This window comes from Dasypus novemcinctus, chromosome 5 (genome assembly GCF_030445035.2).
Source record: "Dasypus novemcinctus isolate mDasNov1 chromosome 5, mDasNov1.1.hap2, whole genome shotgun sequence".
NCBI classification, from domain to species: domain Eukaryota; kingdom Metazoa; phylum Chordata; class Mammalia; order Cingulata; family Dasypodidae; genus Dasypus; species Dasypus novemcinctus.
In genome coordinates, this window is record NC_080677.1 from 115,139,467 (window position 1) to 115,427,824 (window position 288,358).

The 288,358-nt window shown below is 38.3% G+C and overlaps 1 protein-coding gene, 1 long non-coding RNA gene and 1 pseudogene across 3 annotated transcripts; 1 reads left to right on the plus strand and 2 right to left on the minus strand.

The window, feature by feature from the left end:
* Positions 1–13,210: 13,210 nt before the first annotated feature.
* Positions 13,211–136,975, plus strand: LOC139439040 (uncharacterized). Of its 2 annotated transcripts, XR_011648874.1 has the most exons (3): positions 13,211–13,358; positions 84,663–84,741; positions 135,805–136,975. It is a non-coding gene; the product is annotated as an uncharacterized lncRNA (long non-coding RNA). The 2 variants fall into 2 exon arrangements; XR_011648875.1 differs by lacking the exons at positions 13,211–13,358; positions 84,663–84,741 and adding an exon at positions 133,376–133,435.
* MTPN (myotrophin) lies at positions 79,493–133,534 on the minus strand. Its single transcript, XM_004470460.5, has 4 exons — positions 132,996–133,534; positions 96,896–97,009; positions 95,818–95,901; positions 79,493–82,679 (listed from the first exon to the last, which is right to left on the minus strand). The coding sequence occupies exons 1-4, from the start codon at positions 133,065–133,067 to the stop codon at positions 82,593–82,595; spliced, it is 357 nt and encodes a 118-aa protein (XP_004470517.1). The 5' UTR covers positions 133,068–133,534; the 3' UTR covers positions 79,493–82,592.
* A 63,557-nt stretch (positions 136,976–200,532) lies between the features above and the next one.
* LOC101439722 (chromatin target of PRMT1 protein-like) lies at positions 200,533–212,545 on the minus strand (annotated as a pseudogene).
* Between the last annotated feature and the right edge of the window lie 75,813 nt (positions 212,546–288,358).

A 288,358-nucleotide genomic window follows, 5' to 3' on the forward strand; every position in this document is an offset into this window, starting at 1 on the left:
GATTGGATAGAACATCACTCATTGCTGACCGCAATCTTCCTGGTTGATTGTAGATGTAATTAGCCATCTATGCAATAAACTCACTGATGACTAAAGTCCATAAATGTCCTTTATTACAATTATCCCAGTGATTGCTTGACCAAACAAATGGGCACATTTACCTGGCCAAGCTGACAAATTAGCCTAACCATCACAGCCCTAAATTAGTGTTTCTCAACTAGAGATGATTTTGCCCTTCAGGGAACATTTGGCAATGACTGGAGACAGTTCATTTGTCATAACTGGAGGGGTGCTATTTAGTCGGTAAACAGCACACAATGTACAAGACAGCCCTCACAATAAAGAATTACCCAGCCCAAAATGTCAAGAGTGCCCTGTCTGAGAAACCCTGCCCTAAACTAGGAACAAGTCTGGCCCATTTAAGGAATAGAAAATCAGTGTCTGGGAAACAATGGGCAAAGGATGAGTGGTGGGACATGAGATCAAAGAGGTAGACATGGGCCAGATGACAGACTTAGATTTGATAACGACTCTTTATATTTAGTTTTTGAAGTGCAAAAGCAGGGGAGTGCCTCCATCCAGTTTGCATTCTACAATGATACCCTAGCTGCTCCATAGAGACTATTGTCATGGGGCATGAGTGGGAACAGGGAGGCTGTGACAGTCATTCAGGGAAGAATGACAGTGACTTGGAGTGGAATAGGAGAAGAGGAATTGAACATAAGCAGGCAGCTGGGTAGAACTGATGGGATTTTTCTGATGGGCTGGGATTGTAGGTAGAGGGAAAATGAAAATCAAAGCTCACTTCTAAGATTTTGATTTGAGCAAAAGGATGAGTGGAGGTACAATTTACTGTGATGAGAAGACTGGGGAAGACTGGTTTTTACAGAAGAAATAATAGAATTGCATACTAAGGAAATAGGTAAGGTAGTGGATGAGGATTTAGCTGCCATCTTGTTTATCACATGACTGTTTGAAATAGTTGCAAACAACCTAATAATTCATTAACGGGATTAGTTAATTATGAAATTAGTATAAAATATTACAGAAACTAGGAAATGGACTTGACCCAGTGGATAGGGTGTCCGTCTACCGCATGGGAGGCTCGAGGTTCAAACCCCGGGCCTCCTTGACCCGTGTGGAGCTGGCCCATGAGCAGTGCTGATATGTGCAAGGAGTGCCATGCCATGCAGTGCTGTCCCCGTGTAGAGGAGCCCCATGCGCAAGGAGTGTGCTCCGTAAGGAGAGCCGCCCAGCGCGAAAGAAAGTCCAGCCTGCTCAGGAGTGGCGCCACACACACAATTGACACACAAGATGGCGCAACAAAAAGAAACACAGATTCCCGTGCTGCTGACAATAACAGAAGTGGACAAAGAAGAACACACAGCAAATGGACACAGACAGCAGACAATACAATGGGGGGGGGTTTCGAGGGGAAGAGGAGAGAAATAAATAAAAAATAAACCTTTAAAAAAATATTACAGAAACTAATCTATTAACATGGAAATATGGTCACAATGCATTAAGTGAAAAGTGATTATAAAATAGTATGTTCAGCATGATCCTATTGGGTTCTTATTTCTTTTTTTTTCACTTATGTAACCACTTCATTTTTTAAATTAACTATTTTTAATATTACATTAAAAATTATGAGGTCCCCATATACCCCCCACCCCCCTCATCCCACTCCTCCCATAACCACAACCTCCTCCATCATCATGAGACAGTCATTGCACTTGGTGAATACATCTCTCAGGGGGTTCTTATTTCTTATATCAAAATATATACTCCATTAGGTAGCAATTTAAGTATAGAAGTGAAGCTATAAAAATTCTAGAAGAAAATACGAGTGAATATTTTTATAATCTGGTGTGGTGGAAACCTTGCATAGCATGGTATTAAAAGCAGAAACCATCAGGGAAAATGGATATTCTTGACAACATAAAAAGTTACACCCCTGGTATGGGGGAAAACCGTAGACTAAGTGGGAAAAAAAGACAAGAAAAATGGGCAAAATTATTTATGACCAGTATGACAAAGTTCATATCTCTAGTATCTAAATAAATTTTATAAATCAATAAAAGACAAATAGACCAGCAGAAAAATGGACAAAAATAGGAATAGGGAATTTCTAAAAGAAGAAATTGAAATGACCAATCACCATATGAGAAGTTCCCTCTCTCTGACTATGAAGCAAATGCTTGTTGAAACAAGTTCACTTTTTACCTATCAGACTGGCAAAGGTTAAAAAAGAAAGAAAATAAAAAGACTAATATTATTCAGTGTAGGAAAAGATAAGGGAGAGTAAATTGACACTATTTTTTTTTCAGAATGTAATTTGGTAACATCAAAATTAAAATGTGCTTATTCTTTGGCTAAGCAAGTCTCCTTTTGACAATTTAGCCCACATGAATAATTAGACAAGTTCAAATATGTGATATAAGACAGGTAGAACCACATTGTTTGTAATAGTAAAATGTTTGAAATAATTCAAATGTTTATCAAAAAGGAAATGCTGAAATTGTGGGGCATAATATGTGATAATTATGCAACTGTTAAAAGGAATGTTGTTGACCTATATGCCCTAATTTAGAAAAGCATTCATGACATTAAGTAGAAAAAGCAAGTTGCAGAGCAGTATGCATAGTATAATCTCATTTTTTAAAAAATTAAAATCATATATTGGTAGGTATTGTTTTATGTGTTTAGAAAAAAGATCTGAAAGTCTTAAGCAAAGCTACTCAGTGTTGTCTTCTGTAGTGCGTGGGATTGTGAGGAATTCTTAGTTCCTATTTTTCACCTTTCTATATTTAATTTTTTAAAACACAGTGACATGTTTCTAAATATGCTTGGTAATATAAATTATACGTCGTATTAGTAAAAGTAGACAACATAATGATGAATGTAATATTTCCTCTGTCAAAGTGACATGTGCCTAGAATTTCCACCATTCTCTTCATATCTTAACGAAACTATATATATATATATATATATATAAAATAGGAAAGTTAATAAAAGAATGCTTTATTATTTGATAAAGTGTTAAGTAAACACCACATACTTTAGCTCCCACAGGTTCCTGAGATGTAAATGGATATGCCAAGTTGTTACTTTAATAATATAAACTGACACTTTTATAAATCTTTGGATAACACAGAAGCAGCAGAAAACAAAAAGCTGTTTGATTTATGTAAGTTAGGCAAAGATAAAACAAAACAGCAAAAGACTGAGTAAAGAAAAGAGCAGCTGTGGACTGTAATATTTTACACATTCACTATGCAAAAACAGGCAGTTTTGGGTAATAAATGGTATTATAAGCCATTTATAATCCTACTAATTTTTCTTTAGTAAGATAGCTATTTAAATCTACTAAGTACTTTTGGAAATAGATATGTAAATTTTGTATATAAATATGTATACATGTATTTTAAGTAATATATGTTTATATTTGAATTCAAATTCATTCAAATTAGTATTGTTTCAATAAGGAAAAATTTGAAATAACCTAATGCTTATGTATTTGTGTGTGTGTGTATTCTCTGAGCATATATCTATATCTATGATTAACATCTATATCCATCTCTCTATTTAAACATGCATATATATGATAGAAAATAATCAAGGATATGTGTAATGCTAACAGTAGCTGTCTCAAGGTGAGCGTGTTCGTGGCTTTTATTTGTTAATAATGTTCATTTTAGTTAGCTGAACTTTATGATTTTTCTGTATTGAGCATATTTGCTTTTATAGTAAGAAAACAAACCCAATTTTATTTTGAAAAAAGGAAGATAAAGCTAATAAAGACATCTGTGGTGACCTTGTCCAGAGATGTCTCCAAGTAGCAGTAATATTAGGGGAAAACTAGATGACAGTGAAGGAACCATAGATGGCAGATGATGAAGAGACAGGTGGTGTAGAAAATTCCTTTACTCTCCAGGGAGGGTGAGGAAAAACATCAGATAAAACTAAAAGCTGGTGTGGAGTCGAGGGGAGGTTTTCCTCCCTCCCTCTGAGCATGTCCATATATTTCTATGTGGAACATTAGCACTCATGGTGTGTTTTCCTAGAACAATCTTACTTTTGTCTTCCATTATCCTTTAAATCTGCTCAAGAGTATATTGTCCTTTCTCTGATTCCTCTTAGGGAAAAGAAAGTTCTGAATCACTTTAGGTCACCATGGCAGTCTCAATGAATGTCTATTTCAAGAAAATAAACAACACTCTGAACTTTACTTAATGTTAAATCTTCTTCCTCTTCCCGGGCTGGTCCCTTGCCATGATGATTGGAGCTGGCATGGTCCTTGTCTTTCTCCCAACCAGATCTTTCTCCTCATTCCCTGCTCGCTAACTGTGGTCAAAGCCAGGGAGGGAGCTGGTAGAGGGCGAGGGGTGGAGGAATGTTACTTCTTGGCTGGGTCTGTGGTAAGATGGCTTTGCCTCTCTGGGCAGACTCTTTCTGGGCATTTCCATGGGTGCTCTGAAAGTTCATCTGAGGCCCCCTCCAACTGTAACTCCTTAGTGGGTCTTGCCACCACTGTTGCCCCGATCCATCTGCAGTTCTGCCCTCTAGCCCCAACCCTCCACCTAGTACAACCCAGAGTGCTCCCTCAACCCTGGCTAACCTCTTCCTGAGCAGGATTCTTACATTTGGTCTCCAAGAGGGGAAGTTACTTTCCAGACCAGGCTTCCACCCTATGTCCCAGGCTGATCTGGCTTTCTCAGGCATGAGCTAGGTAGGCCTCAGTCACTCTAACCTCCAGCTGCAGGGGGCAAATATTAATCTCTCTAAGTGGTTCCATTAAATCTCTCTCACGAGGTTTGAGGTGAGGGCCAACATCCCCTTCACCCCTCCATTCTCAGGGGAAAAAAACATTCTAATGGCTCTCCTCAAATGTCTTCCTCAGAAATCCTCTCTCAATCCCCATTCTTTTGAGCCTTTTTATCCTTCCTTGAGTGAAAGAATTTAAAAATTATAATATTGGTTCTTGGTTATCCTACTTTGAAATTCCACCTGGGGACTGGCATATCCTTTAGAATGCAGGTTTGGTCCCACCTCCCAGTTTGACATAAATAGTGATGGGTCAGAACAAATAAAGAGGAAGAAATTGAAGGAACAATACAGAGAGGCAGAAGGAGATGGGGTCCAACACCTTCATGGAAGAGTTGGTCTTAGAGGGAAGTAAAGGCTGCTTTTCCACTGTGACAGGAGGAGGCAATTTTCAGAATAGAGGAAGCAGGCAAGGAGTTGATAGAGCTTCTCTGGCATGGTTTCTATTTTCTTCATGAAATAGACGGCCAGAAATTTATTGAAGCACAGGAAAAAAGGGAAAAAATCTTGAATGACTTCTTCTGAATCCTTTGTATGATGGAATTTTGAGGAAAATTCCAGTCTAGTTTCAAGTTATGAAACTCACTACAATGGCATAAGCTGCTGAATTCTTCCTGCTTAGGGAGAAGTCTGGTTTACATTTCTTGGGCTATCAGGAGAGATGATATGAAGAATGACTACACCAAAAAAAGGAGTGTTACTTGACAAAGGAAGATGAGAACAGTTCCCAAATGCCAGATTCCTCAGTTGAGAGAGGATACTTTTTGTCTTTGCAAGTCAGGTTTGCATGTCCCCAGACACAAAGCCCCAATTAGCACACGAATCATCCAATTCCACAGCTCACAAAGAGGAAAATGCTGTGAAAGAGAAGTCCTCTTGTGGTTCTGCAATTACTGACAGGTTTCAGGAACTGGTGGGAGGGAAGGATAAAGTCCTTTGGGCTTGATCAGCTTCAGGACCCCCAAACTCCTGATTTGTTCAGACTGGGTTAAACTCTCTTGATCTTGTTTCAGAGGAATGCATTTATACCTAGGAACCAGAACTTTTTGATGTCTCCAATACCTCTATATCTAGTAAATGGCAAGGGTGATTGGGACTTTATTAAATTGGTATCATGTATCACCAAATGTTACAACAGCTCCTTTAACTGTGAGGAATAAAATGATAAGAACTGAAACTAATCTTTTGATGGCAATCCAACATGAGAGTAAGAGGGAAGAGAAATAGCAAATGAAGCATAAGAAACCCCCACATTCTTGCTCAGACTCAAGGGAAATTTATAGCAATTAAAGAGTGGTAGCTTAAGCAGGTTCCCCATCGCAGCAATCCCTAAAATAAATCTCATGGTGACAGACCAGTCTTATTTAAAAAATGAGTCCTAAAAAAGAACACTTCTACTGAGGATGGTCATTTTTAATTGTCCCCAAATCTTTCAGTGATTTTCATGGGTGAGTAGATAGGACTAGTTATTGGGCCACTAAGAAACCATTTTGTATGCATGAGAAAATAAAAATGAATTTCTAAAGTGTAACTTTGCTTTTTTGCCCTCAGATTTCCCAGCCTAAGACTTATCACATTGGAGGGACGGGTGGGGTGGGACCCTGGCCTTGTGCCACAAACTGGGTAGTGGAAAACAACAGAAATTTACTGGTTCACAGTTTCGGAGGCTAGAGCTCCCAAATCGAATTGTTGGCAGAGCTGTGCTTCCTCTGAAAGCTGTAGGGGAGAGTCCTTCCTTGCCTCTTCACTGCTTTTAGTGGCTTGCCAGCAACACTGGGTGTTCCTTGGCTTGTGGCAGCAAAACTCTGATTTCTGTCTCACTTGTCACGTGACATTCTCCCTGTGACTGTCCAATTTCCCCCTTCTAATGACAGCAGCTGTATTGATTAGAGCCCAACCTAATCCAGTTTGACCTCAACTTTACTACTTACCTCTTTTAAGATCCTGTATTAGTATGCTAGGGCTGCTGGAATAAAGTGCCACAAACTGTGTGGCTTCAAGCAAAGAACTTTATTGTCTTGCAGTTCTGGAGGTCAGAAGCCTGAAATCCAGGTGTTGGAAGGGCTATGCCCCCTCTAAAAGCTGTAGGGAGAACTCTGTCCCATGGCTCTCCTGGCTTCGGTTGGTGACTGGCAGTTCTTGGCATGGTTGGCCTGTAGCACTCCATTCTCTGCCTTACACGTCACATGGCATTCTCCCCAGCATCCCTGTCTGTGTCTCCTCTTCCCTTTTTATCAGGACACCTGTCATATTGGATTAGTGTCTACCTACCCTAATTCAGTTGGGCCTGATCTTAACTAATTATACCTGCAAAGACCCTATTTTCAGATAAAAAAAAGTCACATTCACTAATTACATCTTCAAAGACCTTATTTCCAAATAAAGGTTACATTCTAAGAACCTGGGCTTGGGACTTGAAAGTGTCTTTTTGGGAGACACGAGTCAAACCATAACAGGTGCTGAATATCTATGTATGTGTTCTGGATGTGATTTTCTCTGATGGGATGCTGCTGGACTGCAGATTAAAATCTGCAGCCTGAACAAGTAAATGTGTTCTAGTGAATTCTTTTAAAGAGTCTCCACCTGTAAGGGCAACACCTTAAAGGTAGCGGAAATAAGCTAAAAGAAACAGATTTCCTCAGTAAGGCCCAAGGCTTTTTAATGGCAATTCAGTTGAAATCTTCAGTGCTAATTATGATCAGAATTTATTTGGCAGAAAACTTCTGAAGTCTGCTTGCTTGAGTGTCAGGTACTCCATTTTAATGTTGTAAAATCTTCTAAATAACCACAAAGGCAACTGTTTATCTCAATTGTCACTTAAAATACCTGCTTATGGATACTTGATTATGTGTTTTGAGGTTTGTGATTGAGAATCTAACACCTGGCTGATTAAGCTGATGTTTGATCATGTTTTGAAATGCAATTTCACTACTTAGTGAGTAGTTCCATGCTGCAGAGCCTTAAGTGGATTGAATATCTCAAAACTCTTATTGGTGTTTTAAAAAATAACTATTACAGACTAATAGCTTGTTTTCATTAAAGAGGAAATGAACTTTAAAGTTCTCACATCACGACACAATATTGTTCTCTGAGACAGTGGATTTCAAATTGTGGTACAAGGATAACCTGCCTTAGGGTCCTGTCCCCACCCTAGACCTCTTGACTAGGAATCTCTGGGGATGGGGCCAACAGATTGACACTTTGAACTAATACCCTAAGTCAAGAAACATTATTTTAAGAGAATGCAGCTGGATCCTAATGTGGAACAAGTAGCTTTCTGGGTAGAAACTTTTGGTTCTTTTATTTCTTAGGCAAGCACCATGCTGTCTTGGGACCGAGAACTCACATCACTACTGGCTGATTAGTGAGCTCCTGTGCACAGGAGTTTAAGAGGCAAGTGGGATGTGCCCTTAGAGCCATAGTGTGGATCTGGGAGGAGCAATAATAGGTACTTACTTTCTCCCCCTTCATTTTACAAATGAAAAAATTGAGGCCCAGAAAAGTGAAGGGATGGCTTGAAGATCACACAATGTAGAGTTGAGACTAGACCCCAGGTCTCTTAGTCCCTGCTTATTGCTCTTGTTCCCAAATCACTGAAGTGAGAAACTAAAAGGCCAGACCTCTGGACACCTTGTGTTGGCCTCTGGGCCCTTTCCTCCTGCTGTGTGCCCAGAGGCTGCCCTGCATCAAAGAGCTCCCTGATCTGTGGCTTCCAGGTGGGTTTGCCAATGGGAAGCACCAGCAGGAGACAAGGAGAAGAGCCCGTCAGGGTGGAGATGGTGGTGAGCTTACCCAAGTGTCCCATTGCGTTTGGTGAGGGGAGTACAGTGACCAACATCACAGTTTGCCTGGACTGAGGGTTTTCCAAGGATTTGGGATTTTCAGTATTAAAACCAGGATCATCCAGGCAAACTGGAATACACACGGAGAAGCTCATTAAAAATTGCCAAGAGGAAAACTAGAGGGAGCTCAGGATCTTGGTTAATAACCAGGGAAGTATAATTGCTGTTGCTCTTTAAAAAAAATCCATTTACTTGTCTATTTCATTTTTAAAAAGGAGGTAACTTAATACATGATGCAAAATTCAAAAGTTTTAAAGGCTTATGTCGATAACTGGGTTTTTCTCCACCCTTGGCCTCCATCTGTTCTCTCTTCATTTCTCTTGTGTATTCTTCCAAAGATATTTCATACATATTTAAGTATACAAACATTACTTAAGATGTCCAAATGGTTGCATGCTGTACAGTGTTCTTCACCTTGATTTTTTCACTTAGTCTATCTTTGAGATTGCTCAACAGCAGTGCATAGTGAACTGCTGAGTTCTTTTAAGTGGTTGCATAAAATTCCTTTGTCTGGATTTACTGTCATTTATTTAGCAAGTCATCTATTATTGGACTTTGAGTTTGCTTCTAATTCAGTGCCATTATTAACACAAAGCTGCAATGAATATCCTTAGGTGTCTGTCATTTCACACGTGTGAGAATAAATTACAAGAAGTGGAATTTCTAGGTCAAAGGGAACAGGTATTTACAATTGTGAGAGTCAATGTCAAATTTTCCTCCATAGAGGTTTACACTTCTATCAATAGTAGCGAAAGGCGCCTGATTCCTCATGGCTTCACCAGACACACGCACACTCTTAATCAGCTAAGGTCAAGTCCTGATCAGGCAAACCCTATTTTTTTGCTCGTCAATCAGCTCCTCTCCCATTTTACTTCCTAACTGATCTCTATCCAGCTACCAAGGCAAAACTGTCCTCTAGTCAGAGCCATTTCCTGCCTCTTTTGCTGCTTTTGCTGAGTCAGCTCATTAGCCTTAATTGTCTTCAAAAGGATCCCCAGCTGTGTCATTCTTTCTGGACCTGTGGAATTATGGGAAATGCTGTCAAAACCAGGGGTATGTCTGTCGGGACAGAGTGAGGTCTGTGCAACCAGTAGCCAAAGCTGCAAACTAGAGAACAGATCAGCAGTTTTGGTCTGAAAGTAGGTCAAATGCAGAAAGGTGGTGAGCATCACACCAGAGCAGCCATGTCAGAGTTCAGTTATCCTTCTAATATCCACAATCACTTGGGAGCACACAGGACATCTTCGTGGACACTTGGATTTCCTGATTCAACTATCCACCATCCATAGCTCCCATCTCCAAACATTTTATATTTGTCGCGCGCTGGAGGTAACCAGGGGTGTGCTGGAGTCAACTGGAGCTTGCGTGTGTGAGCTGATTGCTAATTGTCTAAGAATCTTCTGAGCCAGTTGTTAAACCTGCTGATGTGTCGTAAACTTACAATTAAATATGTTTATTAGAACCAAAAGTAGTAAGTACTCAAAATGCATCAATTCTTAATTATTTTACTACATTTTACCTATGCTCTTCAGCTTATTTACCTGTATTGTACCTGTATGGTAGAAATACTATCTAACGGTGGGCTACTGTGTGTCTCTTCCAACATCGTGGTCATGTTGGGAGTTTAACATCGGTCATGGTGAGAGTATTTGCACCACAGAAATTGAAAACTTTTACAAATGAATGCTTGAGTTATTGTTTTGTTGATTGTCTAGACTTAAGTGAAGAAAATGTTAAAGCACATTAAACTTCAAAGTCTATCATGACTAGTGCTAAAGCTGAAAGAAAATTCAGTATAATGAATATAATTTGTACAATTATACAATTTGTGAGAAATTGTCAGTAGATTTCATTGGATTTCATGACAAATTTATTGGGAAAAACAGATAACACATTGAAATGTGACTCCATTTATCAAATCTTGGTTGAACTTGGTTGACTATAGATACAAGACTGGCAAAAATCAACAAAAGCCTTTTGAGAGAATCAACAGATTATATGGAGCTTACAATAAAGACTACCATGAATTTTGTGTAAGCTGTTTGATACACATCCTTTATAGCAATAAAATTTACAATATCCCTGTGTGTGTGTGTATATGTAGTAGTTTTTTGTTTTTTTTTTTTTTTTATGAGTTGGTTAAGTTTTTACCACCGTATCACTATCTCCAGCCTCAGAATTCTTTGGCTTATCCCAATACATTGATTTATACTATTATATCAGAAGTAATGATGCCATCTTCATGTGTGCCATGGGGTTGAAAGGTGGTGAAGTCACCATCTGCCTTCATTCACAAGATGTAAAGCTGAGGGCTGGGGAGTGTGTGTCACAGTGGGTCACTGATGACAAAGGCAGGGAATAGCCCAGCACTGAGGACCTGTGGCTGGTGTGGACCCCGGCCCTTTCTGCTACACCTTCCTTATGTTTAGGCATTTCTGTTGGGCATTTTCTTAACTCAGGGATTGGCAACTCTTCTAGATTAGCAAGCCAAGTCTAAAACGGTGTGTTCCAGAATACATTTTAACTTTTAAAAGTTCTCTGTTTATTCAGGTTATGGCCAAAATCACTATAGAAAGGAATTCTTTTACTAAGACAAGGCCATTGAAACATAAAACCAAAAATATGCAATTTTTTAAAACTTCTGACATGAACTGAATGTTTATTTTTGTTCCTCACCTGCAGGGAGGTTTTCATTCTGCCCTATATGACTTGAGCAGCAGGGCATATTCCTTGCCTTGACGCTCCATGTCAGTGTTATCAGGCCCCTGAAGGTCCGTGTTGGCAACCCAAGAGCCACGGTAAATGGGTAGATGCCAGCAGGTATCAGAGGTAAGGGAATGTGAGTCTGTGATATCTCTTTCACATAGTGTATAATCCAGCATCCTTCTCCTTCAAGACAAACAACAGATCCTACCTCTGGTGGTTCAAATAAAAAAAGAAATTTATTGAAAGGAGATTTGGTAGCTAAGGAAATCCCAAGGAGGATTACAGAACCAGGCTTGAAAATCAGGCATGAACAAAAAGAAAATAAGCATTAGCTTGGACCACAACCAAATCATGCTCTAAAAAATCATCTTGGTGAAGACCCTGCTACTGTTTTTGCCTTCACTGATACATTGAGTACCTGAATTTGTACCACCTCTGCTGTAGGCCCAGGCTATTGGACATCCCAGCCCCTAGAACTCAAAGCTGCTGGTGTGGCCATTGCGCCATGACCAGAAGTGTTCTCTGCCTCTTTTCTTGTGTATGTGTGAGGTAAGGCCTGATTCTAAAGTCCAGGACGCATGAGTGCAAGTCTCTTGCCGTGCCCAGCAGCAAGGGAGCCTGGGAAAAGACAATTTAGCATTTTTTCAATATCTCTAGTAGAAAGAAGGCTCTGCTTTCTACTGAGAAGCATGAGGGGAATATGCTGCCAACAAAGCTGTAGTAGCTAAAAAAAACAACAATCAAATATCCATGACACTTGGCCACATTCTCTGAAGATTTATATGCTCTCACACATCCCTGCCCAGATACATGAGAACCTGATGGTCGTATTTGGCTCCATGGAGCTCCTATTTTGTGTGCAGGATAATCTTGGACCCCCTTCTCCTCTTCTTCAGGCCCATGGATAAGCGTGGAAAAGAGGCCAGTCCAATCTTGCACCTTTTGCATGCTCTCTCGTCTGTTCTCCATGGTGTTCTGGATCATGATGCTTTTCCTGCCCCATTTCTCCTATCATCCTCTCAGCCTGGAGTCAGCAGGTAGATCCACCAAGCAAAAGAAGCCTGGGAAACAAGTGGCTGGGCCTAATAGCCTTTGCTTTCCTTGGAGTTTCTACTGTCACAACATAAATCCTCTCAAAATCATGGCCCAGATTGCCTTGTGTATCATAAGGGGCAAGCCCTTGTCTTGGTGTTCCATTTTGAGAAATGCTTAGTAATTATTTTTGTTAGATAACTATAAAAGAATGTTATATCTGGTGCTATAGAGTTTTCAAACATTTCCATCATGATTAACTCATTTCATTGTCTTGGTCACCCTCTGAGATAGACAAACCGCTGAGGTCCAGGGGCTCAAGGTCACACTGCTGCTAAGAGACAAGGTTGGACTTGGCCTAGTTTTCCTTATACCTCATTCAGTGCTCCATGGACTGTGCCACAGTGCTGTGTGGTTTCTGATGACAATACCATGTGCTACTACAATTAGATCAGGCATGCTGTTTCCTTGCTGGACCTCCTGTGGCATTTTCAGGGTTTTGAAGATGCCTTGGTGTGTGTCAGCTCCTGCCCTGCACTCTGTCCTGACTCTGGGGCCAGAAGACACATGCCAGGCTCTTTCTGGAGGTAGAGAGGGACTCTCCACAAAAACAGTTGTGGATAGATTTCCCAGCCCCTTGCCCTGTAGTCCTCACTTGCTCTCTGCTCAGGATTTTTCTCCTTCCATCCAAGTAATGGAATCTCTCAAAGGCAAGACAAAAGCATCCGATGAAGTGGTCAGAATCTTCTAAGAGCAGGCCAATGGGTGGAATTCTCAACAACCCCAGCCTTGAGGTTTGGAAGACAAATGACTAGTGTTTCAGACAAATGGGAGTGTCAAATGATTCCAGCCTGACGAGAATTACAGATCAGAGGATCACGAGGAATCAATTCCTTCAGGAGAGGAAAAAAACAGCTGGCACAGGAGGCTCCACAGAACTTTCTGCTAAAGGTAATATGAGGTCTCATGCTAAAAGTTTCCAGTAAATGATGGGATTAGAGCAAGAGGGAAGTGGCGTATAAAACAATGCCCAAACTTAAGTGAGGAATCTAGCGAACGTCAGGAAGTTTTGCAAACTGAAGACTAACTTTGAAAATCCAGAGACATCAATTTCTGGGTTCCTTCCTTCTGTACAGATACAACTAAGGAGAGATGATAATTCAAAAGGAACTGTAAATGAGTTACGGCTGTTAAAGGAAAGGCAATAGAAAGAGAGGAACACAGAGGGGGCTAAAGCTGAGGCCAGTGAGGTTAACGGCATTTGTCTCAGGCACAAAATCAAAGAGGGCACCGAATCTCAGAAATCAAAATCAATAATATGTTTTTAGAGCCTTGTTTTGCAGTTCACATGTACTTAATTTAGTGACACCTGTGCAAATACAAGCTAATAGCTGCAATAAATATCAGATAACACGAGTAGTTGCATATTTTTTTTGTAAGGTGAGCAACAGAGGCTGGCTGGCACAGATAAAAGATCTGAAGGTAGTTCATTTGATTTAAAGAGAAAGCAAATACGGTTTTCAAATTTGAAATAATATGCAGTCATTGTAGTGAGGCATGTTTTGATTAACTCTTATCAGTAGGGTTAGAAAAACAACTCAGTCAGTCATACAGGATAAAATTTTGGAAAAGTTTTTTAACGAAACAGGAATAAACAAAATTTTTATATTCTTACATAGTAGGATAGAAAGTGAAATGGAAAACTTTCAAAGTATTTGTAAACTTAATCATTATTTTTATTGATTAGTTTTTAGTATTTATATAAGTTCTTCAAAGTAATAAATTTAATTTCACTTTTCATGGTGACTCAATCAAATGATGAATGAATATGGGCTGATTGTTAATATCTAAGAACTGTCCATTATATATATATTTATAGAATTGAAGGTATTTAATTATCAGTATAATTATGTTTAGATAAAAATTGACATTTAATGCTTGTAAAGGGAAATCTGGCGTTTTTTCATCATTGTACTTAAAAAAAATCTATATTCCCAAATGTTGGAGGTTGTATTGAGGCATATGGATTTTTAAAATCTTATAATTTATGTGCTATATGAAAATCAATAATATTTTAATGCAATATTTACAAAAATAATCTGATAAAATATCTGCATTTTAAAGCAAGGCAGGATCAGTAACAATGCTGTATTGACCCATACTAGAGCCTGAAGAACAAGGAAAAATCAGTTCTATTGATCTAGTCTTTATTTAAAATTTTGGCATTGTGTTCATTGTGGGTTTTTTGTGTTAATTTTGATTTTTAAAAAATATTAGAACATTTATCTTTAATACTGATTTTCTTTTTCTTTTTTGGTACACCTTTACATTTTGTGCCTGAGACAAGTGCCTCACTTACCTCACCCTCGACCCCAGTCTATACCACAATCTCTGATTCCCTGTGGTTGATCCTGGAGCAGAGTACAGAAAGAATCCACGGCACTCTTTTCCAGAACCACCTAAGGGCCCCTTGGCTGTTTTGCCTGTTTGGGAAGATGATGCCGTGGATTGTTATTCCAGTTGTGAGACTGGGTGACACTGACCCACCCAGAGAACTTGTGACACTGGCACAGATTTGTGAAGAAGCTGCCAGGCTGAGGGTGTAGTCTGTGACAAAAGGGTACAGTTCTGATCTGTGAGATGCTAATTGGTTCAAGCAGGAATCGCACCTGCTGATAGTCTTGGCCCTAAATTTCATTAGCTGAGAGCTTAATTCTACACAGTCCTCTTTGTATTCTTATCAATTGAGTTTCTAATCCATAAAACAAATGAACAAGATTTTGAACACCTTCTCCAATTATTATTATTTTTATCATCAGTAAAAAGGACAGTGACTCCAGCCCTGACATAGAACATGACCTGTGTTCTGATTCTGGCATAATATACTTGTATAGCCTGAACACATTCTGGAATTACAGAAACAGGCTCATCTGAGAAGCAAAGCAGTTCTTTTCTATTTGTTGTTCCCGAGAGGAAAGTGAAGGCATGTATTGACGCCCATGGCAGTCAGCCAGCATTCTCTACAAGTGGAAGACTGCCCCTGAAGGGTGACACATTTGGTGCCCACCTTTAATTTTTTAAATTTCTCCCATAACAGGGCAATTCACTCATGACTTTTTAGGTTAAATAGGGGATTTCCAGATTGAAATTTCCCATCCCTGTTTTGGAAGGTTGCTTATTCTTGTGGTGAAGTTCTGTGCTCCATGCATGGGGAATGATCCCCTTTGCTCTCCTGCTTGTCCTAAGGCATGGGAGGTTTCTGTTTACCACACCTCTCATACTAAGGGACTTTCTCTTCCTTTCTCACTTAGTTGGCAGTTGGGTAAGGATGGGTAGGGATGAGCACAGGATGCCATTTGACGGTTGACTTGAGTTACCGCTTGGGTGAGCCACTTACTAGCTTTGTATTTCAGTTTCCTCAATGGCTTACCATTGACACTTGGACTTCTCATTGCCTTTTGTCTTTATTGGCAAGAGTGCTTTTGGTATGAGAAGAGGATGTGTTGATTAAGTGTAAGGGCATGTGGTTAGATGGCTTCATTAATTCTACAAATAATTATTGAAGTCCCACAATATACCTGACACCTTTCTAGTCCCAAATGGTTTAAGGATTGCTAAAACATGGTTAGGGTACATTTGGAGACATGGATAAATAAAAAGATTTTATGAGCGTATGTTTAGTATAGTATCTGGTACACTCAAAAAATGCTAGTCATTATTTCTATTATCATTGTTATCATTACCATTATCATCAGTACTACTACCACCACCACCACTCACTGTACTAGGCCTTGGGCATACAAAGAGGAATTAATTTTCTAATCTAGAAGGAGAGCGAGACACATTAACTAAAATTTATGTGAGTATGAGATAAAAACTCTTACTATCTGCTTCAGTTAATCCTCACAACCACCCTATTCACATTTTATGGATTAGGAGATTCTCAAACAGTCATGTAACTTCTTGCAGATGTGATCATAGTAAAAGCAGACTCAAGATTCAAACCCATGTTATTGTGATGCCACAGTGGTGGGCGGGCTGCCAGGGACATGGGCTGTAGAAGGCAAGCACACTTTCCTGGCTCTATTTTCCAGGCTCCTCTAAAGCACTGTAAGTGTTCATTTCCTGGCATACGGGCAGGCATTTGGAGCCCTGGTGTCCAATTAGTTCTCTGAAAGGGTCAATGGGAACTGCTGTTACAAAAAGCCATGCCTGACCCAGCTCCCATACCATCTCTTCACCTTTCAATCAAAAGGTCGGTTAACTTTTGCTAGATGAATATTCATTCATGTAATGCACGTGAAAATGTCCAGAACAGGTAAAGTGGAGGACATAGTAGGTACTTAAAAGACTTAAAAAGAATATCTGCAATTTTCCTTTGCAATCAACACATATAAAGGAAAAGAGAAGAAAGAACAACTAAAAGCCATCTTCTATGAGTCAGTTTATGCAGAGAAAGACATGGACTCATTTGAGGACTGCAAATTTTGCAAAACATTAAATTACCAGTTTCTGAAAAGACAACAGAAAACTGTTTCTTTCTACTGGGAGGACTTAGGTCTATTGTCCTTACTTTTACCCTATACGCTATACCGTATGAAGTAATCACCTCTTCTTTGTTTTTGTATCAGGGAACAAATTTGGGTGAGTGACAGTGACAAGTAAAATGTCCACCTGCATTGGCATTGCCAAGTGGGACCCCTTTCAGAAAGATATTTTCAAGAAGACAAAATAGTTGACCTGCAGGAAAATGAACAATGGAATATAGAACTGCAGATAAGCAACACCTGGTAATAAACCAGTTTGGGTCCATTAGTCAGCTTATCAGAATGGACAAGCATATCATGCTATCAATGTATATCTGGTTCCCATTTTCTAAGACAACCTCATGCAAAATGGAAACTTAACTGTCAGCCAATCAGAACATTTCCTCATTTGTTTCTGCAATTGCCCTGTATCAACTGCCCCCTTTCCATTCTCCCCCTGATAGAGCTCCTTTCTACAGGTGGCTTGGCGCTGCCCTATACATGAATCATAAACTGTTCAAATAAGCTTACATAAATACCTTGTCTAATATTTTATTTTAACACAAGGAAGTTGAAGTCAGCAGACAGCTCAGAGGAGATGGTGGCCACTTTCTTAAGAGTATTTGATGAAATCTTTGCATCCTGTGGCTATCAGACTTATCCAATCCAGGGCCTCATAAAATATATCAGCATATTCTGAAGTGGCAGTTTTTTTCCCAAAAGGAAAAGTGCTTTTTTTTTAGGAGGCACTGGAAATTGAACCCGGGACCTCAACCACAGCGATACACTCACTCTCTGAAAAGTGATTTTTATTTTTTTAAATTATAAAAGTAATACATCTTCATTGAAAAAAACCAAAAAAGTAAAAAACAAAATGAACATTCATTAGTTCACTAAGAAGTGCACACATTACAAAAAATGGGATCATACTGGTAATACATATTTCTTGGGTATACACAGTAACTTTTCTTACTATGGGAACAACTCATTAATTAAAGTTGCATAGGCCTCCAGTATCATGTTTATGTGATTTGAGGAATCAAAACTGATAGGTTTTGGGTAGACATCTGATCCAATCTAGACCAATCTGGACAAATTCCAAAAATAGATTTGGAATTTTATTTTTTTCTGCTGAGGTCCCTGGAGCTATGCTGGCTTCTGCCCTTTCCTAGTTAGTAGTTTTTTCATTCTTTCTTCAATTCCATGAAATAGCCCAGTGTCTTCCCAGTAAATACACCCCTCTTTTTCTTTCTTCTTTCCTTTATTTTAGTCAGAATTCATTCCTCTTGCTTAGGACTAAGGAAACTCAATGAATACAATATTGTTTCCTACTTCATGACCTTTTCCTGCTTAATGGTGTGGACATTTTCCCATGTCAATATATAGAGAACCCAAGGTCATGTTTAACAACTGCATGTTTAATTCCTGTGTTTCTTTGTACCATACTTCATATATAACTGGGTCATTTACTGTTGGATATTTATATTATTTCCATTTTTGGGGGATTTTTTAGCAGACCTGCATAAAACATTATTATATATACATCTGTATGTACTTGTTTTATTATTTCCTCATGACAAATTCCTAGAAGTAATATTAATGGGTCAAAGCATTTTTATGTTTAAAAATTTTTACATATTACCAGATTGCTCTCCAGAAAATTGTACCAATTTACACTATCACTAATAGGGCACAAACTTGTTCAATTTTCCACATTGGCATATAAAATAGGTACTATAGATCTTGCAAATTTTTGTGAATCTGATAAAAAAATTACTTAAAAAGAGAGATATATGTACATATTTTTATTTTCAGTATACTATATGAAGTTTCATGGAGTTATAAAAAAGCAAAAATCACTTCAAATCATCTTCTTTGCAGATGTCTATTTAAACATATCTAAAGAGAACATTGTTTTACTTTCTTAGCGGCGTCAACAAGGTGATGCTTTCTTTCAGAAGACGTTGGCATTCTCAGGCTGGCTGCCAGAGATCCTTGGTCCTTGGCTTTTCTGTCACACAGCAACACACATCTTCTCTTTTAGGTTCCATTGACTTCCAGCTTCTAGCTGCTTCCTATGGTTTCTCTCTCTGTCCGACTTTCACTCTGCCTATAAAAGATCCTAGTAATCCACATCAAAACCCACCCTGATTCATTTGGGTCACACCTTAACTAAGTAACACCTTGAAGATATCTTATTTACAACAGATCCATACCCACCCAAATGTGGACCAAAATAAAGAACATACCTTGGAGTTGTGTGCCCCAGAAAAACATGTCTGCAGTACCTGTGGTTGTGAACCCATAGGGCATTTTGATGAAGTTACCTCAGGTAAGGAGTGGCCCAACTGAATCAGAATGGGTCTTAATAAAGTTAGTCTTATAGAGAAGTCTAGAGAGAGGACACCAAGGGGAAAAAAGTCAACAGAACCCAGAGGAGAAAGGAGAAAATGTCGCTTTATGCAATGCCATGTGACAGAAAAGTCAAGGACCAGGGATCACCAGCAACCTGCCCCAGAATGCCACAGCCTTCTAGGAGAAAGCATCAACTTGCTGACACCTCAATTTTGGACTTTTAGTCTCAAAACCATGGATCAATAAATTCCCATTGTTTAAGCCAACCCATTGTATGGTATTTATTTTTGCAGGTAGGAAACTAAAGCAATGTCCAAGTTAGGGTACACAATTCAATCTACCACAGACATATATATATATATATAGGTAAATAGGATTTTCTAAGAAATAAAAAATATATTAGACATATCAGAAACACTCATTGTAGGTAACCCTTCCAACCCATTCCCATTAGGGGTTAGTCACTATCTTCAATGTGGTCTTTATAATTCTAATACCTGCTTCTATAGCATTTTGTAGGTGTGTAGCCATAAACAATATATATTATTTTACTAGTTTGTAACACTATGTAATTTATATGCTGTGTTTATCATATGAAAACTTGTTTTTTTTACCCGTCATGTTTTTGAGATTTATCTATGTTGAAAGATGGAGCTTTAGTTGATTCCTTTTAACTGCTCTAGAATATTCCACAGCTTTAAATTACTCTAAATTTAAATATCTATGTTTTCTAGTACTTATTGATATTGAGGTTTTCTTTCTGTATTCTGTATTCTGAGTCCTTGTTGGATATTTGTTTTGCAAATATCTTCTTCCAGTGTACAGGTATGTTTTGTCTTTAGCTGAACAAACTTTTTTCACTTTAATGTCAAATTTATTAATATTTTTCTTTATGGTTTGTATATTTTGCATTTCTTATTTACCTCTAAGCTCAAAAGATATGCTTATATTTTTCTCTGAAAATGTTGATGTTTTGTTTTCACATTTAGGTCTTAAATCCACCTGAAATTAATTTTCATGAATGGTATAAGGTACTATTTGGAAACTTAACTGTCCCAATTCTTATTGATTAGTCCATATTCTTCCTGCTTATTGCTAAAGCCATGCCTATCGTATATCAGGGCCTGTTTCCATGCTCACATGCTCAATTTATTCTATTCCCTCAGTACAGTTTTCTTTTCTGTTTTTTTTTTTTTTGGTGCTAGTGTCTCACAGTCCTAATTCCTATGATATTATAAATCCTGATACCTGTGAGGTAAATCTTCCTAATATTTTCTTCAATCATAACAATCCTGACCATTTGCGTTTTCTTATATAATTTAGAATCAACTTGTCAAATTCCATGAAAAAACCTTTTATGATTTTGATTGGAATTGTGTTGGGTAGAATTGACAACTTTTAGATATTGAGTCTTTCCATCTATATGCATGGAATGTCTCTATTTAACTAGGTATTTTATGTTTGTCAACAATGAATTGTAATTTTTTTCCCTGTAGGTTTTACATATCTTTTGTTCAGTGTTTTCCCCCTAGGAAATTTACCATGTTTAAGGCTTTGTATGTCATCTTTTATTTTAGGGATGTGAGGATATTTTTGTTTAGTTTGTTATTGCTGTATCTTTGAGAAGGCTGTTAATTTTCTATGTTGATCTTGCATCCAACATCCTATTGAATCCTTTTATTAGATGTACTAAGGTATATGTAGATTCTATTTTATTTTCTATGCAAACAAACTTATCTTCTACAAAGTTTTATCTTCCTTTCCAGTTCTTAAGCATTTTGTATCTGAAAGGATGCCTTATTGCATTGGTTAGAACCTTCAGTCATAACAAAAGTTAGAATGAGATCATTGTCCTTTTCCCAAATTAAACAAAAAGTGTTTTATATATTTTAAACAGAAATATGTTTTCTGTAGGTTTTTTTCTAGGTCCTCAATATTAGATTGAGGATATTTTCCTTTATTTGTAATTTGTAAAGCTGTTTTTTCATGAATGGGTATTAAGGTATAAGCTTCTTTGTTCTCATTGTTAGATTGTTCCATTGATCTGTTAATTATGCATATTATATTAATTTGTTTTCTGACATTGGACTGTACAGGTGTTACTAGGGTAAGTTGCTGAGTTAAATTTGGTAATTTTTTGTTCAATATTTAAATTTATTCATTTTATTGTAGGAGTTTTACCTCCCTATTCAAAGATGAGAATGGTCTTTAATTCTAATTTCTTCTAATATTTTGGACCAAAATGATATGGGTGACACTCTGTCCTTTTCTATTCTTTGATTTGGTTTGTGTAAAATAGGGATCATCTGTTTTCTTAAAGGTGGGCAACCTTACCTACAAAACCATTTGGGTTGGTTTTTTCTTTCTGGAATTGAGGGAGATGGGGAGACTTATGATTAACAATTCAGTTTAAATAACTGGTTGTGTCAGGCTTTCAGTGTATTCTTAAGTCAATTCTGTCATTTTTTAAAGAAAATTAGCCATTTAATCCTAGCCTACAAATATATTGATATCAAATTTTGCATAGTTTTCTCAAGATAATTTGAAATTTCTACTGTAGTATAGTTAGGTGTACTTTTTGTTCCTAATGTTTTTCATTTATGTCATTTCTATTTTTCTTAATCATATTTTTTCTTAATTATTCTTGATAGAGATTTATCTATTTTTAAAGAACCAGTTTTTGGAGTGTTCTTCCCCACTGTCTCTTTGTTTCTGGAGTGTTCTTCCCTATTGTCTCTTTGTTTTCTATTTTATTATTTTTTCTCTTATCTTGATATTTACGAGCTTCCACTTTCTTTTTGCAGTTCCTCGAGATGGATTTTTTTTCGTTTTCGATGTTTGCCTTTTTACATTTTTTGTTGGACTTATTTAAAGCTCTAAATTGCCTTCTAATGACAGCGTAAACTGCCCTCAGAAATTAACATGCATAATTTTCTCTGTAGTTCATTTTCAAATGTTTTGTAATTTCATTGATGATTATCTCTAATCTATCATGGGTTAAGAGTACATTTTGGATGTGTGCGAGTACTGTATATTGTATATATGAATTACTGTGATCTAGGGCTCTTGTGAAGAGAAGCTCAATAATTAGGAAAAAAGAAAAGAAAAAGATAGGATGTAGAATTTTTCCAAATCAATGTGTATTCTATATCTAACATTTAAACTCATCGCTATATTCCATTTTACTAGTAAGGGAACCTGACATTATATTGGGCTTCACTTTTCAGGAAGTTTTGGATCACAGAGTGGTTCAACAATGGCAGTGGAGGAATACTGGTATGGGATGTTATTGACAGGTGATATATGGTTGACAGGGAGTTGTACAGGGCATGTGTCCAGGGTGCATGGAAATGTTTGGATATACTCATAGTGGAAACAATTAAAAACAACAGCTGGGGGGGTACTGGGTTCCTGGCTGGGGGTGGGGGTGGGGGGGCTCTGTTGTGGTCCCTAGGGGAGCAGCGGCAGTCCCACAGGTACAACGGTAAGGACCAGGAAGGAATGAGGGTCTAACAGTGAGTCCCTGATACTAATGACTATGCTTGTGAGCCTATACACCTGAAATAAGAACAAGGCCTAGAGCAGCACTGTGCCTAAAAGTTCCCTCCTGATGGCCTCTGTGTTACTCAAATGTGGCCAGTCTCGAAGCCAAACTCAGCATGTAAATGCAATGCCTTCCCCCCCCCCCCCGCATGGGACATGACACCCAGGGATGAGCCTCCCTGGCACCGAGGGATCACTACCAAGTACCAGCTGATGACGTAACTAGAAAATGACCTTAAATTAAAGTTTCAACGCAGACCAGCAGAATATCCCTATCTACATATAATAACAGGAGTTAAAAATGCTGTTTGACCTAAAGTAAGGGGGAAATAAAAAAAACAAATGAGTTCATATGGCTATGAGTTTCTAAAAAAGAGTTTGGAGGTTGTCAGAAGGATTGCCCTTATGCACACCTGAGCAGAGTCTCAGAGACAGATAAAGTAGATACAGCCCCAGATATTGGTCCTTTTGAGGGCTAAAGAGACCCACAGGTTCTATGGTCATGGCAGATGGGGTTCACTGCCATGCCAGTTGACCCTTCTTTGGAGCTGGTGTTTCTGCGTGATGGAGCTGGACACAGATGGGATCTATTTTCACAAGCCTTTCATGCTACTTTACTGGAATTGTATTTGGTGCTGGGGCTTAAGATATATCTAGGGGATTTGAATCTCTGGACTGACAATATGATAGCCAGGCCCTGAGCCTCAACAGACTTCAGCTCCTACACTCTGATTTATTGGACTTACCCCACTCAGCTAACATGGAGTTGAAGAATGTCAACCACCACACCATGGAGCCTAGAATGCCTGCAACTGAAAGTAGGAGGATTGCATCCAATATCCATGTGGAATCTAAACCCCCTCTTGACATAGATGTGGAATGGACACAACCAAGCCAAGGTCCACAGGAAGGAGGAATACAGTAAGGATCAGAGTGGACTTAATGATATCCTATTCATGAACTATTGTGGTTAATAATTGAGAAAATGTGGCATTGGTGTGGAAAAAGTGGCCATGGTGGCTGCTGGGTGCAGGGAATGGGAGGAAGAGAAGAGATGTGGAGGAATTCTCGGGACTTGGAGTTGTCCTGGGTGGTGCCCCAGGGACAATTGCCAAATGTTATATGTCCTCCCATGGCCCACTGGATGAAACGTGGGAAAGTGTGGGCTATTGTGTGGAACACGGGACATGGGGTATAGCGATCCCCAGAGATGTACTCACCAGACGCAATGGATGTGACATGAGGATGGGGGAGAGTGTTACTATGGGGGGAATGGTGGGGTGGAGATGGTGGGGGCGAATGGGGACCTCATTTTTTTTAATGTAATATCTTTTAAAAAAATGAATAACTTGAGTAGAATTTTTAAAAAAAAGTATATTATAAGTTTTCTAACATTTGAACTACTGTTTGTTAAAACAGTTTCTTGGGCCATAAAAGAAGTCTTAACACATTTAGGGGTTTGAGATTAGAGAGTGCTTTTCACTCCATTGTAATTAAGCTAAAAATCAACAACAACAACTAGAAGGACTGAAAATCCCTTGAATTTGGATATCAAGAATACTCTCATAAATAAGTCATATCAAAGAAAAGAATTGCAATAAAATTTTAAAATATTTTGAATTGGGACATAATGAAAGTATGTGGGTTGCAGTGTAAGTCTCACCTAAAGGGAAATTTCTAGCACTAAGCTGCAGGTAATAAAAAAAAAAAGAAGTCTCAAAATTAGGTACCTACACATATACCTCAAGAAGTTAGAAGCAGCAATAGAGGCAACAAATAAAGATATTCATTCAAGATACCTGGAGAATCACCTTCAGTGACAATTTGTGATTATTTTTTCTCTCTTTGTCTTCATATCTATCTAGAGTTTTGTGATTTTGTTGCTGCCTCCATCTGGCCTCACAAACCTCCCATCCAGGATCAAGTCTTAGGATGGCATTTTGGAGTTTCTGCTCCAAGGGCATACTAGGGATGACACAGAACTGTGGCTTAGTTCCTGATCACGTGAATCTAGTTTTGTCTCAGGCAGCAGGTCCATAACCTTGTGTTTTAGCCTCTTCACAAGTCTGGGAATCTCTCGTTTTCCACACTACCCCAAACTCCTCCATACACCAGATTCCAAAGGTGAACTTGAGGCCAATTTCTTCCTTTATGAAGAATGGAGCCATTTGCTGCTACTGCCTGCTCTTTTTTTTTTTTTAATCTTTTTTAAAAAAGATACATAGATCAAAATGTTACATTAAAAACTATAAGAGGTTCCCATGTACCCCACTCCCCACAGCCCCCACTCCTCCCACATTGACAACTTCTTTCATTAGTGTGGTACATTCATTGCATTTGATGTGTACATTTTAGTGCACTGCTACACAACAGGGATTATGGTTTATGTTGTAGTTTACATTCTTCTCCAGTCTATTCAATGGGTTATGGCAGGTATATAATGTCCCTGCAATATCATTGAGGACAATATTCCTGCAATATCATTGAGGACAGCTCCAAGTCCTGAAAATGCCCCAATATCACACCTCTTTTTCCCTCTCCCTGCCTTCAGCAGCTCTCATGGCCTCTGTCTCCACATCAATGATATAATTTCTTCCATTGCTAGAGTCACAATAGTTCTATAGTAGAACACCAGTAAGTCCACTCTAGCCCATATTTTATTCCTCCATCCTGAGGACCCAGGCAAGGCGATGTCCACTCCACCTCTAAATCGAGAGGGGGCTTTGATCCCACATGGCTGATGGATGGAATTCTCCTGCTTGCAGCTGTAGATGTTGCTGAGAACATTCTGGTTCTCTGTATGGTGGTTGACCATCCTCACCTCCCTGTTAGCTGACCTGGGTGAGTCCAACAAACCATAGAGTAGGATTTGCAACTCTGCTGAGGCTCAGGGCCTAGCTGGCCCATACAGTCCAGAGATTCAAGTCTCCCAAGCATACAGCAACCCCAGCACCAACCATAGGTTCAGTAAAAGTGACAGAAGAGGCATATAGAGAGGTCATGTTTGAGTCCAACTCCATCATACTTAGGAGCACAAATTCCATAGTAGGGCCCACTGGCAAGGCACTGAACTCCAGAACCATCTATCATGACTGTAGGACCTGGGTGTCTCTGTAGCCCTCAGGAATACCACTACCTTGGGTTGTATCTACTTTGACTGTTTCTGAGATCCTGCTGAGATGTGCATAAGCTTGGCCCCCCTGAGGACCTCCTGACTCATTTTGACGTCTCTTAGCCATAGAAATTCATTTGTCTTTACCATTTCCCCTTTTTCTTCAAGGTCTTTTTCTAGTTGCATCACTAGCTGGTGCTTGGTAGTAATCCCTCAGCACCAGGGAGGCTCATCCTTGGGAGTCATGTCCCATGCTGGGGGTAAGGTAATGCATTTACATGCTTGGTTTGGCTTAGAGAGTGGCTACATTTGAGCAACATGGAGGCTCTCAGGAGGTAAGTCTTAGACACCTGCAACTCTAAGACTAGTTGAAATTTCAAAGGAGTTTATCAAGAAAGTGAAAAGACAGCCTACCCAATGGAAGAAAATTTTTGGTAACCATATATCTGATAGGAGCCTAATATCCAGCATATATAAAGAAATCCTCTATCTCAAAAATAAAAAGACAAACAACACGTTTTAAAAATGGGCAAGAGATTTGAACAGATGCTTCTCCACAGAAGAAATACAAATGGCTAAAAAGCACATGAAAAGACGCTCAACATCATTAACTATGAAGAAAATGCAAATTAAAAATATAATGAGATACACTTTACACCCACTAGACTGGTGGCTATTAAAAAAAACAAAGGACTACAAGTGTTGGAGAGGATGTGAAGGAATGGGAACCCTCATCACTGCTGGTGAGAATGTAGAAGGATCCAGCCATTCTGGAGGACAGTTTGGTGGTTCCTCAAAAAGCTAGCTATACATTTGCCATATGACCCAGCAATTCTACTGGTGGGTATATACCCAGAAGAACTGAAAACAAGGACAAAAACTGATAGATGCACACCAATGTTCATAGCAACATTGTTTGCAATTGCCAAAAGTTGGAATCAACCCAAATGCCCATCAACGGATGAATGGATAAACAAAATGTGGTATATACATACAATGGAATACTATTCAGCTGTAGGAAGTAATACAGTACAAACTCATTAGATAACTTGGATGGATTTTAAAAAAATTTCTCTTCCCCCTCTCCCCATATTGTCTGCTCTCTGTGTCCATTCACTGTGTGTTCTTCTGTGACCACTTCTATCCTTATCAGCGGCACCGGGAATCTGTATTTCTTTTTGTTGCGTCATCTTGTTGTGTCAGCTTTCCATGTGTGTAGCACCATTCTTGAGCAGGCTGCACTTTCTTTCATGGTGGGCGGCTCTCCTTATGGGGTGCACTCCTTGAACGTGGGGCTCCCCTATGTGGGGGACACCCCTGTGTGGCACGGCCCTCCTTGCGCGCATCAGCTCCATATGGGTCAAGGAAGTCTGGGGTTTGAACCACAGACTTCCCATGTGGTAGGCAGACGCCCTATCCATTGGGCTAAGTCTGCTTCTTGAGAACCTTATGTTGAGTGAAGCCAGCCAGGCACTGAAGGACAAATGCTACATGATCTCTCTGATATGAATTAAGCAAATCAAGCTGTCCCGGAGAAGTAAAGACTGGAAGATAGGCTTACTGGAAATGGCAGGGGAAGGGGCAGGGGGGTGGGGAAGGAAGGTTGTGAGCTCACACCCACATGGGCAAAATCTATGAAAAAGTGGAGGTAAATAGTTGTGTACTGCTTACTTTTGGACTAGTAAACTTTTTGCCCTGTCCTCAGCCCTGACCAGCGCTTTGTTTTTCAACTGCTCCACAGAGATGTTCATCTTATTTTTGAGTCCAACTATGATTTTCAGTTTTTCTCTTTTTATGTGTCATCTCCTATAAGTTGAACTAATCAGTAAATCAAAGTGTGGATATGCTGTTTCATATCCTCAGTATTTCCCACAAGAAATAATTATAAGCAGACAGATGTGCCATTTAATTTTACCCTAGAAAGAAGAGTCAAAGGTGTTACTAAATTGCTTTTTTATTTCTTGAAGGTACAAGTGTTTAGAGTCAACTGGTTACTTCTTCATGGTTACTAATTAGTCCTAGAGTTTACTATGACTGATCTATTTCAAGTCATACAAGTAGGGGCGGGACTGTCAGCTAGTCTTTCCCGTTCTTTTTTCATCCCTTAGCCTACTGATGCAGGCATCTCTCCAACTTTAGCACTTCTTAGCTCTTTCTCTTTCTCTACCTACATTACCAACATTTGCAGACTTCACTCTTTCAAACAAAATGTAGCAAATTGCATCTTCTCTTAGTACCTAAATGAGAAGTATGCTGGGAAACTAAACTATAGTGATGTGTTTCATTGTGAATGTGTATGACTATGTGTGTGTATCTACTTTGCTGTTTTTGAAGTCTTAGAAGATGATTTGCTCCTGTCATATAAACGAGGTGTGCCTGGACTTAATATGTAATGAAACTATTGGTCCCCTCTCTCTTCTCACCCAAGGATGGCTTTTTAGCCTGCAGATATGAACACTTATTTGGCAGCTTTGTAGCCATTTGTGACTCTGCCTCACAGACTTACAGAAGAACTGGAGCTTTTTAAAATTAACTTTAGTCTCCTTATTTCTCATTGCTATGGGAATACATAGTTTTCTCTGTGGTTTTCAGCATGTGGCATTAAAATGTGACAAGCCAAGAAGCAAATTTAACAAATGGCTTCAAATATAATTCTCTTGAGTCCTAGGGACTGTGTAGAATTGTGGAAATATCATGAGCTTTGGGAATGCTCAACTCTTATTCTTCTACCAGTAGCTGTGTGATGTTGGGTCAAGTCTGTGAGCTTAACTTTTGTGAGCTCACTTGTAAAATAAGCATTATAATTTTACTCGACAAGGTTAGTGAATATTAAATATTAGTAAAGCATTCAGCCTTGGGCCTGGTAAGTTCTCAAAATATATTAGTTTTCTTCCCTCCCTCCCCTCATCCTTCAATAGTTAGCTTAGTTATTAGTGAAGAGACCTTAGCAAATTCATCCTACCTCATCTTACCTCATCTTCCTGGATATCAGTTTGAAACGTATGAAACCAGGGATTTGACTATGCTGATGTCCTTCTAGCTCCATAGTGCTGTGCCTATGATGCAACAGCTGTAACTTAGTCTTCTTAGGTGGTTTTCCTGCCTTCCTGTGCTCTGATTAATTCATTGGTACAGGAATCATGTCATTTGTTTATGATGACGACAATTAAGGGAAAAGTAAAGACCATTTTGAGAAAAGCATAAGAGGAAAATGGGGTGTATTAGAATCTGCCAGAAAAGGGCATAAAACTTAAAATTGCTAAGCACAGCAATGGAAACAATCCTTTCTACATCAGAGACGATGAAGTGACTGAACATTAGAGGATTTGCTGAGAGGAAAGGGAAGAAAATCAGACATGATATTTGGGCAATTCTAAACTCTGGAAAAATTGCAGAAAAGTTGAACTCTGTCATTGACACTATTCTAACACTCTTTTTTGTGTCTTTCTTACCCTCCCCTCATTTGGTACATTTTGGGAGCCAAACAGGCCTAACTTCCCAAGTTCTCACAAAATCTACCTCTTCTTTTGTCAAATTAAGTATCCTCTTGCTGCCCAATTATCAGATGAACCAAAGAGAAATCAATTCACAAAATGGTTTCTCCCTATAATGTTATATATAATTCTTGCATGGGACATTTGGATTTTAAAAAAATTGCTCCCTAATCTGCAGTAGTGCTATATTTAATTAGGCTGTTCTATACTAATTGTAAAAATTATTAATGGTATGATGTAACTGCATTAAGAAGCTCCAGCAGTTTGGTATTGTTTGTTAATTTCAAAAATAGATATTGGGTTATGTTTGTAAAATGATCTGTTCCTCTGGACATATTAGATTGTATTGGTTTCAGAGGTCTTACTCTTACCTGATTAAATAATGATTAAGGCTTTGAATGGCCCCCTCTTTCTGGGCGGGGACTCACAGAGAAAATGACGTGGCAAAGGAGACAGTTGTAGTTCTTTGAGCTGGAGCCCCAGGAGGTACACAGGACAAGAACACAGAGGGATAGAGACATCTCCATAAACACAGCAGAGGCCCGGAAGAGAGAGAGGCTGATAGTCCACAGTTGCCCTTGTGGAGAGAAGAGGGCAACTAAGCCTGGAGAGAAATGAACCCCTGGAGAAAGACGAGCCTTATCCCAGCCTGCAGCTGATAGTGGAAGAAGCTGCAAGAAGAGGAAAGCTGGACCCTTGTAGATGTTGGCAGCCATCTTGCTCCAACATGTGGCAACAGACTTTGGTGAAAGAAGTAACTTATACATTATGACCTGGTAACTGTAAGCTTCCACCCCAAATAAATACCCTTTATAAAAGCCAACAGATTTCTGGTATTTTGCATCAGCACCCCTTTGACTGACTAATACAGAAGCTAATATGAATTCAAGCTGAATTAATATGAACATAGTATCAAAATTGAAGCAAGTCCAACTCTGACTCTTGGAGTATTTATGTGTAGTTCTGGTCTCCATGCTTTATGAGGAACCTAGACACAACCTAGACATGCATACGTTTGGATCAGTGAAGATTAAAGAGAAGCTTCAGGGAAACCTGGAGAGCAGCCTTCCACTCTGCGGAGGGATGCCTTTTAGAAGGATAGACTTGTTTGATATCATGGTGCCGAAGGTAAAGCTAAGACCAATGGATGAAAGTATAGGAGATGGGTATTTTACCCTGTATGAAGACGGCTGTTCTCAGAGTCAGAGATATCCAATGATGCAATGGATTGCTAGAAGGACAGCTCGTAAGGAATCCAGCCCAGACACATTTTTCCTTCCTAGATCCTGCAATCCAAATCATTGATGTTCTCCATGAGTAAAATCCCAGAGACCAGTCTATGGATGGGGGAGACTTTAGGGTAGGGAAAGAGTCCTTCCAGGGATTTCTATGATACTCCATGGGCCCGTGCAAGGCTGATCATATCTAGACAAGAGGAAAGAAGTGACTTCTAGGGGACAAAGCTGTATTTATCACATTAACAACCCAGTTGTGGGAAATGGACATTTCACTAATTTGCTTTAGGTATAACTCTCTTCAGTCTCATATGATAATGGCTATGAATCACTTAAAAATAATCTCTGTGAACTGAGCACCCAACAAGATAATGAGGCCTCTTGCCAAATCTAGAAATCCTGTTTAGGTGAGGGAATAAATTTAAAGTTTTTGAGGATCAAATTCTCAATTTTGACCCCAATCTCTCTCTTCCATAGAGGATAAGAAAACTGATCTGTAAGATTTAAAGTAGACAAGCTCTTTGGATTTTATGCAAATCTGACTCAATCTTACCCAGATGAGTTTTTTTTAATATAGTAGAGCTTTGAGAATTATATTTTCTATAAACTAGCAAGAAGTGAGAGAAATTGGTACTTGGATGCACTATAGACCCTCTTGCTGCCCAGAAACTTAAAGACCAGTCTTGTTTTATGGGCACCTCTCATAAGATCTGTATACCCAATTACGTTCACTTCCTACCTCTATCTTTTTGGAATTATTTTCTTTGAAGATCTAAATTGATAGAGCATTATTTACCAGAATGCTATATAAAGTTTCCTAAAGCGGTTATGATACAAATAAACAAGATAATAAGCAGTCAGTCACACAAAGTTAAATATATAGACATTAAAATTCCCACTTGATTTTTCTGTGGTCCTAAGGGCTATTTCTGAAAATTAAGTATCTCTTTTGAGTAAAAGAAATCCTTCCTAATAAAAAAAATTGCCTTCTTTGGAGCTGGTGTTTCTGTGTGATGGAATTGGACTCAGAGGGGATCTCTTTTCACAAGACTTGCATGCTACTTTATTGGAATTGTAGTTGGTGCTGGGTTTAAGATATATGTAGGGGATTTGAATCTCTGGACTGATAATATGACACCCAGGCCCAAAGCCTCAACAGACTTCAGCTCCTACACTTTGATTTATTGGACTTACTCCACTCAGCTAACATGGAGTTGAAGAAGGTCAACCACCACAACATGGAGCCTAGAGTGTCTACAACTAGAAGCGGGAGGAGTGCATCCAGTACCCATGTGGAATCTAAGCCCTCACTTGACATAGGTGTGCAATGGACACAACCAATCCAATGTCCACAGAGAAAATGTGGAATGGGTGTGGGAAAGGTAGCCATGGGGGCTGCTGGGTTTGGGGAATGGGAGGAAGAGATGAGATGTGGAGGTGTTTTCGGGACATGGAGTTGTCCTGGATAGTGCTTCACGGACAATTATGGGACACTGTAGATCCCCCCAGGGCCCACTGGATGGAACGTGAGAGAGTCTGGGCTATGATGTGGACCATTGACTATGGGGTGCAGTGATGCTCAGAGATGAACTTACCAGGTGCAATGGATGTGTCATGATGATGGGAGAGAGTGTTGCTGTGGGGGGGGTGGGGGCGGTGGGGTTGAATGGGACCTCATTTTTTTTTAATGCAATTAAAAAATAATAATAATAATTAAAAAAAAAGAAATGAAGCTAAAAAAATTAAAAGATATTGGAAATAAAGGTAATGATTGAAGATTTGGATATATTGTATTTGATGATAGTGTACCATCAAATTAAAAGGTCATGCAAACAAAAAAAAAATTGTATGGTAACTTACTGATAAGAATTGTATTATGAATATTGTCAATAGGAAAATAAATAAGAATAAAATAATAGATGTATAAAAAGCATTTGAGAAAATCCAATATTCATTATGATATAAACTATCAGCAAACTAGAAATAGAAAGTGGCTTCCTTAACCCAAAAAAGGACAATTACCAAAAATCCTATAGCTAGGATCATACTTTAATGGTGAAAGACTGAATGATTTCTCCCTCCAATCAGGAACCAGACAAGGATATCTTCTCTCACCATTCCTACTCAACAATGAGTTGGAGGTTCTAAATGGTGAAAAAGGCAAGTAAAATAAATAAAAGGCATATAGATTAGAAATGAAGAAGTAAAACTGTCTTTATTCACAGGAACATGATCTTTTATGAAGAAAACCCCAAACCTATTAAAAACTACTAGAATTAATATCTTGCATCTTGCACAATACAGAATCAATGTACAAATTAATTGAATTTCTATATATTAGCAACAAACAACTGGAATTTGAAATGTTAAAAATACCATTTACAATTGTATCAAAATTTTAAATATTTAGGGATAAATTTAACAAAATATGTACAAGACCTGCACACTGAAAATTGCAAAATATTGCTCAGAAAAATTAAAGAAAACTTAAATAAAAGGAAAGGCATATCATGTTCAAGAATTGGAAGACTCAAGATATCAAATCTCCAAACCTTGGTCTATACAGTTTCAAAGCAAGTCTAATTAAAATCCAAAACAGCTTTTTTTTGCACACACTGAAAAGCCAATTCTAAAATTTATAAGGAAATTCAGAGAATGTAGAATAGTCAAACAACTTTTAAAAGAACAAAGTTGGAGGAATTACACCACTTGATATCAAGACTTATTTTAAAGCAATAGTAATTAAGACAGTGAGGTACTAGCATAAAGATAGACATATAGATTAATGGAACAGAATTAAGAGTACAGAAATAGATCCACACCAAATGTGCCAAGATAACTCAAACTGGAAAGAATAATCCAGCAAATAGTGCTAGAAAAACTGTGTAACCATATGCAAAACAAAACAAACAAATGAAAAACATCTCAGCCCTTACCTCATTTCATATATACAGCAAATCACTTGAAATGTAAGCCAGACCTATATATAAGAGCTGAAACTATAAAATTTCCAGAAGAAAAGTGACCTCGACTTTTGCAAAGATTTCTTAAATAGGGTACACACACAAATCAATTGTATTAATTGGACCTACTAAAAAAATTTAATCTTTAAAAGACACTGTTATGAAAATGAAAAGTTCATCATAGTCAGGGAGGATATTTTCAAAACATTTACTAAGTGCTTGTATTTAGAATATATAAACCACTCTTGCAACTCAATAATAGAGAAATTACCTAATTAAAAAATGAACGAAAGATTTATACAAATGGCAAATAAGCACATTAACAGATATTCAACATCATTAGTCACTAGGGAAATGCAAACCAAAACTGGAATGAGATTCCTTTACAAACCCACTAGAATAGTTTATATTCAGAAGACTAAACACATCTAGAGTTGGTGAAAATGTGGAGTAGAGCTCTCATACACCACTGGGAGAATGGAAAATGGTACAGTCACTTTGGAAAACAGTTTGGCATTTTCTTAAAAAGTTAAAACATTTACCTACCAAAAGAATGACGATTTCACTCCTAGATAGTTATTCAAGAGAGATGAAAGCATGTATCCAACCAAAGACGTGTAAAGGAATATTCATAGTGCTTCATTTGTAAGAGCTGAAAACTGGAAACTACCCAAATGTGTATCAACAAATAAATTGATAAGCAAATCATGTTATATCCATACAATAGACTAATACTTAGCAATGAAAAGAAGGAACTACTGTAACTTGAAACACCATGGATGAATCTCAAAATATATAATTAAATAAAAATCTAGAAAATACAAATTAATCTATAGTAATAGAAAGCAGATCAGTAGTTGCCTGTGAATGAGGGGTAAGATTGGGACGAAGGGATGAATTACAAAGGAGCATGAGGGAAATTTTGATAGTGGTATTCATTATTCTATTGTTGGGGTGGTTTCACAAATGTGCACAACTGTCAAACCTCATCAAACTGTTCTCTTTGTGTAGAGTTTATTGTATACCTTTCATACTATAATAGAGCTATTAAAATCTTAAAAAGATACACAGAGAGAAAAAGTGAATAAAGATAAGCCACACACACAAGAATGAAAATACATAAGGATAACACAGTACTTTGTTTCAGTAGTGTTTTTTAACATGCAAACAGATCAAAATGGGTTAAAGATATTTTTAAAAATACCTAGGCATATGACCCTGAATTCAATATAAGGATATTGTTTTGTGTACCAATGAACTTCAGATAATTCTCTGGACCTAGGTTAAGACTACAGGAGACACTAATCTGTCTACTCCATTCCATGCAGTGACGCAGGGCCCAGTTATTGCATACCTATTTGGTATAGGCACTAAATTGTTATGCACCAGGGATACAAAGGTGAATAAAGCATTTTTGCTGCCATGAAGGAGTTCACAGTTGGATCTGTGAATCTCTGTAGGGCAGGAATTGTGTCTGGTTTATCTCTGTGCCTTAACGTAGCCCTCAGCACAGTTTCCCACATGGAGTTGATGCTTGGTAGACATTTATTGAATGAATAAATCTGAAATGCGGCAGTTCAAACTGTTTGAGCAAGACCTTTTTCCCAACCAAAGAAGGGCTTCTACCAGTCTCTTGTAACTTTCTTTTTTGTTTGAAGTTAGACTTCCTTTTTTATTTAAGTTTATGTTTTGTAAATCAATCCAGAAAGTTTGGAAATAAGGCATAAAATCCAGGTTTATCTTTAACTTCCCATCCTTCCTCTGTTCTTGTTTATGGAATTTTAATCTATTCATCTAAGGCAAGAGTCTGCAAATGATTTTGGTAAAGTGCTAGACAGTAAATATTTTAGGTTTTTGGGTCACTAGGTCTCTTTTGAAACTACTCATCCTTGCCAAAGCAAAATGGCTGCGTTCCAATAACACTTTATTTATACAAATAGGTATTGCACTGAATTTGGCCTATGGGCCATGGTTTGATGGCCTCTGCTCTAGTGCCTGAATCCATTAGCAAGCCTTCACTGAAGTTATGGAACCTGTACCTTAGCCTGTAAGTAATGGACCTGATGTAGTAAGGGCCATTGATTCTCAGAAGAAACCACATGAGACATGCTGAATCATACATGAAAGCATGTGATCTAGAGGGTTAGAAAGCCATTCTGGAACTGACCATGCTGACACTCATGACATAGCTATAGTACCCAACTCTCACAACCCATTTAATGTTGTTTGGTAGAGATGTCCATGATACATTGGAGTGGTGTGGTTGGAAGCTGATAAACATTTGGTGGCAAAGTAAATGGGAAGTGTCTCCAAAGTGGGAAGCAAGTATAGACCATGCATCAGGGGTTGCCAAGATTTTAATGTTTGGAGCTTTGCTAGAAAGACTTACAGGACTCAGAATATCATTGTACTCATAGCTAAATTTATTATGGCAATGTAATAAAGACACACATTCATATAATAAAGGAAAAAGATACAGGTATAGTCTGGAAAAATCCATGTTCACATTTCCTATGCTCTCTCTCTCCCATAAGGAATCTCACAGAGTGCACTTATCCATCAATATTAAAAATGCAGCAATGTGTGTATGATATTTCTGCCTTAAAAATTCCATTAGTGACTCATGCCTATGATTTTTATTGGGGTCTGGTCATGTAGGTACCCATTATTTAGCAAGAACTCCCAGAAGGAAAGCTTATGTTCAGCATAAATCATACTGCACAAATAATTTAGGAATGATAGACAAACTTTATCATTTAGGGAACCATTTGAGTGCCAAGTTCCCAGATGCCAGCCAAGGGTCAACCATGCAAGTGGGATTTTCTAGGGATAGCTGTCTCAGGCCTGGTACACAGACCATTTGAAACATTTAGATAAGTAAGGGAAGGCGAATGACAGGCCAGAAAACAAAGTCGAAAGTTATTTTATATTTTGTGTGTGATTTTGAGTCTTCATAATATAATGGTATACATGTCTCAGAGGCTGATGTAGTACTATGCTCTACTGTCTCCCACACAGCATTATGTCTTCTAGTTTTTATTCACCACTTTTCATGCTGGTCTGAAATAATCTCTTCCAAGTTCTCCTTACTTCCAGTTCACTTGTTATAGTACATTCTGCATAGGCTGCCCCAATATGTCTTCTCAACACCCATTTTTCTTACATTGCTCTGTATCAGTCAGCCAAAGGGGTGATGATGTAAAGTACCAGAAATCTGGTGGGTTTTATAAAGGGCATTTATTTGGGGCAAAAGCTTACAGTAACCAGGCCCTAGAGCATACATTACTTCCCTCACCAAAGTCTATTGCCATGTGTTGGAACAAGATGGCTGCCAATATCTGCAAGGGGTCAACCTTCCTCTTCCTCTTAAGTCTCTGTGGTCCAAGTTTTTTCCAATATCAGCTGTAGGCTGGGATAAGTCTCATCTCTCTCCAGGCTTGTTCCTCTCTGGGCTCAGCTGCTCTGGTCTCTCTCTAAGGGCAGCTGTAGACTATCAGGCTCTTTCTCTTCCCGGGCCCTCTGCTGTATCTATGCAGCTGTCTCTATTCCTGTGTTCTTCTCCTGTACTTTTACTTCTCAGGGCTCCAGCATCCAAAACTCTAACTTCCCTTCTTTGTGGTGCAGTTTCTCAGTGAGTCCCACTGACACCAAGGGGGTGGGGACTCAATGTCCTCCTGACATGGCCCAATCAAAGCCTTAATCATTATTTTATCAAGTGAAAGTGAAACCTCTGAATCCAGTATAATCTAATATGCCCAGAGTAACAAACCAGTTCACAAACATAATCTAATATCTATTTTTGGAATTCATAAGTAATGCCATACTACATGTTCAAAAATAGAAACTACCCATCTATCTCTTAGTTTATTGATGCAGTTGAAGCAGTTATATTTATTTAATCTCATTCACTTATCAAATCATCTCTCCCAACCTTTCCTTCTTTCCCTTGACTCAGGGAATGAAGTATCCCTCTGTGTAAAGGCTGATACCACCACCTACATCCAAGATCCCATCCTCTATTCCTCCCCTCCTATTTCCTCAAGGATATTGCCCCATCATTTATCCCTTATGTCCTACATTTAACTCTTTCCCTCTTTACTGGCTTTTTACCCTCAGGACACAAGCATATTATATTTTTCTATTCTATAATTTAAAAATCCTCTTTAGGCACTGTTTGTTCTCCTTCCATTCTTATTCAAACTTCTTGGAAGAATTTTTTTTTTAAACATCACCTCACCTTCAACTCAATCTCATTACACTGAAATTTGAGTTCCACATTCACAGTTCTACTGAATGTTAGGAGCTGATAAGCTCCTAATTGCCAAATATTATATAATAAACACTTTCTGTTCATTATCTTCCTCTCTTAATTAATTTTAACACCATTAATTACTCCTACTTCCTTGGAACTTTCATGTTCCCTTGGCTTCCGTGACACACAGAAAGTTGTCCTAATTCTCCTAATCTCTATTTGACTATTCCTTTATGCGCTACACTTTCTTCATCCACCATCTAATTATTGGTGTGCCCCATAGTTTTGTCTGTCACACAGATATATTCTCATTGTATAAATTCTCTCTAAGCAATCTAACCACTATCTCGAAAATAACTCCCCAATTTATATTTTCAACACAGACCTCTCTCCCAGCTCCAGACCCATATATTTATCTCTATCTGGATGTTCCAGATGAACCTCAAATTCATCATAACCGTAATTGAACTTATCACTTCCTCCCACTGGGATTCCCATCTCATTTAGTGATATCACCATTCACTAGACGCTGAAGATAGAAGTGCTCAAGTCACCTTTATTTCTTCCCTCACGCTCTCTTCAATCACCCAGTTCTATTGATTTTATTTCCTAAATATTTCTCAACTGATCATTTCTCCATCTCTCTTACCAATACCTTAGTTTAAACTACATATGTTCTTGCCTGTACATCTTCAGAGCTTTCTACTATATCTCCCTGGCACCAATCTTATCTTCAACAAAAACATCTATTGAAAAAATAGAGTATCTGCCATACACAGTATTCTAGAGGCTAGGGATACAGTGGTGAACAAAATAGATAAGGTTGCTGCTGTCACTGTGCTTGTATTATGGTGAGTGTGTGTGTGTGATGTAAGAGAAATAACTAAATAAAATGTTAAAATAATTCCAGATGCCAACAAATGCTCCAAAGATAAGATAATGGGATAAAAGGTGATTAAGAGGGTAGATTAAATTTGGCCATACAGAGAAGGCCTGCCTGAGCAGGTGACATCCAAGCAGAGAACAAAATGATGAAAATGAGATGGACTTTGGAAGATACAGAGGAAGAGCAGTCTGGGCAGGGAGAACAGAAGTAGAATGGCTGGGGGCAGGTCCAAGTTTGACGTGTTTGCAGAACAGATAGAAGGCCTGTTGGCTGAAGAATATTGGGTGAAGGGGAGAATAATCTGTGATGAAGTAGGTTCATTTGGGCTTCAAAGGCCTTGAAATGGCCTTGGGAATTTAAAGGATAATGGGGAAACATTGGAATCAGGAGAGGGATGTGACTTGATTTACTTTCAAAACAGATTACTCTAGTTGCTGTGTGGAGAATGGATTATTGGGGAAAGGGTGGAAATAAGGGAACCAGTTAGAGGAGATTAGAAATTATTTCCAGGTAAGAAATGATGGTAGTTGGGCCTAATGGGGCAGCAGTGAGATGGAAAGAGGTGGAATGATTTGAAATATAATTTGGATGCAGAATTAATAGGATTAGGAAAGGAAGGAATCGGGGATGCCTCCTCTGTCCTCCATCTGTGACTCCAGAATGATTTTCTAAACACAAATCAAGCCATATTGCTTCCCTACTTCAACAGTAACACATAGTGCCGATAGTGGTTTCTCATTGTGTTGTGGAATTTAAGAGAAGTTCAATTATTTGAGAATAGAGAGGCCAGGACTCAGGAATGATTTTGAGAAGGAAAAATGGTTTATTGACGGCCGGCCGGACTCGGGAGTTTTCTGTTTGAATCCCGAGCCCCGAACAAGATTTTCAAACGTCTTTTATACAGAGAGGAAAGGCCAAAGGTCCCTTTGTTTCAGTTCTCAATAGGCTTCAATTAGCATATATCTCTTCCACATCTTAGGTAAGCTTTTAGCAAGGACTCCAGACATTTTAGATAAGCCTTGGTTTTTGCATTTCCCCTAAATACTTAAAGTTTATAGCCCTTGCTTTGTTAAACATTTCCTGGGACTGGAGCCTGCTGGTCCCTAAGAGCAGGACTGCAGCCTCTTACCGTTTCACACCCACAAGTCAAACAACTTAGTTATTTCTGAAGAGACACAAGTCAAACAGCTTAGTTATTTCTGAAGAGACAAAGAGCCTTCCACCCATAGCCCACATCATTCCCCCCTTTCTGCCAAAGATTAACTTGCTAAGCTTTGGCATAATTATTGTTGGAGCTATGAGGTGGATGGCTGTTTGTTGTCTTGACTGATTATTTATCAGTCTTTAGTACAGCATCCAGGACCGTTTTTAGAAGTTTAGAACTTTTCATTCTGGACAGCAGAATCTTGGGCAGGGGCCTCCTGCAGTTATTCTGCTGCCACTGGCACTCACGTGGATTTCCAGTCAGGTTCCAGATCCATCTATTACTTTTCTTTTACTCTTAAAGAGTTTACACCTTTAATTTAAAAGGGGTGCTGAAGGGAGACGATCTCTTTTCTGTAACTGCTTCCTGCTGGCCATGGGCTGTAGTCATTGCCTAATAAGGTGTAAAACTCTTAATTTATTCTAACTGGAGGAAGATGGATCTGGCATTCTGTACGAAGTTGGATGAAGTTTTCATATGGTTAATAAGATGTTCACTCTGAAAGAAACGAACTTAATTAAAAATTTGGAATACCCGTTTTTTTAAAAGAGGACACATTGGATTACAGAGGTAGACAAGGTTAGGTGCCTATAAAGATGGCACTCCTTAAAAGCTGGTGGGAACAGCATATATTCTTTTTTAAGTTATCCATCTTTAGAGAGAAATTGCAACAGACACTTAGCTTTGTCTGAAGACACATTCCAAGCTGTTCAATGATTGACACTCATTCGCTCTGTCAGATGCTCCTGGTGAACTGGCACTCCTTGGGCAACTGGCTTCACGCAGGATTAGAACACTAATTTGGAAATACTCTTAGTTTTCACCTGTGGGAGTGATCAGAACTACAGAATAAAGATTTTTACACCTTGGTTTTCATTGTACAATTTCTAGCAATTTTGACTTGTTCAATAGGTGACTCACCATCAGCAAGCAAGCCTCACTTTTGCTAACTTGAGACTGGCTGAGACTGCCACCTTATTCTATAGACATGTTATTAACTGTTTAGAAAATGATTTTACCAGGAATTTAACATGTCTAATATACTTCTGCACTTGATCCAAAATAGAAAAGATAACATTACAATTATTAGGCATATATTTAGTACAGGATAAAAGTACAGCACTTAATATTAACTAATGTATTACTTAATGCATAAGGATTCAGAGTTGCCATTATTAGTTTTGAGTTTCAGGTTTGTAATACTTTACATGTTATCTCTCCATGAAAGCAGGCCATAATGCCAATTGTGTTTAAGTTTTACTTACAGTCTCCTGGTATCATGGCTCCACTTAGCATGTTCTTCAACGCAGTGAGCAAGTTGCAGCATCCTTCCAGTATTCCAGAGATTTTCCAGTATTCTACTAGCCTGGTGCATAGTGCTCTCTGGCACCATGGAACAGTGCCAGTCTGGAGGCGATATCCATTGTACACTTGTACCGAGTCATTATTGGCTGCAGGAGCTTGAAACTGCAATATAGTTTCCATCGACTTCAGGAGCAGAACCAGAGACTGATATAGCACATATTTTTAATTGAGGGGTCAGTGACCAGCCTAGCCAATAACTCACATGGAGAGGCCACCTGTAATGTATACAAGGCCTGGTTCGAATGCACAAGAGTTTGACAATGTTAAAGTTTATTCCTTGTTTTATATATATTTTAAACAACTTAATGCAATACATATATCAAATGACTATTTACTTACACAATTTTACTATGAAGATAACAGTAGGTGCTTTACTTTAGTAATAGAGGAAAAATATTATTTTTCATTGTTAGAATGAAAACAATTTTTCCAATAGAATCAAGACAACTTTTTATTACCATTTACTTAAATGTGTATTTTGCAGTGGCCTTCAGACAGGTTTATTATTATGAAGTTATTTCTGCTACCAATACCAATCTAAGTTTCTTTAGTTAACAATAACTTCTACAACTAGAACTATTTAAACATTTTCAGTTTGGAAGATGTTTTACAAACTCTTTATAATTGACTATAACCACATTGACTAGCCACCTCATGTTTAAATAAACTTACTAAATTACAATTACCAATGAAAGAAATTTACTCTCTATTTAAGAGAGCATATCTACAATCTTTTCCCTTTAGCCTAATTTCACCAATGTGAACTTACAATTTTCACTTACAATTTTCATTACTGTAAAGATTTTGTACATATGTTAATTTAGTTTATAAATTAACTATGGGAGATTACACTCAAGTTAAATAAAATTGAAACCATAATAGTTTATGCAAGGAATGTTCTCTTTTTCCCTTACAGGAAGCTAAAAACTTCTTTTCTTTAAGTTATGAAAATTATTAATTTAAAAGCATAACTGACTACCAGGTTTTAAAACACATGCATACTGACTTCCAGGTTTCAAAACACATTACACAATTACTTAATTTTTTAAAATCATAACCCAGGAAAGATCTCTCCATAGTTTTTATGGACTTTCCTTTACTTACTGAAATTTGTTAATAGAGCCACTAATTACCTTATTTTGTTGGAAAGAAATCTTCTGGAAGAAAATAAGGCTCACCAGATTGTGGAGAAGAAAATACTTTATTCTCAATCTTGCAAGAAGGGGCGCAGAGCCAGATATGGCTGGTGCCCCGAACAAAGAAAAATGACACAATTTATACCCCTAAGCCTAGCATGCAAGCTCTTCCTGTTTTTCCATAGATTGGATACTTCAGAAGTTACAGCTTATCTGAGATTTAACTTTCCCACGCAAAAGTTTGATTTAACTACTTCCTCTATCACATTCCAACCATTTTAGTTTTTACCTGCTCCCCCCCTTTGTCAAATAAGGAATAGAATTTAGTGCTGAAATGGCACCGACTTAGTTAGCTCCTTCTTGGGCATCCTTCCACTGCCCATAGGACTGGCCTAAACTGGTCTCCTCCACTGCTGTCCAACCCGGGAGTGGGAGACTGAGGCAGCAGGCCGCCGGGTTACATCAACATTTTTCTTCTGTGAAAATTAACCTAATCTTTGTTTTGTTTTGTTTTGTTTTGTTTTCCAATTTATGGCTGACAAAGGTTTAAACTGGGAAATTACCAGGCAAACTGATTCTTAATTCCCTAGCCTAGTAGATAGGTTTAATCTGCCACACCTAGTCTTGCCTTAAAAGCTCTTGCAAAGAGGAGGCCCTTTCCCAATTGTTTCCATAATCAGATTTCTATGACTTTCTCATCCTGCTTAGTTCAATTTGGGCTTTAAGAATATTTATAAATATAACTGCATATTTAACCTCAACAATTTGAGCAAATAGGCAGACATGAATAGTTTGGCACAACAACATGACTTTAGTTACTTTAAACTTTTCAAAGACTTTTGAAACTCTTCTTAATTTGCACTATGACCATGCAGTTTACCACAAGAATTTTCTTTCTTACTTAATGGATTGTAATAACCAAAATGTTCTCAATGCCTTAGCACCATTTTGTTTTAGAACTTTATATTTTACTTTGAAATTAGCAGAATTTTGGATAAGTAACAAGATTAATTTTATATATATTTACTGAGGCTATTTGAAGCCTCAGGGAGACAGACTGCTTTCTCTCATGAATTGCCACTCTTAGGAACACTGACCGTCAAGGCAGGAGACTTCTCCCCCTCCACCCCCCTTTTGATTTTGGAGATAATAAAACTCCAGTGGTCATTTAACCTTATTCTATCAGGCAGCCATTTATTTAGTTTACACTTGAATTCATGAGAGAAACGGTTACTAATACCAGAAGAGGAGACAGTGATGTCCCAGCTCTTCTCAATTATGAAATAACCATAGGCAAAGGCAAAGGGTGAGGTTAGGCTTGAAGTAACCATAAACAAAGGAAAGGTTAGTGTAGAATTTACACTTAAATAATAGTTTCAGGCTAAATTCACCCAGCTATAATCTCAGTTATTGTCTTTCCACTGTTTTACAATATAAATGCATTTATAAATGATTTTAACTCTTAGTTACAGTTTTTATTAATTTTTTTAAAACCTATTAATTTTATAACACCTTTAAATACCTTTCATTCAACTTATAACATATTAAATGAACTTAACCATTACTTTAATTTTTCCTTTAAAGTGAAAGAATAAATCTCTTGCAGTTAGTTTGAAATAAAAGGCTACTTTTCAGGATTTGATTTCTAGAACATAAAATGTTCTTTTAAAAGAGGTAAGACTCTTCTTCAAACATTGAGGATATGATGAGGTTAAAGCACAAGAAGCTATTGATAAAATATTTTCTTTGTATATTGATCTTACTCAATTTAATCATAAAAATTTCTCTTCCACAAACCTTCTACACTTTCAGTATTCATTCAGGTTCTGTCCCACACTCTACTCTTTCCAATAATCAATCATTTTATCTTAGGACAAAATCATCTTCTGTTTCCTTAACAATAAAAACACATTCCATATATCCCACATACTAAGTTACCAGGCAAACTTCTTACAACATATAATTGCCATTAATACTAACCAAGTTTGTTAAAATAATGAACTTTTCTTCACTTTAAATACTTAGTAGCATGTAATACCAGAAACAGTTTTTTTGGAAGCAAGTTGGCAGGGGAGATTGGCTGCCGAATAAGTTTGTTATAAAATTGCCTTTTATTATTATTATTATCAATTCAGTTTTGTTAAATAATGACTTTCTGCAATTAGCCACTTAAATACCTTAAACAATGCTTTGTAAAACTTTTATAATTATTTATACCCTTAATACAAAGTTTACCTTCACAGAACACATTCTCTTACTTAAGGTTACTATAATACCTTCTAAGAACCTGAGCAGAATGCAAACGTATTTTGGCTTTGACACCCTAAGGAGGGAACTTTACTGCATTTATTCTGATTCTGCTTTTCACCTCCTTCACTTCCCCCCCTTCCAGGCAGTCGGGTGCACAACAAACAGGAATGCGGCTTATGAATAGAAGGGTGGACTCACTGGAAAGGGGCAAGCCGCTCCCCCCTTTCCAGCTTTCAGCCAAAATGGGCAGACAGAACTTACTCAAATTTGGCAACTCTCCCAGGAACCCAGCCGCCCTGACTGGGACATTCCCAACAGACTTGGGTGCTTGGCTCGGACACAGATGGCCTCCAAGCCCCGGCAAAGGGCCAGACCAGAGACAAGACACCAGAACATGCACAAACATCTAGACTCCGCAAACATCCAGACTCCTCAGCTTTTGCCCCAGAATCATTTCACCCCCTTGCCAATGGCAAGGGAGGGCTCCAGCTCAGCTGTAATTCTACTTCATGTAAGGACACAACTCCAACACTAACATTGAGCTGACACAGACAGAAGCACAAAGGTCACTAATCTGACTCACAAGTTTATATATTTATTTTCACCACGGCTGCCCCCACAGCCATCACAAACCTCAGAACACTTAACATTTGGTATAAAGCAAATTCATTCACAAATTAGCACCATAACAAAAGATTTCAGCTAGACTTTTTCACTGTTTAAACTTTACACCCAGACCAAGCTCCACCAGAAAAGCCGATCCATTTTCCTGTAACCAAGTTTTGTTTTCCTTAATCTAGACCAATTTCCAGGATATTAGGACTCGAACCTATAAATACCCTTCCTATTAAAATCGAGACTCCACTCCTTTAGTGGATATAAGACCAGTACCAGATTCTAACATGCAGTTAGACAAACCCAAAACACCAGGGCTTTTCCCCAGTTTTCCTCCTTTTCCCAAGCCTAGAGAGAACGGCTTCCCCCCAGCCTTCTGGGGCTACTAGGGTTCTCTCGGGAGGTGATCAGCCTCCCCTTCCTAGCAATTAAAGCTAGGGCCTTCCAGACTCTGCTCACCCGGGGAGTCTTACCTTCTTCCCTGTTCGGAGCTCTTTTTCGTTCCCAGAATCTTTCTCTTCAGACCTTCCATTGCCCCTTGATTTTGTCGGGAAGATTCTGGTGGAGCCCACATCTTTTCTGGATTAAATTTAATCCAGGGGCGCCCAGATTTGGGGTTCACCCGAGTCCTCCCGGCTTCCTCGGGGATTTGGAAGGGGCAGCAAAATGCTACCGTCTCTGGCCTTCATTTTTGTCCCTTCGCGGTCGCCATTAATGTTGTGGAATTTAAGAGAAGTTCAATTATTTGAGAATAGAGAGGCCAGGACTCAGGAATGATTTTGAGAAGGAAAAATGGTTTATTGACGGCCGGCCGGACTCGGGAGTTTTCTGTTTGAATCCCGAGCCCCGAACAAGATTTTCAAACGTCTTTTATACAGAGAGGAAAGGCCAAAGGTCCCTTTGTTTCAGTTCTCAATAGGCTTCAATTAGCATATATCTCTTCCACATCTTAGGTAAGCTTTTAGCAAGGACTCCAGACATTTTAGATAAGCCTTGGTTTTTGCATTTCCCCTAAATACTTAAAGTTTATAGCCCTTGCTTTGTTAAACATTTCCTGGGACTGGAGCCTGCTGGTCCCTAAGAGCAGGACTGCAGCCTCTTACCGTTTCACACCCACAAGTCAAACAACTTAGTTATTTCTGAAGAGACACAAGTCAAACAGCTTAGTTATTTCTGAAGAGACAAAGAGCCTTCCACCCATAGCCCACATCAATTGCTGATCAAACAAATTTTAAACTCTGTAGCCAGACATACAAGACCATCCCTGACTTGTTCCTGCTTATCTCTCCAGAAGATTTTTTTGACAGTTCTCTTTCCCCAGCTATCAGGTGCCTTTGTATGCCCAGCATCTTGCATAATTTTACTAGATATAATGTATGTATCTATGAATTCTTCAGGGGGCAAGGTTTGGCCTTGTTCCTTGTTTTATTTCTATTACCTAGATCCTTGCTACCTGAAATCTGGTCCTTGGTGCATAGGCATCATTTGGGAGCTTGATTAAAATGCAGAGTTTCAGGCCCCACCCCAGACCTAGTGAACCAAAAGTTTGTATTTTAGCAGCAAGACTCCCAGGGGACTCACATACATATTATGGTTTGAGAGCCTGGCTCGTTTCCTGGCATACAGTAGGTACTCATTGAAAGTTGAACTGAATAGGACTAGCAACCAACAGACTTCTCACAATTCAGTGAGATTTCCTTTCACTGAAATAGAGTCAAGTAACAAAGTTAGCTTCATTGAGTTGGATTAAATCCCGCTAGATGGTATGAGTGCATTTTAAATGTCTGCACTACATGACTGGTTATACCTGTTTAAAAGTAACATAGGATCAGTGGTTACATTTACTAAGATGGTAACAAATAGTATCAGAGATTTTAGACTGGATGGGCTCAAAACACACCTTTCTTATAGAACACTCTGCAATTTTTAAGAAGTCTCACATATACCTAACACCTCACTTTTTCTTTTGAATAGTTAATACTCTAGTTAATTAAATGTCACCAAACTTCCAAGTGCCAAAGGCAGGTACTCTGTTCACAGATGAACTATTAGCAAACAATGCACAAGTGCTAATTAGCTCATTAACACTTCCTTGTTACTCTTTGAGATGCTTTCAGTTATTTTCAGCCTAAATAAATCTATAAGGTCAAAAGTTCCCAGTTTTGCCTTATCTTTCTTATAAACTAGGACAAGTCCCTGCACCTCTTCTGCTACAAACCATAAAATGGGACCAACAGTCCATTTGCCACCCATCTCCCCAGAGCCCTCAAGGTTGATGAAGATTTAGAGGTCTCATCTGCAAGACTACTGATGTGCTTCCCAGACCCCAGTCACTTTAGGTCACTCATTGTCCCTGGGTCATGGCTAGTATACACCAGAGTACCAGGATAGCTGTGCCATAATAGCTTGTGATGTGGGCTATGGGTGGAAGGCTCTTTGTCTCTTCAGAAATAACTAAGCTGTTTGACTTGTGTCTCTTCAGAAATAACTAAGTTGTTTGACTTGTGGGTGTGGAACGGTAAGAGGCTGCAGTCCTGCCCTTAGGGACGGTGACAGCAGGCTCCAGTCCCAGGAAATGTTTAACAAAGCAAGGGCTATAAACTTTAAGTATTTAGGGGAAATGCAAAAACCAAGGCTTATCTAAAATGTCTGGAGTCCTTGCTAAAAGCTTACCTAAGATGTGGAAGAGATATATGCTAATTGAAGCCTACTGAGAACTGAAACAAAGGGACCATTTGGCCTTTCCTCTCTGTATAAAAGACGTTTGAAAATCTTGTTCAGGGCTCGGGATTCAAACAGAAAGCTCCCGAGTCCGGCCGGCCGTCAATAAACCATTTTTCCTTCTCAAAATCATTCCTGAGTCCTGGCCTCTCTATACTCAATTAATTGAACTTCTCTTAAATTCCACAACATTAATGGCGACCGCGAAGGGACAATAAATGAAGGCCAGAGACGGTAGCATTTTGCTGCCCCTTCCAAATCCCCGAGGAAGCCGGGAGGACTCGGGTGAACCCCAAATCTGGGCACCCCTGGATTAAATTTAATCCAGAAAAGATGTGGGCTCCACCAGAATCTTCCCGACAAAATCAAGGGGCAATGGAAGGTCTGAAGAGAAAGATTCTGGGAACGAAAAAGAGCTCCGAACAGGGAAGAAGGTAAGACTCCCCGGGTGAGCAGAGTCTGGAAGGCCCTAGCTTTAATTGCTAGGAAGGGGAGGCTGATCACCTCCCGAGAGAACCCTAGTAGCCCCAGAAGGCTGGGGGGAAGCCGTTCTCTCTAGGCTTGGGAAAAGGAGGAAAACCGGGGAAAAGCCCTGGTGTTTTGGGTTTGTCTAACTGCATGTTAGAATCTGGTACTGGTCTTATATCCACTAAAGGAGTGGAGTCTCGATTTTAATAGGAAGGGTATTTATAGGTTCGAGTCCTAATATCCTGGAAATTGGTCTAGATTAAGGAAAACAAAACTTGGTTACAGGAAAATGGATCGGCTTTTCTGGTGGAGCTTGGTCTGGGTGTAAAGTTTAAACAGTGAAAAAGTCTAGCTGAAATCTTTTGTTATGGTGCTAATTTGTGAATGAATTTGCTTTATACCAAATGTTAAGTGTTCTGAGGTTTGTGATGGCTGTGGGGGCAGCCGTGGTGAAAATAAATATATAAACTTGTGAGTCAGATTAGTGACCTTTGTGCTTCTGTCTGTGTCAGCTCAATGTTAGTGTTGGAGTTGTATCCTTACATGAAGTAGAATTACAGCTGAGCTGGAGCCCTCCCTTGCCATTGGCAAGGGGGTGAAATGATTCTGGGGCAAAAGCTGAGGAGTCTAGATGTTTGTGCATGTTCTGGTGTCTTGTCTCTGGTCTGGCCCTTTGCCGGGGCTTGGAGGCCATCTGTGTCCGAGCCAAGCACCCAAGTCTGTTGGGAATGTCCCAGTCAGGGCGGCTGGGTTCCTGGGAGAGTTGCCAAATTTGAGTAAGTTCTGTCTGCCCATTTTGGCTGAAAGCTGGAAAGGGGGGAGCGGCTTGCCCCTTTCCAGTGAGTCCACCCTTCTATTCATAAGCGGCATTCCTGTTTGTTGTGCACCCGACTGCCTGGAAGGGGGGGAAGTGAAGGAGGTGAAAAGCAGAATCAGAATAAATGCAGTAAAGTTCCCTCCTTAGGGTGTCAAAGCCAAAATACTTTTGCATTCTGCTCAGGTTCTTAGAAGGTATTGTAGTAACCTTAAGTAAGAGAATGTTCTGTGAAGGTAAAATTTGTGTTAAGGGTATAAATATAAAAGTTTTACAAAGCATTGTTTAAGGTATTTAAGTGGCTAATTGCAGAAAGTCATTATTTAACAAAACTGAATTGATAATAATAATAATAAAAGGCAATTTTATAACAAACTTATTCGGCAGCCAATCTCCCCTGCCAACTTGCTTCCAAAAAAACTGTTTCTGGTATTACATGCTACTAAGTATTTAAAGTGAAGAAAAGTTCATTATTTTAACAAACTTGGTTAGTATTAATGGCAATTATATGTTGCAAGACGTTTGCCTGGTAACTTAGTATGTGGGATATATGGAGTGTGTTTTTATTGTTAAGGCAACAGAAGATGATTTTGTCCTAAGATAAAATGATTGATTATTGGAAAGAGTAGAGTGTGGGACAGAACCTGAATGAATACTGAAAGTGTAGAAGGTTTGTGGAAGGGAAATTTTTATGATTAAATTGAGTAAGATCAATATACAAAGAAAATATTTTATCAATAGCTTCTTGTGCTTTAACCTCATCATATCCTCAATGTTTGAAGAAGAGTTCTTTTAAAAGAACATTTTATGTTCTAGAAATCAAATCCTGAAAAGTAGCCTTTTATTTCAAACTAACTGCAAGAGATTTATTCTTTCACTTTAAAGGAAAAATTAAAGTAATGGTTAAGTTCATTTAATATGTTATAAGTTGAATGAAAGGTATTTAAAGGTGTTATAAAATTAATAGTTTTTTAAAAAATTAATAAAAACTGTAACTAAGAGTTAAAATCATTTATAAATGCATTTATATTGTAAAACAGTGGAAAGACAATAACTGAGATTATAGCTGGGTGAATTTAGCCTGAAACTATTATTTAAGTGTAAATTCTACACTAACCTTTCCTTTGTTTATGGTTGCTTCAGGCCTAACCTCGCCCTTTGCCTTTGCCTGTGGTTATTTCATAATTGAGAAGAGCTGGGACATCACTGTCTCCTCTTCTGGTATTAGTAACCCTTTCTCTCATGAATTCAAGTGTAAACTAAATAAATTGCTGCCTGATAGAATAAGGTTAAATGACCACTGGAGTTTTATTATCTCCAAAACCAAAATGGGGGTGGAGGGGGAGAAGTCTCCTGCCTTGACGGTCAGTGTTCCTAAGAGTGGCAATTCATGAGAGAAAGCAGTCTGTCTCCCTGAGGCTTCAAATAGCCTCAGTAAATATATATAAAACTAATCTTGTTGCTTATCCAAAATTCTGCTAATTTCAAGGTAAAATATAAAGTTCTAAAACAAAATGGTGCTAAGGCATTGAGAACATTTTGGTTATTACAATCCATTAAGTAAGAAAGAAAATTCTTGTGGTAAACTGCATGGTCATAGTGCAAATTAAGAAGAGTTTCAAAAGTCTTTGAAAAGTTTAAAGTAACTAAAGTCATGTTGTTGTGCCAAACTATTCATGTCTGCCTATTTGCTCAAATTGTTCAAAAATATGCAGTTATATTTATAAATATTCTTAAAGCCCAAATTGAACTAAGCAGGATGAAAAAGTCATAGAAATCTGATTATGGAAACAATTGGGAAAGGGCCTCCTCTTTGCAAGAGCTTTTAAGGCAAGACTAGGTGTGGCAGATTAAACCTATCTACTAGGCTAGGGAATTAAGAATCAGTTTGCCTGGTAATTTCCCAGTTTAAACCTTTGTCAGCCATAAATTGAAAAACAAAACAAAACAAAGATTAGGTTAATTTTCACAGAAGAAAAATGTTGATGTAACCCGGCGGCCTGCTGCCTCAGTCTCCCACTCCCGGGTTGGACAGCAGTGGAGGAGACCAGTTTAGGCCAGTCCTATGGGCAGTGGAAGGATGCCCAAGAAGGAGCTAACTAAGTCGGTGCCATTTCAGCACTAAATTCTATTCCTTATTTGACAAAGGGGGGGAGCAGGTAAAAACTAAAATGGTTGGAATGTGATAGAAGAAGCAGTTAAATCAAACTTTTGCGTGGGAAAGTTAAATCTCAGATAAGCTGTAACTTCTGAAGTATCCAATCTATGGAAAAACAGGAAGAGCTTGCATGCTAGGTTTAGGGGTATAAATTGTGTCATTTTTCTTTGTTCGGGGCACCAGCCATATCTGGCTCTGCGCCCCTTCTTGCAAGATTGAGAATAAAGTATTTTCTTCTCCACAATCTGGTGAGCCTTATTTTCTTCCAGAAGATTTCTTTCCAACAAAATAAGGTAATTAGTGGCTCTATTAACAAATTTCAGTAAGAAAAGGAAAGTCCATAAAAACTATGGAGAGATCTTTCCTGGGTTATGATTTTAAAAAATTAAGTAATTGTGTAATGTGTTTTGAAACCTGGAAGTCAGTATGCATGTGTTTTAAAACCTGGTAGTCAGTTATGCTTTTAAATTAATAATTTTCATAACTTAAAGAAAAGAAGTTTTTAGCTTCCTGTAAGGGAAAAAGAGAACATTCCTTGCATAAACTATTATGGTTTCAATTTTATTTAACTTGAGTGTAATCTCCCATAGTTAATTTATAAACTAAATTAACATATGTACAAATCTTTACGGTAATGAAAATTGTAAGTGAAAATTGTAAGTTCACATTGGTGAAATTAGGCTAAAGGGAAAAGATTGTAGATATGCTCTCTTAAATAAAGAGTAAATTTCTTTCATTGGTAATTGTAATTTAGTAAGTTTATTTAAACATGAGGTGTCTAGTCAATGCGGTTATAGTCAATTATAAAGAGTTTGTAAAACATCTTCCAAACTGAAAATGTTTAAATAGTTCTAGTTGTAGAAGTCATTGTTAACTAAAGAAACTTAGATTGGTATTGGTAGCAGAAATAACTTCATGATAATAAACCTGTCTGAAGGCCACTGCAAAATACACATTTAAGTAAATGATAATAAAAAGTTGTCTTGATTCTATTGGAAAAATTGTTTTCATTCTAACAATGAAAAATAATATTTTTCCTCTATTACTAAAGTAAAGCACCTACTGTTATCTTCATAGTAAAATTGTGTAAGTAAATAGTCATTTGATATATGTATTGCGTTAAGTTGTTTAAAATATATATAAAACAAGGAATAAACTTTAACATTGTCAAACTCTTGTGCATTCGAACCAGGCCTTGTATACATTACAGGTGGCCTCTCCATGTGAGTTATTGGCTAGGCTGGTCACTGACCCCTCAATTAAAAATATGTGCTATATCAGTCTCTGGTTCTGCTCCTGAAGTTGATGTAAACTATATTGCAGTTTCAAGCTCCTGCAGCCAATAATGACTCGGTACAGCCAAGTGTACAATGGATATCGCTTCCAGACTGGCACTGTTCCATGGTGCCAGAGAGCGCTATGCACCAGGCTAGTAGAATACTGGAAAATCTCTCTAAGATGAAGGATGCTGCAACTTGCTCACTGCGTTGAAGAACATGCTAAGTGGAGCCATGATACCAGGAGACTGTAAGTAAAACTTAAACACAATTGGCATTATGGCCTGCTCTCATGGAGAGATAACATGTAAAGTATTACAAACCTGAAACTCAAAACTAATAATGGCAACTCTGAATCCTTATGCATTAAGTAATACATTAGTTAATATTAAGTGCTGTACTTTTATCCTGTACTAAATATATGCCTAATAATTGAAATGTTATCTTTTCTATTTTGGATCAAGTGCAGAAGTATATTAGACATGTTAAATTCCTGGTAAAATCATTTTCTAAACAGTTAATAACATGTCTATAGAATAAGGTGGCAGTCTCAGCCAGTCTCAGTTAGCAAAAGTGAGGCTTGCTTGCTGATGGTGAGTCACCTATTGAACAAGTCAAAATTGCTAGAAATTGTACAATGAAAACCAAGGTGTAAAAATCTTTATTCTGTAGTTCTGATCACTCCCACAGGTGAAAACTAAGAGTATTTCCAAATTAGTGTTCTAATCCTGAGTGAAGCCAGTTGCCCAAGGAGTGCCAGTTCACCAGGAGCATCTGACAGAGCGAATGAGTGTCAATCATTGAACAGCTTGGAATGTGTCTTCAGACAAAGCTAAGTGTCTGTTGCAATTTCTCTCTAAAGATGGATAACTTAAAAAAGAATATATGCTGTTCCCACCAGCTTTTAAGGAGTGCCATCTTTATAGGCACCTAATCTTGTCTATCTCTGTAATCCAATGTGTCCTCTTTTAAAAACGGGTATTCCAAATTTTTAATTAAGTTTGTTTCTTTCAGAGTGAACATCTTATTAACCATATGAAAACTTCATCCAACTTCGTACAGAATGCCAGATCCATCTTCCTCCAGTTAGAATAAATTAAAGAGTTTTTACACCTTATTAGGCAATGACTACAGCCCATGGCCAGCAGGAAGCAGTTACAGAAAAGAGATCGTCTCCCTTCAGCACCCCTTTTAAATTAAAGGTGTAAACTCTTTAAGAGTAAAATAAAAGTAATAGATGGATCTGGAACCTGACTGGAAATCCACGTGAGTGCCAGTGGCAACAGAATAACTGCAGGAGGCCCCTGCCCAAGATTCTGCTGTCCAGAATGAAAAGCTCTAAACTTCTAAAAACAGTCCTGATGCTGTACTAATGACTGATAAATAATCAATCAAAACAACAAACAGCCATCCACCTCATAGCTCCAACAATAATTATGCCAAAGCTTAGCAAGTTAATCTTTGGCAGAAAGGGGGGAATGATGTGGGCTATGGGTGGAAGGCTCTTTGTCTCTTCAGAAATAACTAAGCTGTTTGACTTGTGTCTCTTCAGAAATAACTAAGTTGTTTGACTTGTGGGTGTGGAACGGTAAGAGGCTGCAGTCCTGCCCTTAGGGACGGTGACAGCAGGCTCCAGTCCCAGGAAATGTTTAACAAAGCAAGGGCTATAAACTTTAAGTATTTAGGGGAAATGCAAAAACCAAGGCTTATCTAAAATGTCTGGAGTCCTTGCTAAAAGCTTACCTAAGATGTGAAAAAGATATATGCTAATTGAAGCCTATTGAGAACTGAAACAAAGGGACCATTTGGCCTTTCCTCTCTGTATAAAAGACGTTTGAAAATCTTGTTCAGGGCTCGGGATTCAAACAGAAAGCTCCCGAGTCCGGCCGGCCGTCAATAAACCATTTTTCCTTCTCAAAATCATTCCTGAGTCCTGGCCTCTCTATACTCAATTAATTGAACTTCTCTTAAATTCCACAACACTTGCAGAAGAAGAAGGAACAGACACCTTATCTTCCCAGCACCTGCAGGTACGCAGAGAATTCTGTGCTGCTTGGTGCCGGGAGATGTGTCTTTCACGTTAACTCCTTAAGACTCCAGAAATTGTTTAACTGTCCTGTTGCCTGGAGGCAAATGCCTTGTCTTGATCAAGGGCTTCCTGCCCAGAACTGCTCTCCTTCCCTACCCAGAAATCTCAAGGGAAACAGGGATATGGCTCTTTTCCATAAAGCCTTTGGGAAATTTTTGAACCACATACTTCTCTGGTTAGGGAGAGTCATGGTGAAAAGGTTTTTTTATTTTTTAAAGCAAAACGATGCTTTGCTTTTAAGATGGGAAAAATCTTCTCCCTGGACAACAGAGTAAAGCAATCACTCTCTTTTGCCGTTACTGTTTTTTGTAGAGTCCACCGGGGACATTGTAAAGAGCATTGAACCGAAGACAAGGGATCTGGCTCGTGCCCTTTTTGTTAGTAACTGGCAGTGTGACATTCTTGTCGTGCCTCTTCATAGTATGTCACCTCACAGTATGTTCACTAGGTGACTTTCAGCATCCCTTCTAATTCAACATTTTAGGACACTGTTTCTGTCTTCCCTGCTCTTGGGGAGAATTCCAAAGCTCAAGGTTTGACCATCTCTGAGTATCTATAAAATTCCAGGATTCAGTAAACAATCATTGATACGTGCTGATAAATGTTAATAACTGCCTCTGATCTGTAGTATTTGCCAATTTCTCTGGTGTAAATAATCTCACCATGGCTAATTTCAAGCTATAAAGTAATGTCAACTGGCTCACCAAATTCCTGAAAATACAGCAATTGGCTCTTGAGAGCTGGTAGGAGCTGACTTCAGCACATTATTGTGAATAATACTTGCATGTTATTCTGAGAGGAGCAGGACTTACACGATACAGGGCAGGCATGCCCACCAACCATCTTGGCTATATGCCTGACTATTGGGAAAATTCATTATGGACATTAGAAATTATAGATTGGCATTGAGATATGCTGCCAAACATTGAGAATAGGGATAATTCCTATTTATCAGGATGTCTGACAACTCTCCCATGGCTTCCTGCCAGAAATGTCATCACTCCTTTATTGGTTTGGAGAAGGGCATACAATGACACATGGAAATTGGATTGCCAATAAGAGTTGTTAAAAAAAAAAAAAAAAAAGAATTGTTCCAAGTAAAGAGATGGAGTGTTTACCCATGTGACAAATGAAAGAATGTTTTGGAGTGGGGCAGGGCTCAATATTATGGTCAGCATAGTGTCCCTTATTTTGTTGTATGCCCATTAACTGAGATGAACTTCCTATTCTAGGCTGGCATCTCTTTCCTCTAGGTACTCATTCATCTCTTGTTGCTATTTCTGAGTGCTAGTACATTAATGTCTCTGCCGTATTTTAAAAATAAAACCCTCTGGGAACCAGGATATGCTCAGTGAGGGCCTCATATTTCACTCTTATTTAACTGCAGTGGAAAGCATAATGGAACGTCAGGGAGTTATACTGGGAGCAATCCTGTCCCCTGGTCATGAGCTAGAGAATGTCAAGGAGAAAATGTGTTCTGAACAAATTCTGACTTCTAAGGGGAACACTAGTGTCAGACAGGATCAGATCCTCAGCGAGGTGGAAATATCAGTAGATCCCGAGTTTAGCATACCTGTAATGTCAAGAGAGCCTGGTGTGCAGATGTCGGGCACTGGCGTGAATGCTGAGGTAAAGACTGGGCAGGAAATCTGCTATCATGAACAGTCCTGCAGTTCTCTGTCCCCTTCCCAAGATTCCTGTTCAGGGCAGTCTGGGAAACTAGGCAGGTGAATTATGGGTCTATACCTAGTTTGATTAGGAGGCAAGCAACATGGACTAAGACTAAGAGGTAAGAAAACCTTTACAGAGCCCCAACCATCAACTAATAAAGGAAAGTTGTTGGTTTCAAGGGAGATATGGAAAGACAAGGTGATCAGGCTCAATGAAACCCATCTTCTTACTGGACAGATGACCTCCCCCCACCCCAACAAAAGCACTCACCCTATCTTTTTTGGAGTATGGTGAGGATTCCAGGAATAATCGTCACAGGAAGGATAGCACATTTATGAGGATTTGCTTGAAAGAGGGACATGAAAATCAGCTTGTGTATGAAGAATTGTTTTAATGAGAACAGGATTCTGCAATATGATACCTTTGTTAGGATATAATTATTGTAAATTATGAATATGGATAAAATTTGGAAGGAGATGATGAAAAACCCAGGTAGACTGATATGATTTATACACACTATACACACACACACACACACACACACACACTTTCCTAATTTTGTAATGTTACTTAGATATATTTAAATATTTTGTGAATAGGGTTTTCCATCTTCACTAAGCACCAAATGAGTTGGAATTTCCCTGGAGGAATTAAAGTCAGGCGTAAAGAAGAATTTTGTTTTGGGCCCATTAGACCACAGAAAGCACTATAGGAGAGCTAAGAAATCACTTTTAGGGATGGGATGGCTCCTTCACCATGTGGAGGGCATTGGTGGCCCATGGAACAGGGGAGAAGCCAGATTGCTCAGTGAGGACTTTCCCATCTGGAGATTATTATATTATTCCTGTTTCACAGATGGCATTCCTGATACTTAGCATTAACTGAGATGCATGTGTTACTTGATATATTGATAACAGAGCTGTAAATGGGCAAATTTATGAAGTAGCAAGAAACCAACATTGGTGACTGCTTCCAATCACCTCAAGACACATTCCCCCATTGCTTTTACTGATCTGTATTCCACCAGCAACCATATCAGTTAGGCACCAGATTCAGATCAGTCTAACAGAGAAACTTACAGAGGCTCTTGCAGTTGAATAAATCTTAAATAATCTAAGGGAAACTTCTTGGATACAGGGAAAGATATTAGAATCACTTTTTTTGGAGTGGGAAAGAATTTTCTTGCAACTATAGAGAGACATTACCTCTGTATCCCTTACCCAGGCCATTTTTCTGCTCCAAGTTCAGTACTTTCCAAAAAAAGCTTCCTTTTTCTGGAAAGAGACTTTTGGAACTTGAAAAGACCTGTGCATGTATCTGGTAATAATATGTTACTTTCCTGAAATAGGAGGTTCTCCTAGAGTTAAAGATCTCTTCTATTCCTTTAAGCAAGATTTGTTTGGGGGATATTCACAGCTGGGCTTAGGAAACAGACTCGTTCTGAAGCTGGGCCTCACCATTGGCAAGCTTAAGTGAAGGAAACAAAACCTACCTCACAGGGTTATGAAGATTAAGTGCTCCCATAAAGTGTCCAGCAACTCATTGACATTAGTTCCTTTTTCAATTTTAAGAGAAAACAGGTAAGATACAAGTTGTGTTCTCCTGCATTGCTTCTTGCACCTAGTTATGACTCATTATTGCTGGAGACCAGTGTTCAGAAGGTGTCAAACAATGGACTACGCTAGCTCTGAAAAAGCCCCTTGTGTTTGGGTGACATTTACCATGTGGCATGACACCTGGGTTTAGCCAAAGATTTCACTAAAGACAGTCACAAAGGAACTGTGAGGGTCTTCTCCACACCCCCCGAGCCACTGAAATCCTGCAAATGCATTTGCTCCCAGCCCTCAGTCAGAACAGCACACGCTTGGGGCAAGATGGCGTCTCTGACTTCAGGTGGGAGTTCCCCAGACCATGACTGCTGGCAGCATCAGTGCTGCTCACCGTGCCTTGGGAGCCCACGGTGTGGAGACTGGCAAGTAGGAGAGATGGGGATGCTGCTGTTCCTGAAATTGAAGTGCAGTTGGATCTATTCTTAGTTTGGGTAGGACAAAAAAGTCTATCAGAGCAGAATACCCAAAGTCACCAAGGAGGAGTCGGTCAGTTTATTCCAGATTGAGGTAAGACCCCAAAATGACAGTTATCTTTCTGGAGTAATGGGTTTAAGAGCACAAGCTTTGGCATCAGATGACCTCCAGCTTGTTATTTTACCTGGCTGTTTCCTAGATATGTGACTGCCTTAGTTTGTTAGACTGCTTTGACAAAAACTTATGGGTTGGTTTACAATAAGAATTTCTTGGCTCATGGTTTGGGATGCTAGAAGTCCAAAATCAAGATGTTGCAAGGTCAGGCTTTCTCCTGGAGCTGGTGGCATTCTGATGATGATGGTCCTCCATCACTCACATGGTGATAAGGCTTCTCTGGCTTCTCTTACTTCTGGTTTCTCTGACTGACTGCCTCAGAATTTCCTCCTATGGATTAAGACCCAACCTGACTTTTTGGCCACCTTTAACTAAAAACATCTTCAAAAGTTCCTATTTACAAATGAGTTCACATCCACAGAATACAGGATAAGATTTGAACATGTCTTTTTGTGAGGTATATGATTCAGTCCCCAGCAGTGACCTCAGACAAGCTACTTATCCTCCTCTTTTAAGCCTGGCTCCTTCTGTGTAAAGGGGAATAATAAAAGTAGTATTTGCCTCAGGAGAAGATTGTGAGGATTCCATGAGGTAACGTCCAGTGTGCAGCACAGTGTATGGCACACTGTAGAAAGTTCTCAATAGATGGTATCTATTCCCATCAGAATCCGGAGACTGCGATGTCTATTTCTACGTCAATAACTATGTTTGATAATGCTGCCTCATTCTCCTCTCCAAACCATGGCTATCTTCTACTTTAATGTTCAATTTAAGTGCCCATCTTCTAGAAAGCAGCTTTGGGAATGGTGAGAAGCGGTCAGATTCTGGGTATGTGTGTGTGTTTGTGTATGTAAGTATATTTTATACTTTTTAATTTTTTAAAAAGAGACTTAGATTACGTAAATGTTACATAAAAAATATAGGGGATTCCCATATGCCCTGCTCTCTACCCCTTCCACATTTTCCCATATTAACAACATCCTTCATTAGTGTGGTACATTTGTTAAAGTTGATGAACACGTTTTGGAGCATTGCTGCCACTAAGTGTGATTATAGTTTACGTTGTAGTTTACACTCTTTCCTGCACAATATTGTAAGTTATGACAAGACATATAATGACTTGTATCCATCATTGCAATTTCATTTAGGAAAATTCCCAAGTCCTGAAAATGTCCCCATATTACACCTGTTTTTTCCTTTTCCCTCCCCTCAGAGCCTCCAGTGGCCACTGCCTCTGCATCAATGATAAAAGTTCTTCCATTGCTTGAATCACAGTAAGTTTATACTAGAATACCAGTAAGTCTGCTCCAGTCCATCATTCATTCCCCAATCTTAAGGATTCCGGGCTGGCGATGCCCACTCCACCTCTAATTGAGAGGGGGCTTAGATCCCATGGGGCAGATAGATGGGACTATTTTGCCTGCATTTGCAGACTCTCTTTGTCCCTTGGCATGGTCATTGTCCATCATCATCTCCTTGTTAGTTGTACTAGGTAAGTACAATTACTGGAGAATAGGATTCTGGATATATTTTGAAGGTAGAACTGACAGGATTTGCTGCTGGATCAGGTAGTGGGAGGAGGGAGATAAGGAAGAAAAGACAAGGATAACTGCAAGGTTTGGGCATAACAAATATAAGTTTTCTGAGATGGAGAAAACTGCAAATGAGGTAGGATTTTTGAGAAGACCAGAAACTCAGTTTGGGACATGTTATGTTTGAGAAGCTTATTAAAAATTCAAGTGGAGGTATTGAGTAGACAAATAGATTTTCAGGTTTGGAGTTTGGGTGAAAAGTTCTCATTTGGAGATGTTAATTTGAAAGCCACTGGCATATTTATGTCGTTTAAGTCATGAGACTGGATGAGATGACAAGGGAGAAAGAAAGGGTAGATAGAAAAGATGTGAGATTGTCTAAGGATAAGCCCCAAGGTTCTCCAAAATTTTGAGACAGTTCCTTTCTGGTCTCAGTTATAAGCTTTAACTTAGGTAGTTAGGCTCGGGTTTCTTTTTTTCTTGTTGACTTAGCATAACCAGATTTAGAACTTCTCCCTAGTCTGTTGACTACTAAATCTTGCTCCTGCTTTTCCATTGCTGGGGTGGGTTGAGAGGGCAGACAGTGTAGGCAATGTAGGGTCTTGGTGTCTGAGACCTAGTTTAGCTTCAGCATAGAGTACATTGAGCGCAGGATTAATGATTATGTAGTTGCACATTTCAGTCAGGAACCAACAAATCTTTAGTCTCTGGAGACCAGCAGTTGTGTTAACACAGAAGAAAAACACAAATGTTACAAGAGGCCTGGAGAGGGCCACGAGTGACCATTTACACATAACTGGTCCTGACTGGAGAGGGTATGAAAAGGCATGACATGGCAGATAGAGATTTAAGTAGACTTGGAGATGGAGGTAGGGAGCTGGTTGAAGTGAGCCCTTGGCTGTGGTCCAGAAGAGGAAACCTTCCCTTTTGCTTTACGGGATTTCTTCACTTTAATAACTTTGAAAAACAGAGAAAGGCAATGCTTTATAAAATCAGAATAGGATTTAACATCTTGTCTGGTCCTAGCTGGTGAACCTTTTGGGGGCTCCAGGCCACCTCATCATTCCTATGTCTAACCAGAGAGTGGGATGTGGCCCTTGTGTGTCCCTTCAGTGCGGCACTTCCAAGACGAGGTGGTGGAACAGTGGGGGTGAGGGAGTATAGGTAGTGAACTGAAGTGCCATTATATAACATTGAATCACATAGACAATTGGTCCTTTCAATTCTATTTGTCTTTTTTGTTATATCAAAAGCCATATAGGTCGTCTTTATAACACCTCCCTTACCCTTGCTAATCTTTCTTATAAAACAGAGAAAGCAGACACTGGGCTCAGAGTCTTTTTAGAAAGCCTACTGGAGCCAGCTAGAATTTGATATCGGTACTTTTATTTTATCTTCACATTTACCTTCTGTTTATCAAAAGTATAGCTGGTTTTCCATGAAGAATTTAAGTTTAAAAAGTGACATTTTAAGAAAAAAAAGGAAAAATAGTAAAGTGGTCTATAGTTTTGTCAAAAATCATGAAGGTAATATATGAATGACTAAAGTTTTGGACAAACTCTATAATGAAATGTCACACCTAGATGCATGTAGCACCATGTCTTTAATTATAGTAGAGATTGCTAGGTTGGAAACCACTGTCCCTAAGAATTTTGACAACACTGGTCCTTTATCTTCTAGCTTCCAGACTTGGTATGGGGAAATCAAAAGTGACCCTGAATCCTGACCCTTTATAAGTGATTTTGTTTTCTTTCTAGAAGCTTATAGGATCTTCTGTTAGTTCTCAGTGCTCCAAAGTTTCATGCTTATGTGCCTTGGTGTGGGCCTATTGTCATCCTTTGTGGTGGGGTGAGCCCTTTCTCATGTATATTGCTTTTCTAGGAAATTTTGAGTATTATAAAAATTTATTTTCTGTTATGATTATTTATCTTTATTTTTTATTTTATTTTCTGTTTCTTCTCTTTATGGAACTGTTCACTCAGATGTTAATGCCCCTCTTTAGGTTCTCTATTTTTCTTCCCCCTTCCCCCTGTTTTTCATCTCTTTTGCCTTCCTTTACATTTTCTGGGCAATTTCCTCAATTTTTAAACCTTCTATATATTGGACTTTTTATTTATGCTCTCATAATGTTATTTTTCAAGAGCTCCTCTTTTCCCTCTCAATGTTCTATTTCTAGTGCATCCCATTCTTATTTCATATATGCTATATCTTTTTTTAATCTTTCTTAGGATATTGATATATATTATTTTTCTTCCTTGATAATATGTTTCCTCCAAGTTGATTTTTTTTCTATTTGTGTTTTGCCTTTAATATAAATGCTTTCCTAAAGTATTTGGTGGTCTTCATTTGTTGCCTGATGATTGCAAGGAATGAAAAAGTGATTGGAAGTTCTAAACCTATGAAGGTCAATGTAAGGAGTTCTGGGGGTGTAGGAGTGCATTTGTCTATGGAATCCTTGATTTCAGAATCCTTACATTGAGATTCTCTAGTGTAGACCCTTAAGGCCTTCCTTGAGGCACACAAACCTGGCTGCCCATGTGTTTTGAGGGTGAGTTGGGGAAGATGGGTGGAAGTAGAGGGGGCCCAGTATTCAGTGTGAATTTCCACAGAAACTTTTTATTTTCAGGATGGCTAGTACCTTCAACCATGCCTGGTGGATCATAGTCTAGAGATTCTACCCCTTACCCTCTTCAAAAAATAAATACACATCCAGGTTGCCACCAGGGGCGGTGAGGACACCTGGCTGTGCAGTGGGGGAAAGTATCTGGAGATCTAAGTGCTTCCTAAGCAGATTTCCAACCAATCATTTTATTTTCAGACCTACTTCTATTCTCACTTTTAGAGGTTCCTTGTTCCTATCATATTCAGACCTTTTGGGGAGTCCTGAAGTAAAAAACAGATTGATTTTCAGCTTTACTCACTACAACTAAGGATACAAATTGTATGTGTGGATGGGTGTGTGTGTCATTTTAATGAGACTTACATTCTTTAACCCATGTCTGATTTATGAGCACATTAAGTTGAAAGCAATTTTAAACTATTTTTTAATGGTTTATTTGTGATTGAACTGCATCATGATCAAAGAGGAAATCTTCATATAGAAGCTATGAAATTTTAGAGAACTTCTTCCTTTATGATATACTTTGTGACATGATCCTTCATATACTTCACCTTTTGAAGTAGGCAAGATGTGGTTATTATCCCCATCTTATAGGCAGGTAAACAGGGGCCCAGAGATTTTAAAGACTTTTCTCAAATCCCACAGTAAAACTGGATCAAAACTGAAGAATGTGAAAGGAAGTAGAGCATAATGGTTCAGAGCCTGGCCTCCAGGCCGACTTGGCATCTAGGCTATGCTATTTTCTAGCCATCTGCCAACTGGGAGTTTATAATAGTTCCTACTCCATAGGTGCTTGGGAGGTTTACATACATGGCACATAGTAAACACTCAATAAAAGCTGACAATTATTATTATTTCTATTTTTTTACTCTTAACCCAAGGTTCATGTTCTATCTTGCATAGAGGAGTCATTTCTTTAATGACTATATCTGTAGAAACTTTTGCATATACTTCTCACCCCAGCAATTCATATGATATTGTAGTAACTGTGGGAAAGAGAGATTATGATCAAAATTGCCATAATCTAGGAATAGAAAAGCTCCTTGGATGTAACCCATAGAAATGGGATTCAATTAAATTCAGTAAGCTCTTTATTGAAAACCGACAATGTGTTAGTGCTCCATTCTCATTCAAGCATTATTTTCTGTCTTCTGGGTTCATTTAAACAAGGTAGGCATTTTTAAAAAAGTATAATTATCAATAACAACAAAAGCTTTAGGAGCCAAAAAGTTGAAAAGTTGAAAGGAAGAGAAGGGGGTTAGCTATCCGTTTTATGGTGGATCTTTCTAATTAAGAGGAATTATCCAGGGTGCCCAAACTATTGGGTGCTAGTCCCTACAATAATTAACCTCAAAACTCTCAGAGCCATAGAATCAAACACCTGGGAGAGAGAGCAGCCAGTAGTAGATGTCCACTGGGATATTGATATTAGAACAGTGCTCTTTCTTTCTCGTTCGTGAACACAAACAGCTGATAGTCATAAAGGCTCTTAGCTTGCCTCTGAGCTGGATTCTGGAAAGAGGCCAACACACCTCTCCCTGTTACAGATCCTGGGCTCCACATCTATCTCCATGAAACCAGATTTTAAAATCTGTCCTTCACTTTCAATCTTCCCAACTTCTGGCTCCCTCTTTCTTTTCACAGAAAGTGGAGAAATTGTATAGTTACTCCCTTCTGCACAATTCCTCAACCCCCTCCCCAATAGAAAGCGTTGCTCATAATTTCTCTATTCCCAACAGTATTGTAGGGAATATAAAATGAAGGGACATTTAAGAAAATCTTTATTTGGAAATAATTTTAGACATGCAGAAATATTATAAAAATACCATAGAGTATGTTTATATACCTTTCACCCAGCTTCCCCATGTTAATTCCTTAACCCTAGGACAGTGATCAAAACCAAGAAAATTAACATTGGTACCATACTATTAAGTAAACTGCATACATTATTCAGATTTCACAAGTGTTCCCGCTAATGTCCTTTTACTGTTAGAGGACCCTATCCAGGATCTCACATTGCATTTAGTTGTCATGTCTTTTTAGTTTCCTTCAATTGCTGATAGTTCCTCAGTCTTTCCTTGTCTTTTATGCCTTTAACACATTTGAAGAATATGAGCTAGTTGTTTCATAGAATGTCCCTCAATCTGGGTTTGGTTAATGCTTTTTTTTTTTTAAAGATCAGATTGTAGTTACGTATTTTTGGCAAGAGTATCACAGAAGTAATCTGACCTATCCGTGCCTTGCACCAGGGGGAACATAATGTCAATACACCTTATTTCTGGTGTTTTTTTACCTCCATCACTGGGTTAAGGTATGTCTGCAGAGATTTTCCATTATAAAGTTACTATATCTCCCTTTGTAATTAATAACTTTGGGGGGAGAGATTTTTATATTGTGCAAATATTTTGTTTCTCCACAAACTTTGCCCACTAATTTCATATTAGTGGATCTTGCTCACAATAATTATTACTGTGGCTTTCTAGTTGTGATTTTGTATTTCCTTTCTTCCTTCTAAATGTATTAATTAGAAATCTTTTGTAAGGAAGAGCTGCACCTTATTGCTAGTTTATTTATTTCTTCAATTACTCATTTATATCAGCGTTTACCTGGTTATTTTATTCTATGGATTACAGTCCTATATTCTTGTTATTTATTTTTTTGCTTAAATTGTTCTGGCTTATTGGGAGCTCTTTCAGGTTGGTTCCTGCATCCTTTCAAGATACCTTCAACATTTTTTGAGCACTACCTTACTTTCTGGTACTACAAAATGCTCCAGGATCATCTTTTATGTTTCTTGCCTTGATTGGATAAACCACTTTTTTAACGAGCCCTAGTTCCTTTTGTTTGAGAATAGTATTTAGAAACAAAAATCTGGGTGCTGTGTGTGCTCATTGCTCCTGGGGTGTCACTGATGAAGGGGCATTTTTTTCCCCTCTAAAAATACTTTTCTTTGCTCTCAACTGTCATAATGACTGGAATTCTGGGATTCCTGTGGAACCCCCAACAGCTCACACTACTGCCATGAGCCAACTACCTTAGGGATTGATGCTGGGGTCTAGAAGGTTGTTTAGTCTCTTGTTAGAATGCAGCATGTCTTGGATTATAGGATGATGTGATGATGTAACAGTAGGTGAAAGCCAGTTCCCTATGAAGGAAGTCTAGGAACAGCCCATGGCTAAAGAAAGCCGTGACACCGGGGAAAAGAGAGGGACATTGAAGAGAAAGTGGACAGTCACCAGGGGCTGTCAATAGCTTACTCACACACTCTTCTAAGGTCAGATCGACCCTTCATCTTACCTTTTCACATTCTCAAAACAGAAAGTAATCTCTCACTCCCTCTTTTGGGATTGTACAAAGTATTTTGAGTATTTGAGGTCCAAAAGTTACCTAAGAACAGACTATTGGCAAAATTATCTAACTAGGGAACTCCTAAATAACTTATATTAAGCACCAGAGACCTGGATGTCCACTTGTCCAGTGTCCCCCTGCAAAATTCTGTCCCTTACTTGCCCTATTCCTATAGGTCTGGCCCTTTAATTGATGTCGACTCTTCTCATCTCCCAGGTGCATTTGATCAACTGTAAACTCTTCCAATAATCTATATTCCCTTTTTTTCTTTCATTTCTAACCACGTTTCCAAGGTTGGACTCTCCCACACTGCACCCTTCTATCCTGCCCCCATCTTCCCAGTGGATGGTCAGAGAATTTGTATTCTGAGAGTCAAGATCAAGGCCAAGGAAGTACTTATAAGTCTGTCAGAGAAACAAATTCCCAGCTTTGGAGAATGGGGTAGGGGAGAAGGTTAGGGGAAAAAAGAGGCAATGGCTGGCAGTCAGAGTGGGAAAAACATAACCATTCCTTGAAGGATGAAAACCCCCAGAGTCACATCTCCTTCTCTCCACGTCACACTCTGGCCCCTGCAGTCTCTCTTGGTGCTGCCATCTTGGAGATCAGAAATACTCCCGCTGAGCAAAGGTCTTCCACCCTGCTCAGTCTCAGGTCATATGAAAAGCATATGCACAGCTTTCTTTCCTGGAGACTTGTGACAGCACGTTAGTGTCTGAGTCAGGAAGAGTTGACAGTTTGAATTACTGAGCATCTCTATGAATAAGAGAGGAGAGGAGGTCCCCCAACTTGTCATTTGTAGTGGCAAATCATGCCCTGGAAAAGCTGTCAGGATTTTCAGCATTGACAAAATCCGGGGGAAAGGAGACCGTCCAGCTATCATTTATTTATACTTTGAAAGGACTCTGGAACATGGGTAACAATGGGAGTGAAGAACAAGCCCTGTCATGTATTAATAAACAGGAAGCCTGATAGCTAGAAGGAAGGCTCTCCTTCTTAGTGGTTCCAGGGAACTAATAAGGCTCCCTGGGGCCTCTGGCCTGGGGCAGTTCTAATGACTGATTAGTGAAGCTACCGAAGAAAGAAAATGTTGGTTTTTTTCCTCCTTCATCACCTTTCTCTGAAGAACTTTAAGATATTTCATTAGGAAATTCTTTGAAAGAAAGGCAGCTGTTGCTTTACCTGGAATGGACTCAGAACAGATACACCTGGAGCCTGGATTTTTAAAATTAATGACTTAACTAAAATATTTATTAAATGGGTATGAAATTTCAGGCACTATGCTAGGCAACGTGGACACAAAGGTTAAAATTATATAGTACCTTGCATGTAGCTCACAGCCTACCTGGGCTATTTCAAGTAAGGGCAAAGCAGGTGAAAGGCTACTAGATCAATTAGTGCACAAGTACTTTTAGAGTATTTGTGTGCTCAGGGGCGATTCAAAAAAATATAAGTCACTGTCCATTTCTCAAGGGGCCTCTGGACTGATAGGGGAGGTGGAAATAAACACACTTATAGAGTAATGGGACATTTTAGAGGAAACAGGGGCAGCAGGATTTTTATGGAAGACATGAATGCAGGAGAAAAACGAAGAGGGTAATCAGATGAAATACAGGTTTTAAATCTATATGATTAAAACAATGACATTGTGGCACATATTTGGCTACTTAATATTTTTTTTAAGATTTGATTTATTTTTCTCCCTCCCCCTCCACCCAACCTGCTGTTTTCTGTTTTGTTTTGTTTCATTTATTTTTTGCTGTCTATGTTGTCTTCTATTTTCATTTTCTTTCCTCTAGGATTCACCGGTATTCGATCCTGGAGACCTCTGATGGGCAGAGAGGTACCCTGTCAATTGTGCCACCTCAGTTCTCAGTCCCTGGTTTCTGTTGTGCTTCACCTTGACTCTCCCCTTGTCTATCTTTTGTTGCATCATCATCTTGCTGCGTGACTTACTTGCGCGAGCACTGGCTCACCATGTGGATACTGGCTCAGGCACTGGATCCCCACATGGGCACGCTTTCTCTTCTTCTTTTTCACTAGGAGGCCCCAGAGATTGAACCCAGGTCCTCCGATATGGTAGGCAGAAGCTCTTATACTTGAGTCACATCCACTTCCCTAATGAGCATTTCATTTGGAAGGCAAGAAATGTTTCCTTCTTGTGTGTGGGTGGGTGGGCAGGCAGTAAAGATTGCAAGTTGAGGGTATAGATGGTACTTGGAGGAAAGGACACAGAGCTTGGTTGAGTTTGCAAGAAAATTGTGGATTTGGAAGTCATTAGCCCAGCGGTGACAGTTAAGCCCCATTGTGAGCTGATAACTTATTGCCTGAACCCCTGATCTGGCTCTTGGGGTGTTGTTTCTTGTATTGATATTAGGCCTCTGTTTTAGGAATTCTTCCAGCTGTACATAATTTCTCTCTCCAATAGTGTTGTTTCTTTCTTAGGAGGACACTAGTGATTCCACTTCTGTCATAACACAATGCTCATAGTGTTTATTTTTTGATGGCATCACAGGCTTTTTGTGGGATTGTCTCCAGGAGTTGGAATGTGAAAGGTCTATTTCAGGTTGGCCTAAAATTCTTGTTTCCAAGAATCCTCATTTGTTGGGGTTGGAAACAGGATGGTTTAGATTTCATAAAACTTAGAACAACATCTAACTCAAAAATTTTAAAGACATTTTCTGTCTTTAAACATCTTGAAGTAATTTTATAACCTTTCTCTGCTCCCAAACCAGTGTTATATCAGGACTCTCAGTCCATTCTTCTTGCTTGGTTATCCTTAAACATTTTTCACTCCAGAAGTAAATTTGAATTTAAACCTGGCTAACCTGTGCTGCTCACCATGACTTCCAGGTTATTCCTTGGAAGGCTGGAAGGTCTAAATTGTACCTTATTAAAACCATTAATCATTATCAGGGGAGGGAAGCAGTTTTAGGCAACGAGGAACTTTTTATTCAATCTTCATTGGATGCGTATGTTTGTGGCTATAAGGGACTTGGTAGTTGGTGTGAGAATTGTTTATTAGCCTCTGGGAAATACTTTTCAACTCAGCTGACCGTGAGCACAAGAAACCTGATTAAGTCCATCTAGAATGCTAATTCATCTGTAAACTAAGGACCAACATCTCTCAGAGTTTGCAGGGAAGAACAACATAGAACTTGAAAAAAAAAAACACAAAAAACAAACAAAAGAAAATGCTGCTCCTCAGTGGTCAAATTCAGTTAAGCCTCATGCAGTTCATCTTGCTATATTTGATCTGAAACCACTCCCTCCTTTCTGACATAATTAGCCCATAGGCTTATGAAAGCACATATTTCTTTTTTCCTTATCAAGGACCCAACAAGATTAAAGAGAAAGAGTAGGGCTAAAAGTATAGACGTGATGTTTGGCAAAAAGATTGCCAAGTGGATTCAGGAAATGGCCAAACTCTGAACATAATCCTTTTCTAAAAATATGTTAGGTAGGTCAAGGCAATTTTTAACCCAAATAAAAATTGTGGCTAGAAAAAACTAATAGTGCACAAAGATATCTTGACTTTGTTCAACACTATAATTTGGCAAGCATGCTAAGTCATGCATCTGACTATTATAAAATAGTGAGTGATCAGAACATCTCACAATACCAAATTTCATCAAATGAAAATGTTCTGGGCTGATATAGTCGATGTATGTATTTATTTTTTACTCTCTAGTATTCAACCAGTAAGACCTACTGTTAAAGTTAGACTGTTTTAACCTTCTTAAATGAAAGAATTTTAACTTTTGAAGAATAACCTGCTTTTGCTATGCAACTAAAATGTTATGCATTTGGTTTCATTATCCTCAGAAAAGAATTCCTTTCTTCCTCAACACCATCAAGCCACAGCAATACCTCCTGAATGAACCTTAGTTGCCTGTGATAACTGGGTGGCAGATGTCCAGGTTTTAATTGGGATTTTTATTGTTACGACTAGGAAAAGAATTGCTCAGAATGAGAAAACAAGATTTAAAATCATAGCTACTACAATGGGACAGAACTACAGGATATATGATATTGTTGTAGAATTTGAGAGAAGTTCAATTATTTGAGTATAGAGAGGCCAGGACTCAGGAATGATTTTGAGAAGGGAAAATGGTTTATTGACGGCCGGCCCGACTCGGGAACTTCTGTTTGAATCCCGAGCCCCGAACAAGATTTTTGAATCCCTTTTATACAGAGAGGAAAGGCCAAATGGTCCCTTTGTTTCAGTTCTCAATAGGCTTCAATTAGCATATATATCTTCCACATCTTAGGTAAGCTTTTAGCATGGACTCCAGATATTCTAGATAAGCTTTTAGCATATTTACTTTTTGCATTTCCCCTAAATACTTAAAGTTTATAGCCCTTGCATTGTTAAACTGTTTCCTGGGACTGGAGCCTGTTGTCATTGTCCCTAAGGGCAGGACTGCAGCCTCTTACCGTTCCACACCCACAGCCTTCAGCTTAGGTTATCTCTGAAGAGACAAAGAGCCTTCCACCCATAGCCCACATCAATATGGTACATTCAAAAAGCAAAGGGAGGTATAAGAAAAAAATGAAAAACAAATATCCAGTGCCTCTGTGCTTAGTGAGAAGAGCAGATATTAAAAAGCACATCCCTCTTGGTTTGATAAAGGCTGGGGACCAGGTTCCCATTTTATACAGCAAGCAAAACACTGGTGTCCTCTTCCTTGACTTGGAAGCCTGATTATCTACCCATAGAGAGAGTGGGGCTCCTGTGCCCTGAGTGGTCCCATTAGGGCAATCTAGTTAGAGTGCTCTGGAGCAGAACCCATCAGGGTAGGGGCCCACTGCTGCTCCTTGATTAGTGAGTGGGCTGCAGAGTGGAGAGATGACTTGTGAGCAAGGCTCCGCCTGCCCTGCAGGCAGGGTCATTAGTGGTGCCTCGCAATTCCCCCAGAGGGCCTGTTCAGCATCTCCTCAATGCTGCTGCCACCTGCCACCAGCCATCACCTGTCTTAGGCTGTGTCAATGTCACACAACCACATAAACTGAAATGTGGAAAAAGTCCAACTGCCGGAAGCTTAGCGTACTGAGGTGAAAACATTTCATTCAAACCCACAAACAGCATGAGAGGTGCAGACTTGAATAAAACATAGGTCCTTGCCCTCAAGAGCAAGCAGGTCCTCCTCGCCGTTTCACTACGTGTTCACAATGCTCCTTGTTTATTTCCTTCCCAGTACTCATCAGGATGTGCAATTATTTTATTTATGCCTATTCTTGTGATTTTGTCTCTCTCTCTCTCTAAGATGTAAGTCCTATTTGGGCAGAAGCTGTGCCAGTGGTGTACTCTTAGACCAACAGTGTCCACAACACTGCTTGACACATACTTTGATGTCAATAAACGTTCTTTGAATTACTGAATGAGCTCACTATTTAAAGGACTGACTATTCTCATGGACCCTCTCCACTAAATGGATGATGACTTGAAATGGCCCCAACTTATTTTGCAGTTGGATTTTCTGGCATCCAGTAGATATTTGGGCCCGCTTTATTATTTATGCCCCACCTAATCACATCTCTCCTTCCCCTGACTTTAATTTTCTTCTCCCTTCTGGTCCCTGCACTTGGAGTTTTCTGGAGTCACTGTGGGCTGGTATGGGTCTCAAGAAGGTTGCTCTGAAATGATTCCCAAGGTTATGGTTGAGTGAGGTAAGTAGGGATGGATGAAATAAAAGTATTACAAGTGAGGGACTCTGGACATAGCCCTCATGCTCACATCCTCTGACTTCTCCTCTGACAGGAAGGCCAGTAGTGCTCACCCAGCAATTAGTGTGGGAATCTTGGGTGAGAATCCTTTTTGTTCCATGCCATCCCGTCCCTCCTTATCATTCCCCATTAAGCCACGCCTTTTCTCATTGTTATGGTGTTCTGCCTTACAGCCAATTCCTTGTCAGAGACACCTGACTTATACCACACTAGCCTTTGAGCCATCCAGCAAGTGAAAGGAAAAGTCCTACAAGGATGTGAGAGACTCTTTTTTATCTGGGCAGATAGAAAGGGATTAAAAAAAAAAGATGATTCCGAAACACAAAAGTTTATTATTTATACTGCCTAACCTCTCCTAGATAGAAAAGGAAAGGTTTTTGACCTATTTTTCTTTCCTTCAAGAGCTTAGAGAAGAGGAAACCATGGGCCCTTACTGGTATTTGCTTGGTATCTTACAAGTATCACTTTTGTTGGATCGTTTTGCTTTTAATATCCAGATACATTTTCTTGTCCCTAGGTGATGCCACTGATCTATCATTAGTAGCTGCTTCAGTTATTAATTGCTGCATAAAAAATCACCCCAAAACCTTGTAGCTTAAAATAACCCGTTTATTTCCTCATGATTCTGCTGTTTGATTAGGTTCAGTTGGTGGTTCTTCTGCTGATCTTTCCTTGTGTCACTCATGCAAATGCAGTTATCTTGAATGGTCCAATATGGCCTCACTCATGAGTCTGGCAGTTAGCTGGGGCTTTCAGCTGGGATGCCTCAGTTCTTCATGTAGCCTCTCCTGAAGGAAAACCCTACACTTCTTTACATGTGAAGTTCCAAGGGGGCAAGGCCCGGTGAGGAAGAACTTACCATGTTTTTGCATTTGCTGATGTATTTTTGGCCCAAGCAAATCACATGGCCAAGCCCAAGAGTCAATGTGGGAAGAGATTATATGTGGGCATGGATACCAGTAGGCACAATTCATTGGGGACCATTATCGTAACAATCTATCACAGGTATAAAAAAAAAAAGGAGCGTTATTTATGCACTTGGATGTTCATTTGCTTCAACTAACTCATTACATTCCCTCCTGGTGTTGCTAATCACCCTATGACTAGTTGCTAGCCAGTCCTGGTGGATATTTCCCAACCTATTCCATCCAAACATCTATATCCTGGGTACTTTTATCTGTACAGGTCAGACAATAAATATGTTGGGCTCTGTGAGCCGTACAGCCTCTGATAAAACTATTCACCTCTGCTGCTGAAGTGTAGAAGCAGACATAGACAATAATAAAACGAATGGGCATGGTTATGTTCCAATAAACCTTTATTCACAAAAACAGGCAGTGGACCAGATTTGACCCACAGGCCATACTTTACCAACTCTTAAATCTGTATCATAATTTTTTAGACTGCCAAAAGCTGTGTATTACACCCACCTATTGCTACCTCTCAAACCTGAAAACGAAACGCCATCTTTATAGAATCTGATTCTTCATTAGAGGGGTTGGTGAATTCATGTCACATATGATTTTTCATTTAATAGCTTAAAATCATAAGTAAATCCTAAAATGTTGTCTTAGTCTTACAGAGCTGTTATGACAAACACTGCCTAATGGGTTATTTAAAAAATAGGTATTTCTTGTCTCATGGTCTTGAAGGCTAGAAGTCCAAAATCAAGATGTCAGCAAAGCCATGCTTTCTCCGGGGTTATTAGCATTCTGATGATGGCAGCCTTCTGTCCCATGGTAATATCCTTGGTCTCCTCCTGTGGCTTTGCATGACTTCTGGCTTCTACTTATAAGACATCCAGTATTACAGATTAAGGTCCATTCTGACTCAGTCAGCCACATCTAAATATGACCTTCATGATCCTATTCACAAGTGAGTCCTTATCCTGACTCACCTTAACATATTCAAAAATACTATTTACAAACGGGCTTATACCCACGGGAACTTGGATTAAGACTTCAACAGGTCTTTTGTGGGATATGTGATTCATTCCCCAACAAATGTTTTTTTAAGTATCTTTTTAAGAATCTTAGAAAAAGCTGTGTTCATAAAATAAAATGTCATGGGGTTGTGTCTTAGTTTTCCAGGCTGATATGACAAATACTACACAATGGTTTGGCTTAATAACAGGAATTTTTTGGCTCACCTTTCCAAAAGCCAGAAGGCTTGCTTCCTCCCAGGATTGGTAGTGTACTGGTTGCCAACAATTCTTGGTTGGCTTTCCTGTGACATGGTGATATCCTCTCCTTTTTCCCTGACTTCTGGCTCTTTCTGTGGCTTTCTTTGTAAAGACTCCAGTAACAGGATTATGACTCTTCCTGGTTCAGTTGCTCCCTCCAATCTCCCTTAACCAAACATAATATCTTAAAAAAAGGTCCTATTTACGATGTGTTTACACCCGCAGGAATGGGATTAAGATTAATGATGTTTTTTCTTTTCTGGGAAACAAAACTCAATCTGCCACAAATTATTGTAAATAACACACACTTTAAGTGTAAATAGGTATAAAGAACACACACTTTAGAGCCAGACAGCCTGAGTTCATACCTGGATCTACCACTACCTAGCTGGGTGACCACAAGCAATTTCTTTAAATTACCTGAGATTCAGTTTCCTCTTCTGAAAACAGGGATGGCAATAGACCTATCTCATAAGGTTATTCTGAAGGTTAAGAGTCAATTCATATAAAGTACTTAGAATATTGCCCATCATAGTGAATTCTACTTAAAATGGTGGAACAAACATCAAAATAACATAAAATGCTACCTCTTTTAAATAATTTTTGATAAGCATAGGTATATGATAGAACTTTTAGGTTTATGGTATTGTGATATAGTTTTAAAATCTTTCAATTGTAAAATTGACATAAATTGGCTTATATCTGAGTACATTCAAAGCTACTGAAATCTGATTAGCCAACTGTAAGTGGTGGCAACACAACTAGATTTTACTCATATTGCAGGGGATGTACATAAGCACATAGAACATTAGATATTGGGAAGTGGACATACAGAATACATAATACATTTTTAGATGTTAGTAAAATCTTGAAAAAGATCTTCCAAAGATTATTTTGGTTATGTAGTATCCTCAAAAAACAGCATCTGGTGGCTAGAAGCCATCTATGTATTATTTTCCTGTTTGACAAGATGCTGTTGCTATAACTGTTGCCAGATGTGTGACTCATCATTCTATCCAAATAGTGTAAACAAGCTTATCCTTGCTGCCACAGCTGCTGAATGCATGTAAGTAGCCAGGGTGGCCAGACAATCCTTTGTTCTACTCCATTTATAGCTGTGCTCAAAGTGATCTGCAAAGGTCAGCATTTCCTCAATGAATTATTATAACTCAGTGTCTTTACTTCATTGATTTGGGTTTGCAGTATCAGTAATGCTTATGAGGCTATTTGGCCGATATCTGGGTCCAGACTCTTAGGTTGCCTCATGGTCCTTGTAGCAGTTTGATATTATTGATGAATTCCAGAAAGAAATATTGGATTATGTTTGTAAACTGATCTTTTCCTCTGGGCATACTAGATTATATTGGATTCATAGGTTTACTTGATTAAGTAATTATGTAAACCTATTGTGCCAGTAGGGCATTGAATCCCCATCCTTTGGTGGGTGGGCACTCAAAGATAAAAGACATTGCAAAGGACAGAGTTGAGGGTTTTCGATGTTGGAGTTTTGATGTTGGAGTTTGATGCTGAAGCCTTAAGCTGGAGCCCCAGGAAGTAAGCACACAGAAGAGAGAGAAGCAAGACCCTGGAAGGGAGGAACCCAGGAAGCCTGAACCCTCGCAGACATCAGCTTCTAACCTGCTCCAACACGTGAAAATAGACTTTGGAGAGGGAAATAACTTATACTTTATGGCCTGGTATCTGTAAGCGCCTACCCCAAATAAATACCCTTTTCAAAAACCAACCAATTTCTGGTATTTTGCATCAGCACTTCTTCAGCTGATTTATACAGTCCTAGAGCTGTTCTTGAGCAGGGTTTACTGAACCAAAGCTTTTATTTATATAAGTGGGACTTTCTGATGTGTGTCTTAGTTTGCCACAGGGCTGCAGATGCAAAGTACCAGAAATATGTTAGCTTTTATCATGAAGAATTTATTAGGGTAAAAGTTTACAGTTTTAAGGCTGTGAAATGTCCAAATGAAGGCACCATCAGAAATGCTTTCTCACCAAAGTCAGTTACTAGTAATCCTGTTTGTCCTGCCACGTGGTGAATCAAGATGGTGGGCAATCTATGCCAAGGTTCCTGCCTTCCTCTCAAGGCTCACCATCTCCTGGAGTTCAGCTATGGATTATCAGGTACATGGCAGGCTTGTCTCCTCAGTCTTGAGCTATTCCAAGGGCCCAGCCCCTCGTGAGCTTCTTTCTGTGCCTCTGTGCTTGGCCGATTCCTGACTCCATGACCTTTCTCAGCCTCTTGGGGCTTCTCTGTCTTCCTGCAGTCTCTGTGTCTCTTTCTCTCAGCTCCAGTAAGGGTGGAGACCCAACCTGAGTCACACCTCACTGGTGTAGTCCAATCAAAATGGCCCAACACCTAATTGGAATGGTATAGTTAAACATAATCCTTTTTGGGGATTAATCAAATTAAAACTGTCAAAAATTGCTGCATTAATCTCACAATAGGTTGGCTTGAAGGGAAGGCAATGCAGAAATACAGGTGGAGATACAAGAGGGAAGACAAACCTGGGACCAGGGGACTCACAGCTTCTGGAACTGAGAGCCTCAACCCTAGTTTTCCCATCATTTATTGAGAAACTACCAAGCAGCTGTTTGCTATCAGAGCTGCAATACAGGGAACAACTGCAACATCTAACAACTGCTACATTTAACAGGTGTTAACATTTACTATAACAAACAGGTAAGCCAGTTTCCCACAACAAAAAATGAGGTGACTGCAGTTAAGGTGTGGCTCAGGGTGAGTCTTAATCCTGTTAATGGAGTCCTTTATAAGAAAATGAAATTTAGATGAAGTGAAAGGAAGCCACAGAAATAAGCTAAAATCACCAAAACTTGGAAAAAAGGGAGATACCAACCATGTGCCTTGCTCTGTGGCAGAAGTCCAGGATCGCTGGCAGCTTGTCTTCAAGAAAGCATCACCTTGATTATGCCTTGACTTGGACATTTTTCTCAGCCTCAAAACTGTAAACTAACAAACTCTCATTGTTAAGCCAACCCATTTCATGGTATCTACTTTCAGCAGCTTAGCAAACTAAAACCATCAGTATTTATATTTCAAAGTAAAGGCCTTGAAGAAAAATATGCTATTGCTGAGGTGTGTTGATCTGCCTAGTTATCAGGGGAAGATAGTTGACCTGAAACAGGAAATGGTTAGATGGATTGGGTGACACAATACAGAGAATGGAAGAAAAAAGGGGGTTGGGGGAAGGGCTCCTTACTATGTTGAGAAGGGGGGGGGGGTGATACTCCATCTCAGAGCATCTGCCAGAGGCTGTTGTTTTTGAGCCAGTATTGTACCCACTGCAGTGGGGAACCCAGATTCACGGCATTAGCATGCTGGAGGGCAGTGGACTAGAGAAAGCAGCCCCCAGCCTCTAAGACAGCAGCTCACACTTACTGTTACCACTAGGAGGCAGAAGCCAACAGGGGCAGGGTTAAGTGATTGGAGCAATCCCACATGACCTGAGTTAAGGAGACCTTAGGTTGAGACAGTCCCTTTGTAATTCAAGAGAAGGATTTAGGTAAGGCTTAAATTCCAGCAATCCAGCTCTAGATGTAACCCTGGGTTACTATGGATTGGAAAAATACTGTCTACAACAATTGATATGATACATTTTAGGGGAAAAAACAAAACTAAGAATAATAAAGGGTTATTCTTACCACTGTTGTCTTTGGACTGATGTTGTATCTTACCCTGACTCCTTTGCCCAGAACATAATTTTGAAGCTCATCTTCATATTTTCTTGGTCTCAAGAGCTCAGAACCTTTATTAAGAGTTTCGCTAAGTCTTGTTTGTTACTGGCTTCCATTTACTTCTTCTAGGAAGCCAAACCTGATGGCATCCTATTTGTAGGCTTTCTTTTTTTTTTTTTTTAAGATTTATTTATTTATTTATTTCCCCTGCCCCCCTCCCCCGGTTGTCTGTTCTCTGTGTCTACTTGCTGAGTCTCGTTTCTTTGTCCGCTTCTGTTGTGTCAGCGGCACGGGAAGTGTGGGTGGCGCCATTCCTGGGCAGGCTGCACTTTCACGCTGGGCGGCTCTCCTTACGGGTGCGCTCCTTGTGCGTGGGGCTCCCCTACGCGGGGGACACCCCTGCGTGGCGCGGCACTCCTTGCGCGCATCAGCACTGAGCATGGGCCAGCTCCACATGGGTCAAGGAGGCCCAGGGTTTGAACCACGGACCTCCCATGTGGTAGACAGACGCCCTGACCACTGGGCCAAGTCTCTTTCCTATTTGTAGGCTTTCTGACTCTGCTTCTTTCCTTATGGTCTTGTATAATGGTCCTCAAATTCTAGCATATGCCAGAATCACCTACAGCTTTTGTTAGAACACAGATTCCGGTGTCTATCCCCAGAGGGGTTTTTTTTTTTTTAACCTCAGTAGGTCTGGGTGGGGCCTTGAGAATGTGCACTTGACTATCAAGTTCTGAGGTTACGCTGATGATGCCGTCCAGCGACCACACTTATAAGAATCTCTGGTTTTAGAGAAAGGGGAAAAAATCTTTTTGTGGTCTGAAATACTGTGCTTCATAAAAATCTTGCAGTAATATTTTTATAGTAATTTACTCTAAACTCATTTCCCATCGATACACACTGGTCTGTTCTATTATTAGTATATAAAACAGGCTTGTTTTCTCTTAAAACATATTTAACCATACTTAAACAATTTCTTTATAGACTCCAAATCTTAAAATGAAACCTCTTGCCACCTAAAACTACACGCTACCCCACTTTTGTATTTAACATGAACGTTCTAAAAGGTAGCTTTTGCTGTATCTAACCATCTGCATACATTTTTCTATCATCAATGGACCATTTCAAAAGTAAACTATACAAGAGTATTACAGTATTGATAAGATTATAACAAAATTAAACTAATTTTACATATAATCTTGTTTGGATTTGAGGTCCATGGTGATGTAATGTTTCAGAGTTATTAAGTAGGAATACTTGTTCTGAAAAGTATATCCTAAAAAGCACTTGTCGTCAAATGAGTTTGGAAAATGTGGTTCTCCAAGGATATGCAGAAACTTAAAAGAGCATATTAACTAAAGAATCAAGGAGGCTTACTATAACCTATCAAGATCCTGATGATTTGGGATATGCTGGTTTTACTAAACCTTGCACCCACTAAGTCAGAAGGGTTATTGAACATTTACAGTGAAGCAATCAAAAGCAAAACCTTTGACCAAGTTGTAAGTACAGTTTATTTCAATTAAATTTTAGGTATAAGTTTATGTTCTTTCCATTTTTTTCCCTAGAAGTGGAATAAATGGGAATAGTTAGATTAATTGAAAGTTTGAGTCAGTCAAAGTTCTGGTATGGTTGTAGAGAAGAATGGAAAAGGAAGATGATAGTAACTGAGGGAGAAAAATGCTGCTAACACGTTAACTATAGCACAATTCAAGTTTATTCCATTTGTTCTTGCAACACAAACTTAAACACAGTATTATTTAGCATTCAGATGTACATGAATTGGGATAATATGAGAAACCCAATTGTGTCAAAAGTATTATTACATTGTGGAAAAAATGAACTCAAATATATCAAAATGCACAAAGCACTAGTCTTCTTCCATTACTGCTTAGAAAGATATGATTGTTTCTCCATTTACAAAATAGAATCAGGACAATTTAAACTTTTTAAAATTTTGCATGCAAAACACTGCAATTGCTTACGTAGGAGGGCACTCTCACCAGCTTCTTCTATACACAATTGAGTATACAATATTGCATGGAAGAAAACAGCAGCTCAGTTAAAGTTCTAATTGTAATTAAAAAAAAATTCAAATACGTATATATAGATTTAAAATCCATTATCTGGGGGAAAGAAATCAATGAACAAAGGGTCTACTTGTTTGCAGCTTCTATACACTGCCGCCTACCTACCTCTCCCTCTGAGCCCAACTGGTTTAAGAAAGGTGTGCTACGCATCAACTACTTGGGTATAGTCAGGTGCTGAATAAGTCTACAGATACCAGTTTGAAGCTGCAAGGGGTAAATTTGTTAGTATACTAATATAAACAGGTAAACCACCATGTTTTTACTTGATCTAATGCATACAAAATGACTGATTTAATACAAAACTACAGAACATGCAAGATTTTTCTGAGATGTTAAATATTACTTCAATGGAGAACAAAACTTACTTGACTTTTCACTAATGTATGTAGTACCAAAAAGTAGATACGGTTTTAGCTTCCTTTACTCAAAATATGAACATTAAGTGTTCTGACTTTCTCTGCCAAGTGGTTCAGAAATACATTATAAATAACCTAGTTTAAAAAAAAATTCAAATGTTAAACCATCTTGGTCAGTCTGTTCTATGTTCTATATGTTATTTTTCTCAAGCAATCGCTTCATAATTGTGGGGTTTACAAAATGGCTGAGAAAGACAAGGGAAGGCAAAATAGCCTCTACTGCATTATAGGGAGCATCAGATAAACTGTACAAAGAATCCCATGATTTTTATACCACAATGACTGTAGAAAGCAGACCAGAATTAGGAATGATAAGACAATGTACTCTCCGCAATAGCCAACTACAACAAAACACTTTGAAAGTAAAGGTGGAAGTCATGTTAAGGGTAAAATTCAAGCTTTTTCAATAGCATTATGCCAAGAGGTGAAAACAAAGATATCGAAACACCTTGCTGCCCTACCGTGATAAATGACCGAGTGCCCTCCATGTCCAATAAGGATGTCTCCAGAGTTTAGTTCAGTGATGTAACAGAGTACTGATTGCTGACGTTTAATCCAACTCTATTAGCAACAGAATTAGCCAAATATATGAAAGTATTTAAATCACTATTTTGTGATTTTCTTGGACTTAGGAAAATCAGAAGTTTAGGCTAGTTTTGAGTGAAAAAGCTACAGGTTAAAAAAGATTCCTGGAAAAAAACATACACACATAAACCTACATGCCAGCCAACCAATTAGTAACTGATCATTATGATTTATTAGCTAGGCTGACTGTTCTTGATAAGTTTAACCCTGCTGTAGAATGCTACATTACCTGAAAAAATGATTATTTCTTATTATCCACAAACAGAATACAAGTCCCTAACCAACCCTTCTCCCCCTTTTTAAAAATTTGAGGTACATTCAATTATTGCAGGACTTGGTTAAGGAAAAACCCTAATATTTTTAGTAAGCTTATACAGATAAGTCAAAGGAATCTTAATGTTTTAATATGTTTTAATAATTAGTTGTACTGCTCATGAAATAAATATTTGGAAATGAGTCCAAATATTTTTGGTGGGTTTTATGAACATCATTTTAGGGACACTGTATTCTAAGAACTCAGAATACAACTTGAAGACGTCAGTCTTTATGAAATGCACGATTCATACAAGAAACGAAAATATTATGTAGGTGGGTTGCCATATGTTCAGCAGAAGTCTATTGACAACTCAGGAAAACCTGGTTAACAAGCATTATTTTTGAAGGGATGGGGTTAAATTTGTCCAAATAGTAAATCTCACCCCAGTGATAGCTTTGGTGCAATAAGTAATCAACATCCAAGATGGGTCTGAGAGAGGCATTAAAAGAATGTTCCTTGATTCTCCAAACACAAATAAGCTCAAGCCATTCAAACAGCAAATGAAGAAAATTCATAGGTACTAAGACAACTGCTCTCTTTTTATAAGATACAAACAAGCTTATGGCTATGATTTTATCCTTAAATCCCCTTTTTATTACCAGCAGGAGTTTGAAAGTGTTTCAATTTATATAAATGTCTGAAACTAGAGGAGAAAAAAATATTCATGGAATGATTTCTCCTCTAGACTTTCAAAATTTAAGATTTTATAAATAAAACTAGTCAGTTTAATCTAAAGATACATGTAATCCATGTGAAAGGGGAGAGGAAACCCAAAGTTCAATCATCCAGCAATTTAGGAGTGTGCCCCTCCTCATTTTAACTGAGTTTTCACATAAAGCTTAAAGTCACTGAGGAAAGATTTGGTCACCAACCACAGGTAGTGCTCTTAACTATGCCAAGAAACCCCCAATAGAGTGCATTCTTAAGGCAGAAGGCTATAGCTAATTGCTTATCTCAGCACCCTAAAGTTTACATCACAGCAGCCACTACTGCTTGCACAGGTAGGGCTACCAAATATGTATAGTTGGCCTTTGTATAATTAGACCTTCAACACAATCTAATCACTAAATTAGCTAGGGAGCTGAAAAGGTCAAATGTTATGGTATATTTTGTCTTTGCTCTCTCTTGGGTTATAAGCTGTATATTTCATTTGAAATGGAAGAGGCAGACCTGATCAGGAATCCTAGTAAAAGCCTGATCATGTTTTTTCCCCCTTCTTCCAAAACATTTTTTCTTTTCTGGTAGCCTGATTTGTTATGAATTTCTCTCTCCCCTCACCCCTCTTAAAGTATTTAGCTGAAGAAGCTGGCAGATAGAGAGTGACAGACAGACAGGCAGCAGTGTGAGGCCACAGGAGAGTCATTCTTCAAGAGTTATCAGTTCATCCATCCATCACTGAAGAAGAGCTTTGATTGCTTGGTTGTCAGTGGCTTCAAAGGCAGTTAGTCCATCTGGACCTTTCACAGTCTTATCAGCACCCTGGAAAAGAGACGTAAGAGCTTTTATCATTAAGTGAGCCCACAACTGGAGTAGAGAATTAAGACTACATTACTTGGCATAGGCTAATGTTTAAATTGAGAATTAAAAATTCCTTTACTAATGCATTGCATACTACTAAGAAAAGGAACGGTTATAGATTAAGTTGTAAAAATGACATATTCTTCTTTGAGGCACCAGAAATGATGAGCTACAAACATAAACATTCCATTAATGTAGGCAATGGCTCTGGATTGCCTATTGTTTATCTACCCAATGAGCAAAGCTTTAAAAGAGGATTTCCCTATGTGTAAGCATGAAATGGGGGCAAAAATCACTTTTTACTGAAGAAGGAAGTATTCGCCTAAAAAAATTATTCACTTTTTTCTTCTTTCCAACACATTTTAGAAAGTGCAGGAATGTTCAGACCTTATACATTTTTAATTTTAGACTAATTTCCTAATAATGTACAATACTGGTCATTTTACTTATGAAAAATTTGCTGTAAATGGCTAGGATGTGGGCTCTGAAAGGATAATGCTCTGAATACTTAGCCTAGAGAAACTGCCCTGGAACATTTTACTTGGAATACAGCATTTGAGATTTAAGAATGTGTGTGTGTACCTTCACTGTCTTTATATTGTTTTTATTTGTCTTCGCTTTCTACAATGAAAGCTCCATGGGAGGAATCTTGCATATACTATTCACCACTGTATCTCCACCTAGAAAAGTGTGTACTGTATGGTAGGTGCTCCATGAATATATGCTGAAAGAATTAATATATATCTATGCTTTGTTCCTAAACCAGGTCTTACCTCTTAATTCCAAGGGATGACAATGTTCCACCACCTGAGGGTTCTCTTCCCCAGCCCCACACAGTATTTACATATCACACAGACTCTAGTGTTCCCTTCTTCCCTTTGCCAAATCTCATTCATTCTTTTTTTTTTTAAAGATTTATTTTATTTATTCCTCCCCCCCCCCAGCTGTCTGTTCTCTGTGTCTATTTGCTGCATGTTTTTCTTTGTCTGCTTCTGTTGTTATCAGTGGCACGGGAATCTGTGTTTCTTTTTGTTGTGTCATATTGTTGTGTTAGCTCTCCGTGTGTGTGGCGCCATTCCTAGGCATGCTGCACTTTCTTTTATGCTGGGCAGCTCTCCTTATGGGGCACACTCCTTGCGCGTAGGGCTCCCCTACGTGGGGGACACCCCTGCGTGGCCCGGCACTCCTTGCACGCATTAGCACTGCATGTGGGCCAGCTGCACACGGGTCAAGGAGGCCCGGGGTTTGAACCGCAGACCTCCCATGTGGTAGACGGACGCCCTAATCACTGGGCCAAGTCCGTTTCCCTCATTCATTCTTCTATTGGTTCTAAGGCATACAAAATTAAGTAATAAACTTGGCATATACGGTCCGTTATGACCGACTTTAATCAAACTTACCAGTCTCTTCTGTTTATCTTTCCATCCTCTAATCCTATGATGTTTCTTAACAATTCCTGAACATTCCAGGTGCTATACTTTAAACATCCTAGACCCTATAAAGAATGCCTTAGCCCTTTTCTCTGGTAAATTCATTCATTCATTCATTCATTCAACAAATATTTATTCAATGTTTAATGTGTAGATACTCTGTTAGGAACTGCAGAACCAAAGAAAAACAACACAGAGAATCTGCCAGTCTGGCTAGTGTGAAAGATAGACAAATCACACAGCATAGTTGAGTGCAAAACAGATATGCAAAGGGATAAAGGACTCATAAAGTAGAATGGGATGTGGCAGGAAGGTACCAGAGAGAATGTCTTCCTGGATGAGGCAATGTTGAGCTGCAGCTTGATGAATAAGTAAAAAAGTTGTTTAAGAATGTCTTTGAAAGACATTCCAAGAAGTGTGAAATTATCACAAAGTCCTCCTCTATATCACAACAAAAGTCTTTATTTCCTCATTTTCTAATGAAATTTAACTGTTTCACTTATTCACAAATTAGGTACTGAGGCTGCTTCATGGAAAACAAGGAGCTCACTGCCAGACAGGAGATACCTGAGTGAGAACATCAATTCATTGTGGTAAGTCCTGCAACATAGGTTAAAAGTTGAGATCACTGTATTTGAAATAAATTTTTTTATTCATTCAGATGCTGTTTTGGTATCTAGCACTATAAACTATAATTCTGCATTAAGGTAAAATTAAATATTATAGTGAATATTGGTTGGTTTTTATCTGCCAGGTTTCCTTTCTTTTGATAACATTCTAACTTCATTTTGGGTAATTATCTCTCCCCAATGTATGGAGACCTGGAACTATAATAAGCTACCAATCACTTTCCTCACCAAGCATTGAAGACTTATTTGACTTAGGCTAGACTATGTGGACAGATACTGCGAGATTTTGAATCTTGAAAGGAAAGAGAGAGAAAAAGATAGATTATTATTCCCATGACATAACCCAAATGAGATGGTTGAGAACCTCTTGCTACCTAGAGCCCTGTAGCTGCTGTAGCTCTGGTCTTTTCTCAACCTATCCTCCAGCTTTCCGATTGATTCTATGACTAATCCTCTAACTTTCCAAAGACTCACTTTCAATTTGTTAGAATCAATTTTTGTTACTTGCAACCCAAAATATCTAGATGATAAAAATTTACATGATCATGTTTTTTCTTAATTATAATACAAATTTATCACAGAAAATTCACAACACAAAACTAAATTCTATAAGCCAGAGATAACTAGTATAAACATTTTAGTATTTCCTTCTACTCTTTTGCTCTAAACATGAATACATATGTGTATTTAACCATAAAAGAGATAAATGAGTAACCATAAAAGAGTGGTTATACTTCTATGAGACAAGAGAGACTTTAAGAAAACTATTACTATAGATAAAGGGAGAGTTTCATAATGATAAAAGGGCCAATATATATCAGGAAGATATATCGAAGATAAATGCATATGCATCTAAAAACAGAGCCCTAAAATATATGAAGCAAGGGCTGACAGAATAGAAACGTTCAATGCCCACTCTTAATAAGTGATAGAAAATCAGCAAGAATTTTGAAGACTTGAACAAAACTATCACACAACTTCAACTATGTAACATTAATAGAACACTCTAAAGACTGCAGAATATACTGTATTTTTAAAGTGCACATGCAAAATTTCCTAGTATAGACCCTATGCTGGGCCACAAAACAAGTGTCAGTAAGTTATAGAATACAGCTAACAGCATTTAAAAGGGAAGTTTGTAGCTGTAAAGCTCTCTATCAGAAAAGAAAGTTGTAAGACAATTTAAGTTTTCATTTTAAGAAATCAGAAAACAAAGAGCAAACTAAGCCAAAGAAAGCAAAAGAAAGAAAATAAAGTTTAGAGCAGAAATACACTTACTGTTTTACCTATTGGTCTTCCTTTAAGTACACTAAATATGTTGATGGCAGTAACCAAGCATATTAGTTTTTGCATTCCTAAAGTCTTACACAGGGCTAATAGCAGGCAATAAATGTTTAAATTGAAATAGGACCACACAGAGAGCAGGGCTAGACAAAACAATTATAATGGTATTTATTGACAACAAACCACTGATGATAAATCACCGTGAGATCAGCAACGCATTTCTACTGTCAATAGGTTGTCAATTAGCATGTAGAAATAGCTTCACTATAAAAAATACCCCATTACTTTCAGTAATTTCAACAGGGAAGACCCTTCAGTTCTGACATCTGACTAGATCAGGACTAGGTTCATTTTATATTTAGAGAGCAAGATTCAAGTGATAAGTTTTCTAGAGGTTGCTTTGGCAAAGGAAAGTAGAACATGTGAAGTGGCCCAAGGTGTTGTCATTCTAGGGAGTAACAGCTTTAAGGCAATATAAGCAACTTATTGATCTTCAAAAGTCACAATTTTTAGATAAAGTATTATTTAATAGTATAAGCTAGATATGGAGAATGTTAAAAAAAAAAATTTAAGTTATACCATGCCTTCCTTTGATAGCTTAAAAGTAGCCAGAAGGACAACACCTACAGGCATGAAACAAGGTTATAGTCTTTAATTCTTAGTTCAGATAGCCTTATTCTGCTTTATACCACCACACGCAGAGACAGACCAAGAAAACTGAATTAGTAACATTTTAAGAGTGAAATTCTTAAACTTCTACTGAGGTTATCTGGCATATCGTGACAAAAAGGCTTTTTGATGAAGATGCTGATTATAGCTATGATAATCAATTGTCAGCATAAAAAGCAGCTTTATTCAATGCAAAATCTGGAAGTTCAATTAAAAGATTATCACAATTATACAATTTAAATTAACCCCCCCCATTCCCTAACCTCACCCCATCCATGTGTTATAACTTATATTCTAGATTCTGACTCTTATGAGTTTGCTTATTCTAATTATTTCACACTAATGAGATCATACATCTGTCCTTTGGTGTCTGGCTAATTTTACTGAACAGAATGCCTTGAAGATTCACCCAAATTGTTGGATTTATCAGAACTTCATTTAGTTTTTATGGCTGAATAATATTTCATTGTATGTATATATCACATTTTATTTATCCATTCATCAGATAATGGACACTTGGGTTGCTTCCATCTTTTAGTGATTGTAAATAATGCCAATATTAACACTGTGTTGCAAATATCTGTTTGACTCCCTGCTTTCAAATAGTTTGGATATATACCTAGAAGTAGGAATGCTGGGTCATATGGTAATTCTTAGTTTTCTGAGGAACCACCAAACTGTCATTCACAGAGGTTGCAATATTTTATATTTCCACTAACAATGAATGGATATTCCTGTTTCCCTACATCCTTTCCGACATTCACACTTTTTTTTTTTAATAGCAGCCACTCTAGTGGGTGTGAAACGGAATCTCACTGTAGTTTTGATTTGTATTTCCCTAATAGCTAATGATGTTGAGCATTTGTTGTGCTTCCTGACCATCTGCATATCTTCTTTGAGAAATGTCTATTTAAGTCTTTTTCCCATTTGTTAGAGGGGTTGCTTGTCTTTTTATTGTTGAGTTGCAAGATTTCTTTCTATATTCTGGATATTAAAACCTTTATTGAATATGTGGTGTTTTAGTTACCTAGGCTGCTGTAGCAAATACCAAGAAATAGTTCAGTTTAAACAATGAAAATGTATTTGCTCACTGTTCTGAAGTCAGGAAAATGCCAAATCAAGGAATCATCAAGATGATGCTTTCTCCCTGAAGACTGTGGCATTGTGGCTGTGGTTGGTGGCCAGAAGCCTCTGGTTAATTCATCGCATGGCATGACACATGGCAGTGTCTCCTGGTCTTTTCTCTTCTGATTCCATTTCAGCTTCTTGCTTCCTGTGGCTTTCTTTCTGTCTTAATTTCATTCTGCTTATAAATCCAGTAATAGGAATAAGATCCATTCTGATTGAGGTGGGTCATACCCTAACTGAAGCACCCTTTTACAGTGGGTTCACACACACAGGGATGGATTAAATTTAACATGTTTTCCTGGGATACAATATTGCTTCAAACTACTACATGTGATTTCCAAATATTTTCTCCTATTCTGTTGGATGTCTTTTAACTTTCACGATGAAGTCCTTTAAGTATAAAAGTTTTTTATTTTGACGAGATACCATTTATCTATTTCAAACTTTTGTTGCTTGTGCTTTAGGCATAAGGTCTAAGAAAACACTGCTAAACACAAGGTCCTAAAGATGCTTCCCCTCATTTTCTTCTTGACATGCTATAATTCTGATTCTTCTATTTAGATCTTTGATCCCTTTGAAGCTGATTTTGTATATGATGTGAGATAAGGGTCCCCTTTCAGTGGATATCCAGTTCTCTCAGTATCATTTGTTGAAGAAACTATTCTTTTCCATATTAAGTGGACTTGGCACCCTGTCAAAAATCAATTGGCTACAGATGTGCCTATGTATCTATCCCTTGTGCCAATGCCATGCTTTTTGACAACTGGAGCTTTGTAATATGTTTTAAAGTTGGGATGTGTGAGCCTTCCAACTTTGTTCTTCTTTTAAAGTTGGTTTTGGCTATTTAGGATCCCTTACCCTTCCAAATAAATTTGATGACTGGGTTTCCTATTTCTGCAAAGAAGGTTGATACAATTTTGATTAGGACTGCACTGACACTGTAAATTGTTCTGGGTAAAATTGACATCCTGACAATATTTAGTCTCCCACTCATGAGCATGGAATGTTCTTTCATTTATTTAGATCTCCTTTGATTTATCTTGGTAAAGTTTTGTAGTTTTCTGTATAAGTCCTTTACATCTTGACTAAATATATTCATAGATATTTAATTCTTTTAGTTGCTATAAACAAAAGGAATTTTTTTCTTGCCTTTCTCCTCAGATTGTTCATTACTAGGATAAATAAATTACTGATTTTTTCATATTGATCTTGTACCTTGCCACTCTGTTGAATTCATTTATTAGCTCTAGTAGTTCTGGTGCACATTTTTCAGGAATTCCTATATATAGGATCATGCTGTCTACAAATAGTGAATGTCTTGCTTTTCCCTTTCCAATATGGATAGCTTTTTCTTTCTCTTGTCTAATTGCTCTGACAAGAACTTCTGGTCAATGTTGAATAACAGTGGTGACAGTAGGCATCTTTGTCTTGTGCCAGATATTGGAGGGAAAGCTTTTAGTCTTTCACCACTGAGATATGAAGTTAGCAGTGGAGTTTTCATATATGCTCATTATCATGTTGAGGTGTTTCCTTCCGTTCCTATTTTTCTAAGAAAGGAAGCTGGATTTTGTCAAATGTTTTTTTCTGTGTCATCTGAGCTATCATGTTTTCACACCTCTGTTCTCTTAATGTGGTGTATTACATTAGCTGATTTTCTTATGTGGAAGCAAACTGCACACCTGGCATAAATCCCAGTTGATCATGATGTATAATTCTTTTAATGTGCTGTTGGATTTGTTTTGCTAGTATTTTGTTGAGGATTTTTTATATCTATATTCCTAAGTGTTGTTGCCTGTAATTTCCTTTTGTAGGATCTTTATCCAGCTTTGCTATTAGGATGATGTTGGCTTCAGAATGAGTTATGTAGTGTTCCTTTCTCTTCAACTTTTTGGAAGAGTTTAAACAGGATTGGTGTTAATTCTTCTTGGAATGTTTGTTAGAATTCATCCTTTACGCCATAAGGTCCTGGGCTTTTCTTTGTTTGGAGGTTTTTGATTACTTACTGATTCAATCTCTTTATTTGTAATTGGTCTGCAGAGATCTACTTCTTCTAGAGTCAAAGTAGGTTGCCTGCATGTGTCTAGGAATTTGTTCATTTCACCTAGGTTTCTGATCCTATTATGATTCTTTTTCATATCTGTGGGGTCAGTAGTAATGCCACCCCCATTTCTAATTTTGTGTCTTCTTTTTCTTTGTCAGTCTAGTAGCTAAAGATTTGGCAGTTTTATTGTTCTTTTCAAAGAACCAACTTTTGATTTTAATTTTTTTAATTTGCTATTTCATTTATATTTGTTCTACTATTTGTTATTTCTTTCCTTCTGCTTGCATTGGGTTTAGTTTGCTGTTCTTTTTCTAGTTCTTCCAGGTGTGCAGTTACATCTTTGAGTTGAGCTCTTTTTTTTCTTTTCTAATGTAACCATTTAGTGCTATAAATTTCTAAGTACTGTTTTCACTGTGTCCTATAAGTTTTGATATGCTGTGTTCTCGTTTTCATTCAAGATAGTTCCTCATTTCCCCTGTGATTTCTTCTTTGAACCAATGATTTTAAGAGTGTATTATTTAACTTCTATATATTAGTGAATTTTCCAGGTCTACACCTGTTATTGATATCCATCTCATGCCACTGTGGTTCAAAGATGGATAATTAGAATTGTTTTGATTCTTATAAAGTTATCTTTATATTTTTTCACAGAATTTAATACCACCTGATATTATATTTATTTGTGTACTTATTTACTGTTTTCAGCAAATGAACTCTTTTAAGTACAGAGACCTATTAATCTCTCTATCTCCAGTGTTTGATAAATACAGTGTACTCTCTTCTAGTTGATGTTAAACATCCTATAAGGACGCTCAAAAACTTACAGAATTCTTTGCTTTCTCCCATTAATCACTGAAACTCTTATTCAATTGTTACATTCTCTGCGAAACCCTTATGGAATTTCCCAGGCATTTGGCATACATCCCATTCTCCTTTATGGCCATGTCACACTGATTATACCGTGATGTAGGTACTACAGCTTGGTTTACTTAATCCCCAATTCAACTCACTTCTCTTCTTTCCTTTCCTCTATTACTGAGATTAAAAAGAAATTGAAGTCCCAAGTTACAATTATGGGTGGCCATCTGATACAATTTTGGTCTCTCCTACTGAGGGCTTTCCTTTTCCAATAAAGACGCAGGATGTGAAAGTTCTTAGCTTTTCACCCTTCTTCCAACCCAAAACACAGACACAATGCCTGGACATTCAGCAGTCACTTTGACTGTAAGGATAGAAGGTGGAAAGACAGTGTGGGATATAGATGACATAGTGCAGCTAGTCACTCAGCTGTAGACAGCATACCTTCAAACATCTTGTATGAGTTACTTTGTTTAAGCCACTATAGTAGGGGTTTTTGCTATTCACAGCTGATCTCCACCTCTCTTACAGCACTTTAATATTACATGAGGGCAGGGGACTTGCTATATTTATATACCACATGCTTAACAAATATTTATATTTAAATAAGTGAAAAATATTCACATCTGGGTTGCAGTGCAAATGCATATTTAGTAACAAATTTTACCCTTAGTGATCACATGGACCCACATTAAAAAGAAAATATACTTTTTCTACTAACTTATGTGAGAATGAACCACTGTTTATCAGTTTATTAGAAAGAATACTATGAAATACTTATTTACTTACTTTTATTAGCAAAGTTGTGGGTTTACAGAAAAGTCATGCATAAAACACAGGGCTCCCATATACCACCCTATTATTATCACCTTGCATTAGTGTGTTACATTTGTTACAATTGATATAAGCACATTTTTATAATTATACTGTTAACACTAGTCCACAGTTTATGTTAGGGTTCACTGTGCTGAGAGGTTCCATGGTTTTAAAATTTTTATTCTAGTAATGTATATCAACCTAAAATTTCCCCTTTTGTGCTTAAAGAGGGAATATATTTATTTTGACCCGATTTATATACATTTTAGGACTTTTGAAAAATTGTGCTTATAAACTCTAATAGCTCATGATTTGATTGGGATCTATTTGTAGTTCCATGGTACTATGATGAAATGTTCAGGATCTCAGAACTTAACCTGGATAAACACTTAAATAAAAATCATTACCACAGAACTTACTGATACAATTCAATTTGGGAGGCTACTAAAATAGATTTGGTATTCAGAGACATTAAAAAATTATTCAGATACCTACAATTATACACATTGTATGATTTTATTTACTGGTGCAGGATTTAATAACATTTAATTTCATGCTTAAGTCATACTTTTTTTTTTTTAAGATTTTTTATTTCTCTCCCCTCCCCCCTCCCCGTTGTCTGCTATCTGTGTCCATTTGCTGTGTGTTCTTCTGTGACCGCTTCTATCCTTATCAGCGGCACCGGGAATCTGTGTTTCTTTTTGTTGCGTCATCTTGCTGTGTCAGTTCTCCGTGTGTGTGGCGCCATTCTTGGGCAGGCTGCATTTTCTTTAGCGCTGGGTGGCTCTCCTTATGGGGTGCATTCACTCCTTGCGCTTGGGGCTCCCCTATGCGGGGGACACCCGTGTGGCATGGCACTCCTTGCGCGCATCAGCACTGCAAATGGGCCAGCTCCACAAGGGTCAAGGAGGCCCGGGGTTTGAACCGCGGACCTCCCATGTGGTAGAGACGGACACCCTAACCACTGGACCAAGTCTGCTTCCATTTTTGGACTTTTTTTTTTTTCTTTTGCATGTAGTCTGATATACTAAACATCACTAAAACTAGAATGAAAGTTAATAGTGATTTTTGTAATCTAAGACAAAACCAGTCATTATAATGTTTTTAACAGCAAGCTACACACTCCTCACCCACCGAATAATATTTTGGATCTTATCTATCAGTCTGAACTATTCTGTACCACTTAGCACCTTTTGATAAGGAAGAGAAACAGAATTAAGGCAAGAATAAGGATGGGCTGGGAAGGGAGTCCTGAACTAACCTCTGATTTCTCCTAAATATTAACCACTCTGGTTTGTTACCCCAGTGACCAGATCCACCTATATGTAAAGGACAGCTGGACAAGGGAGCAAATCATTTAAAAGTTTATAGGTTTTAAAAAGTATAGCACTTAAAAATAAACTAACTTAAATACCATGGGGTTTTGAGACTGGAAAAAGTCCTTTCTGTGATGATGTGGTAAAAGCCAAACTTGAAGTGACTGATGTTTCATCATTCTGCCATACAATTTTGTTAAAAAAAAAAAAAAGAAGCCAGAAATTTTATTTTAAGAATTATAACTTAAAACGTTAAGATTTCTAAAAGTTAATATTCAGTTATTTTTCAAGACAAAGTTTTAAAGCTTTCTCTAAGCCTACAATTTCATTGTTACTGATTTTAAGTCAACATGCTTAGCATCTTATATGTGCCAGGAAATTCAAAGACGAATTTCCATGTTGTAGGGTATGAGTACATGATGATTCCTATTCATTCAGATTCTTCTTTAGAAATTTGTCATTCTATTTTACATTAGCTATGTCTATTCTTAGATTCAACTGCAGGTTATGGCCAAATGATTCTGTTAAAAAAAATGTTTTTAAAGCTTCATTCCAATTTTACCCTAAAATATAAAAACCTATGGCTTATATGAAACTGAGGATATTCTAGTAGAATCATCACTATTTTAAATATGATCTTCAATGTAAAATAACAATAGAGAGCATTGTCAAACTAATTAGGGGAAAAATAAAGAAAATAAGCGTGGAAGAAGCTATTTTAATAAAAATTACACACTATGTTCCCTTCAGTTATCAATCCTTGGTTACAAGTTACATTAGACATCTATCTAATCAGTCAAATGATTGCCTCCGTACTTCTCCCCAACTTCATGACCTCATCTCTTCCCAATAGCACCTTAATTTCAGGTTGGAGAGTTCAGTCATTTCCCTCACGTAATTAAGGAGAATAACCTCAACCTAGATCCAGAGAAGACTCCTGGTTGGCTTATTTAATACCATAGTAACTCTGTTTAGGGATAAGTCCATAACTAAATAGAACCAATAAGATGCAAGGTGATATTTGCAAGGGACAAGGGAAAAAAGCTTCATCTGACTCCCTTAACATGAATAAGGAAGAATTCAAGGGCAGGAGTATATAGTACCTGGATTTTGTGGTGGATATATACCAAAATTTTTAAAAAGTCACATATTAAAAAAAACCTAGTAATTCTGTTCAACATAAAACTCTAGTTTTAGAGAACATTAATTCACTGCTTTTAGAACTTTATCTTTAAAAAGTAGTTAATAGGGAAGCGGACTTGGCCCAATGGATAGGGCATCCACCTATGACATGGGAGGTCCATGGTTCAAACCCTGGGCCACCTTGACCAGTGTGGAGCTGGCCCATTCGCAGTGCTGATGTGCGCAAGGAGTGCCGTGCCATGCAGGGGTGCTTCCGCGTGGGGGAGCCCCATGTATAAGGAGTGTGCCCCATAATGAGAGTCGCCAAGCACGAAAGAAAGTGCAGCCTGCCCAAGAATGGCGCTGCACACACGGACAGCTGACACAACAAGATGACTCAACAAAAAGAGACACAGATTCCTGGTACCACTGATAAGGATAGAAGCAGTCACAGAAGAACACACAACGAATGAACACAGAGAGCAGACAACTGGGGGAAAAGGGAGAGAAATAAATAAAAAAATAAATCTTAAAAAGAAAAAAAAAAGTAGTTAATAAAGTATTGGGACAAATGCTACCTTCTTTCCCAATTTTCTTCATATCTAGCTTTTTGAAGCTGACTCTATAAGACAAATAGCCTCCTCAGTCTTAGTTATGATAAAAGCTACTATTTATTGAGTACTTATTTGTCAGGTACTGGGGCAAATGCTTTATATACATTTACTCATTTAATTTCTAGTTTGTTCTTTGTTATTTTTAGTGAAGCTTATTTTAAAATCACAAATGAAATGTGCTAAACAGTAGTTTACAGAGTATGATCACAAAATGATAAACTTCAGAATAATATACATTTGCAGTTTTCATCAAATACTGCTAGAATGGCTGCAACTGATCGGTTAATTCCTGAGGCTGGATTTTGACCGCCATCTAAAAACTTATAATTGCAAAGTCAAAACACTGGGAAACTCCAAATTTACGATTATCTCAATCAAATCAAGAAACCACATGACTTCAAGAGTCCTTACTTAGTGAGCTACCTCTAATAATCTTGCTCAGTATTTGCTACAGAAGGCGGTGGACTTGGTCCAGTGGTTAGGGCATCCATCTACCACATGGGAGGTCTGCAGTTCAAACCCCGGGCCTCCTTGACCTGTGTGCAGCTGGCCCATGTGCAGTGCTGATGCATGCAAGGAGTGCCCTGCCATACAGGGGTGTCCCCTGCACAGGGGAGCCTCACGTGCAAGGAGTGCGCCCCGTAAGGAGAGCCGCCCAGCGCGAAAGAAAGTGCAGCCTGCCCAGGAATGGTGCCGCACACACGGAGAGCTGACACAACAAGATGATGCAACAAAAAGAACACAGATTCCGGTGCCGCTGACAACAACAGAAGTGGACAAAGACGATGCAGTAAAATAGACACAGAGAACAGACAACCGGGGTGGGGGGAGGAAGGGGAGAGAAATAAATAAATAAATCTTAAGAAAAAAAAAAAGTATCTGCTACAGAAAATGGTTCACAGACCTGGGACCAGTATGCAATGTCATGATGACATTTTCTACATCTCTAAATACAATGTTTAGTTCAGCTAACCTTTTTTTTTTCATAGCAAGATTTTCTCAATAAGACAGTGTGTGTTGATTTATATTCTAGTCTGAGCTCCTTAGCCATCATTAACTGTTAACTGGTAACAAATAGTTTATGTTCTGGCTATTTTGAATTACACTGTTCTACACCTCAGTTTTGGGTATTCCCATCTCCTCTAGTCACACAATAATGGAAAAAACAATAAAATACAACAATTGACCTCACCTTTGACAGAAGCAATTTCACGCAGGAAACGTGACCCTCATAGACAGCAGACAGAAGAGGGGTAATATGATGTTTATCTGGAGCCTAAGAAATGATAAATAAGTAAATAACCTCATCCACACAGCTCTTCACCTCCTCCTTCCTAGATCTAATTAGAGAATGCTTGTTAATATATTTCAATATCAATATTTACCTATTTACCTTTCTATACAAAAATTATTCCCTGGTCACAAGTTTCAAGTTTCTTAGAGGGGTACCAGATGTCCAAGCCCACAAACGATGTTTCTATTTGGATTTCAGCATAGTGATGTCTGCTCAAATCTTAAACTCTCCCACTTAATGTGTAACTAGGTATCTAGCCTCTCTGACCTTCATTTCCCCACTACTGTTAAAAAATATCAGTAAGATCCAAGAAGGGAAGAGATGGGTAAAATGTAGCCAATGAGGAGGTAAAAGAAGACTGCTACAATTGTACTTGGTGATATGGTATCCCCTAATATGTGAAAAGATCATCTCATCTGCTGCCACAGTTAAAACATTTTTCTAAAACTCTGAAATGCAGAAACTACGAAAGGCTAGAGTCAGGAGATGACTGCTCTTGTCTGATCCTTGTCTACTGACTTTGTCCAACAATCCAGCTTAGATTTATCATATGATTGCAGAGTCCTATGTTTCATTAAGTGACAGACATGTGTTACCTATAGATAGTGCTAAATCTTCAAACTTTAGAACTTGAAGAGCAACAAAGTGGAAAAACCCTAATCCTCAGTTTTATCAGCTTAACACTATGTAAATTAAATGTATTTGAATCATAAGATTTAAACGAATGAATTCCTAAAAATTAAACTGCAAGATTAATTCTTTGACCAATTTTCATCCTTAAAAAAGAGTTTATTCTACTTATTTTAAAAATCCTAATTATCCATTTCTAAGCTATAGGAAGTTCGGTATAATTTCAGACTGTATTCTTATTAAAATGAGGTTTCCACAAGTAGCTATTTTACAAACATACAGAAACAATTACTCAACTAAAACAACAGGATTTTTTTTTCCTAGAATGACAATGCTCTTTACATACATTAATATCTGCTCCTTTCAGTAGCAGAAATTCCAGGATTTCAAGCTGTCCACAATCTGCTGCATAATGAAGAGGCTTCCTTCCACCTTCTAGTGTCCGGTTGACATCTTCTCCCTTATAAAAGTAGGCAAACGAGAACAATGTTCATATTGATGGTAAACTGAAGAAAGAAAATGAGCCACCTGATATTTTTAGTTTCTAAGCTACAAGAATTTCATGAAACAATTACATTTTTTGCAAAGTGAAATAAATGACTAAAATTTCAAAGGATATTCCACACAACAGTTAATAATACCCAGTATGATAATTCAAAGCATGATTAGCATGCTTAGGCAAGCTGAGAAGAATGCATGATAATGTTAAATGTAAATGAAATACATTACTCTTCTCTATTTCTGAGGAGTTCACTCAAGCCTAATATCAAGATGTGGCCATATAAGACTGATGAGTTCAATTGCTGACATTTTATACACAGTTCATATAACACGCTATTCTTCAAAGAAACCGTTATCACTGTGATGGAGGTGGCCATCATCAGAAAGTAATCTTAATAATAGCTATTAAGAATTTATCCCACTCATTCAACAGATATTTGCTAAGGTCCTATTGTATGCTAGGCAGTAGGGATAAATTGTGAACAGAATCAGACATGACTTCTGACTGCATGGAATTTACCATCTAGTGGAGAAGGGAGATATTAATCAAATAATCACATACTTAATAATCACATATTTAAATACATAATTTCAATATACAATTAAGTGTTAGATAGGAAAAGAACCTAGTGTTATACAAATACATATTAGGAAAAGATTTAATCTTGGTGATGGACAGGGTGTAATGTCAGAAAATGAACTTAATCCATCAAAAAGTAATTTTCATTCACTGATTCATTTCATTCATTTGTTGAGATTCTAACAATAACCACAACTATCTTTTACTGACCAGCTATACTACATGTTTGACACTGTGCTACACATAGTATCTCTAATCTTTGAACAATACTAAAAGAAGAAAATCTCCATTTAATATATGAAAAGTGTGAAGGTAAAAGAGGTTAAATAACTTTAAGATGGCTTAGTTAATAACATAATAGATGTACACTCATTCACTTCACATACCACCATGCCACACCTAGTTCCATACTTGCCCCTTCCCTCGTTAAGCAAAGTTCAGATTTACACACTGGCAAAATATCTGAGAAAGCTTGTTTTCTCAACTACTGTACTATATTATTTGCTTAGCTTTGTTTGGTCAACCATCAAACAATACCTTGAACTGAGATGTTCAAAGCCCTATCATTTTATAACCATCACAAGCTCTCTGTTCAAATACATACTCAATTTTCCCTATCTTCTTTTTTTAAAATCATGTCTGTTACCTCCTTCCTTCCCATTAATTTAAATAATATAAATTTTTCAAGTTCCAACCAAAGAGAATTTTATCCTGTCTACGAAATCTTTCATGATAAGTCTAGGTAAAGTTAAGCTCGAGGTTAAGTAAAACTCACAGAAACCAGTACTTAATAATACTGCCCTTGCAACTTTTTCTGTATGTATACCTTCTTTCCAAAAAGAATACAAATGCCTTTAGAGTAGAGATTATATGTTCTCTGATTTATATATTTCCATGAATTAAGGGTTAAGAATATGAGCTTCACCATAACTAGACCTCTCTGCACATGAGTTTTCTTATGTAAAATGAAAATAACAGTAACACTATTTTATGAAATTGTGGATTAAACTAGATGATCCATGTAAAGCTCTTTAAAATATTAGCTAATATTAATAGAAATAAGATTAGCTATTATTTGTATTATCTATGTACATAATAGACATATCTAAATATTGAATTAAATCCATTACTTTTCATTTTATTATTAAAGACCCCTATACAATGCATTACTTTTTCAAACAATTTTAACAATTTGAAGTTATTAAACATTCAGAGGCATATCTTCTAAGGAAAAAGATGAACTATGGGGTTCTTGATCCTGACTAGTAGGTATCACAGTCAACTACATCATGTTTTGTCTAAAGACTTTTTTTTTATTTCGAGAGGTGATATGACTTGCCTACCACACAAATTGGGGGGGTGGGGGTGGGCGGCATTAAGTTAGAGAACAAAATTATGCAAAGTATTTCTCAGTTCTGGACCAAATATGTATTTCAAATATATTGTCTACAAAGGATCAAGGGTTTCATCAAAATCATTTTCTCCTTTTAATTACTAGATGATAAACCAACCCTTTCCCAAGCCTTCTTCAGTAATTCAAAGCAGTAACTTACAATAAGTTGTTTTTTTTTCAGGTCAAAATTACAGTAATGCCCCCTTATAAAGTATATGGATACAGAAGCAAACTATAGTACATTCAAGATCATTGGGGATTTTTTTAGAACTCCATCACTTACTTGTTTGACAGACTTAAGCACTTCCTAAATCTCAGTTTCCATACCTGTAAAATGGGAATACTTACACCTTACAGGGTTACAGGGTATCATTAGAGGTTTAGAGTATCATTAAAATGAGATAGTGCCAAACATATGTAAAATGTTTAATACAGTTTAGCTATTACTTTTGTGGAACCCTGGTGTTGGTTTATATTGGTTCTAAAAGACTATTCTAAATCAGGTTAATGCAGATTTCTGCATAACAGATGAAATTTGAATAATTAAAGATGATATAATAAAATATGTTCTTTACATTTTGAAAAAAAATTGGGTGATTTGGGGTAGTGCCTCAGCTTTATAAGCAAATGCAGAAATGTGAGACTTTGAAGTAAAGAGAAATATAGTAATGCTTTAATGATCACAGATAAAATCAGTTTTTCTTCAAGTACTTTCCATTATTAATATGAACTAGACAGGTATAGTCCATTAATTTTGGTTCATTAAAGTTCATAGAGAATAATGAACATGATAATAAAGTGAATCCATAACTAATATAAACTATCCAGAACCTAATCTATTTAATGTTCTCTGCTTCAGTAACATTAGAGATAGCAAAGAAATACTTGAAGTAATTGATAAGGAGCTTTTATAATGTCGCCAAAAAAGTAAAAGACATTTCCCTGAACCAAAATACATGAAATCTTCCCTTCCCTACTTAATACTCAGAGTGCAAAATGCATATGAAAAAGAGTTGATATGAATTTAAACTTTCTCTTTTACCTCTCAGATATCTTTACAATTCTTATTTTAGCAGACCAAAAAAAAAAAAAAGACAAAACTGGAAAGGTTTTGTCTAACTGACAAAAAGAAAGAATCCTTTTCTCTTACAGGGACTTACCAAAAACAATATTTAGGGAGAAATCTATAGCACTAAGTGCCTTTATTAGAAAAGAAGAAAGGTTCCTAACTAATGACCTTTTTATGTCTACCTTAAGAAACTAGAAAGAAAAAAAAAAGCAAATTAAATCAGAGTGGAAATCAATGAAATAGAAAACAGAAGAATAAAAAAAATTTTAATGAAATCAGAAGCTGTTTCTTTGAGAGCAATACAACTGATCAGGAAAAGAAGAGCGAAGACACAAAGAATCATTGTAAATGTTTACTCTGGGGCCTGGGAGAATTTAATTCATAGAGCAATTTGTTTATTGCATGTGAAAAGGGTAGCAAGTATAACACAGAACAGTCATCTGTGAAAAGGGGAGCAAGTATAACATAACACTCATATGAAGCAATGAGCTGATGACAGTTTGAAGTGACTATCTTTAACAGCACAGGGATAACATTTGGAACAAAACATGTAAGAATAACTGAATGTGGAAGCAGCAGTATTGGCTTTAAATGCTTTGGCATTTTTAAATATAAAAAAATTATCTATTGTATTGATCTTCTTGAACAATTTGCTTTTTACTCCACTGATTTTTTTCTCTATTTTCTGTGTTCTATTTTTTCTCTTCATCAGGAATGAGAGAGACTGTGCTACTCCAGACTCTATAAAGATTACATTCTCACAGAGAAAACTGTAGGCCCAGATTGCTTCACTAGTGAATTCTACCAAACAATTTAAGGGAGAAAAATACCTACACATGCTTCCAGGAAATGGAAGAGATAGGAAGACATCCTAACTCATTCGATGAGGTTAGCATTTCTCTGATAATAAAACCAGACAAAGACATAAGAAAATTATAGACTAGTTGCCCTCATGAACATAGATGCAAATATTCTACACAAAATTTTAGTGAGTTTAATAAGGTTGCTCTACACAAGATCAATATACAAAAATAAAAACAATATTATTTACAAGAGCATCCAAAAACATAAGATAGTGATAAACAGGCAAAAAAATAAAAGACTTATACACTGAAGACTATAAAGTATGCTGAGAGAAATTAAAGACCAAAATAAATGAAGAGATATATGATAGTCATGGGTTAGAAGACTCAGTATTAAAAACGCCACCTCTCCTCAAACAAATATATAGTCAATGCAATATGCTTCAAAACCCCAACATAATTTATAGGTAGAAATTGACCAATTGACCCTAAAGGTCAATGGAAATGCAAACAACCTAAGAACAGACAAAACAACTTAAAAAAAAAAACAAACCCAAAAAACCAGAACAAAGTTGAAGGACTAACATTACCTGATTTCAAGAATCATTAAAAGGTGCGGTAATAAAACATGTTATTGAAATCCTAAATCCTAAAAAATGGAAACTAATGTGTAGTGACAGAAAGCAAATCAGTGGAGGTCTGAAGACAGGTATGCTGGGAAGTTGGGGAGGTGGGTGGGAAGATATGGGAGGGTCAGTGGGATGGTGCAATTACAAAGGGGTACCTGGGGGTATTGGATATCTTCATTATCTTGATCGTGGTGATTGTTTCATAGGTGTGTATGTACTGAAGCTTATCAAACTGTATACTTTAAATATCTGTAGCATGTTGTATTTCATTTGTACGTCAATGAAAGTGTTAAAAATGACAGAAGAGGGAAACGGTCATTAAAACCAAAAATGGGGGAGCAGATGTAGCTAAAGTGGCTGAGTGCCTGCTTCCATGTATGAGGTCAAGGGTCTGATCCCTGGTACCTCCCAAAAACAAACAAATAAACCAACTCTTACTGGGAAGCGGATGTGCTCAGTGGTTGAGTACCTGCTTCTCATTTACGAGGTCCTGGGTTCAATGCCCAGTACCTCCTAAAAAACAAAAACACACGCACAGAAAAACAAAAACAAACAACCAAAAGTGAAAGGCATAAGACAGGACTTGGGGCATACAGTAAAGCAACTCTCAGCCCATACTCCTTTCCAGTAAGTTCTTTCTTTCTAACACTGGCTTAATATGGAGAAAGAACAATGAAGAGCTGACAAAAGTTAAAGCGGATATAATAACTGGACTAGAGCCAAATCAAGAAAACATACTGTCACCACTGCTAATCAACATTGCACTAAAAGTCCCAACCAGAGCAACTAGGCAGGGGTTTTGAAAAAAAAAAAACATCCAAATTGGAAAGGAAGTAAAACTTTTCCTATTAATAGAGGATGTGATCCTATGTAGAGAAAGAATGTAAAGCACTTATACACAATGTTATATACAAAACACTGATAAAAGAAATCAAGAAGACCTAAATAAATGCATGGATTAGAAGACTAAATATTGTAAAGGTGTCAATTATACCCAAGTGAGTTACAGATTCAACACAATCCCAATAAAAATCCCAACAGCCTTCTTTGCAGAAATCGAAAACCCAATCATCAAATTTATATGGAAGGGTAAGGAGACCCAAACTGCCAAAACCATCTTGAAAAAGAGGAACAAAGTTGGAGAATTCACACTTCTTGATTTTCAAACTTATTAAAAAGACTACAGTGGTTTAAAAAAAAAAAGAAAACATCATGGTACCAGCACAATGAGAGACATATAGACCAATGGACTCAAACTTGAGAGTTCAGAAATAAATTCCCATATATATGGCTTATTGATTTTTGACAGGAGTGCCAAGTCCACTCAATTAAGAAAGAAGAGTCTCTTCAACATATGAAAGATGGTACAGGGAAAACTGGATATCCATATGCAAAAGAATGAAGGAAGACCTCTACCTCATACTACATATAAAACTTAATTCAAAAAGGATCAAAGACCTAAATATAAAACTAGGACTATAAATCTCCTAGAAGAAAAGAGGGTAGCATTGCCCTATGTTGTGTTAGGCAATTCACTTCACACCCAGAGCACATGCAAAGGAAAAAAAGAAATATATAGGACTTCATTAAAATGAAAAACTTTTCTGGATCAAAGGATGTTGTCATTAATGTAAAAAGATGGGACTTCTGGGAAAATGGGGACAGAGTAGGAAGGTAGAAACTGACCCTCTCACAAAAAAAGCAGAGATAAGTCAGGGACTTATCTAAAGGAGGTGCTCTGGATATATATAGAACAGGAAGGTGCTCTGAGTCATCTACGAGAGTACTGGAAAGTTACAGAAGCCAAATAAAAAACCATGACTTACTCATTCCTGTGGCTGGAAATGGCACATATACCCTGCACTTAGGGCAAGTAGCCTTGGTGCCCTGGGCCAGCTGCAGCTGGAGTCCCAAGGGGAGGGGGAGGGAGGAATAGAATGTATGGAAAATGGGGCATTTGGTGGCCAATGGAATCTTGCAATGATCGATACAGGTTATGCTAAATTTCTTAAAAATTTATAAAATTGTATGGTTCAAAATGTGATCCACAATGAAAATCACTGACCATGGTTAGTAGCAATGTTTCAATATTTATGCATCTGTTGTTAACAAATGTACTATTCATAAGTAAAATGTTATTAATAGGTGTAGCAGTTTGGCATTACTGATGAATTCCAAAAAGATATATTGGATTATGTTTTAAACTGGTGTTTTCCTCTGGGCATATTAGAGTGTACTGGATTCACAGGTTTTACTTTTACTAGATTAAATAATGATTAAAGCTTTGATTGAGCCACATCAATAGGAAATTGAGTCCCTGCCCACCAAGGGCAGGGACTCTGCACTGCAGTGAAGGAAGACTGGAGTCTTGAGATGGAGCTCCAGGAAGCAAGCACATGAAGGAGCTTGGTTGTAAAGAAAGAGAGAATACCCTGGGAAAAGAAACAAGCCATTCGACTGATAGTCTACAGCTGGCCTTGTGGAGGTAACAGAGCAGTTGAGCCCAGAGAGAAATGAACCTTGGGAAGAGAGGAACCTAGGAAGCCTGAACCCTGGCAGATGTCAGCAGCCATCTTGCTCCAACACGTGGCAAAAAACTTTGGTGAGGGAAGTAACTTAAACTTTATGGTCTGGTAACTGTAAGCTTCTACCCCCAAATAAACACTCTTTATAAAAACCAACAGAATTTGGGTATTTTGCATCAGCACTCCTTTGGCTGACTTAATACAATAGGGGAAAGGGGGAAAGGGGGAGAATGTTGGCTATATGGGAATCCCCTATATTCTGTGACTATTCTGTAATCCAAAGTTTCTTTCAAGAAAAAATGAAAAAATAAGAATAAACAGAAAAAAAGTCACTATACATATGAGATAACAGACCTTACAGAGATGAAAGACATAACGTCAAAATTTTTAAAAAATTTTGTTTTTTATTATTCCATAAATTTCTAAAATTTTTTGTTATTTTATTTGTTATTTTTAAAACTATCATTGTTATTTCACTTTCTTAATAATAGTATTTGGTTATTTTCTTAGCTTCATTTTTGAAGAAGTTTTGGACCACAGAAGGGTTACAACTGTGGCAGGGAGGATCATAAGTGTGGGGTGTCAATGATAGAGGATGCATGCGAGGAGTTGCACCTGGGACATACCTAAAAGGCATATGAATGTGTTTATGGGGCACTGTCATAGTGGGTGGAGATTCACACAGTAACTGAAAGAATATCAAATTCACATCCTGGGGAGCTCTGCCACATTTTCTTTAATGGGATGGCAAGAATCCCCCAAGTACAGGGACAGTGAAGAGTGAAGGAAGATGGCCCACTGACAGATCCTTGATATTGATGACTGTACTTATGAACCATTACTTTTGAAACTGAAACAGCCTAGTATTATAGGGTGCCCAAGAGCTACCTCCTGAGAGCCTCCTTGTTGTTCAAATGTGGCCTCTCTCAAAGCTGAAATCAGCATATAAATGCATTACCTTACCCCCAGAATGGGACATGACTCCAGGGATGAGCCTCCCTGGCACTGAGGGATTACTACCAAGCACCAACTAGCAATGCAAGTGGAAAAAGATGTTGACCAAAAGGGGAAAGGGGAAAGAAAATGAGTTTCTATGACTAAGAGACTTCAAAGTGAGTCGGGAGGTCATTCCAAAGGTTATGCTTGTATAAGACTCATCACAATCTCATTGACTGTCAAAGTTAATACTTCCTCAAATAGTGGAGATGTCCAGACACTACAGGCAGGGCAGACAGCTCAGGAATTTGGGAATTTATGTTCCCCAGTGTAAGAGATGGACTCAGTTGTGGTTTCCCTACACATGGTTCTTCTGCCCCTTCTATATGAACCTATAGTTAGTGTTAGAGTTGACAGGTGTATGTTCAAGAGACTTAAATCTTTGGGCTGTGCATATGCCAGCTAGGCCCTGAATCTCAACAGAGTTGCAGCACCTACTCTCCAGTTCATTGGACTCACCCAGTACAACTAACAAGGAGATGATGAGGGACAATGACCATCGCAGGGAACAAGAGTCTGCAACTATAAGCAAGACAGTCCCATCCATCTGCCCCATGGGATCTAAGCCCTCTCTCAAATAGAGGTGGAGTGGGCATCACCATCCCAGAATCCTCAGGACTGGGGGATGAATGATGAAATAGAGCAGACTTACAGGTATTCTAGTATAGACTTACTGTGATTCAAGCAATGGAAGAACTTTTATCACTGATGTGGGGGCAGTGGCCACTGGAGGTTCTGAGGGGAGGGAGAGGGAAAAACATGTGCAATATGGGGACATTTTTGGGTCCTGGGAATTTTCCTAAATGACACTGCAATGACAAATATGAGCCATTATATATCTTGTCATAACTAAAAACATTGTGGAGAGAGTGTAAACTACAATGTAAGCTATAATCCACGCTTAGTGGCAGCAATGGTCTAAAATGTGTTCATCAATTGTAACAAATGTACCACACTAATGAAGGATGTTGTTAATGTGGGAAAATGTGGGACGGGCTGGGAGTGGGGCATATGAGAATCCTCTATATTTCTTATGTAATATTTATGTAATCTAAGTATCATTTTTTAAAAAAAGTCTATTAAAAATAAAGTAAAAAGACAACCTATAGAACAGAAGAAAATATTTTGAAACCATAAATCTGATAAAAGTTTAAAACCCTACAACTCACCAACAAAAAGACAAACAACCCAATTAGAAAATAGGCAAAAAACTTGAATAGGTATTTCTCCAAAGAAAACATACATATTATCAAAAAGCATATGAAAAGATGATCAACATCATTAGCCATTAGGGAAATGCAAATAAAAAACACAATGAGATACCATATCATACCCATTCATTGTTGATAGGATGTTAAAATGGTACAGAAGCTGTGGAATACATTTTGTTCATTCCTCAGAAAGTTAAATACAGAATTACTCTATATGACCTGGCAATCCCACATCTATACACTCCAAAGAACTTCAAGCAGAGACTCAAAGATATTTTCAGAGCATCATTATTCACAACCATCAAAAAAGAGAAGCAATCCAACTATCCATCAACAGATCAGTAGATAAACAAAACATGGTATATACATACAATGGAATATAATTCAACTATGAAAAGGAATGAAGTTCTGATATACGTGGCAACACAGATGACCCTTGAATACAGCATGCTGAAATAAGCCAGTCAAAAAAGGAAATATATTGTATGATCTCACTGATATGAAATCATTAGATTAAGGAAATTCACAGAGTCAGAAACTAGAATACAGGTTACCAGGGACCGGAGTGAGGGTAGGGAATGGGGAATTAATGCTTAATTGGTATGGAATTTTTGTTTGAGGTGATACAAAAATTTTGGTAGTGAATGGTGGTGATGGTAGCACAAATTGTGAATGTAATTAACACCAATGAATTACACATTTGAATGTGGTTAATAGGGAAATTTTAGGTTGTATTTATGTGACAGTTTAAGTTTTGTGAATCCCAGAAAAGACCATGTTTTTAAAAACTAGTCCATTCCTGTGTAGGAGACCCTTTGATTGCATTAGATTCAGTTAAGGGAACTTTTCTAGATCACTTTTGATCAGATCACTTTATGGCCTCTGATTGGATTATGTCAGTGAGGCATGATTCAGGTTGGGTCTCTGTCCTCTCACTGGAGTCTTATATAAACTGAGATCTGAAAGCAGAAACACACAGAGAAAGACAGCTGCCATTTTGACCTTGTCATGTGAGAGAACTACAGGAAGGCAGAGAAACCCTGACAGGATGAAAGAGAGGCTGAGAGAAACCCTGAAGAGAGAGGCCAGAGCCTGGAATCAATGTCACAGACCCAAAGCAAAGAGAAGCCATCCTTTTGCTTTGCCACATGGCAGGAGTTCAGGATCCGACCAGCAGCTGACCTTTGGTGAGAAAGCATCCCTGATGATGCCTTGATTTGGACATTTCTACAGCTTTGGAACTGTAAGCTTTTACTCTCATAAAATTCCTTTATAAAATCCAACCCATTTCTAGTATTTATGGGTAACCTTAGCAAACAATGTACAATACTTCAATATGTGTTCATCAATTGTACCAAATGTACCACACAATGAAAGATGTTAATATGGGAAGGAGTGGGGAGGGGTAGGAGGTGGGGTACATGGGAATCCCCTATATTTCTGATTAACGTTTATGTAATCTAAAGCTTCTTTAAAAAATTTTTAATTCTTAAAAAAAAAAAAACCTAATATGATTTAGAAGATTTGGAATTTTCTGACCTTTGTGTATCTTTCCAACTTTAATTCTTACAGCATTCCTCCCCTGCCCTTTGTCTAATTAAAATTCCTAATAGTCCTTTGGAACCCAGCTTTAATAAAACTTCCCCTGGAAAGCTATCCCCAACCACCTCAAATTTGGGTAATGTGACTTTCAGAGGTGTGCCTAAAGCATCTTCCTGTAGTATGACCCTTATCAAACTGCCTGTTTGAGTATCTGTATCCTGAATGAACATACCTTGACTCTATTATTGACCTCTGCTTCTCTAATGCCTAGCATAATGACATGTAGTAGACACTTATATAACAAATACCTTTTTAAAAAAAGATTTATTTATTTCTCCAAACCCCCCTCAGTGTCCGCTCTGTGTCCATTCACTGTGCGTTCTTCTGTGACTGCTTGTCTTCTCTTTAGGCAGCAGTGGGACCTTCTGTGGTAGGAGAGAGGTGCTCAATCTCTTGTGCCACCTCAGCTCCCTGGTCTGCTGCATCTCTTATTGTCTCTCTTCTGTGTTTCTTTTTGTTGCGTCATCTTGCTTCACAGGTCAGCATTCCACTCAGGCCTGCCTGCTGCGCGGGCCAGCACTCTACATGGGCCAGATCTCCACTCGGGCCAGTTTGCCTTCACTAGGAGGCCCTGGGAATCAAACCCTGGACCTTCCATATGGTAGATGGGAGCCCAATTGCTTGAGCCACATCCACTTCCCTATAATAAAAGCCTTTTGACTGCATAGATGATAAGGGTGCTCAAGCAAAAGAGTTGGTAGTCAGTGATCTGAGAAATATTCCATTGTAAGCAAATATCAATAATGGATTAGATACCTAGTAACAGTAAAGATAACTTGAGAGTCAATGGTATTTTTATCAACCTGGGGGATTTGAATGACACCATCACCAGGTTCTCAGCAGTCAGGATAGGTAGAAGCTTCAGTAGTAAATAAGGATGTACATGGTGGTGAAATGGGGAAGGAAGACAGTGCTCTATCTAGTTCCTTTCTCTCTACCCCCCCACCCCCATTCCCCATATTCAAGGTATTAATGACATCACTGAAGAGGAAGTTAGACTCCTACTCTGTAATCTTAATTTTAACTTTATGAAACACTACCAATTACACAAAAAATTTTAACCTAATTTCAGTTCCCAGATTCTCTAGATAGGGGGGAGAAGTGCATTATCTCAACAACCCTTTACATTACATGACAATCATACCATGTTTCCCTTTTTATCTAGCTCAGTGACTTTCCACAGGGACTATTTTAAACCTCTTCTGCTTTTTATAGACCTTAGATTTCTCTATCTCCTCCTTCCCCTTCATTCACAGCAGATGACCTCATATCCTTCTTTACATAGAACACTATATTCAGACACAAACTCCCCTCAGGAACCTCTCACCACCACACCTTTCTGCTACTAATCCATCCTCTCCTGCTACCTAAAGCCGTTCCTCACATATGTTTTGGATATCATCCTTTCTTGTTTTCTTGGAAAACCTGTCCCTTTGTTTATCCCTGATCTAGACTGAGTTTTGAACCTTTCCTGCCCTACTGGCTCCTTCTTTTCAGCAAGACATTTAAGATTCTTTCACTAAAAAAGAAAACAACAATGCAAAAACCTCTCCTTGGACCCAACATCCACCTTTTAAATGTCCTCTCTCCTCCCTTTTATGGCTAAACTTTCCAAGAATAGTCTAATATTTCCAATCTTCAATTTCCTACTTCCTGTATTAATAAGCCAAAGATGTGCTGATGTAAAATACCAGAAATTGGTTGGTTTTTATGAAGGGTATTTATTTGGGGTAGGAGCTTACAGATACCAGGCCATAAAGCATAAATTACTTCCCTCACCAAAGTCTATTTTCACGTATTGGAGCCAGATGGCTGTCGACATCTGCGAGGGTTCAGGCTTCCTGGGTTCCTCCCTTCCAGGGTCTTGCTTCTCTCTGGATTCACGGTTCCTTGCTTCCCAGGGCTCCAGCTTAAGGCTTTAGCATCAAACTCAAACATCAAAACTCCAACATCAAAAACCCTAAGCTCTGTCCTTTGTCATGCCTTTTATCTGTGAGACCCCACCCACCAGGATGTGGGGACTCAACACCCTAATGACATGGCCCAATTAAAGCCCTAATCATAACTTAATCATGCCCAGGTACAGACCAGATTACAAACATAATCCAATATCTATTTTTGGAATTCATAATTACATCAAACTGCTACACTTCCCATTCTAATCTGGCTTGTATCCTCAATACTATATCTACTCTACCATTTTTGCTGAGGCCAAAAGTCCTCCATGTTGCTAAACGCCAAGGCTATCTTTTAGTCCTCACCTTAACTAATCTCTCAATACTGACAAAGTTGATTGTGCCCTCCTTTTGAAAATACTCTTTTCTCTTGACTTCAGCAAAACTACATTATCATAGTTTTTCTCATCCTCCAGACTCATCTACTTTTACTTGACATTTAAAACATGTCTGAGCAGAGCAGGTGTAACTCCATGACTGAGCACCTGCTTCACATGTACAAGGTCCTGGGTTCAATCCCTGGTACCTCCTAAAATAAAACAAAAACACATTTCTTTGAGATACTGGTTATGATTTCAGATTGTCATCATATATAACTCAATGGTGGAAGGTTTGGTTATCTTTATATAGTTATAATATCTATATGAAAATATGATTATAAGCTTTTTTTAGAAATAACACTTCTTTATAAAGTTTATATAGTTTTAAAAACATCATCATACAGTAATATGTGTCATAGAGCTTGGTAGCAATAATATTCTTATGATGATGTAAACAACACTGCATACAGTTTCTCCTTACCATATATAATTGAGGTAAAACAGATGGGCATAAACATATATGTGAAATTAATAATGTTTATCATTACATCCCAAGCATACCTAGCCTCACCCTTTCCCTTTTGGCAGCAATAATTTAGCCAGGTGCATTCCATTCTTGTTTAGAACTTCCCTTTCACTGTAACACAAAGCCCATCAGTTGTTAAAAATACATAACACATTTTATTAAAAGTGTACCATAATTTTCATATAAGTTATTTTGAAGCTTAATTTCTCTAAATATGGTATATACCAGGTATGTAATACACATGCATATATGTAATATTCCAGATATGAAAGAAAACTATTTCATACTATCCTGAGACGAGTAGTTTAAATTAAATATACTCTATCCAGAACTACTGTAGTGATCATGAAATGTTTTAGGTGGGCCAAGTCCTATCCTAGAATAAGAGAAAGGTGTAGGTAAAGAGAGTGGCAAGTAAGAAGAAAACCTATCTGGAATTCTAAATCCAATGGAACCCAAGAAGGATTTTAAGATTATTCCATATTCTGATAACCTAAGATTTTGTCAATAACTTAATCCACTGACAATTTACATTTTATTGTGATTTAACATATCATGTGTTTATAACTTGTGTTGCTAATTAGATGTTAAAAGGGGTCAGAGACTATATCTCATACTTCCTTTATTTCTATTACAATGCCTAATTTAGTACTTTTAAACTTTAAAAACAATTTGTTGTGACTGTTGACTGATTATATTAATATATTATAAAATGCTAAGTAGTATTCTATCAGGTGTCTAATGATTTGGAGTGTATGCATTACACACACGAGTGCATGAGAGAATGTGGCTGAAGTATAGATTAATACCTTATTTTGGTATTTTAGGCAATAGGCCTCCTGGAAATCCAAGAGGCATTAATATGGTAAGCATCAACCGCATAGTGGTATTGAGAGGCGTCACTGAAATAACTATAAGATGCCTGGCACACAACATGCACTCAATAAATATCAACCATTATTAATACTGAATTCTCAACAGTTCTCATTTGAATAACTTTGTATCCGATTTCTCTACTTTCAAGCCAAGAAAAGTAAATGAAGTAAATGAATGTTCTTTAGAGTTCAATATATGTCAATTGGCTATCACCACTGAGTCAGTGTTTTGCTTATTTAACAGTATCACAAGCAAGGAAGGATTTTCTAGTTTGTCAGTATTGGTCAGGAGGAAATATCTGCTTTTATTTTATTTATTTTATTTTATCCAACCGCCATTCTGCTCTGCTGTTTTTTGCTGTGTCCATTTGCTGTGTGATCTTCTGTATCTATTTCTCTTTTTGTCTTCTATTCTTGTTTTTCTCCTTTGGGATTCACCAGGATTTGACCTTGGGGACCTCTAATGTGGTGAGAGGTTCCCTGTCACTTGCACCACCTCAGTTCCTGGTTTCTGTTACGCATTGCCTTGACTCTCCTCTTCGTCTCTCTTTTGTTGTGTCATCATCTTTCTGTGTGACTCACTTGCGTGGGCACTTTCACGGGCACTTGACTCGCTGCCTGGGCAAACCGCTCACCGTGTAGGCCCTGACTAGCCGAGTGGGCATGTTGTTGTTTTTTTTACCAGGAGGGCCCAGGGATCAAACCTGGGTCTTCCCATACGGTAGGAGGAAACCCAATCCGCTTTCCTGCTTTTCTTAAGATCAAGAAAAACTAAGTCTACTGCTTTCTTTTGGCCTTAATGTGACAACAGAAAAAAATTAAAGTAATGTGATCTAATTTCCTCTTCACAACACAAAGTTGTTGTTTTCTCTAGTATTTTTTGATATTTACGTTTTGGATGGTTTACTCTAATATTTTCCCATATATACCAATTTGATTATTCTTTACTATTTACTGGTGGCTTATGATGTTCCAGGTACTGTAGTAAGCATCTAAATAACAATGAAAAAGGAGTCACTGCCCACAAGAAACTTGTAGCCCTAAAGAGCAGAACAAATAAACCATTATAAAGTGATTAAATTATATCATTCAATAAAGGTATTAATACGATACAGGCTGTGAATCCACTTTGGGAAGAGAGGGAGTATTTAGCTCAGTTTGGGAGGGGTCTGGTAAAGCTACTAAGAACAGATGCTCTTTTTTCATCTTTGTAGAGTTCGCATTTTTAATGATGTAGTGATAATAATAAATTAAAACCAACAGGAATACATTAAACCTGAATGCTAATACTAAATGCTTTGAAGTTCCAGAACTGCAAAGAAATCTCTCCTCATTTGAATTGTCTACAACCTGAAAAGGAAACCAATTGACTCATTTTCCCTGATATGCCTGCCTCCAATTTTCGACAAAAACAAACAGAAAATGACAACTCAAAAAGATCTGAAAACCAAGCATAATAGTCCAATACTTATGCATTCATTAACCACAGTGTTACTGAAGTATGCCTGTGTGATCTATTCACACTTTGCCATACTGCACTATCACTCAGCAAAGATAATTATTTAACCATTCCATTTCTCCTCTTGGCAATGGGCATTTCCTAGCTACTGGGTACCCAAGAGGTAAGAGTGGAAGTTGAACGGTGCCTCAGGGATTGACTCGAAGGTGTCTCTCTTCCCCTAATTCCTGTTTGAATACAAGAGTAATAGCTGAAACTCCAGTAGCCATTTGGTACCATAAGGTGACTGTGAGGATGGAAGTGATTCCCAAAGGATGGAGGGGCAAAATGAGAGAAGGAGAGTTGAGAATCTTATGACCATGAAGCCACCACACCAGCCCTGGACTGCTTGCTTCTTGATTTCTTTTATAAGAGAAAAATAAACCCCTTTCTTATTAAGTCATTTAAATAATCATTAAGTCCTTAGTGTTGAACACAATTCTAAATAGTGCAACCACTCTTTGGGAAGCAGGTAGTAAGAAAGAGTTTCTTCTCCACATCCTGTCTCTTCTTAGTTGCAGAATCTGCTCTTACTGGGAGAAGAAAGTGATTCTATATTTCTCTATAACTACCTTAAATGGAGATGGAGTCACAGAATCCTGAGGCATACAGCTGCCCGAAATTGGAGTTTTTACACAGTGTATTCACACAATGAGAACTAGACTATTTCAGGTTTTTAAAACAGAAAATGTTTTAGAACTAGGCAACAGAGAACATAAAAGATCTCAAATCAGGCCAACAAAGCCACTAGAAAGTAGATTATTCTATTGTATAAGTAGGTTGTAAGTGTAGTTAAGGGTAATTCACACACCTATCTGTTAGCATGTTCTGGATCTGGATAGTTTTGCCCCCTTTAAATGATTTTAAGTAACAGAAGAAAACCAACATAGGAATATATGAAAAGTAACTGTACAGCACAAAAAAGAGAAACAGTAGAAATACTATCTTGAAAACTCTAAGGAAGAACATACCTCTAAAAATTATTTCATAGAGAAACAGGCAATTTAAAAATATATCTGCAGTGATCACAACGGAACACAAAAGATATGATCTCTATGAAAAAGAATGTCATAAGTAGAGAACAGGCAAACAAGCAATGTGAACAAATAGAGATGCAGGCTGTTGAAAAAAGAAGCTGGCTGAGAAAATGAAATATAGCTAGGAAATTAAAACTGCAACTGCGAAATTAAAATCTGTACCAAACACAATTGGTTGGGTAAGACTTCTTAAATGAGTAAAGCATTGAGAAACTAAATTAGTAAAGAACTGAGAAAAGCTTAGGAAATTCTCCTAGAATACATAGGAGATAAGTCATCATATCACAGATATAATTCAAGAGCACTCCCCTATACACACACAAACTTTAGCTTTGTAATTTCTGCAGGGATAAAGGGAAAAAAAGTAAAAAACATTAGGATCAAAGAAAATTAAATTAGACAGGCCTTATATTTTTTGATCTCTCTACAACACTGAATTCTAGAGGACAATAGAGAGAATCTCTCATAGTAGTGACATTTGGAGAGGGTTTAGGATCAGGTATAATCCCCTGAGAAGATTACTGACACCAATACTAATGGAAAACATGTGAAGTATCATTTACATAGGATGCAGACAGACAGAAGAGACTGAGAATCTCTTTATTGAGAAAGTTTGCAGAGAACAAGTTTTGACTCAAGGACTCTACACCAAGCAAATCAATACTTATGTATAAAGACAGTCTTGGGTATAGCAAATCAGAAAATATAACACCCATTTTCCCTTGAGGGGAAGGGAGTAGCTCAAGACCTCTAGTGCACCAGTTCTCAAATTTTTTGGTCTCAAGAGCCCCAAGCTTTCGTTTATGTGGGCTATATCTAACAATAATTATCAATTTAAAATCAAAAACTTTAAAAATATTTATCAAGTCATTTAGGAACAACACAAAGAAATACATTATATGCTAACATAAATGAAAATTTTAAAAACAATTCTATTTCTCAAAACAAAAAAAGTGAAAAGGGTGGCACTGTATTACATGTCTTACAAATTTTTTAAATATCCGTCTTAATAGTAGACAGCTGGATTCTCATTTCTGTTTCCATTATTTGATGTTTTGATACACTGTTTCAGGTGAAACATATAAAGAAAATTTGTCCACACAAAGATATGTAGTTGGAAAAGTAAATACTTTTATGTACTTTTCAGATAATCATGGACAGTCTTCTCTGACACTACACCAGAACTCAACAAAGGGTGGTTTGTTAACCATTATTTGCAGTATGGAATCAGAAACACTCTATCAATGAACTTCATACTTGGTTACATTAAAATTCATCAGTCAATCTTGCACTTCAAATGGCTCCTTTACCCATGCATGATTTTGTAACATTGGTCATTTGGAAAATTTTGGTTCACTGAGTTATGCAAATCTTCACAATGTTGACAAATTCATACAATATGAAAAAAAGACATTCATTAATATCACTTCAAATCTGATCAGAAAAGTCTTTAAGTACTAAGAGGCTGTCAAGCTCAAAATGGCAGAGAGAAATTTTCCAAATTCTAATTTTTTACTTAAAAGCTCAAATTTTATCATTGACTATATTTTGTTTTCATTGAACTGACAGGCTCACTTCATACATTTTCAAGAAAAAATCTGTCAAATATTCAAGTCTGAAACCAAATTTGTAATGTCATTTTTTCAAATAAAAATGTATCCAGCTCACAACTCCAACAAACACACAAGTGCTAGTCTTTGGAGAAAACCATGGTACTATGATAAGCAGCAGAACTGCTTTATGTTCCCTTTTCATTTCCTAACAGAATATTAAAAAAGTATAGTCAAGAGCCAAAATTTAATAAAAATGAATTTATACTGTTTTATCTAGGGCATTCGTAAGTGAAACTTGCATGTTTTAGCTGTACATGCATTGTGGTGAGGAGTAAAGTTTGGTGCCAATGCCTTGATTCATGGTAAGGCCAGAAGTTTTAGCTACCTCTGCTTTTGCACAATCAGTAAAAATGTCACCAAGTGAAAAGGGCAAATAATGTTCCCAAATATGATTGTTTCCCAAAAAATATCCTTACAAAAAATTTGTGTTCTAAATAGAAACAAGAAAAGAATTAACAACAAAAACCACTTTTTGGACTATTTGCAGAAAATCTCCAAGCATCTTACAGACTGTTTAAAACTCTAAGTCTTAATATTTTGGGTCGAAGTCTAGGAGCCAAAGTAGTTGCTGAACTCATTGTTCAATTTAAACATATGCCTGGCTTCAGTGTTATGTAACAATTTGATTGTTTCCTTTTGAATAGCTTAAATTATGAAAAATAAGTTGTCTGAGCAACATTCTATTTCAAACATTAAAAAAAAACTTACATATGATTTAAATTAAATTATTATGTCATTATGAGCTTAAAATATAAACCACTTCATTACATAATAAACAACATAATCTGGCATCTTTTTATTTGATCCTTTGTCCTTTGTCCTTTGCAGAGACTTACACTGGTTGACATGGGCTAAATCCTTTGGAAAAGTTATTGTTTTGTTTTTATATATTTCTGATTGAAACTCCTTTCCTTCTGTTTGTTAATGCCAGGATAGAAGGAAACTGGTTCACCTGGACTCTGTTGCTAACATCCTCTTTCCTGTTTATTCTTTGGACAATCTTCCTTTCCTGCTGTTTGGACTTCAAATTTTGCCAATGACGTTCCCCTTGACCTTAATCTGATCCTTAATCTGATCTTGATTTTACCCTCTGGATATGGAATAACTGCTAGTTCTACATGAACTATTCCTACCCTCCAACACAATTGGCTTCAGATCTTTGGACTTTAAAGATTTAAAGATTTTTAATATATTATTTATTTGGTCATTCATTTTAAAAATATTTATGAATTGGACATATCTAAGGTCAAATCCTGGCTTTGCCATTTATCAGCTTGGCTACCTTAGGCAAGTTTCTTGAATTTCTTCAAGTCTCATTTTTTCATCTGCAAAAGTAATCTTTCGTGGTGTTGTTTTTTTTTTTTAATCAAATGGTTATAACAAAGGAGAAAATGTAGATATTTTCTGTTTCATAAATGTGTTTATTTCACAACACAGAGCAAGAGCTAAGTGTTTGGCTTATTTTATCTGGATTTTAGGCATTTTACTACTTTAGCCACTTAAACAGTCCACAGAGTAAATTTTCTTCTGATGGACCACTGTTACTACTTCATTTCCAACAGAGCTTCTGGAAATTTAAGGTAAAGAGACATTGGTGAAGAAGAAAAAAATCATTTCAAATGGCTCTGAGATATGAAGTAATATCTTTCTAAAGTACACACCCCAAACAGAGCATTCCAAGAAGAGTATAAGTTTACTTAGTAGATGTCTCACTGTTCCTTTCCCTATATTTTCCCAGGTTCTTTTCAATCTTTGCCTACCCTTCTCTCTCTCCCCTAACTGGTTTTAATACAGAATAAAAACATCCACAGGTTCTATGGTCATGGCAGATGGAGTTCAGTGCCATGTCAGTTGGCCCTACTTTGGAGTTTGTGTTCCTGAGTGTGATGGAGTTGGACTCTGATGTGATCTTTGTTCACAAGCCTCTCCTGTTACTTTCACCAGACCTGTGGTTGGCACTGGGGTTTAGTGTATACTCAGGGGACCTGAACCTCTGGACTGCCCATGTGATAGCCAGGCCCTGAGCCTCAACAGACTTGTAACACCTACTCTCTGGTTTATTGGACTTACCCCAGCCAGTTAACAGGGAGGTGAAGGAGGTCAACCACCACACCAGGGAGTCAAGAGTGCCTACAACTGCAAGCAGGAGAATTGCATGCATCATCCAGGTGGAATCTAAGCACCGTCTCAATATAGAGGTGGGGTGGACATAACCATCCCAGGGCCCACAGAATGGAGGAATAGAGTATGGATTAGAGTGGACTTATTGATATTCTATTCTGGAACTATTGTGATTTAGTAATGGAAGTAAATGTAGCATTGATGTGAGAAAGTGGCCACAGTAGCTGCTGAGGATAGGGAGTGAGAAGAAGAGATGTGATGTGGGGGCATTTTCAGGACTTGGAGTTGTCCTCGGTGGTACAGAAGGGACAGGTACTGGACATTGTATGTCCTCCCATGGCCCACTGGGTGGACTGGGGGAGAGTGTAAACTATAATGTGGACCAGTGACCATACTGTTCAGCAGTGCTCAGAGATGTGTTCACCAAGTGCAAAGAGTGTCCCATGATGATGGAGGGGGTTGTTGTTTTGGGAGGAGTAGGGTGAGGGGGGTGGGGGTATATGGAGACCTCATATTTTTTTTAATGTAACATTAAAAAAAAAAGACAAAAAAAACCATATACAGAAATATGTTGTATATTTTTAGTAGTTTCAGACTTCATTTTCTTTTTCACACACCTCAAAATTGTGGTTTGGTGGGACAGTTGATAGTTTCAGTGCATCTTATAAGCCTCTACTATATAGCACTTGGTTCATTTGAATGATAAAATATATGGGATAGCATTCTTTATATATTTCTAAATGAAGGACCATCTGATTCCTACAAAGAAATTTTTTTTGGCCTTTCTTCCAGTGAAAAGAAACAAAAAATTCTCTTCCTTGATCTTCAGGTTCTGCACATCTTGTTGCTGCAACTGATTTTTAAGGAATAAGTACATATTGTACTATCTGTCACAAGAGACCAGTGTCCCCAAAATTTACCTACTAGACTAAATTAGCATAAATGTGACCATTCTGTGGCACAGCATGTAAATTAATACTGGCCACCTGATAGTACAATTCAGCAAAACTATTAAATTTACCAAACCCTGTAATGCTGAGCTAATGTTCCCAATAATTCATTTACAGCTAGGTATTACTTTTCCCCAACTAGACTCCAGAATTTCTTAAGACTGTAGTGTTTAATATTTTCAAAATAACTGATCCTTTTAAGAACCAGATGTATGCTAACGTCCTTTCTTTCCTTCCATTCTCCTGCTGTCCTCCCATCACCTCAGATTTAAGACTTTTATCTTAGGGAAATAACTTTGCAAAAAAGAATACTCCACTGGTGACATTAGCTGGGAAAACAGTATCAAAATTACAACACAGCAATTTGCTCAAATGTAAAATCTACTAGTGAGGGACAAAGCCAACAAAAAAAGGTATTAACACTGTGCCTGAAATTAACAGCACATATGAATTACAAATGTGAATGTGGCTAAAAGGGGAAATCTTAGGTTGTACGTAAGTTCCTAGAATAAAAATTAAAAAGAAAATAGGATTATATAAATACAAACAGCAAACCCTATGGTACATCATTGATTATAGTTAATAGTACAATTATAAAAATATTATTTCATGAATTGCAGCAAATATACCACAAAAATGCAAGGTGTTAATAACAGTGGTATATGGGTACTCTGTATTCTAAGCATGATTTTTCTGTAAACCTACAACTTTTCTAATAAAAATATGTAAGGTTTTTTTAGAGGTGATAAGACATTATTGCTTTTTCTGGAATTTTACAATACAGCAAAATAGACAGATGGCGTAACATAAAGGAATAAGGCATGTTATTTATACTGAGAAGGATAAACTCAATCTGTTCCTATCTTACGTATTTTCTAAAACATTAACAGTGAAGGTCAGCACACCAAATACACCATACTGTTAATATAACAAATATGAATTCATTTCAAAGTAATGATCAATAACTCCCATGTTATTAAGCATTCATTTAAGAAGCGCCTCCTTACTAATGTAATAATATAATTTTATAATAAATTTTTTTTTCTCTAAATGTGTTCTGAAGAATAGTTCACTAATAGTTAAAATCTATATATCGGGCTATAATACTGAACAAAGCAATCACTGCGCACAATCTAACAGATCAGTCACCTCAGTCACGGTCCCAATTAAGGGCTATTTCCATTGACAAAATTACTAAAAGACATGCTTTGATGGGAGTGATGGCTGAATTTTGCAAAAAACAAAACAAAAAACTGTTCACAGTGAAAAAAAAAAAGTGTGTGATTAAGGGTGAGAACTATACAATAATGCCAAGGCCTGTATTGTAGAACTATAACCATGCACTTATGTCTCTGGAATTCTTAACCCAGAACTATTCAAGGTTATGGAAGCATACGTTCAAATATAGGTTCACGTTCATTAATTTACCTATCAGTATTACAGGGAACTAATTAAAGCCATAGAAATAAAATGTGAACTAGAAAAAAACTTTTAGTGCAACCATAGTAACTCTACAAATATTTTTAATCAATAAAATATTGATAAAAAAGTGTTTAACACTGCTTGAAAAAAAAAACAGAAGACAACGAATAAATGGAAAGACACTCTCTGCTCATGGACTGGAAGACTAAATATTGTTAAGATGTCAATTCTACCCAAATTGATTTACAGAGTCAATGCAATTCCAATAAAAATCCCAACAGTCTTTTTTGCAGAAATCAAAAAGCCAATAATCAATTTTATTTGGAAGGGTAAGGGATCCCAAATTGCCAAAAAAGTCTTCAAAAAGAAAAACGAAGTTGAAGGACTCTCTCTTTCTGACTTTAAAGCACATTACTTAAGCTATAGGTAAAAGCAGCATGGTATTGGCATAAGGACAGACTATTAGATAGAACTATGAAACTGAATTGAGAATTCATAGATCAACCCTCATATCTACAGTCAAGTGATTTTTGACAAGGTGCTAAGTACACCCAGCTGGGCCAGAACATTCTATTTAACAAATGCTGCTGCAAGAACTGGATAGCCATATCCAAAAGAATATCTCACACCTTATACGAAAATTAACCCAAAATGGATCAAGGACCCAAATATAAAAACAACAACCACAGAACCCCTAGAAGAAAATATAGGAAAACATCTTTAAGATCTTGTGGTAGGTGGTTGTTTCTTAAACCTAGCACCCAAGGCACAAGCAACAAAAGAAAATACAGATAAATGGGAACTCCTTAAAATTCAACACTTTTGCACCTCAAAGAACTGTCAAAAGGGGGAAAAGGCAACTGACTCAATGGGAAAAAAATATCTGGCAATCACATAACTGATAAGGGTTTACTGTCCATGATATATAAGGAGATCATACGACTCATATTAAACATTAAAAGTACCAACATTAAAAATACCAATCCGATTAAAAAATGGGCAAAAGACTTGAAAAAACAACTGTCCAAAGAAGAATACAAATGACGAAGAAACACATGAAAAAATGTTCAACATCACTAGCAATTTTGCAAACGAAACTGTAACGAGGTATCATTTCACACCTATTAGACTAGCCACTATTGAAAAATCAGAAAACTGCAAGTGTTGGGAGAGGATGTGGAGAGATAGGAACACTTACTCACTGTTGGTGGGAATGTAGAATGACTAGCAGTTTCTAAGGAAGTTGAATATACACTTGCCATGATTCCATTTATATAAAAATGTAAATATAAATTAACTTACAAAGATGAAATTAGATTAGTGGTTGTGTAGAGCTGAAGAAGGAGTGCTAAGGGGTGTGGAGGGGGCTTTCTTTTTGGAGTAATAAAATTGTTCTAAAATTTTTTAGATGATGAATGTACAACACTGTAATTATAATAAAAGCCACTGATATATGCTTTGGATATATCAGAAGGTATGTGAATATATCTCAGTAAAATTCTTAATAAATAAATAATTGTATTAATAGAAGAATAGCCAGAAATAGCAGCTATGTACATTAGGGGAACACAGAGATTCAGAGGTGAGACATTTTCTTGTCTATTTTTATTATTATTGAAATAATGAAAATGCTAATAATTGAAGTGATGAATGCACAACTATGCGATTATACCAAATAATACTGATTGTACATTTTAGATGAACTGTATGCTTTACTAATAAGTATCAATAAAATTGGTGTTCAAAAAAAAGTGTTTAAGTGGAAGCCTGTGATAGTGAAGGCACCCCAAATCTTATATTCCCCCATTTGTATATTTACACAGAACCTTTAATTTAAGGATTTTTTTTCCAAAATGACTTCATTTAAAGTTTAAAAACCTTTTTAGTTTTATAGTTGATTTACTTACTAACTGCATACTTTTTCTTCTTTGGAAGGCTTAAAAGAACTTAAGACAATTTCTTTTGTCTTTTTGTTTATTTAAATTCTTTTATTAAAATTAATAGATCACACATTATATTAAAAAACGAGGTTCCCATATACCCCATTCCCCAACCCCCACCCCATCAATTTTTTTTTATATCTCTCCCCTTTGCAGCTTTTTGTGTGCTGTCTGCTCTCTGTGTCCATTCGCTGTGTGTTCTGTGTCTGTATTTATTTTTATTTATCCCCTCCTTGCAGCTTGCTTGCTGTTTGCTGTCCATTCACTGCGCCTCGTCTGAGTTTTTGCTTGTCTGTTGCGTCACCTTGCTGAGTCGGCACTCCGCGGCGCTTGCAGGCTGGTGGCTCTCCCCAGTGTGTGAGCCTGCCTTCACAAGGAGGACCTGGGACCCAAACCCAGGGCTTCCCATGTGGTAGATGGGAGCTCAACTGATTGAGCCACAGCTGATTCCCCATCAATTTTTTAAATTGTACTTTTTTTTGAAGATACTTAGATCACAAAAAACGTTACATTCAAAAAATTTATACCCCACACCCCCTTCTCACCCCCCTCCTCCCACTTCAACAACCTCTTTCATCATTGAGGCACATTTGGTGAATACATTTTGGAGCACTGCTGCACCACATGGGTAATAGTTTACCTTGTAGTTTACTCTCCTCCAGTACATTCAATGGGCTATGGCAGGATATATAATGTCCAGCATCTGTCCCTGCATTTAGGACAACTCCATGTCCTGAAAATGCCCCCACATCACATCTCTTCTTCCCTCTCCCTGCCCTCAGCAACTACAGTGGCCACTTTCTCCGTACCAATGCAACAATTTTTTCCATTACTAGTCACAATAGTTTCTATAGTAGAACATCAGTAAGTCCACTCTAATCCATATTTTATTCTGCCATCCTGTGGACCTTGGGATAGTGATGTCACCTCCACCTCTATATTGAGGTGGTGGGGGCTCAGATTCCACATGGATGATGGATACAATTCTCCTGCTTGCAGTTGTAGGCACTCCTGGTTCCCTGGTGTGGTGGTTGACCATCTTCACCTCCCTGGTAGCCGGCCTGGGTAAGACCAACGAACCAGAGGGTAGGAGCTGTAACTTTGCTGAGGCTCAGGGCCCAACTGGCACATGGACAGTCCAGAGATTCAAGTCTCCTGAGTATACACTAACCCTAATGGCCAACCACAGGTTCAGTAAAAGTGACAGAAGAGACATGTGTAGAAAGGTCACATCTGAGTCAATTTCTAATTGAAAACAATGAACTATTTTTTAAAGGTCTTTATTTACGGCATAAAATTAAAAGTCTAATAACAAAATACATGTGTTTATATGAAGAAACACTATCAAACTTAAGAAAAGCCACCTAAAACATTTTGGTAGTATCTTATTTTGGAAAAAAAGATTGATATGATCAAACCAGTAGCTTCATTTTCAAGATACTAATTCATGGTTCCACAGTTCAAATTTATTCCTAAAATCTTAAGTAGCATGGGAAATACATACTGTCATGATCCAATGGTTTATAGTCCTAAAGGCTATATAGTAAATAGACTATGACAGGAAGGGAAGGAGAAACGTGGGGGGCGGGGGGGGGGGGGGGGTGTGTGAGAGAAAAGAAAGAAGAAAGGGATTTCAAGGGGTGATCTTTGTAGAAAATCTGTTGGGTGGGGAGGGGGTACAAATTGTCTTAAAATTGTTTTTCTGTTGCTGTCATATATGAATGACAACTTGAATATATATGGATTTTTTATCTTTTATTTCTTAACGAACTCTTGCTTTACTGTTTTCCAGTACTGTCTATTATAGAGCACTATCTAAAGGTATAAGTTGATTTTATCCCTTTAAATTAACATTGTTGTTAGTTTGCCTAGAAGCTCACAGGTATTTTTAAAAATCTTTGCAAATTATTTTAGCTAGGATGTGTCTTGCTGTTCAGTCTGGGGATCCTCTAGTTCTCATCTTGGGTCTTTTCACTTCCGAAAACTTCTATTTTGCATTTGATTATCAGTTCAAATTTGTATGCTCTTCCCTATTTGGTGGGTTAGGCTCACTGTTTTACCTACTGGAATACTTTCATTTTCAATTTTTTCAACTGTGTATTTCATTTGTAGTTCTGAACTATTTCAATGCAAAATGGTGGGTAAAGAACAGTTTTGGGGGAATGAGTCAGATTAGAGTTCAGATCCTGCCTTCCAACCTATTAGGTGTATGATCTCAGGTAAGTCTTCATTTCCATTTTCCCAACTATAAAAAAGGGGATAAAGTCTACCAGGGAGGGCAATTTTAAGAGTTAAATATATGAATATGAGTGTATGTGTATATATTTACTATATAGGACTGTATCTACCATAGAGTAAATACTAAAGAAAAGGTATTCTGTTCCCATCATCTTCCAATTTGAATTTGATATTGCAGTGTTTATTCTTCTTTATATTGCAACCACATACGACTTTACAACGGTCTTGCAGTTTATTCTTTTTATATATTTGTATGTCTTCTTAACATATCCATATAAAAGCTTTCTAAGTTTTATCCATATTTCACGTATTAAATAAGGGAAATAATTTACTGAGAACTCATACAACTACCTTATTTACTGTTTATTCTGTACATCTTTCTAACTGAACCTGAGACAACTTGGCCTCAGAAACACTATGCATTATATTCCCATGCCCATTAAATAGAGTGCCTAGCATAAAGTAGGTAATCAAATGATATGAATGAATTACAAATGAATGAGTGAACAGTGTGCAACTAACTAGCCTCCTCTTTCACACCTGCTGTTGGAAATTAAGCCAGGTCACAGAACTGACAGTAGGGCTACCAGGAGAAGAATTCTGCAACATTTTTGGTGAAGGATGACTTTTGTCAGCCAACACAGAATCCCCTTTCAGTTTAAGGATCTAAATTATTTCCTGTTTACATATTCACAAGCAATAATTCCTAATTTTTGGAAAAATTCTAGGCCTCTTGCCTAAGGTTCAAATTTAGTGTTATAGATTCCATGTTCTTTCTTTTAGAGAATTTCATTCAACCCCTAACTTTCTTTTCTCCTATCCACACTTGGGTTTCCATGCCTTGTTTTCCCTCACAGTTTAATATCTTTCAACCATAAAAATTTCTGAATCATATACTTGGAAATACTGATCTTAAAAAGATTTTATGTTTGATCACACATTTTAATTATTCTCGGTCTCAAAAACCTTAAGAGGACATGAAATCAACACCCCTTGGCAGGCCCTATCTGGAAATATTTGAAAATCTATTTCCTCAACATAGTTATTATACTCATTTATAATTCCCCTAATCATGCTTCTTCTACTTTTATTTAAACCTACAATTTTCTATTTACCTGTTAAGTATATTTCTCAGAAACTTAAATCTCTGAATTGCTCATATGCTGGATGAACACTAAAACCCAGCAGATACACAGCCAACTCCTACTCTCCAGTTCTTTGGGCTTGCCCTGAACAACCAAGAAAACGATGATGATGGACTAGCCCCATCCCAAAAGCAAGGCGTATCTTCAGTTGCAAGCAAAACAATTCCATTTCTCTGCCCCATAGTATCTACTTCCCTTCTCAGCCTGAAGCAGTCAGAATAGACACTGTCCCAAATCTCTCAAGACTGAAGAATGAAGAAAAACAAGGCAGGGATGTAACCACTTGTGTTTACTGGATAATCTGTTAACATTGATATAAAAAATGAATTTTTAAATTAAGAACAAAAACAAAACCTTGAGGGGAAAGAAATGACACTGAGTTTATCAAACAACCTATTTTTTATAACCTAAATGTTATACAGGGATGAGCGAACTATGGCCTGAGAACTAAATCTGGCCTGCTGCTTGTTTATGTAAATAAAGTTTTATTGGAAAACAGTCACACTCATTTGTTTAGATATCATCTATGGCTGCTTCTGTATTATAACAGCAGAGATGAGTAGTTTTGACAAGAGACTACATGCTTCACAAAACCAAAAGTATTTACTAGTTGGCTGGTGGCCTTTTATAAAAAAGTTTACCAACCCCTGTTATTGAGCCTTGGCCTCTTTAAGTCTCCTCTTACGAAAGATCTATATAGACAACAATGAAAATAGTTAACATTTATCATTCAGTCACATTGTGTTCAACACTGCTTGTTTAATTTTACATTTATTATCTCTTTTAAAAATCTGATAAAACATATGAATTGGGTCCCAATATAAACCCCTACAGATGAAAAAACAGGTTTGAGGAAATTAAATAGCTTGGTCAAGGTCAGTAAGCTAGTAGGGTTGAATATCAAACACAGGTCTGCAGGACTCCAAAGTTAAAGTATAATGATTATTCTACAGGGGGCTTTAAAATAAAAAATAATAAAGAATGTTTTCTAAGGCCTTAGTGTGCAGCTAGAAATCTTCCAATTTTTTTGGTTTCATGGTCCATTTGCTTTTATATTGTTGTAAGTGACATTAAGTAAGTTTTGATAATTGTCCATTAATAGCAAATTTTTAAAAATCTGATGATTCTTATTCTTCACAAGGGAAAAACAATAATAAAAGCCATCTTTACCCTTATGGTTAAAGGCTACATGGTTTAAAAAAGTTCTTACTTGAAATTCTAAAATGAAGGCCCACCCCTACCTGGCCCCTATAGACAAAGTAATGTATGTATCTTAAATCAAGATCTGCAGAAATACTTTTGGAAGGAATTTCTGAGTTCTCAAGTTTGAGAAGCACTATTCAAACATCTAAATGATAACTGACCAGCACCTAGCAAACACATCTTTGTTGAGGTTTTTTAACCAGTCACCAAGACAAAACCCTCTTTACATCATAAAGAATTAAAAGCATTATGTTCTTCAGATTACATAATCACAGTATTTGTTGAGGGTAGGGGTAGGAGGGTTGGGAGGGACAGATGACTTTGTTTAAAGCTTAGTAAGGCATCTGGGTTAAATGTGACGGAGGTTTAAAACATTCTCATATTTTCCCTGAGATGGCAGGGAAAAAAAAAGACAATGGCCATAAGGAAACCATCCACAAAAATTCTCAAGAGCATACAAAAAGGAAGTAGCTTTACACAATACTAAACCACATTACAAAGCTACAGTCATTAAACCCATCTACAACGGACAGAAAGGATCATGCAATCCAAACACACGTAGAAATTCTGTTTATGATAAAAATGGTATTCTATGTTCATCATAGGGGACTAGTTAATACATTATGATATTGTCATAAAGTGGAATACTATAGCAGTTTAAAAAGTGAGGGGATAAGTAAATCTCAATGTGGAATATCCTCCAAGATAAATCATTAAGGGGGGAAAAAAGCAAAGTACAGAAGTTAATGTAGAATTTTTTTTTAAGTGAGGAAATGAATGAGTAGATGAATTTCCAATATTTATCTGAAATTAAGTATATGAATCTGTTAAGAACTGTTAACCTTTGTTCACAGGGACTAGGGACAGGAGGCCTTCCTTCACCTTTCACTTATATTCAAACTGTTACATTTTCTAATATGTACCCCAAATTAATTCAGTTTTACAATGGGACACTTTGTTTCACATTATATTAATGCAGCTTATTTTTTTTTCTATAGTAAGCACATATTACTTTTCTAATTGAAAAGTCAATCAAATACCAGCTTTATGCATTAATCTTTTAATTATTTGCATAATAGAAGGATAATGAGTAAAATCCCAAAGCAAGATAATATATATAGCCTATGGACATCCAATGTAAAAAAGAAAATCTTGTTTTTTTAAAATATTAAAACAAAAAAAAGACCAAAAGCCTAATAGAAAATTATCTACACTAAGTTTTCTATATCTACTGAAGACCTATATCTTAAAACTAGTTGATACTGGCTTTCTGACTGGGTTGCCTACTCTGCTGCGGAAAGAGCAATATATACTGATAAATTCTGTGATAGGAAGGAAACCAATAAATTAAAAAAGAAAAAAATAAAGGAAAAGAAATTGCCTAAATCAATAAATGCAAGATAGACCGAATCATGACCTCTTTTAAATATGTTATTTTATTAGGAAAGTGAAAAGCGATTCCAATAAGTCTTGAAATTTCCAAAGATTAGAGATGATACCTTTCTCAGGTTCAAGAGATCCTATCCTCTCTCACATGATGCACAACTGTTGTGTTTCAAACCTATTAGTGTCAAAGGTGATGTAATTAAAATGGGGGATGGAGAGGGAAAGGAAACCACAGAGAAAGGGAAGTTAGAGACCTGATGTATAGTATTTCACAGCAAATGAAATAGAAGCACATGTAAACAGGAGAGTACAAATATCAACCTGCTGTAGATTATAAGGGACTACCAATCAATACAGATCATAAGCATTCACCTGTTAGAGAGCTAGATCCTCAAAATATACCACAAAGTTTACCTGTAACAAGTCCCAATAATTATCATTCTACTGTGCTTCTTTATTTTAAATACACACACACACATATAATAAATATTATAGTATCCCCTGAGTTATGTAGCATTACTGAGAAATGAAAGTCACTGGTATGCTGAAAAGGTTAATACTTCAGAGTCGGAAGGACTGGGTTGAGATCTCAACCTCACTACTCAAGATCTTTATTACCTTGGGCAAGAGTTGGTTGTTTTGTTTTGTTTTAATCTTTTGTCTGTCTCTTCATCTCTAAAATGGGATTAATAATACTATGTTCATGGATTGATGTAATGATATTATACCTACAAACTGCATCACTTTGCTCCAACATAAAATTTTAAGACCATGTTCTTTTAAAAGGTGCTATTTGCTTAATTCAAACCATTTTGAATAGAAATACCAATACTTCAGTCACTTTTCTTTCTTCCAAAGGCAAAGAAACACAACTTAAACTTTTCCTGGACTGCTTAGGATCATAAATATGTTTATGTTGACTACAAAGTAATACAAAAAAGATTTCACAAGCTATCAGTCACTTTATAGGTACAGTTTGAGTAGAGACAGCTTCTGAATTGAGGTTAGGTTTATGGAGATGTTGTCTATGATAATTTTTAAAAAAAAATTTTTTAAAAAGTCATTTTTCTGTGTCTTTATTCAGTCAGTACTAATTTGTGCCTGCCTCTAGCAAGCCTCTTTTTCATATTCTTAATGTGCTGATTCTAAGCTTCTGTAGCTAAGAAACAAGATAACCATTTTGAGGCAGACTGGCACGGTTTAAAAAAAAAGACTAGACTCAGACAGCTCTGAGTTTAAATCCCAGTTATGCTACTTACTTTGTGACCTTGTCAAGTCACTTAATTTCTCTAAGCCCGTTTCATCACCATTAAAATGGAAATAACAGTACCTATTTTGAAACTCTGGTAAAAAGCATATGAAAACTTACATAAATATCTTACACAGGGCTTTCCTCAACTACCTAAAAATACAGGTTATCCAGTTAATTGTAATTATTATTATATAATTCATGAAGTGTGTTGAAACTATAGCTAGGTTAAGAATAAACAGAATTTATTAGGAACATATGCTTTTAATGTGTGAAATTCCTTGGCACTTGAAGGGAGATACAAAGATGAAAAAAGAATATAGTTATCTATGCCTCAGAGGCTCAGCTTAATGAAAAGACATACCTATAAATAAAATCAGTAAAATTTATAAGTGCAAAAGTAAATGAAGCGGCACTCTACTTTAAGTCAAACGTTATTCTGAAGGAGGTGACATTTAAACTAAGAAGATAAAATAAAAATTGGAGTTCATAACATTAGGGACTGAGGTGAGCAGGCTTAGTCCAGAACGATGCAATAGCACATGTAAAACTCTGCAAGTAAGAAACAGCATTGGCAGGGTATGGTGCAGAGTACTTACAGAGAGGTGAGTTTAGAAAGGCAGGCATATAAATCACTTAATATGCCAAAACCAGTAGTGAAATATTTTAAAACTTGTTTCAGATATTGTTTTAATATTACAGATGAATATTTAATATGGAGTAATTTAAATTTTATCCTTATGTGTTGCTCTTTTTCATTTAGAACATTTAATTTTCAATGGTATGGAAACTCTGAACTGATTTTTCAAAGTTCTAGAACTCACCTAGAAACAATATTGTATGCTACCCAGACTTCAGGTTTCTGTTAAGTAGTCACAAGTATATAAAAGCTGAACATTTCTCACAGGAGTCCTTGTTCCTTTTATTATAAAATGGTAAGAACACCAAGGCCTGTTCAGTGCACTATATTATTATTATTGAACAATTCATCCCAGACCTTTTGTTAGTCAGGGCTATAAAATAAATGAGATATTAGATTTCTTTTAAGGGTGTAATTTCACATTGTAATTTTCAATTCATTTTATAATTACAATGTTGCCATTTAATGAAATTTCACTAAAAAAAGAAAAGCTGTACAAATATTGATTTTATATATATATTAATTTTAAAAAGGAGAAATACTAAAATGTTTCTCTTATAGGTACATTCATTCTTATATGTTAATGTGAGAGATTTTCAGTTACTAAAATGAATGAAAAGTAGACAATTACAAATGGTTCCCTATGTATGTTTTTTTGTATGCACCTACTTAGATACATAAATATTACTTAAATTCAGAAAATAACAAATGCTTATGAATTGGCTGAAAAGGTAAGTCAAAGAGTAAACAGGGAAAACAGCTGCTAAGCAGAAAAAACTTTGTAATATGCGTTCAGGAGTATGATAGGCACAGCAAGGAAGCTCAGCCAGTAAAGTCTGGAGCACTAGTTTTTTGTTATTTTGTTTTTGTTGCTGTAACTGTTATTTTTCATTAACAAAGTAAAAGATATTTTAAGGGTCCCAAGTTACTCAATAAAAACTAAGAAAGAAAAAAAGCTCAAGGGTCTGTTCATAGAATTACATTAGAGTTGAACTTTTTTGGATAAACCACTTCTCAATACTTCCTTTTACTTTACTCTGTCTATCCACATCTTTCCCCCCCCCCCCCCCCAAGATACCTAGCGAAGGATTGAACCCAGGACCTTGTATGTGGGAAGCCAGCACTCAACCACTGAGCCACACTGGCTCCCCATCTTTCTAATGAGAGTAGGTAGTATGGTAGTAATAAGGGGAAAAAAAAAAAATCAAACAACATAATGACCTAATTTCAAAACTGCCCCAAAATAAATTAAATTAATCCATCTTTATTGGCACAAATTTACATACATGTCTCTGTGTGACTGAGAATTCTTTGTTCATAATTTGCCCAGAAGTAGACCTTGGGAATGTCCTAGTAGAAATCTCAGAATTATATTCTTTCACAATTAAGTTTTAGATTGTGAGAAACTGCATGGAGTTTTGAAGTCAGCAGCTTAGTTCTGGTTTTACTATTTATTATCTCTGAAACTCTGGACTCTTTTTAAGCACTCTGCATCTCAGTAATTTTACCTATAAAATGAGACTAATAGGCTGACTTCACAAGACTGATGTGAAGATGACATACAGCAATGTATCAGGAAGACATTGCATAAATTTTGTAATTTTTGTAGCTGCATACTCAGTACTTATCAACCTTTTGCATTTCAAGCATATCAAATAGCCTAGGTCACATTATGACAGGAAAACAAAAGCTCACTCATTTCCACAGTACTGCAGTGTGTCCCACTGGATTGAAGTATTCCAAGTAATTTCTTCCCTTTAACCTTACATTGAAACAGCCAATAAGACAGGTTTCAAACTGCCACAAGGTGAGAAGGAATTATGAATAACAACTAAGCAGATAATTTGCACAAAAATAATCTAAACTGTAGTGGTATTAAACAGAATTAAAGTATAGCGGTCTGCTTTGCACAATCCCACAAGTTTTAAGAAACTCTGCTTCTGCTTACTTGCTTCCTGACATCTCTGAAAGCAAAAATATAGCAACATACATTAAAATAGTCATATTCTTTGAAGAATTAAAATCTAAACCGGAATCTTACACTTTTAGAAGGTGAGCAAGATGCCTTCCATGGTTATGTAATAAAACTATACTTTTGCTTTGGAATACTTCTATTAGATTATCGCTATACTAAAATCATATGCAAGTTCTCTCAATTACAAATGGCACCGTGGAAGGTCCAAAGGCAGATCAACTGGAAATTTTAAGTTTACCACTCTGCCACAATGTCAATTCAGTTTTATATTTCAGGTTTACGCTTTGGATTGGCTTTCTTCATCATGATTTTACCCTCAAATATACTGTGACTAAACTGCATTACTATTTATTACACATATAAGCATTTCAGATGGAATCAAGAAGAAGGATGAAATAACTAAAGTCAATATGCGTGTTTAAAAACTGCACAGATATTTTAAAAACTTCCAGCTGCCAAATGACAACCTTAACCACTTGAAGCAAATCTGTATTTGTTGTGGTGGGGGAGAGGAAAAGACCACACCCAAAGTTATGACTCCACAGTGAAGTGATACCAAGTTTCTGAATTTTAATGATTGCTATTTTCGGTACTCTTTTTCATGGTCACTGAATACTTCATATTCATGCCAGGCCCAAAGTTAAAGAAAATGTTCCTCTGGCTACTTAATGGGCAAGTCCAAGATGGAGAATTACCTCATTCAAAAAAGATTTAAGTAACTGGCACAGAAGGTCAAACTCAAACGATCAGGGCTCAGGAGTACTTTCACAAAGCTGGTTTTCACCTCTCCCCTCCCCCAAGGGTTCAGGAAGGGAAAAAGAGCCGGGTTAAACCTTGCCTAACAGTATCAACACAACAGTTATGGGACACAGAATACTAGCATGTTATCTGGACCGCTCTTTCCCTTTAGACTCTCCCTGGACTTCCCTCTTTCCTGCTGCCACCTCCACCCAAGCTCTCTCTTATCCCCACCCCCATCAGCTTCCTCAGCCTCATCTCCATCCCACCTCCGTGCTCCCGCCTACTCCACTCATCCCTGCTCACCTTGGCCACATAGTCTTTCACTTCGTCCAAGTCTCCGTTTTTCAGGGCCCACATAAACTCCTTGTCGCACATTACTGCAGCGGAGCGGGCCAGTTGGCCGAGCAGAAGACCAGACGGCGGTGGCAGCAGCAAGCGGATACCGCCGGGCTTAGAGGGAGACAGGGCCACGCGAAGCCGTAGAGAAAAGAAGAGAAGGCGGGTTAGGCTGCCAGGCGGGCGAAGAAGTTGGCCGCGGTGACCGTTGGGGCGGGAGAAACAAAGTTCTTTCGCAGCCGCCGGGCCCAGCAGAACAGGTTCCGCCTGGCCGAGGAGAAACAGGAGGGCTTACACTTCCGGTTCACTCCCCGCTAGGCCCGCCCCCAACTTCCTCTTCCCTTTCCCCTCTGCGGAACGCCCAGCTTTGGACCCCGCCTCCACGACTCCCGGCGCGAGTGCCCCTGGTGCGCAGACGCAGAGGCTGGTGGGCTTGGGGTGTGGACTGCAGTGAGATTGGGAAACTGAGGGCAAGTGATTCGAGAGCACGAGCGTTGGGCTGTTATAGGGAATGCTAGGACTTTTCTGCCGCATTATTAATGAGGAAACCTTTTTTCCCACCTTACATGAACATGGAAGGCTTCTTGCTCACCTTCTGAAAGTGTCTAGTATCAGTGTTTGATTTTAATTCTTTCCTTCTTTCATTCCGTTATCAAGCATCGCTTGGGCTTCTATTATATGCCAGACACTGCTAGGCACTGAGGATTTAATAAAGAAGATGGAGTAAAGCAATTCCTACCCTCAAAGAACTTTTCAACACCTGTTACAACGATGTGAATTTAATGTGCTAATACTATGTATGAAGTTCTGTGAGGGTTGGGGGGAGGGGGATGGGGAGGGGAGACCTTAGTGTGTGGTGGGGGAAAGATTTTAATCATCTCCCTGACCAGCAAATGATAACCACGATTGGTAATTCGGTTTGATGGCATAGGGCAGAGCAATCCCAACCGCAGATACAATTCAATTTTTTTTTTTCCGCTTGACTTTAGCTGTTTGAAACTTACATATAAAGTCTGTTATTAGTTACCATCCACTAAACAAATGAGTCAAGCTACTTTGCTACCGTTATAATGCAGTTTGGGAGCTTAAGAAAATGGAACTCCAGAGCCAGATTGCTTACTTTTAATTACAGGCCCCACCCCTACTAATTTTGGGTCGCCTTGAGCAAGTTACTGAACCTCTTCATGTTCCAGTTTTCTACATGTGTAAAATGGGGATAGTAAGAGTATTCAATAAATGTAAATGAAATTTTACTGTACTTTAGAAATGGCAAATAGAGCAAGATTTCAAATCAAAAGTAAAATTTCCAAATATTTAACAGCTATGTAGTCTATTATTCTATTAATTCTACCTCCTGATAAATAGAAATACAGATTCACATATCCAATAGTGATATATTTCCTGAAACACTTCTTAAGGGGGAATTGGCAAACTCTGAAGTTCCCATGTCTTCTAACTCACACTCCCACCTGCATGATGGTGAATCTCTATATTACATCACTCTGATAGCTCTTGGTTTATAACTCCAGTCCAGACTTCTCCAGTGTGAGCCATGTAGTTTTTGCTGTTATTTCCTCTCTCTGGAATGTTCTTTCTCTAACTCTTGCTCACTCCTTCACACCTTTGAGAAATCAATGCAAATGCTACTTCTTCAGAGAGGCCTTCAAGATCACCCACTTTAAAAAAGCACCTGGTTACTGCTATTATATACCTTATTTTTTTCCCTTCACAGAACTTTAGGCAATTATTTTCATTATTTTTGTACTTATTGTGATATATAAAATATTCTTTTTTGTCTGCCATTCTGGGCACAAGAGAGGATTTCTCTTTCTGGCTTCCTCGTGGTTAAGTAGTGTCATCTAACTAATTTTGGCCTATTAGTTATGAGCCATAATAATATGAGTCACCTAGAGGCTTGCCAATTCAAAACCTTTAGAGTTCTTTTTTGCTCTGGTATAGCAACCAGCAACGATCAAGATAATTGCTACACAGTCAGCTTGGGTTCCTGAGTGACTACACTGAGCAAAGGTCCCCTGCCACCCCAGGATGGATATGTAGTATAAATAAGAATTAAACCTTTGCTGTTTTAAGCCACTGAGATTTGGGTATCTATTACTACAACAACATCAACCCAATCTTGAATGATTCAGAAATGATTGCCCAAAGTGGGATGTTACTACAACAAAAATCTTAAATAGATGGGTTATTAGCTTAGGGGCTGGCTTAGGGACAGCAGGGAAAGTATTAGAAGCCATAAGTTTGGTGATTTATATTCACAGTGGTGAAACATTTAGTAAAATAGTCTCCTGTGAAAGCATAGTGAAACATGAAGGGCAGATAATGTACCCAATAAACTTACTGTTCTAGTGAATGATGTTGGAACACAGAAAGTTGGTGGCATGTGTTGGTGACTATTGGCTATATAAGATACCAAGGAAAGGACAGTTTCAGAAAAGAGTTGTCCAGTTTGCATTCAGGAACGAAAAAGATAACAGGGTCCAGAAATTTGGAGACTTGAAGTGTTGGAAGATTGAGATGATTCTCAACCTCAAAAAAAAAAAAACAAAAAAAACTGAGATGAGCAGCAAAAGCTGATTAGAACTCAGCCTTCTGGCAAAGGTCAAAGGATTTAACTGGCATACCCATGCCTAAAACCTCTGAATGGAATATAGCGGTATCCAGTACATCCTTTTTTTTTTTAAGATTTATTTATTTCCTCCCCTCATTGTTTGCACTTGCTGTCTGCTTATCTTCTTTTTTTTTTTTTTTTTTTTAGCAGGCATGGAGAACCGAACCTAGGACCTCTCATATAGGAGGGAGGCACCCAATCATTTGAACCACATCCACTCCCTGCTTGTTGTGTCTCTTGTTGTGACATCTCATTGCAACATCTCATGGTGACATTTTGTTCCATCAGCTCGCCATGCCTGCCCTTCACATAAGCTCATCTTCTTAAGGAGGGACCTGGAACTGAACCCGGAACCTCCCATATGGAAGCTGAGTACCCAACTGCTTGAGCCATATCCACTCTCCCAGGACATATTTTCAGTTGGACAAACTGGTGCTGTGGTCCATCAAAGCCTGCTAGGGTCAAGGAACTCACAAGAGAGAAGTAAAAGAGAAAGTTTTGTCTCAGAAAGTACAGTGTCTGTGACTATGGCACATGGAGCTGATCTGAATCAAATGTAGATGAAGCTGGCCAAATTTTTGAGAGTTGTGCCCAAAGATCTACTAGTCAGTACTAATGAAAACAATGAATGTGACTTAAAATGACCCTTGGGCCTCAACCTTCTGTATGCAGGAAGCAGCCTGAGAAAGGGGCTCAACCCCCAAGGAGGACATATTCTCCAAAACTCACTTAGGATAAAGACAAAGAGGATAATGGAAAAGGAGAATCCCCTTCCCCTCAAGAAGCTGAAGCTAAGGACCACAGGAAACAATATTCTGAAGCTGGAGTACCCCTCCCATGGTTTAGAATTGGAGTCAAATCAAGGGACATTCTCCACCCTACACCTCTAGCGAAGAGGACCCTTAGAATGTCTTCCCAACAGAATTCCAGAATCACCAAAGTCTAATGATTGCTATCTGTATCCCACACTTCCCCTTTTTGCATAGGAGTGTTTACCGTGGTTATTCTGTTCCTACAATACCATCATATATTAGGTTTGTGAGAGGGGTGGTGGAGACACATACTTTGTCTATTTAGTTATGTCTCCAGATCAAAAGAAGACATATTTAGTCCCTATATAGAGACTACCATGCTTCATTCACTAATGTAGCGACTACTGTGTGATCCTCGACTTTGAACTTGATATTGTGATAGGCCAGAACTTTTTGGACTATTTCCCTGAAAGAGTAGGCATTTATCTTACATGTGGGAAGAATAATTGTGCCAATCCATGGTAGTCATGTAATGTCAATGAGAAATAAACCTTTCATGTTGTAAATCTCCCTGAGATTTGGGGGGTTAGATGATACTGCAGAATAACTTAACCTATTCTGAATAATACACCTATTTATTGTCTGTCTCTTGCATTGGAAAGTAGGCTTAATGAGGACCAGAATCTTGTCTATCTTATATTTTTTATGACAGATACTTATCACTACATGAATGGGTAAATTCTCTTAGCATAATTAAGGAACTTAATTAGCCAAGATTCATACCTGAATAGGTAATCATCTCAACTTTTCATGGTGCTGATCCAAGGAAACAGGCCCACTACCTCCAAGCTGGATCTAAATAGCCCCCAGAAATAAAAAAAAAAAAAAAAAAGAATTTTGATGTCTTATTAAAGCACTAATCAAAAGAATGATCTTACACATGACCATGCCAATTTTGACTAAGATTACATTATTTTATTTCTATATTACAAAAATAATATATGGATGCATGGTTGTTTTTTTTCGTTGCATATGGAGTAAAACATGAAAATACTTCTCTTATACCCATTCTACATTACCCCCACTTACCTCTCCATGGGTAACCATTGACCGTATTCACTGGAGAACTATGGAATACACTTCAAATTTGAGAAAGTAAAATCATATAAAATCCTTTTAAAAGAGTGTTATGTGTGCATTTGACATTCTCTGAGTTTTAAGGTTATGGTTCATTTCTTGCTTCCTTCACTACATTTTTCTACATTTTCTAGTTTTCTATAAGCAAATATTAATTATAAGTCAGAAAAATAATGTGGGTTTAAATGGTTAAATCATATATCTACATAGAGCAGAACTTATATCAAATTCAATTGTAGGAGTTTCAAATCATTACAATAAAAGGTTTCTAAAAGTGGGGTGAAAAGAAAGATTACTGAGGTGGGCATAGCCCTACTAGATATTTAAAAAATAATTTATGAATTTACAATATGTAATTCAATAACTATTTATTCAGAGCTTGACACTTTTAGGAGTCTGGAAGAGAAATGGATAAGATACTGATCTCATGGAGATAATATTCTAGTGGGGATGACAGATAATAAATAGTAAATTAATAAGATAATTTCAGGGGAGCATTTAGTGCTATTAAGAAAATAAAGAAGTGTGTTATAGTAATGAGTGACTGAATTGTGGGGACAGCTTTAGCTGGACAGGGTAGCCAAAGAAGGCCTCTTTGAGAGGCCAATATTTGGATGAGAAGGAGTGAGCACAAAGCCTCTGGAGGCAGGGCATAATAGGCAGAAGGAACAGTAACTGCAAAGACCAAGGCAGATCTAGACTTGGAGGGCTTGGCTAGTGGGGATGTGTAAGGCAAAAGTCAGAGCAAGTCCTGAGAACAATGTGGACTTGCTGAGTGTGCTGTCATGATCTTCTCTAGGGGAAAAAATATGACCTAAAGAATAGTACTGTAAAACTTTTCAAATGCGGTTAACAATAATGCAGTGTTAAAATGGCGTTAAAGGCGGTGGACTTGGCCCAGTGGTTAGGGTGTCCGTCTACTAGATGGGAGGTCCACGGTTCAAACCCCGGGCCTCCTTGACCCGTGTGGAGCTGGCCCATGTGCAGTGCTGAGGCATGCAAGGAGTGCCCTGCCATGCAGGGGTGTCCCCTGCGCAGGGGTGTCCCTCGCGCAGGGGAGCCCCACGCACAATGAGTGCACACCATAAGGAGAGCTGCCCAGCGTGAAAGAAAGTGCAGCCTGCCCAGGAATGGTGCTGCATACACAGAGAGCTGACACAGCAAGATGATGCAACAAAAAAAAACACAGATTCCCGTGCTGCTGACAACAGCAGAAACAGACAAAGAAAAAGACGCAGCAAATAGACACAGAGAACAGACAACTGGGGCGGGGTAGGGAGGAAGGGGAGAGAAATAAATAAATCTTTAAAAAAAAAATGGCATTAAAGCTGCCCAGAAAGTGTTACCTGAGTATCATAGGATCAAATTCAGTTTCCCATTTTTCTTGTTCCTCTCAAATTCTCATTTAGATTATGTACCTTTTGTATATTCAGTGTCAGGAACACCTAAGACCTTGTAGTTAGTTAAAGTTAAATACTTTCAAGGTGAGGTTCTAGGGAATCCTGCTCTTCGGCATGCCCTGAGTAAGCTCTGTAAAAGTCATGCAGATTATCAGCACTGAGGTCTGTGCAGCTGGTGCTTAGGGCAGTAAGCAGTAGTCCAAGACCTGAGTCAGGTCAGAATGGCAGCATACAGGCCGTGTTGTGTGTGTGTGTGTGTGTGGGGAGGGGTGTAGGAGGGAGTGGCCACGAATCCAGAGCTGAGGCCACAGACTCCCAATATGAGATACTCCGATATGGTCCAGGGTTTATGTACTAGAGTTAATTTCTAAAAGTTCAAACCAGGCAGACTCATGTGCTGAGAGTTTAGGTCTGGCTCAGGGTTCTCTCTGGCTACTGGCGGCAGGCCAGGGTAGACCATGGTATGCCTAAAATAATTTGTGGATGATGGTGGGGAAAAGAGAAGACTTGGCACTTCCAGGTATTCTGCGCCATTAATTTTTACTAAAATCTATTAATTTCTCCTTACCCTGGGACACTGATAACGCCTATCCAATCTTTCCAAGGGCTCATTGTTTTTTTTTATTTTTCATGTTTACGTTGATGAAAAGTGTATTAGTCAGACAAAGCAGTGCTGATGCAAAATACCAGAAATTGGTTGGTTTTTATAAAGGGTATTTATTTGGGGTAGGAGCTTACAGATACCAGGTCATAAAGCATAAGTTACTTCCCTCACCAAAGTCTATTTTCATGTGTTGGAGCAAGATGCCTGCCAACGTCGGCAAGGGTCCAGGCTTCCTGGGTTCCTCCCTTCCAGGGTCTTGCTTATCTCTGGGTTCAGGGTTCCTCTCTTCCTTGGGCTTGCTTCTGTTTCCTCTGTGAGCTTACTTCTCAGGGCTCCAGCTTAAGGCTTCAGCATCAAACTCCAACATCAGAACTCCAACATCAAAAACCCTCAACTCTGTCTTTGCCATGCCTTCTATCTGTGAGTCTCCACCCACCAAGGGGTGGGGACTCAACACCCTAATGATGTGGCCCAATCAAAGCCCTAATCATAACTTAATCATGCCCAGGTTCAGACCAGTTTACAAACATAATGCAATATCTATTTTTGGAATTCATAACTATGTTAAACTGCTACAAGAATCATGTAATTTTTTTCATTTATGGCATCCAAGCTGATTTCATGGACTTTGAGTACTTTTGTCATGCTTTTTTAAAAAGCAGTTATAAAATGTTTGTACTCTCTGGAAAGATGGCACCACCCTAACTGATGGCACCCACCCTTTTATGCTGGGTGGTACACTGGTTTAGAAAAGGGTGTATATGTCTGGGTCTGGATGAGACCTAGAAAGGTGTTAGAGCAAAATATCTGGTATTGGTGTACTCAAAGAGACATAAGATTATGGTTAAGGAGGCAGGACATAAAGAGTAGAAAAGCTGAACCAAGTGTTAGGCTGAAGAGGCAAGCTCAGGTCAATGTAAAGGAAAAAGGCAAGGAGTCAGGAGCTGGAGAGGGATGCAGGCTAGGTCTCATGACTTAGGATGGAGGAAATGTTCAAGATGAATTGTTGAGTCCTCTTGTCAGTGGGTGTGTGGTGCAGGGCTGAGCATCCAGCCTAAAGGCACAGAGCCAGAATAAATGAGTTCACAGTTTAATCTGTGTAGGGAGAAAAGATGAATGAAACCCAGGTCAGAAGAGTAGAAATAGTGTTTCAGGCCTGTAACAGGTATGGATGTTGTTAGGGGAGCTGAACTTGGAGCCAAGTGGGCCTTCAGTATATAATTGAATAAATAAATGAGTGGGTGATTTGATCCTATGACAAATTATTTTGACTTCTCATTTAGATTGATTTGCCCTTCCCAGCTGAAAATGAGAGTGTTAGCAGAGGATGGCTTCTTTCTAGGTGATTAAAGGGTGCTTAGTGCAGTGCACAAGCTAGATCTTTTTGGAACCACTTAGTGGTTCTAACACACTGAGTGCCCTTTACTCACCTGCTGAAGATGATCATAGGCAAACTAAAACATCATTCAAAATTGAGCCAGAGATATTTCTTTGAGAACTCGAGGTTAGTGGCTCAAAGAAAATAGGTCCAAAAGACAAACACTGGAGTGTTGTTCTGGCTGTTGCTCTGATCGTTGAGGAAAACATGACGAAGACAGGAAGGAGGAAGCAATAAGATTCTAAGCTTTCTCCAAGGAGATCACAAATAGAGGCAAGTTAGTTTTTAAATGGCAAGAGCTTTGTAGTATCACAGCTTCTAAGTGCTGAAAAGTCACAGGGCTTGATGAAAAAAAGGAAATGCAATTAATGATTTTCTAGGAAAGGGCGATATATCAACGAGAAAATAATGATGCCAAAAAGCAAACAATGAATATTTTAACCATTCTTTCCTTCCTGCTCCAAGACTACCATTTGGACTTAGAAAGAAATATAACAAGGGACACAAATCCTTGAAAGAACTTTTATATGGACACTTACTAAGTCTTTAATACATGGATTTAAAAAGCATTGTCATTGTAGAGAAATTATTAGTGACCATTCTAGTTGACATTTGCCTTTAAAAACTATTTCTGGCTGCCTGACATTGGAGTGCTTGTCTTTTTTGGAAATTTCTGTCTAATGAATCTTAGGAGTCAGGGCCTGTCTCCATCCTACAGAAGAGGAAATGCTAAATACTTGCTTTTCTAGCGTCCCTGGGAAACCTAGCCTCCATCAGTCAGATATACTTAGCTGGGAACCCAGAGCTAGTGAGGTGGATATGCAAGTCTTGCTCTCTGGTTGTAGCGGTATTTGCAGGAAGTCTGAGTTCTGTAGGGCAGTTGGCCATAAGCAGCATCTGGGACTAGGTTGTTGGGAGAGCAAACCATAGTGTTTGACATTCAGACATGGCAGAGGCAGTAGTGGGGTGAGAGTGGACAGCAGCTCTCTCCAAACAACTTCTACCTCATAAAATTATCAGCCATACAGCCTGCTGCCAGTTTTCCAGTTCTTCCAGTGATTCTGGGAGCCACCCACTATGCTTTTAAGACATTCTATTTTTTTGTGTAAGTCATCTAGAGGTGATTTTTTTTCTTTTTTTTCTTGCAAATAGAATCCTGAGTGACACTATCGTTAACTTGAAAGAATCACATTAACAGAGAAAGAAGTGGAAAATTTAATTTGTTTTCATCACAAAATTCTGTAGTGGTAGTAGTAGTAGTAACAGTTAACACTTCTTGGGTACTTATTCTCTACAAGACACTGTTCTAAGATTGTCATATTTGTTACCTTGTTAAATCCTGTCAACAATCCAATGAGCAAACTGAGGCAGAGAGAAGAGCAGAACTGGCAAAAATGCAGAGTTGGGCTTCAAATCTGAGCAATTTGACTCAAGGATTCATGCTCTTAACAGTTATTATGTAAAGATCTGCCTGCTTTTCCAAGAAGTTTCCTTTTCCACTGCACTTTAAATTTTTCAGATTTCTTTAGGAAAAGATCATTTCTAACTCAAGAGGTTTTACATTCCACAGTGAGGAAAACAGATGCTACAATGGCACAAGTATTGAGCCAGGAGAGAGTAGGAACATCGTTCATTCATTCAGCAAATATTCGATAATCACCTGTGGTAGTCAGATTCCTAAAATGGTCCCTAGTCATCTCTGCCTCCTGGTATTTATGACTGTTTAATCCCTGCTCCTGAGTGTGGGCTGGCCTAGTGACTTGTTTCTAACCAACAGAATACAGCAAAGCTGATGGGATGTCATTTCCATGATTAGTTTACATAGGGTCCTTAATTTCTGTCTTGCCAGCAAACTCTCTCTTTTACCTTTTTGGCTTGTACAGGTTGTTGAAGCAAGCTGCCATATAGGAGATGCCCACATGGCAAAGACCTGAAGGCAGCTTCCAGACAACAGCCAGCAAGGAGTAGAGATCTTCTGTCCAACAGCCCTTGAGGAACTGAACTCTCCCAATAACCACATGGGCTTGGAAGCAGATTCTTCCCCAGTCAAGCCTTTACGTGAGACCCCAGTCCTGACCAGTATCTTGATGGCAGATCTGTAAGAGATCCTGAGTCTGAGGACCCATCTAAGCCGTGCCCAGGATTCTTGACCCACAGAAACTGAGAGATAATAAATGTGTGTTGTTTTTAAGCTGCTGCCTTTGTGGTAATTTGGCTTGCAGCAATAGATAATTTATACAGTACCTTTTGTGCATTCAGCACTTCCTCTAGGCAGACCAGGTCCCACCCTCATGGAATCCATGAAATAAACAAACATGTTATTTCAGGTAGTTATTAGTGCTCTGAAGAAAATAAAATCTGGAGACAGTATAGAGCTGTCCAATAGGGTAGCCCTCACCCACATGGGGTTATTTACATTTAAATAAATTAAATAAAATTTAAAATTTATTTTCTCAGCCACAGTAGCCACATTTCAAGTACTTAATAGCCACATGTGGCACATGGTTTTAAGACATTCTATTTTTTGTGTAAGTCAGCTGGAGGTGATATGAAAAGCACAGATGGTAGAACAATCCATCACAGGACATTGGGCAATACTGTTTTTATCACAAGACATCTTGGACAAGCTTCTCTGAGGGGAAGTATTTGGGCCAAGACTTGAAGGACAAGAAAAGGCCAGACCTTCCATGATCCAGGGACTGGGCAAGCTCATGGAGGGAACAAGATGCTTGAAGAGCATAAGGTAAGAACTATCATGGTGGGTTTAGAAGACTGAAGAAGGCTAGTGTGGCTGGAGCTCAGTGGTATAGGAGAGGAGTAGGAAGTGTGGTAGGAGAGGGAAGCTAGGAGGTCTGATGGAGCTGGATCTTCTGGTCTAGAGTAAGGGTTTTGGATTGTATTCCAGGTGCAAAGGGAAAACTGTGAGTTTTTTTGTTTTGTTTTGTTTTTGTGATTTATTTGTTAATTTCTCCCCCCTCCCTCCAGTGTCTGCTCTCTGGGTCCATTAGCTGTGTGCTTTTCTCTGTTCTGCTTGTATTATCATTAGGTGGCTCTGGGAACTGATCCTGGGACCTTCCAGAATGGGAGAGAGGCAATTACTCTCTTGCACCACCTCACTCCCTGGTCTGCTGCATCTCTTATTGTCTCTCCTTTGTGTCTCTTTTTCTTGTGTCATCTTGCTTTGTCATCTCTCCACGTGGGTCAGTACTCCTGCACAGGGCAGCACTTCTTGCGTGGGGCAGCTCGCCACTTGGGCCAGCTTGCCTCCACCAGGAGTCCCTGAGTATTGAACCCTGGACCTCCTATATGGTAGACAGGAGCCCAATTGCTTGAGCCACATCCGTTTCCCCACTGTGAGTTTTAAGGAAGGGGATAACACAATACGAGTTATGTTCTCCACAGATCACTTTGGTGGCAGTGTAGAGAGTTGAATTTTGGATCACTGGGGGGAATCAATAGACCCTTTGGAGACAACTGCTATGTGGCCCAGGTGACTGTGAGTTGACCTAGGGGTGCAGCTATTGAGATAGATAAATAGACTATTTACCAAGAATCTATTTAATATATAATGTTCATAGGACTTGATGGATTGGATGTTGGCACATATGAGGAAGAGAGGAATCGAGAATTATATCTGCAATTTTGACTTAAAGAAAAGATTGAATGGTGGTAGGGAAGATTTGAAGATAGTACATCTGGGAGGAAGAACATGTTTGGAAGCTAAAAATCAGGGTTGTCTTCTGGTCATGATATATTTGAGGTAACAACTAGATGTTGAAGTAGTGAGGTAAAGGGGGCTGTTAGATATGCATCTGGAGACTATTAAAGTCAGAGCTGGAAATATAAACTGGGAGTCACTGGCCTATAAATACTATGTTACACCATTGGACTAAAGGAGATCACTAGGGAATGCCTGGAGATAGGATAGAGTACTTGGAACACACCAATGTTTGAAGAGAAGGAAGAAGACAGTAGAACATTGTGTCTATTACACAGTCCATACCTACTCTTCCCCTTTATTCCATGAAGAGCTGGATTAGTAATAACAAGATTAATTCCTCAAATGGAAATGGACTAGACTTTTTTTTTTAACTTTAATTTTTTATTTTATTTAAAAAAAATATACCCTAACCCCATGCCCAGAGATGGCTTCCTTGTCTGTCTGCTCATTGTTTACTCATCTTCTTTTTTTAGGAGGTACTCGGAACTGTACCCAGGACCTCTCATGTGGGAGGCAAGTGTCCAACCGCTTGAGCCACTTCCACTTTCTGCTGGTTACTGCATCTGCTGGTTGCTGCATCTGCTTGTTGCAGTGGTGTCTGCTTGTTGTGGTATTTGCAGCATCTTGCTGGTTGTGGCATCTTCTTTAGAAAGCACTGGGAACCTTTCATGTGTTAGGCAGGTACCTAATTGCTTGAGCCACATCCATTCCCCTAGACTAGACTTTTGAGCAATAGTAGCTATCTTAAATTTAAAAAACAAAGCCAGGGACTGGAGGTCAAAATAGGAGGTAGGAGGGACAGTAATTAGCATTATAAGAAAAACCCAAACCATTTACCATGTAGGCCTAGAAGGTTTACCCTCTAACCTCATCTTGTGCCCTGGGTCACTAGGCTCTAGCCTCAGTGGTCCTTCAGTTCTTAATCTTTCCTGCCTCTGGACCTTTCCATATGCTACTCCCCCTGGCTACCTCCTTTCTTTCCCCTTTCCTGAACACTCCAGAAGTAAGTCCCTTTGTTTTTCTATCTCAGCACATTTTTTATTCCTTCCTAGCACTATTACAATTTTTTATGATTTTATTTTTTGGTGGGTTGTCCCAATAAAATACAATCTTCAGAAATGTACAAGCAAGTTATATCTTGTCTATTCTTATATCCCCAGTGCTTGGGGATATAAATACTTGTCTGAATTACTTTATTTATTGAGTGTTAGACACTGTAAATTAAGAGGTTTTATCTTATTTAAGCCACTCTTTGTGGTAAATATTGTATTCCCATTTTATAGATTAGACAATAAAGGCTGAGAAATGCTGAGTTACTTGGTAAAACTCATAGCTAGCATTTGAAGCCAGTAAATGGATCTGGTAGAACATGGATTAATTTGGAGAAGAAGAAGCTGAAGTAATTTGCCAAGACAAGGAGACTCATTGGGGTTGAATAACTGCTGTCCAGTGACAAGGTCCAAGGGGAATGCTGACCTGGAAAAACCAGGGCAAGGGAAAACCTTCAAAAGGGCAGTGCTGCAATGGTGGAAGCATTAGATGCAGGTTAACAGAACTGTTCAGAAACACGATGGGGAAAAGTGGGAAACAGGCCTTTGCTTAGAAATAGGGCAGAAAGGATTAAGACAAGCAAGTTGATACTAGTTTACTGACTGAGCTAACAAAGGAGACTCTTTCCTGTCACCTGGAAAAATAGAGACACAGCAGGCATGAAGAAATCTGATAGGCCCAAGGTTTTCAAGGGCAACCATCTCTTATGCATTCATATCATATTTATTATTATATATTTGTGAGATTATTTGACTAATGTTTGTCTCCCCTGTAGATTCCATGAAGGCTGTTTTGTAAGTTGTTTGTCTAGCTCAGCGTTGTACTATTGTACCCAGCATAATGATGCCTGCAGAGCTCAGTTAAATAGTTAATGAAGGAATAATAACAAAAATAATAGTAAAAATAGGAAATTCATTTGGCAAATGCTGTGCCAAGCACTGTAAAACTCTACACATATTAATTCAATGACTTCTTACAACAACTCTATGAGATAGGTTCAATGATTTCCCATTTTATAGATGAGGAAACTCAGGCACAAAACTAGTAAATGACAGAGTTGGGAATGGAACCTAGCCAGTATTGCTCTAGAGACTGTGCTATGCACTTTGCCACATGTATTTTGCTACACCACCCCCAAGTGTTTGAAAGCATGAAAAAATGATTGCTCTAAAGACCTGCCTGGCATCTCTGCTTTTGGACAGGGAGCACGCTAAGGCAGATTTTTCTTTTGTGGATGAAGAATACTGATTCCCTGCCTGCCTGGCCTTTGGTAGTTTCACAAAGGGCCCAGCTTGGCCTGCAGTTAATTGGACACCCAAAGCTAACAGTTGGGATGTGGCTAAAAGGGGCAGGGACTGGCAAGAGGGACACCTAGCAAATAACAGCAGACTTCTGAGTAAGGAAATTCTGAGAATGTAGCTCAGTGCTATTGTGAAGGCAGAGGAGATGGGGGTAGGGGACCTGCACATGTGGGTCAGACCCACAAAGCTAGAAAGGACCTGGAGGTGTAAACTGAACAGCATTTCCCAAGCATGAAATTACTTTTCAGACGTGAAGATAAGAAGATATAGGATGAAAGAAATTCAATTTTAAGTTAGTATCAAAATGAACACATATGCATTTTATTTCTTGGTAATAAAAAAGAAAACCTTGGATGAAAATCTACAAAAAATGTTACCTCATCTAACTGTATATAGAAATACTTTGAAATGTAATTGATTACCTTGCTTCAATAATAGATTACTGTAGTCTTCATTATGGTTTATAGGATAATGATAGTTTTAGGTCCAATGCTTTTAAAAGTTCATTTTCATTTTTCCATGACTATACTTTTATTTCCTAATCTATTTCTGATACTGGGAGTTTTACCTGACTAAAGACCATTTAAAATAATATAATTTAGTCTCCCATATAACACTGAAACCGAAATTGAAAACAAATATTTCTAAAAAACCAATGACATATTTCATTGCTTATTACCTGGTCTTACATTTATTGTAAAAATTAAGTGTTTTGAGTTATAGAAATGAATTTGAAATAATTCTTGGCTAAATTTATTGTTTTTTGTACTTGCTCAAATGAGTAAAATAAAATGGTAGGAACAATAGACTTTCAGCATTTTGTAGGTTTGGCAAACTATGAAAATTAGCATTTGAAAATTTCTTCACTTTATTGACATCCTGTTATTGCTAGCCTTAGTAAAGGTGGAAATATGAAAATATTCCAGTTGGTGATGTCTTATAAATAAAGTACAAATAAACGGGAAGCATAATAATTATAATAATGTTTATATATGATTCTACAGATATTTTTCACATTTACTTTTCTTATTTAATTCTTATAATAACTCTAGAACGTTGATAACGTTATTATTTTCATTCTTGGTTTGAGGGAATAGGAGTCCAGGGGATAATTTATCCACAGTAGTACATGGTAAGGTTGGAATTAGAATCTAGTTTTCTGACTTCCTACCATGCACAATTCTCATTCCATGAAGCTGCTTCTGTGCAGGAATGCTAATGGATTTGGTTCTCAATATTGAGTTTGAGATGATTTTTGGATTTTCAAAAATAAGTGTTTAGAAAGTGGGTGTAAATATTTGGTTTGGTATTTAAGGGAATTGTTGAAAGTAAAAACCAGAGTCTTCCTTGCCCAAGTACATTTTACTCTTTCCAGGTAGAAGACACAGATCCATAATCCAGATGCCTTCCTCAAAGAGAAGCATGATCTATTAAGTGTGGCATTTAAAAGTATAAACTCTGGAGTCAACTGGAATCAAATCTCAGTACTGTCACCTACTAGCTAAGTGACCTTGAACAAATGACTTCTCTGAAACTCAATTTTGTCATCTGCAGAAGGTAGACTAACAAAGTACCTTTAGGAAAAGACTTGTTATAAGTGTGAAATGAAATAGTTTATTTAACCATTATCTTAATGCCCCCTGTTTGGGAGCTAAAAAGTCTCCAAAGAAAGTAAATTGAATGTACATGTAATAATATTTATAGTTTATGCATTAAGACCATCTCAGTAACCTGAATATGTCCAAGTCCAGTTTGGCACAAGTATTAGTAATGTTACCTCCAAATCCTCTCAAGATATTAATTTAAATAAATGGTTCCATTGCTTCCATAAATAAATTTATTTTTGACTGTGTATATGATCCTTATAAGCCTCTGAAATTCTCCTTCAACACACTGAAAATTGATGAGAATGTGCCTGGTTTCTGGCTGAAAAGATGAAGGAGATAATCCATGAAAGCTGTTGGGGGCTAGTGCCGAATTTTGAGCAACTGCCAATAATGACTTTCTAGCCTCTAGCTGGGGCTATTTTCAGGGACTGCTGAGCTGCTCACAGCATCATCAAGAGTTTCAGTAGGATTGAGGAAAATGGATTAGTTTTTACCATGATTGATTAGTTAAAACTAGTTTTAAGAGTTAGTGCAGTATGGAAATTGTTGCAATGGGTACATATTCCTCATTGATTTGATATATACACCTATGTTTTATTTATTATTAAATGTATATATTGTTGGACTCCTTGGTGGTTTTCTTCGTAAGCTTATTATTTGAACCCCAAGACCCTTTACAGTTATATAGCTACATAGTGGAGGATATGTGCTTAATGAATCTCCAAGAGAGCACTGAACTTGTAAGCATTTATTGAGCAATTTGTACTCAACTGAGACTCAGTGAAGCCCTGGGACTTTGGGAGTACTTGGAATTTCTGGGTTGATTTGGTTGCTATCATATGGCTGAAATGTCTTTTTCTTTTTTCTTAAGTTTTCATTTTCCAAATATACTCATACTTTAGAAATGGAGGACTGGCTAAACTAAAAAAGCCTTGCATAGATTGAAATGGCATAAAAGATAACTTTTCCTGTAGCTGCTCAGGAGTGAAATACTCATTATTTTCTCATCTACAGGTAAAATATTTTTTTCTGGGAAGTAGAAATATTTTGTATCTGTATATCCCACTGTACTCAGAGCTTGTCATATTCATCTCTAATAGCTTAACATTTGGCATTACATTTTAAGATCTGGATGGGATTTAGTTAAGGATGTAAAGAGAAACTATATCATTTGGGTTGAAAAACTGAGAATGTTTATCTTGGAAAAAAGTTTGGGGTTCATGACAATTATTCCTAATTGCAATGTAGCTCTTCATGTAGATAGAGAAAACAAGACCAGAAACAATGAGAAATTACATTTGGACTCAGTGTAAGAATTTTGTAACATTGAGAAGTTCTTAGAGATGGAATGGGTCCTTTTCAGTGGTGGAAAAAGTCAGCTGTTACTGCTTAGATGATGTGCTTTCAGGTATTCTATTGAAGGTGTTTTCACTTTGGCCAGAAGGTTGGCTTGGTTGACTTCCCAAGATTCATTTGAACACTAAGATGCTATGATTTCATCATCTTCTAAAAAGCATATGTAAAAACTAGATACCTCAGAACTCGCTGCGTGAGATAGACAAGCAAGCTGCCTGGGGTCTAGGTCCCTAATCTGCAAAATGAGAACAATAATGTGCATCCAGCCTGAGAAGTAATGTTAAGAAGAAAGATTGGAAGCTGCCACCATATCTCAAATATGTCCAGATGATAACATTTTAGAGGTTCATTAAACAGTGTCAATCTTCTCATTAGCATTTTTAATTCATTGAAGTGGATAATCCAAGTTTAAGAAAGTAATTTTTCCCCCATAAGACATAATAATGTCATTTTCATTTGGAAGGAAAATAAAAATATATTCTGAAAATATCTTGACAAAGTCCTTGTACAAAACCATTGACTGCCACTGTATTAGATGATGTTTATGGTCTTTGCATCTTCAATATTGTTTCTAATTCCCTTGTCTCTTAGAATAATAGATTCAAGTCTGGAGATTTGAATTTTTTGGCACAGGAAGTTTCTACCTCTAGATTAATCATTCTTCTCAGAATCCAGAATTGGTTGGATTTCAGGTGAGAGTATTGATGGAGCAGGGACAATTTCTTTTCTATCTGCAGGAGAGAATATGTTCTTCAGAATGCAGAGGAGAACAAATTCAGATTTAATGTGTACACAAAGCCTTTTCCAAAGTACTTAATTTCCTAGCAACCAGAATCAGCCCTCTGCCCCGACGTATGCCTTTTCCTTACAAAACAATTTTTCTTTCTAATGGATATAGCCACATAATTAGTTACTAGATCTATGATTAATTAGGTCCATGAAAACAAAGACCTCCCTACTATCCCTGGAAAATAACACAAAGTCTGCCAGTTAGTAGAAATTAAGTAATATTTTGGGAAATGAATAAATAAATGAATTACTAACTGAGGGGATACTTTTTCAACTTTTCCCAAATCTACTTCCAATAGTGAGGGAGCCCCCTGCTGGAGGAATGGATATTATATACATTATATTTATAGGTATGCACATTATACTGAAATTATTTCAGTGAATCAGTCCAGTTTCTATAACCAGGTTACAGAGAAGGGTGGAACCTTCTTGTGCAGAGTATCAAATAAAGCTCTGTGAAGAATCACTGGGTAGCAAAGGACTAAGTTTGCACAAATTGGACATGTTACAGGTCAAAACAATGCACTCCCAAACTGAACCTACACACTCAAAATTTTGATATATTATGAGCCTGTAACCTGCTATTGCTCTGTGTTTGAACATCAACATTAGAAGTTATTATATATGTGTTAAAATAACATTTACTTTAATTCTTTTTTTTTCATTGCACAATTTATTTGAACAAGATTGTAAGATTTCATACAGTTTATGCATAAAAAGAAAAGGTCTCATTGTATTTCTCATTGTATTTTTTTTTAGCTTGAGTTTCTCCCCCATTGGATTTTTTTTTAATGTTACATTAAAAAATTATGAGGTCTCCATATAGCCCCCACCTCCCTCACCCTACTCCTCCCACATCAACAACCTCTTTCATCATCGTGGCACATTCATTGCATTTGGTGAATACATTTTGGAGCACTGCTGCACCACATGGATAGTGGTTTACATTGTAGTTTACACTCTTCCCAGTCCACTCAGTGGGCCATGGCAGGACATACAATGTCCAGCATCTGTCCCTGCAGTACCACCCAGGACAACTGCAAGTCCTGAAAATGCCCCACATCATGTCTCTTCTTCCCTCTCCCCACCCTCAGCAGCTACCATGGCCACTTTCTCCACATCAATGCTACAATTTCTTCCATTACTAATCACAATAGTTCCATAGTAGAACAACAGTAAGTCCACTCTAATCCCTACTCTATTCCTCCAGCCTGTGGACCCTGGGATGGTTATGTCCCCTCCACCTCTATATCGAGAGGGGGCTTAGATTCCACACGGATGATGGATACAATTCTCCTGCTTGCAGTTGTGGGCACTCTTGACTCCCTGGCATAGTGGTTGACCTTCTTCACCTCCCTGTTAGCTGACCAGGATAAGTCCAATAAACCAGATGGTAGGAGTTGCCAGTCTGCTGAGGCTCAGGGCCTGTTGGTCACATGGACAGTTCAGAGATTCAGGTCTCCTGAGTATACATCAACCCCAGTGCCAACCACAGGTCCGGTAAAAGTAACAGGAGAGGCATGTGTAGAAAGGTCATATCTGAGTCCAACTCCATCACGCTCAGGAACACAAACACCAAAATAGGGCCAAATGACATGGCACTGAACTCCATCTGCCATGACCATAGAACCTGTGGGTCTCTGTAGTCCTCAGGAGAATCACTACCTGGGCTTCTATCTACTTTGACTGTCTCTGGGACATTGCTGGGGCATGTGTAAGCATTACCCCTCTGGTGACCTCCCAACTCTTTTTTTGGAGACCCATAGCCATATAAACTCATTTGTCCTTTCCATTTCTCCCTTTTATCTAAAGTTGTAAAGCAGTTTTTAACACCTGATATTACATGTAGGCTGAGATATTCTGCTGGTCTGAGTTGACCCTTTTATTCAAGGTCTTTCTCTAGTTACATCATCAGCTGGTGCTTGGTAGTAATCCCTCAGCACCAGGGAGGCTCATCCCCGGGAGTCATGTCCCACACTGTGGGGGAGGTAATGCATTTACATTCTGAGTTTGGCTTAGAGAGTGACCTCATTTGAGCAACATGGAGACTCTCAGGAGGTAACTCTTAGGCACCCTGCAGCTCTAGGCCTAGTTCATATTTAAGGTGTATAGACTCATAATCAGAGCCATCAGTATCAAGGGTTCATTGTTGGACCATCCATCTTTATTGGTCTTTGCCATTACACTTGAGGGGTAGTTGCTGTTCCATTGGGGAATGTGACAGAGCTCCCGTGGTTAGGAACTCAGCACTCCCTCAATTGTCGTTTTTACTGAAACCACTATGAAAATATCCAAACATTTTTATGTACCCTGTAAACATGCCCTGGAGAACTCCCTCCCGACCATGTGCCCCCTATCAATAACACCCCACACCAGTGATCCTCCTTTGCCATAGCTGAACCTCTCTGTGGTCTGAAACTTCTTTAAAAATGAAGCCTAATATATTGCCAGGTTCCATTAATAGTAAAATGGAATATAGTGATTGGTTTAAAGGTTAGATATAGAATACATACTAATTTAGAAAAATTAAATAAAGGAAAAATAAATTGGGGTATCAAAAAATGAAAAATGAAAGAAGCTTTGTTTTTGACATTTTGTCTTTCATCACTGCTATAGGTATTGCCCTGTATGTACAGTGGCAAGGTAATTTCTTCCATTTATTCCTCAGTGTCTACATCATTTCTTTTTTTTTTTTCTACTTATTAAGTTTGTCTTCACAAAAGTTTTAGATCACAGTAATTCACATATACGATATATGGTACTCCCACATATCCAACATCAAACACTTTGTCCCTTCCCCAACAATAATCTTTTTACATGTTCATATTATATTTGCTGCAGCTGATGTACAGCTATTGAAACAATAGCTTTCAAACATGGTTCCATTTGGGTTTACATTACAGTTTATATTTTAGACTATACAATTTTCTAAATTTTTAGTTATCTTATGTTTTACATTATGGTCTACATTTTAGCCTATAGACTTTTATACACTTTTGGTGTAATTTAACATGTCCTATATCAATCATTCCATGATCTTGTGGAACACTTCCATTGCTCCACAGTTACACTGATTCCATATATATTCAATACCTCTTTCCCCTCCCCTCAGGATCCACAGTGACAGTCAGTCTTCATTACTTGAAGGAACATATTCAGAGATACTTGCAACAATGTTGAGGGCTTGACATACTCGACAGCCCTAAGCCATTGGAAGCCACCAATTCTCTCAAGATACACAATTCCCTCTGTTTGAGAACATCAGTCCTCCCCAGGATGTGGGTATACCTTCACTCTCATCGTATGGGTCTCCACCCAATGATATAATCCACTATGACATAATGAGCAATCACACATTCCCTAGAAGCTTGCCCTGTGTCAGATGCTTCTGCCTTAAGCATCTTAAACAGGTAACCTTTCTTATTATATTTTCTAAAGAGTTTTCTCTACATTATAATTGCAAACACATAACTGACAATCTCCTATGTTTAAATGTTTCCTCCTCTCTCCCCCCAATTTCTTGGACCATCTGAACCTTCCTCCCATCCCTAGCCCCCTCAAGCCCACAAAGCCCCACTCAAAGGTATCCCTATGCCCCCATTTTATCCCTTCTCTGTACAAATACCTCCAGCTTATCATAGATTTCACCTCTGTAGGTGTCAGCTCGCAACCTTCCTCTATCCCCGCCAACTTCCTTTAAGCCTATCATCCAGTCTCTAGCTCTCTGAGACAGCTTGGTTTACTTATTTCATATCAGAGCGGCCATGTAGTGTTTGTCCTTCAATGCCTGCATTGCTTCACTCAACATAAGGTTCTCAAGATTCATCCACGTTATCACATATGTTTGTACTTTATTCATTCTTATAGCTGAGTAGCATTCCATTGTATGTATATAACACATTTTATTTATCCATTCATCTGTTGATGGGCATTTTGGTTGATTCCAACTTTTGGCAATAGTGAATAGTGCTGCTATGAACATTGATGTGCATATATCAGTTTGTGTCCTTGTTTTCAGTTCTACTGGGTATATATCCAGCACTGGAATTGCTGGGTCGTATGGCAAATCTATAGCTAGTTTTTTGAGAAACCACCAAACTGTCCTCCAGAATGACTGGATTCTTCTCCATTCCCACAAGCAGTGGATGAGTGTTCCCATTCGTTCACAACCACTCCAGCACTTGTAGTCTTCTGATTTTTTGATAGCTGCCAGTCTTATGGGAGCAAGATGGTATCTCATTGTAGTTGTGATTTGCATTTCCCTAATAGCTAGTGATTTTGAGCATTTTTTCATATGCTTTTTAGCCATTTGTATATCTTCTTTGGAGATGTGTCTGTTTAGATCTTTTTTCCCTTTTTTAAAATGCGTTGTTTCTCTTTTTATTTTTGAGATATAGGAGTTCTTTATATATGCAGGATATAAGCCTCCTATCAGATATATGGTTACCAAATATTTTCTCCCATTGTGTTGGCTCTCTTTCCACTTTCTTGACAAACTTTTTTGAGGTGCAGAAGGCTTTAATTTTGAGGAAGTCCTATTTATCTATCTGTTCTTTTGCTGCTTATCCTTTTGGTGTGAAGTTCATGAAGCCACTTCCTATTACAAGGTCCTGTAGATGCTTTCCTACATTGCTTTCCAAGGTCTTTATGGTCTTGGCTCTTATATTTAGGTCTTTGATCCATCTTGAGTTGATTTTTATATAAGGTGTGAGTTGATAATCCTCTTTCATTCTTTTTGATATGGATATCCAGTTCTCCAGGCACCATTTGTTGAAGGGGCCATTCTCTCCCAGTTGAGAGAGTTTCGTGCCTTGTTGAATATGATATGGCTCTAAATATGTATCAGAGCTATCCTTGTGCTAATACCATGCCGTTTTCACCACTCTAGCTTTGTAGTATGTTTTGAAGTCAGGTAGTGTGATTCCCCCAATTTCATTTTTCTTTTTCGATATGTCTTTGGCTATTTGGGCCTCTTTCCTTTCCAGATAAATTTCATAGTTAGTTTTTCTAGTTCCTTAAAGAATGCTGTGTTGATTTTTATTGGGATTGCATTGAATGTGTAGATCAGTTTTGGTAGGATATACATCTTAACAATATTTAGTCTTCCTACCCATGAACAGGGAATGTTCTTCCATTTATTTAGGTCTTCTTTGATTTCCTTGAACAGTGTTGTGTAGTTTTCTGTGTATACGTCTTTTATATCTTTAGTTTAATTTATTCTTAGGTATTTGATTTTTTATTTGCTATTGTAAATGGTATTTGTTTCTTGATTTCCTCCTCAGATTGCTCATCATCTGCGTACAGAAATACTACTGATTTTTGTGCATTGATCTTATACCCTGTGACTTTATTGAATTCATTTATGAGTTCTATTGACTTCTTCCTTTCCTATTTGGATCCCTTTTATATCTGGTTCTTTCCTCAGTGCTCAACCAAGTACTTCTAAGACAATGTTAAATAGAAGAGGTGATAGTGGGCGTCCTTGTCTTTTCCTGATCTTAGAGGGAAAGATTTTAGAATTTCATCATTGTAAATGATGTTAACTGTGGGTTTTTCATATATACCCTTTATCATGTTCAGAAAGTTTCCTTCTATTCCTATCTTGTTTTTATCAAGAAAGGGTGTCAAATGCTTTTTCTGCATCTATAGATATGATCATGTGCTTTTCCCCCCTTCAATCTGTTTATGTGGTGTATTACGTTAATTGATTTTCTTACGTTGAACCATCCTTGCAAACCAGGAATGAATCCCACTTCGTCATGGTGTTTAATTCATTTAATGTGTTGTTCAATATGATTAGCAAGTATTTTGTTAGGATTTTCATGTCTAGGTTCATTAGAGAGATTGGTCTGTAATTTTCCTTTCTTGTGGTGTCTTTGTTTGGTACTAGGGTAATGTTGACATCATAGAATGAGTTAGGCAATGTTCCTTCTGTTTCAATTTTTTGGAAGAGTTTAAGCACGATTGGTGTTAGTTCTTTCCAGAATGTTTGGTAGAATTCATCTGCAAAGCCGTCTGGCCCAGGGCTCTTCTTAGGTGGGAGGTTTTTAATGACTGATTCTATCTCTTTACTTGTGATTTGTTTGTTGAGATCATCAATTTCTTCTTTCGTCAATGTAGGCTGCTTATGTGTTTCTAGGAATTTGTCCATTTCCTCTAAAATGTCCTTCTTGTTGGCATATAGTTTTTCAAAGTATCTTCATATGATAGTCTTTATTTCTGTGGGGTCAGTGGTGATCTCTCCTTTCTCATTTCTTATTTTGTGTATTTGCATCTTCTCTCTTTTTTTCTTTGTTAGTCTAGCTAAGGGTTTGTCAATTTTATTGGTCTTCTCAAAGAACCGGCTCTTGGTTTTGTTTATTTTTTCAAGTGCACTCCTATTTTCTATGTCATTTAGTTCTGCTCTGATCTTTGTTGTTTCTTTCTTTCTTCTTCCTTTGGGTTTAGTTTGTTGTTTTTTCTGCTAATTCCTCCAAGTGTGCAGTTAGGTCTTCAATTTTGGTTCTTTCTTCTTTTCTGATGTATGAATTTATGGGTATAAATTTCCCTCTCAGTACTACTTTTGCTGCATCCCATAAGTTTTGGTATTTTGTGTTATCATTTTCATTAGTTTTAAGGTAGTTATTCATTTCTTTTGAGATTTCCTCCTTGACCCACTGTAAAGAGTGTGTTGTTTAGCTTCCATATCTTGGTGCCAAATCTGGATCTCTGGCCCTTGCAGATTTCCAGCTTCATTCCACTGTGATGAGAGAAATTATTTTGTATGTTTTCAATCTTTCTGAATTCATTGAGACTTTTTTTGTGGCCTAGCATGTGGTCTATCTTGGGGAATGGTCCATGTGCACTTGAGAAGAATGTATATCCTGCTGTATTTGGGTGTAATGTTCTGTATATGTCCATTACATTCAGCTCCTCTAATATATTGTTTCTTAATTGATTCTCTTTTGAGATGTTCTGTCCAAAGTTGGTAGTGGTGTATTAAAGTCCCCCACTATAATTGTAGAGACATTTATTCCTTCACTTAGTTTTTCCAGTGTTTGCCTCACATATTTGGAGGCACCCTTGTTAGGAGCATAAATGTTTATGATTGTTCTTTCTTCTAGAAAGATTATCCCCTTCACTAATATGTAGTGTCCATCTTTGTCTCTCACAATTGTTTTGCATTTAAAGTCTATATTGTCTGATATTAATATAGCTACTCCTGCCCTTTTTTTGGTTATTGTTTGCTTGTAAGATTGTTTTCCAGCCATTCACTTTCAACTTCTTTGAATCCCTGTGTCTAAGATGTGTTTCTTATAGACAGCATATAGATGGGTCATATTTCCTTATCCAATCTTCCAGTTTGAGTCTCTTGACATGTGAGTTTAATCCATTGACATTCAGTGTTATTACTTTCAAGGAATTACTTATATTAGCCATATATTTTTTTGCTTTTTGTGTTGGTCATATTTAGTTTGAACTTTTTCCTCTTTTTGTCTTTTTAGTTCCTCTTATACTCTCCTCCAACTCTGTCTCTCTTGCTTTTTTCTTTCTTCCTGCAGAACTCCCTTTAGCATTTCTTGAAGGGCAGGATTCTTGTTGGCATACTCTCTTAGTTTCTGTTTATCTGTGAATATTTTGAACTCTCCATCATTTTTGAGTGCTAATTTTGGTGGATAGAGTATTCTTGGTTGGAAATTTTTTAATTTTAGTACCTTGACTATGTCATACCACTGCCTTCTTGCCTGTATGGTTTCAGATGAGAAATCAGCACTTAATCTTATGGAGCCTACTTTGTATGTGATGGTTCTCTTTTCTCTTGCTGCTTTTAGTATTTTCTCTTTGTTTTGAGCATTGAATAATTTCACAAGTATATGTCTTGGGGTAGGCCTGTGGGGGTTATGCTGTTCGGGGTGCATTGTGCTTCCTGGACATGTACATCCATCTCCCTCAATAGGTTTGGGAAATTTTCAGCCATTATTTCCTCCAACACCCCTCCTGTCCCCTTTCTCTTCTCGTCTCCTTCTGGGATTCCTATAATGCATATGTTTGTGCATTTTGCATTGTCTTTCAGGTCCCAAAGTCCCTGCTGGATTTTTTCTATCTTTTTATCAATCAGTTCTACTATCTGTTTGGTTTCAGAGATACTATCTTCCACATCACTAATTCTTTCCTCTGCTTCTTTGAGTCTGCTCTTATTTGCTGAGAGTGTATTTTGATTTCTTGAATTGTGCTGCTCATCACCATCACGTCTGTTATCTTTTTGTGTGTGATTGCAATACTTTTGTATTCTCTTCAAGTGTTTTCTTCATATTCTTAATCTCTTCCTTCACTTCATCAAACTGGTCCCAAATATATGTTTTGAAAGCTTTAATTACTTGTTGGATGTTCTGCTCCTCTTCCTGGTTTTCAGTTTTTTCATTGGATTGGGGCATGTTTTCCTGATTATTGGTTTTGTTTGTAGTTTTTTGTTGCTGTCTGGTCATCATTTTATCTTGATGGGTTTAATCAGTTGCTTAGCTTCTTTGTCTAGTTTGGGGTTTAATTAGTTGTTTTTGTGTGTATGTTAAGTCTTCTCTTTCTCACTTTGTTCTTCATATTCTATGTCCTTGTTGTTGGCTAAGTTCACTTGAAGAAAAATATTAGGGCCGGAGAAAGCAAAAGGAGTAAGAAAAGAAAATGAATAATAGCAGTATCGATAGTAAATATTAACAGAGGAACCACGTAAGATCTAGGAGAATGGATATTAGACTTATATAAGCTCTGTAGAGTATAACAGTAAGAAAAATAGAGTACCTATAATGAGACAGTAAACTGAATATGGGGAGGTATATAGTGTGAATTAAAAGGCCAGTGTGTTCAGGAGAGAATGAAAGAGATAAGAAAGGACAATAATATAAAGGTGAATATAAGACAGAAAACAGAACAAAAGTATTAGAAATAAAAAGTGAGAAAAATTGGGGGTCAAACAAAGAGAGGTATAGTGTAAGAGAAACAATAAATGATGGAGGATAAAAAAATGTAGAGGAAAGGGGATAGTGTTGCTGGCCAAAACAATACACCCAGAAAAGAGGAAATGGAGAATGAGGAAATGCAGCAAATGTGAAGTGCTCCCTGCAGCACCTAATATAAAAAAAAAATAAAATAAAATAAGAAGAGAATGAAAGAAAGAGAAAAGAAAAGGGACGGGGGGGGGGGGGAAGCAAGCAAGAAAAAGAAAAATAGAAAAAAGAAAGAAAGAAAAAAGGGCCTTAGGGGGATAAAGGGGAAGGAAAAACAAGAAGACAAACCAACAAAATACCGGACAAAGTTTCAAGCAAGGAATCCTCTTTGCAGTTAAATAAAACTTAGGAATCTGACATTCCCCCTTTTTCCCTTCCTCATTTCCCTCTCTCCCGGGGTAGGAGGAAAGCTGCCTGGGAGGTCCAGTAGGAGATTCAAGTGGGTCCTTGTTGAACCAGTTCAGCACAGAAAACAATGACTCTTGATTTCTAGAGAGAGAAAACCCACACCTCACCAGGAACCCCAAGTATGCTATTGGAAGCATGGAAAGTACCTCCTATAGTCCCTCTCCCTTAGGTATGTTACAGGAGGGCTAGTTGATTTTCTGACTCCACCTTTTCCCAGATCAAGTTTCCTATCCCAGGCTACTTAGGTAAATTGAGCTTTCTCAGCAGATTCACCACTTCTTTCTTCCCAGGCTCTCCCCAAGCCACCCGGTATGCTCCTCCAAGTGCAAAAAAAAAAAAAGGGGGGGGGGAGGGTCCAAAAATTGAACCTGCACTCGTTTGACCCCTCTGCACCTCCCACCGAATCCCTCCCACTCATGGAGTCAGTTCAAAACTGGAGGGCTAGGGTAATCCCAGACCTCTGGGAGTGCTGGATTTGGGAAAGGGAAGTCTAGGATATTGCAGACTCAGGGTATGTAGGTCTGTGGAATGTGGGCTATGGGGCCTTAGGCGACACGGACCTGGGGACCACACATCTGGGGATCATGGGGCTTGGGGACACTGCTGCACACTGACAGTTTTCAGGGAACACTGTGGCTGCCAACCCTAGGAGGTAGGGTCCCGCCTTCTCAACTTTTGACCTCTGTGCTAGTAACCTGCAATTCTACCTTTAGCAAGCACAACTTCTGTCACAGTCTCTCCAAATTGATGTCCTTATACCTCCTGCCTTGCAAGCCCCTGAAACAACCTGCTCTGGCAAGATTCCAACCCTACTCGGCCGCTTCTTTGCAGGAGAGACTGTGAAGTGCACTTACTCAGACGCCATGTTGCCCTGCTACTACTAATTCTTTAAGTTGTTAGACATGACCATGTCTTGAGTCCAAAATTGTGAACTTGTAATATGAACAATGTAAGCAGCAGTAAGCAACACCTTCAAATGAAATGATGTTAATGTGATATATTTATTGATATATATAAATATATTCACAAAGCACAAATATTATATATACAGTCTTCATACTGCATACTAGTTATGTAAATGTTAAGCAATTCATGAAAATTACTTGGCATTGGTTTTTAAACTCAGGACAAAATAGTACAGTTTTTCTTTCCATTAATTCTTCAGTAATAGAAGTGACTATCACTTTTAACACATCCACTTTAACGCACCCACACAAATACACTCTCTGTGTGGAGCAAGCCTCTCAATTCTTATACTTCTTCATGCACTTTCCTTCCTCCTATGTTTCATTCCATGTTCCCACTTGCACTAGGGGACTGTAATGGACATTTAAATGTTCCTCGCTGCTGCTCTGCTCTGTGTATCCTGGATGCTGGAGGGCTAAGAGAAAGACTTGACTAAGGAGGCAGGAATGAACTTTCCAGAAAGCAAAAGCACTATTACCACATTTTGGGAGGAGGTTAGGATGGTGGTTGAAGAAACTTAGGCAGCAGCAGCTGATAGCATGAGGAAGGAATAGGGATGAGGTAGGGCTGAGAGCTCAGTGAGATGGTTGATTGGATCTTGGTAGCTTGGAGACATGGGTCTCAATGAGGAGAAAGAAGAACTTAGAGATGTGACTGGGAGGGGCTGATTTTTACCAAGGAATGAAGGGAGTAGTATAGGGTTGAAAAGTAACTGGAAGTAGGAATCAGTCAACCAGGGGAACTCCAGGTCCTCCACCAATTAGGAATACTTCCTCAGTCATCACCAAGTGCCAACACCAGGGGTTCTCAAATTTGGCTGTATATTGGATCACCTGAGGAGCATTAAAAACTCTTGATGCCTGTTTCCCAAATTCAAAGATTCTGATTTAATTGGTCTGGGCTGTGGTTTGGGTATTAGGAGTTTTTAAAGCTTCTCAGGTGATTCTGCTGTGCAGCCAAGGCTGAGAACCATGGGACTTCACCCTGGTGAAACTTGGAATTTGTAAACTCTGATGTGGAGAGTTGAGTTGATTGACACACTATTATCTCTGATTCTTGACCCACCCTTCTCTTGCTCCAATTTATTCTTTTTCTCATTATTACTGTGGCAGGCAGAATAATGGCTACCATCCCAAAGATATCCATGTCCTAATCCCCAGGAACCTATGATATGTTACCTTACATGGCAAAAGGGACCTGGTCAATGAGATTAAGAATCTTGAGATGGGGAGATTATCCTGGATTATCTGGGTGGGCCCAAATGGAGTCACAAGTGTCCTTTAAGTGGAAGATGGAGGTTGGAGAGTCAGAGTCAGAGAAAGAGATGTGGCAAGGGGAGCAGAGGATGCTGTGTTGAGATTGCTGGCTTTGAAAATGGAAGAGGAACAAGGGCCAAGGAATGCAGGGGGACTCTAGAACTGAAAAAGGCAAGTAATGGACTCTTCTGTAGAGCCTCCAGGAGGAATGCAGTCCTGTCTTCCTTGATTTCAGCTCAGCGAGACCTGTTTTTGGATTTCTGACCTCCTGAATTGCAAGGTAATAAATTTGTGCTGTTTTTAAACCATTAGCTTTGTAGTAATTTATTATAGCAGCAATAGGTAACTATTACAATTCCCAGTCCTATCCTAATTTTCTGTACTTATCCTGCCCTGCTCCTATAAACAAGCACTCTAAGGGTTTACTATATATCCTTGTATATGCATGTATTCTTGAAAAATATATATGCTTTATTTAAAGGATGAACATAGTGTGATTATGGAGGCTTTAGGCTTTCCACTTAGTTTTCCAAAACTTTTAATCGGAGCAAAGACATTTTCTCCTTAACTTGTAATTGAAAGTCCAAAATACAGGTACTTGAAATGAGATGTAGCTCATTTTTACTAATGCATACAAAACAAGTATAAATGAATGTCACTAAGTGATTTCCTGTTTTATTAGGGGAGTGAAGATGGAGATTTCCATTAGCAGAAGAATAGGAAATACGAAAGGCTGTGAGGCAGGCAGAAGGGAAAAGAATAAGAAAAGAGAGGCAAAGGACCCCAAAACAAACTTCCATGGCTTTGTAGTTAAAATATTCAGTTCTATGTGGATGATCAGAGGCCATGTGCAGAAATATTCCTCCAAGCGAGCATGCACTGAATTTAGTAGGAATGCCAGCTTGCACAGAATAATTGCTCTCTTATTCAACATTTAGTTTTTCTTTAATCTGCCTTGGTTCACTAAAATAAGCTTATATCAGGAAAGTTGTGATGTACATTTGGTAGTGGTGGTGGGAAATGTTGAATAGATTTTGGGCAAAGGAAAAGAATTGTCTAACTGTAATAGTAGCTACAAATCAGCAAGTGGCAACAGATGGGGTAAAATACAGGACACCCTTAAAATGTAATTAATTTACAATGAAAAACTTGTATCTATAAATATCAGAATCAAGGGCAAATTATTAAGAGATGGAATTTTATAATAGATGAGATCTCTCTCTGCTTCCCACACTTTCCTCCTTTCCTTCTTTGCTTGCTTTCCTCCTTTCCTTCCTTCCTTCCTCCTTTCCTTCTTTGCTTGCTTGCCTTCCTTCCTTCCTTCCTTCCTTCCTTCCTTCCTTCCTTCCTTCCTTCCTTCCTTCCTTCCTTCCTTCCTTCCTTCCTTCCTTCCTTCCTTCCTTCCTTCCTTCCTTCCTTCCTTCCTTCCTTCCTTCCTTCCTTCCTTCCTTCCTCTCTCTTTCTCTTCTTTCTCTTTGTTTTTTTAAATTAAGTGTTATCTATATGAAATTTCTTTGGTATACAAGAGAGTTTGGTGTGGATCCAAATTTATCTATCTATAAAATGAAATTTTATTGGGATAACTGTAGATTCATATACATTATAGTAAGAAGTAGTATACAGAGCAAGCCTTTGTACACCATGCCCAGTTTTCCCAATGCAACATTTGCAAAGCTGTAGTAGAATATCAGGACATTGATGTTGATATAATCTACCTGTCTTAGCCAGATTTCTCCAGTTTTACACGTCCTCCTTTGTGTATGTCTATTTATTTTTAAATGACTAGTTAGTTTGCTCAATTCCCCAGTTCTTGTTTGGCCTATGAATTTGAAATGACACTTTAACCATACAGTAAAGTCTTTTGAACCCCTCCTCACTCTGAATTGACCTGCTTTTCCAATACTTTGTAATACATTTTATTGTTTGGTAAGTTAAAACTGTCTGTACTACATTCCCTTTTAAGAAATTACCTTGCTTTCTGGAAATGTTTATTCTTTCACATTAACCTTAAACAAAATTTTGTCAAGTTACTTTCTGAGATAACTTTGAATTTTAGGAAATAAATTAGGGCAGAAAAGAGTCAGGAGGTCATCAGAGGGGTTGCACTTATGCACGCCTCAGCAAGATCCCAGAGACAGCCAAAGTTGATACAACCCTAGGTACGGGTGCTCCTGAGGGCTATGGAGACACACACGTTCTACGATCATGGCAGTTGGCTCTGGAGTTCAGTGCCTTGTCACTGGGTCCTACTTTGGAATTTGTGTTCCTGAGTATGATGGAGTTGGACTCAGATGTGACCTTTCTACACATGCCCCTTCTCTTACTTTTACCAGACCTGTGGTTGGTGCTGGGGTTGGTGTATACCCAGGAGACTTCAATCTCTGGACTGTCCATGTGCCAGCTGGGCCCTGAGCCTCAGCAGAGTTGCAGCTCCTACTCTCTGGTTTGTTGGACTTTCACAGGTCGGCTAACAGGAAGGTGAAGATGGTTAACCACCACACCAGGGAACCAAGAGTGCATACAATTTGAAGCAGGAGAATTGCATCCATCAGTCATGTGGGATTTAAGCCCCCTCTCAATATAGAGGCGGAGTGGACATCACCAACCCAGGGTCCACAGGATGGAGGAATAAAATATGGATTAGAGTGAATTTACTGCTATTCTACTATAGAACTGTTGTGACTAGCAATGGAAGAAACTGTAGCATTAATCTGGAGAAAGAGACCATGGTAGTTGCTGAGGGCAGTGAGAGGGAAGAAAAGATGAAATAAGGGGGCATTTTTGGGACTTGGAGTTGTCCTAAATGATATTGCAGGGACAGATGCTGGACATTATATATCCTGCCATAACCCACTGAATGTACTAGGGGAGAGTGAAAACTACGACGTAAACTATAATGGAGTCACCAAAATGTATTCACCAAATTCAATGAATGTACCACAATGATGAAAGAGTTTATTGATGTGGAAGGAGTGGGGGTAGGGGTGGGGTGTGGGGCTGTGGGAACCTCTTGTAGTTTTTAATGTAACATTTTTTTTGTGATCTATGTACCTTATAAAACAATATAATAAAAAAATAAAAAAATATATTTCTACAATGTTGGCTTCCTACCAAGAATCTATGTATATCTCTTTTTTTTTCTTTATTTTTAAAGATGTTTAAGTTTACATAAAAGTTACATAGAAAATATAGGGATTCCCATATACCCATCCCCTCTCCCTCTCACGTTAAGTATGTTTCTTCATTTATTTAAATCTTTTATGTTTTTATATGTTACTGCATAGGATATGTTTTTTAAAAATAAGATTCCTGTATATCTCATTGTTTTCTGTATTTTTTGTAACTACTGAATTCTCATTTTTAAATAGCTTTTCAGTTCATTCTTTAGACCTCTCTCAGTACACAATCATATCTTTTTTTTTTTTTTTTTTTTTTTTTTTTTTTTTTTTTTATTTTTTTTTTTTTTTATTATTGACTTTGTAATAATATTACATTAAAAATATATATGTGAGGTCCCATTCATCCCCACCCCCCCCTCCCTCTCCCCCCCCAACAACACTCGTTCCCATCATCATGACATATCCATCGGATTTGGTAAGTACATCTTTGGGCACCTCTGCACCTCATAGACAATGGTCCACATCATGGTCCATACTCGCCTCCATTCCATCCAGTGGACCCTGTGAGGATTTACAATGTCCGGTGATTACCTCTGAGGCACCATCCAGGGCAGCTCCATGACCCAAAGACGCCTCCACCTCTCATCTCTTCCTGCCTTTCCCCACACCCATCTTCCACTATGTCCACTTTTCCCAATCCAATGCCACCTCTTCTTTGTGGACATTGGATTGGTAGTGTCCATTGCACCTCTATGTCAAGAGGAGGCTCAGATTCCACATGGATGCTGGATGCAATCCTCCCATTTTCGGTTGTAATCACTTTAGGCTCCATGGTGTGGTGATTGTCCTTCTTCAACTCCATCTTAGCTGAGTGTGATAAGTCCAATAAATCAGATTGTAGGTGCTGGAGTCTGTTGAGGCTCAGGACCTGGTTGTCACATTGTCGGTCCAGAGATTCAAATCCCCTAAATCTATCTTAAACCCCAACGTTAACTGCACCTCTATCACATTAGCATGAAAGCCTTATGAAGGGAGATCCCATCTGAGTCCAGATTCATCACACATAAACACCGTTTCCAAAGAGGGGCCATCTGCCCTGTTAGTCAACCCCATCGGCCATGACCATAACTCTCATGGGTCTCTTTAGCCTTCATAGGAGCCAATATCTGGGGGTTGTATCTGCTTTATCTGTCTCTCTGACTCTGCTCAGTTGTGCATGAGGGCAATCCTTCTGCCAGCCTCCAGACTCTTTTTTAGAAACTCGTAGCCATATAAACTCATTTCTCCTTTCCATTTCCCCCTTACTTTAGGTCAAACAGCATTTTAAAGACATGTTATTTTATGTAGACATGGATATTCTGCTGATCCGCATTGAATCTTCCATATAAGGTCCTTTTCCAGTTGCATCATCAGTTGGTATTTGATAGTGGTCCCTCGTTGCCAGGGAGGCTCATCCCCGGGTGTCATGTCCCACGCTGGAGGGAAGGCATTGCATTTACATGCTGAGTTTGGCTTCGAGACTGGCCACATTTGAGTAACATGAAGGCTGACAGGAGGAAATTCCCAGGCACAATGTTGCTCTATGCCTTGTTCTTATTTTAGGTTTATCAGCTCACAAACATAGTCATTAGCATCAGGGGCTCACTGTTGAATCCTCATTTCCTCCCGGTCCCCTCCGCTGTACCTGGGAGACTGTCGCTGTTCCCCTGGGGACCACGACAGAGCACCACTGGCCAGAAACCCAGTACTCCCCCTGCTGTGGTTTTTAATTGTTGCCGCTATGAGTATATCCAATCATTGCCATGCACCCTGGACATATGTTCTGTACAGCTCCCTGTCAGCCATATATCACTTGTCATTGGTATCCCATACCAGTATCTCTCCATTGCCATTGTTGAAACACTCTGTGATCCAGAACTCCCCGAAATTTGAGGCCCAATATAATGTCGTGGTCCCTTACTAGGGAATGGCATATAGCGATGGGTTTAACGGATAGATAAAGAACTTGGATAAAGTTAGATATAGAACTTACGGAATGTTGACTTGAAAAAATTCCACATCTTATCCTTTCCCCCCCCCCCCAATTATTCAGCATTTCTTCATAGGAGTCCTAGACCACAGCAATGCATATATATAATATACAGCATTCCCATACATCCACCATATAACCTTTTTCCTTCCACATCGATACTCTTACACCCTATTCATATCATATTTACTTAAGGTGATGTACAGAGTCTGAGATATTAGATTTCTAACAAGGTAATATCTGTGCTTACATTATGGTGGATACTTTAGGATACACAATTCTTTACATTTTTAGTTATCCTATGTTTTACAATATGGTTTACATTATCAGTCTGTCATCTCCTATATGTTATGGTGTAATATTACATGTTTTATATCCGTCCTTGTGTACTCTCAAGAAACTCCTCTCTTTCCCCCCATTTACTTTGGTTCCACACATTTAACGTCCATTTTCCCTTCCACCTTGGTGCCCACAGTGACAGCCAAGCTCCGTTTCCTGAGGAGCCACTTCCAGAGATAGATGGAATAGTGTTCAGGGCCTAATTTGCTCAACTGCCCCAACGCCCCGGGAGCCACCCTTTCTCTCGAGGGATAGAGTTCCCTCTATTTGATGGCATTATTCCTCCCCAGGATGTGGGTCCACCCCCACTCTCACTACTTGGGATTCTACCCCTTGGTGTCACCCACTCTGGCAGAGTGAGCATTTAGACATTCTCCAGGAGCTCGTCTTGCATCAGACCCTCCTCTCCGCGCATTCTAAACAGGTAACCCTCTTTATTACATTTTGTTATGATTTCTCGGCATTTTACTCTCCACCACCTCCAGTCCCTCTCCTATGTTGGTATGCTACCCCTCCCTCCCCCCATTTTGGGCAACGTTACCCAACCATCCCACCCCAGCCACCCTCAAACCCGTAAAGCCCCAACCATAGGCAACCCCTTGCCCCCATTTTATCTCTTCTTTGTGTTCATACTTACCACCATCTCATCTTAAATTCTACCCCTGCAGACAACGTTTCATATCCTTCCTCCATTCTCTGATTTCCTGTAAGCCTATCGTTCAGTCTCTTGCTATCTAGGGCAGCTTGTTTATTTCATATCATTGAGGTCATGTAGTATTTGTCCTTCAATGTCTGGGTTGCTTCACTCAACATAAGGTTCTCAAGATTCATCCATGTTATCACATGTGATTGTAGTGTGTTTGTTCTTACAGCCGAGTAGTATTCCATTGTGTGTATATACCACATTTTATTGATCCACTCATCTGTTGATGGGCATTTGGGTTGATTCCAACTTTTGGCGATAGTGAACAATGCTGCTATGAACATTGGTGTACATATATCGGTTTGTGTCCTTGTTTTCATTTCTGCTGGGTATATACCCAACAGTGGTATTGCTGGGTCATATGGCAAATCTATGGCTAGATTTTTGAGAAACCTCCATACTGTCCTCCAGAATGGTTGGATCCTTCTGCATTCCCACCAGCAGTGGATGAGTGTTCCCCTTCCTTCACATCCTCTCCAGCATTTGTATTCTTCTGTTTTTTTCATAGCTGCCAATCTTATGGGTGTAAGATGGTATCTCATTGTAGTTTTGATTTGCATTTCCCTGATAGCTAGAGATTTAGAACATTTTTTCATGTGCTTTCTTGCCATTTGTATTTCTTCTTCGGAGAAGTGTCTGTTTAAGTCTTTTTCCCATTTTTTAAATGGGTTGTTTATCTTTTTATTTTCGAGATACAGAAGTTCTTTATATATGCAAGTTATAAGTTTCTTATCAGATATATGATTGCCAAATATTTTCTCCCACTGTGTGGGTTCCCTTTTTACTTTCTTGACAAACTCCTTTGAGGTGCAGAAGGCTTTAATTTTGAGGAAGTCCCATTTATCTATTAGTTCTTTTGCTGCTTGTGCTTTTGGTGAGATGTTCATAAATCCATTTCCTATTACAAGGTCCTGTAGATGTTTCCCTACACTGCTTTCTAAGGTTTTTATGGTCTTGGCTCTTATATTTAGGTCTTTGATCCATCTTGAGTTGATCTTTGTATAAGGTGTGAGATGGCAATCCTCTTTCATTCTTCTACATATGGCTATCCAGTTCTCCAGACACCATTTGTTGAATAGGCCACTCTCTCCCAGTTGAGAGGGTTTAGTGGCTTTATCAAATATTATGTGACTGTATATGTGAGGTTCTATATCAGAGCTTTCAATTCGATTCCATTGGTCTATGTGTCTCTCCTTATGCCAATACCATGCTGTTTTCACCACCGTAGCTTTGTAGTATGTTTTGAAGTCAGGTAGTGTGATTCCTCCTATTTCGTTTTTCTTTTTCAGTATGTCTTTGGCTATTCGGGGTCTCTTTCCTTTCCAAATAAATTTCATAGTTAGTTTTTCTAGTTCCTTAAAGAAGGCTGTGTTGATTTTTATTGGGATTGCATTGAATGTGTAGATCAGTTTTGGTAGGATAGACATCTTAATAATGTTCAGTCTTCCTATCCATGAACAAGGAATAGTCTTCCATTTATTTAGGTCTTCTTTGATTTCCTTGAACAATCTTGTATAGTTCTCGTTGTATAAGTTCTTTACCTCTTTAGTTAAATTTATTCCTAAGTATTTGATTTTTTTATTTACTATTGTGAATGGTATTTGTTTCTTGATTTCCTCCTGATCTTGCTCATTATTGGTGTACAGAAATGCTACTGATTTTTGCGCATTGATCTTATAACCTGCGACTTTACTAAACTCATTTATGAGTTCTAGAATCTTCGTTGTAGATCTCTCAGGGTTTTCTATGTATAGGATCATGTCATCTGCAAATAATGAAATTTTGACTTCTTCCTTTCCAATTTGAATGCCTTTTATTTCTGGTTCTTGCCTCAGTGCTCGAGCAAGTACTTCTAAGACAATGTTAAATAGGAGCGGAGACAGTGGGCATCCTTGTCTTGTTCCTGAGTTTAGAGGGAAGGAGTCTAGGATTTCTCCATTGTAGACAATATTGGCTTTAGGTTTTTCATATATACTCTTTATCATGTTCAAAAAATTCCCTTGTATTCCAATCTTTTGGAGTGTTTTTATTAAGAAAGGGTGCTGTATTTTGTCAAATGCTTTTTCTGCATCAATAGATATAATCATGTGATTTTTTTCCTTCAATCTGTTTATATGGTGTATTACGTTGATTGATTTTCTTATGTTGAACCATCCTTGCATACCTGGGATGAATCCCACTTGGTCGTGGTGTATAATACGTTTAATGTGTTGTTGAATACGATTAGCAAGTATTTTGTTAAGTATTTTTGCGTCTAGGTTCATTAGAGAAATTGGTCTGTAATTTTCCTTTCTTGTGATGTCTTTGTTTGGCTTTGGTACTAGGGTAATGTTGGCATCATAGAAGGAGTTGGGTAATGTTCTTTCCGTTTCGATGTTTTGGAATAGTTTCAGCAGGATTGGTGTCAGTTCTTTCCGGAATGTTTTGTAGAATTCACCTGTGAAGCCATCTGGCCCTGGGCTCTTCTTAGTTGGGAGATTTTTGATAACTGATTCTATCTCTGTGCTTGTGATTGGTTTGTTAAGATCATCAATTTCTTCTTTCGTCAATATGGGCTGCTTATGTGTTTCTAGGAATTTGTCCATTTCCTCTAGATTGTCATTTTTGTTGGAATATAGTTTTTCAAAATATCCTCTTATGATAGTCTTTATTTCTGTGGGGTCAGTGGTGATATTGCCTTCCTCATTTCTTATTTTGTGTATTTGCATCTTCTCTCTTTTTTTCTTTGTTAGTGTTGCTAAAGGTTTGTCAATTTTGTTAATCTTCTCAAAAAACCAGCTCTTGGTCTTGTTTATCTGTTCAAGTGCTTTCTTATTTTCTATTTCATTTAGTTCTGCTCTTATCTTTGTTATTTCCTTCCTTCTTCTTCCTGTTGGGTTACTTTGTTGTTGTTTTTCTAATTCCTTCAAATGTGTAGTTAGTTCTTCAATTTTTGCTCTTTCTTCTTTTTTGATATAGGAATTTATGGCTATAAACTTCCCTCTCAGTACTGCTTTTGCTGCATCCCATAAATTTTGGTATGTTGTGTTATCATTATCATTTGTTTCAAGGTAGTCATTGATTTCTTTTGAGATTTCCTCTTTGACCCACTGTTTTTCTAGGAGTGTGCTGTTTAATTTCCAAATCGTGGTGTGAAATCTGGGCTTCTGTCCCTTGCAAATCTCCAGCTTGACTCCACTGTGGTCAGAGATAATGTTTTGTATGATTTCAATCTTTCTGAATTCGTTCAGCCTTTCTTTGTGGCCTAGCATATGATCTATCTTGGAGAATGATCCATGTGCGCTTGAGAAAAATGTATAACCTGCTGTGTTTGGGTGTAGCGATCTATATATGTCTATTAGATCCAGCTCCTCTAATATACTATTCAGATGTTTTGTCTCTTTGGTGATTCTCTTTTGAGATGTTCTGTCCAGAGTTGATAGTGGTGTATTAAAATCCCCCACTATAATTGTAGATGTATCTATTCTTTCACTTAGTTTTTCCAGCGTTTGCCTGACGTATTTAGAGGCACCCTTGTTAGGGGCATAGATATTTATGATTGTTCTATCTTCTTGACAGATTTTCCCTTTCACTAAAATGTAGTATCCTTCTTTGTCTCTCACAATTGTTTCACATTTAAAGTCTATTTTGTCTGATATTAATATAGCTACTCCTGCCTTTTTTTGGTTATTGTTAGCTTGTATGATTGTTTTCCAGCCATTCACTTTCAGTCTCCATGCGTCTCTGGGTCTAAGATGTGTCTCTTGTAGACAGCATATGGATGGGTCATATTTCCTTATCCAATGTCCCAGTCTGAATCTTTTGATAGGTGAGTTTAATCCATTGACATTCAGTGTTATTACTATCAAGGAATTATTTGTGTTAGCCATATTTTGATTAGATTTGTGTTTGTCATATTTTGTTTGTATATATTTTTTTGTCTTTTTTGTTGTTGTTGTTGGTCTTATACTCTCCTCCAACTTTGCCTTTCCTGTTTTTTTCTTTCTTCCTGCAAAACTCCCTTTAGAATTTCTTGAAGGGGAGGTTTCTTGTTGGTATACTCTTTCAGTTTCTGTTTGTCTGTGAATATTTTGAACTCTCCCTCATGTTTGAATGCTAGTTTAGCTGGATAAAGTATTCTTGGTTGGAAGTTCTTTTCCTTTAGTACCTTGACTATATCATACCACTGTCTTCTTGCCTCCATGGTTTCAGAAGAGAAATCAGCACTTAATCTAATTGAGCTTCCCTTGTATGTGATGGTTTTCTTTTCTCTTGCTGCTTTTAGGATTTTCTCTTTGTCTTGAGCATTGGATAATTTGATAAGTATATGTCTTGGGGTGGGCCTGTTGGGGTTTATGACTTGTGGAGTGCGCTGTGCTTCTTGGATATGTACATCTGTCTCTTTCAGTAGATTTGGGAAGTTTTCAGCCATTATTTCCTGCAACACTCCTTCTGACCCCTTTCCCTTCTCTTCACCTTCTGGAATGCCTATAATACGTATGTTTGAACGTTTTGCATTGTCATTCAAGTCCCTAAATCCTGATTGGATTTTTTCTATCTTCTTATTGACCCCTTCTACTATCTGTTTGATTTCTGAGGTACTGTCTTCTACATCACTAATTCTCTGCTCTGTCTCTTCTAGTCTGCTGATATTTGCTGCAAGTGTATTTTTGATTTCTTGAACTGTGGTGTTCATTCCCATCATATCTGTTATGTTTTTGCGTATGTCTGCAATTTCCCCTCCAAGTGATGTCTTCATGTTGTTAACCTCTTTCATTACTGCATCAAATTTGTCGGTGATAAATGTTCTGAGTTCTTTCATTGCTTGTGCCAAGTTTTGCTCCCCTTCGTGATTATTGGTTTGTTGATTGGATTCAGCCATGTTTTCCTGATTATTGGTTTGGTTTGTAGATTTTTGTTGCTTTCTGGTCATCTCTTTATTTTGACGGATTTAATCAGTTCCTTAGCTTCTTTGTCTGCTTTTGGAGGTTAATTAGTTGTTATTTTTGCATAGTAGTTATATCTTCTCTTTGTCACTTTTTTCTTCTTATTCAAGTTACTTGTTGTTGGTTAGGTTCACTTTAGAAGAAAGTATTAGTGTTGGGGAAAGGCAATTGTGTCAGCAAGGGAAAAGTGTAGAGTAGTATTAGTAATGTATGTTAACAAAGCAAGAATATGAGATCTGGGAGGATGGAGGTTAGATTCATGTAGATTGTATAGAGTTATAGCTGTAGGTAGAGTACCTTTTATGGATTAGATGGCTGAATATAGGCAGAATATGGTATGAACTACAAAGCTATTGTTTTCATGAGAGAGGGAAAAAGAAAAGAAAGGTAATAGTTTCAAGAGTGGATAACAGACAGAAAACAGAACAAAGGTATTAGAAATTAAGAGTTAGACAGTTTGTGGATCAAAGAATGGGAAGTGGGGGGTGGAATATAGGAGATACAGTAGATGATAGTGGATATCAAGATGCAGGGGACGGGGGATAGTGTAGGTAGCCTAAATCAGTTCACACAGAAATGAGGCAGTGTAGGAAGGGATAACCCAGCAAATATGAGGAGTTCCCTGTAGCACCTATTGCGTACTTGAATTAAAATAAAATAAGTGGAAAATGAGGGACAAGAGGGAAAGAGAAAACCGAGGAGAAAAAAAAAACTAATTATAATAAAGGAAAAAAGAAAGACAAGAAGAAAGGAAGAAAGAAAAAGAGGATAGGCAAATGGTGGGGTACAGATAGGGGGAAGAGAGATATAGGTATACACGTGTCACAATTGCAACACTATCTAAAACAACCAGCAAAAAAAAAAAACAAAAAAAAAAAAAACAAAAAAACAAAAAAACAAAAAAAAAACCCCTAAATAACTGTATTTAAAAAAAAAAAAAAGGGACTTTGGGGGACACGCTAGGAGAAAAGACTAGGGGATAATGCAATATTAGCAATCAGGACGTCAAAAAGAGTAAAAAGTAAGATAAAGTGAAAATCAAACCAAAACAATATGAACCAATAAAGATAAAATGCAAACGTTAAGGTCCAGGGCACTCAAGGACCCCAGGTAGACCCCAGGGCGTGATGGATTCAGGGGTGGAAAGTCTGAGACACTGAAGACTCAAGAGGTGTGAGTCTGGGGTGTGGACCCCCAGAGTCCAGGGGACCCAGACCTGGCAACCTCAAATCTGGTCCACAGAAAGCTGAGGAGCCCCGCAGTGCAACACAACCCTCCGGGATCCCCGTAGCTGGGTGCCAGCCCAGTGGGGGAAGCCCGATTCCGTGAATTCTATTTTGAATATCTAATCCCTGAAATTCACCTAACTCCTCAGGGTATCAGCCTTGGGACAACTCCCTCCCTGTGCTCCCACGCAACTGCCACTTGAGGGCGCCTCTACACCCCGGCCAGTTCAATGACCCAGATCCCAAGCCCCGCCGGGTGGGGTGGGCTTCAGCTGGAAACGCCGAAAACAGACTCTAAGATCCGAAATCCCAAACTTCGCAAAATATTCCCCAATCAGCTTTCAGATGTGTCCTCCTCCCTCACTGCACCCTACAACAGTCTCTCAATTATGTCCCCTTATTGTCCAAAATCCAATTCCGTTGCAGATCGGCAGCCGGACCTGTGGGGATGGAGCTCCAGGCGGAAGCTCTATCCCCCCTGTCCGACGGCTAACCCTTCCCCCGCTTCAGCACAATACACCGTCTGTCTCCCCAAATCAATCTGCAAAGGAGTCTTGTCCCAACAATCCCTCACCAGCCAGCCCAGTATCCGCGAATTTCTCAGCACTGCAAAACCTCCAGAGAAAGGAAAAAAAAAACAAAAACCCTGGCCGCCGTGGCTCCGGAGCCGCAGGAGCGCCTGCTACCGCGTCTCCGCCCACCCCCGGAGGGAACTTCCCACGCCCAGCTGGGACCTCCGTTTATATGTTATAGACGTATCCTCTCTGTTACCTTCCCACCGAATTGACGTCCAGACACCTTCCAACCAGCAAAAATCCCCGAAACAGCGCGGTCCCAAAGAGCCTTCAACGCTGCCCAACCGTCCCCTGCTGAGACACTACCAGGTAAGCTCACGCAGCCACCATCTTCCCAGCATCCCCCCGCATATCTTTTATAAATATGTGACTTCTCCTAAGTTAATCTCTTGTACTTAGTTTTTTAAAAGTTATTGTAACTTTGTAATATACTTTAAGATCTGAAAAAACTGTTCCTTTTAATTTCTCTTGTTTCCAAATAGTCTTGGCTATTTTAACTCATTTAAACTTTCCTCCCTTCCCCAAATACCTATTCCTTTGGGATTTCTACAGAAACCAAGGGTCATGTTTTTAAATGATCATCAGTCTTCTACACCAGGGAAATTGCCCTGTATTTTTTTACTCCATGAAAATTGTTTTGAAGAACTCTTATATATTAAGGAAATGAGACCTCTGTGGATTACAATGATTTTTACCTTTATTTGTCTTTTGAAATTTTTATGGTAAATTTTTTCTTCACACAAGAAACAGGAAAAACGTTTCAAAGGTAACATCAGTAGCAACAGGCACAAAGGCCTCAAGACCAGAGGGCTAGAAACCAGCAATGGAAAAGGAATGTGGTACAAATTGAGATCAGAGGGGCAGGGGGTGTTCTACAGGGAGGGCTTTGCTGGCCAAGGTGAAAAGTTTGGATTTTATGCTACTTTCAAACAGAAGCCATTGGGGGACTTTAAGAAGAGAAATGACAAGCTATGATTTATGCTTTAAAATGATCGTCTGACCTTTGTGTGGAGAAAGGACTGTAGGGAAAAGGTATAACGAGCATGGAAGCAGGGATAACTGCTGTTAAAATGGTTCAGGTTAGAAAGGGTGGTGGTTCTAGAGAGAGAAGGGAATTAATTTCATAGATATTTTAGAGGTACAACCCAAAGGATTAGACAACTAAACTGAATATGGGGGATGAGGGAAAGAGAGGACTCAAGAATGAATGACTTTTTGGCTTGAGCAGCTGGGTTTTCGCTGGTGCCATTACTGAGACACAGAGTGTGAAATGATTAACAGATTTGGAGGCAGAGTGAACAAAGCATTGCATTTTGGATATGTTAGGTTTGAGAAGCCTATTTGACATACAAGTGGAGATGTTGGTAAGGCATTTGGCTGTGAGAAATGAACCCAGGAGAAAAGACTATTTTAGTGTAGGATTATCTAAATGGACCAGATGTGATTACTTAGGACAAGAGCTTAGACAAAGAGAAGCTCTGAGGCATCTCCAACTTTTAGATGCCAGATAAAGAGGTGTAGACAGCAAAGGACAACTGTGAAGGAAAGGCAGGTGGAAAGCCAGGCAAGTACGGAGGTATTAGAAGACTCCAGAAGAAAGTGGAAAGAGAGGTAAGCTGTGTTGACTGCTTTTTAAGAATTTTTATTTTCAAGAGGCTTGGACAGAAACTGCAAGGGTTCTTAATATCCAGCCTCAGAAATACCAGAATGTCACTTCAGCCACATTTCATTAGTTATAAAAGGCAAATTCAGATTTAAGGAGAGAGATTTTAGTCCCCATTTCTCAAAGAAGTAGGAAAATACTTATGACCATCTTTAATTTGCTACAATCTCTTCTTTCCCTAAACTTTGGGTGCAGAGGGTTGAGTTCATCATACTTAGTTAATGGAACGTGGCCATTCTTGGTCTTTACATTGCCTTTGTATGTATGTATATATGTATGTATGTATTTATACATTCTCTTTATCCTCCACCATAGATAACCATTCTAATTTGTTTAGTACGTATATTTTATTTGAATGTTTTACTGAAAAATATGCACAGTTTGAGTCAAATTTATTTTTAATTAGCATAAATGGCAGTGAGTTAGAGGTCTAATTCTTTTTCTGCCTTTTATCACACAAACATTATGCTTTAAGAACCATGCCCTATCTCTATGTATACATCAATGTGCTGCACAGTACTCAGCAGTGGGAATCCATCATACTCTATTTATTTATTTAGATTTGAAGATGGATATCCCGGGCTATATTAAGTCTCATTGTCTCAAGAAATGAACCTATAATTCCTTGTCAGGTCTTTCTTCTTCTTCTTTTTTTTAAAATGGGGATATTGCTAACCCTACCTGTCTTTTTAAATTTAATTTTCTTTAATTTTAAATTTTAATTTTTATACTCTCCCTCACCCCATCTCCCTCTCTACTCATCTCTTATAAATTATATCATACAATTTTTGTCCTTACTTGTCTTGCTTTTTTCACTGAGCATATTTTCAAGTTTCTTCCATGTTGCATCATGTCTCATAATTTTTTCTTATGGCAAAATACTTTTCCACTGTATGTATGTACCACATTTTGTTCATCCATTCATTTGTTGATGGACACTTGCGTTTTTTCCAGCTTTGGGTTATTGTGAAGAATGCTGCTGTAAACATTGGTGTACAAGTATCTGTTTGTGACCCTGTTTTCACTCTTTTTGGTTATATGCCTAGAAGTGGGCTTGCTGGATCAAATGGTAATTTTATATTTAACTTTTTGAGGAACCGCAATATTGCTTTACACAGTGGCTGCACAATTTTACTTTTCCACCAACAATGTTTGAAGGTTCCTATTTCTCTAGCCCTCCCCAACACTTGGTTTTTTCCATTAAAAAAAAATACTAGCCATCCTTGTGGGTGCACGGTGATATCTCATTGTGGTTTTAACTTGCATGTCCCTAATGGCTAATGATGTTGACATCTTTTCATGTGTTTATTGACTGTTAGTTTATCTTCTTTGGAGAACTGTCTATTCAAGTCCTTGCCCATTTTTTAATTGGGTTATTTGTCCTTTTGTTGTTGCATTATGAAGATTCTTTTCATACTGTAGATATTAAAGTCTTATTTTGATATATGGTTTGCAAATATTTTCTCTCATTCTGTACATTGTCTTTTCATTTTATCGATAATATCCTTCAATGCACAACATTTTAAAATTTTGATGAAATCAAATTTATGTTTTGTTGCTCATGTTTTTGGTGTCATATCTGAAGTCCACTGTTGAATTCCAGGTCATGAACACTTGCCCCTATGTTATCTTTTAGAAGTTTCAAAGTTTTAGCTCTTAAATTTAGGTCCTTGATTCTTTTTTTTTTTTTTTTTAAGATTTATTTATTTATTTATTTCTCTCCCTTCCCTGCCCCCCCTCCCCATTGTCTGCTCTCTTGTGTCCATTTGCTGTGTGTTCTTCTGTGTCCACTTGCATTCTTGTCAGCACCACCAGGAATCTGTGTCTCTTTTCTTGCGTCATCTTGCTGCATCAGCTGTCCGTGTGTGCAGTGCTGCTCCTAGGCTGGCTGTGCTGTTTTTTGCATGGAGCAGCTCTCCTTGCAGGGTGCACTCCTTGCATGTGGGGGTCCCCTACGTGGGAGGTGCCCCTGTATGGCACGGCACTCCTTGTAAATGGCAGCACTGTGCATGGGCCAGCTCATCACATGGACCAGGAGGCCCTGGGTTCAAACCCTGGACCGCTTATATGGTAGGCAGATGCTCTATCAGTTAAGCCATATCCACTTCCCCTTGATTCATTTTGATTCAATTTTTATATATGGTGTGAGGTAGGAGTATAACTTCATTCTCCTGCATGCGGATATCCAGTTTTCCCAACACCGTTTGTTGAAGAGACTTATTTTTACCTATTGCATGTACTTGGGACCCTTGTCAAAAATCACTTAGCCATGAATGTGTAGGTGTATTTCTAAATTTTGAATTCTGTTCCACTGTCTATCTTTGTATTGACTGTTTTTAAGAAATTCAGTACTATTCCATCTATCTCTGGAAGTGGCTCCTCAGGAAACGGAGGTTGGCTATCACTGAGGGCACTAAGGTGGAAGGGAAAATGGACGTTAAATGTGTGGAACCAAAGTAAATGGGGGGTAAGAGAGGAGTTTCTTGAGAGTACACAAGGATGGATATAAAACATGAATTTATTACACCATAACATATAGGAGATGACGGACTGATAATGTAAACCATAATGTAAAACATAGGATAACTAAAAATGTAAAGAACTGTGTATCCTAAAGTATGCACCATAATGTAAATACAGATGTCACCTTGTTAGAAAGCTAGTGTCTCAGACTCTGTACATCACTTTAAGTAAATATGATATGAATAGGGCGTAAGAGTATCACTGTGGAAGGGAAAAGGTTTTCTGGTGGATATGTGGGAGTGCTGTATATTATATATATACATTGCTGTGGTCTAGGACTCCTGTGAAGAAAAGCTGAATAATTAGGGGGGGGGGGGGGGGGGGGGAAAAAAAGAAAAAAATAGGATGTGGAATTTTTTCAAGTCAACATTCTTTATCTAAGTTCTTTATCTAACTTTATCCAAGTTCTTTATCTATCCTTTAAACTCATCGCTATATGCCATTCCCTAGTAAGGGACCATGTCATTATATTGGGCTTCAAATTTCGGGGAGTTCTGGATCACAGAGTGTTTCAACAATGGCAATGGAGGGATACTGGTATGGGATACCAATGACAGATGATATATGACTGACAGGGAGCTGTACAGAACATATGTCCAGGGTGCATGGTAATGTTTGGATATACTCATAGTGGCAACAATTAAAAACCACAGTAGGGGGGGTACTGGGTTCCCGGCCAGTGGTGCTCTGTCGTGGTCCCTAGGGGAGCAGCGACAGTCTCCCAGGTACAGTGGTGGGGACCGGGAGGGAGTGAGGGTTCAACAGTGAGCCCCTGATACTAATGACTATGCTTGTGAGCAGATAAACCCAAAATAATAACAAGGCCTAGAGCAACTTTGTGCCTGGGAATTTCCTTCTGTCAGCCTTCATGTTACTCAAATGTGGCCAGTCTCGAAGCCAAACTCAGCATGTAAATGCAATGCCTTCCCCCCAGCGTGGGACATGACACCCGGGGATGAGCCTCCCTGGCAACGAGGGACCACTATCAACTACCAACTGATGATGCAACTGGAAAATGACCTTATACGGAAGGTTCAATGCGGATCAGCAGAATATCCATGTCTACATAAAATACCATGACTTTAAAATGCTGTTTGACCTAAAGTAAGGGGGAAATGGAAAGGAGAAATGAGTTTATATGGCTACGAGTTTCTAAAAAAGAGTCTGGAGGCTGGCAGAAGGTTTGCCCTCATGCACAACTGAGCAGAGTCAGAGAGACAGATAAAGCAGATACAACCCCCAGATATTGGTTCCTTTGAGGGCTAAAGAGACCCATGGGAGTTATGGTCATGGCTGATGGGGTTAACTACCAGGGCAGATGGCCCCTCTTTGGAAATGGTGTTTATGTGTGATGAATCTGGACTCAGATGGGATCTCCCTTCATAAGACTTTCATGCTAATGTGCTGGAGGTGCAGTTAATGTTGGGGTTTAAGATATATTTAGGGGATTTGAATCTCTGGACTGACAATGTGATAGCCAGATCCTGAGCCTCAACAGACTCCAGCACCTACAATCTGATTTATTGGACTTACCACACTCAGCTAAGATGGAGGTGAAGAAGGACAACCACCACACCATGGAGCCTAGAGTGATTACAACTGAAAATGGGAGGATTGCATCCAGCATCCAGGTGGAATCTGAGCCTCCTCTTGACATAAAGGTGCAATGGACACAACCAATCCAGTGTCCACATAGAAGAGGTGGCATTGGATTGGGAAAAGTGGACATAATGGACAAAGGGTATGGGGAAAGGCAGGAAGAGATGAGAGGTGGAGGCGTCTTCGGGACATGGAGCTGCCCTGGATGGTGCTTCACCGGACATTGTAAATCCTCACAGGGCCTACATGATGGAATAGAGGAGAGTATGGGCCATGATGTGAACCAATGTATATGAGGTGCAGAGGTGCCCAAAGATGTACTTACCAAATCCAATGGATGTGTCATGATGATGGGAACGAATGTTGTTGGGGGGGGGGGAGAGGGGGGGTGGGGGGGTGGGGTTGAATGGGACCTCACATATATATTTTTAATGTAATATTATTACAAAGTCAATAAAAAAAAAAAAAAAAAAAAAAAAAAAAAAAAAAGAAATTCAGTAAAATGAGAATAGGGATGTGCTGAGTTTATTTCATATAACTAAAAAATTACAAAACAATTATGTGTGTGTATCATCATTGCCAACATAATTTCTAATGTTGAAAACTATTTCAATTAAAAGTAAGAAATGAGAAAATGATGACAACTCTTATTGTTATTATTTATTGTAATGGACTGGCCGGTGAAATATTACAAAAGGAAGAAATGGCAAATTTACAAGTTTAAAAGCCTTTTAATTATTTTTATTTGGCTCTCACTAAATTTATACTTAAGTCTAAATGGAATTGACATCTTTACAAGTTTAAGGGTTTTTTTAAATTAAAGAACTGGCATATTTTCCCGTTTATTTAAGTCTTTTTTAATGAAGTCTCTTTTAGAGAGAACATTTTCTTCAGGAAGGTTCTGCTCATTTCTAGTTACATTTATTCTTGGATATTTAAATTTTTTTCTGTTGCTATTGTAAACATGTGATATATATTTATATACAACATTATTTCTAAAATATATTTTATATTATATATTCAAATGTTTATAGAGCAGAAAGATTGAAAAAATACCAAAGAATAAATGTAACTAGAAATGAGCAGTCTTCCTGAAGAAAGCCTTCACATGTGCCCTTTCTGTTTTATAATTATACAGACATGTAAAACTTTGATTTTGGTATATAGGAAAACTATTGATTTTGGTATGTTACTTTTTTAATCAACTACTTTACTGAGTATTTCATTTATTTTGGTCGACTTTCTTAAATTTTTCTAAGAGTAAAATCCTATAGAGTTTTGCTTCTGCCTTACCAATCTTAATACTCTATTTCTTTATATTGTGAACAAAATAGGAGGCAATATAGGGTTATATATAAGAGTATGAACCCTGAAGTGAGACTGCCTAAGTTCAAATGCTGACTTTGCCATGTATTAACTCTGTGACATCAGGCAAGTTATTTAACCACTCTGTCTTGGATTCCATCTCTGTTAACAGGGGATGATATTTTTCATATTTCATAGGGCTATATGTAATGATATAGTACATTTAACACATTTAGAATAGTGTCTGATACTAGGATTCAATAAATATTAGCTATTATCATAATTAATAATTATATGGCAAGAACATACAGGAAATTCTTACTAGTGTCTTAGTGGACATGATGATCTTGCTTTCTGAATTTAATGGAAATACTTCTGACATTTCACCATTTAGCATAACACTGACTTTTGGAGATGCATATAATTCAATTTTTAATTATTTTTAAAAAAATAGTATCCATTTAATCTAGGTTTTCAAAGATACTAGTTGAACCACATGAAATTGCCAATATTTAATTTATTTGACCTAAAAAATGGTGATTTCATATACTTCAACCTAATTTTTTCATGAAGTTCTTCCATTGCTATAAAAATAATAAGTCTACTTTTGGTCCATAGTTGCATTCTCCCCTTATGTTTGTTCATTCTTCAATATTGAGGTTTTTGAGATGGTGATACCCACTCCGTTTCTGATTGAGACTGGGCTTAGATCTTATAGGGCAGATGGATGGAACTGTCTGGCTTGCAGTTGTTGATATTCTGTTTTTTGGGATAGGCATTGTCTATCATCATCTTTTTGTTAGTTGTCCTGGGTGAGTCCAATGTACTGGTTGAATAAGTGTTGCAACTCTGCTGACATTCAGGGCTCAACTGACATATAAACAGATCAAAGATTTAAGCCTCTGAGATGTATGTTTAATGTATATAGTGCTAATTATAGGTTCAAATAAAAGGGGAAGAAGAGCCATGTGTAGGGTATTATAAATGAATCTAACTCTGTTACATTGGGAAGTGTATACTCCAAAGTAAGGCCCACTGGCAGGGTGCCAAGTTGCTGAGATTGTCTGCCCTGCCTTTAGTGTCTAGATGTCTCTAGAGCCTTCAGGAGCCCCACTGTTTGAGGTACTGTTTACTATGGCAGTCAGTGAAATCCTGCTGAGATGTGCATAAGTGTAATCTCTGGAATGAACTCCTGACTCACTTTGAAATCTCTTAACCATAAAAACTCATTTGTATTCAATAGTTCCTCTTTTTGGTCAAGTTCTTTTTTCAAATGCATCACTAGTAGACTCATGATAATCATTCTTTGGTGCCAGGAAGGTTCATCCTGGGAGTCCTGTCCCATGCCGGAGGGAAAGTGGTGTGTTTATATACTGAGTTTGGTTTGGAGAGAGACCACATTTGAACAAGAAGGAGGCTTTCGTGAGGTAACTCTTAGGCAATGTATAATACTAGGCCAAGTTTAAATTTCACAAGAACAAGATTCAAAAGTATAAGCATCAACATCAGGGGTCTTGCATTGTATAATGTTTGGTCCTCTTTTGCTAGGCACTGCCCATGCACTCAGAGGATGCTTGCCACTTTATTAGAGAATGTAGGAGGACTTCCCAGGATGGGAATTCAATATTCTTTTGGTTATTGTGTGGGTCTCCATCACTGAGCTAAAGTCCCATTACTACTTGAACAAATGGTGTATTTGTTACAATTGATGTGCAAATATTGTAGCATTGCTACTAACCATGGTCAATGGCTTACATTATGGTCTACATTTTGCACCATAGACTTTTATAGGTTTTGACAAAATTTTAAATTTTAAATGTATCTGTCATTGCAAGATCATGCAAACATTTCCAATGCCCTAAAAATGCCTTCAAATCCACTTTTTGGCAAAATCTTGTTTTCTCACTGTAGCAGTTTGATATAGGTATGAATTCCAAAAATAGATATTGGATTATGTTTGTAATCTGGTCTATTACTAGGCATGATTGAGTTACAATTAGGGTTTGACTGGGCCACATCAGTAGGGCATTGAGTTCCTGCCACTTGGTGGGTGGGGAGTCACAGATAAAAGGCACGGCAGGGAAACGGACTTTGGCCCAGTGGTTACGGCGTCCGTCTACCACATGGGAGGTCCGCGGTTCAAACCCTGGGCCTCCTTGACCCGTGTGGAGCTGGCCATGCGCAGTGCTGATGCACGCAAGGAGTGCCGTGCCACGCAAGGGTGTCCCCCGCGTGGGGGAGCCCCACGCGCAAGGAGTGCGCCCGTGAGGAAAGCCGCCCAGCGTGGAAAGAAAGTGCAGCCTGCCCAGGAATGGCGCCGCCCACACTTCCCGTGCTGCTGACGACAACAGAAGCGGACAAAGAAACAAGACGCAGCAAATAGACACCAAGAACAGACAACCAGGGGAGGGGGGGAAATTAATTCAATAAATCTTTAAAAAAAAAAAAAAAGGCACGGCAAAGGATAGAGTTGGAACTTTTGATGTGAGGGGAGTTTGATGCTGGAGGCCTGGGAAGTAAACTCACAGAGGAAACAGAAGCCAGCCCCAGGAAAAGAGGAACCCTGAGCCTAGGAAGAAATAAGCCCTGGGAAGAAAGGAGCCTTGAATCCAGAGAGAAGCAAGACCCTGGAAGAGAAGAACTCAGGCAGCTTGAACCCTTGCAGCCATCAGTAGCTATCTCGCTCCAATACATGAAAATAGACTTTGGTGAGGGAAGCAACTTATGCTTTATGGCCTGGTTCCTGTAAGCTCCTACCCCAAATAATACCCTTTATAAGAACCAGCTAATTTCTGGTATTTTGCAAGAGTACCCTTTGGCTGACTAATAAACTCACTCTTCTTCAAATTCCCCAATCGCTCTCTTTTTTTAAAAACAAAATTTCTTTTCCAGAAATACATAATTGCTTCAGTTCTTATAAGTGATTCCCTTAAAAAAGCTTTATGGGAAATGTTTTAACAAACATCAGAGAGTATAAGAGTAGAATTCTATTTTTTAACTTTGACCTAAGGTCCTATGAGCTTCTACTGGTCTGTTTAGTGTAAGTCAATACAAAATAGGAAATCAAGTATTCCAAATCCTTTCTAAAAGAGTGCAAAACATATGCTTGATTTAAAATAAATGCAAACATTAACATATTTGATAAATATTTGGACATTTTCATACAATAATCAGATTAAAATAGTATTTGACATAGTAGTATTGAAACTATATATTAATATTATATTTGGCTGCTTGTTCTTTACACACAAATCCATTACTACAATTGCATCCGGTTATAGACAACATTGGGATTAAATATTGTCATCTCCTGAAACTTTGACTTAATGCATGAATTTTCTGGAAGAATAAATAGGTAGGTAAAAGATAAGACAAACAGCATGCCAAGAGATCAGCAATGAAATTTGTTATCTTCAGAACATTGCTATAAGTCAGTTCATTAAATTACAGATTTAAATTATATTGAGAAATTCAATAACAAATGAATCTGTGAAATATGTTTGTTAGAAAACATAAAAGGGAAGCGGATATGGCCCAGTGGTTAGGCCATCCGTCTACCACATGGGAGGTCCACGGTTCAAACCCTGGGCCTCCTTGATCCGTGTGGAGCTGGCCCACATGCAATGCTGATGTGCACAAGGAGTGCCATGCCACGCAGGGGTGTCCCCTGTGTAGAGGAGCCCCACGCGCAAGGAGTGTTCCTCGTAAGGAGAGCCGCCCGGCACGAAGGAAAGTTCAGCTTGCCCAGGAATGGCACTGCACACATGGAGAGCTGATGCAACAAGATGACGCAACAAAAAGGAACAGATTTCCATGCTGCTGACAACAACAGAAGTGAACAAAGAAGAACACACAGCAAATAGACAGAGAGAACAGACAGCTGGGGCGGGTGGGTGGGGGGAAGGGGAGAGAAATAAATCCTTAAAAAAAAAAAGAAAACATAAAAGCTTAAACAGTTTATGACAAAACAAGTGAGAGGGAAGCAGCTGTGGCTCAATCAGTTGGGGTCCCGTCTACCATATGGGTGGCCCTGGGTTTGTTTCCTGGGGCCTCCTTGTGAAGGCAGGCTCACCTGCATGCTGTGGAGAGCCACTGGTCTGGGTTCCATGGAGTGCTGCCTGGCCCACAAGCAATGCAGAGGGCCACCTGGACGCAACAACAAAAAAAATGGAGAAAGCAAAAAAACACAGTAGAGCGTACAGTGAACAGACATAGAGAGCAGACAGCAAGGAAGTTGCAAGGGGGGGGGGAATAAATAAAAATAAAATGCAGACACAGAAGAATGCACAGAGAATGGACACAGAGATCAGACAGCAAGCAAGCCACAAGGGGGGGGGGGGGGATGGATAAAAACAAACAAGTGAGAGAAGAACTCAGTTGAACTTGCCTAGAGAATGTTGTCATTATGGCTTCCCTTCCAAGTGATCATATGCTTGTCAAGAACTCTATAAAGGCCAAGGGAAAAGTGGACTTGGGACCAGGCATTGTACATTTGATGCACCAACTCCAATTAAGACAAGAAAACTCAGGGTACCTAGGGAGTAATCTTTCAGTTTCATGCATCTTGGTTTGGTTCTGGTGTTATGGTTTTAAGTTTCTTAGGTAAATTTAATATTAATATCATAGAGCAGAATTGGGACTGCTTGATTCCATAAGGAAACTCAAGGAAATACTTTAAATCCTCCACTTATGACACAGTGTTGTGGTTTATAGTATACCTGTTCCTTTCTCATTTTCCAGGTGAACCTAAGATGTTTGGGGCTAATTTTGTATCAAAGGGTTCTCATCAATATCTGGGCGAACCAAGTGAACACAAGTGATTCACTATAACTCATGACCACAGAGGGACAGTCTGCTCAAAGTACATCTTCTAATTTGAAGGGTAACACCTTCCTTATAGAGGATTCCTCATACCAAATGTTCAGAAAGTTACTTACATAATAGACACTGTTGTGCAACTGAAACTTTTTTTTTTTCAGATGAAACCTCTGAGGTAGTTCTTATGGGAAAACAAAATGTATTTGATTAGGCCTTGGAGTTCCTGACCTTGACTTGATCAGATCACAAATGGAAGAATGTCTTCCAATCTTAAATGTTGATTTAAATTATTTTGTTAAAATATGATTACATTTGAATATATATAGAACTAGATATGAACATATCATGATCATAGCTTTCATGTGGCTGATATAAAAAGCAAACATACAAATCAAATATGTTAAAATGATAAAGCCATTAAAATTCACATATACAACTTTTAGTTAATGTTAGTTTACTAAAAAATTAAATCAGCTTTTATCATGTGAATATGATATTCATCCAGGGTAAATCTTGTGATTGCCACCTGTCATACAAGATGGGTCCCTTTATGATCACTATTTGTACTGCAATTCAGCTAAAAATTATTTCACACTGCCACTCAGAATGATTAAGAATAGGATTTGTTGGGGGAAACTTAAAAGGCTAGGGTTAGCAAGAAAAGAAGGCATGTGGTTTTCCATGGAGGGTGGTATGTCAGGGTTAGCAGACTCTGCTGCACATGCCATGCATGTGTACATTTGAGTGAAGGAACTTAGTAGTATAAACACAATAAAGTAGCCATGTTAAAGGCAAGGCAAGGACTCCTTAGACACGTAGAATATCTGGGTTTGGATTTCAGTATTAAAAAAATTGTCTGGGAAATCAACTATGTGGGGACCTAGAAGGCCCATGTGGAGTTGGGTTTGGACACAGGCCCTCCTGCAAGGGGAGGGTGGCCACCATGCAGTTCCAGCTGGCTTGCAATCTAAGCAACCCACAGCTCCTAGGTCATTTTCAGACAACACTGTTTTGATGCATCTTAGTGCTAGGTGCAGTGACACAGTACGTTTGGTATGTTTAAATCATCATTAGTCATGTGATGACTCAATTCTGCTATTTTTTTACCATTTGAACTATCATAAAACTTTTGTTTCCGATAGCATGTAATGACATCACATAGTTTTTGATTGGGCATAAGCCTCATTTACATATTTGTTTAGATTGTGTTAATGGCAAATGCAGGTCCTGAAATGGTTGAAGGGTAAGTAAAGATTCTATGAGGTGACGCTATCATTCAGAACATCTTAACTTTTCTACTTTAGATTATCATTTTAAAAACCCCAAGAAATTAAAACAGAAAATGCCTGTTTTCCTATGAATTTGAGAAACAATGGAACAGAATATGATGTTGGGGCTAGGCAACTCTGGGCTTGAATCGTAGCTCCTTGAATTTACTATATGGCTTTGGGCAGGTCACTGAACTTCTTGGGGCCTCAGTTTCTATATCTGTAAAGTTGGATAACTTTTGTTCATTTAACAGATGTGAAGCCAGCACGTACTATTCCAAGTTCTGGGGATACAGCTGTAAGCTTGCATTTTAGTGGGGGTGGGGAAATAGGGAGAAAGAAAACATACAGTCAACAAAGTAATTTCACATAGTGATATGTAGTAGGAAGAATACAGAACAATGGGATAGAAGGAACTGGGGCAAAGGCAGAGCTGGTACTCTTAGCCAGGTGCACCAGGGAAAACCTCTCAGAGATGAGGCATTTGAACTGAGAGTCAAAGGATGAGAAGAAGCTCGTGTGCCTGGAGCACAGAAAGGAAGGAAATAATGAGATTTATTTTGTGGAGTTGTTTAAGGATATAAAGTGTTCAGCACAAAGCAGATACTTTACAAATGCCAAGCACTGTTTTCATTATAGATTATGTATTCATATTTCATAGGGTAAAGAGTTAATCATTTTAAATAGGACAGTGCTTTTTAAAAATCTCACTTAAGTTAACTCCCTTTAGGAATAAAGAGATAAATTAGCAAGATGTCTTTTTTCAGTTAACAGTTTTGTTCCCATTCAATTTTTTGGTAAAGTTTCTTTCAATGATGTTTGTGATATATTTTCTTAATAATCCCAGGATGTATGTTATTCACGCATTCCTAGAATCTTTACTTACTTATTTAAGCTGGTGGAACATTGGGGATCATCCTGCCTCACTCCCTCATTTTTATTGTAAGCAAGAGGCAGTCCAAGGAAATAATGGAGTTTTAGATTACAGAAAGTGATGGTTCTTGTACAAGATCTTAGGTCCCTGGACTTACAGTCATCTATTTTTATTCTTCTAGCTTTTTCCTTCTTTTATCCTCCCTCCCTAATCTTACCCTGACTTTTATTTGATTTTATTATTAGCAAAGCAATACTCAGATATGGTTAGGGTTGTATAGGTCAGTGATAATACCAGCAATTTAAAGTCTTTAGATAGATTACGACGTAGATGATGAAGGCATTTTTTTGTGTGACGTTTAGGATATGCTACATTGTTGGATATTTACTAGGGTGGGTGAGAATGAAGCAGCAGGTTCTTGCCCTCGGAAACCTAATGAAATTGTGGGAATTTTCTTGACTGAGTTTGCAAAGGTCATTCTACCCTGATAGTGAGATATTAATTTCAAAGTTACATATCCTTTAAAAAGATCTGATTGAATATTGGTCACTATTGATTTTAAGATGTGAGGTTCAAATTGAGGAATGAAAAGAGAAATACAACCTAATAATATGATATTGGCAGAACTTGCAAGGTCTTCTAATGACTTGGCCTGTCCTGATGAAATACAACAATGTTGGAGAAGAGTTGTTGAAATTGATAGGCTTGCTATATTCTAAAATGTAGGACCGTTTTGTGCTTGTAATTGAGAACTGGCTCTTTGCTAGTAATTTTGTTAGTGATGCATGAGTCAGAAGAGAATACAATTCTTTTATAAAGCGCTATTAAAGATACAGTGCTGACGGGGGAGAAAGGTTTATCAGTGAATAAATACAATGCAGACACAAAGAACTGATGTATGTGGTAATAATTGTAATCTACTACTTTTACAAAATTCTCTGGTCTACCCATGCTTAAGAAAATATATGACTAAATAGCCCTTTGTAAAGGGATAAATTAGTTGAGATATTGCTTTCAAAATTTAGACTCAGCTGCTTCCTATAAATTAAAAGATGCCTAGGTGCTTAGAAGCAAATCTCTAACAAATGAAAAATAAAAACCAATGTATGCATTGGTTGGGCAGTTGCATGTGCTATTTTTATATCTTATTAAATTGTGGATTTGTTTGCAGAATATCTGTAGTAATTCTTCAATATTGAGGTAATAGGAAAGCATTTGGAGTTGAAGGCCCTTCCCAGATATTAATCTTTCTAAGATTTGGTTTCTTAATCTTTAAAAGAGGAGTAATAATACCTACAGCTCAAATCTGTAGTAAGAATTAAATGAGATAATGTATGTGAAATGTGTTTGGTGGCCTAAAAAAACACCCAAGAGATATTATTTACTCATGAAATTAATTCATTCTTAATCAGAAAATAGAACACAAGAGAAATGGAAAAGAAGGTTATTTTGTCCCTGGCAATAAAAGAAGAAATGATGGTTAAGCAATGGAAATATGAACGTCAAGAAGGGCCCAGTGACTAAGCTAGGTGAAGGAAGCCTGCTTAAGAGGTCCCATGATCCAAAGCTATGGCAGAACAGCTTAATAAGCAGGGAAATTAGTTGCCTTCTTGGGAGCCATTTTAGAAAGAGACTTGGAGACTTCTTTTTATCTGGTTTACACACCACAGCAGCCTGCTCATTAAGGGTCAAGGTTTGTGGTAAGGATAGGTTTCAGGTCTAGGTAGAAGGAATTATTCTCTACTAGGAGAGTTGACTGAAGCAGGAGAGTGGGGGGTGTAACTTCCTTCAACTCTCCCAATCTTCTTCCCCTCCACCCAATGTACATAGATTATTAGTGATAGTTTGCTTTGCAAACACACCCATCTCTAGTCCATCCAGACTACCTCTAAGCCCTTCCTATTCAGGAATAATGGAGCTGTCATTCTTCTCTGATTTGTTTTTTTCTTAAATTTTTATTTGGAGACAATTTCAAACTTACAGGACAGGTACAAAAATAAAATATACTCCATACAGAGAACTACAAAATACCTCCATCCCCCAGATACCCAGATCCACCAATTTCAACATTTTGCTTCCTTCCTTCCTCCTTTCCTCCCTTCCTCCCTCCTCCTCTCTGTTCTGAACATTTGAAAGCAAGCTGCATACATCATAATCTTTGATTACATACTCATTGTACTTCCATGAACATTTTCTACAAACAAGATATTCACTACATATTCACCCTAAGTACAGTTATCAAATTCAAGACATTTAACACTGAAGTAAAGCTTACATTTATATTCCAACTTTTTATGTCTCAATAATGTCCTTTTGAGACTTTTCTCCTCTATTCATAGATACCATCCAGGATCATGTATTTCATTTGGTTATCATTAAATCTTTAGTTTCTTTTTCTTTTTTTTTTTTTTTAAGTTGTAACATATACAACATAAATCCTCGCATCTCATCCCCTCTCAGGCATACCATTCGGTGTGATTAATCACATTCACAATGTTGCAGTACCCTCACCACCATCTATTACTAGTACTTGACCTTCACCCCAAAAAGAAACACTACCATCGCTTTGCATTAAATCCACATTGTACCTGCCCGCCCCCCCCCTCCATAACCTGTGCTCTACTTTCTGTCTCTATAAGTTTACAAATTCTCTGATATTTTCTTTGTTGTTACTTTGGGGCTTAAATTTAATGTCCTAAATTTATAACAATCTTGTTTGCTTTGATACCAGCTTAACTTCAATAACATACATAAATTATGTTTCTATGTCCCTCCATACCCCCCACCTTTATGTAGTTTTCATCACAAATTACATATTTATGCATTATGAGTCTAAATCCAAACCACTGACTTATCATTATATTTTATGTATTTTCCTTTTAGATCCCATATGAATTAAAGTAGAGGTACAAATAAAAAGTACAGTAGTTTAGAATTTATCAATGTCATTATCTTTATCAGAGATACATATTTTTTCATGGAGCTAGTCAATTGTCTAGAGTCTTTTTCCTTTCAACCTGCAGAACTTCCTTTTGCATTTCTTGTAGGTCTGGTCTAGAGGTGATGAAGTCCCTCAAGTTTTGTTTATCTAGGAATGACTAAATCCCTCCCTCATTTCTGCAAGACAGTTTTCCTAGATATAGAATTTTTGATTAGCAGTTTTTTGCTTTCAACATTTTAAATATGCCATCACACTGTCTTCTTGCAACTCCATGGTTTCTGGTGAGAAATCAGCACTTCATCTTCTTGAGGCCACTTTCTAGGCAACATATTGATTCTCTTTTGCAACTTTCAGAATTCTGTTTTTGGCATTTGATAGTTTGATTATAATGTGCTGTGGCATGGGTTTATTTGGGTATATCATGTTTGGAGTTCATTGAACATTTTGGCTGTATATATTCTTGTCTTTCATTAAATATTTTGGGAGTTTTCAGCCTCCCTTTCTTTGATATTCTCTCTGTCCCTTTCTCTCTTTCTTCTCCTTATGGGACCCTGACAATGCGTATATTGGTATCTTTAATTGCTTCCTAAATGTTCCTCAGGTTCTGGTCACTTTTTTCATTCTTTTCTCTTTTTGTTCTTCAGACTGGATGATTCAATTGTTCTAGCTTCAAGATCACTGATTCTGTCTTTGGGTAACTAATCTGCTGTTGAACCTCTCTAGGGAAATTTTGATTTCTGTTGCTGTGGTCTTCAGCTCTGTTTTGTTCCTTTCCATAATTTTTATCTCTCTAATGATATTCTCTTTGTGTTCACCTATTATTTTCATGATTTCCTTTAGTTCTTTGAGTGTATTTAGGACCATTTTTAAAATATCTTTTTCTGGAATGCCCCAGGTCTGATTCTCCCCATGGATAGTTTCTAATTCTTTAATTTTCTCCTTGCCTGGGTCATCACTTTACGTTTCCTTGTAATTTTTTTTGACACATGGACATTTTGATGTTTTAATGTGTTATTGCTGGAATTTAGACTCTGAGTCATCTCTCCTTAAACATGCATCCAGTTAGTGTTTTGACAAATTTCCTTGAATGCCAGAAGTTAACAGAAAGAAAAATAAAAGAAGGAAAATAAGAAAGCCCCATTACAGATTGACCTGTGCAAGTGCTGTACTTCAAAGCTTATCCATACAATGGGCATAGAGAATAAATCAAGGTCAAAGTTTAGAGGTCTCCATGGCTCTTTCTGTGCATGTGTTTAGTCTTGGACATGAGCATTTGCCCTAGGAATTCCCCCATTTACATGGATACAAACATCCTCTCTTCCTTAGGAAACAGTTTCCTCTTTGGTCATGGGTACTACACTGTATGTCCTACAACCAGCAATCCTTTGCTCCAGGCATTTCCTTGACTGCTATCTCATAGGACACTGTAGGAGAGCTCTGTAAGCTGCCTTCTACATGCAGGGCAAATTCTAGTGTAGTAAGTCTCTCAGGCCATCACTAGACAGACTTGGCCAGACACATATATGTCTCTTATGTGCATGATGGTTATTCTGCTCCCTCTAGAAGTAGGACCAGGATCTACCCTGATGCAGGCTGGATCTGCACTTAGTCAGTGAGGGGTGGGGAAGAGGCCAGCCAGGGCACCTTGTGATCCTACTGCTTTTCTGAAAAAAATTTTATTGGAGAAGTTGTAGGTTTAAAGAAAAATCATGCATAAAATCCAGAGTTCCCATATACCATCTTATTATTAACACCTTGAATTAGTTTGGTACATTTGTTATAATTGAAGAAAAAGTATTTTTATAATCATACTATTAACTATAGTCCATGATTTACATTAGAGTTCACTGTTTATGTTGTACTGCCCCATATGTTTTTTCTTTAATTTTTATTCTAGTAACATATACATAACCTTAAAATTTCCCCTTTTAAACACATTCAAATATATAATTAAGTGCTGTTAATTACATTCACACTGTTGTGCTACCATCACCACCATTCATCACCAAAACTTTTCCAACACCTTAAATAAAAACTCTCTACAATGTAAGCATTAACTTCCCATTTCCTACTCCCATCCTGCAGGATGGTAACCTATATTCTAGTTTCTGACTCTATGAATTTGTTTAATCTAATTATTTCATATCAGTGAGGTCACACAATATTTGTCCTTTGAGTCGGGCTTATTTCACTTAACACGGTGTCTTCAAGGTTCATCCATTTTGTCTGTATCAGAATGTCATTTCTTGTTAGAATTGAATAATACTACATTGTATGTATTGTATGTATGTATGTATTGTTTATTCACTCATTAGTTGGTGGGCACTGGGCTGCTTCCCTCTTTTGGCAATTGTGAATAAGGTTACTATGAATATCAGCGTGCAAATATCTGAGTCCCTGCATTCAATTCTTTTGAGTATATACCCTAGAAGTGGAATTTCTGGGTCATATGGTAATTCTATACTTAATGTTCTGTGGAACTGCCAAACTGTCTTCCACAGTGGCTGCACCATTTTACATTCCCACCAACAAAGAATGAGTGTTCCTATTTCTTCACATCCTCTCCAACACTTGTAGTTTCCAATTTTAAAAAATAGGAGCTACTCTAGTGTGAAATGGTATCTCATTGTGGTTTTGACTTGCATGTCCCTAATGGCTAATGATGTTGAGCATCTTTTCATGTACTTTTGGCTATTTGTATGTTTTCTTTGGAGATATGTCTATTCAAGTTTTTTGCCCATTTTAAAAAATTGAGACTTTTTTCTTTTTGTTGTTATGGGATTTCTTATATGCTTGATATTAAACCCTTATCAGGTATGTGGTTTCCAAATATTTTTTTCCCATTGTGTAGGTTGTCTTTTTACTTTCATGAGATCCTACCACTTTTAAGTAGTATTTTTCTTGATTTGGCCCTCCTTTGTTACTGTCGTCTTAAACTGTTTTCTGGAGATTTGAGAAAGATGTTTCTGCCAGTTCTTGCTAATTGTTCAAAGCTTCTGTGGGAGCACAGAGCCCTGAAGCTTCTCATTTTTCCATCTTGATTGGGAGGGCTCTGCCCTATTTCTGAAGGACAATAATTTCTAACTCTTTTTATGTTTGCTTATTTGTGGGTTATCTTAACCTCCAGATATTAAGGTCCATGGGACATCTCCCCTGTCAGTTTTACTTCCCACCATAATTTCAGAATCTAGCATAGTGCCTGGCACATATGCTACTTACTAAATATACAATGAATGAATACTTAAAGGAACACTAAGAAAGTGGCATGGTATAAAAGAAATAACATTTCTTGACTAATCCTTTTGCATTGTCTTATTTATAATACATTATTTGATATTCCCAACAACCTTGTGAGATAGATGTGATCATCCTATTCAGTAGTTGAGGAAATGGAGATTTGGAGAAGTTATAAAATTTGTTTCTGGCCACACAACTAGTAAATAAATAGAGTCAAAATTTGGACCAAATTTGACCAATGCTGTAGCAGTTTGATAGAGTTATGAATTCCAAAAATAGAAATTGGATTATGTTTGTAATCTGGTCTGGACCTGGGCATGATTGTTATGATTAGGGCTTTTGTTGAGCCACGTCATTAGGGCATTGAGTCCCCACCCACCAAGGGGTGGGGCATGGCAAAGGACAGAGTTGAGGGTCTTTTGATGCTGGAGTTTTGATGTTGGAGTTTGATACTGAAGCCTTAAACTGGAGCCCTGGGAAGTAAGCTCACAGAGGAAACAGAAGCAAGTGCAAGGAAGGGAGAAACACTGAGCCCAGGAAGAAGCAAACCCTGAGAAGAGAGGAACCCTGAACCCAGAGAGAAGCAAAACCCTGGAAGAGAGGAACCCAGGAAGCCTGAACCCTTGCAGCCTTTGGCAGCCATCTTGCTCCAGTATGTGAAAATAGACTTTGGTGAGGGAAGTAATGTATGCTTTATGGCCTGGGACCTGTAAGCTCCTACCCCAAATAAATATCCTTTATAAAAACCAACCAATTTCTGGTCTTTTGCATCAGCACCCCTTTGGCTGACAAATACAAATGCCAAAACTCATAGTCCCCCCACTGAAGAGTTTGCCCTTGAGCAGCAGAGATGATAACATAAGGAGGACCAGATCTAGACTCTAGTTCCAAAGGTGTCCAGGGGGAACTCAGGCACCAACTGAGATTCTGGGGAAGAGCAGAACTTAATTTTCTGTTTACTATTAAATAAAACCAGTGCTTATTTGAAGTGATTTCAATGTTCCCACTGAAATAGTAAACACACTTAGCAGGACCTGGGACATTGTAGGGATTCAATAAATGTCTGTGGCACAAATGAATGAAAAAAAATTAAATGAATGAAAAACAAAGCTAAATCAACCAGAGGGTGGCCAGCTGATTTTAATATAAAAGCCACACAGATGAGCATGACTAGCAGCAGGGAAATGGAAATAAGGTCAACGGGGAGGAAGACATAAAGATGGTGAATTAGAACAATCTCTGGGCCTGAGAGTAATAAAAGGAAATGTGGAAGAATATAAACACATTTAAAAATCCCTACATACAAGTTTTTGTGCCTTCTATTTAGTTCTCTAAACAATAATAATGGGTTTCCTCTTCAGTCCATTAGATAATCTATTAAGAAAAACAATCAACCCCACCTTTTGGGGGTTCAATGAAGCTTTTCAAGGTGGGCTTCCCAGTAACAGGAAAGTAACTACTGATGTCCCTCCCTAGGGCTATGGATGAGTTACCACCCTCCGAGTCTAAGCATTCCCTCCTGCTGTAATTATAGCATTAATTGTGAGCTTTATTTATTTACTTTTACTCAACAGGCAAGAAGTTTGCTCTCCTGCACACTTGGTGAAGTGGCAACTCTACCAAGGCTTTTCCTGGCCACAATGGGGAGTAGCTGGCAGTATCTGGGAACACATTGATGCCGTCTTCTAACTGTCCTCAGTTGCAGCTAGAATAAGGCCCTCCTCACTAAATCCTGGCATGTCAGGGTGAGGAAGCATCACTGTTCCCTGACAAAAAGAAAGAAAGAGGTTAAGAGAAGCTGAGGTGCTTGGGGGTATTCTGTAACACTTCTGATGTGACACCTTGCTGTTCTACACGCCATCCCTTGGGACCATTGCCAGAGGCAGAATCCTAAACTGATAGAATCTTCAGCCTAATGGGACAGGGCACTTTTCATATTCTTCTGCTCTGTCTCCATCTCATGTGAACTTGGTGAGGAGGATGGTGCTGTCTGGTAACCACTCAGGCAGCTGCTCAATAGTTCCCTGCTCTGGTCATCAGATTAGGGGAGGTAAATGTCATTTGCAGCTCAACAGAGAGAACTGAACCCATCAAAACTCCAAATACAAGCTGTTTCCCAGTATTATTGTTAATATTTCTATGAATTTAAAGATGAGAAAATCAAGTACATGTGGTCAGTCATTTATTCAAGTTAGTACAGGAAATGATATTGAAATATACAATAACTATATTAGTAGCCTAGTCCACATTTCTTGGAAAAACAGCAATAGGTTCAGTTAGTTGAATAATGGTAGAACTGATTTATTTATTTTATTACTCTTATCTTAGTTAATCTTATTAATCAACCTCATCTTAATGATTACTGATGACCACATAATTAGTTAAGAGGCATTTGGACATACCAATAAAACACATGGGACTTGGAGACAGATAGGCTGTCTCTATTATTTAGAGACTTGAACTAAATAATAATAATCCTGACTCTATTATTTAGTAGCTACTTACTTAAACTTGCAACCTCAGGTTCCTACTTTGTAAAATGGGCAAAAAGGCCATAGCTTATCAGATTGCTATAAGAATTAAACCACGTGTTGCTCATAGTTTAACAATGCTTATACCTAGTCTCAATAAAATAAAATAACATATTTGCTGATTGCAAGACACACACTTTGATATTTATGATATATTTATGTGCCTTAAAATCTTTCAGAAGAGACTCTCCAAACATCAAGAAGAGAACCTGACAAATTGGCATTGCTTGCCCTTATATAGGTACCAGTTTTATCAGGCACAGAGGTATCTGTTCATCTCAGTTGAAGTCATAGCATTGGTATTTCCACACGTGCATACAATTTAACTTATATTTAGAAGTCTAATTGTAAACTATGAACAAAAATATTCCTTAAGAATGTTACACCATGGCTCCGCATTCAAACAAAAAGTTATTGTGCATGCAGAAGGCTGCCATCATGCGATGCAATTAGAGATTGTTGTTTTTTTCCAGAACCCATCATAGAACTTCGAAACTAGGAGAAAGGGGTAAGAGTAAGCAAATTTGTAAAGGTCTATCACACAAGCTCAGAGCTTCAGATAAAAGCTTCTAGTTGATTTTCAAGGAAAGCAGTTTAAATTCTGCTGATATGTAATTAAAATAAGAAAAAGGTCCTGCAAATATAATAAAAGAAGAAATGTAGACAAAATTTCAGTATTTTTTGGTGTGCTTTGAAAATATATCACCACTCCAAAAATTTCTAAATATGTCAAGACTGTGGGCATGGGTAATGAAAATCAGAATGTTGTTATGATCTAAAGTAATTCAGAATTCTTTTTATACTTTTTGAAAGAGGCTTAGAGTCTAATTTCAGTATTATATTGATATTAGAGACAAAAGTAGTATATATCATGATAAGAACAAATGCAAACTTTTGTAGACTCTTAAAATATAATTTAACAATTGTATTTGCTTCTCCTGGAAAAGTTATCAGTAACCTGGTACCTTTTTTTTTTGGATTTGAGAGAACAATTTTTTGTTATAATGAACCAGAAAGTCAAGATTCCACAGAAACTGGAACAACTGACAGAATATGTTGAACTTAATTAAACCTTTAAGGGAAATAAAAAGTAAGTCAAACAAGGTCAATGAGTGGGAGAAGGCCAAGATTGGTTTGGAATAAATATAAAGATAACAGCATGTCAGCATGACTATCTTCTGACCCTTCCCAGCAGTTATGTCTGCTATCATTCTCCCATCCCTCTTCCTTCTGAAACCTTTGCCAAACCAAATGGCTTCTTCCTCCATACTGCAGTTGTGCATGGTCCAGTAGTAACCCTTTGGATATGATACAGAGCCAAGAGGAAAGTTTATTAATTTCATTCAAGGGTAGAAAGTAAACACACCCAACCCAGCACACTGGTTATCATCTATGTAGTGTTTTTATTTATTTATTTATTTATTTATTTATTTAATTCCCCTCCCCTCCCCCAGTTGTCTGTTTTCTGTGTCTTTTTGCTGCGTCTTGTTTCTTTGTCCGCTTCTGTTGTCTGTCAGCGGCACGGGAAGTGTGGGTGGCGCCATTCCTCGGCAGGCTGCTCCCTCCTTCGCGCTGGGCGGCTCTCCTTACGGGTGCACTCCTTGCGCGTGGGGCTCCCCTACGCCGGGGACACCTCTGTGTGGCACGGCACTCCTTGCGCGCATCAGCACTGCGCATGGGCCAGCTCCACACGGGTCAAGGAGGCCCGGGGCTTGAACCGAGGGCCTCCCATGTGGTAGACGGATGCCCTAACCACTGGGCCAAAGTCCGTTTCCCTCTATGTAGTGTTAACACATGTAGTATAACTTTAACCGGATTAGAGCTGCTACCACCTGTAACCTGTTATGTGGCCCTGTAGTTAAGTCAAATGTTCCCAATTTGCTAGATGTATTATCAACATAGCAGATTGCATTAAAAAAATTTTTTTTGGTCTTTATTTTTTAATGCTACATTTAAAAAAATGAGGTCCCCATATACCCCCCACCCCTCCAGAATGCATTTTTCAGCTTCAGATTTTTTATACACTTCTAAGAAGACATTAAAGATGTAGAAGAGAAGTATACCTCAGAAACCTAGACATTTAGGGAAGCACATTAATGTCCCAGTTACATTGATTGTAAAGTGTACCCTAAATGGCTCTTTCTGGAAGCAGAGAGATGAAGAGAGGAAATGATAGAATGATACAAGAGAAGGCAGGTGGGAAGAGGGTGTTCTAGCCACAAGGTCAACACATTCATATTCAGAGAAGTCTGGGTAAAAAAAAATTAAAATTATTTAGATATGTATAAAAATCCAAGTCAAAGGAAAAAAGGGTTTCATACAAGAGTATCAAAACAGTAAAAGGAACACACTAAATGCACAAACTGATGGCAAGTCAGTCCATAGACTGTTGTGATAAGTCCTTCTAACATCAGTCAAATTTCTTCTAATCAAATAACTCAAGGTTATTTACAGATGTGGTGACTTTAACAAGAGTCTCTCATGAGAGGGTACTTCAATCATTTGTTTCAGTATCTATCTGCACCATGTAGGCATCCAACTCTGCATCCAGGTGTCCTTCTGGTTTTGAAATGTACGCGTCTAATTGGTTGTCTACCTGCTCCTAGCTCAGTGCAGGGCAAGCAAGGGCACCTCTTCCTCTGTCACAGCTTCTAAATCCCTTCCCTGACCTATCATAACCCGATCTCTACTACCGATTCCACTATGACCCATAGCTCCATGCCCTAGGGTCCCTCTCCCAGTGCGGTCACCCCTCGGGCTGAAGTGTGGTTTGCTGGCCTGGCGGGGGAGCAGCCGCGGCAGGCCAAGCCGCTGCCCCCATAATAGGGTGGCTGGTCGGACTCACCGCCACCCCCGAAGGGAGCTCAGCATGGGCGCAGAGTGCCCTCGGGTCTCCCCTTCTCGGCAGCCATGCTTCCGCGGCCGCCCCTCCTCCCGGATGGCGCCACACGATGCCTGTGGGGCGGCACCCTTCTTCTTCTTTCTCCCTGCGCAGGCGCAGGGCAGAAAATTCCAGTCTACCCTTTTCCCCTCCCCCGACAGCAGCAACAGCCAGGCGTGGGCGGAAAAATCCAGTCTGCCCTTTTCCCTTCCCCCGACAGCAGCAACAGCCAGGCGTGGGCAGGAAACTCCAGTCTGCCCTCCACCCCAGCAACAGCAGCCACCAATCCCTAAACCCTGCCCCTTCCCCCAGCAACAGTGACAGCTAATCCCTAACCACCACCCCTCCCCCGTCCGGTACTGCCCACTGACCTTTCGCCGGCAACCAATCAGAACAGGGTGTGGCTTCGACCAATCAGCCTTCCCCAGCCCCTATAAAACTGTTGCCTCTCCCTCAATAAAGTGGACTTGCGTGTTTACCTTGTCTCCGCGGTAGTTCTTCTGCCATGCGCCCTCCAGTCCTGAGAGCCCCCGACAAGGGCCTGGCCTCCCTTGTCCCCAGTTCGTCGCCTGCTTCTCCGGGCGACCCCTTCGTCGCCGGCTTTGCCAGGCGACCCCGTCAGCCGAACCGCGCAACCCCTTGTGAGACCGATCCCTCGTCTGCTGCCGGACCGACCCCTCGTCTGCTGCCGGACCGACCCCTCGTCCCAAGCAGGACTGACCCCTCGTCCAGAGCTGGACCGACCCCTCGTCCGCAGCCAGACCCCACCTCTACCGACTGAGCAAGCCGCCGCATCCCAGGACTTCCATGACCTCAAACACTATCTCTTCTTTTTTTTTTCTGAAGATTTATTTTATTTATTTATTCTCCCCTCCTCGTTGTTTACACTCACTGTCTGCTCTCTGTGTCCATTTATTGTGTGCTTTCTGTGTCTGCTCATCTCTTTAGGAGGCACAGAACCTAATCTGGGACCTCCCATGTGGTAAGCAGGAGCTCAATTGCTTGAGCTACATTGGCTTCCCACCTCCTCTTCTTTTTTTTTAAATTAAATAATTTTTAAAAATTCATTCTTAAAAAATATTACATTCAAAAAATATGAGGTCCCCATATACCCCCCACCCCCCTCATCCCACTACTCCCCCCATAGCAACATTGTCCTCCATCATCATAACATATTCATTGCATTTGGTGAATACATCTCTGAGCACCGCTGCACCTCATGGTCAATGGTCCACATCATAGCCCACACTCTCCCACGTTCCATCCAGTGGGCCATGTGAGGATCTACAATGTCTGGTAATTGTCCCTGCAGCACCACCCAGGACAACTCCAAGTCCTGAAAATGCCTCCACATATCATCTCGTCCTCCCATTCCCCACAACCAGCAGCCACCATGGCCACTTTTTCCACACCAGTGCCACATTTTCTTCGATTACTAATCACAATAGTTCATGAATAGAATATCAGTAACTCCACTCTAATCCTTACTCTATTCCTCCATCCTGTGGACCTTGGATTGGTTGTGTCCATTTCACATCTATGTCAAGAGGGGTCTTAGATTCCACATGGATGCTGGATGCAATCCTCCTGCTTTCAGTTGTAGGCACTCTTGGCTCCATGGTGTGGTGGTTGACATTCTTCAACTCCATGTTAACTGAGTGGGGTAAGCCCAATAAACCAGAATGTAGGAGCTGAAGTCTGTTGAGGCTCAGGGCCTGGCTATCATATGGTCAGTCCAGAGATTCAGATCCCCTAGATATATCTTAAACCCCAGCCCCAACTACAATTCTGGTAAAGCAACAGGAAAGGCTTGTGCAAAGAGATCCTATCTGAGTCCAGCTCCATCACACAGAAACACCAATACCAAAGAAGGGCCAATTGACATGGCAGTGAACTCCATCTGCCATGACCATAGAACCTGTGGGTCTCTGTAGCCCTCAGAAGAACCAATACCTGGGGTTGTATCTACTTGATCTTTCTTTGAGACTCTGCTCAGGTGTGCATAAGGGCAACCCCTCTGATAACCTCCAGGCTCGTTTTTAGAGACTCATAGCCATATAAACTCATTTGTTCTTTCTATGTCCCCCTTGATTTAGGTGAAAAAGCATTTTTAACTCCTGTTATTATATGTAGACAGGGATATTCTGCTGGTCCGGTTTGAACCTTTTATTCAAGGTCATTTTCTAGTTATGTTATCAGCTGGTACTTGGTAGTGATCCCTTGGCGCCAGGGAGGCTTATCCCTGGGAGTCATGTCCCACACTGGGGGGAAAGCAATGCATTTACATGCTGAGTTTGGCTTCAAGACTGGCCACATTTGCGCAACACGGAGGTTCTCAGGAGGTAACTCATAGGCACACTCTTGCTCTAGGCCTTGTTCCTATTTCAGGTGCACAGGCTCACAAGCATAGTCATTAGTATCAGGGGCTCTGATTGTTGGACCTTCATTCCTTTTTGGTCTTTGCCGTTGCACTTGGGGGATTGTTGCTGTTCCTTTAGGGAATGTGATAGTGCTCTCCTGGCTAGGAACTCAGCACTCCCTCAGTTGTTGTTTTTAATTGTTTCCACTATGAAAATATCCAAACATTTTTATGTACCCTGGATATATGCTCTGTAGAACTCCCTGTCAACCATATGTCCCTGTCAATAACATCCCACACCAGTATTCCTCCGCTGCCATTGTTGAACCACTCTGTGATCCAAAACATCCTTAAAAGTGAAGCGCAATATATTGCCGGGTTCCCTTAATAGTAAAATGGAATATAGCGATGAGTTTAAAGGTTAGATATAGAATACATATTAATTTGGAAAAATTCTACATCCTATCTTTTTCTTTTCTTTTTTCTAATTATTAAGCTTATCTTCACAAGAGTTTTAGATCACAGTAATTCATATATACAATATACAGTACTCCCACATATCCAACATAAAACTTTTTCCCTTCCACAGCAATAAACTTTTAACATATTCAAACCATATTTACTGAAACTGATGTACAGATATTGAGACAATAGCTTTCAAACAAGGTAACATTTGTGTTTACATTGTGGTTTATACTTCAGGCTATACAATTTTCTAAATTTTTAGTTATCCTATGTTTTACATTATGATTTACATTTTAGCCTATCAGCCCCTATATATTTTTGGTGTAATTTTACATGTTTTATATCCATCCTTGCATACTCTTGTGAAACACTTCTCTTGCCCTCACAGTTAAGTTGGTTCCATCTATTCAATACCTATTTCCCTCTCCTCTTAGGGCCCACAATAACAGTCAATCTTCATTTCTTGAAGAGTCATGTTCAGAGATACTTGCAACAGTGTTGAGGGCTTGACATGGTCAACTGCCCTAATGCCCTGGGAGCCACCATTTCTCTTGAGAGATACAGTTCCCTCTATTTGATGGCATCAGTCCTCCCGAGGATGTGGGTATACCTTCACTCTCATTATATGGGTCTCTACCCAATGATATAACCCACTCTGACAAAATGAGCATTCACATATTCCCTAGGAGTCTGTCCTGCATCAGATTATCCCCTTTAAGTATCTTAAACAGGTAACTTTCCTTATTATATTTTTGAAAAGGTTTTCTCAGCATTATACTCTCAACAAACACCTGCCAGTCTCCTATGTTTGTATGTTGCCCCACCCTCCCCCCAATTTCTTGGGCAATATTACCCATCCCTCCATCCCTAGCCCCCCTGAAGCCTACAAAGGCCCACCCAAAGGTAACCCTATGCCCCCATTTTATCCCTTCCTTGTACACATACTTACCTCTAGCTTATCATAGATTTCACCCATGTAGATGTCCACTTACATCCTTCCTCTACTCCCCGATTTCCTGTAAGCCTATCATCCAGTCTCTAGCTCTCTGAGGCAGCTTGGTTTACTTACTTCATATCATTGAGGTCCTTCAATGTCTGGGTATTTGTCCTTCAATGTCTGAGTTGCTTCACTCATCATAAGGTTCTCAAGATTCATCCATGTTATCACGTGTGTTTGTAGTGTATTTGTTCTTAACGCTGGGTAGTGTTTCATTGTATGAATATACCACATTTTATTTATCCATTCATCTGTTGGTGGGCATTTAGGTTGATTCCAACTTTTGGCAATAGTGAACAATGCTGCTATGAACATTGGTGTGCATATATCGGTTTGTGTCCTTGTTTTCAGTTCTGCTGGGTATATACCCAGCAGTGGAATTGCTGGGTCATATGGCAAATCTATGGTTAGTTTTTTGAGAAACCGCCAAACTGTCCTCCAGAATGGTTGGATCCTTCTGCATTCCCACCAGCAGTGGATGAGTGTTCCCATTCCTCCACGTCCTCTCCAGCATTGTAGTCTTCTGTTTTTTTCATAGCTGCCAATCTTATGGGAGTAAGGTGGTATCTCATTGTAGTTTTGATTTGCATTTCCCTGATAGCTAGAGATTTGGAGTATTTTTTCATGTGCTTTTTAGCCATTTGTATTTCTTCTTTGGAGAAGTGTCTGTTTAAATCTTTTTCCCATGTTTTAAATGGGTTGTTTATTTTTTTATTTTCAAGAAATAGCGTTCTTTATATATGCAAGTTATAAGTCTCCTATCCAATATATGGTTACCAAATATTTTCTCCCATTGTGTAGGCTCCCTTTTTACTTTCTTGACAAACTCCTTTGAGGTGCAGAAAGCTTTAATTTTGAGGAAGTCCCATTTATCTATTTGTTCTTTTGCTGCTCGTGCTTTTGGTGTGAAGTTCATGAAGGCATTTCCTATTACAAGGTCTTGTATAGGCTTCCCTACACTGCTTTCCAAAGTCTTTATGGTCTTGGCTCTTATATTTAGGTCTTTGATCCATCTTGAGTTGATCTTTGTATAAGGTGTGAGGTGGTAATCCTCTTTCATTCTTTTACACATGGATATCCAGTTCTCCAGGCACCATTTGTTGAATCGGCCATTCTCTCCCAGTTGAGGGTTTGGTGGCTTTATCGAATATTATATGGCTATATATATGAGGCTCTATATCAGAACTTTCAATTTCCTTCCACTGGTCTGTGTGTCTCTCCTTATGCCTATACCATGCTGTTTTCACTACTGTAGCTTTGTAGTATGTTTGAAGTCAGGTAGTGTGATTCCTCCAATTTCATTTTTCTTTTTCAATATGTCTTTGGCTATTTGGGGTGTCTTTCCTTTCCAAATAAATTTCATAGTTAGTTTTTCTAGTTCCTTAAAGAAGGCTGTGTTGATTCTTATTGGGATTGCATTGAATGTGTAGATCAGTTTTGGTAGGATAGACATCTTAATAATATTTAGTCTTCCTATCCATGAATAGGGAATATTCTTCCATTTATTTAGGTCTTCTTTGATTTCCTTGAACAGTCTTGTGTAGTTCTCTGTGTATAAGTTTTTTACCTCTTTAGTTAAACTTATTCCTAGGTATTTGATTTTTTTATTTACTATTGTAAATGGTATTTGTTTCTTGATTTCCTCCTGAGCTTGCTCATTATTGGTGTACAGAAATGCTACTGATTTTTGCGCATTGATCTTATAACCTGCGACTTTACTAAACTCATTTATGAGTTCTAGAAGTTTTGTTGTAGACCTCTCAGGGTTTTCTATGTATAGGATCATGTCATCTGCAAACAACGAAATTTTGACTTCTTCCTTTTCAATTTGAATGCCTTTTATATCTGGTTCTTGCCTCAGTGCTTGAGCAAGTACTTCTAAGACAATGTTAAATAGAAGGGGAGAGAGTGGGCATCCTTGTCTTGTTCCTGATCTTAGAGGGAAGAATTTTAGGATTTCACCATTGTAAATGATGTTGGCTGTGGGTATTTCATATATACTCTTTATCATGTTCAAAAAGTTTCCTTGAATTCCAATCTTTTGGAGTGTTTTTATCAAGAAAGGGTGCTGTATTTTGTCAAATGCTTTTTTTGCATCTATAGATATGATCATGTGATTTTTTCCCTTTGATCTGTTTATGTGGTGTATTACATTGATTGATTTTCTTATGTTGAACCATCCTTGCATACCTGGAATGAATTCCACTTGGTCATGGTATATAATTCATTTAATGTGTTGTTGAATACAGTTAGCAAGTATTTTGTTGAGTATTTTTGCATCTAGGTTCATTAGAGAAATTGGTCTGTAATTTTCCTTTCTTGTGGTGTCTTTGTTTGGCATTGGTACTAGGGTAATGTTGGCATCATAGAATGAGTTCAGTAATGCTCCTTCTGTTTTGATTTTTTGGAAGAGTTTTAGCAGGATTGGTGTTAGTTCTTTCTGGAATGTTTTGTAGAATTCACCTGTGAAGCTGTCTGGCCCTGGGCTTTTCTTAGTTGGGAAGTTTTTAATGACTGATTCTATCTCTTTACTTGAAATTAGTTTGTTGAGATCATCAATTTCTTCTTTCATCAATATAGGCTACTTATGTGTTTCTAGGAATTTGTCCATTTCCTCTGAATTGTCATTTTTGTTGGAATATAGTTTTTCAAAGTATCCTCTTAAGATAGTCTTTATTTCTGTGGGGTCAGTGGTGATCTCTCCTTTCTCATTTCTTATTTTGTGTATTTGCATCTTCTCTCTTTTTTTCTTTGTTAGTCTCGCTTAGGGTTTGTCAATTTTATTGATCCTCTCAAAGAACCAGCTCTTGGTCTTGTTTACCTTTTCAAGTGCTTTCTTATTTTCTATTTCATTTAGTTCTGCTCTTATCTTTGTTCTTTCTTTCTTTCTTCTTCCTGTGGGGTTACTTTGTTGTTTTTTTTACTAATTCTTCCAAATGTGCAGTTTTTCATTTTTTGCTCTTTCTTCTTTTTTGATGTATGAATTTATGGGTATAAATTTCCCTCTCAGTACTGCTTTTGCTGCATCCCATAAGTTTTGGTATGTTGCGTTATCATTATCATTTGTTTCAAGGTAGTTATTGATTTCTTTTGAGATTTCCTCTTTGACCCACTGTTCTTCTAAGAGTGGGCTGTTTACTTTCCATATCTTGGTGTGAAATCTGGGCCTCTGGCCCTTGCAGATTTCCAGGTTCACTCCACTGTGGTCAGAGTTATTATTTTGTATGATTTCAATTTTTCTGAATTCATTAAGCCTTTCTTTGTGGCCTAGCATATGGTCTATCTTGGAGAATGATCCATGTGCACTTGAGAAAAATGTATATCCTGCTGTATTCAGGTGTAATGATCTGTATATGTCTATTAGATCCAGCTCCTCTAATATACTGTTCAAATATTTTGTTTCTTTAGTGATTCTTTTTTTTAAAATTTTTTATTCATTAAAAAAAAATTACATTAAAAAAATATGAAGTCCCATTCAACCCCACCGCCCCCACCCCCCACTCCCCCCACAGCAACACTTTCTCCCATCATCATGACACATCCATTGCACCTGGTAAGTACATCTCTGGGCATCACTGCACCCCATAGTCAATGGTCCACATCACAGCCCACACTCTCCCACGTTCCATCCAGTGGGCCCTGGGGGCATCTACAATGTCCTGTAGTTGTCCATGAAGCACCACCCAGGACAACTCCAAGTCCCAAAAACGCCTCCCCATCTCATCTCTTCCTCCCATTCCCTGCACCCAGCAGCCACCATGGCCACCCTTCCCACACCAATGCCACATTTTCTCTGTGGACTTTGGATTGGTTGTGTCCATTGCACATCGATGTCAAGTTCTCTTTTGAGATGTTCTGTCCAAAGTTGATAGTGGTGTATTAAAATCCCCCACTATAATTGTAGAGGCATCTATTCTTTCACTTAGTTTTTCCAGTGTTTGCCTCACGTATTTGGAGGCACCTTTGTTAGGAGCATAAATATTTATGATTGTTCGTTCTTCTTGAGAGATAGTCCCTTTCACTAATATGTAGTATCCTTCTTTGTCTCTCACAATTGTTTTGCATTTAAAGTCTATTTTGTCTGATATTAATATAGCTACTCCTGCCTTTTTTGGTTATTGTTTGCTTGTAAGATTGTTTTCCAACCATTCACTTTCAGCCTCCATGAATCCCTGGGTCTAAGATGTGTTTCTTGTAGACAGCATATAGATGGGTCATATTTCCTTATCCAGTGTCCCAGTCTGAATCTTTTGATAGGTGAGTTTAATCCATTGACATTCAGTGTTATTACTTTCAAGGAATTATTTATATTAGCCATATTTTGATTGGACTTGTGTTTGTCATATTTTGTTTGTTTGTTTTTCTTCTCTTTTTGTCTTTTTTGTTGCTCTTACACTCTCCTCCAACTCTGCCTCTCCTGTTTTTACCTATCTTCCTGCAGAACTCCCTTTAGTATTTCTTGAAGGGGAGGTTTCCTGTTGGCATACTCTTTCAGTTTCTGTTTATCTGTGAATATTTTGAACTCTCCATCATTTTTGAATGCTAGTTTAGCTGGGTAGAGTATTCTTGGTTGGAAATTTTTTTCTTTTAGTATCTTGACTATATCATACCACTGCCTTCTTGCCTCCATGGTTTCAGATGAGAAATCAGCACTTAATCTTATGGAGCCTCCCTTGTATGTGATGGTTTTCTTTTCTCTTGCTGCTTTTAGAATTTTCTCTTTGTCTTGAGCATTGGATAATTTGACAAGTATATGTCTTGGGGTGGGCCTGTTGGGGTTATGACGTTTGGGGTGCATTGTGCTTCCTGGATACGTACATCCATCTCTCTCAGTAGATTTGGGAAATTTTCAGACATTATTTCCTGCAACACTCCTTCTGTCTCCTTTTCCTTCTCTTCTCTTCTGGGATGCCTATAATACGTATGTTTGTGCATTTTGCATTGTCATTCAGGTCCCTAAGTCCTAGCTGGATTTTTTCTATCTTTTTATCGATCAATTCTACTATCTGTTTGATTTCTGATGTGCTGTCTTCCACATCGCTATTTCTCTCCTTTGCCTCTTCTAATCTGCTGCTATTTGCTGCCAGTGTGTTTCTGATTTCTTGAACTGTGGTGTTCATTCCCATCATATCTGTTATCTTTTTGTGTATGTCTGCAATTTCCTCTCCAAGTGTTTTCTTCATATTGTTAAACTCTTCCTTTACTTCATTAAGTTGGTCTCTAATATATGTTCTGAGATCTTTAATTACTTGTCCAATGTTCTGCTCCCCTTCCTGGTTTTTAGTTTGTTTATTGGATTCAGCCATGTTTTCCTGATTATTGGTTTGGTTTGTAGTTTTTTTGTTGCTGTCTGGTCATCATTTTATCTTGATGTGTTTAATTAGTTCCTTAGCTTCTTTGTCTATTCTCGGGGATTAATTAGTTGTTGTTCTTGCATAAGTGTTATATCTTCTCTTTGGCACTTTGTTTTTCTTATTCTAATTTCTTGTTGCTGGCTGAGTTCACTTTGAAGGAAAATATTAGGGCCAGGGAAAGGCAACTGTGTAAGAAAAGAATATGTGTAAAGTAGTATTGGTAATAAATGTTAATAGAGCAACAATATAAAATCTGGGAGAATGGATATTAGATTCATGTAAGTTATGTAGATTTATAGCAGTAAGTAGAGTACCTATAATGAGATAGTCAACTGAATATGGGGAGGAATAGAGTATGAATTAAAAAGCCAGTGTTTTCATGAGAGAGGGAAAGAGAAAAGAAATACAATAGTATCAAGAGTGGATAAAAGACAGAAAACAGAACAAAGGTATTAGTAATTAAAAGTTAGACAATTTGGGGACCAAAGAAAGGGAGGTGGAATGTAAGAGAGACAGTAGATGATGGAGGATAGCGAGATGTGGGGAAAAGGGGATAGTGTAGGTGGCCAAAATCAATTCACACAGAAACAAGGAAATGGAGGATGAGGAAACACAGCAAGTGTGAGGCATTCCCTGCAGCACCTATTGTATAAATAAGATAAAATAAAATAAGAAGAAAAAGAGAGAAAAAAAAAAGAGAAGAAAAAAAGGGGGGTGGGCAAAGAAAAGGGAGGGAACAAGCAAGAAAAAGAAAAGAAGAAAGAAGAAATAAAAAAACCTAAATAAATGAAAAAGGACCTTGGGGGATACAATGGGAGAAAAGACCAGGAGATAATGCAATAATAGCAACCAAGACAATAAAATAAAAATAAAATTAAAAAAAAGAGAAAAGAGAAAAAGGAAAAAAAAACACAAATGTCAAGGGCTAGGACAATCAAGGACCTCAGATGGCCCTCAGGGCGTGGTGGATTCAGGGATGGGAAGTCTGTGATATTGCAGACTCAAGAGGTGTGAGTCTCTGGGGTGTGGGCCACCAGAGTTTAGGGGACACAGACCTGGGAACCACGAATCCAGTTAACAGGGAGCCTGGGAACACCGCAGTGCAACACAGCCTTCAGGGATCCCCACAGCTGGGTGCCAGCCCTATAGGGAGGGGTCAGACCTGCAAACTCTGACCTCTGTGTCAGAAACCCTAAATTCCCCCTCTCACAAGAGTCTCTTCTGTCACTGTCTCACCAAGTCGACTTCAGGTCACCTCCCGCCTTGCAAGACCCCGAAACAGCCTGCTGGGGGCGCCTCTGTATTACAAGTAGTTCAAGGACCTCCACAGATCGGCCACCAGCCCAGGGGGAGGGGCTCTACCCAGAAGTTCTGATCTCCATGTCAGAAACCCAAAATTCCACGTCTCGCAAGAATGCCTCTGTCTCTGTCTCACCAATTAACTTCCAGACATCTCCCGCCCTGCAAGCCCCCAAAACAGCCTGCTGGGGTCACCCCTGTACTACAAGCAGTTTGGGGATGCCGCAGATGGGCCATCTGCCCTAGGGTGAGGGGCTCTAGCTGGAAGCTCTAATCTCCGTGTCAGAAACCCAAAATTCCACGTCTCGCAAAAATGCCTCCGTCTCTCTTACCAAATTGACTTCCAGACACCTCCCACCCTGAAAACTCCTGAATAGCCCGCTCAGGGCTTAGGAATTCCCCAGCGCAGCAGAGCCTCCAGGAATTGCCGCTGCCATGAAGCCCGCCCCAGGAGGAAGGAACCTCCCATGTGCAGCCCTGATCTCCATGAAAAAGACCCAAAAATCTACCTTTTACATGAATCTTCTCTGTCACCATCCCACTAAATCGATGTCCAGACACCTCCTGCCCTGCAAACACCTGAGACAGCGTGGTCCAGAAAAATTCCAACCCTGCTCAGTCGCTTCTTTGCAGGAGAGATTATAAAGTGCACTCACTCAGACACCATCTTGCCCCTGTTCCCACCACCTCTTCTTAAGCCTATTTGGAAGCTATGACTTGTCCACCTTGAAGCAGGCTTTGACTCTGGAGTTACTTTGACCTTGGAGAACTCTAAGTAGGGTTCTCATGGCACGTCCCCCTCTTAGTCCTCCTCTGGACAAGTATCTCTGGATTATGGGCAGGTCTTGTCCTCCAATTTCTCCCCTGGCCAGGATCCCTATAGTCAGCCTAACTGTGCCTGGATGTTACTCTTACCCAGATGCTGCTTTAAGCTCTTCTGCTTAATTTTTAATGTTGCCTGGACAGAGGGTCTATTCTCCATCTGTTGGACCTGTCTTATGTTTCTGGCACTGGCTAGTTGTTGCTGTTGCTGCATCAAAGCCTGAATATTCACTGGCATCAGCTGTTCTTCAGCATATTAATACAGTGCTCATTTAGAGACATCTTGGTGGTGCTCTTAAGCACAACTTTTGGAGCTGAATGTGCAGCCATCTTCAAATCCCAAGATTTGAAAGAAACAGACTCCAGTGCTCCTCCTGGGGCTGCCACCATGGCAGGCAGGCAGGCTGGGAACTGCTGAACCTGAATTGAACACTGGGGGCTTGGGTTAATTTGGTGGGCAGTTGGTTAGATACATAAGCTGATGAGTTGCTAGTTTAGGTCATTGTTGTTGGTTAGCAGTTTGGTTGGCTGGTCATTCTGCTCACCCAGCTTGCTTTTTCCTCCCATTTTTCTGTGCCACCACAGCTGCTGTAAACTGGTGCTTTTAAAAGTGGACTATATCTGAGAATCAAAGGAATATGATACAATCAAAATGATTGAAAGTTTCATGTTAGATACAGCAATAGCCTTTGGAGAATGTGCCCAGCTCACAATGCCTCCCTGGTAGCCATTTTGTACAAAGTAACATTCCTCTGGCCTCAGTTGATCAGACCAGGTATGATGAACCTTGATTCAAACTGGGGAAGAGACTCTTCCCCAGGAAACTGGATGTGGGACAGAGAGGACTCTCAGAACCTGGGAGTGATTCTAGTATGCCATGTATATCAGGGAGGGCTGGTCTGCCAAGAAAAAAAATAGCGAAGTGAGCTAGGGAGAGAAGCAGTAAGGAGTTGCAGAGAGATGTATCCCTGCTGCTTGATGACTTTCCATTTCTCAGTTCCAAAACTTCCTGAAGATTGCCAGTTTCATTCTGGTCTTTGGGTTCCTAGAGTTCCGTTTTTTGTTAAATAAACAATAGTTATGTTAAATAAATCAAAATAAATTCTCCATATTTTGCTTAAGTTAGCTCAGGTTTTTTCCTACTGTCTTTAATCAAGAAAGCACTAACAGATACATTTGTCTAGTCATAGACAAAGCAAGTAGCACTATATTGCTGAGGTTTGGGATTTCAGAACTGGCCACCCCAGGCCCAGAGCAGCCTCAGACAGAACTCCAAATATCCTCCATTTTGCCCCAGGATGCTATATCAAATCATCATTGGGTGCAATATTAAATCGTTGTGCCTGAGGAAAATGGACATTCTATTGAAGACTTCTTAGAGCAAGACACCACAGAAATCTCATTTAAGCTCCTTATTTTACAGGTGAGTACCTTGAAGTACAGAGAGACAGATTTGCTCAAGATAACAAAAGTTCTTCATTGGTTTAGACACTTGGAAAAATATCAACTGTAAGATATCACACAACCAGGGTGCTGGTGTGCCTTTAAAGGCCAGTCTTTACCTGTGCCCTGGATTCTAAATCTCATTCTTAAGTACTTTGTTTCTTTGGTTATGCTCTTCTCCTGCATCTGTAATCCTTCCCTTTCTACTGGATCATCCCAGCAGGACACAAACATTTTCTAGTACATCAATCAAACAAACAAGTTCATGAACAAACTCCTTGATCCTCCAGTGCAGGTTCTCTCTGCTCCCAACCTCTAGAGTTGTCACGTAGTCATGACCACTTCCTCATTTCCCATCTACTTCCTGTCATTATGGTTTGACTTCTACCACCACCACTAATTCAGCAAAACTACTCTTATCAAAGTCAAGGACAAAAATAATTTCCAAGTTGCTAAATTTAATGGTCATCTCTCTGGTGTATCTAACTTGATATTTTAGGGGCATCTGTGGCAGTTTGATATTGTTTATGAATTCCAAAGATAGATATTGGATTATGTTTGTAAACTGCTCTGTTCCTCTGGGTATATTAGATTATATTGGATTCAGAGGTTTTACTTTTACTTGATTATTAAATAATGATTAAGGCTTTGATTGAGCCATATGAGTAGGATGTTGTGTCCCCACCTCCTTAGTGGATGGGGACTCACAGAAAAACCTTACAGCAGAGAAGGGAGGAGGAAATTTTGATCATGGAGCCTGGGAAGTAAACACACAGAGAAGCAGATAAATGATGAAGGAGAGAAGGCTCCATTAGACACAGCAGAGGCCCCAGGAAGAGAGATGAGCTATTTGCCTGACAGTCTACAGTCGGCCTTGTGGAAAGAGCAGCTGAGGCCAGAGAGAAACAAGCCTGGGGAAGAGAGAAACCCAGGAAGCTTGAACCCTTTTAGATGTCGGCAGCCATCTGGCTTCAACATGTGGCAGCAGTCTTTGGTGAGGGAAGTAGTTTATACTTTTTGGCCTGGTAACTGTAAGCTTCTACCCCAAATAAATACTCTTTATAAAAACCAACAGGTTTCTGGTATTTTGCATCTGCACCTCTTTGGCTGGTGAATACAGCACCTAAGAGTTGACCATGCCTTCCTTCTTAAAGCATTCTTCTTAGTGCTTTACCCATTTCCCTGGATTTCATTCTACTTCAATAGCCATTCCTTCTTAGACTCCCAAACTTGCTTCCCTCACTCAACTAATATTCTAAAAGATAGGATTCCTTGGGGGCTCTTAAGGGCCTTCTTCCCTTTCAAATACTGTTGTAAAGTTGGTGACTTTTGAATTTATGTCTCCAGCCATGATCTTTCATCTGCACTCTATACTTGTAGATTCAGCTGCCTACTAGACATTGTCACCTGAATGTCTCGCCAATATGGCAAGATTTACAAGTTCAAAATACGTTTTTGACACTTTCTGAAAATCATCTTAATCTCAATAAATGGCCTCACCATCCTCAGTTACTCTAACAAGAATCTTAGGAATAATACTTGCTGCCTTCTTATCCCTTTTTCTCCAGGTCCAGTATGTCAGAAAATTCTTTTATTTCTAGTACCAAAAATATGTCTTAATTTCTCTTCTTTCCAACTCCACGGCCATCACTTATTCCAGGTCAACCTCTCCTTCTAGTCTTCCTGCACTAATTCAATCTTCATACCTAAAAGGCAATACTCTTAAAAAAGAAATAGTATCAGGTCACCTCCCCTGCTTAAAACTCTTCAGTAACTTGTATTGCACCTAGAATAAAGTCTAAACTCCCAACCATGGCCTCCAGGTCCTGCTTACCTCCCCAACTACATGTCTTGCCATTCTCTACTTCGAAGGATGAAATTCACCCATTCTTTTCTTTTCTTTTTCAAGAATGTCGTGCTCTTTCCTGCTTCATGATCTTGGCACATGCCGTTTACTCAACCTTAGATTCTCCTTTTCTCTTTCTCTATATGGTCTTAGCTCTTTTTGATGTTTTAGGTCTTAGCCTAAGTGACATTCCATTAGAAATTCCTTTTTGACCATCTAACAGAAGGGTCTCTTCGTTATTCTAAATTCAAGCCTTTTGCTCATTTACATAATAGCACTGAACATAACTTGCAAACATTTAAACTATTTCCTTCCTTCCTTCCTTCCTTCCTTCCTTCCTTCCTTCCTTCCTTCCTTCCTTCCTTCCTTCCTTCCTTCCTTCCTTCCTTCCTTCCTTCCTTCCTTCCTTCCTTCCTTCATCACAGGTTCTCCATTGTTAGACACAGCATCTATCTTATTTGCTTGTGTTTCTCTAGCACATATTACAAAACTTGGCCCAGTTTGTTTTATGAATGAATCAGACATTCAGAGAAACTATATAAAAGTGGTAGGTGGTTCATATTTTTCTTTCTATAGGGGAATGTTCTCTAATTATTTGAATGGTATGGAAAGCAGTGATAAAATTTCAGTAATAGAAATAATTGGATAGTTTATAAATAGCAAAGCTAACAGCAGATATTTGTTAATGTGCTGTCTTAGAAATCTCTGAAACCTGAGATGGTTGATATCAGAGTTATAGTGCTGGCGCCAGGAGACAATATTTTAGAATTGCCACAAAATGTCCTTTATACTATCTTTTGGCTGATGGTGGCATATTTCATTAAAAAAGAAATATGTTTTTCTTGGAATTTCTTGCAGAAATAACAAAGCTCTGCTCCCTGATTTTTTGCAATTGCTAAATTTCTGTTTATTTTCCTCCCAGTGAATAAGGATAGGAGGTAGAAGCTTATTAATTGCTCTGACATTTCTTTCTAATTTATTTCAAGCTCAGGTGTTGAAGTGAGCATGTGTCATGTTTTAATCATTGGCAGTTGTTTGCTTCATAGGGCATATTGCTATTTTGCCCCTCTGGGCATATTTCCCCTCTTCTTTATTGTTTCTCTGTTTTTTTAAGTATTAATTCTTTGGTTTATGAAGTATGGTGTTCACACTAGTTGCAAACCTCTTCCTAGACAGTTCAGTTCATAGAATAAAATTCTATCCAAGGATTTGTAGTGAAAAGCAGTATTAATTCTAAGATCATTCAATAGCAGTGGTTCTTAATCTTATTTTAGGCTATTGGTTTCTTTGAGCATCAAATGAAAGCTGAGTAATCATACCATAGAAAATGTACCTACATGTATACATACATTTTGGATGCACATTTATGGATTAAAGGATTGGCTGAAGCCCATTTATGAAACCTAAGCTAAAAACCACTGCTTTGTAATACTATCTAACAAAACCTGAAAAACTCCCTTAATCTGCACACATAAATTTGCCAAACCAAGCATTTTTGGTGGAGAAGACACATTTAGGGCCAGAGAATGAGGGTGGAATTCCTCTCACACCTCAGAGTAAGAGTGAAGCATATTTACTCATTCCTCATTACTCCTCCCTGAAATTAATCTTCTCATCTCCCCAGTTATGTTATATGATATCTACTATTGCTGGTGTGCTCTCTGTGCCAGGAACCATGTAGGGTATTTCCCATAATTTTATTATTTTAACATACTCTGAGGTATAGAGGAATAAACTGAGACATTCCATTGGGAGTTTGGCTAGCAAGACAGAGCAATGCTTTTGCTCAGGGTAGTTTATGTTCTTATTAATTCACTCAACAATTTGTTCCTAAAAGTGCGCTATGACATAGTATGCTGGAGTATTTGGTTATTACAAAAAATGCCGGCGGTGCCACATGGGAGGTCCACGGTTCAAACCCCGGGCCTCCTTGACCCATATGCAGCTGGCCCATGCGCAGTGCTGATGTGCGCAAAGGAGTGCCCTGCCATGCGGGGGACACCCACGTGTATGTAGTGCGCCCTGTAAGGAGAGCCACCCAGCATGAAGGAGAGTGTAGCCTGCTCAAGAATGGCGCTGCACACATGGAGGGCTGATGCAGCAGGATGACGCAACAAAAAGAAACACAGATTCCCATGCCACTGACAACAGAAGCGGACAAAGAAGATGCAGCAAACAGACATAGAGAACAGACAACTGGGGTGGGGGCGGGGAAGGGGAGAGAAATAAATAAATAAATCTTTAAAAAAAAAAAGCCAGATATAATTTATGTCTTTAAAGAATTCATGGTGTCATTAGAAAGATAAGACAAATTAAAACAGTATATTAATCTAGGCACTGAGCTTACTTCCCCCAAAGAGTAAAACCAATATTTGGGTTTGAAGCACCCATGAGGGATACTACAAGTAGACAAATGACAATGATGCAAAGGAAAATAAAATAAATGAGAGGTGGCACTGCTTGCTCTCTGTCCAGTCCCCTGTGAGGTTCTCTGGGGAAGTAGGATAGCAGAAGACAATGTCTCTATCTGCACACTTGTAGCACCACTAAAATCCAATGACCTGTAATAGCCTAGAACATAGGCTCTGACACATTCATTTTTTCAAAAAATTTTCGGGCTTAGTATAGTATTTGCCAAAGAGGAGGTACTCAATTAAATGGTTACATGGAGTTGAAAGGAAAACAGACAAAACAAAACAGCAACCACCCACAACAACAATAATAAACACAAAAAGAAACATAAAAACCTATTTCCAAATGCTATAGTCCTAAATGCTAAATCAAGAGTTACCTCTGACTCTTGCCATAGGGCTTGGCTGCCTAATATGGACACACTGAGGTAGAAGTACTTACTCAGGGTACTAATGTCTTTGTGGAGAAGATTCAATTCACTGGAGGAAATGCATATAAAGAAAAAAATTTAATTAGTTGTTTCTATTTATATGACTAAGTTTTGTGTTTTTTATTTTCATCATTGGTACATGATGATTTGGCTGATAATCATCTGAAAATGTTGATTTGCTTGGTAGTATTATAAATTTCTTTATAAACAACCTGTCTATTATAATATGAAGATATAAACACTATATATATATTTATTTATAGCTGCTTTACCATAATTTCTAGTAATTTTTTTCCTGTTATTGGCAATGCTTACATAATCAAATGTTAACAAAGGAATGAATCACAGTTCATCTTGCAGATTTATGGTAGGCCTACAGAAAAAATGCCTTATGATACAAACCTTAAAGTTGAATTATCTCTTAAAAGTCCCACAATATGGTTTAGAGGTCAAAATTAAAGACAAATCCATTTAAACTCTTTTTTTTTTCTTTAGTTAAATAATGAGACTTGTTAAGAAAGCCTGGGGAAATGCTGTTAGCAAGCAGATAAGTCATTTGTTCATAGCATAGTTGAAATGAAAAGCTTCTGTGCATGGGAGGATTCAGGAATACTTCCAGCATGTAAACTCTCTTTCCCTAGACTTTGACTAGCAATAAGAATGCAGTTTTTCAGGTTTGCTTAGACTTTAGACAGTTTTTCCAACACAACCACTGTGTTTCTTAGCCATTTCAATTTGCCATTGTCTCCAATTATGTTGCCCAGTTTTCTTCCATTGATAGCTTTTCTCAGCTTTTGGTAAGACCTTAGCAAGTATATTTGTGGGAGAATGGGAGCCATGTAATTATAATATGTTCATGACTTCACTTTTCCTTTATTCCTTTCTTTTACCTTCCTTTCTTCCTGTCTTCTCTCTCCTTTATTTTCTTCCTTTTTATGGGAGCTTCTGTGTGTCTTTCTTCCCTTTTCTCTTTATTTCTTTTATCTGGCTTTCTGTATCAATGCCTGTCAGTGTTTCTGTCTCTTTTTCTCTTATACTCTGCCTCTCTCTCTTCACCTATTTGTTATATATGATCATATGCCAGGCACTGGGTTAGGAGCGGGGGATGAAGATTATAAAGTAGACAGTTAAGAATTGTGGGAAGATGTCAAGAGACTAACAAGCAGAGCTGAATGCTCTCACAAAAACGAGAAAGAGACAAAACCTGTCCAAGGGACCTGCTTTGCAGGCCAGCAGACCAGGTTAGTGCTATACAACCTCCTAGGAGGTTGAGGGACAGAGAAACAAAGAAGCCAAAAGGACAAACCAAGCCCCAGTGCTGGTGGGGAAGTGCTCTCCTCCCCCACCTCCAAGATATTAAGCTGGGGTAAAACCCCTAGCTCACTACACCCAGCTGAGAGGGAAGCAGACATCTTCCTCCCTGTCAGCTGTTTCAAGGGAAAAGGGAGGTCAGGGTATTTTTCTTCAGTGAATTCAACCAGCAGAGCCTGCTCTGAATCTCTGATTTAGAGATTCAACACAAGAAGCCAAGACTGAAACACCTGTGTGGAAAGGTGCACTGATGAGCACCATCTGCTGGCTACCCTGGGAATCGCATGGACAAAAACTGTTGGAGCTCTGTATCCAGTCCCTGGGAGAAAATCTGTGCCCCAATAGGAAGTTACTGGTACAATTTTGAAAATTTAAGCTGGGCAATTTTAAAGACTGAGAATAAGTTGAACCAAATATCAAAGAAGAACTGTGAAAAAATAGGCAAGAGAGAGAAATTAGCCATCAGAGTAAATTCACAAACATATTCAGATGCCTAGACATCAGCAAAAAATTGCAAGCCATAGGAGGAAACAGGAAGAGATAGCCCAGCCAAAGAACAAACCAAATATCCTGAAGAGATACAGGATCTAATACAATTAATCAGTGATAATCATACAACTCACCTGAATCACTTCAAAGAATTTAAAGAAAATATGACTAAAGAAATAAAAGATATTAAGAAGACACTAGGGGAGCATAAAGAACAATTTGAAAGCCTGTAAATAAAAGTAACAGACCTTATGGGAACACTGGAAGAGATTAAAAATACATTAAGGGAAGTGGATGTGGCTCAAACAGTTGGGTGCCCACCTACCACATGGAAGGTTCCAGGTTCAGTTCCTGGTACATCCTAAAGAAAATGGACAAGAAAGCAAGCTGATGTGATGTGCTGGCACAGTGAGCTGATGCAACAAGATGACACAACAAGATGATGCCACGAGCTGACCAATGAGGAAACATAATGAGAGACACTACAAGAAAGGAATAGAAGTGGCTCAAGTTAATAGGCTCCTCTGTCCCACAGGGGCATTCCCAGGTTCAGTTCCTGGTGCCTCCTAAAAAGATGAGGAGACATAGACAGCACACAATGAACACACACAGGAAGCATAAAGCAAGCACAAATGATGATGGGGGTGGGGTGGGGTGGGGAATAAATAAATTTTAAAAATCTTTAAAAAAATTCATTAGAGGCATAATAAGAGCATATTTGAATTGTTTAAAGACAGAATTAGTGATTTCCAAGACAGATTGTCTGAACTGGAAAAGACAGGAGAACTGAGGGAGAAGAGAATGGAAAAAATGGAACAGGGTCTCAGGGAATTGAATGACAATGCAAAAAGCAAAAACATTCACATTATTGGTGTTCCAGAGGGGGAAGAGAAGGGAAAAGGGGCAGAAAGAATATTTGAGGAAATAATGACCAAAAACTTTCCAACCCTTATGAAGGACATAAATATCAATGTCCAAGAAAACAATGCACCCCAAACAGAATAAATCCAAATAGACACACTCTGAGCCACCTTCTAATGTCAAATATCAGTGATAAAGAGAGGATTCAGAAAGCAGCAAGAGAAAAGCAAAGCATCACATACAAGGGAAATTCAATAAGATTAAGTGCCAGCCTCTCATCAGAAACCATGGAGGAGGGAAGAAAATTGTATGCTGTATTTAAGGTACTGAAAGAGAAAACCTGAATTCTGTATCTGACAGAACTGTGAGGCAGAGTTCAAAGTCTTCATAGACAAAACTGATAGAATCTGTTACCAAAAGACCAGATTTGCAAAGATACTAAATGGGGTGCTGCAGCCTGAAAGGAAAAAACAAGGGCAAGAGATTTGGAAAAGAGTTTAGAAAGGAAGATTATTAGAAAGCGTAAACTAAAGGATAAGAAGACAGACAATAGAAAGGTATGACAACAGAGAGCTGAAGGACGAAATAGATGAAGTAAGTAATGCCTTTACAGTAATAACACTGAATGTTAGTGGATTGAACTCCCCAATCAAAAGACATATACTGATAGAATGGATAAAAAAATATGAGCCATCTATATGTTGCCTACAAGAGACCTACCTAAGATCTAAGGACACAACCAGGTTAAAAGTGAAAGGTTGGAAAAAGGTATTCCATGCAAATAGTAACCAAAAAAGAGCTGGAATAGGCCAAATAAATGTAAAACAATAACATTATAGTATATGAAAGATAATTAATCAGTGCAACTGGTAAATTGTTCTGTAATTTTTTTCATTCAAAATGAATACTTGCTTTTAAATGAGGGAAAAGAATCAATAAATCTTCTGGTTAAAAAAAAAAGTACAGTATTATGCCCAGGAGCTCTTGAGTGCTTAGAACTGTGCCTGGCATGTAGTAAATAAATGACTACTATTATTTAAAAAAGAAAAAAAAGATAGTTTATGCTTTCCAGGGTTTTCAGTCTACAGAGTAGAGGATGAAAGGAGGAAGAAAACATGAAAAAAGTAATGACAGCCATTATGTAAGAGAGGTGTAAATAAGATGCTATCACAGCAAAAGAAGAGTAGTCAGCTGTCTGAAAGGATCCCAGAAGCTTTCTTGGATGAGGTAAAATTTGAACTAACTCTCGAAGGATAAGGAGTTTTCCAGTAAACAGTGGTGGGACCAGGAGAGGCCATTCTAGGCAGAGAGGGTGACATGTACAAAGGTGTAGAGGTGAGAAAACATTAAACATGTGGAGATGGCAAATAGGGCCTTTGTAGAACCAGAAAAGGAGGATGGGTCAGGAAAGCCATGATGCCTACAATCCAATAGTAATCCTCACCTATGCACCTACTTAAGTCCTATGCAACTGGTGTGTGTTTTTGTTTTTTGTTTTCTCTCTCCATAACCACTCTGGAATACATGTGATCCAGCCATATTGGGAAGCAATTCTCTGCCTCAGTCTGATCAGTGAGGGTGGCAGAGGGGAGGCCTCTATTTCTCTGACCAGACAGATTTATGCTAATTCTTTCTTTAATGGAAGTAGAAGCTAAATGTTAGGGATTTGAGGGCAGTCAATGTCTTACTCTACTTTCCTTCCCATTGAACCAGTAAGAGATAAAGATTAAGGCAGATGGAATCCAAATATCCCCTTTATTAATGATAAAGGCTAGTTTGGAGAATGTGGTTTAGGCTTGTGGCAATGCTGAGCTACTAGGTTGCTTACCCAATTATAGGCAGGCTAGAAAACAAGGACTTCCCTGCAACCCTGATGAGACCAAGGAGCAAACAAGAGTTCTCTGCAGGCAGATGTTCCCTAGAGAGGAATAAGAGGATGGGACAAAAGTATGCATGCTCTGTTCCTTTTCCAAACTCAGATAAATTATTCCACCCACCACGGTGGATAAAGTGAGTGGGTGGAGAGAAGTCATGACTGTAACACTGATGGTGTCCCATGAAGCCAAAAAAAAGCAGGTTCCCCCCACCAACTCCAAGTCTAATATTCGTCAGCATTTTTCTTCAACACAGGAGATTAACACCTAGATGATGAAGTGGGTAGAAAAGTGATCTTGTGACCATATTTATTTGGATCTCTAGCATGAACTGGTGTACATGGGAGAGATACTTTTGTAGCTGCAATCTTCCTTCAAGTAGAGGCATGACAGGTTGTCCTAACCAAATCTGTGATGTCAAATTTTGTGCTCTGTTAAAATTAATGGATTGAGAAATGCAAACTTTATGGTTCAAAGAAGTATTAGACACCTAAGTCTTTTAGAGGCAACCTGGACTTGAACACAAGATGGGGGATGTGTAGCAGTGTGAGCTTTTGAGTAGAGTGTAAACTTGAAAGGAAGAGTACTCAGACTGTGGCTGAATCTTTAAAAGCCCAGTGCAAAAGGAAGTGCAGCCTGTCCAAGAATGGCAGCACACACATGGAGAGCTGACACAGCAAGATGACACAACAAAAAGAAACATGGATTCCCATGCCGCTGACAGCAACAGAAGCGGACAAAGAAGAAGACATGCAGCAAATAGACACAGAGAACAGACAACCAGGGTGGGTGGGTGGGGGGGTGAGAGAAATAAATAGATAAACAAATAAATAAATCTTAAAAAAAAAGTCTGTTTGGAATAATTGTTCTAGCAACATTTAACTGCACTCTATATCAAGCTAACAAGTCCCCTATTTGGCGCCTCAGAACTCTGCTTTCTCTCTAATGTAGATAGTGTTGGGGTGCTGTGTTTCTTCAAGATCAAGACAGCTACAATACTCTAGCTTAGTGATGCCTGCATTTAGTGACTGATTTTTTTTTTTAACAGTTGAAAGAGGATTTACAGTTTACTTAGTAATGAGCTTTAATCTGTTGGGTTACCATGTCTTTAAGAGCTGCAGAGGCATGCTTGCAGGGAAAGGGGGTTGCAGTTCTTCCAAAGAGGTTTCGCTCAAGTCGAGAGCGTCTGTGGAGACCCACACTGTTACTTTCCCAGTCCTGTCGTCCTGTGGCCTTGTCTCTTCGTGTCCCTGCTATTGATTGCTCAGTTTGCTTCCAGTCCCTGAATACATCCTTGCTCTTGCCCAGAATAGGCATTTTTAGCTGATTGACCCCAATTTGCCCTGATTCTACTTTCTCTTCAAGTCAATAAATCTCTAGTGTTAGTGAGCATACCAATGAGTTGGGGCAGGGGGAGGGAGCTTGTTCATATTTTTAGAACAGTTTGTAGTTTTCTTTCCTTTCTGTTATTCTTTAATTCATTTTTATTTATCGTTACTCTCAAATTTTATTCTTCAAGAATATACATTTACCTAATATCACATTCATTTTCATTGTTTCAATGTTAGTTTACTATTTTATCAATATACATTTACCTAATATCATTATATTCATTTTCATTGTTTCAGTATTTATCATTTTTCCATGGTCTTTTTGTTTACTATGTCTATTTGACCATACTTCATTGTACGCCACTCTATCTGGTTCAATTTTTAAATTATAATTTTATGTATTTATTTTGACAATTTGATAACTATGACTTTTTGTAAACAGTGCAATTGAATTTGGAGTGAATCCTTTGAATTTTTTGTGTAATATAAGAAAATTGCTTTCAAGTTAGATTTATTGCATAAGTTTTATGATTTGCATTGTAATCATCTCAGCACCCTCATTATATTTTCTTTATAAGAAGTATGTTTCTCTCAAGAGTTGCTTGAAATCCTAATTATTCACTCTATGCTTCCCTGAGGGAATTTTTATGAGAAAATCTCTCTGTTTAAGCAGGTGTTGGCATGGCCTTAGTGGGTAAGCTGTCAATTTGCAGTACTGACTGGACAGCAAGGTGGTGTGACAAGAAGGCCAGTAAGTTCATGAAGCTATTTAAAAAAATGTGTGTGCCTCAATAAAAGCCAAACCATAATATTGAGTTATTATTCTTGTTATTGTTTGTGGTGGATGAAGAATGTTGATTATCTTCCTAGCTCCCTTTTGAAGAAGCTTTATAGAAAGCTTCATTGTGCAACCTTTAAAACCAAATTCTTAGATTAACTTTTAGATTAAACATTGTGCAACCTTTAAAACCAAATTCTTAGATTAACTTAGAATAGCTTAGGCCCCTGTCCAAAGACCTGGGGAAAAATCTGTTCCTGTGATATCTAAAATGTTGACATTAATTCTCACTTTTAAGGATGCTGGCCATAGTCTAGCAACAGGATCCAATTTTCAAGCACAAGAAACCCCAACAATAACTGGATTTTAGATAATAGGAAAATGAGAATAGTTGAGTTCCATAAAATCTCTGTATAAGCATTCTTCACTCTTAGAATCCTGAGGGGATTCTAAGTTGAGTGGACCTAAGTTGAGTGGACCAATCCTTACCCCTGGATTGAGAATTATATCAGCTATTCCAGCTTCAGTGGTGCCAGCAGCCTGCTCTTCATTATTTATTGGGTCTCTGGTCATCCACGATTGCCTTTTAGTTCACTTCTATTGATTTCCTGTTCTGGTAAAATCTCTAAACTGATTTTACCATTCATGTTTAAAATAAAATGGAAAACTGCATTTCAAAGACAAATACCTAGTCATCCATTTTGGACAAATCATGACTTTACCTTTGCATGAGTGTTTGTTACAGAGAATTTACGAACACTCAGAACACCTGTTCTCCTGATGTGGGCTATGGGTGGAAGGCTCTTTGTCTCTTCAGAAATAACTAAGCTGTTTGACTTGTGAGTGTGGAAAGATAAGAGGCTGCAGTCCTGCCCTTAGGGAAAATGGCAAACAGGCTCCAGTCCCAGGAAATGTTTAACAATGCAAGGGCTGTAAACTTTAAGTATTTAAGGGAAATGCAAAAACCAAGGCTTATCTAGAATGTCTGGAGTCTTACCTAAGATGTGGAAGAGATATATGCTAATTGAAGCCTATTGAGAACTGAAACAAAGGGACCATTTGGCCTTTCCTCTCTGTATAAAAGACGTTTAAAAATCTTGTTCGGGGCTCGGGATTCAAACTGAAAGCTCCCGAGTCCGGCCGGCCGTCAATAAACCATTTTTCCTTCTCAAAATCATTCCTGAGTCCTGGCCTCTCTATACTCAAATAATTGAACTTCTCTTAAATTCCACAACATATTTGGTGACTCTGGTGGGATAGAAATGAAGGCCAGAGACGGTAGCATTTTGCTGCCCCTTCCAAATTCCCGAGGAAGCCGGGAGGACTCGGGTGAACCCCAAATCTGGGCGCCCCTGGATTAAATTTAATCCAGAAAAGATGTGGGCTCCACCAGAATCTTCCCGACAAAAATCGAGGGCAATGGAAGGTCTGAAGAGAAAGATTCTGGGAACGAAAAAGAACTCCGAACATGGAAGAAGGTAAGACTCCCTGGGTGAGCACAGTCTGGAAGGCCCTAGCTTTAATTGCTAGGAAGGGGAGGCTGATCACCTCCCGAGAGAACCCTAGTAGCCCCAGAAGGCTGGGGGGAAGCCGTTCTCTCTAGGCTTGGGAAAAGGAGGAAAACCGGGGAAAAGCCCTGGTGTTTTGGGTTTGTCTAACTGCATGTCAGAATCTGGTACTGGTCTTATATCCACTAAAGGAGTGGAGTCTCGATTTTAATAGGAAGGGCTATTTATAGGTTCAAGTCCTAATGTCCTGGAAATTGGTCTAGATTAAGGGAAACAAAACTTGGTTACAGGAAAATGGATCGGCTTTTCTGGTGGAGCTTGGTCTGGGTGTAAAGTTTAAACAGTGGAAAAGTCTAGCTGAAATCTTTTGTTATGGTGCTAATTTGTGAATGAATTCGCTTTATACCAAATGTTAAGTGTTCTGAGGTTTGTGATGGCTGTGGGGGCAGCCATGGTGAAAATAAATATATAAACTTGTGAGTCAGATTAGTGACCTTTGTGCTTCTGTCTGTGTCAGCTCAATGTTAGTGTTGGAGTTGTGTCCTTACATAAAGTAGAATTACAGCTGAGCTGGAGCCCTCCCTTGCCATTGGCAAGGGGGTGAAATGATTCTGGGGCAAAAGCTGAGGAGTCTGGATGTTTGAGGAGTCTAGATGTTTGTGCATGCTCTGCTGTCTTGTCTCTGGTCTGGCCCTTTGCCGGGGCTTGGAGGCCATCTGTGTCCGCGTCACGCACCCAAGTTTGTTGGGGATGTCCCAGTCAAGGTGGCTGGGCTCCTGGGAGAGTTGCCAAATTTGAGTAGGTTCTGTCTGCCCATTTTGGCTGAAAGCTGGAAAGCAGGGAGCGGCTTGCCCCTTTCCAGTGAGTCCACCCTTCTATTCATAAGCCGCATTCCTGTTTGTTGTGCACCCGACTGCCTGGAAGGGGGGGAAGTGAAGGAGGTGAAAAGCAGAATCAGAATAAATGCAGTAAAGTTCCCTCCTTAGGGTGTCAAAGCCAAAATACGTTTGCATTCTGCTCAGGTTCTTAGAAGGTATTGTAGTAACCTTAAGTAAGAGAATGTGTTCTGTGAAGGTAAAATTTGTCTTAAGGGTATAAATAATTATAAAAGTTTTACAAAGCATTGTTTAAGGTATTTAAGTGGCTAATTGCAGAAGAAAGTTCATTATTTTAACAAACTTGTTTAGTATTAATGGCAATTATATGTTGTAAGAAGTTTGCCTGGTAACTTAGCATGTGGGATATATGGAGTGGGTTTTTATTGTTAAGGAAACAGAAGATGATTTTGTCCTAAGATAAAATGATTGATTATTGGAAAGAGTAGAGTGTGGGACAGAACCTGAATGAATACTGAAAGTGTAGAAGGTTTGTGGAAGGGAAATTTTTATGATTAAAATTGAATAAGATCAATATACAAAGAAAATCTTTTATCAATAGCTTCTTGTGCTTTAACCTCATCATTTCCTCAGTGTTTAAAGAAGAGTCTTACCTCTTTTAAAAGAACATTTATGTTCTAGAAATCAAATCCTGAAAAGTAGCCTTTTATTTCAAACTAACTGCAAGAGATTTATTCTTTTACTTTAAAGGAAAAATTAAGGTAATAAGTTCATTTAATATGTTATAAGTCGAATGAAAGGTATTTAAAGGTGTTATAAAATTAATAGGTTTTTAAAAATTAATAAAAACTGTAACTAAGAGTTAAAATCATTTATAAATGCATTTATGTTATAAAACAGTGGAAAGGTAATAACTGAAATTATAGCTGGGTGAATTTAGCCTGAAACTATTATTTAAGTGTAAATTCTACACTAACCTTTCCTTTGTTTATGGTTACTTCAAGCCTAACCTCACCCTTTGCCTTTGCCTATGGTCATTTCATAATTGAGAAGAGCTGGGACATCACTGTCTCCTCTCCTGGTATTAGTAACCCTTTCTCTCATGAATTCAAGTGTAAACTAAATAAATTGCTGCCTGATAGAATAAGGTTAAATGGCCACTGGAGTTTTATTATCTCCAAAATCAAAAAGGGGGGTGGAGGGGGAGAAGTCTCCTGCCTTGACGGTCAGTGTTCCTAAGAGTGGCAATTCATGAGAGAAAGCAGTCTGTCTCCCTGAGGCTTCAAATAGCCTCAGTAAATATATATAAAATTAATCTTGTTGCTTATCCAAAATTCTGCTAATTTCAAAGTAAAATATAAAGTTCTAAAACAAAATGGTGCTAAGGCATTGAGAACATTTTGGTTATTACAATCCATTAAGTAAGAAAGAAAATTCTTGTGGTAAACTGCATGGTCATAGTGCAAATTAAGAAGAGTTTCAAAAGTCTTTGAAAAGTTTAAAGTAACTAAAGTCATGTTGTTGTGTCAAACTATTCATGTCTGCCTATTTGCTCAAATTGTCGAGGTTAAATATGCAGTTATATAAGTAATATGTATTTCTGGACCCCTAATTAATTAAGCTAAACAGTATATAAAATGCAAATTATAAGTAATATCAATGAGTTGTGTTTGTGTCTAACTCTTTGTGTCTGCCCATTTAAAAAAAAAAAAGCTCAATGTATGTCTTCATACATCAGGATAATATCAAATTAACAAATAAAAATTCTTAAAAGAGGTCTATTCAAGTTGTTAAAAATTAAATATGCAGTTATATTTATAAATATTCTTAAAGCCCAAATTAAACTAAGCAGGATGAAAAAGTCATAGAAATCTGATTATGGAAACAATTGGGAAAGGGCCTCCTCTTTGCAAGAGCTTTTAAGGCAAGACTAGGTGTGGCAGATTAAACCTATCTACTAGGCTAGGGAATTAAGAATCAGTTTGCCTGGTAATTTCCCAGTTTCAACCTTTGTCAGCCATAAATTAAAAAAAAAAAACAAAAAACAAAAAACAAAGATTAGGTTAATTTTCACAGAAGAAAAATGTTGATGTAACCCGGCGGCCTGCTGCCTCAGTCTCCCACTCCCAGGTTGGACAGCAGTGGAGGAGACCAGTTTAGGCCAGTCCTATGGGCAGTGGAAGGATGCCCAAGAAGGAGCTAACTAAGTCGGTGCCATTTCAGCACTAAATTCTATTCCTTATTTGACAAAGGGGGGAGCAGGTAAAAACTAAAATGGTTGGAATGTGATAGAGGAAGTAGTTAAATCAAACTTTTGCGTGGGAAAGTTAAATCTCAGATAAGCTGTAACTTCTGAAGTATCCAATCTATGGAAAAACAGGAAGAGCTTGCATGCTAGGCTTAGGGGTATAAATTGTGTCATTTTTCTTTGTTCGTGGCACCAGCCATATCTGGCTCTGCACCCCTTCTTGCAAGATTGAGAATAAATTATTTTCTTCTCCACAATCTGGTGAGCCTTAATTCTTCCAGAAGATTTCTTTCCAACGAAATAAAGGTAATTAGTGGCTCTATTAACAAATTTCAGTAAGTAAAGGAAAGTCCATAAAAACTATGGAGAGATCTTTCCTGGGTTATGATTTAAAGAAAATTAAGTAATTGTGTAATGTGTTTTAAAACCTGGTAGTCAGTATGCTTTTAATTTAATAATATTCATAACTTAAAGAAAAGAAGTTTTTAGCTTCCTGTAAGGGAAAAAGAGAACATTCCTTGCATAAACTATTATGGTTTCAATTTTATTTAACTTGAGTGTAATCTCCCATAGTTAATTTATAAACGAAATTAACATTATATATACAAAATCTTTACAGTAATGAAAATTGTAAGTTCACATTGGTGAAATTAGGCTAAAGGAAAAAGATTGTAGATATGCTCTCTTAAATAAAGAGTAAATTTCTTTCATTGGTAATTGTAATTTAGTAAGTTTATTTAAACATGAGGTGGCTAGTCAATGTGGTTATAGTCAATTATAAAGAGTTTGTAAAACATCTTCCAAACTGAAAATGTTTAAATAGTTCTAGTTGTAGAAGTCATTGTTAACTAAAGAAACTTAGATTGGTATTGGTAGCAGAAATAACTTCATGATAATAAACCTGTCTGAAGGCCACTGCAAAATACACATTTAAGTAAATGGTAATAAAAAAGTTGTCTTGATTCTATTGGAAATATTCTGTTTTCATTCTAACAATGAAAAATAATATTTTTCCTCTATTACTAAAGTAAAGTACCTACTGTTATCTTCATAGTAAAATTGTGTAAGTAAATAGTCATTTGATATATGTATTGCGTTAAGTTGTTTAAAATATATATATAAAACAAGGCATAAACTTTAACATTGTCAAACTCTTGTGCATTCGAACCAGGCCTTGTATACATTACAGGTGGCCTCTCCATGTGAGTTATTGGCTAGGCTGGTCACTGACCCCTCAATTAAAAATATGTGCTATATCAATCTCTGGTTCTGCTCCTGAAGTTGATGGAAACTATATTGCAGTTTCAAGCTCCTGCAGCCAATAATGACTCGGTACAGCCAAGTGTACAATGGATATCGCCTCCAGACTGGCACTGTTCCATGGTGCCAGAGAGCACTATGCACCAGGCTAGTAGAATATTGGAAAATCTCTGGAATACTGGAAGGATGCTGCAACTTGCTCACTGCGTTGAAGAACATGCTAAGTGGAGCCATGATACCAGGAGACTGTAAGTAAAACTTAAACACAATTGGCATTATGGCCTGCTCTCATGGAGAGATAACATGTAAAGTATTACAAACCTGAAACTCAAAACTAATAATTGCAACTCTGAATCCTTATGCATTAAGTAATACATTAGTTAATATTAAGTGCTGCACTTTTATCCTGTACTAAATATATGCCTAATAATTGTAATGTTATCTTTTCTATTTTGGATCAAGTGCAGAAGTATATTAGACATGTTAAATTCCTGGTAAAATCATTTTCTAAACAGTTAATAACATGTCTATAGAATAAGGTGGCAGTCTCAGCCAGTCTCAGTTAGCAAAAGTGAGGCTTGCTTGCTGATGGTGAGTCACCTATTGAACAAGTCAAAATTGCTAGAAATTGTACAATGAAAACCAAGGTGTAAAAATCTTTATTCTGTAGTTCTGATCACTCCCACAGGTGAAAACTAAGAGTATTTCCAAATTAGTGTTCTAATCCTGAGTGAAGCCAGTTGCCCAAGGAGTACCAGTTCACCAGGAGCATCTGACAGAGCGAATGAGTGTCAATCATTGAACAGCTTGGAATGTGTCTTCAGACAAAGCTAAGTGTCTGTTGCAATTTCTCTCTAAAGATGGATAACTTAAAAAAGAATATATATGCTGTTCCCACCAGCTTTTAAGGAATGCCATCTTTATAGGCACCTAACCTTGTCTACCTCTGTAATCCAATGTGTCCTCTTTTAAAAACAGGTATTCCAAAATTTTAATTAAGTTTGTTTCTTTCAGAGTGAACATCTTATTAACCATATGAAAACTTCATCCAACTTCGTACAGAATGCCAGATCCATCTTCCTCCAGTTAGAATAAATTAAAGAGTTTTACACCTTATTAGGCAATGACTACAGCCCATGGCCAGCAGGAAGCAGTTACAGAAAAGAGATCGTCTCCCTTCAGCACCCCTTTTAAATTAAAGGTGTAAACTCTTTAAGAGTAAAATAAAAGTAATAGATGGATCTGGAACCTGACTGGAAATCCACGTGAGTGCCAGTGGCAGCAGAATAACTGCAGGAGGCCCCTGCCCAAGATTCTGCTGTCCAGAATGAAAAGCTCTAAACTTCTAAAAACAGTCCTGGATGCTGTACTAAAGACTGATAAATAATCAATCAAAACAACAAACAGCCATCCACCTCATAGCTCCAACAATAATTATGCCAAAGCTTAGCAAGTTAATCTTTGGCAGAAAGGGGGGAATGATGTGGGCTATGGGTGGAAGGCTCTTTGTCTCTTTAGAAATAACTAAGCTGTTTGACTTGTGAGTGTGGAAAGATAAGAGGCTGCAGTCCTGCCCTTAGGGAAAATGGCAAACAGGCTCCAGTCCCAGGAAATGTTTAACAATGCAAGGGCTGTAAACTTTAAGTATTTAAGGGAAATGCAAAAACCAAGGCTTATCTAGAATGTCTGGAGTCTTACCTAAGATGTGGAAGAGATATATGCTAATTGAAGCCTATTGAGAACTGAAACAAAGGGACCATTTGGCCTTTCCTCTCTGTATAAAAGACGTTTAAAAATCTTGTTCGGGGCTCGGGATTCAAACTGAAAGCTCCCGAGTCCGGCCGGCCGTCAATAAACCATTTTTCCTTCTCAAAATCATTCCTGAGTCCTGGCCTCTCTATACTCAAATAATTGAACTTCTCTTAAATTCCACAACACTCCTACTTAAGTGTGGGGAGCCGCCGGAGCTACGTGCATTTGCGGTCTCCAGCAACATGGCGGTTTTCATAAGTATGCCTACTCCACCCCTGTGCTTCCGCCTTCTTCTTCCCCTTTCCCCAGTTTCCTGGGCAAAAAGTGTCGCACCTGCGCAACAAGATGTTGAAGCCATGACCAGCATTGAAGACTCGCAACCTATAGCAAGTGGTGTAACAGCATTTTATTGCCTTATATGGAAGAGCCGCTTCATCAGCCTATCACCCCCTGCTAATACCCTCCCCTTAGTATATATTCTGATGCTCTACCCTCAATAAACGGAGACTTGATCAGAATCCTGTCTTTTCTCCGTTTCTCTCACCTCTTGTCCCCCAGTTCCCACTCCCTCTTTCAGGTGCCAGTTCGTTTGACCTGCGGGCCAGGTCACTTAAGGTAGACTTGATTATCTTACTTAAAACAATCCTCTTACTACAACACTAACTAACCTATTCATGAGTTTATGTGTATTTTATTTTGGTCTCCTATAGGTAAAGATGTGCCAATTTCCTTTTGGAGAACTGCTCTCCTGACACTTTTCCTATGTGCATAGTCTGTGGGACTGACCTCATTTATGGCTCTAAGGGTAAACACATAATTCAAACCTAGCCAATCATAACCTCAACTTACTTTGGCCAAAGCAATTGCTGCAAGGATAGGTATATGATCAAAACCAGATCATTGAAGGCTCTCTGGGATTCTTGCTTGAACTATTAGGAATGAGGCTGTGTTTCATTCTTAGACTCTGGGTGCTAAGGGTCCAGAAAGCCTGGAGCTGCAGGGAACCATCTTTTTCCCCAAATGAGGAAAGCTTGCTTGAAAATTAAGCCAACTCAATGGAAAAAGGCAGGGTTGAGAGACAGAGAACAAGGCAATTTCTTACAGATACTATATGAACATTATTAGAAAACCTGAGTCCATCTTCTTGATCAATGGCTATTTTGTTTTAAAACTCAAGTAAGTTTAATTTGAGTTTCTGTCACTTGCAATTGAAATAGTTCTCATTAATATACAATACATTAGGCAATGTACTAGGTGCTTCCCAGAGACAGCCTCTTTCAACTATTTGGGCTGTTTCTTTTGATATTTATCTTCACATATTTAAACATAACATGCTTTTGCTTCTTTTTCTTGATTGAATTTTGTTAATTGCAATTGACTTCTTGTTACAGTGATTGAACTTTCCCCCCTTCTCCAACTCTCCCTTCCCACCCCTATGGACTCTCTCTAGAGTTATATGTAATGTTTGGTTAAGTCAGTGGCTAGAATTTATGTTATTACAACTTTATAAGCATTGCTTACAGTTTAACCAAGCACTATTCTATGATTGTGTTTTTTCTCTATACATTTTTTGTTTATCTCATAATAGTTTTCCTGGTTTTGTATTTCTATGTATGAACTATTATATATAATTTTTTCTAAGTGTCTCAACATATCTGTCAAACATCAAGGAAAATACTTTACAAACATTCAAAATCATCGGCTCCATTCCCTCACTGCCGTGTCTTTCTCTCATAGCTGCTATCTAGCTGTTGTCCAGGGACTTGCTTTCACTGATGACTTTGATGGGAAAATCTGTTTAGATTTCATGTCTTCTTTTCTTCTGATTTTTCCAAAAATTTATTAGAGCATATAGCTTTTTATAAAGGGTTAATGGGAAATATTTTTGGAGCTTCCATATCTACATATGTTACTATTATACCTTCATACAGTCATAACAAGTTTCTTTGGGGAGAGAATCATGGGACGGAAGTAATTTTCCCACAGAATTTTAGAGTCATTTCTCCACTGTGTCCTGGAGTCCATTGTTGCTTTTGGGAAGTAAGGTTTTGATTCTATTCTGATAAAAGCAAATCTGACCTTCTCTTCATACTTGGTGTTTCCTAACTTCATGATTAGTAATTGGGGATTTGTGTGTATTTGTAGTGGAAATTTGATGGGCCTTTTCAATGTGGAGACTTGCAGCCATATTTTTGCAAACCCTTTAAAATGTTACTTCTACTTTAGTTTCCACCATCTATTTCTCTGTTCTCTTTTTCTAGAACTCTAATATTCAAATGCTGGACCTCTTTGATTTCGTCCTTCAATTTCTCATTCTCTCTTGTTTTCTAACTCTTTACATTTTGGTTCTTCTTTGAGAGGTTTCTTTGACCTTATCTTCCATCCCTTTTTATTAAGTATTTCATTCAAGTAATCACATTTATAATTTCAAGAGCTATTTGTTGTTCTTTGTTTTTTTTATATCATCCTATTCCTAATTTATAGATGCATTATCTAAGATCTCTGATGATATGTGTGTGTTTTTTAAAGCGTTATTTCATTGTTTCAATTTCTTCAAAGATATATATATATGTGTATATATATTAGTTTTGAACTCTTTTTCGCATTGGAGACAAACCCCCAAGGGTTTAATCCCAGGTTGTCTATTCACATGTAAGAATTAGGCTGATTGGAAGATGTGTGTGTGTGTGGTGTGTATGTGTGTAGGGAGAATTGTTGATAGTAGGTTTTACTAGCAAACAGGCCATCTGGCCTTGTCATAGAAGGATCTCCAAATGTCAATATACCAGTTTCCTGCTCCATGAGTAGTGAAGGTACTGGTGGAGGTTCTATTTCCTGCTGGCCATGTTCTGGAATCTGGGAAGGACACTGACATTCCCATTACTCATATGTAGTCTTTGCTTAATCCCCCTGTATTCAGCGTGATGCCTCACTCTTGGCCTATTCTGCCCCAAGGACTCACCCTTTGTGCTGCTGCTGCCATCAAATCTGGAGTCCTGAGTTGGGGGACAATGTCTGACGACTTGTCAGTATCTCCTCCCTGTAGGAACTCAGGATATAACTTCTCTTACTCTGATGAGCCACTTACCTCTCTTCCTTCCATTTCCCACCCTCAAGAAATCTGTTGGAATCGTTCATCAGCAGTTGTCTCTTCCTCTGTTCTTTTTATTCTTGAAGAATTAAGTTTTTTATTCTTTTACTGTCATTTTGGGGTATTTGGTATAGAAAAGAGACAACAAAAGTGTCATTTGATAAAAGCCAGGATTTCGATCAATCTACCAATTTAAATCAGAATTCCCTGCAAGAATCTTTATGTGTTCACTCTACTTTAAGGAAAACGAAACTGGAAATCTGAGATAATACATCATGGGTGTGGTTTATGCTAGAAAATTGATGCCGAACTCCAATCAGCAGACTCATGCTCAAGGGAGGCTTTGGCCTGACATCAAAAGATGAGTGAATAAATATGCTCTAATGGTTTGAAGTAAAAGAAAGTGTTTGACGAACAGACATCTGCACACTAATGTTCATAGAAACTTTATTCACAATTGCCAAAAGATGTAAACAACCCAGGTGTCAATTAACTGATGAATGGATAAACAAACTGGTGTATACACACAATAGAATACTATGTAACTATAGCAAGAAAGGAAGTCTTGAAGCTTATGACAACATTGGTGAACCTCGAGGACATTATGTTGAATGAAGCAAGTCAGACACAAAAGGGTAAATACTGTATGTGCTACTATGAACTAAATATATTCTGTAAACTTATGGGGTTAATAATTAGAATATAGGTCACCAGAAAATAGAATGTGGGTAGAGAATGGAAAGCTGAGGGTTTATCCATGCAGAATTGGTAAAAAGATTGTTTGTAAATCTTTGGAAATGAATGGAAATGGCAAAAGCACATCACAGTGTTTGTAACTAGCAGAGTTATATGATATGGCAGTGGTTGAAAGGGAAAGTCTAAGGTCATGCATATTACTAGAAGAAAAGCTAAAAACTGTAACATGGGACTGTATAACAGTGAAACTTTATGTGAAATACAAATATGGTGATATTGCATATATAAGACAGTTTTTACAAAATGTCAATACAAATAAACTAGAGAGATGGAAACAGAACATCAGCTATGTATGACAGAGGAAGCATAGAAAGACTGAGAGGTGATGAGTTTGTTTTTAGTTTGTCTGTTTTGTGTTTATTATTGTTATTAGAATAATGAAAATGTTCTAAAAATGATTGAAGTGATGAATGCACAACTATGTGACTATACCAAATACCATTGGTTATACTCTTTGGATGGATTTATGCTTTATTAATATGTATCAATAAAATTGATTTGTTAAAAAATAAAATGTTTGAGGCATGCATGTATTTTTCACTGGGCTTTTCTAACTAACCACCCAATGGCTTGTCTGAATTGCATGAGATAAAAGCGTATTTAAGATTGCTGCTGATTTCCTCTTGGTTAGAATGACAGCAGTGACCATGTCTATGCTTTTACTTTATCCTCCATAGCTAACTCAATGTCTGGCTCATCTAGCAGATACTCAAATATTTGTTGAATGAATAAATGACATTTTAAAACTTCGCAACTATTCCTCACAGTAGTTTTTAACCCTATTTTATGAATGCAGAAACAAGACTCAAAGAGATTATGGGATTTGTAACACGGCTAGTAAATGCCTGAGTAGGTAGGGAAATTTGATTATGGATCATATATAAGATGATAGAGTATATTACTTTCTTAGGTATGATAACTTTATTGTGGTTATGTAGGAGAATATCCTTACTTTTAGGAGATCTAAGAGTATGTATTTTGGGATGACGTGTCAGTGTTTACAAATGCTTTCAAATGTGTGTTTCTGCCAGGGTGTGTGTATGTGTGGAGAGAAAGAGATAAAGAAAATAAGGTGAAATGTTAATAGTAGTTATTGAAGCTTGGTAAAGGGTATATATGAGAATTCATTGTTTTATTCTTCCAAAATTTCTGAAGTTTTAAAATTTTTACCATAAAAAGTTGGAAAAGCAAAATAATAATTTAAAAAAACCCCAACAGAATAGTGAATCAGACTCAAGTTTGTCCAAACTCATGATATCGAAAAGCCAGAAACTATCAAGTTATCACTGAAGGTCAAAAACTCTCTCCTTCAGGAGTGGATGCTTCTCTACCCAGAGAGAGCCCATGGGCCATTTAGCATATAATACTGATGGGCTTTCCTCATGGTCATTCCAAAGTCAGGACAAAAGTTAGGACAAAATATTTACATAGAGAAAGAAGAGACATATGGTAAAAAGTCTGAAAGTCCTATTGAAAGAGGTATGGTTGAGGGACTGGGAATTTTTTACCTCAGGAAGAGAGGATTCCTGGGTAACAACAAGATCTTCAATACCCAAAGGACCAAATATTCAAAAGGCAATAAGTCTTATTCTGTATAATTTATTGGGTAGATCTGGGATGAGTATGTAGCAACTTCAAGGAAAAAAGAACTAGGATTTTCTGGAAATAGAATGGATAACCTTGTCCAAAAGAGAGAGCTGAATTGTTGGAGGTATCTGAGCAGAGGCTCAAAAGCTGCTTACCACCTATTTGAAAAAGCAGATGATAGATGACTTTGATGGCTTTTATAATTTTAAAATCCTGTGATTCACACCAACCTTAAGATAGAGCCAACTGAAAACATAACTTTGGATATGAAACATAAACCAAAAGGACTTGAAATTCAGGTACACCTACCTATTTTCAGGGAATGTGCATGAAGGGACTTTCACCCAAGTTTTACATCCATCTCTACTCACTCCCTAGACACTGAAGTTTCCCTTTCCACATGGGTCAAGGGCATGGCAGAGCATGTATACTTAAGAAATCAATTGTCCACAGACAAATGAGAAGTTCAGCAGAGCTAGAAGGCCACAAATGTTTCTTAATTTTTATTCTTCCACAAATCATTAATATGAGGTACAAAACATCTGAGAACAAAGCAGGAATGATTGGGTGATTAATTTTGATGAAACCCAACATTTCACCAGTCCTTTGTCTGCATCTCTCTTTTCTGGGAAGCTGCATGCTTCCCAGAATTATATGCAGCATGTTCAGAAAATGTGATGAAAGTCCATTACCAAACCATGTAACCAACAAAAAGTGTTGAAAGCCTATAGTCTGGTCATCATGGAGCTAGGTATAATGGAGAGTTTAGAAAGAAATTAAGATATGGTCCCTATATTCATGTCATTTAAAATAAGAAGACAACTACAAATGGTTGTTGGAAGATTTAACTCTCTTGAAATCCTATAGTTGGAGGGGAGATTGGCCTTATTCATTAATTTTTTTGTTCTTCCCAATAGCCTGTAAACATGTGTGATTATAGAAATGGGATTGCAGTGGTGTGTTGTGATACACAGAAGTAAATAGAGGTAAATGCAGAAGGCACCTGAATTTAATTTTCCATGAGATAATGGCACCCTCTTCCCAGCAGCAGGGTCTACAATATCTCATGGCACCAGGACTTCAGATGCGTTCCCAGGATTTGCTCTAAATGGCAGGTGTCTAAAAAACTCATTGTTTGGCTACCAGGTAGTGTGTTTGCCCCTGTTTTTAAGGCCACTCCCACACTTACCCAATAAAAAGTGAAATCAAGGTGGAAGTTGGCTACAGAAGTCCAGCAATAAAGTGCATCCTGTTGGGCTGGGGCCCAAGATCACTTCTTCACAGGATACAGGGAGAGGGGAACTCTGTGTACCTGCTCACTTCTGCCTTGACTTTCAGCATGTAGTGATGCTTTGTTGGACTTGTTGCTTTTTCCCCTAAACTCTTGGCATGCAGATTATGCTTCTTCCTTTGGATAATTTACTTGTTTCTCTCTGCTACAGTGCAATCTGTAAAATAACAGGGTTAGAAATAGGATGGCACTCAAGGATCTCTACAGGTTGAAAAAAATTATGTCCTCAGATTCAGTAAGGCACATGTCATTCTGGATATTATAGTTGAAACAATATGATTACAGTGATCTCTACCATTAAACAAAACAAAAACATAGCTAAATCAAACATCTTTTTAGCTGATTTAATGAGGGCTGCAACCTACTCTGAATTCCAAATTTACTGCTATTCTCAATTTTCTCTAAAAAATTAAAAGGGCATTTCTTGGGGAAGATAAATTATTTTACTACTGGAATAAATGGTGTTTAATCTATTTAGAGTAGCATTTTCAGCTCAGATTCTACCTAAAATGTCTTGTAAAAATCACAATATGATACACATAATGATATGAAAATTCTTGTTGATTTTTTTTTAAACTTCTTAAAACAACATATACCTACTTATTGACTCACTGGCTGCTGAAGAGATTATAAATACTCTGGTGATTTTCCACAATTTGGAATAATACAAAGATTAGATTTTCCATTTTGGAAGGGGAAGTCATCCATTCAAAGTATTATTTCCTCCTTTATCGCCACATCTGAATTAATAGAACTTTAGTTCTCATAAGGGAAGATAGATGTGGATGTAATTACTAAGCACTCCTTTAGCTATAAGTTAAATCTGTTAGTAGGAATGAAAAACTGAAGAAGGTAACAGAGGCCAGAGTGAATACATGTAATTTCGCCAAAATCAATTTAGTCTACATAATATAAAGCATCAAAATCTTAAAAAAACAAAGGATTAAAAATAATTTAGGGGTGGTGGACTTGGCCCAGTGGTTAGGGTGTCTGTCTAACACATGGGAGGTCTGCGGTTCAAACCCAGGGCCTCCTTGACCCGTGTGGAGCTGGCCCATGCGCAGTGCTGATGCGCACAAGGAGTGCCCGGCCACGCAGGGGTGTCCCCTGTGTAGGGAAGCCCCACGCGCAAGGAGTGTGCCCCATAAGGAGAGCCGCCCAGGGTGAAAGAAAGTGCAGCCTGCCCAGGAATGGTGCCACACACATGGAGAGCTGACGCAACAAAAAGAAACACAGATTCCCGTGCTGCTGACAACAACAGAAACGGACAAAGAAGAAGATGCAGCAAATAGAAACAGAGAACAGACAACCGGGGTGGGGCGGGGGGGAAGGGGAGAGAAATAAACAAATAAATAAATCTTAAAAAATAATAATAATTTAGGAAGAATTTTACATAGGTTTTTTTTGAGTAATGAAAATGCTCTAATATTGATTGAAGTGAAGAATTAATAACTTGGTGATTACATCAAATACATAGATTCTTTATAATGTACTAGGTAAACTTGAAGAATACAGAATATATGTAAAATTTTAATTGTCAATTTTGCTGTAAGCCAGGAAGTAAGGAAACACTTAATGAGTGACTACTCTGTGTCACACCCTCTACTGGCTGTTTTATGGGTTATCTATTTGATTCTTAGAAGAATCCTATGAATTTGGTATTACTTTCCCCTTTTCAAAGATGAGAAAGCAGGTTCAAAGAAGATCATCATCTATATGAAACATCAAATTGCTATTATTGGAGAAGTCCATGTATCTGTAAAAGGAATGTGAGTCCTTTTTTAGGGAAATCATCAATTTAGTTAGGAAATAAAGGCAAAAGGACTCATTTTAAAAGGGGCTCAACTTGCTTAAGTCTGTACCTTTCTTCTTTTTCTTTTTAAGTAACTTTTTTTTTTTTTTTTTAAGATTTTTATTTTTATTTAATTCTCTACCTGCCCTACCCTGCCCCGGTTGTCTGGGTTGTCTGTTCTCTGTGTCTATTTGCTGCGTGTTCTTTGTTCGCTGTTGTTGTTGTCAGTGGCACGGGAATCTGTGTTTCTTTTGTTGCGTCATCTTGTTGCGTCAGCTCTCCATGTGTGTGGCACCGTTCCTGGGCAGGCTGCACTTTCTTTCACGCTGGGTGGCTCTCCTTACAGGGCACACTCCTTGCGCATGGGGCTGCCCTATGCAGGGGACACCCCTGCGTGGCACGGCACTCCTTGGGCGCATCAGCACTGCGCATGGGCCAGCTCCACACGGGTCAAGGAGGCCCAGGGTTTGAACCGCGGACCTCCCATGTGGTAGACGGATGCCCTAATCACTGGGCCAAGTCTGCTTCCCTGTACCTTTCTTCTGAATAAATGTAGTTAATGGCCCTGCCGGATATTATGGGATTTGGGCTTGGATCCCATAAGGTAAGCAATAAGAATCCAGCCTTGTAGCATCGGTGACTATTTTGAGGGGCAGAATTGAGGGCTTTACAGCAGGCTAAGCTAAAAGGAGTATGATAGAGCATGAGACTCAGGATTTTCCAAGTTTGGATGAGGTTGTGGAGATGGGAAAGTAGATAGGGACTCAGAGTCTGCAGAGGCGTGTTGGTATATGAGAAAGAGCTTAAAGCTGTTGTCTAAAGATCTGACTTGAACTCTCGTTGCAGCCATTCATTGGTTGTCTGATCTCAGACAGCTCACCTAATCTTTCTTCTATTCCTTACATGTAGTTGTAGTGGCTGCTGACTCACTTCCACTAGAGGATTATTATGAGACACAAATGAAATGTGTGTATAGGTAAAAGTGGAACAACAGGGCCAACTTGAGCCTGAGCTGTGTTCATTTTAGGATTTGGGCATATCCGGGTACGTCCAGAGGACAGGTATGGCATACCTGCTAGTGACTTATTTTATACCCCAGGAAACAGCTTATTTTATTTATACCCCAGGAAATAGCTTATTTTAAGGAACAAGGAAGCTAAAGTCCACAAGTTTGACCCAAGAGCAATGGATCATCTGGGAATGTACTATGATTTTGAGCACAGTGTAGCTTCTGTCTGTCCTGGGGATGGTTGGGGCAAGAATAATTTTCAATATGGAAGCACACAAAAAGCAAACACTATAACTTCTCCCAAATCTCCAAGGGATGTTGAGACTACAAGGAAAATTTGAGCAGCCTGGGTGCCAGCAGTTTTAGCAGAGATGGGAGATGACGCTTGCTTTAATTCAGAGCAGTATAAAGGCACCCTCAACTTGTGGGCCCTGGCACCTCCGTCATAGATGAGAGGGTCTTCTTGAGGCGTGGGTGCCCCTTAGGGCTTCACCAGTGGTCAGTTTGGTGGACTCTTGCTAGCAGCAGCTAGTGGAGATTTTATCAGAGTGAATCAACGTGGGAAAGGAGGGAAATGTTTTCATGTGACTACAAAGAAAAGTTCATGTAGCATGTGTGAGAAAGTACCAAGGTACAATTTCTGTGACACATTTGAAGGTGGGGATGGAGACTTGGCCAGGCAATCTTTTCAGAGAAATTGGGGGCACAAGTCCCCAAAATGTTTACCATTTATGTCTTTTGTTACAATCGTATATTTTTTCCCAGCAGGAATGGCTTGGGAAACTTTGGTGATAGTTGTTGGATAGCTATTTATCAAATGTAAAGGATCACTATAAAGGCATCTTATAAGTTTATTTATGCTTATCTCTTCTGGGTAGACTAAAGAAAGCATATGAAGTAGGGAGCCAAAACCAGAAAGCTTTTGTTTTATTGCTCAAAGTGGAAATACATTGAGTGATCTAGGATTTCAGATTTATATTTTTAAAGTTTCACTGGGTTTGTGCTTGAATGTGTTAAGTGAATTGCTTTGAAATCAGAATTTTTATAAAAATGAAAGTCATTAACTGTATCAAACTGAGTGGAAAATTAAAACACTTTGAAACTTTCAGTAACTTAAACCAAATCACTGTGAATCATTCATTCAACAAATATTTGCTGAAAACCCACGATGCAGGTGAATTGCCAGGCACTGGGCATCACTCATTCATACATTTATTCAACAAATTTTGCTAAGAACTTTGTTCTCGTCACTGGGATGCAGTAGAGGCAAGAAAGACAATGTTATTTCTCTTAAGCTTCATTCAAATGGCAAGAGGAGAAGGAAGGGAAAGGAAAATATAATATAGTAGAAAGTTCTGTGCAGAATGTTTTTAAAGAGGAATATGACGGGGAACAAGGAGGTAGCTCTTTTAGAGGAGATCAGAAGAGTTGACATTTTGCACATATTTGAATGACAAGAAGAAACTAGTCATGTGAAGACTGGGGACAGAGCATTCCAGGCAGAGAACATGAGGGCACAGGCTCTGAAGCTGGGACAATTTCGCCTATTATAGGGACAGAAAGGCGGTTCTGGAATGAGGTTTGCATGGCATGAGGTTGGAGAGCAAGGCAAGGGAGAGTTCATGCAGGACTTCAGAAGTTTGAATTGTATTGTAATTGTGGTCGGTGGCTGTTGTGAAGAAAAGGTTTTTGGTGGCAGGCGTAGAAATAGGATGCTATGGCAGTAACCCAAGTGAGAGATAATGAAGGGTTGGACATTGGTAATAGCAATGAAGCCGGAGTGTAGTAGAGGGATTCGAGATATAAATTTGGAGGTAGTATTGATTGGATTTGCTGATAAGATTCTATGTGGGGAGCAGTTAGGAAAGAGAGGAAGTAAGGATGACTCCTTGGGGATATAATGTGAGCCAACATGGACATAATCCCTAATTTCATGGAGGCAGAGAAGATGGGATGTTTATTATATATTCCTATAAATAAAGTGAAAAAGTGTAACAGTGATAATGTTTCAAAGGAGAGATTTTCAGTGCTGTGATAGGGTTGATGAAACAGGGCAAGGGAGATCAGGCAAGGCTTGTTTAGGGCTAAAGTCTTCATCTGAAGCAAAATGCAGCAGGAATATCCCACTTCCTCAAGACTGGGATCCTTTGCCTTACGTAGGGAAGATATTTTAAAAAAGGAAAGAGTCAAATTCACGTCCAGAACATCCTCACTCCCATACTTCCCTTCCCTTATCCCCGCAGCCTCCAAAGAGATAAAGGTTTCTTTAATATATGCAAGAGTAAAATGGAAAAGCTATATGTGAGAGAGTTCCCAGAAATTGCTAGATTACCATGCTCTGGGATATGGAGGTGGGGTGTAGCCTGTATATTACAAGGTCGATTGAAAAGAGCAACAACCACTTCTTCCCCGAGAGTCTTATTGCCAAGAGATAGCCATTCCATTTCTTTTTCTCTATCCTTATTATCTTGGTAGCATTTCTTCACTTATATTTAAAAAAGATTTGAAAAGTTAATTACACGGGATTTAGCAGAGAATTCGGAATTTGACATCTAGTTCCACTACCTGTGAGCTGTGTGTGTGCCACCCTGGATAACCTTCCTAAACTTCAATTTCCTCATGTATAAAATAGGGGAAATAGTGGCAACAGCCCCACAGAGTGGTGAGGACTGAGTGAGGTAATGAATGTAAAACACTTAATCCCTGTCACATTGCAAGTGATTAGGAGGTGATACTGTAAGAAATTACCATAAACTCAGTGGCTTAAAGTGACTCAAAATGATTACTTATGTTGCAGCAAAGCCAGGAGTTCTGAAGCATAGAAACTCACAACCCTCACTCAAGAAAGGTAGACGAACAGTTTTATTACACATGGGTCCAGAGGAGAGTTAATCTCCAAATTCCGAGTCCCATTTTTCAGTTTTCATAGGTTTATGTAGGATTTCGGGTGGGATCAGCATAACTTTTGCTCACTGGCTAACGCGTTGCTAGGTGAAATTTTGCAAGCAGGGGTTTACAGAGGCAGAATGCAGCTGCAAGGTTGCAGGCTGATTTACAGAAGTGGGGTGGGGGGGTCACTCGTTTGATATCCTTCTACTAGGCCATGTTTTCACAGGCTGATTTATAGAAACAGGGGCAGGAGTTATTTATTTGATATTCTCCTGCAAGGCCATGCTCTCATAGGCCGATGATCCGCAGAAGCGGGGTCAGGAGTGACTTGTTAGATATTTTGCTAAGTTGTGCTTTTTATTCCTCAACACTTACAGTTTTGGAGTTCAGAAGTCTGAACTGGGTTTTCTTGGGCTAAAATCAAGATGTCAGTAGGGCTGCACTCCTTCTAGAGGTTCTAGGGGAGAATCCTTTTCCTTTCCTTTTCCAGCTTCTGGAGGCTGCCAGCATTCCTTGGCCCATAGGCCCCTTTTATCTTTAAAGGCAGCTACCACATCCCTCTGACCTCAGCTTCCATCCTTTCCTCTTCTGCCTCTCTCTTTCACATTTAAAGGATCCTTATGATTACACTGGGTCCACTGGATGTTTATCTTAGCTTGCCATGGGGCTGTGGATGCAAAGTATCAGAAATGTGTTGCCTTTTATAAAGGGGATTTATTTGGGTAAAATCTTATAGTTCTGAGGCCATGAACTGTCCAAATCAAGACATTGACAGAGATGCTTTTTCAACATCCTGCCACATGGCAAAGCAAGATGGCCACCGATCTCTGCAGAGGTCTCTGTCTTCCCCTCCAGAATCTACCATCTCCTGGAGCTTAGCTATGGGCAGCCAGGCATAAGACTTGTCTTTTTCAGAGCCTTCTTTCTCAGTCTCTAGTCTAGGGGTTTCTCTGCCTTTCTGCAGCTGTAAGTAAAACTGGAGTCCTCTCTCACATGGCAGGATCAAAGTTGGTGACTTCCTTTCTCTCTGTGTCTGTCTCTCTCTGTGTCTTCATGTATATCAGACCCAGCAAAAGGGCAAAGACCCATGCTGGCTCATGCCTCACTGATGTAGTCCACTCAAAAGCCCTAAATCGATCTTATCAAGTAATCTAATCAAAGGACCCTCAACCAAATTTCATGCAATCAAAGGGCCCCACAACCACAGAAATGGATTAGTTCAAGAACATAATCTTTTTCTGGGATTCACAAAATTCAAACTGTCTCAATGCTTCAGGTGAATCTCCTTATTTTAAGGCCAGGTGATTAACAATCTTAATTCCATCTGCAGCCTTAATTCCCTCTTGCCAGGTAACATAACATAATCACAGATTCGGGGATTAGGATGGAGCATCTTTGGGGGGCTGTTATTGTGCCTACTGCAGAGGTCATTACAGGGAGCTATTATTATGTATAATGAGCTGTGCTAGTCAGTGAAAGGGAGGCAAAGAGCAGTCCACTGTAACCTGTCAATTTAAACCAGCATAGGGTTTCGGGTATCAAACAAGTAGAAGTGACATGTTGTTGGTGGGGGATTGGTTAGAAGAGGAAGAATCACACCTGGTCATAGTAAAGTAACTGTGCACACAGCATTTCAGTTGGGCCTTTGAGGATGGATAAAACCTGGAAAAAGGCTCAGGCCTGCAGAGAGTAAGAGATGTCAATGGTGAAGTGGATCGGTGTTGATTTCAGCAATGCTTAAGTGCTTGGGAATTCTGTCCTAGAGAGAGAGAAACTGTAAGGATTTTAAACAGGGAGTTGGCCTATTATAGGAGGCTGTGTTTTAGGAAGATTAATTGGATCCATGGGTAGGACTGATTGGAGATGGGTGAGACTGAAGATTGAGAGCCCAGTTGGAAGGCCGTAGCTCCAGTCCTGGTGTGAAGTCAAGAGGTTTCTAGTTAAGGTGGTAGAAATGGAAAATAAAATGAAGGGACTTATTCTTAAGAGTAAAGAAGAAGAAGAAAAAAAGGGGGGAGAGGTAAAGGATTAAAGAAAGCATTGTTCTAAATGACAGGTGTTAATAAATAGCAGGACCAGAATACTGGATTGTTTGCAGTGACAAAGTGTGTGTTAGCTGCAAAGATTTCAAGGTAATTTGCATCATGTCAGCAAACCTGTTTTTATACAGTAATATAGGGAAAGTTTGAAATAGAAAAGAAATGGCATGCAGACGGAATGAGTCAGTTCTCTTTCAAATGAGATAAAACTCTAAGACTTTAATACTTACTGAGCCACTGTAAGATCTTCCAACTGTCATCTGTGGTGTAAGCATTCACTTAGGGCAGGCGGGAGGAGGGGGTTGTTTCTCCCATGGAGGGCCTAGATGAAAAGAAATTCTATAATAATCAAAGGAAGACTAAAACTCTAATCCTTCTCTTGGTTCAAAACTGAGAGAGGTGTAAAACCACGGTGTTGCTTCCTCTGCTATCTGAGCCCCCTGAGGTACATGCTTAGAGGCTGAGGGTAGGCAATGGGAATCATTAATGGACCTATTTATGAGCCTGTGATGTCAAGAGCTGGCCCCTGGCAGATGCAGATGAATGATGTCAGCGTCTTTTCAGAGGGCACCTGGAAGGGGCCACAGTATGAACAGGAAGATAAAAATATGGATGCTCCCACGAGTCTGTGTGGGAATGTTTTTGAGAATTCCCAGAGGGCAATTTTAGTGTTTGAGCACCACCAATTTGGCCACACTGAGCATTTGTATTAGACACAAATCCAAATCCCTCTCCTCCACCCAGTGATGTGCTTCCTTTCTCTCACTAGGAGCTCACGTTCTGAGTAGATTTGAAGAACAGTACCCACAGATGAAGAGCCTCCCAGATGTCTTCCTAATTCTCCCTGAAGTCACAGGAATGGTACCTGTGTGATCTTCATCTGCTTACTTGAGGTAGAGGGTCAGTACCCTGGTGTAACTTGCTATCCTCCGGCTGAGATGTCGGGTGGCAAAAGAGGCCCTGTCATAGGTTCAGAAATGGCTCATGCACTATTGTTTGCTTGGCCTGATTGTCATCTTTCACAAAGGCCAGAAAAATCCTCCAAATAAATCCAAAAGATAAATTATTAGCTCCTTCAGTAGACTTCTTCCTTCACTCTATGGAGGTTGCCCATACCGGGGCAGGGCTGGTCATCCTGACATAATTAAGAGCATCCTGATTTGGGTGATAAATTATATGGTCTTCCTCTTTTAGACCTGTCCTACCTCATTGGGTAGTTAGTCAGTCTCTGGAGAGTTCCCTTTTGTCTGGAACTTGCCCTCTGCTCTGCTAGTAGAAGAGTTGTTCATGGATTCCACATCCACAGAGGGTGACTGCAACCTCAGCCCTGCCTTGGAGAGGTGTCTCAGCAAAGGGATTTTGAGAAAGCTGCACTGTGGTTGGCAAGGAACTGAATTGTTTTCCTGTTTAGGTATATTAGACAGATGTACTTAGAATAATGTGCCTTAACCATTGCCCTGAATCCTAAGGATCTGATTTCATTTCTTAGAGGAGTTTCCGAGTCTTGCTCAAGCTAATTTTGGTGACTCTTGTGGCTGGGGTTGGGATGCAGTCTGGCTTGTCTCCACTATCTTAGGCCCTCCCCTGAATAGTAACATCCTGAAAGGCAGGGTCTTAAGATGAATTCTTTTAGCTTAGTTATACATAGAGTCTAACAAAACGTCCAGGGCACTTAGCAGTTCAAAAATAAATAAATGCAATTACAACAGCACAAGAATTATTTAATCTCATAGCTATACCCCAAGCTTCAATGGGTTTTATTGAACAGACCAAATTTTCTTCAGCAGCCAGAAATACTGCTTGCAATTTATTGAATCCACAGCACTGTTTTCCCCCTGAAGTTATTTATAGTTTTCTCTTCCTTTATTAGAAAAGTTTTCATAAAGCAGAGTTTTATGAAGAGTTTTAATAAAGAATTTTATAAAGGTAATTATTACTGAAATTAAGATGAATAATTGTGACCCATAATTGACTTCGAAAAATGGTTTGCTTTCTCTAGGAAGCAGCAATTATTGGAATCTTCCCCATGCAGTGTTAGGCTTGCAATTAATTGGACTTCTGTGGAAGGAAGCAGCAGCTCAGCTTAAAATGGTTCCTTGGATTGATTAACATCTCTGGACAGAATTTTGATGAATGTGTTTATGTGAATACCTATATTCAGAAGTATGGACATCCATTTCAGTGATTAATATGGCTCTATCAATGACGGTAAAAAAATAAAGCATCTGAAAAATTTAGTATAATAAATTCACTTTTGGATTTTTAAAAATCTTTTTTCTTTAATATTTTTCAATAGCATTTTCTAACTTTGATCCAAGTTATACTTACATTTTGTATCTTAAACTTACTAAGTGAAAGTTAGAGATTACCTTGTGTTTATTGAGAACCAATCTGTCCTGCAATGATTTAGTAAGCTACCAAGCATTGGGACATCCCACCACTAATTTTGATGGTCTCCAGAGATTTAAGGGAATCCCCTCAGGTGTATAAGGTATTCTCTTTCAGTAGATTGCAAAACTGGCCATAGGTCTGTTATTGTTCATATTAATTTCTTTAGAACAGGAAGCACTGAAAGAACAGGGGACATGAAGTGTCAAATTGTGATGTCAAACAAATTTCTTCTTCTTTGAGAAATTAAAATCCCAAATTAAATAAGTCATATCTTTTTAAAGGTAGTCATCAAATGTAACAATCTTCCCCAGTATTTTGTAGAAATCCATAGAGAAATGACTATTGACACTGAATTGTACCTTAGCCAATTATCAGTGGAAATCTCTAGATATAGAACTGCTTTCAGGACAGGAGGATTGCATCCAGTATCCATGTGGAATCTGAGCCTCCTCTTGACATAGAGGTGCAACGGACACAACCAATCCAAGGTCCACAGAGAAAAGGTGGCATTGGAGTGGGAAAAGTGCAGGATATGACATGTACATTCTTCATTAAATATTTCCTTTATATGCCTGCTATTATGCTTGGAATTTGACAACTAGAGATTCCTCAAGTTAAGGCACTAAAGGGGTCAAAATAAGAGGAGCTGCATGTTAGCCAATATCCAGCAACTCCTAACACAACTTCATTTCTTCAATTTGCTTTAAAATAAAATTATGGGACAGGTAAATTTTTATGTGTGGGAGGAGTCATATGGATACAGTATGGGAAAACAGTCTTAGTAGGGTCATGAGAGTGGGCTCACCTGCCATTGAATGTTTTAGATCAGGGGATTGAGAGAGAGGGAGTGAGCAATGAAAGACAAATATTAAGTTAACCTTTGGTCACTTCACAACTTTGTGTTTGGCTGGCAGTTGCTAAGGCTCCTTTACCAGGTAAAGGTGAAGGCCAAAATGGAGGTGTTCTTCATTCATTCTGAATTTCATTCACCTTCAAACATCTCTCTGAATGTCAAGTCTATCTCCAGAGGGTAACCCTAAGGAATGGGTGGTGAAGTGGTAACTTTTGTCTTCTGAAGACTATCTCTGAACTTCTTTTCCTTGTACCTCTATGCAGGCATAACAAATAATCCTTCATTTGTTTGCAGCATTCCAATATAATCAGTGTCAGCACATTGTAGATAATCATGATGAATATAGGTCTAAAAGCAAGAATTTGTGGAGTGAGCTTCTAGCAAAACTAATTCTACATGTGGCAGGCACTTGTCTTCAGAATGATTTGTGAGATGCCATTGAATGACCCTGTTCCTGAATTCTCTCCTCCCTCCCATATCCCCTCAAATCCCAATCATTTAGATTAGTTCCCCTTGATTAAAGGAGCTAGGTTTTTGGGAGTTCTCTTTGAAAATTAAATCCCTGTGGGTGGGGAGGAGACATTTCCATACCACTGAATTCATCAGCAAGCAGTGGCTCAGTTTTGCAACAGGATGAAGGCAGTGGAAGATGCAAAGGGCATGTTGATGACCAAAGGGACAAGTCCAAAAATGTGGTGCTGTTTAGGGATGAAGAGCACAAGTGCTCTACAGAGAGAGGCTGAGTTAGCTAGAGCTTATGTTGAATACCCAGTAAGGATCTGTTTTTTTGACAAGTCTAGAAAAAGTAAGTGAATAAAATGAAGAGCAATTTCACTCATTTCACAGTTTGGCCTAGTGTTGACCTGTCCCTAATAATTTCAATAAACTCTATCTACTATGTGCCAACTCCCCTGTTAGAATTTTTCATAATTTCTAATAATATATGCTGGGCGCCTTTCTAAGTGCTTCCCATATATTAACTAATTAATTTTTCAAACAGCCCTATATGGTTGGTACCATTCACTTCCCATTTTACAGATGAGGGGACTGAGAGACAGAGAGGTTATATTACCCAAGGTCACATAGCTGGTAAGTGGCAGAGCTTGAATTTGAATCCAGATTGTCTAGCTCCGTGGTCAGGCTCTTAACCAATGGAATAACCTGTCCTTCATGCATGTTATTTCATTTAGTAATTATATGCACTACTCTTTCTTACTGTTCCTTCACTCAAATCTGTCTGTCGAACTAGGTGCTATGGCAGGGCGACCAACCATTCTGGGTTCCCCTGGACCAAAGGGTTTCCTGGGATTCAGGATTGCCAGTGCTAAAAAATGGCTAGGACAGTCTCAGGAAAATTGGGTGCTTGGTCACCCTATGTTAGGGGTATGATTGGGATAAAAATAAACATAGGGCCTGCCTTCACAGAAGTTACAGTTTAGTGGGGAATGATTGCATGATTGCATGAATGAGAGCAGATAAGAAAGGAGCCACAGGAAAACCAGAAATATGGCCTCTTTTAAGAGATGGAGGACTCATCCTGTCTCTTATTTGCATCTATCTCCTAGTCCAAGAAGTGACAGTATTGGTTAATTTTTCTTTTGGAGAGATATATATCGTTACATGATTTATATTGTTTGTATTGGCACATGATGAAAATGGAGAAAAGTAACCAACCAAGCAAGATTTATACACTAATGCCTTTGCTATCCCAAGGATGCATGCATATTACTGTTGAAACCTGATGTGTTGCACTTTTGAATAATTATGCACAGCACATGTGTATTTTTTAATCCTGCTTTTGTTTTTATAATTTACAGCTGCAGAGAGCTCTAGGCACAATTTTTAAAGAGGATTAAGGTACTGCATCAAAAAGCCTTCATTTCTAATCAACAAAACCCATTGTAGCCATGGAATTAAAATTAAATATCATTACATGTTTTCCAAAAAATTTAGGAGAATATGGAGGTTAGAAAACAGAAAGATTAAAACAGCAGGAATGTCATATGCAGGTGAGGACTCCAAGGGAGATTTTCTTCTGGCTTTCAGTGATTGGAAACAACGTTGCAGATCTTCCAGAGACCCAGGGGGAACTACAAGGGAAGGATGACAGCTGTGTCAGGACACAGTCCTCCAGTGCTCTTACTGGTTTGCAGGACAGCATTGGTTAGCCACGTGTTGCTGAGAAAAATTGAACCAGGAGGCACTTTAATTGCAGGTCAAGTAAGGTGAAGAATGAGAGAAAAATTCAAGTTGTGCTCATATTTTAAGTTTAGTGGCTTGATTAGAAGTAAAAGTCTTTATTTTAAGGATTTAATAGAGAGATAAGAAGTCCTTTCTGCTAGTTTGGAGAAGATGGCTTTACCTAAACCAAAGAAACTAGTTCTGGATTGAAGAGACAACAATGGCCTTTAACAAGAGAGGGCTCCAGCACAGAAGCAGTGAAGGAGGCAGGAGGCTGGAAGCTGGGGTTCTGGAGCTGGCCTGCTTTGGTTTGAACCCCAGCCTTGCCTCTGGCTAGACATGCAGGTATTTGTGCCTCTGGTTATGGTGAATAATAGCAGTACTTAATCCTAGGGTTGCTGGGATGATTAAGCGGTAGATGGAGAGTGTTGCATAAGAGATTCCGAGGGTCTTCACAAAAAGTATGAGTAAGGGAGACCCCAGAAGGAGACTGGGTAAACTGGGAGTTGAGGAGGCTGACCAGCTTTTTTTCTTTTTTCATCTAGCAATAATCATTCCTTGGATAAACCTCATGGGCCACGATACTGCCACTGTGCTTTTGAGACTGAGCTGGACAGGGCACTGACTGCAGGGCACTGTGGGGGGAATTGGTGAAGATTTGCTAATGAGGAAAATCTCTGCTTTCTCTTCCTCCACATCCCCATTCAATGGCATGGGGGTATTGGGGACTTCTGGTCAAAGGCATTCTGGTTGAAAATAAATTAGACCAGATGACCCGACCAATTGGTAGGTTAATTTTGGTGAATCATGTGGTGAATTTGGCAACTTTATATTCATGTTGGACCATTTTCTCTCTTTCCACATTTTCATTTGTGTTTTTATTTCTAATTCAATTTCTTTCTTGCTTCCTTGACCTGTTATAATGGAACGTTTTTTTTTTTTTTAATTAAAATTATTTATTTTTACGAATTACATTAAAAAAATACGAGGTCCCAACAGTTTGTTACACCTATACAATAGGAGTCTTAAAAAATGATGTTGCAGAATTATGTTGGCATAAAATAATGGACCATTCATTCATTCATTCCTTAATCCACAAACACTTATTGAGGGTCTACTTTATGCCAGACACATACAAGGCACTATAGATGCAGTAGCAAACAAAGTTCTTACTTTCATGGGTTTGCAATTCTTGGTTTTAGTAGTGGTGTTGGTAGGCAGACAGACATGATCAAGTAAACAAACATGAAGGAAAGAAAAGGGTTGCTATAATAGAGAATTATTGGTTGGGGATGTATTATTTTAAATTGGGTGATAAGGGAAGTTGTCACTGAGAAGGTACTATCTGATCCAAGACCTGAAGGATGAGAAGGACCAGCCCTGCAAAGAGGTAGAGGAAAATTTTTCCTGACAAAGATGACAAATAAGTGCAAATGTCTGGAGGCAGTAAAAGCTAGTTAACTGGCTAGTAGAAGGATGTGAGATTATGTTGAAAAGGTAGGCAGGGTCATATGTGAGCTCTAGGCCATGGTGAGGAGCTTGATATTTATGCTCTATTGTTAAGTGAAAAAAGAAGATACAAATGGTACATATGGAATGAGTCCATATAAAAACAAGATATTTGTGCAGCTAGCAGCTAGATTCTATGGGAGGGAGACACACTAAAGAATTAGCATAGGAGAGTTCTGGGACAGTTTTATTAGAAATTTGTACCAGTGCTTGCTCTTGAGAAAACATGATACTCCTGTAGGCAACAGAAGGCTTTTTTGTGTACTTCCCATTTGTCATGCAGAATAATAAAAAGACATTTATTTAATAGTTGAGATTTAATCCAATTAACAATTTACCCTAATTCATCAAGGAAATAAAAAAAATAAAACTGGAATTTTTTTCCAATCAGTATTACCTGGTGGTAAACAATACAATAAATAATACAATTGGATGCCACAGTCTTGGTTTGTGCTAAAGCAGTGGGCGTTTTATCCACCATTACTTTCGAACCATCAGTACAAATGTCAACAGTGAAAAAGTCATTAGTATTATTAGGAATCTGGTTTTGACCTCATGGAGCCTTGGAAAAAACCTATCGTATTCATTCCAAGCTCCTCCAGACATTAGGATGCAGTGATAGGGGCTCAGTAAGCAATACAACATGGATAGTTAATAAATAGTAGGAGAAGCAGCAAAGTTCAGAGGCGAGAAGGGGAAGAAAGCAAGCAGAATTGAGCTTCACCTTCTTTCCTTCTCCTAGTTACACATAGGACTTTACTGAAGATAAAGAAAAAGAGAGAGAAGAAATCAAGATGGGGGGCAGGGGCAAGCATGAAGAAGTCACTGGGGGAGGCTGAGGAATAAAAAAAGTCAAGGAGGAAATGAAAACAGAAGGTATACAATATATCATCTAAATACTGTATTGTATGTACCATATAAAACAGAAGATGTGTGAATTACTATATTAGAGGCACTTGGAAATATTCCAGGGAGATATTCACCCTTTTAAAAGTAAACCTAAAGGCCAGCATCTTTTCTTCTCTTTTGCACTTAAAGTCCTTATAGTGATGAAAGCAACCTGGGGATTCGAGTGTAAATAACTTACTCTCAAACAAATAGAGTCCTAACTCTATTTGGTCTTATTCACAATGACTAGGCAATGGAGTAGATGAAGAGAATAGATGTCATTTGTTGATTGTACTACAGACTCTTCCCTAATTCCTGTTCTCAGCTCTCCCCCAATGACATCTTCATGCCTGCCCTTTCCCCCATCTTGCTTTTTTTTTTTCTTTCAGTGAGGGCCTTTGTGTGGCTAGGAGAAGGGAAGGAGGAGGAGCTCAATTCTGCTTGCTTTTCCCCCCTCCTCTCCTCTCAAGCTTTGCTGCTTCTCCTACTATTTATTAATATTAACTAGCCATGTGTTGTGTTGCATACTGAGCCCTCATCACTGTTGTCCCCCACTTACTGTGTTTGTATCCATACTGATGAGTGGTTGTGATCATTAGAGGAGGATTAGGGAGTCAATATTTTTAGGGCTAGAAGGGACCAGGAAACCATCTCATCTAACCTCTCTCGTTTTCACTAGTAAGGAAATTGAGGACTAGATTGGTGAAGTGATTTGCACAAACTCACAAAGTAAATGGCAAACCAAAATGTACTGAGTGCAGGAATAAGGAACTAACACCTCTTGTGTGACTGTTGTGTTCCAGGTGCTGTCTAATTGTGATCTCATTGCATCACAGCTACTTTCATAAATGAGGAAACTGAGACTCAAAATGCTTACGTTATCTTCCTAACTCCAAATTGGAGAATGCTGGTCATTTTGACTGCAAATCTCACATTCCATCTCCCATCTCCCAGCTATCCTGGGTCCTATCCCCACACAAAGCTGAATCATAATATGTACCAATAGTTTTGGACCTATTTCAGTAAGCTCCTTCTTGAGAGATGTGGTTAAAATATTATTTCAAAAGTGGCAGGTCTCTGTTCTTTTAAGACTTAGGAAACTCATCCATGAAAATAAACTTTCTTTGAGACCTCATGCGTGACTTGAAAGTTCATTAAAAACATCTCTTCAATACCACCACACTTAGCTGGGTTCATGCCATAGAAGAAAAAAATGCTGAATATAAAATTTATGCATCTATATTTTAATCAAGTCAGAAACTTCCCTCTTGACTGCTCAACATGGGAGTTTAAAATCTGCATTTAAATTGTGATTCTAAAATATAAATCCCAAGGACCCAAGAGGCCCTTCCCCAGAGGAAGAGTGTACAGAGAGTATGAAATTTTTGCTTATCTTTGATTCTGCCAGCTCTCAGAAAGTTCAGGGATGAGCCCAAAGGAGGAACAGCTTTAGGAAATAACAAGAAAATGCTTAGGGATTTGGTATGAAACTTCGTTTAATGATAAGATTTCCCAGTCATTCGTAAGGGCTGAATCTACATGATCTGACATGAATTATGGCATGGGACTGCTAATAGGTAATTTATTCAACAGCTGTAGGATGAGTTATTGCTTTCTGTCAACAGTCACAAATTTGTTTTGTGGTGATGCAGGCAGCTGCTGGAGAAGGAGTAGGGTCTCTTAAGTGATATGCACAGGGCTTCTCAAACAGTCAGGTTTTGCCTCAGCAGCCATGGAGGAGTGGAACTTGTCATGATTATAATCTATATGTATTAATGTTAATAGTCAGGCTTCTCTAGAGAGAGAGAGAGGGAGAGAATTATTAAAGGAACTGGTTCTTGTGACCATGGGGATTGGCAAGTCTGAATTCTGTAGGGCAGGTTGCAAATTGGAAGCTCTGTTGAAGGTGAAGTTGCATTCTCTAGGAGAAGCTTGTTGGCTGAAAAAAGGGCAGCAATTCTTTCTGATTTCCAAAATCCTCATTTCTGCTTTCAGTTCTCCAACTGATTGGTTGAAGAGACTCCTCTCATTGCTGAGGGCAATATCCTTTGTTGATTGTAGATGCAATCAACGGATGATGGATGCTAATCCCTCTATGAAATACCCTCACAATAACAATCAGGTCAGTGTTGCTTGACCAGACAACCAGACAACATAGCCTAGCCAAGTTAACACATGAAATTAACCATGATACCATAAAGGAACCCCCCGTTTAGAACTAGCTTCAATTGCCTTCTGAAAGAATAATTGTGGGTATGTGTGTGTGAGAGAGAAAATTGTATTTGTCTAATATATTTGTATTTGTCACCTCATAGACTTTTTGCCAAAATGTCTGCTTACTTGTAAGCTTTCCCACTTGAGCACAACCTGCACATCATGATTGGATTAGTTTTCCTAAAGCTAGTTGTGAAGGAATATAATTCACCTGCACAGATATATTCATTGACTTTACATTACCCACGGAATCAAAGTACAACTTCACTGCCTGGCATTCAAGCCCCTCCCCAATATGTGCCCCACCTACCCTTGCATCCTGACCTCCTTCTTTTCAGAAACTAATACTCATCCAAACCATGACTACTCTTTTCAAAATTGAACCTCACATTCTCAGGCTTCTGTTACAATTCATGCAGTTTCCTCCGTCCTTTCCTTCCTCCCTTCCTTCTTTCCATCAGCAAGCTTATCCAGAACCTTGACCAGTGCCATACCAAAAAGTAATCACTCAGTATTGGTTGTGAATTCAACAGAACTCTTTGGGACTCAATTTTCTCATTTGAGTTGGTATTCAAATGAAATGCTTTTTAACTAATGAAAGTATGGTTTAAAAAATTTTTTTGTTGTGTTTTATGATGGCGGCAGTCAGTAAGAGACCAATGAGAAGATGAAGTTGTCTTCAGCATGGAATGAGTCAGCAGAATGTTCAACTTGAAGAGCAATAGGAGGCAAAGCTGCTAATCAAAAGTCACTGGAACTATGCGCTTTACCTTCTTTCTCCCATCTTCCTCAATTTTCAAAAGGAACTTTAAAAAAGAGTTACTGGAAAATGTTGACTTAACTTCATATCAAGGGAAGGAAACACTAGGTAATGGATCAGGTGGGATCCATGAATCTTCTCACTTTTTTTGGTTAATTGTTGATCATCTTGCAACTTATGTTCTTTACAACCGCCACCCTTTCCCAAATTCCATTTTTCCCACCACTGCATCTTTCATGTTCTTTTTCTATACTTCATGAAGCTCTTATTATAGAACTTTCTCCCTTGTACTTATTCAGAAGACTGAAGAATATGCTTTGTAAATAAATATAAGGATTTCATCCTGTTGCACATTTGAACCTTTTAATCCAGGGTTCACATTATTTAGGTGCTTGTTATACCTGCTCAGAGATGGGCAGCTGTTTGCCCTGTGGGTTATGTTTCAGGGTCATTTACTCACTTGCCCTTGCTATCATTTTCTGTTAGAACGAATAAGTCCTTTGGAGCTGACCTGGTTGCTGTGTCTTGATTAATTCCATGCAGCAGTCCTGCCTGCCTATAATTGCGGCATGCCAAGGCAAAAAATTTAATGATTTATACTAAAATCAGATGCTGGAAAATTGCTTTCAATGATACTATTGAAGATGATTTCTCAGGGGCTATGTGTGTGGTAAACATTACTTAAATGTAGCAGAGCTGTGTCGCCTGGGCTTAGGAAAGTCAAGAAAGTGACTAGTGGAAAAGTTAACCAAATAACTTAAGGGAATCGGGTTATATTTTTTATTTTGTTTTGTAGTGTGTGTGTTGGGTACATATTTTCTGAAATGTAACAGCTAAGATTAGGTTTGGCAGCACATAATATTAAAACCCAATATAACAAAATCTTAAACCGTATGGAAGTTCCTCATGTAAAGCAAGACAAGAGGTAGATAATAGCGGTCTGATTTGTGGCTCCATGAAGTTGTCATGGACCAATTTTTCTGATTTCTGTCCCACATCCCTCTGCTATGTGTTTAAATCTATGTGTTTATAGAGCCTTGCTGTAAGTCCCACATGACACTTCAGATGATATTTCATTGACAAATACATAAACGTATGCATCAACCTAACTTCTAGAAAGGCTGAGTAGTCTCTTAGCTAGGCAACAAGAGGACAAACTAAAATCAAGATTTTGCTATTATGGAAGGGGATGATGGGTACTGGGAAGTAACTAATAGTCTCTTTCATACCAGTCATTCTTTCTCATCATTGCCAGGTTCCAACCCATCCCTTTAGTTAACTTGTCTCCTGAACACATTTGCATTTTTCCCACTTTTTCTTTACACAGGAGTGCAGTTTCCTTTCCTTGAAATGAATGTCCTTTGCTCTTTCCAGTTGGTGACAATCACCTTTTCCATGAGACCCTGATTGCTCCCCTGAAAGCTCTCCCATCCTGGGATTCCTATACCCCTTATTTTCACTACCATTTATATATTATATATCACACCTAATCTTATATGATAATTACTTGTATATATGTTTTATCCCTTGATTAGTCTCCAGAAAGTTAAGGGCCTGTTTTAGGAGTGATTGCATCCCTCAGGATATCAGAGTTTTCTTTGACCATATTCATTCAGTCATGCAACAAAAAATTATTGAATGACTACCAATGATGGACAAGAGTGACATGTCTTTTAGGGTAGACAGACTAACATGCAATTACAATATAGTGTGGTAGGTACTTAGTGGAGAACTTGCTAAAGAAATAAATTCTACCCCTTTGCTTCACTGACTTATCAGTTCGAAGTTGAAAGATTTAAGAATATTTAGTCTTATTTACTAGAACTGATAAATATTTTTAGAAAACCACAGCAATGATTTATAAATAACTTGAAATCAAATAATATCCATATTTATAAGAATCGCATATGTAATATATAAACAGCACAAAATGTTTGGCAAAGATGGAGAATTTGGGTTCCAGCTTCTCTGAGCTCTCTCTTTCCCTCCCTCTTTTTCCTATTTCCCTCACTCTTTTTTGATTTTTCTTCTCTTTTCTTCCCTCTTTGTTTCCTTGTTCCTAAAGATGATTTGAGGCAACCTATAAAAATATATAGCACAAAACATGATAAAATATAAGTAAGTATAAATAAGTCAAGCAATTGGATTAAGAAGAAAGATTGGAAAAAGAAGATGAAGCCAGAAGTGGGGTTAGTAAAGAGAATGCATAAATGGATATTTTCAGGAACTTGCTAGGAGTATACCTATATGTAGATTTAAACTATTTTAGCAGCCAACACAAAGAGGGTGGCTTGGTCAGTGCCAGTTACATGATGCAGCTGTCTATTCTTAGATGATATCTGTGAGAAGAGGAAAAGTCTGATTAATGCACGTTTTACAATCATTTAATAATCTTTATCTGTAAGGACTACATGAGGATATTATGCTAATTATGGTGATTGGTTGCTTTGCCTTTGGTTTGTTAGTTGTGCCACTGACTTGAAGCATTTGCTGGTAGAGGCACATTCCCCAGAGCTGCCTCTGGACTCCTCCTGTCCCCTGCCCAGAGCTGTCTACATTAAGATTCAATGCTTCAGGTTGGCCTTCAAGACCTCCTTGCAGTTGCAGACATTCCTACTATTACTATTTCAGTGTGTGCCTGGGACAGGAATAATGTTTAATTGTTTTTTAAAGAGCACTGTCTCCTCCATAAGCAAAACAGAAGGTGAAGAAGATGTCCCTCTCTCAGTACTGGTTTTTCAGGGAGAGGAAAAATTGTAGTTCTTAGAATATGTAGAATTGTGGCTATGAAAACTGAAAATTGTTTATTAAATCAGAAAACTAAAGCTTAATACTACCATATTCAATAAACCTTGAAACCCCCTCTTGCCATGCTTTCAAAAGATAGCTGTTTTATGAGTATAATTGACATGTAGAGGTGATTGCATTCAAGAGAATTGGTTCCCAATCTTAGGTTTGCATCAGTATCTCCTTTAGAGATTTTACAAAAATAGATATACTCAGGCTGCGTTCCTAGAGATTCTGATTCAGTAGGTCTAGGACCAGTCCTAGGAATCCGCGTCTTGACAAAGGCTTCTATTAAACTGTCATGGTAGAGATTTGCTTTTCTAGAACTCTTTATATGATCCTGACATACCACATAGGATGCTGAAAAGATTGATAAACCAAAGGTTATTCTCTCTCTGCTGATAAGTGGATTCTGGCTTTATTGAGTTCTAATCCATCTGTCTCATTGTGGTATATCTCATCTGCAAGCATCGCAGGTAGTGACGAAAGCTGGACTTTCACATTTGTTTTTCTTTATTTCTGATATGAGAGACCTCATGGCACCTTGCAAAGCATGCTCAACCTTAGAGTCTGGAGTCCTAGGTTCAAGCTCTGGCTCTATTACTTATTATTCCTGCAACTTTAAGCAAGTCAGCTAACCTCTCTGAGTCTGTTCATTTGCTGTTAAAGTGGAGATGAAAGTCCCATTGCCATCTCCTGAAGTTGCTGTGAGGATTCTATCATATAATTCATGAAAGTGATTTCTAGATTGTAAGGTGCTCTGTATATGTAAGGAATTATTGTTAATAAAAACCCTTCTTTTCAACCCATTGTCAATCTCTTGTTGAAAGGATTACTGAAACTGTATATGGGTTTTCTGTCCAGTCATTTAATAGCACTGCAGGGTTGGGGTTCTAGGACCACAGCAGGTATAGCATAGAGGCCATCTGGTGGGATTCGGGACCAGAATACCTGGGTGTACTGAGAAATCCCAAGGGCTGAGGCAGACACCTCATGTCTGATTGCGCCCAGCTTATAACTCCTCCTTCTCTAGGAATGCAGGAGGACACCTGCATATATACACCTTCCAGGCTGTTTCAGATATATCTAGGGATAGATCATGACCCAAAATGGACCAAAGAGATTCTTTGGGTGCTAAAAAACATTGAGCTGAGAGTCTACATGGGATTCCATGTGTGGAAAGAAGAGCTAGACAGACAACACTGAGTGTCATTCAGAACCCTTTTTTTAAAATGAGAATAATTGGTAGGTACATCTATTTCCAGTGGTTGGAAAATCTAAATTCTATTAACATGTCTTCCTACTGAGAGAAAAATTTGTATTTGTGCTTATTTCCAGTAGTTTCTGGAAAAGATGGAATTGCGGGAAAGCAAGACTTACTTTTTGTGGCTATTCTTGCTAAGTTCAAGGCTAGACACCTTAAAAGACTATACGATGACCAAGTACCAGTGTTGAAAAGGAGCCAGAGGTACTCATTTCCTAACTGTGTCACTCATTCTCTATTTGGAGGGAAAACTGAACCAATTATAATGTAGTTAAAACAAATGAAAGAACTTGTAATATTGATATAAAGGTAGTGGTCACAAGAGGTTCTCAGGGGAGGGAGATGGAAGAACAGGTGGAACATGGGGCATTTTTAGGCCATTGGAATTGTTCTGTATGATATTGCAATGACAGATACAGCCCATTATACATTTTGTCAAAACCTGTAAAATTTTGTGGTGCAAAATGTAAACCATAATGTAAACTATAGACCTTGGTTAGTAGCAATGCTTCAATATTTGTTCATCAATTGTAATAAATGTACAACAGTAATTTAAGATATTATTAATAGGGGAAAATGTGAGAGGATGAGGGGGCGGAGTATATGAAAATCCCCTATATTTACGAAGTACTTTTCTGTAATCTAAAACTTCTTTAAAAATAAAGTTTAAAAAATGAGGGAAAAAATGGAAGTAAAATAAAACACAATTAACCCTTTAGCCTTGATTATAGAATTCAATAAGTGGAAGTTTCCTTTTACTCTTCATACAAGGGCTTGTAGAAAATAACCCCCAAATTAAACATGAGGAGAGGGTACAGATGGGGGTGGAGCAGAAGGAAAATTTGGGCACATTCCATGTGGTATCAGTTCCAGGAAGGTTTTTGAGAAAACTTGTCTTTAATGTGTATCTTCCTCAGGATGTATTGTTCCCATGATGATTTCTTCATCTTTTTTATTTCTTGTACATCTTGACCTAACTTCTTTTTCAACACTTAGTGCTGCATGATCAGGAATCATCCCCATTAAATTCCACTTTTACTATACCATATTTCAGGTTAGTTTGGGAACAAATAAAAAAAATCAGATGATGGGAAGCGGACTTGGCCCAGTGGTTAGGGCATCTGTCTACCACATGGGAGGTCCGCGGTTCAAACCCCGGGCCTCCTTGACCAGTGTGGAGTTGGCCCACGGGCAGTGCTAATGCGCGCAAGGAGTGCCCTGCCACGCAGGGGTGTCCCCGCATAGGGGAGCCCCACGCGCAAGGAGTGTGCCCCATAAGGAGAGCTGCCCAGCACGAAAGAAAGTGCAGCCTGCCCAGGAATGGCACCGCCCACAGAGAGCTGACACAGCAAGATGACACAACAAAAAGAAACACAGATTCCCTTGCCACTGACAACAACAAAAGCGGACAAAGAATATGACACAGCAAATAGACACAGAGAAGAGACAACCAGGGTGGCGGGGGGAAGGGGAGAGAATTAAGTAAATAAATAAATAAATCTTAAAAAAAAAATCAAATGAAATTAATTTCTACTTCTTACTACTTACAACACTACTTGCCGTGAATTTGAGGTCATTTTATATTTAGCTTAATACTGTGTTCATGATATTAAGATCTTCCCGGGAAGCAGACTTGGCCCAGTGGTTAGGGCATCCAACTACCATATGGGAGGTCCGCAGTTCAAAACCCGGGCCTCCTTGACCTGTGTGGAGCTGGCCCATGCACAGTGCTGATGCGCATAAGGAGTGCCGTGCCACGCAGGGGTGTCCCTGTGCATGGGAGCCCCACGCACAAGGTGTGCGCCCCGTAAGGAGAGCCGCCCAGTGCGAAAGAAAGTACAACCTGCCCAGGAATGGCACCACACACACAGAGAGCTGACACAACAAGATGACGCAACAAAAAAAAGAAACACAGATTCCTGTGCCGCTGACAGCAACAGAAGTGGACAAAGAGGACGCAGCAAATAGACACAGAGAACAGACAACGGAGGGAAGTGGGTAAGTGGAGGGGGAAGGGGAGAGAAATTAAAAAAAGTAAATAAATCTTTAAAAAAAAAAGATCTTCCCTTTCCATTCTATTGCAATAGAGTCAAAAAAGAAGGAAGATGCCTATATCTGTGCTGATATATGGCTTGTATGAGATTTGTGGATTTTAATGATCAATTTGGTTATTATATACTTCAGGGACTAAACTCCTCAGTTTATTCTATAATTTGATTTTAATTTATCATCATTGTTTTGACATCATGCAAGGTTCAATTTATTGTTGCTGGATGCAAAATGCTCTTTGCTATTTAATGAGATGAAATTTATCTAATCCACTAAATTAATTACTCCCCTTAAAATATAATTTGGATCTGAAAGAGATTATATTGTAAAATCAAAAGCTAGTTGGTTTAAAATCTTATGTTTGTTTTGCTCCAGGAAGCAAATTCCCAGGATATCTGTACCACTGATTTGCACCCCTAAATGTTCTTTGAGAATAAATGCATGAAATAGGACTTAGGATCTTAATTTATGAGAAGGCTTCAACTTCATGACCCTGTGAAAAATTTTGTATAGAAACGAAGTAGATGAGTTTCCTGCCCAGGTTGCAGATAGAACCCAAGAGACTTTAGGTTGGTAAAAGAGTTGTTATTTTTATCTATCATAATATTTTCTTGAACACCTTGACTTTAGTCAATTGTGGTTCTGGAAGAACTCACTGATTACTGATTTGGGGGAAGGTCAATGTCACTGACTTATGCCTCCTTAAATTTGCATACTTAGATTCTGTATTGATAAATTAGACCCAACAGTTGTAGTTCAACATTAATTTAACTCAACAGATTTTTAAATTAATAAACCATAGCCTTCTCTTCTGCAGTGTGTTTAAAAAGTGTCATGCCCATTGAGTAAGAGCTTGTTTTCTTTCCCTGCATTTTCTCCCCCAAGGAAATCATATAATACATTGAGTTTTTGTAATGGTTACTGGCTGATCTTTAAAAAACAGTTAAAATGGTATATGTGAGTACTGCCCACACATCTGCTTCTCTAGTTTGCATTAAAAGCATCCTTTCTTTTAAAAAGGTGCTTTACCGGATCATACCTTAGGGTTATGTCAGAATTGAAGACCTGGATTAATCAACTTTAGCAAGGCTTCTTGAACATGATTTGTGTGTTTTGGTGTCCTTAGGGGACCTTTTGATAAAAGATTCAAGAGGTTTTCTGCCTTCTATTAAAGGCTAAATATTCAGGAAATGGCCTAAATAAATATTTTCTTTCTTGAATTTTGCCTAGTAAATTATATATGATGTTTTGGAGTCTGTTTGTGAGGAACCTGCTGTTTTGACACCAGGGTTAAGCAAAAGAGAAGAAACTAGGGAGATGTACGTCTTTTTGTGTCCAGCTAATAGAACTCACCCATCAACAATAGAGAATGTTCTTGGGAATGTTTTTCCAGGGTAGAGTTTGGGTTAGGCCTGAATTCTTTACCCTGGTCTTCTGATGATTAATAGCCCACAGTTAATGAGATAGGTAGCTACAATTAGAGTGCAGCATCTGTTCGTAGCCCAGAGAGAAGCTAAATCTGCCTGGTATCCTTGATTTCATTAGTATCAGGCCAAAATACAATATTATATATCTACCAGCAGGGTCATTTATATACAAAAAAAGCATGGAATCAAAATATACATAAAAACATTTGAGAATCAAAGTTGAGGGGAGAATACTTTTATATAGGTCTATAAGTAGGCCTGTCATTCACCCTATTGCTGGCTGACTTTGGGATAAGAGGAATTAAGATAGGCCTGGAACCAGTGGCAGGGCAGAGACATCACAACCAGAAAGTGTGAGGAGAGGACAAAATCAGACTCCCGGCTAGGGCCAAGACGCTGTGTAATAGTAATTACATCCCTTCTTGTGTTGTAGGCATCATAGAATTTGCAATTGTAAGGAGACTTGCAGATCAAAATCTAAAAGCTTCATTTTTCAAATGAAGAATCAGGGATCCAGAAAGTTTAAGTGACTTTTCTAAAATCACACATCCAGGTGTGGCAGAACTGTGACCAGAACACAGGTCTCCAGGCACCTTGCCAATGTCCCGTTCCCACTGGTATCATTATCCTAGATGTTTTGTCTTTGTGATGGCAGGATTATCATGGATGTAGTGAAAACTTGTTTAATAAAACAAGTTTAATAAAATCAAGAGCCTCATCATTCAATAATTATTGAGTGCCATCTATGTGCCAGGCACCGCTCTAAGGCTTTGATGTTTTAGAGTGTCATATTCATATTTTTTATTTTTCCTGGTGCTTTAACTCTTGATACTCCTTTCCTATGACACTTTCTCTTTTGCAGCACCTCAATGAGACTTCTTTTTACTTATTTTTACAACTTACTTTAGCTTCCTATTAGCTCTTGAAGGAGCAGTCATAGGGGGTGCCACTGATAAGTTCGAGGAGGTATCTGAGGTCCACCAGAAATGACCACTTACAACTTTAGGTTGTGAATGTTAAAAATGTCTACAAAGGTTTGTTTTCTATAGTTTATAGAAAATCAAGTGGGGCATGAAAGAGAGATTTTTATGGAGGAAGGAGAACCAATAAATCTTGGTTGCATTTAACTGCAAAATCTGTTTCCTGAATAAGAATTTGCATATATATTTCTTGAGAAGTTTGAAAAAGCAAAGGGTTGGGAAGAGAGTTTGGCACAGAATATCTTTTATATCATGAAAAATAGATAGATACTATTTTTCCCAGTGCATTCTGCTATTCATTTTTCTAGGATGCTCATGATATCTCAAGTGGAAGATCACCTTAATATTTTGTAAATAACCAGAGGTAAGCATCCTTCATTTCTATCTGATAAAGAAGAAGGATGTACTTCAACTGCTTATTCTTGATGAGGAATGTAAATATTGTGTTGATAGGGTTATGACATAAATTTATTTCATATATAAATAGCCACTTCCGTAGTTCAGAGTTTGAAATTAGATCACCTTAACATTTTGAAAAATTTTTCTACATATCAGACAATCGTATACCAGTTATATAAACACAGGACTCATTAAAACACTCTCTCATCTACAAAGATTAGGAAAATTCTACAAATAATAATATAACTTGTTAAAATATAGATTTAGCCTTCCTAGAAATACTGCTGGGATTCAGGATTAGTTGTTACATTGTTAGAGACAATTTTAACCAACACAGAATGTTGGAGATGGGTTCTATGTTTTCTGCAAAGGGAGATCATATCCTCTTCATCTAACCAATATCTTTCACAGGGGAAAAATAATGTAGAGAAGGAGAAACTTCATGTGGCTCACTGTAATTTTCTTTATTTTTTTAATGTTTATGGAGGCACACTTAATCCTATTTGATACACTTGGATTTAATTTATTATTTTTATTTTCAAATCAGTACCTGTGAATATGCTGCTTTATATGGCAAAAGGGACTTTGTAGATGTGATAAAGTTATTAATACATATGTTGAGATGGGGAGATTACCCTGGTTTATCTGGGTGGACCCGTTCTATTCACATGGAGCCTTAAAAGTGGAGAATCTACCCCAGCTGTGACCAGAAAGAGATATGATGATGAAAAGAAGAGATGCTTCATTCATGGATTTGAAAATGGAGGAAGGGGCCACAATCCAATGAATGTGGGCAGCCTCTAGGGCTGGAAATGCAAGGAAATTCACTCCCTAGAGCCTTCAGAAAAGACTATAGCCCTATTGACCCCTTGATTTTAGCCCAGTGAGATCTATATCAGATTTCTGACCTCCAGAACTGTAAGATAATAAATTTGTATTGTTTTAAGCTGCCAAATTTGTGGTAATTTGTTGTAGCAGCAATAGAAAATTTGTACAGGGTAGGTTTTGATTTAACAAGAGAAAATGGGGGGAAAGGATAAAGTGAAATTTCACTAGATAAAGAATCAGTAACATTTGGGACCCTAAACAATTTGTAATGGAACCTGTAATTATTTATTTATTTGTTTGTTTGTTTATTCCCCCCCCCCCCCCCCCCATTGCTTTGTGCTTGCTGTCTGCTTTCTGTGTCTATTCTTCTGTGTCTGTTTGTCTTCTCTTTAGACGGCCCAGGAACCGATTCTGGGACCTTCCGGAGTAGAAAAGAGGCGCTCAATCTCTTGCACCACCTCAGCTCCCTGGTCTGCTGTATCTCTTGTCTTTCCTCTTTGTCTCTTTTTGTTGCATCATCTTGCTGCGCCTGCTCTCCATGTGACCCAGCACTCCATAAGGGCCAGCACTCCACGTGGGCCTGCTCACTGCTCAGGCTAGCTTGCCTTCACCAGGAGGCCCTGGGAATCAAACTCTGGCCCTCCTATATGGTAGATGGGAGTCCAATTGCTTGAGCCACATCCACTTCCCATGTAATTTTTAAATTTAAGGTTTTCATAGATGATTTGGAATTGGATTTATACAGTGAAAATCCAGATTTGATCATAATTGTGCTATTTCCAGCTAAGTAAAATGTTGGACTTCAGCAGGAAACTGGAGGAGGAATGAACAAAAGTGGGAGATGAACTTCAGTGTGAACAAGTGGTGGATAATAACTTGAGGGAAAAATAACTGCTATGTAGTAATAATACCATTCAATTATCTATTTTATGGTCTGCTTCAGCTTCTGCCCTGGTATCTTTAAATAAAATTTTTAAATCTAGTTGCCAAGTGTTGCTAGGGCAACCTAGACAAAGACTTTCACCTTAACCTCAGGCATTGCTCGTCTATTAGGCAAGTCTAGAATTGGTGAAGCATGGCAATGGAGAGATAAGATGCCCTGCAATAGCATAGCTTCTCTCCTTAAATGAGCAGAAACTTTTAGCTAGGAGAAAGATAGAGGGAGAAAGAGAGCCTGACTCAAGAGAAGCTACATGGCTCTTCTTAAAATAAACCCTTAGAGAAAGAAGTGAATTAGATCCTCTAAAACACTGTGCAGTTGACCTGGGAGAAGAATGACCTTAGAGGCGAGCAGCTAATTCCATGAAGTATATAAAATTGTAGGATCATTGTGGAGCCATTTCTTGGAAGTAATTAATTGAATGATCAGGGGGCACACATTTTTTAAATTGTAAAGCAGTAAATTATGGAATATGGAAATTTTTTAAAATTTAAAATTAAAAGTAAAAACTAAAGCAGTAACTTGAAAGAAATTCCGTGATGCCATAGACAATAGAGGTTCATTCTTTGCTCTTAGAGATTGTAGGTGTGAAGATTTAGAAGCTCTGGTATAAGGAAAGTAAATAACCCCTCATTGATCTACCTCTACTCCCACATTCCTTCCACAGGAGTGATAAACTACTAGGATTTTCTATATATTTACTTCTAAATTATAACCTGGAGTGTATTATAGGAACTAATCTGTCTCCAAACATTTAACTGTAGTGTGTGTCTATAATTTTCACAATATGACCTGAGCCTTTTTCTCCAGACTGCCTCCCACTTCTATTTGTCACTCATTTTGTTAGAGCTAGGCTGCTCAATGATTCCCAAGCATTCTTTTTTTTTTAAACTTAAAAAAAAAATTACTGAAATATATCACCAGAACTGTCCATCTCTGCATGTCCAAAACTAGCCTGCCCATCAGAATCCTGCTCAAATACCATCTTCTCCCAGAGTTCTTTCCAGATTCCCCCAGCAGATATTCTTTTCTTCTCAAAATGCTCATGGCTTCTTCTTTTAAAAAAATCTGTTTACCCATTCTTAGGGCACTGTCATAGGTTGAGTTTCCAGGGAAACAGACTCTGAGAGGGAGATTAGTTTGAGGAAGTTTATTAGGGAGTGCTTCTTGGGATTAAATGCTGACGAAGGGAAGGAAGCAGGATTGGGTGGAGGGAGAATTGGACCGCACTACATTTTCAATAAAAGTTTTGGTTGGAGGATCCTTCAGAGTTGGGGTGAGGATGCTGGACATTTATCCCTCAATACAGAGCAGTCATTAGAAGCTGGCTGCCTGGGAATAGAGCTATCAAATTTATCAAATAAAAATACAGTACACCATGTAATGTAATATTTGGTCTACAATTATACTAGAAAAATATTGTTGTTCATCTGAAATTCAAATTTAACTGGGTGTCCTGTATTTTATCTGGCAACCTACCTGGGAAGGAAGTGTATGGCCTTGGCCCAGCGTCTGTCTTCAGCAAAGCAAATTCCCAAAGAAGCTGACAGAAGAGTGCTGAATGCCAGTAGCTCTCCCAGCAGCAGGGAGCCTAAGTCCTTCAGTGCCCAAGGGAACTCTGTATTGTGCATCACAGCATCCACTGTAGGCACACATCACTATCCATTTTGCGTTACTGGTAGTTGCCAATCTGAGAGTAGAGTTGGTGCGGATGTGCTTTTATGAATCAAATAATAATATTAGGTAGGGGCAAGATTGGGAAGCTTTGTGGCTCCTCTTCCTCATTTAAAAAAGTGATACCACTTCAAGATGAACTAGATAAATAATCCCCCCTTTCCCAAAAAATTAAAGACATTCTTCTATGTGCTAAAGATGGTTTTATTGTCAGTAATTAACTTAAGAAAGAATATCTACAGAGCAATTATTGTAAAATGGAAGTAGTTATATTTGTAAATGTCTCTCAATATTTAAGTAGTTTATGGAAAACATCATGATTCATCAATTTAACTTATTTTTTATTTAAATCTAAAATGTTATCTGGGGGTCTTACTAAGATGATGTCCTGCTTTAATTTTTTTCCAGGCTAAAATTGTTATGGCTACTAAGCTGTACCAGAAACGTTTGGGGTCATGATCATCTAATCATCTTTATGTTAACATGGACACTTGAGTGACAAATTGAATTACATACTTTAGAAAAAGACATGCTCTTAACCTTAATCCACATTCCTGTGGGTGTGAACTCATTGTAAATAGAGCCTTTTGAAGGCGTTATTTTTAAAGTGTGGCCAACTGAACCAAGATGGGTCTTAATCTTCTTCCTAGAGACTTTATAAAGAGAAAGTCACAGGGAGGAGCCAGAGCCAGAAGTCAGCAAGAATCCAGAAGAGAAAGGTGAAGACATCAAATTGTGACGAGGAAGCTAAGGAATGCCAAAGCTTGCCAATGCATCAGAAGGCCACTGTGGTGGTGTGAAGCTGTATGTACCCTAGAAAGACATGTTCTTAAACCAAATCCATTCTAATGGGTGGGAACCCATTGTAAGTAGGACTTTTGATGAGGTTACTTCAGTTAAGGTGTGACCCAGCCCAATCAGGATGGATCTTAATCCTATTACTGGAGTCCTTTATACACGGAATGAAACTCAGACAATAGAAAGAGAAAACCACAGGGGAGCAGGCAGAAGCTGAACCTCAATGGGACCCTAAAGAGAAGGGAGGGACCAGGAGATGCTGCCATGTACCTTCCCATGTGACAAACTAAGAACCAAAGATCCCTGGCAGCCAGCCCCAGAATGCCAGTCTTGGGAACAAAGTATTTTGTCTTAATGGTGCCTTGATTTGGACTTTCTTTTAGCTTCAAACCATTAGTGAATAAATTCCCATTATTTAAACTGACCCATTCAAGGTATTTGCTTGAGTGATGTAGGAAACTAAAAAACAGTTACCAATCCTGGGAAGAAGCAAGCCTTCCAGCCTCTGAAACCATGAGCCAATAAATTTCTATTGTTTAAGTCAACCTTTGTGTAGAATTTGTCATAGCAGCCTGGGAACTAAGACAGATATCAAGTCTTTTTCTGGGAAAAATCTTGACTTTGCCTGGAAGTCATCCCTTGGTCATAGTTGGTACACCTAATTTTAAGGCATATGTTATTTTTTCAAGTCCCTGTTCTAATTCTAACCTAGCTCCGCTAAGCAGAACCATATGACCTGCACTTCACAGGAACATAGAATACTTTTTCTCCAACTACTTGTCAGGGAATATAACTTGTGACTCCCAACTTGTGACTTCATCATACTTACCAAATCTATATTTGTGAGGGAGGGCCTGAAAATAAGGGGTCTATTGCTTCTTCTAGATGTTACAAATTCACATATCTATTGTTGAAAGCTGCATTTTGTACTATATTGTTTTAACTTTCATAGAATTGCTTTTAATACATTGTATTAAATGTTTTAATGTTTAATTTTAACGTTATCCTCTAATTACCTTTAAAATATTATACAAAAGAGTTTGGTGAATCCTGCTAATAATAATGATTCATTCAATAAAAGTATATTGAGCAACTTCTACATGCCTGTTATTCTTCTAAGCCCTGGAAATCCAGATGAACAAGAGAGACAAAACTTCTGTCTTCATTGAATTATATTCAAGTTAATGAGGGGGTGGGGTGGAGAAAAACTTTTTTTAAAAGAGATAAAATTTAAGAAAATAAGGCAATAAGTGCTATGGGGAGAATTAAAGCGAACAGGGATGATAAAGCCTTACAATTTTAAATAGGCTGGCCAGTGAGTGCCTAGTATGATCCACATATTTTGTTATGCATTTCATTTGAGTCATTTAATTTAACCCTGTGAGGATGTTTTTCATTTTTTAAACACTATCCTCTTTATATGGACCCATGGGAGAACTTTCCTGCGGTGTTAGAACAAGAAATAGTTGGGCTTCTCCAGAGTAACTGTAGAGTTACTCTTTTGGGCACCAAGAATTGTGTAACAGACCATGTTTACCTGTTTATTTATGCTACAAGGAAACTTAAAACTTTGGCATGAATTTGGGGTGCCGACTTTACTCTTGGCTTCATTTTGCCATTTCTACCTTATTCTTTTGCCTTTGTCCCAATTGACTCACCTACTTATTTGGCATTTTATTTTTATGTTGTTATTTGTATTTTATTTTGTTAAGTGTCCATAAATATTTTTTGAACAAGATAAGGCATGAGTGAAAATAAATACATACTTACATGCACACAGAAATATATTTACATATATAAATAAACAAATCATCATAGAGGTATAGTGCATCTTATTTAAATCACTGTACCTTGAATCTGGGATTCTTACCTGAAAAAGCTTTTTATATTTCATGATACATTCCCAAATATGTGCTCAATAAATAGTTATGGGGAAGCGGATTTGGCCCAGTGGTTAGGGCGTCTGTCTACCACATGGGAGGTCCGCGGTTCAAACCCCAGGCCTCTTTGACTCATGTGCAGCTGGCCCATGTGCAGTGCTGATGCGCGCAAGGAGTGCCCTGCCACTCAGGGTTGTCCCCCCTCCTGGGGAGCCCCACGCGCAAGGAGTACGCCCCATAAGGAGAGCCACCCAGTGTGACAAAAACTGCAGCCTACCCAGGAATGTTGCTGTGCACACACAGAGAGCTGCCACAGCAAGATGACGCAACAAAAAGAGACACAGATTCCCACAGAAGAACACACAGCGAATGGACACAGAGAGCAGATAGCTGGGGGGGAGGGGGAAGGCGAGGAAGGGGAGAGAAATAAATAAAAATAAATCTTAAAAAAAAAATACTTGGGAAACGGACTTGGCCCAGTGGATAGGGCGTCCACCTACCACATGGGAGGTCCGCGGTTCAAACCCGGGGCCTCCTTGACCCATGTGGAGCTGGCCCATGTGCAGTGCTGATGCGCGCAAGGAATGCCCTGCCATGCAGGGGTGTCCCCCGCGTAGGGGAGCCCCACGCGCAGGGAGTGCGCCCCATAGGGAGAGCTGCCCAGCGCAAAGGAGGGTGCGGCCTGCCCAGAAATGGCGCCGCCCACACTTCCCGTGCTGCTCACGACAACAGAAGCAGACAAAGAAACAAGACGCAGCAAAGAGACACAGAACAGCCAACGGGGGGGGGGGGGGGGGGGGATTAAATAAATAAATAAATCTTTTAAAAAAAATAGTGGAATAACTGTTTTTGCAGTATTTTTAATTTAAATGAGAAAGATAGTCATGAGTAACTTAACAATTTTTCAATTGAATATGAAACAAGTACAATTTTGCCAAAGTTTAGTTTTCTAAACAATGGTACTTAAAATATCATAAACCCTTGAATATAGATCAGTAGGGCAAATCTGGGACATCATTCTTGTAAGATTATAACTCTTCTAAATACTTTTAAAAAGTTTTTTCAATGAGGGTTTTTTAATCTGGGGATGATGAAACCTTTTGGAAACACACTCTCTCCCCAGACAAATTCAGGTACACAAAAAATTATATTCACTCTCAGAGGAGTCCTGGATACTCTGAAGCCCATCTATGGTAGATTGAATTATGTACCCCAGACAAAAACATGTTTTTAATCTTAATCCATTCCTATGAGTGTGAACCCATTGTAAATAGGACTTTTTGAAGACGTTATTTTTAGATAAGGTGTGGCCAACTGAATCAGTTTGGGTTTTAATCTGAATTTCTGGAGTTCTGTATTAACAGAATGAGGTTCAGACATAGAGAGAGAAAGCCACAGGAAGAAGTTAGAAGAGAAAGGAACCCAGAGAAGAAAGTAGACACCCCAATGTGAAAGAAAGTAGACATCCCATGTGAGAGAAAAGCCAATGACTAAGGATCGCAGGCAGCCCAGAATGCCAGTGTTTGGGGAGCAAGCCTTGCTCATGCCTTGATTTTGGACTTCTCTTAGCCTCAAAACCAGGAGCCAATTAATTCCCGTTGTCCAGTCAACTCACTGTCTGGTGTTTGTTTTAGCAGCCAGGGAACCAAGGCAACCATCTACGAAACAACCACCAGATTTTGAAAGCCTGTTACATTATTTTTTCTTTTTAAGTAGTATTACAATTCTTAAATTTTTAATAGCAAAAAGCAGAAAACATAAGAAAAATTATCCCTAACCTCAGCACCAAGAAACTATTTTTTACTACTTTTGGACATATTTATTGATCCTTTTATTTTCATTTAAAATTTTGTTGAGTTTACACTTTTTTGATATCATTTTGCATCTCACTTTTTTGCATAACAATATATCATATTTCCCAATGAAACTAAAAACTCTTTGTACATCTAATTTTTTTAAAAAGATTTTTAAAAATTTATTTCTCTCCCTTTCCCCCTTGCCCAATTGTCTGCTCTCTGTGTCCATTAGCTGTGTTTTCTTCTGTGTCTGCTTGTATTATTTGTCAGTGGCACCGGGAATCTATTTCCCTTTTTGTTGCATCATCTTGCTGTGTCAGCTCTTCACGTGTGCGGCACCACTCCTGGGCAGCTCTCCTTGTGAGGCACACTTCTTGTGCATGGGGCTCCCCTACGCAGGGGACACCCGTGCATGGCACGGCACTCCTTGTGCACATCAGCACTGCATGTGGGCCAGCTTCACCACATGGGTCAGGAGGCCCTGGGTTTGAGCCCTGGACCTCCCATGTGGTAAGCAGATGCTCTATGAGTTGAGCCAAATCTGCTTCCCAAGTAGATCTAATTTTTAATGGTTTTGTAATATTGTAGCATATAGAAGTATTATAATGTGCCTAAGCATTTTTCTGATATTGTGTGCATTTAGGTATTTTTTTAACCCAATTTTTTACTATAAATTTACTGAATATATTTTGGAACTAAGCCTTAGTTGATATACCCAAATTTTCCTAAGTATTCCTGGAAGGAGAATTACTAGGTGAAAATGTATAACATAACTGAAAATAATGATATACATGTCCAAATTGTTTTTTCAGAAAGATAGTTTCAATTACACTGTCATCAGCATTATGTGAAAGTACCTAAGTATCCATTTTACCTCACTCTTGCCCAGTACTGATTAATACCATTAATAACAACGAATCAATCAAACAAGCAATCAAAAACTCCTTTAATTTGATAGATGAAAAAATGGTATCATTTTATTTTAATATACATTTATTTGATTACTAATAAGTCCCACATTTAAAGTACATTTTCAGCTGTTTGCCTCTACTCTTTGATAAATGGTCTATTTGTATGTCTGTTTCACTAATAAACTGAGGTTTTTTCTTCTTCCTGTTTTTTTTTTCTGGGGGGTATGTGCTTATATACCATAAAGTCTTTTAATAATATTTAATTTTTTTCATGTAAATCTCATTTTTTCCTAGATGTTTGCTATTATAATGCAAAGAGATTTGCTCTTCCATTATGTTTTCTAATGGGTTATTACTGCTATACATAAGGATGATCGATATTTATTTGTTTCAGTTTAAATGGATTTTCAATTGAATTTTTAGGTACATTATGTTTTTTCTTTGCCTGAAAAGAAAAAAATAATTTCCTTTTATCCAAGATTTATACCTTGTATTTCTGTTCTGTGTCTTATGATGATAAAATCCTCCAGAACAATGTTAAATAATGGTGACGGTATTGTATACTTTATATTTTCATGAGAATGGTTCTAATATTTCATTCTTAAGTGTATTAGATCTAGGGTTGAGATAGATTAAATTTTAACAAATGTCTATTTTGCATGTTATTATGATTTCTTGATTTATATTAACTTGGTTTCCTGGTTTGATCCTTTATAGTAACAGAATTTCCTAATATGAAATTGGGTCTTTTTTTTTTTCATTTTTAAGATTTTTTTAAAAGTTAAACTGAATTCAGTTTTCTAGTATTTTATTTAGAATTAGTATCAACAGTCAAAATGATGTTGGTGTATAGTTTTCTTGTTTCCAACTTTGTCAGGTTTGGGGGTCAGAGTTGGTAATGCTAGATTCACAAAATTAATTGGGTGACTTTTAATCTTTTTCTGGGCCCTGAAAAATTTTATGTAGCTTGAGAATTATCTGTTCCTCCGAGCATTTGGATATGTAAATATAAAATATTTTAACTTAGAGCCTTTATGGAAAGTGATTATTTGATAACTTTTTCAAATTTTTTTCTGTGATTATTGGCATCTTCAAGCTAATATTTTTGGGATCGTTTTGGAAGATTACATTTTCCCCACCCCCATTTTCCCACATATCTATGATGCTCTATTATTTACTATATAAGATTTATATTGTTTACAATGTTACCATGAGTTATACTTTAATGTAAAATGATTCATTGTCCAATTTAATGGCTTTTTGTCTTGACTTCTTTCTACTTCAATGTTGCTCTACCTGCTCTCTTGTTTTTTTTTAATAAAGATTTAATTTTATTTCTTTCTCTCCCCTTCCCCCCACCCCCCGTTGTCTGCTGTCTGTGTCCATTCGCTGTGTGTTCTTCTGTCTGCTTGGATTCTTGTCAGCGGCACTGGGAATCCGTGTCTCTTTTTATTGTGCCATCTTGCTGTGTCATCTCTCCATGTGTGTGGCGCCATTCCTGGGCAGGCTATGCTTTTTTTTTTCATGCAGGGTGGCTCTCCTTGTGGGGCACGCTCCTTGACGTGGGGCTCCTCTATGTGGGGGACACCCGTGCATGGCACGACACTTGTTATGTGCATCAGCACTGTGCATGGGCTAGTTCACCACATGGGTCAGAAGGCCCTGGGTTTGAACCCTGGACCTCCCATGTGGTAGGCAGATGCTCTATCAGTTGAGCCAAATCTGCTTCCCAGGCCACTTGTTTTTGATGTTCTTTTAATCCTCAGCCTTCTTCCTCCCTCGTTCCATCTCTACCTTTCTTACCTTTTGTTATAATTCTGATATAGTTGTAATTGGCTTATTGAAATCTGTGAATTTGTTAGGAGACAATTAAGAAACCATTATATTTCTCTCAGATCTCTGACTTCAAATGTGCCTTTCCATATCTTGCTTCCCTACTCCTTGATGACATTTTGGATCAAAATGTCCATTCCAGTCCAAGTCAAAACTCTCATCTCGCAGCCATTTGCAGCATCCCCTATGTCTTCCACTGCTCTAAGCTCAGGCCATCAATGGAATAGGCGTGGTCTTTTTTTTAAATCACAATTTCTTCCTCTTTTCCTTTCCTTTTGTTACTTTGCTAGGATGGAGGTGGCGTGCAGAAGTCTAGATAAAAGAAAAATGCAAAAAGCTTATTTTGTTTTTGTGAAAACCTAACAGTTTCTTGTAGCAATCTCTTGGCTAATACTGGCTGGCCTTAGACATTTTCTGAGTGACACGACTTCCTGCACAATTCTATGTCATCTGGTGATCCTCCCCTCTACATTACTCTTAGCCTAATAGTACATTTCATCTCACCTTGGCTCCTTTCAAGTTAAGCCTCATAAAGTTTTGAGGGATCCTTTGCTATATGTAATATACGCAATACAATAAGCTTATATCTTTTCTTTCCCTCACTAAGTCAACTGCTTTACCCTTTTTTCTCTCCCTTAGATCATTGTTTTAATAATATATGTCCATATTTTGCTAGTGTTTCTCCAGTCTTGGGAAGATTTATCCAGGTTCAGTTTTGCCAAACCTCAGGGTACATGTAGTCCCCAATATATTTTTTAGTACAAGCGACTCTTTCTCTCTGATCTGGACTTGGAGAGGTTTGCATGTTTATTATCTCCAGTGCCAATTTTAATTTTTGGTAGGCATTTACTGGAATCTTCTCTCCCAGCTCCTGTTTTTTGTTTTTTGTTTTCCAATCATTAAAAGCAATTAATTATTAATTTTTTGTATGTGTGCAATTGTTATATATGAGAGATTATACCCTTAGTGTGCATTTCTCCTAGAAACTCTGCCTTCACCTGTGTGTAAGCAGCTTTCTGAAGATGCCTACACATCTGGGATAAAATATACTACAGCTAGACACCTGTATCTGTTGCTGTATGGAGTACTAAGATTTGCAGCTTCTTAATACAAGTGAAAGAAAAATGACTGTTAGAGGTATAAGAAGCAAGAAAGAGCATGAGTTATGGTCAGTCAGTAGTTCTTAGGAAGTCTGTGTTTGTGTGTGTTTCTGGTCATTGTAGCTACTGTACGTTAGGGTTGGCACTGACTAAAAGTGAGTAAAATTTTTTCCTGATTGGATTCAGTAATGCAGATACTTAACAGTGGACTGATGAGCCATGGCCAGGCAGTTGGGTCAAGAGAGAAAATGGCAGTTCCTAGCGGGGCATGAGGTCATTTTTGTTAGTGGGGGCAATTCCCAAAAGAAGGAGTTGGGGGGTGGGTGGACATTCTTACAAGTATAGAAAGATTTGTAACCAAAGAGTATTATTTTGGGGCAAATGAAAGGAGGCATACCTATATATACCATGCAAATAACACATGTAACTCATGTCCTTGGTTTCTTGGGATTTATAGTTTTAGAATAGATGAAAGCCAGGGAGTTAGGACTGGCTAATGTATATAACTGTCACCTTTAGCGCATGCCTTTTCCTCAAATATCCTTTGGAACTCTTGTCAGAGAATGCTATCTCTTATCTCCCTGTTTCTAACTTAAAGTAAGACAGGGAAAACAAAAAGTGAGATAGAAAGCAAACTATTTTGACAAAATTCAAACATTTCAGATAGTCAGATCATTCTGCAACTGGATAGTGCAGCAAGCTGGGTAGAGCCCTCTGGGGGACCCACACTGCTGTAGAGTGATTTGAACTCCTCCATTTACAGCCTGACTGTTCCTTGCTTCTGTCATTTTTCTCAGAGCATCTCTTTTCTGCCTCTTTCTTTTGCCAGCCTTCAATAGCTCCTTTATTAGATGCTGAAGTAGGTATACACATGCAGTGTGAAGGGGTGTATCTTAGAAATTAACAGTTGTCTATCTTGGAAGAAGCTTGATAAAGTGATGGGTTTTGTTCTCAGATCCACAGATGCAGGAACTTGACAGTTTTAGGGTCTCAGAATTGCTTAGCCTGACTGAGTCACACTAGTCAAATTTAGAAAAGATTAATACATAAACAAGAATTTCATTATATTCATTTAAAATTGAAAACATACATTAGTGAGCAATTACTACCATGAATCTCAGTACTTATAAATTTGTTGGTTTTGTAATTTCCCACATATTATATAAACAATGGTCTTAGGGTGAGGAAAAAAAGGATAAAGTAATTGATTTAGGGAGGGGGAAAAAAGGAAAAGGATACAAACTTAACTTTGTATTATATTACATGTAGCAAAGTGTCCCCTCAAAACTTTATAGGCTTCAGTCGAAAGAATTAAAGTAAGATAAGATGCTAACAAGGTGAAATAATTGTTATAGTTTGTGGGATATCTATATTGTTTTGCCATGAGCTGCTTGCTTTACCAGTGACTACTCTTTTGTGATTAGATATATCCATTTGCCCTTTTCTGAAAAATAACTTACCAAACCAAATCAACTATACAATTAGAAAAAGATTTTTTTTTTGAAATTTCCAAAATATATAATGTTAGGGGCTGAGATGGACTAAGGTCATGCCCAAAACCTCCCACTACAAATACATAGAAACACCAGATAGAATAGTTTTGAATACATAGTTCTGGTCACAGGAAAGATAATATCAGGTGTCAGAAATGAAGAGAGACCTAAAACCAGAGTGTTAAGAATATTGAATCAGTACATTTAATTGAGAAATGTATGTTTTTATTCAACTGTGTTGTCTTTTTAGTTTTTAATTGTTTATATTTTCAATTACTAAATGTACAAAATAAAGTTAAAAAAAATAAAAGGATAGAGAATGAACAACAACAACAAAAAAGAATATTGACGTTGTAGTTGTCCTCAATATGGTTACAGGTGTGGGTGGGAGTTTCTGTCTTGGTGACCTTGGATCTGAGTGGAATGGCATGTTGTAAATGAGACTGCTGTATAAAGCTCAGACTTACAGAGCTATACCTTCAGTGTAAAAGGAGACTAGAAAAACTCAGTCCACCAATGTAGGGAGATGAAGAAGAAACTTGTCTCCCTTAGCCTGAGCTCTGGATTAAAAAAAAAATTCTCCCCAGAGGAACCTACATCCCAAACCTGTACCACTCATAAGTTTGGATCCTTAAACACTATAAGTGTGCCCAACAGTGTAAAGCTGAAAAAATAATTGAAGTTCAATACAGGATAATATTGTATTGAACTTAACAATATTAAGTAAGTTCCTGGGTACCTGGCAATAGCAACTGCAAAACCACCCTGAAAATATAGTCATAACTAGGCCCACAGGCTAAACACAGAAAAAGCAAAGCCCTCTAGATATTATTTCACATTGAAGATATAAATCATGTGAGAATATAATACATCATGAGATAGATTTATCAATCACAGCATGTAGGGAAGTTAGAGTCCCTAAACGCAATGAAATAATTTGAATGAGAATACAAAATAAATCTGTTGATAAGGATTAAAGAGTTAAAGGGGAAATTATATAACTAAATAGCTAACACTCTGAAAAAATAATAGAAATTGTTGGAAAGAACCAAATAGAACTTATACAATTGAAATCTTAGCCAATAACATAAAAAAAAAACAATAACAACAAACCTCAGTGGATGGATTAAACACTAAATTAGATACAACTGAAATGATAATTATTTAATGGGAAGGCTGAATTGAGGTACTTATCCATAATGCAGCACAGAGAAATGCAGACATAGCAAAATCTGAAAGAGATGTTAAGAAGCACATAATATATAATGAGAAGACACAAAATATATCTAGAAGGGGTTCCCGGTGAAAATAATAGAGATAAAAGTTGTCAGATAATGCCTGACAAGTTTCCAGAATTGATGAAAGATATAACTCCTCATATTCAATAAGGCTGAATAGTCCTGATAGGATGAATAAAAATAAAAGTTATAAAGTAGATGGATTATCAGAGAAAACAGGAACTCCTAGAAGCAGCCAGAGAGAAATAACAGATGACCATCAAAAAAACAAAATTTGGCACAGAGAAGTTTTATTGGGAGATTGAAAGATACTAGAAGATAGTAGACTAGAGTAATACTTTTTATACTGCTGAGGGAAAATGCAGGGAACACAGAAGTAGAGTGATCAGCTATGCCAGTTTGCCTAGAACTATCGTGGTGTTAGCATTGAAAGGTCCTGGGAATTTCCTAGTCCTAGGTAAACTGGGATGGTTGGTCACTGTTTTAGTTTGCTAAGCTGCTTCAAGCAGATACCATGAAATGTGTTGGCTTTTTTTTTTTTTTTTTCCTGGACCAGTTTTTCTTATTTTTATTTCATGAAATAAAAAAAAAAAAAAAAAAAACTACACAATCATGGGAGAATAATGACAAGCAATCCCCCAATTTTCTCCTTGATTCCTTAATTTTTCATAAACCCACTTCTGACTCAATAACTCAAATTTGATCTTTTTGAATTATTTTAAGAAACTTTACTGAATCGAGAGAACTGTCCAGCATTTTTTTTCAAGGAGTGCTTTTCTGATTTGTCTACATACTCTTTGAGGTGTTATAGAAAATAGAGGAATTCTGAGGTAGTTGACCTCATATAAAAAATTTCTGCGATATTCTACTTTTCAAGAAAGTTTTTGAATTAAATGAAATTAAATGAAACATATTTACAAAGAAAGTGGAAAACAGAGACATACACACACAAAAAAAACACTGAAACACTGACTCTTAACTGCAAACTACCCTCAAAATTTCTCCTCTGCTAAAACCCCTGCCAAATCCAGAGCCATGTGTAGGCTGAACATTAACTATAGACACTCTCAACTATTCACAAGATATCTGGTAGGGATGGGACCTGGATGGTTTGCAAAATCAAGGACTGAATCCTCCAGGTGGGGTGTACCCAAGATCACAGTGTCCACCCTCGACTCTGCTGGCCCTTGGAAATGTGGGCATATGGTGGTGCTCGGCAATCAGCAGCTAGCATCTGCTCTCCCCTTCACCAAGGCAGGATTGCCAGTCGAAATGTGTGGGTTTTAAAAATGGGAATTTGTTAGCTTACAAGCTTATAGTTTTGAGGCCATGAAGATGTTCAAATCAGGCATCATTAAGACAATGCTTTCTTCCTGAAGACTTGCTACTGGCAATCCTGGATTCCTCTGTCACATGCAGGGCACATGGCAGTATCTTCTTTTCCAGGTTTCATTGCTTCATTCTTGCTTCTTTGGTGTTTTTCTCTCTCTCTGCATTCATCCCGTTTATAAAGGACTTCAGTAAGAGGATTAAGACCAATTCTGGGTCATGCCTTAACTGAAGGAACCTCATCAAACGAGGGCCTACTTACAACAGGTTTATACCTGCAGGAATGGATTAGCTTTAAGAACATGATTTTCTGAGGTATGTATAGTTTCAAAAGCCATAGTCACCCTACAATATAAGTTATCATTAAGCAGTAAGTGTTAAAAAATAATGGTGTCTGACAAAGAGTGAGAAAATTCAACTCCCATAGATCATTGCTGAAGGAACTACTTTTTTTGCATATAATCTAGCAAAAACAAAATTGAATCCAGGTAGAAGGAGTGCAATATAAACAACAATGGAGAAGTAAGTTGGGTAAAGTAATAAATTTAAATAAGCATCAATGTAAAAATTAATAATCATGAAGACATGAATTTGGGGGATATAAAAACAAGGGGAATAAAAATAACTGACAAGATGTGGGAGTAAGGGGATATGGTCATGACAGGAGTTAAAATTACTATGTTCCTTAAATTGGTTAGGATGAAGAGGGACTATTGGTTAACTTTAAACTTTGTTGAGTCAGTCTTCTAAAAATCTCAGGCATCCTTTCTTGTCGTTTATTCCTGAATAATTCAATTTTAAATCCTTTAGGGCAAATGTCCTGGTTTGAATCTTTTGTAGACTCCAGAAAATTATGTTCTTAAGCTAACTGTGTAAACCTATTGTTTGTAGGGTCTTTTGATTAGATTTTGAGAGATTCAGTTAATGGGCCTTTTAATTAAATGCCTTTTGATTAGATTGCTAAGGGTCTTTGATTAGATTGTGGGACCCAGTTTCTGTCCTAATTCTCTCACTGGAGTCTTATATAAATGGAACACAGAGCCATTTCACCCTGCCATTGAGAGAGGACTCCAGGATCACCTAGAGCTACAGAAAGAAACCCCCAGAGACTGAGAGAGAAGCCAGAGGCTGGAATCAGCTGAGCAGCCCAACAAAGAAAGAGACATAACTAGGGAAGAGATGAGTCATATGCTTGATTGTCCACAGCTGAGCTCAGGGAGAAAGTGAACCTGGAAGAGAAAGCAGATTCTGGCTGCCATTTTGCCTTGCCGCATGGTAGGAGTCTGGGATCTGCCAGCAGCTAACTTTTAGTAAGAAAAAATCTCTGATGATGACTTGATTTGGACATTTTCACAACCTTGGAACTGTAAGAGTTTACCCTAATAAATTCCCACCATAAAAGCCTGCTCATTTCTGGTATTTTGCGTTGGCAGCTACAACAAACTAAAACATCAAGATAGGCATCCATGATGGGGTGGGCAGGTGCTAGGCAAGGTCACCTGGAGAGCAGTGATGTAGGTCAGTGAGCTTGAGGAAGGGGTCCATGCAGGGGTGATCCTGGTGCAGAGTGTCAGAGTGAAGGTGGGGTTAAGAGGGTGTGTGTATTGGATGATGCCCAGCACGGCATGTTGTAGCCCACATAGGGTAAGGTGAGCATCCACACAGTGGGTGGCCTGGGACAGGGTGCTGAAGCTTGAGCAGGGTGAGAAGGGTATCATTGCAACATGGGGTGCGGGAAAGCCAATGCTGTGTTGAGGTAGGTGTCCACATAGGTATGCTGCCTGACATGGGGTGTCATAGCCCAGGCCAGATAAGGAAAGAACCCATGTGGTAGATGGCAGTCTGGCATGTGTTGAAGTTGTGGGGTGAAGAGAATGTCCTTATGATGCGAGGAAGTGGAGATTAGAAATTGGTTACACATAGGGGGATTGTTCAAACAGTAAATACATTAAGGATAATTAGGATCCAGGTTTCTCACCATCAGAGAGAGAGAATTACAAAGTAGAAAGGGAGAAAACTATAAATAACTCTGTGGTGTTTGGATTGGAATTGAAGGTATCTGTGAGTTTATGGTTGTTCATGTAGACAAATATGAGAATATATATAGATTTAAATATGTATTTCTTAGCTCTCTCTGCTGAGATAACCTAGGAGCCAAATAAGGGGCAATTTGAGTATCAAAATAAATATTGATAATGATATTTTATAACACGTTGAGTATATACTAATTTACATAAATAAGTTAATAAATTGAAATTTTGATGAAGAATGGGAGATTTACATAATTTCAAATTCTCTAAAAAATAAAGTTGATGACTTTCAGAAAAAATGGCAGGGTAGAGAGTTCCAGGACTCAGTCTTTACCCCAAAACAATTGTTAAACAGGCAGAAACTTTCTGAAACAATTATTTTGAAATTCTAGAGACCAGAGGAATACTGAACCAAATCCAGGGAAGAGTAGGAGGAAGAGGCTGATAAATTATGGTAAAGAAGTGTAAATTGATTTTCCTGAATTGTGGCTACCAGCCTCCATCCCCCACTCTTGCAGCAGATTGCCAGGGTCCAAGCTCTGGGTAGGTGTTGGACAGAAAAGGACATGAAATTCCTCTTTCTCAAGAAAAGGGTATACATGGTGAATCACTGATCACAACTTTTGATTAGCAAATTCATATCCCTGGGTCCCAACTCTGAGGGCAGTTATTGCTTTACCCCACCCCCTGGATATGTGGTGGCAGCTATTGTGTGAGCTCTTCCCAGACAGGGGCAGAGACTGGAGATTTAAAGACATAAGGCTTCCTTAGGATTGTGGGGAAAGTTGGGTGAAGAACTGCATTTGCTGGGCAGGCCAGGAAAGCTCAGTTTTGGGGGCCTATTGGAAAAGTTTTTGGCACCCTTCCTGCACCATCCACAGGGCACTTTGGAACTGGTCTGTGTAGTCTTCATGGGTCCCAGGCCCTGTTTTGACCTGGAAAGACCAAACTGAGAAAGCCCTTTCCAGGGTAACCCTTCTTCCAGAATTTGCCCTCTAGGCAAAAACAGTATGAGGCTATGAAAGGAGCAGAAAACCAATAGAGGCAGACAGTCTGAGAAAAAAGCCTGCAGGCTTCAAATACCAGGGAGGAGTTTGTCCCCTGGGAAAGAGAGGGGTCAACAAAACTGCTGTAAATAGGGGAACACCAAAATAACTAATAAGCAAAAACCCAAAACCAGACAGAGGCCCAGAAGACAGGGAAAGCCCTGCACACTGCATTTGCCTCAGGCGGACCTTCCTGATGGGAGGGTTGAAGCTCAAGAAAATCTCTGTCTTATCACCATCTGGTAACAAAACCAAGAAACAGACATCCCAGGGACTAAATCCCAAACCTAACATTTTAAAATATTAAAATGTACAGTGTGCAACAAAAAAGTACAAGGCAAAGAAACAGGAAATGATAACCCATCCATCCAAAGGAAGAAGATACAAATCCAGAAAACACTAAAGTAGAAGACAGTGTGGAAATACTGAACAAAGCTTGTTAAAAAAACATCTTAAACATTTTAAAGGAGATGAAGAACAGTACAGAGAAAGAATTAAAAAATCAGGAAAATGATGTGTGAACAATATGAGAGTCTAAAATAATGAGATTTAAATTTTTTAAAATAAAAAAAAATTGTAAAGAAATCAAACAGATATACTGAATTTGAAGACCCCAATAAGTGAAGTCAAAAATATTCAGGGGAGGTTAAAAAACAGATTGGAACTGGCAGAAGAAATCAGTGAACTTGAAGACAAGACACTTGAAATGAGTCAGGCTGAGGAGCAGAAAAAAAAGAAAAATATTAAAAATGAAAATTGCTTAAGACGCCTCTGGGACACCATCAACCATAACAATACATGTGGTATGGGAGTCCCAGAAGGAGGAGAAAGACAGAAAGGGGCAGAAGGAATAAAAGAAATAACAAAGAACTTCACAAGCTTAGCAAAAGGTATGACTATGCACATCCAAGAAGTTCAGAGATAAAATAGACTTTAAGGCAAAAACAATTACAAGGGGCAAAAATTTTCACTATATATTGATAAAAGGGACAATTCAATGGGAAGATGTAATAATTACAAATATATATGCACTTAACAGCAAAAACCCCAAAATATATGATGCAAATACTAACAGATTTAAAGGGAGAAGTTGATGGTTCAACAGAAATAATAGGACACTTTAACACACCACTCTCAATAATGGATAGAATATCTAGTCAGAAGATAAGTAAGGAATGACAGGACTTGATTGATACACTAAACCAACTACACCTAACAGACATATATAGAACACTGCACCCAACAAAAACAGAATACATATTCTTCTCAAGTGCATATAGGTTATTCTCCAAGATAGACCATTTTTTGGACCACAAAACAAGTCTCAATACATTAAAAAATATTGATATCATACAGTGTTATTCTCTGACCACAAAAGAATGAAGCTAGAAATAAATAATAGAGGGAGAAAGGGAAAATTCACAAATATGTGAAAATTAAACAAAATACTTTTAAACTTACTTTAATCAATGCCTTAAAGAGGAAATCACAAACAAAATTAGGAAATATCTTGAGACAAATGAAAATGAAAATAGAACATACTGATGTGGGCTATGGGTGGAAGGCTCTTTGTCTCTTCAGAGATAACCTAAGCTGAAGGCTGTGGGTGTGGAACGGTAAGAGGCTGCAGTCCTGCCCTTAGGGACAATGGCAACAGGCTCCAGTCCCAGGAAACAGTTTAACAATGCAAGGGCTATAAACTTTAAGTATTTAGGGGAAATGCAAAAACAAAATATGCTAAAAGCTTATCTAGAATATCTGGAGTCCATGCTAAAAGCTTACCTAAGATGTGGAAGATATATATGCTAATTGAAGCCTATTGAGAACTGAAACAAAGGGACCATTTGGCCTTTCCTCTCTGTATAAAAGACGTTTGAAAATCTTGTTCAGGGCTTGGGATTCAAACAGAAAGCTCCCGAGTCAGGCCAGCCGTCAATAAACCATTTTTCCTTCTCAAAATCATTCCTGAGTCCTGGCCTCTCCATACTCAAATAATTGAACTTCTCTCAAATTCTACAACAATACCAAAACTTATAGGATGCAATGAAGGCAGTGGTGAAAGGGAAATTGATAGATCTAAATGCTTGCATTAAAAAATAAGAAAGACTTCAAATCAGAGACTCAACCTCAAAACTGGAAGAACTAGAAAAAGAACAAACTAAATGCAAAGCAAGCAGAAGGAAGGAAAAAACAAAAATTAAAATGAAGATAAATGAAATAGAAAACAATAGAGAGAATAACAGAACCAAAAGTTGGTTCTTTGGAACTGTCAATAACATCTACAAACCTTTAGTTAGACTGACAAAAAAAGAAAAGAAAAGGAAAAAAAAAAAGGAAGAGAGAGGGGGATAGAAATAACAAAAATCAGAAATGAAAAAGGGAAGCGTTACTTTTGACCCTGCTGAAATAAAAAGGACTAGAAGGAAGAAACAAATGTACAAAGAACAAATGTATGCCAATAAAATAGACAACCTAGATGAATTGGACAAATTCTTAGAAACACACTAACTACCTACATTGACTTAAGAAGAAATTGAATATCTCAACAAACCAATTACTATTAAAGAGATTGAATCAAATCTCTTTATTAAAGAGATTCAATCAAAGAGATTGAATCAGTAATCAAAAACCTCCCAATAAAGAAACTCTCAGGTCCAGATAATTTCACTGGGGAATTCTCCCAAACATTCTAGAATGCTTCATTCCAAATCT

What these genes read in the sequence shown, in the direction of transcription:
- MTPN (XM_004470460.5), bottom strand. Translation starts at nt 133,067, where the DNA reads ATGTGCGACAAGGAGTTTATGTGGGCCCTGAAAAACGGAGACTTGGAC. An exon ending in TGAAAGACTATGTGGCCAAG is followed by an intron (nt 97,010 to 132,995) that starts GTGAGCAGGGAT and finishes TACTTTTATAAG; the next exon opens with GGAGAAGATGTCAACCGGAC. An exon ending in TGAAAGGAGCAGATATTAAT is followed by an intron (nt 95,902 to 96,895) that starts GTATGTAAAGAG and finishes ATCATTTCTTAG; the next exon opens with GCTCCAGATAAACATCATAT.